Source organism: Caretta caretta, chromosome 6, assembly GCF_965140235.1.
Source record: "Caretta caretta isolate rCarCar2 chromosome 6, rCarCar1.hap1, whole genome shotgun sequence".
Taxonomy (NCBI): domain Eukaryota; kingdom Metazoa; phylum Chordata; order Testudines; family Cheloniidae; genus Caretta; species Caretta caretta.
In genome coordinates this window covers 118,839,158-119,127,515 of record NC_134211.1, presented here as the reverse complement: position 1 = coordinate 119,127,515, position 288,358 = coordinate 118,839,158, and the positions used below count along the sequence as shown (strand labels likewise).

Genomic DNA, 288,358 nt, shown 5'->3' with positions numbered 1-288,358 from the left:
CACATCTAACACTATATTAATGAAAAATAAGCTGATTTATTTAGACAAATCTATGCTATTAATTAGACTTGTGGATGAAAAGTCCTGGAAGACTGGAGAGATTCCAGAAGACTGGAAAATAACACTATATTTGCCCATCTATAAAAAGGGAAATAAGGACAACCCGGGAAATTACAGTCCAGGCAGCTTAACTTCTGTACCCAGAAAGATAATGGAGCAAATAATTAAGCAATCAATTTGCAAATATCTAGAAGATAATAAGGTGATCCATAACAGTCAGCATGGATTTGTCAAGAACAAATTGTGCCATACGAACCTGATAGCTTTCTTGGACAGGGTAACAAGCCTTGTGGATGGGGGGAAGTGGGAGACATGATATATCTTGACTTTAGTAAAGCTTTTGATACTCTCACAGGACCTTCTCATAAACAAACTAGGGAAATGCAGTCTAGATGGAGCTCCTATTATATGGGTGCAACACTGGTTGGAAAACCGTTCCCAGAGAGTAGTTATCAATGGTTCACAGTCATCCTGGAAGGGCATAAATGAGTGGGGTCCGGCAGGGATCATTTCTGTGTCTGGTTCTGTTCAATATCTTCATCAATGATTTCGATAATGGCATAGGGAGTACACTTATAAAGTTTGCAGATGATACCAAGCTGGGAGGGGTTGCAAGTGCTTTGGCGGATAGAATTAAAATTCAAAATGATCTGGACAAACTGGAGAAAGGGTCTGAAATAAATAGGATGAAATTCAAGTAGGACAAATGCAAAGTACTCCATTTAGGAAGGAACAATCAGTTGCACACATATAAAATGGGAAATGACTGCCTAGGAAGGAGTACTGCAGGAAGGGATCTGAGAGTCATAAATGACCACAAGCTAGATATGAGTCAACAGTGTAACACTGTTGCAAAAAAAGCAAACATAATTCTGGGATGTATTAGCAGGAGTGTTGCAAGTAAAACACGAGAAGTAATTCTTCCGCTCTATTCCACGCTGATTAGGCGTCAACTGGAGTATTGTGTCCAGTTCTGGGTGCCACATTTCAGGAAAGATGTGGAGAAATTGGAGAAAGTCAAGAGAAGAGAAACAAAAATGATTAAAGGTCTAGAAAACATGAGCTACGAGGAAAGATTGAAAAAATTGAGTTTGTTTAATCTGGAAAAGAGAAGACTGAGAAGGGACATGATAACAGTTTTCAAGTACATAAAAGGTTGTTACAAGGAGGGAGAAAGTGTTCTTAACCTCTGAGGATGGAACAAGAAGCAATGGGCTTAAATTGCCGCAAGGGCGGTTTAGGTTGGACATTAGGAAAAACTTCGTAACTCTCAGGGTGATTATGCACTGGAATAAATTGCCTAGGGAGGTTGTGGAATCTCCATCATTGGGAGATTTTTTTAAGAGCAGGTTGGACAAACACCTGGGAGGAATGGTCTAGACAATACCTAGTCCTGCCATGAATGCAGGGGACTGTACTAGATCTCTTGAGGTCCCTTCCAGTCCTATGATTCTATGATTTCTATGGTGGGAACTTATTTACTCATAAGTCACTCATTTAATATTTTACGTGTATGTACTGCTTCTAATCCAGGAAGTATACAATCAAATGTACTGAATAAGGCTCTGAACACAGGACTTAGAATGAATCCTTTCAATGCATGTAACAACTATTTGTTAGGTATAGAGCTCATCAGAAATTTTTTGTATAAACAGCTTATTTAAAAAATGCTGTTTTTGCCAAAATTGAAACATGTTTGATTACATTTATTTGGGGGAAAAAACCCAAAACAAAGCATTTCGATCAAGTCACAATGTTCCATTCTGACATTTCTAGAATGGAACTTCTTTCATTTTGAAATGACTTCTTGAATAAAATTCACTCTTTTTTTGTTGTTGTTAATATGAAAACATTTTCAAAAGGTTGAAATGAGAACAAAATGTTTCAATTTTATTGAAATGAAGCAAAACTATTTTAAGAATTTCATTTAGCAGGAAATTTCAAATTGGCATGTTCATTCCATTTCAGAATGGTAAAAAAAAAACTTTGAAATTGTTGAATTTCCCATGAAATAGAAAGTCTGGTTCCTTGCAGCTCTAGCTGGGTGGGGAGGTTCTTTCATTATGCAGTATTTTAGGAGATGGTTTGGTACAATGGCAAAGTATGTAAAACACTTAAGGATTTGTCTTGCAGTAGAAACCATCATGCAGCCAGAATGTTCTGCAAGTATTAAAATACTAACAGGCCTGATGAAAAGCCACAAACTTAAGGAAACTTAAGGGTTACATTCCTAAGCCAGCATAGAGAGCCAAGAGGGAGGAAGAAGGGGTTCCGTCTGAAAATGAAGACTGGCATATTTCCTTTTAATGAATTTCCTGGCTTGTCTTAGCTGGCTATATCAGGCATATCCAGCACTGGATAGAGCCAGAGGCCAAACATATTTTGCAATGTAGCCAGACCCACAACTAGAGGGAGGGTGACTTCTTATACAAAGAAGGGAGAGATACGGCATGTGAGTGCGTGGCAGCTGGGTGGGGATGTGGGTTGGAAGTGTTCTTCCCATGGATTCCCTTGGCAGAGGGGAGTGGGGTCAGGGAGCCTTCAGACAGTCAGGGCAGTGGGTGGGGTTTTAAAGAAGGAGAGTCTTGCGGCTAAGGATCTTAACCACGATTCCAAGTTCCTGACTTCTGTTCCCAGGTTTATCTGGATTTCCTGTGTGTATGTATGCACTGCAGCTGCAAGCAAGTCTCCCAGCCTAGGCAGAGAAACTCACACTAGTGCACAAAAAAATAGCAGTGTGGATGTTGTGGCTTGGGCTGAAGCTCAGATTCTTAAAGCGGGGAGGGCGGGGGTCAGGTAGGCTTCAGAGACCAAGCTCCTCCCTGAGTTACAACATCCTCACTGCTATTTTTCTCAAGCTACCTTGAGCCCCACCAGCACGAGTCTCTCTACCTGGGCTGGGAGGCTCATACCTGGAGAAGTTCCTGGGGCCTAGTCTGCCCTGAACCAGTTTGGTTAGCATAGCTAGATCAGTTAGGGGAAGGATTGATTGATTGATTTTGCTGCCCTAGCTATGCCAGTAAAAGTCCTAGCATAGACTAAGTTATATTAGTGTAACTGCCTTATATCAATATAGTTTATTCTGCTTCCCAAACTTCCCAAAACTATACCAGTATAAGCACTTTCATACAAACATAACAGCATCTACTCTAGGTGGGTTTGGCTGTTTTAACTGTAGCAGTCTAAATATACTTTCTAGTATAGACCTTTCCTTAATGACTCTGTGACTCAGTTTCCCATCTGTAAAAATGGAGAGTGTGATGCTTCCCTCCTTCATATGGGTGTGTGTAAGAAACACATCATGAATATCCCATATGTGAGGTGCTCACAAAAGCACTACCATAATCAAACAACCCCCAGGGAGATTTCCCTTTCCCCCACAACTCCTAACTGGGCTCCCAGATTTTGAACTGCCATCCACTGCAATCTCCCTTCCCCTGGAGTATCAGCCTGCCTTCGTTAGGCGCTGATCACAAGCCCATTGAAATCAATGGGTGTCTTGCCACTGACGTCCGTGGGCTTTGGATCAGGTGCTTAAAGCTGATACAAGGGCCCAGCTTCACCTGTGCAGTTGAAAAGCTGACTTGTTAACAATTATTTTGAATTTTTCATTCCCTGGACATTTTTTTTCCCTAATGTTTAGTCCCAATTCACAATGAAAACAAATGTTGAAATATCAATTTCTGACTGGTTGGAAATAGTGATTTTTCACTCCACTCTCTGCAGTAAAAATAACGAATAGAGCATAAGTGTTCATAGCACCTCATGTGTTCAAAGCATTGAGCAGAATTGCTTACCAATCCAGCATCACACAACACAATAATAATAGTAATCAGTGGTGTTTTCAAGGATTAACTAGTTATATAAATACTATTGTTCCACATTTACAGATGGAGGAGCTGGAGCACAGTCAGGTTAAATGCCTTTCCTCCAGATCACACAGTGAGTCAGTGTCAGGAGCTCACTGGCTCCCAGTCCTTTGTTTCTATCTCTAGACCATGCAGCAGAATCAAATACTCCTTTAATGAATTAGGTCAAGGTTGTTAAAAGTGGCAAGTGATTTTGGGTGCTCCAATCTGACACCTTAAAAGGGGTCTGATTTTCAGAGAATAGGTGCTCAGCACTTTCTGAAAATCAGGCCACTAGGAGGTGTTTCAAGGTGGGTAGCCAAAAATTGAGGCACCCAAAATCACTTTGAAAAATGTTGGCCTTAAATTTAAGGTGACCTGATGTATTTTCCTCTTTCTGCTAGAGGCGGATGAGCCTGAACCAAAACTTTGGGTATGGGTTTGCACTCAAATTTGCAGCTTTAATTTGTCTGTGCAATGAGCCAAAGCTGAACAATTTAATTCATCACCCTGATCTTTGGGAAGTTTGGCTCTGGATTGCAAACAACATTGTAGAAGGACAGATCTTGGAGTCAAATCAGGAGTTCATGGCTACCTGTACTTTGCATTGACATACCGAATACAGTAGCACAAGCTGTTTTATTTGAGTGTTTGGTTAGAAATCTGCCAGTTTCTAACACTTAGATGGAAACAAATAAAATCATCCTCCTCCCTCTGACATTTGCAATCTCAAAACCAGAGATTTAAGAGACAATGATGTCTCTTTACTGAATAAAGAAAAGGATTACGTGTGGCACTATAGAGGCTAACAAATTTATTTGAGCATAAGCTTTCATGAGCTACAATAAATTTATGCTCAAATAAATTTGTTAGTCTCTAAGGTGCCACAAGTACTCCTTTTCTTTTTGCGGATACAGACTAACACGGCTGCTACTCTGAAACCTGTCTTCACTGAATGGTTCTCTAGACCCTTTAATTGCTTTAAAGCCTCATTAATACTGTGTGATGAAATCACATTCTGCTAGACATGGAGCAATAGCTCCACCATGTGTAGACATTGATATTTACCATTCTTTATATATGAACAAATTTCACTAAGAACATGAGCCACTGGCATTTCTAGGATACCAGACAGTAGTTCTCATATACCCGTGGAGCAGTAGTTTTGCATGCAGCCACTCCTGATGGTCAGCAGAATGAAAGATCTGGAATTGTGTGTAGGAGGTGAGAGCTCATCTCACGCTCCCAGCTCCCTTATAAAGTGGCCTGCAGCATGAGGAAACGAGACAGACATTGACATAGGTAAAATATTCCTGGATTAGTGGCCAAAGAGGCCCCACATGGCCACATTTACATTCATGCAGTATATTCATTATTGCTATACACTGGTTATACAGATAGTGTTTACATGTTTTACCAGGACATTCCAGTGGATACAAAACACTAGGGGGCTGATTCTCCTGTCAGTTACGCTAGTATAAATTAGGGAAAGTGCCAGGAAAGTGAATGGCTCTTGACTGGTATAAACTAGTGTAACCTCAAGAAGAATTAGACACATTTTTCTGAGGCTGCCCTGGGATTATAAGGCTTGTGGGGGCAGATGTGGGACAGAATGGAGCCTTCTAGTAACAGAATCTGTGTTGTCATGTGGGTTTGATTCTCAGTCTTGTGCTCCTTCGGTGGCTAGCACTGCTGAGCAACGGTGCATCTCTGGCTGTATTAGCCCCGAGGAAAAGTCAGGGCCAGCCAGTCAGGAGTCACGGGGCACAGGGCAAGTTGTAGAATTGTTGTCTTTCAATATTTGTCATTAATTCCACTCACCCCTTGCTTACTGTTTCTTCATCGCTTTGTAAGGGTGTTTATATGTTCACGGTTTGATAAGCAGCATATCTCCCTAGTGACCCTTACCATCCTCCTGACTGCTCCCTGGTGGTGGGATGATGGCAAAGACAGCACTTAAGCTCAATGAGAAGGTGGCTTCTGGAGGCAGGGATAGCAGCCTGGTGAGGCCAGGCCTTGTTGCTGAAGAGAATCCCGCCAAGCGGCATTTTCTCTTCTCTTGCCCCGGAGGGTGTGTCTCACTGCATCTGGGAGCAAGCCTCCCAGCCCAGGCCCACAGGCTTGTGCTGGTGAGGCTCGTGCTAGCTGTGGCTTTGACGTGAGAGCCTGAGCTCCAGCCCGAGTTGCTGTGTCTACACAGCTATTTTCAGGGCGTAAGTGTGGGACGGGCTAGGAGGCTCACTTCCAGATGCCAGGAGAATCTAGGCTTTGCCAGAGCCAATCAGACCAGTGATCCATTTAACCTGGTCAATGATTAGTACCAGCAGCTTCAGAGGAAAGTGTAATAAACCAAATAACCTGCTATGAGGGGAGGCATTGGTCTGTTGGCTGCTCCTGGAGGGAAGCTTGATAACCTGCTGCACATGGTCCCAGTAGTGTCCCTAGGAGGGGGAGCAGCTGAGTCAGGCCATGGCCTGGAGTTTGGGGCATTAATTCCTGCACAAGGTTCAGATGCTACTCAGGGAGATGCTCCCAGCTAGGAGCTAACTGGGGGTAGCGGAGATTGTTTAGGCTTACCAATGTAAAAGAGAGCTGCTTTCAGAAGAGGCAAGCTGTGCTGATCAGGTGCCATGTACTCTTCATTTCTCCTGCTTGTATAACTGCATGGAAGGGGAACATGCAGCTGGAGACTTGGCTGGTGTCAGCTTGTTGTCCCTGCAATAAAACTGTACCCTGAGATGGTAACTTGCACTCAGTCCTGAGCCTCCAATGAACCTGCACCTTTCTTCTTCGATTCTACTCTGGCCTTGTGACACCCACCAATAGAGGAAGCTTCTTTCAACCTCTTGTTGGTTAGACTGTTGCCTCTCTGCTCAGAGTGACCAATGTCCACGCCCTTTCTAGTCAGTGAAAGAGAATTCAGTGACTTGGAGTTTAGGTATACTGTAAGTCTAGCCCATCAATATGCATAAGTAGTTCAAACTATGCACGTTGGAAGGAACTGCCTGGTATTTGTCAATGAAGAATTTCATTTGCCATTGTGCTGCCCACTCAGCTGGCTATATCTGTCTCCTTGCTGTTCTTTAGACTAGACTTGGCTCTAAATAACCTTGTAATCTCCAACTCTTGCCATTTTATTGCTCTCCCTGCCCTTCCATAGCACTAATAAATACACTGAATAACTCTGGTCCTAGTATGGAACCTTGGGGTGCTCTAGGGATGATCTCTGCTCACTTTGGGTAGGACCACTCATTTCTACTCAGTTTTCTGTTTCCTAGCTAACTTCTAATCCACATGAGTACTTTATTTCTTCTCCCATGACTAATTAGGCTCTTGTGAGCCTTTGTCAAAGGCTTTCTGAGAGTCCAAATTATGACAACTGGTTCTCTTTTATCCATTGCTTTGATTGTTTGTTCAAGGAAGTCTAACAGACTAGAGAGACATGATTTTCCTTCACTGGTGCAGTGCTGGTTAGCCCCAGTCAGCTCCTAGTATCTCTGTTATAGAATCATTTCATCACTTTACCCAGTCTTCCTGTATCTGAAGTAAGACTTACTGCCCAGAATCGCCCAAGCACCTTTCTGGAAGATAAAATTTTCACTACCTACAGTGCAGTAGCAAATTTTCCTGAGATTCCAAGGTTCTATTCTTTACAGCCTTCTGAAGTCTCAGGTGTATGCCAGCTACGCCTAGAGATCTGCTGCTCTTTAATTTTTCAGTTTGCTCCACCACCCACCTCTTCTGACACCCCAAATAAATATCTTTTTTTTTTTACCTGAAAAAAGTAGGCCTAGGGTAATACTAAAAGTTTTTTAAAATGCATAAAGATAAAGGAGCAGATCCTCTGCTGGTGTAAATTGGTATAGCTTTGCTCATTTCAAGTGAAGCTATGATAGATCTGGCCCACTATCCCTTTTCTTTGTTCGGCCCCTAAAAGCTGACCCCCTGCTTCTTTTATGCCTGCAGGGTCTGTCTCACCAGGAAAATGATTCCCTTTAGAAAACTTCTGGCCTGCACATATCAGATCAGAGTTGAATCTCTGTGCCTGAAAATCACCTGTATGTACTGTATCTAATCAATACCTAATCATGTGCCAATTGTCCACAGCAAAAGAGCTTTGGCATCTGAACAGCATTCTGCTGAATTCTAATGACCAAGTTCAGGTAAGTTATGTCTTTATTTTCAGACACAGAGCCCAAAGTCTGAAATACTAACTTGGGTTAACAGGCTGAAGCACAAAAGCAAATGAGGATTTTCAAATACTCTGGGAAAATATTTGTACTACATGTTTGTGCAAATGAATTAATATGAAATTTGCCAGTTTGGGCTTTTTTGTGTGTGTTCTTATATTTAACTTCCTTCCCCCCACCACACACACACACACACACACACACACACACACACACACACACACACAAATTGGAATTGTGCACTAACAGCTCATAAACTAGAGTAGGCTCAATAAAAATAAAAGCTAAAAACTAAATTACCATAGACCAGATCTTCAGCTGATATAGGCAGATAACAAAGGGGAGGTTGATAGTAATAAAGATAAAAATCAGAAGCTAGGAATTGTAGAAAATTGATAAGGGAAGCAAAGGAACACAAGGAAAACGCAATGGCTAGAAGAGTTAAGGATAAAAAGAAGAATTCTTTTTGTTCCTAATATACTTTAAAATTCCTAACAAAGGTATTGGACCATTATTAAAAGGTAGAGATTTAGCAATAACAATTCAGAAAGGTATAAGATTACTTGAATCCCTGTGCCTTATTAGCTATGTTTATAGTGAAATTAAATGTGTTTATTTAAGTGCTGTGTTAAGTGGAGCAGTGATCTGAGGTAGAACTGGTAAGCTGGGGTATACTGTTTCTCTGGAACCAATGAATCTGTCAATACTGCATGTGTTCAGTGGGCCCACGGCCAGACACTCCAGGACATGTTAGGAAGGCTCAAGAGGTGAAGTGTGTCTATCACTAACTTGCAGAGAACAGCAGAGCCTGGGAGGCCTTGAGGAGAGTGGTTGTGTTGCCTGTGGTCAATGGAGTTGGGAATCTGACCCACAAGCAGTCACAGACAAGATTTCCTCATGCTAAGGGCAGGCGGTGGGCATAGATACAGCAGCACCCGTAGTTCCAGCAGCATGCCCTGACTTGAAGTGATTTCCATTATATACAAGAGTTTACAGTTTGGTTCAATGGCTTTCAGCATCCCCACTATAAAAATTGTTCCAGCACCCTTGGGCAAGGTGCCTCACAACACTGGGTACCCCACATAGGGTTATAGAGGTTGTGGTGGACAATCAGCCGAACATGAGCTCCCAGTGTGATGCTGTGGTCAACAGAGCTAATGTGATTCATGGATGCATAAACAGCAGAATCTCAAGGAGAAGTAGAGAAGTTATTTTTACCTCTGTTTTACACTGGTGTGACCACTGCTGGAATCCTGTGTCCGGTTCTAGTGCCCACAATTCAAGAAGGATGTTGACAAAGTGGAGAGGGTTTGAGGAAGAGCCACGAGAATTATTAAAGAATTAGAAAACATGCTTTATAGCAATAGACTCAAGGAGCTCAATCTAGTTAGTTTAACAGAGAAGACTAAGGGGTGACTTGATTAGTCTATAAGTACCTACATGGGGAACAAACAGCTGATAATGAGCTGGTCTAGAAAAAAGTAGAACACAATCCAATGGCTGGAAATTGAAGCCAGACAAGTTCAGGCTGAAAATGAGCTGTACATTTTTGGCAGTGACAGTCATGAACCATTGGAACAATTTACATAGGGTCATGGTGGATTCTCCATCATGAGCAAATTTTAAATCAAGGTTTGATGCTTTTCTATAAGACAGGCTCTAGGAATTATTCTGGGGGAAGTTTTATGGCCTGTGTTCTACTGGAGGGTAGACTAGATGATCACAGTGGGCCCTCCTGGCCTTGGAATCTGTGAATCTGTAGAGAGTTATATTGGAGTCAATGGAGTTAAACTGATTTACACCAGCTGCTGATCTGTCCCTAGGATTTAAGGCTTTTAAAAAGAAGCAATCTCTGCAGTTATCCATTTTGTGTTAGTGTTACTAGGATTTGTGTAGCACTGAGAAAACATTAACTAATCCTCAACCCACCTGCAAAGTCAGGAAATATTATCCCCATTCTATAAATGGGGAAATTGAGCCACAAAGCAGTGACATCTCAGATTTGGGATTAGAACTCCAAGGTGGTTGGGTTTGTCATTTGGACTATAGATGAGGCTCATGTCATTGGGATGGTAGCTGGTGAGAAATAATCCAATACGGTGGTTTAGTGCCAGTCCTATTTCATGACCCTGGATTATGTTGCTACCTAGAAAGTAGAAAAGCCTGATACAATGAGATTTTTGACATGAAGCTGAAGCACTGTAAGAATGTGACCTGGTGAACAGGCTATGGGTGACTATTATTATCTTTAAATTGAAAGGAGTTTTCAGCTTGTTATAAAAAGATACAGCTGCATTTCCCTTCTTCTCTATCTATGAGATGCCATTTAAAAATGCATAATGCTATCCCATGTTTCTTTGCCTTTAAAGCCTCTTGCATTAAACCACAAACTATATTTTTCATGTGAAATTCGCTGCTCAGCCCAAGAGACCACATAGACAAGCTGTAAAGTAGTTCTTCTCTTAGCCTGACTGAAATGTCTTTGCATTCATAAATGTAAACATCTGGCTTAAGTGCAAAGTAGGTCAGCGCTCATCTGTCAAAGAACATTGTTAGAGATACAGGGAGGAGTATTTTCCCTCTCACTGAGATAATGTGGGAATAAAAGTGGCTATGATTTGTCTCCCTACATATTGTGTACATATTCTCAAGCACTGGAAGTAAAATGAGGAGACAAAAATAAGCTTCCTCATATTTGGGGTCGGGAAGGAATTTTCCTCCAGGGCAGATTGGAAGAGGCCCTGGAGGTTTTTCTCCTTCCTCTGCAGCATGGGGCACGGGTCACTTGCTGGAGGATTCTCTGCTCCTTGAAGTCTTTAAACCACGATTTGAGAATTTCAATAGCACAGACATAGGTGAGGTTTTTCGCAGGAGTGGGTGGGTGAGATTCTGTGGCCTGCGTTGTACAGGAGGTCAGACTAGATGATTATAATGGTCCCTTCTGACCTTAGTATCATGAATCTATGAGGGCAGATCTTCAGCTGGTGTAAAAGGTGCAGCTCCATTGACTTCAATGCTTGAAGTAAGTTATTGAAGTCTATGGAGCTATAGGTTTCAGAGGAACAGCCGTGTTAGTCTGTATTCGCAAAAAGAAAAGGAGTACTTGTGGCACCTTAGAGACTAACCAATTTATTTGAGCATGAGGTTTCATGAGCTACAGCTCACTTCATCAGATGTATACCGTGGAAACTGCAGCAGACTTTATATATACACAGAGAATATGAAACAATACCTCCTCCCACCCCACTGTCCTGCTGGTAATAGCTTATCTAAAGTGATCAACAGGTGGGCCATTTCCAGCACAAATCCAGGTTTTCTCACCCTCCACCCCCCCACACAAATTCACTCTCCTGCTGGTGCTAGCTGGAGCTATACTGATTTACAGCAGTTGAGGATCTGGCCTGTACACTTTTGAAATATTCATATTACCATAGCACCTGGAAGCCTTAGTAATGGCCCAGGACCCCAGTGTGCTAGGTGCTGTAAAACACCAGAACAAAAGGATAGTCCGTGTTCCAAAGAGCTTTCCATCTCAGTATAAGACAAGAGACAACAGATGGGAACAGCCAGTGCTGGGGAATACAAGGTAACAATGAGACAATATTGCTCAGCCTGATAGGCATTGATCTCAGCCCATCAGTGTCCTAACTGTTGTCATGGCTTTTTGTAGATATCACAGCAGAGGAGAGATCCTTAGCAAGTGTACAGAAAGGGACAGAAATGACAAAGTGTCAATATTTCATTATATCAGCCAGCATTGAAATGGCAATTGTAGAACTGTCTTTCTTCACGCAAATTAAAAATGAATGCCATGCGTTTATTTTTTTAAAGAAGATATTGTTGTGTGGGAGATGTCTCATTGCATCTCTAACCCTTTAGACATTATCACAGCCTAATCGTTTTCTGCTGGTAAATACTTTTGAGCTTCATTATCTGATTCTGTCTCTTTACTTTTTACTTTTTTCTAATACTGGCCTAACCTAACAGCTTGTATTTTAAATGTAAACATAATTACAATAGAAATAAATAACAGGCCCTACCAGAGTCACTGACACAATATTCCTAGAGGCAAAAACCTTGGGCTTGTCTTGCCTTGAAGTTAATGTCAGTGGCACATGGATGTACTTAATGTACTACTTGTTGGGTCTCCATTGCCATTGTACTAGGCACTGTACAACAATAAACAAAAGCACGGTGCCTGCTGCCAAAGAGCCTACAGTCTAAGACCCTGCTCCTGCAAAGATGTACACACAAACTTAACTTTTCACCCTGTGAACAATCCCCTGGAAACCAATGGGACTGCTCATAATACATAAATCTCTGTGGGATCGGGGCCTGAGTAGGTTAAAAATTTGGTAAAACACTATTTGTTTAAATAAAAACAAAAGAAGTAATTGCAAGTTCCATCCCAGGGTTAGAGGATTTTTTTTCCAGATTTGCAAAACTCCCAAGGAATTAAAAAAGTTATCTCCAATTAACAAATGACCCTGCAGTTCTCTGATCTGGCAACATACTCAACAGCATGGAACCCAGTACACTAGAACGTGCCTTTCTGAGTGGTGGACTGCTTATGAAGTATGATGATGGAAGTGAAATGTCAGCATCCACCTTTTACAACAAGTTTGGGGTGTGTAACAATTTCTTCTTCAGCAGTAGCCCATGGAGGGGGTGGGGTTTGGTGCTACTTCCAGGAAACAAGAGGCCCAAAGAAGAAACCGACATTTCATTTTCCCCTTCAGCCACAAGGTGGCGGGACAGGGTGTGGTTCCTTGGCAGAATGTATTTGCTCTGGTTAGGGGCTGGAAAATAGGATTCTTTCTTGTGAAGTCAGACAAGTTCCAGGTTCTCTTTTTATGAGGCAGTCTTTGAGCAAGCTGCTGTTCTGAGCCAATGACCTCTTTTGCTGGTGACTGGTAGCCACATTTGGGCTTTGTCCCTGGACTAGCCATGTCCATTCTCCAAAGAGTAGCATCAGTCCTCTCAGAAGTCGATACCATTTGGGTGAGGACCTTGCATAAGACTTTTGAGTCTAAAAAAGTGGTATAGGGACCATCCTCCCAAAACTCCCATCATGCTCATGCTTATGCATCAGATTTTCACCCTCCTTTAAATCACACTGCTTTCTTGATCCTAGCAGGTGATAGTACAGATAGTGCTACTATTCAATCCTGGTCTCCAAAACCGCCCTCCTGCAATGACCAGGTGCCCCATCTCTCCCTTCGACATCACCGTGACTAGAGGCTGAAGTAGCTTATATGAAGAAAAGGCTTCTAGGGTAAAGAAGAAAGTCCAAGATTCCATTCTAAAAAGGCCACCTCTATACAGGAACCACGCTGGCAGTGGCCTCCACACACCTCATGACCAGGTGAGCAGAGCTGGCCAGGTGAGCAGGTAGCAGATGTGCTGAGAAAGCTTCCTCTCCAGTTCTCCAAAGAATCCTGCAGGGAAGACAAGACTTGATAGTTCTAAAGCTAACAAGAATCAGCAAATGCAAACATTCAGGCTTTCTTTAGATATTGTAAAGAAGCCACATTGGGAGTAGACTCTGGCGCTGAAGAGTGTTAATGGATCTCTCAATCATGACAAGCACACTCCGTGTTTTAGACCAGAACATGACTCCATCACACACATCTGGTGTTAACTCACTCTTAGTCTTATAAATTATTTTAAAATGGAAATGCTGAATCATGAAACTGAGTTTACAGACAACATCTGTGCTAAAGAAATCAGCCCATATTTTAAAAGATGTCGGCATTGCTATTTTTTGTCCCCCCAGCCCATCTTTTTTTAATCTTTGTCTCAAAACTGTTTCCATTTTCTTAATACTAGCACCTAAAGTCTCCTAGGGTCCTTATAGAGATTTGAAAATAGGACTTAGGAGCCTAAATCACTTAGGCACTTTAAAAATGGGGCAAATTTTTCAAAAGTGACAAAGGCATTTAGCTTCCACTCTGGAAAATGGAACTTGTCCAAAAGCATCAAAGTGACTTAGGAGTCCAAGTTACCCAGAGTCCCTTCCCTGAAAAGAGCAGAACAAGGGAAAACAAAGCGGTGCACAGAATGCTGGCAGGCAATGTTTGTGAATATCAGCCTGCTGCTGGAACCTGGCAAATATTACGGTCTTCTGAGGTGAAGTCTGCCGAGCACTTCTGCTAGGCCTCTTGGGCTGGGCTGGTGTAATTCTGGGGACTGAAGCTGAGCCTTCCCCTTGTGGAAATACGGAGCAAAGGCTCCAAGCTGTGAGTAGTTCTTTTATGCAGGAGACAGGGCAGAATCAGGGTCTTTTCCCAGCTCTGCCACTGACCTGCTGTGTGACCTTGGGCAAGTCACTTCACTGCTCTGTGCCTGTTTCCCCTCCCTCCCTTTGTCTGTCTTGTCTATTTAGACTGTAAGCTCTTCAGGGCAGGGACTGTCTCTCACTGTTTGCAAGGCGCCTAGCGCAATGGGGCCTGATCTTAGCCAGGACCTCTAAGTTCTACTATAATGCAAATAATAAACAATAGGTAAACCTGCATTGGTGCAGATTAAACCAGTGCAGCATGTCCAGACAAAGGGTTTCCATGGGGGCAGCTACCCTGCTGGCTTTAACCAGAGTGTAGACAATCCCTAAACTATAAATTACCTGTGGGAAAGGTGCTGTCCCAGTCATGGATGTACACATAGGGGAAGGATTTGTTTTCTTAAACAAGATGAATAAAGTTGATCATATGGGCTACTCCTTGCCATTCAAACTGTAAATACATCCTGGAAGAGCTGATCAGAAAGCCCGAATGACTTCAGGGCTGTTTCCCTCAGATCTCACTTTTGCCCCTTGACTGAAACTTGGTTGTTCCTTGAAACACTTTGACATGGTATTTTGGTCTATGAAAGGAGAGATTCCACCTGGAATCCTCCTCCTGCCTGAAGAATGCTGGTAGTGTTTAATGGTCTTTATTATTATCTGCATGGGGATCGCACCTCAAGGCCCCAGCCCCACTGTGCTAGGTGTGATACAAACACAGAACAAAAAGACGGTCCCTGCCCCCAAAGAGCTTCTGATCTAAGTATAAAACAAGGGAGGGACAACAGGTGGATACAACAGACAGTGCAGGGAGCCCAAGGTAACTGTGAGTTGGTTATGTCTTGCTGCTCCTGGTCTATGGGCCAACAGTGGCTCACATTTCACTCTCCGGGGAGTCTTGTCTGTCTTGCATCAGTGTGTGAATTCTTATGTACTCTATCTCCAACTACTTCAGCTTCCATCTTCTCTCCCTCCTAATCCTTTCCTTGGGGGCAAAAGCCATGTCCTGGTTTGACCATTTGGTAGATGTAAAGGAAAGCCTAGGGATTGCTCTAATGAATGTGTAAATGTAAAATAAGATTCCTCTTTTACAGGCCTCTGCCACGGCGCATAGACCTTGCCAGACCTGTTTGGCAGGGAGAGGGCTGAAACCAGCCTCCATGAGCAGGAGACTATCAGGTGTCTGCCCGCACTGTGGGGGCCGGAGGAAAGAACAGCCATGAGCAAGAAGCACAGGTGGACCCACCTGGTGTTGATTTCTCCCATTAGGAAGGAGACTGAGGGGGGTTGGGGAGTCTCTGGGAGCTGAACTAAGTGGGGAGTAAAATTACCCAGTGGAGGGAGCAGTTGAAGACTCAGACTGAAAGAAACCATGGGCTGAATTCTCAGCTGATGTAACTCACTGTAGCTCCACTGAAGTCCAGGTTGCTGAGCCAACTTATATGGGGGGCGGGGTCTGACTCCACAGGAGAGCTGGTTTTCACCTGCAGCATCTTCTCAGAGTATTTGACAGTCCCTCCCAACTAGGGGCCAGCAAGCCCAATGCTGCTACGACTACTACTACAGCCATAAATGAAAGTTCTCACAAAGTGGAAGACCACAAGCCAGGCTTCTCCGCCCAACAGGCCATTAATCAGGACAGTCTTGGGCAACGGTTCCACTCAGATACCAAGAAGGATGGATGCCGCCTTCTCAATAGAATGCTGCAGCCCCTGCCCCCACTGTGCTGATTCATCACAACCAAAGACTCATATTCCGGGCTGTACAAGCTATCTTTCAAGGGTTAGAGTTAACGCAGCCACAGAAATGCAGTTCTCTGAACTCTCTGCGTACCATGATGATTACATGCTGCCAGGGCATGCTAGGGAGCAATGAACCTTGGTCCAGGCATTTAAGAAGTGGGCAAGGCTAGCCACCATTTTTAGAGATAAAGGAAGTAACTTAGTGCGCACGTAACATTTCTGATTCTGAAATGTTGGACTATTTTATTGCTGTATTTTAAACCAAAAGGAAACATTTTGATATTCCTGAATCAAATCCGTTAGTTGCAATTTTTTGAACGGAATTGAAACATTTCATTTCAACTCAGTTCAACATAAAATTGCATCTTCCTATGATGCAGTGGTGCTTCATGGAAGTAGTCTTGCACCATTCTCTAGGCAGGCACCCTGGGTGGACTACACTTCCCATGGTGAACCCACAGTCCCATGATTTCCATGATGCACCACATGGCTGGGTCAGAGGGAAGCTTTTCTCTGCTTGAGTGCTCTTATTGCATTGATTTGATGTATAACTCTAATAAGCGCCCATATACAGGCTCTGAGCTCTCTGCCAACATTTTAAAAATTTCACTATATGCAAATGTTGGTGTACATCTAGCTAAAATTTAGAAGGTGTTCTACTGATCATTGACTATCTCTTTCATTTGGGTGGCCTTCTAATAAATACATGCACTTCAGAGACTTTGTAGTGCCCTTGTCTCAATGGATTGAGAATCTGAAGGAATCTTTAAAAAATAAAAAAAAGGGGTCTGTGCCCATTAAGTGAAATCAATAATTCAGCTTTATAATCTGACATCAAATGCAGTAATTCATTAATGGATGCTGGTTTATCTTACATTCAGCAACCACGTAAAGAAATGTGAGATGTCTCGGGATCAAATGTACTAGCAAGACACAAAATGAGAGATGAAGATTGATAGAGACAGAATCCTCACAGTGTGATCTAGAGAGGCTGATAACATGATGTTCAGTGCACATCTTATCATTTTTAGTGATGATCAGAAGTAGACTAGAGTTAAAGCTGGGAAGGCTGTTCAGGCTGTCATAGTGGTTAAGTCACTGGGCTGGGACTCAGGAGAGCTGGGTACAATTTCCAGCTCTGTCACCGACTTCCTGCAGGACCTTGGGCAAGTTACTTAATCAATCTCTCTCTCTGTCCCTGTCATTGCAAAATGAGGATAATATTACTTCCTCTGTCTATCTTATCCACTTAAATTAAAAGCTCCGGGGGGCGGGGACGGTCCCTTTCTATGTGTTTATTAAGCGCACAATGGGGACTTGATCTTACTTGGAGCCTCTACTCTAATACAAGTCATAATAAAGGAAGATTTAGAAAAACAAAACCTCTGACCAGAAAGATGAAGGGAAAAGTGAATTGTACATGTTCTCAAAAACAGTTGGGCACAAATGTGGTATGAAAACAAGCCTGCGTGGGAGGAGGAAAGAAGCAAAACTTGACTCTAATCTGCCTGTCTCAAAAGGGGTGAAGGTATTTTTATTTTAAAAGGTGCGGTAGGTAAAAGCCATTGAGCTGAAGCATCCTGTTTTTTGAAACAGAAGCGCGTGCCCAGGCAGCTATGAGCCATTCGAACAAATACAGAGTGAAAACAGTTCCTCTGGTTGTTGAAGAGTGAAGGTGGTGGGGGGAGGGGTAACAAGAGCTAGTTAATGCGATGTCAGCTTCCCGGCCTTGGTATTTGTTTACAGTCAATGTAAACTTTTATCGCTTTCCCATACACAATGAGCCAGCAGCAGACACCTTCCATCTGAGTGACTGTTATTTAGACTCTGAGAGAACAGAAGTACAAGCGCCTATGAGAGAGCACAGTGTACGCATCTCTAAACATGCTGCATTCACTGTGGCTCACCAATCAACAGCAACCCCTGTAAAGATCGTATAAAAATGGGGGGTGGAGGATGGTCTCAGGTAAAAGCCCTGGTTTGGGACTCAGGAGATCTGGGTTCAAATGTAGGCCCTACTTACAGCCGCCCTTGGACATGTCATTTCCTTTCTTATATTCTCCATCTGTAAAAGGGGGGCATAATAGCTCCTTTTGTCTAATTTGTCCATTTAGAATGGAAGTTCTTTGGGATAGGGACTGTCTCTTTCTCCGTGGTTGGACAGCACCCATCACCATGAGGCTCTGATCTCAGTTGGGGCCTCTAGGTGCTACCGGTATACAAATATTAAGAATCTGGTACACTGTAGAAAAAACAAAATCATAAAAACATACTACATGCATGATGCTGTTTGGGCAAATGTAAGTTCACTTGCAGTTGATTGGACGTGAGAGGTCTGACTGTGCAGAACTCCCACTGAAGTCGCCCATGCAGAGCTGGCTAAGGCCCCAACACTTTTAATCCAGTGTAGCCAGGAGTGGTGCAGGACTTAAGGGTAACATTAAACACACAACTGAAAAAAGCTCCCTGAGCTCTGTACTGTATTTAGCAGAACGAGCACGGAATGGGAAAGAGCAATACAAAGCCTTTCCTCCTGCCAAAGCCTTGTGACCACATAAACTGGAACAAAGCCACTTCTCCTCCCCAGATAGGCTGCGCCAGCCAAAAGGAAGAGTTGCCGGGATGCAAGATTGAGTGAGTGGTCCTGGAGTGAAAGCCTAAGCAATAATAGAGGTGGAACCACTGCAGGGTCAATGCTACGAAGACCACAAAAAGAAATGTGCAGATTCTTGGCACCCAGCTGAAATGTCTGGGCAGTAAAAGGTGCAGGCTGGCTGCAAACCAGGGTACAATACCCAAATCTGTTCGTCACAGATAGGCCCCTCTGAACAATGGCTTGTTGCAAATGGTCATTCCCAATGCAGCTGTTGCAAGTGCTGGTTCCAGGCCAAACAAGCATCTCCAGCAACGTATGAAAAAGAAGGTGCCTTGGGAAAGTGGGAAAACAAACCCGGAGAATAAACATCCGAATGTGGAGTAAGGAGGGAACCAAAACGTTGGGAGAAGCCAGGAAAAATAAGAACCAAAAACAAACAGAAAAGGGCTAATGAAGCAGCAGCCCTAAAAATAAAACATAAGAACAACATCAGGGTGGAGGGACTGGGATGGCTCAGGAGACGGGCAAGGGCATGCTGAGCCTTTAACCACTGGGTCACTGATTATAATCTACCCTGCATTGGTAGCAAGTGGCCCCAGGACAGAACGCTAGCTTTACTCTGAACCCTGGAGCCAGGTTCAGACTGAAACTATCTATAGTGAGTTGAATCCAAACCTTCTGAAACGTGGGTACCTGTGGGCTCTGATATGCCATTCAGACCCCCACACATGGAAGTATTTTTGTAACAACCTGTGGCTGCATATACACCATGGTTGTCAGCAAGGATCCGTCCCAGGCCCCCTTGCACTAAAAACTCAGGCCCCTCCTGGCTGAGCAAAGAGAGAGATCGTTGAGATGTGAGGTAGTTGCTGGGAGATTTGATGACCGTCTCTAAACCTGTGTATTACACTGGGATGGCAGCTTTTTGGTTTGACTCAGGATGGAGACAAGCCATTCAGACTCAGATCTAGTGGCTCATCTCTAGAAGTGACTAAAAGTCACAGCCATTTATTGAGCTGTGTGAAATGAGCTGGTGGTGGTCTCTGTCCAGCCCAGTTCTAGTGGAGAGATGTCCCTCATGTAATCACTGAGTTAGCAGAGGCCAAGAACTGAGGGATTCACATAGGTAAATGGTCCCTTCAGGGCAAGGTGGAAGTGCATTGCTGGGGCATTGAGAAAGCCTGCTGTGGCCTTCCAGGGTTGTCTGTCCAGAACCTTTCACTAGCTCTGACATTTATATATATATTAGACCACTGGAAAATCAAAACTCTTAAACACACTTTGTTGGCTCAGATTCCCTGAAGCACGCCAGCCACGAAGGGCCTAAATCATATGGAATCAATATAAAAAGCATTTTTTAGAAAATTGAACTAGAGCTTTAAACCCGCAGGAAAGCTTTGTGTTCATGACGTTATACCTGGCAAGCCCACATGAGGAGGGGGCTTTTTATGAAAAAGAGTTGTGTGTGTGCATGAAGGGGGGAGGACCTTAGAAGTACCATCTGCAGTGGTGGTGGTGGTCATTATTATATTTGCATTCATCTGAGATCGGTTCATAAAAACACCACTTCTAGGTGCCTATGCATTGCTCAACACATTAAAATTCACGGCATCAAATGACATCAATACATACGTTCAAATTGAATGTCCACTGTTAACAACACTATCGAAAAGAATCCTAGTCACAAAACCCCTCTCTTATTACAGTCATGCCTAGAAGCCCTAAGCAAGATCCGGGCCCCCACTGTGCTAGGAGCTGTACCACAAGCCCATCCTTCTTCTCACAACACGGCGAAGGTGTTACTGAGCATTCAGGACCTATGTGGAATGCTTTGGGGTTTGATTTTCCTCGGCTGGTTCTACATTTTGATTTTAATTCCACGTTACCTGATTGGCCTTTGTTTTGTTCTGGCTTCCTTTTCCTTGACTAATTTTCCAGTGTTCTGGCATGGACAGTACAAAGCCTTTCCCCTAGACAGAAGGGCATCAAAACACAGCGCATGCCCAGAGCATGATGGACACAGGCCAGGATGTTCCCTAGGCTCTGGTGAGAGCTGGCTGAGGCCATAAATCACCAAACAGTACGTATGGGTAATATTACCATGCTAGGAGCCTGAGCCTGCAGGCCTGTATGCCCCACGTTCTCTCTGAGGTCGCTGGGACCGTGGAGTGCAGAAGGGAGCCAGGACACTGCCATGTTACAAGAGGAGCACCACCACCTTTAAGCTGGACTGGAAGCATGTGGTCAAATGTGGAGACATGGCCAAGGAGCACCTAGCACAAATCAGAGGGGGCCGTGGACAGGTGCTGTAGAGCTGACCCCGGCCCTCCCTCAAGCCTGGGCTGCTGTGTGGAGAGGCAGGCTGAGGCTACTCCAACTTATTCTGGCTTCCAACCGCCCTAATGGGCTGAAACAGCTGCCTGGGATCAGCTCTGCCTAGGTGTACTCCAGAAGTGCCCTTTTCCCTCTGACCATCGTCTTTCTGCCACCAGGAAGGAGGGGGAGGCGTTGGAGCCCATTTGCTCTCTCTGTGCCACAGGAGAATCCCTGACCCGGTCTTCCCAGGACTACTTATGCAGGCTCTGTGGCTGGTGGCGTGGTTCAAAGGGTACGTCTCCACTACAGACTTACTGCGATAGCGTCATCAGAGACCCTTTAGCCTGACTCGACAGCATGTGACCACACTGCAAAAGAGCGGTCAAGTTCCATGCACTTGCTGCCTCCCGCTGTGTCCTCACTAGCATGGCATCCAATGATGGGAGATGGAAAGATTTTAGGGGCATTATGCCATGGTTCATACTGCCACAGCCAACTGCACTAGCCTCTGATCGCTTTCACAGGCTATTGTGGTAGAACCTTTCTGTCCCTTCTGGGAACCGAGGGTGGGAATGTTACAAGCCCAGGGAGTTCTGCAATTCCATTTAACTAGTTCCTGGTTGTTGCACTGTCGGGAATAGTTCTATCTGAGGTATTTACGTGGCTTCCATCACTGTATTATCTGAGCCCCTAACAACCTTCATTGAATTTATCCCCACAACACAGGTTGGAAAGTGCTTCAATCCCAATTTTACAGCTGGGGAATTGAAGCCCAAAGAGACTTGCCCGAGGTCACACAGCAAGTCTATGGCTGGAATAGGGAATTAAACCCAAATCTCACAAGCCCAGGCTAGTGCCCTAGCTACTGTTCCTCTCCCAGATTAGACAGGATTAGAACCTGGGAGTGGGATGACTTCCTCAGAAACCACAACACTTTCCACTAGGACACTGCCCAGGTTCCCATTTGTCCCAGCAGCCTGGATTGACTGCTTGTGCTCTTCATGGGGGCAATGTTACTTCGGTCCTGCAGGAGCCACCAGAATAGGGTTGCCAGATGTCCAGTTTTCGAACAGAACATTGGGTGGAAAAGGGAAATTGGCAGCGTTGGGTCAGCCGTGCTGACTGGATGCCTAAAGTCCAGTTACCTGCAATAACCAGCCTCCGCCACAGGGGTGGGAAGAGCAGCAACTGCTGCTGGAGCCTGCTCTGCTAAGCAGCTGCTGCTCTTCCCACCCCATAGCCTGTGGCAGAGAACTGGCTGGCTCTGGGACCGGGCTCCACAGTAAGTACCGGAGCCATCCGGGGTGGAGTAACGTCTCCTCCCCCCCGCCCCCCCATTATGCCCTGATTTCCCAAGCCCCTCGCTCCAGGGATGGACATCCCCTGCCCCACTGTGACCTGATTTCCTCACCCCAGCCCCGCACTCTAGGGACTGACCCTGCCAAGCCCCATTGTGTCCCAACTGGGCAGGCTCCACATCAGCTCCTCTCAGCCCAGCTCTGCAGGTGGCAGGTGAGTCCCAGCCCCGACTCCCAGGGGATGGGGGAGTGAGCAACGGAGAGGGTAGCCAGGGGGATCAGGGGACAGGGCCTCAGGGAATGGGGGTGGGACCTTGGGGGAAGGGGCAGGGCAGGAGTGTTCAGTTTTCAGGGATTAGAAAGTTGGCAACCCTACACCAGAATATGGCAGGTGTTTCAATGGTGACTTGTCACTGGAGAAGGCAGTAGCTTACAGTTGCTAGGAGAATGCGAGCATGCCAGTTATGGTGATTTCCCTGGCACAGGATGGGAAGTTTAGTTTTCATAGCAAGTTGGGGGCCCTGCTCCTTTAGCTAATAAATTCAAATGGGAGCACCTTAGGATAATGGGATGACTGCTTCCTAGTAGAAACCAATTTTTTCTGACCTCTCTGAAATGAGCAGGGGTTTGGAGAGTGGAAAACCCCCAAACAGGAAACCAAAGAGATCAAGTGTTAACACTGGGTCTTAAAAACCACATAGAATCTGAGAGACTCAGGGAAACTCAGAGGGACTCACAGAGACACAGAAAGCTTTGGCAGGAGAGAGCAAGAGAGGGGCATGTTTTTGTTGCAGAAGGGGCTTTTATAACTGTAGGACCAGCCAAGGAGGAAGGAAACTGGCTGCAGAGAAGGGAGACTCCATGATTTGGAGGAGCAGCTATATACATGGGGGTGGGGGGAATCCCCTGGACTCATTAGAGAACTCTGACCTAAGTGCAAAGGACAGTCCAGAGTGGTGAGGAAACTGAGGAAGGAAAATGCATGTCGCGGTTTTATTATTTTGTCTAGGTCTGTATATTTCTTGTGCTAAGTGAAGAGTGGTTGGTTTTTGGAACCCTTACAAAACTCAGGTGACTGTTTGCTTTTACTATGACGTGCCCCTGAAGAGGTGACCTGTAAACCCAGATTAGAGGTCTGGGAGAGGGTGTGCTTAAGCTCCTGGGGAGTGCAAGGAATCAGCACTGGTCCTGGGGGCCCTACGGCAGCTGGCCTGCAAGGTCCCATTTCCATGAAGGGGCAGAGAGCCTATGCCCAGGAAGTGGCCAAAGACCTCAAGAAAGAGACAGGGCTGTAGCCTACTCAGACCAAAGGAAGCACGCAACTCCAAACACAGCAGACTGGTGAGTGTCCAGCAGGGGGCGCTTTACCTGGACTGAGGTAGATCTGTTGCAACAGGAGACCCTAGCAGAGCTGTTCTTTGAGGTTCTATTCAAGCTGGACAAGCCGTGGAGAATCTGCCCGCCATGGCAGGGCTCTAGCTGTGGGCTTTTGAAAGCTCTGTGTCCTCACCAGGATCACAGGTCTATGGTCACCTAATTAACATCAACCGTGGAGTTTAAAGACAGGAAAAATCAAACAATAAAAATCAGGCTAGCAAAGAAGCCAAGGAGGCCCGATGCCAGGAAAGAAGGCATTGTGCCAGCTTGGCAAGTAGTGAATGCTTGGCCTGTCGGGTTAGCCGGTGGGTTGGTGCTCACTGAAACAGCATCATCATTAGCATCATTATCTTCTGGCGGGGGGGGGGAGGAGGAGAAGAGACGAGAGGAGGCTAAGGAGATGAAGGAAAGAGTGCCTTAATGAAGACGACCTCCTAAACAGCCCGACGAAAGCACATTGCTAATGGGGTGCAGCACTGGCGTTAGACACACAGCCTAGGTGCCAGGAGCTGGGGTGTAATTTGCAAGAGAGGAAAATTTGAGAGCAAGTTCTTATTAATAATAGCACAGAGCAGCCCCAACCACACTGTTATTTTGGGAGCTGTTCAAGTAGATAGTGAGAGATAGTCCCTGTCCCAAAGAGCTCACGAGCTAGATAGATGGGACAGGCAAAGGGAGAGAAACAAAGTAATTGTTATGCTCATTTTACAGATGGGGAGTTGAGACACACAGAGCCTGATCCAAGGACCACTGCAGTCAACTGGAGCCTTTCCCTTGATTTCAGATCAGGCCTCAGGTGATTTACCCATGGAAGTCCATAGCAGAGCCAGGTCCTGAACTCTGCTCTCCTAAATCCCAGTTTAGGACCCTCAACTGCAGTTGAGACAGAGAGCAAGCACTAGCCCACCTCCCCTGGCACTAATCCTGTAAGTTTTTTTTCCTGCCATGCTCAGGGTTTGAGCCAGAGCCACTTGCCTCCCTTTTGACCCTTGGTTTTGAATCACTACCTTTATTCTCCTGCACAAATTATTTGAGCGGAGATTGTTTTGGCTGGAACAGGTACGGCCAGCTTCAAATATTTCAGTGTTTACTGGCTCCATAGCAGCTCCTGGGCTTTTCACAGTCCTTGCGGTGGTAGCGGAGGAGGAAGGAACAGCGTGCCTTCGGTGGTGGTGGTGTTCATTAGTTTCACTGGCTTCCTGAGCTTGGCAGTCAGCACTGGCATGCAGCATGGGCTGAGCTCCAGGATTTGTTCTTGTGTTAGACAATTTTCCCAGCTCCCCGGGACACGGCAGCAGTAAATGGTAACAAGCCCCCTCTCCATGTGGGTTTGTTTGTTATGACCAGTTGGGAAGAGCCTGTGAAAGAAACAGCTGTGGCCAACTTTTTCTCATTTTACTTTTCCTGTTCCATTGTGGTTGATTCCAACCAGTGGGTTTCTGTCTGGATTTAAAATCAAGCCTTTCCCTTTTGTTCTCTCCCCAACTCATCCCTGTGGTATTATAGGAAAGATGCATTTCCAACACAACCCATTTCTCTCCTTCATCTTTTGGCGACTTTGCTTAAAGGAGCCTAGGTCTGATTACTAGAGGTCCTGAGCTCTGTTGGAAAAGTCCGTGGGCACTTTTAGCTCTCCCCATTTCTGAAAAGCAGGCCTACACTTTTTTTTAAGGCTGACATTTTCAAAGGCGACTTTTAAGCTGGGGTGCCTGTTTCTCAGACAGCTATGGTTAGAGGCTACTTTGAAAATGTGGCTGCACAATTCTTGTCTCTCTCGTGCGAAGTCTTTGCAATATTCTTCCTAAAATTTCTCCAGGACAGCCAATACCCATGTCCCCAGCTTCTTTCATGTCACACTCTTTGCGTGGAATGCTTTCCCAGTTCTCATCTGCCAAGCCATTGTACTACCTTCAAGCCAGACCATCAGGTGGAGTAAATCAGCACCACTTCACTGACCTGCAAATCAGTGGAGCTGAGCTATGCTCATTTATGCCAGCTGAGAATCTGGTCTTTCATTCACATCCTCCTAAGGAGTCATTTCTCTCATGTTGCCCACAAGAAATGAAAGGCTGATATAATAATACAAACTTACTCAGTCCTACCTGTTAGGTTTAACTGCCTCTGAGTGTAGATATGAACATAAAAAAGACAAAGACAGCCTTTTATTCTCTCCTCAGTGCTTCCTGGTGCATCCTGACTGGGCTGGCTCAATTTTGCTCAGACCATACATTCTTCAAGGCAAGAACGGTCAATATTTTGTGTCTTGCACAGTGCTGAGCTCATAGCCAGCCCTCAACTAATAATTAGGGCCGGTCCAAAATTTCTAACTGAAACTTTCTTCCAGCAGAGAATTGGGGTTTCAACTAAATGAAAAGTTGAATGGAAAGTATCTGCTGTCCTTGAAAATGTGCATTTTTTGTTTGAAAACTGAGTGCCCAGAAACAAACAAAGAACATGGGTTTTAGTTGGTGTTGGCTAAAAACTTGCCAGCAGCCACAGCCTCAACATATTTTATTTTTCAAGTTTCCAGATTTTCAAAAAAACAAACATATGCCTGCCTTGAAATTTTCTGCAGGGGAGGGAAATATCTGCCCGGCTCTGCTAAGAGTACCGGTAGTACTATATGGATAATCCTCCGCTTGTGGTAACTTTTCAACCTTCACACCCCTCATGGATTTGGGCTTCCAGGGTCAGGAGAGTCTGCAGTGGGAGAGGTTGGGGCTGCAGGAGAAGTTTCTCTGTGCTGCATCATTTGCCCATTTCCAAGGGGATTATGTAGAGCAAGATAATGCCGAGCTTGTGGGAAGCACCAGCTGTCAGGGACAGCAAAGGAGCGAAGCTTCTGAAGAAGGCATGCTATCATGGGAGTGCGGGGGCCAGAGACAGGTGTGGAAGCTCCACGTAGGTGGTTCTGGTCTCTGTGGGTTTCGTAGGAGCCACAAGCGATGAAGTGAGCTGTAGCTCATGAAAGCTTATGCTCATATAAATTGGTTAGTCTCTAAGGTGCCACTAGTACTCCTTTTCTTTTTACAAGAATCTTGGGACATTCTTTTGTTTAGCAAGTTAAATCTCCTGCCTGTTCCAGGGGAAAGAAGAAAGGAAGGGGCCAAAGCCTCTAGCCCAAAGGAAACTCCTCAAGTGTAGACTTGCACACTTTCTGGTGCCTGGCCCTGACTTTCTCCAGCTGTGGGTTTGATTTGGGTAGGCCCTGTATCTGTGGAGCACCATTTACACATAGGATGTACCATAGATTCATATTAACCTTTATTGATTATGAGTAAGCATGTCACTATTTTGCCATATATTCATTTTTAGTTTTATTCTCCCTTACTTTTGCCAAAGCCTTTGATTTTGCATAGCAGCCAGAATGATGACAATGTAATAAGCCAATCCAGCCAACGGATGGCACTCAAGCTCCACAATACAGATGAGCTTAGTGGGCCTAAATGCTCAGGAGTTTTCCAAGTAAGGTTTTGTTCACACACCTAGGCAGGCCATATCTTCAGCTGGTGTCAATCAGCATATCTTCACTGAAGCTCATGGAACTACACCAGCTGAGGATCTGGCCTCAATTGATTATATAATGCATTGCTGGGCAGAAAAGCTTTGGAATTTATTCCTAATACATGTAGAAACTGGGTGTACAAATGAGATTTAAACAGTCAATACATTCATTGTGCATAGACTAATCTGGGTGCAAGAAAGAACTTTTCTTGGTAGCGTAGGAAGTGGGCTGCATGTGGGCCCTTCTATCACTGTGATAGCATTGCAAATGGCTAAAAATGCATACATCTTACCAATGAATAAAGCCCAAAAAGACAATACAAGAAAACCTAGGAAGACTGGATAACGCAGTGAAACAGAATGTAGCCAGAGGCAACTTCAAACCATGCCACTGTTGGGTCAGAACTTGAGCTGCTGTAAATCAGTGGAGCTCTATTGAAGTAAAAAAGACTTCCGTGGAGCTCTGCTGATTTACACCGCCCAAGGCTTTGCCCCTCAGTATTTCCAGCTGAGCCTGCTAAGAGTGCAATGAAAGAGCATATTGTAAACTAGAGTTCAGCAAATAATTCCCATCATGTAATTTCTCAGCTAATTTAGCCTCTCTCTTTTTTTTGGATTATGGAATGTGTTTGTGAGCAGATCAGTTTTCTTGAGAGGTTTTGGGTTTTTTTCAGATTTGCTCAGCAAACTATTTGTTTGGGCCTTTGGCTCTTTGTGGCTTGAGTCCAAACCAGTTTGCTGCAAGTATTCGATACTCAGTAGTCATAAATGTGAGCTGTGTTTGGTCATGTGATATTGTTTCTGTTCCCTGACTGGTTGAGTCTCTCTTCTAATTAGGAGACGGGTTGGAAGAGGACACTGTGGCTTTGACTCTCTTAGGGAAAGGGAGCAAATAAGCAGGATTAGGGAATTTTAGAAAATTATAGACATTTTCTTCTGTCCCACGCAAGCTTTGCCAGAAACATCATTCCTAGAAAATAAGGCTACTTGTAGCAAGATGTACTGGCTGCCAGCAGAGGAGTTTTTTTATTTGTCACATTCATGCAAAGTAATTGTGTGTTTGTGTGTGCACAGGTGTGCACTTACTCCGTCCTACCTGTTAGATTTAACTGCCTCTGCATGTCAGAGGTATGGCCAGGAGTGTTGGGAACTCTGTGCCCCTGCTGTATTACAGGGACACATCATGTTTGAAAATCACCTTTCTGTTTGAATTTTTTCCTGTTATTGTTGCAAGTGATATCTAAGATTTATTGTAACTGAAAGAGATGAAATTGGGGTAACTTTTTTTTTTCATTCTGTTTACTCTGTGCATTTGATAGCACTGTGTGGACAGTCAGTTTAGTTGTTTCCACTGTATTGTCAGTGACTGTTTCCTGTGTTGTTTGTGTGGGACTTTCACATGACAGCAGGAGAGAGAAACATTTAAAAATCCACCCAGGAAATATGATTGTAAAACCGCAACAGTAGACGGGGGTGTTGGAGTGGGTGTAGTACCAGAAACTACTTTTAACTTTTTTTAATTGATTAGATTTCAAGTTCTTAATGTCCCGTTAAGCAGCGTCCTATACTTTTATAAAACTTACCAAGTGTATTGCATTCATTGGTCTAACATTCTTTAACCCCAGAGCTATTGACACAAAGTAATTGCACTTGCTTGGGCAGACCTAGATGAAAAAAGGGTGATCAGAGCGTTCTCTGATTCAGTTATTTGCCTCTGTGTCAGGGCCCTGGCAAGGGGTTTGGGAGCGTTTTCCACTCCTTGTGTCAAGCTGAGTCCCATCTCATCTCAAACCTACCATTTCCCCGGTGAATATTAGCACATGGAAGTTTTCGCACTCCATGAGAACTTGAGTGCACCAGCTCAGAATGCACTCTCCAGAGGTATTTGTGTGCATGAACCTTGCTTGCTGACATGTACGTGAAAAGCAGTTGTGGAAGGGACAGGGACACCGCTGATGTGTGAATACTCCTAGGAAGTGTTTTGTGGCATTTGCCCAGTTCTGCCACGAAGCATGGGATATGAGGCCTTGAATGAGCATTCACCCGGATGGGGGATGAGCATCAGACATTCTGGGGAGACACAACTACACAGCTCCCTCCCCCCCCCCGCAACCAATTTTATAACTAGAAAACGTTTAGAAAATCGAAAAGGAATTACCTGACTTTCAAAGCACAAAGGACCTGATTCAGCAAAGCACGTAATCACAAGCTTCAATTTAAGCATGTGGTTCTGTATTCTGATGAATCGGGGCCTCCAGGACTTTCTGAGCTAAGATGGATACGGGAATGATGCATATGGCACAACTGCAAGCTTGGGGTCTAATCCTGGCAACTCTTATCTGTGTGAATAATCTTTACTCAGGCGAGCAGTCCCATTTAATATATGTACATTAATCAGAGGCTGCACTGCTGTAAAAAGCAGCACTGTAAGAATTTTAAGCAAGTGACTGCTCTTATGAGTAAGGATCACACATATGAGCAAGGCTTGCGAGGTCAATTGCATGTTCCCTGTCAGATATAATTATAAAAAGGCCCTAAATGAAGGAGTTTGAGGCTAGTTTGAAAACACTTTCAATTAAACTGTACGAGGGAATTTCACCCCCGTGCTGTGACCTGTGCAGCCCTAACATCTCTTCTAAACCCAGTGGTTCTTAGGGCAGTGCTAATTCTCTGGTTGGTGATTAATTTCACTCAATATGAACATCTCTCTTTTGGATTCGGGCTGTTTGCAGACATTGCATTTATGTTGCTCTCACTTTTAAAAATGTTTCATGAATTTAGCACTTGTGAAAGGTACCAGATTCATAGCCCAGGTGACTGGAACCCTTTATCCACAGAGTAGGTACAGTTAGTTAAAAAAATATTTTAAAACCAGCCAAGAGCCATTTCTATGAAACACAATGCGATCATGTTTTTCACATGAATGTGCATTCTTTGTCACATGGATGATATGACTCTGGTTCAGCCATTTGGTATCCTTGTGGTTTTGATTTTCAGTTGAGAACAATCATATCAGCTGAGATTCCACACTGAGATATTGTCCTTTGGGATAGGGTTACATATGCGCAGATCACTGGAGCCTGTATTTGGAAGACTTCATTTTTTTTTCCTAAAACCAGTTTCATGTTCTATGTCTGAAGATGGTTTTAACAGTAATTTTCTGCTCCTTGGAGTAACCGAGCCTTCCTCACAGGTCACTAGGCAGGACACTAAAATTATGGATGACCTCAGCTCTGAGCTGTTAGCGAGTTCTCTTGCACAGATTCCTGCTAATAATGTAGCTTCAAATCCTGCTGCTGTTTCTTGGTGTGTGATGACGGGAAGTTCTGTGTTCCAGGATGGTTAGGATTCTCCCGACTCTTGGCACTCCTATTTTGGCCACTTCCCCCTGCAAGCTCCTCTTTCTAACTGGCTGCCATCTCTCTCCAGTTGCAAAGCCAGAATGTACAGTTTCCTTGGAGGCCACCAGCACCTCGCTGGGGGGACGTTATCCTGCAGGAGAAGGGGTGTGAGGGCGGAATAGCTACCTGCTCAAAATATGAATCTCAAAACATTGCTAATTCCCCATTTGCTTTGGGGGCATCTGCAGAAATGGGCCCTAGAAGATTAAGGGGGTCTTCAAATTTTAGACTCCCATTGACTTCAGTGTGGCAGGATCAGTCCTTTAGTGGTTAGGGCCTAAATCATTTCCTTCCATACAACAATGGGTGAAAGCAGAAAAGCCAAGGCAGCAGATCACCTTCTAGGCCACATGGATGGGTTTTACTGATCCCTGGAAATGGCATTGGGAAAAACTCTAACCACGCACATGTCCCAGACTGGCTGAGAAAACACAGATTTTGGGGCAGCTGTGTGGGCCCCTCTCTGATCCTACCTCTTCCGTGGCAGCAAATCTCCCTGCAGAGCCATACTGCCATTCACATACCACCCCGAATCCTTCATTGGCTTCTGGGGACAAATTCAGCCCTTGCTTACATCCATGTCCCAAGGCTGGATTCTGTGAGGTGGCAAGGGCCCAACCCTGCAGTATGTTCTGGACCTTTGACGCCTGCAGTCAACAAAGCTCCACATGGGCATGGGTCACCCATGGGCGTCATGTTGCAGCATTGGGGCTTAAGTGAGGGCACAACAGAGTCCCAGCCTGTGAGTCTAGATATTTCCCCTAATAAAAGGTCACTAAAAAAAAAAAAGACCCTTAACAGAAGCACAAGTTCAAGTTAGGAGGAATGCATGATAGACAGTCACTAATAATAGTGCTGAGCACACCACTCCCAGCTGGTTGTGTTATACCTGCTAGTGTGATATCTGCTGATGCCTTGGCATACTGCACTGTTGGAGCGTCAGACAGTCACAGCTGCCCTCGTGTGTTTGATCTCTTGAGCGTTTGGTCGCATCGTTATATCAGTTTAGTGCCCTTTGGTTACTGTATAAACTGCACCCTTCCCCCATCCGTTAAGATGAGAGTAACTAACAGTAATTGCAGAAATGAAGACATTGCCTTTGGCTAGTTACAGCAATTGTTAATGTTAGTTTCATATGCTCATTGTTATTAATAATATTCAGCGCTTTCAGATTAAGGCATTTGCTGATGCTCCTCATGTTTACCATCTGTGGGCGTGTTGACTTCACTGTGCTTTGGATCAGCCTAATGGCCGAGTCCTGAAAACACTTGCTTCCAGGCAAAGGCCCCACTTCTGCGAAGCATGCAAACTCCTTTTTAACTTTGAGCACATTTCTAAGTCCCACTGATTCTAGTAGGACTTGAGCATGTCCTCAGAGTTGAGTACATGCTGAATTGCTTTGCTAAGCCATAGTCAGGGCTGGCATTACCAAGAGGCGAACTGAGGCGGCCACCTCAGGTGCCAGGCTGTGGGGGGGCACCACTAAGACCCAGAGTGTAGAAAATTGTGTCTGCTGCTGGTGCATATGTATTCTCTCTGCTCTAGATGCACAGAGATGGTGGAGTGCTGTGCTGGAGGAAGGAGGGCACAAGAGACATAACAGGCAGGCAGGAGAAAAGGTGAGAGGGAATAACAGAAAGCAGCAGGAGCTGCAGGGAGAGAGAGGAGGAGGAAGAGCCTCTTATGTACCTCTCTAGCACCCCCAGGAGCTTGGACTGATTAACCCCAGCTTCTCAGGGAGCTTCCTGGTTCCTGCTGTTTCCCTGAACCCACTTGAGGAGAACAGGCAGTCAACTGAAGTAGTAGGAGCCAGTTAGGCCCTTAAGACGCTGATATCTTCCCTCACTCAGGCCCTGCTACGAGCCTGCTCATTTGTCCCCTATAACTGAGTGTTGAGAGCCACTATAGCTGACACAGAATAACAGTCATGAGTGAAAGAAGAAAATGCCCCTCTGGGGCAGCATTCAGAAAAAGAAAGAAAGTAAAGGAAGCTTTTCTGTCTAAGGAAGGAGATCTCCTGAGATACATAGACACAAATGTTCACGGTGAGCCTTCTGGCCCCAGTGAAGATGTGACTGGTGAGATGCCTGATCTTCCAGTTAGCCAGAGTGCAGGTGACCTGGCAGCTACTTCAGCATCCATATCTCCATCTCAAATGGATGTAACCATGCACATTCCTGAAGAAAAAGGGTAGATCAGAGAAGAGTGTGGTGGAGGTGCAAGAAACAGCTCTTGCTGAGTTTAGTTCCTTAAGTCTAGATGATCCAGGACTGTGGACCCACTTGAGCAGTAGCCTGAGGGACTTTCTTGTACTGCATGGGCCATAGCAAGTAAAAACTTCATGTTCCCCAAAGACAATGAAAAATAGAAGTTTCCATCCAACACATTACTGGTGTGAAATCCCCAATGGTGACCAAGTGGAGAGGCCATGGCTTATGTACTCAAAAACCCAGAATGCTGCAACTGTTTTTGTTGCAAACTCTTCCAGTCTAATGTTCCAGCAACATTGGGTTCTACAGAAACAAAGGATTGGAAAAATCTGGCTAGAAATCTGGCATGCCATGAGAAGGCAGCAAATCACCAGAGATCATTCCATAGGTGGAAAAAGCTTGAGATGAGACTAAGGTTAAAGGCCACCATAGATGATCAGCCTCAAGAGAAGATTGCATCAGAGTCTCTTTACTGGCAAAGTGTTCTGAAAAGGCTCACTGCCATTGTGAGAATGTTTGCTACCCAAAACCTAGCACTGCTTGACACTTCAGATCAGCTGTATGTGCCAAACAATGGAAACTTCCTTAAAATTGTGGAGCTGATGGCTGAGTTTGATGCTGTACTCATCTAAGAAGAGTCACCACCCAAGAAATGTACACACACCACTACCTTGGAAAAACAATTCAAAATGAGATCATACAGTTACTGGCAACAAAAGTCAAACAGAAGATTCTGGCAGATCTGAAGTCAGCAAGATATTACTCTGTTATTCTGGACTGCACACCTGACATCAGCCATACGGAACAAATGACTTTAATGGTGCGTTTTGTAACAACAACAGAACCCAGTGAAAATGTCCCTGCAGGTGACTGTCAGAGCATTTTCTAGAATGTATTGACATTTATGATACCACAGGAACTGCTATGACAAATGTGCTTCTTAAAAAGCTGGAAGATACAGGAATTGCGATAGCTGACATGAGAGGTCAGGGCTACGATAATGGTGCCAACAGAGGAGTGCAGACACGGATCTGAGAGTTAAAGCCTTGAGATTCCTTTGTCCCATGCAGCTCTCATTCATTGAACTTGGTGGCCTGTGGTACAGCATCAGCTTCTAGTGAGGCTGCTGAATTTTTTAATGTAATTCAAAGCATCTATGTATTTTTCTCTGCATCAACTCAATGGCAAATTTTGAAGCAACATCTGGGAACATCCTCTCTGACACGGAAACCACTGAGTACCACACGATGGGAAAGTCGAGTAGAGGCGATAAAGCCTAACACACACCAAATTGGGAAGATAGTTGCCATTATGGAGGATAATGCTATGGTATCATCTATGACAGGAACTGTTCGTGGGAGAACAGTGGCAGAGGGAAACTGAATCACCAGAAACATACATAACTTCAAATTTCTGTGTGGCTTAGTATTGTGGCATAACGTACTGTTTGAAATAAATGTTGTAAGCAAGAGACTCCAAGGTGTTGGCCTTGATATATCTGGAGCAATGGAACAACTGGACAAAGCAAAGTCAGACCTACAGTCTTACGGGTCAGATGAGGGATTTCAAAATGTTCTGAAGAGTGCACAGAAGTTGGCAGAGGCACTTCACACTGAAGCTATTTTCCCACCCATTCAAGAATACAAGAGTCACCGAAGAAGAAGACATTTTGATTACGAGGCACAGCATAATCCCATAAGAGAACCCAAACAACAATTCAAAGTTGAATTCTTTAACCAGGTGCTAGATTGTGCAATACAGTCAATTGAAGAACATTTCATGCAGCTCAAGGAACACAGCAGTATATTTGGGATGTTGTATGATATTCCAAAACTCCTCACTATACCTGAAGAAGACCTACAGCAGCAATGCAGGGCACTAGAGACAGTGTTGACACATGATGACATGCGAGATATTGATGCGAGTGATTTAGGTGATGACCTGAAAGCCTTTTCAAGATACATTTCAGCAGGATCAACTCCAAAGGCAGTTCTGGAATATATGTGCACAAATAAGATGACCACCCTCTTTCCAAATGCTTTTGTTGCTCTGCGCATACTTCTAACACTTCCTATAGCAGTTGCCAGTGGAAAACGCAGCTTCTCCAAGCTGAAGTTAATAAAAACACATCTACACTCCACAATGACACAGGAGAAGCTGGTCAGCCGTGCAACCATCTCAACAGAGCATGAGCTGGCCCAGACTGTGGACCTTCAGGAAGCAGTTCAAATCTTTGCAACCAAGAATGCAGAGAAAGCACCACCTTGATTATTCAAACAGATAAAAATGCCAGTGTTTACTATGCAGACAAGAAAAGTTACATTTGCTGTTCAGGCGTTTGAAAGATAAGTAAAAAGAAAAGGAGGACTTGTGGCACCTTAGAGACTAACAAATTTATTTGACCATAAGCTTCTGTGAGCTACAGAACAAGGCATTTAAAGTTATTAGTTCTCCTTTATTGGGATAGGTAGCAGAGCAGTACCATGAGAGGAGTAGAACAGGAAGAAGGCAGAACTGAGACCTGTCAAAGTTTTGGCCCAAGCAAGGGGGCATGGGGCATCATTTGAGCTCCCTGCCTCAGGTGCCAAAATGTTGTGGGCCAGCCCTGGCCATAGAACTTACTTCTACTAATGGTGCCTATAGCAAGGCAGGACTCACCCCTGCGGCGCCTCCCGCTGGTTGTCCAGGGAATTAGCATTTCCAGCCTCCAGAGCACCCTCTGCAGGCCGGTGTCTCACTTGCCACTGGGCCCCGAGTCCATCCAGGACTCTGGTGCCCCTTTCATGCCAGAGTGCTGCCCCCTGGCAGGCAATACCCCACAAATCTGGGTCTCCCCTCCCCCAGGGAACCCCCACTCACTATCCCCACCTTGCCTCAGCCTATGGGCTACTGCCAGTCACCATCTAGCCCCCTTTTACTGGGGCCAACTGCAGTCTGTACAAGCCAGTCATCATAGGCAAGGGAGGTTTTGACCTGCCACCTTCCTCTGCAACCCAGTACCTCCAGGGGCCTTGAACAAGGCCCTGCAGCCTGGGGAGTTGCCAGCCCAGAGCTCCCCAGCTCCTCTGGCCTTTTCCCAGCCCTGCTTTACTCCAGTACCGTTAAGCTTCCCAGACAGCCAGGTCCATCCCACACCTCAGCTAGAAGGAGACTGCCTGAGCTTCTGGCTCACTGCCCTCTTATAAGAGCCAGCTGGGCCCTGATTGGGGTGTGGCCACAGCTGAGGCTGCTTGGCCAATCAGCTTTTTTCCCAGCAGCAGCCCTCTCCTGGGCTGCTTTTAATTCTTTTCTCCAGGAGTGGGGCAATTGCCCCACTACAGTCCTATTATCTAGGGGTTCTGTCTTGGGAGATATGGAGCACCCTCATCTCCCATTGAAATGAATGGGAGATGAGGACAATCAGCACCTCACATTGGTACTCTATATTCACAAATTCATTGTTGTAAAACCAGAAGGGGCTATTATGATCATCTAGTAGTCTGACCTCCTGCATGTCATAGGCCACAGAATTTCACCATGTAATCACTGATTCAAGCCCATAACTTCTGTTTGAGCTATAGCATATATTTTAGAAAGACATCCAATCTTGACTTAAAGACTTTAATTGATGGAGAATCCATCATGTCCCTAGGTAAATTGCTCCAGTGGTTAATTACTCTCACTTAAAAATGTGTGTGTTATTTCTAGTCTGAATCTTCAGCTTCCATTAGATCTTTGGACCACTGAATCTTTCATTTGACCATTGGCCCTTGTGCTTTTTTTTCTGCTAGATTAAAGAGACCTCTACGATCAGAAATCCCTTTCCCCATGTAGGTACCTGTAGATCATGACCAAGTCCTCTCTTAACCCTCTCTTGGATAAACTAAATAGATTAATAGATTCATAGAGTGTAAAGCCAGAAGATACCATTGTGATCATTTAGTCTGACCTGCCTTATAACAAACACGAGCCATAGGACTTTCCTGAATTAATTCCTGTTTGAGCTAGAGCTTATCATTTAGAAAAACATCCAGTCTTGATTCAAAATGTTCCAGTGATGGAGAATCCACCAAAACCTTTGTTAAATTGATCTAGTACTTAATTACCTCACTGTTAAAAACGTGCCCCTTATTTCTAGTCTGAATTTGTCCAGCTTTAACTTCCAGCCATTGGATCTTGGGATATCTTTGTCTTACTGATTGAAGAGCCTTCTATTATCAAGTCACTGTTCCCCATGTAGGTACTTATAGACGATGATCAAATCACCCCTTAACCTTCTCTTTGTTAAGCTAACTAGCTTGAGCTCCTTGACACTATCCCTATAAAGCCTGTTTTCCAATTCTTTAATCACTCTCATGGCTCTTCTCTGAACCCTCTCCAACTTATCAACAGCCTTCTTGAGTTGTGGACACCAGAACTGGACACGGTATTCCAGTAGCAGTTGCACCAGAGCCAAATACAAAGGTAAAATAACCTCTCTATACAGTCAACGGCACTGCTGTGGGTACCCGCGTGGCCCCACAGTATGCCAACATTTTTATGACTGACTTAGAACAACACTACCTCAGCTCTCATCCCCTAATGCCCCTACTCCATTTGTGCTACATTGATGACATCTTCATCATCTGGACCCATGGAAAAGAAGCCCTTGAGGAATTCCACCATGATTTCAACAATTTCCATCCCATCATCAACCTCAGCCTGGACCAGTGCACACAAGGGATCCACTTCCTGGACACTACAGTGTGAATAAGCGATGGTCACATAAACACCACCCTATACCGGAAACCTACTGACCGCTGTGCTTATCTACATGCCTCCAGCTTTCATCCAGACCACACCACATGATCCATTGTCTACAGCCAAGCTCTACGATACAACTGCATTTGCTCCAACCCCTCAGACAGAGACAAACACCTACACGATCTCTATCAAGCATTCTTACAACTACAATACCCACCTGCTGAAGTGAAGAAACAGATTGACAGAGCCAGAAGTCACCTACTACAGGACAGGCCCAACAAAGAAAGTAACAGAACGCCACTAGCCGTCACCTTCAGCCCCCAGCTAGAACCTCTCCAACACATCATCAAGGATCTACAACCTATCCTGAAGGACAATCCCTCACTCTCACAGATCTTGGGAGACAGGCCAGTCCTTGCTTACAGACAGCCCCCCAACCTGAAGCAAATACTCACCAGCAACCACACACCACACAACAAAAACACTAACCCAGGAACCTATCCTTGCAACAAAGCCCATTGCCGACTCTGTCCACATATCTATTCAGGGAACACCATCATAGGACCTAATCACATCAGCCACACTATCAGAGGCTCGTTCACCTGCACATCTACCAATGTGATATATGCCATCATGTGCCAGCAATGCCCCTCTGCCATGTACATTGGCCAAACCGGACAGTCTCTACATAAAAGAATAAATGGACACAAATCAGATGTCAAGAATTATAACATTCATAAACCAGTCGGAGAACACTTCAGTCTCCCACGTCACTCGATTACAGACCTAAAATCGCAATATTACAACAACAAAAATTCAGAAACAGACTCCAATGAGAGACTGCTGAATTGGAATTAATTTGCAAACTGGACACCATTAACTTAGGCTTGAATAAAGACTGGGAGTGGATGGGTCATTACACAAAGTAAAACTATTTCCCCATGCTTATTTTCCTCCCCTACTGTTACTCACACCTTCTTGTCAACTATTGGAAATGGGCCATCCTGATTATCACTACAAAAGGTTTTTTTTCTCCTGCTCATAATAGCTCACCTTATTTGATCACTCTCGTTATAGTGTGTATGGCAACACCCATTTTTTCATGTTCTCTGTGTGTGTATACATATCTTCCTACTATATCTTTCCACTGTATACATCTGATGAAGTGGGTTTTAGGCCACAAAAGCTTATGCTCAGATAAGTTTGTTAGTGCCACAAGTACTCCTGTTCTTTTTGCTCTCTCTACTCCTACTCAAGATTCCCCTGGTGATACATCAAGTATTGCATTCACGCTTTTGGCCACAGCGTCGCACTGTTAGCTCATGTTCAGCTGATTATCCATCATGTCCCCCAAGTCCTTTTCAGAGTCACTGCTTCTCAGAATGGAGTCCCCTCTCCTCTAAGCCTGGCCTTCAGTCTTTGTTCCTAGAAACAGATTGAGCTTTTTAAGTCTCTTACTATAAGGCATATCTTGGAGCCCTAGGAAAGTCCTGATAAAAAATCAACTCCAGTGGCCTTTCTGCATGCAGAGGTTCTTGCAGGATCGAGGCTCAGATAACAGCCATTTTATATTTTGGGGGAAGTAGTGTTATGTTTTTCAATCTTAAAAGTTTTGGCAATTTAAATGACAACATAATTCCAATTTACATGCATCATAAAATCTGCTGAAAGTCAAGGAAGTGAAGACCGCCGTTCATTTCAGCTTCAGTTTCACTTCATTTCAGATGGAAAATATAACACTGTGCTCCCAGCTTTGGCCAAGCTCACAATCTTTTATTTCTGCTCTGTTGGTGCAGGGGGGAACCAACAAGCACAGGAATTGAAGTCTCATTGGCATTGTCAATTGCTGCCAAAGACAGTATAGCCAAGATATTGGCTCTTGTTCCATGTTTTCATTCACCCTGCCTCTGTAAAACAGCAATGTAGGAGGTGCCCCATATGATCCAGGAGGACGGTATCATATTTGTTATCTGAAATGAACTGGAGCCAGTGGGCAGCCTTTTTGGTAAGCTCTGGGACTTCTTTCTTGATTGATGTGCTGGAGTCTGTCCCCTACCCAGACCTCCCTGAAGCACCCACTCCAAAATACTCCTCTAATTTAAACAAGTTATTTTGCTCTCTAAAGGCCAGATTTGAACACCTCCCCCCTTACCTAGTTACCCTGACTTGGGAAAGAGGCAGGAGGGGAATGGAGAGCAGCTACTCACTCAAAACTTCATTTCTTCAGGGAGTATTAGCCACAAACCTCTTTGGAATTTTTTGTTTCAGTGGTTTTGTGTTGTATTAGTGGGAATAATATAACACCATAAAATACAATTTATTATTTAAATAAGCAGAGGCAGGGCAGCCTAGGGGATAGCACACTGGACTGGGACTCAGGAGACCTGGGTGCTATTCCCAGCTCTGCCACCGGCCGGTTGTATGATATGGGGAAGATGCCTTCATCTCTGTGTCTTGGTTTTCCCATCTGTAAAATGGGGATAATGCTACGTTGTAAAGCACTTTGATACCTACTGATGAAAAGTGAATTTTTATTAGTGAGCAAAATTTTTTATAAAGATAAATGTTTCTTAAGATGAAAAAGTGTTTTTTTCCCCAGTCTTGCATGACTCAGAATATGTTAAGGGGATTTTCTTTACATTTTCCACCAAAATCACCATTGGCCTGAGACCATGCATGGAAAGCTTTGATTTAGATGACGTAAATGACAAACCTGGTGCACTGAGTGGGTGCATTTTAAATAAAGAACTAACACAGAAATTGACAAGAATCTCTTGTCCCTAAGGTGAATTTTTCAGGAAGTGAAAACAGGACAGTATAATGAATCTAAATGTGTATCTTTAACTTGAAAATTATTATTGGGATTATATACTTCAGGGAGACTTCAATCTCAATCTAAATTTGGGGGAACGGTGAATGACTGATTCTAGGGTAAAAGAGGGAGGGTTCTGACACTTCTGGATAATCACTGGAATACAGCATCATTACAGGTTTGACAGCAAGAAAAATAAACATGGCCAGAGGCATGGATGGGTTTTAACCTTGTTACCTCATTAAATCCAAACCAAAAATGTATCCAGTAAGGGCAAAGATTGGTAAAGTGACAGATCATGCCTAGCTAGTCAGGAGACTAAAACACTTGTTATTCCATCAAAGGTTAGCTATGACTTCCATACCTAAAAGTTTCAGAGTAGCAGCTGTGTTAGTCTGTATCTGCAAAAAGAAAAGGAGGACTTGTGGCACCTTAGAGACTGACAAATTTTGTTAGTCTCTAAGGTGCCACAAGTCCTCCTTCTCTTTACACCTAAAAGTGTGTTCCGCTCCAGCTAGGAACAAAGGTAGCACATGAATATCAGCACGTCAGCTATTTTTCTCATTCTGGATCAAACCAAGCTGCTTTTAGGGCCAGATTTTGCCACTGTGCTCTATAAGAAATCCCTTTGGGTTCAACCCAAGTGAGGGTATCAGAATCTGGCCCTCTGAGATTTACTTATGCTCATAGGGTGGCCATATCCTGCCATGGATGTGTCTGTGCTATTCCTATTGGTATCCATGTGACTGCACACAATATGCACATTCAAAGTGAATTGTGTGAGATGGCAAAATTTGGGAAGATGTGTGAGAATGCTGCTTTCAGATAGACATCTCTACATAACAAGCAAAACCAGAGGCACAAGGTATGAGTCTGAGGCACAATTATCCCATGCAAGTCAGTCTTCAGGTACAAAGCTGTCGATGCATTATAGGTAAAGAGAGCCTAGGTAGCAAGTCCAGTGGAGTTGCACTGCTAATCTTGCTCCCATTGGGTGCAGTAACACTGTCATAAACCTGGAGTATGCCATAGAGAATAAGGACCTAAGACCTGTGCAGTATAGAGGTTTCATCGGTGTTGGTGTGCAGTGACCCACAGTCTTAAGTATAAAATAACTTATTTTTTAAATGGACAATGCTCCAAGCAACCCCTAAATGTCTCTTTAAAGGGATCATGATCTAGTGAATTAAACCCAAGGGAGGAAGTTAGGAGGGTTCTAATCCTGCCTCTGGCACTCACTTCCTGTGTGATCTTGAGCAAGCCAATAAGGCCAACATTCTGAAACTTGGGGGGCTAAAATTAGGCTCCTAAATCCATATGCAGACACCTAAATAAAAAGTCCTGATTTTCCAAGGTATAGCGCACGTGTGTGTGCCATTGCCATCAATGCTCAGCACTTCTGAACATCCTCTTTTTAAGTAGGTGCCGAAATACGAATTTAGGTAGCCAGATTTGAAAATTCTGGCCTTATGCTAAGTGAGCTACTAATACCTTCCTACCTCACAGAGCTTTCCTGAGGATTTATTAGTTAATAATGGCAACATTTTCTGAACACATTCAGTGCTAAGTATGATTAAAATTTAGTGGTGTGGTTTAGAATATGAATGATGCCCTGACCCATGATTACCATGACCCAGTAAATGAAATGTGGGTGGTGGGTTTTGGGTTTGTTTTCATATACTGAGTTTCATGCTCACGGCTCTGAACATGCAACCCCGCAAAACCTTTGCTAGTATAGTTGGAAGAGAGGTTGCCATTTTAATCCAGGCAGCAAGGTATGCTTCTGCAGGAGGAAGAAGCACTTGTGAAATGGGTGACCTTTCTAAATCCCTGCTTGGGCAGACATTTCCAATAAGTGCTGAAGAAAAGCCTGCCAGCTCCAGCTTTCTCAGCCTGCTCTCCATTTTCCTTCCATCATCTCCAGGCTGAATTTAATCTGAGAAGGTTCCTTTGAGCTTTTGTGTTTGCTGGGGGAGATGTGGGCGCAAAAGGGATCACATTACAACTTTCATTTCCTGAAATGTTTGAGGGAACATCCAGGGTTTTATCCACACATCAGGCAAAGTTGAGAGCTCGGGTTTCAGGTCTTGTCACTCAGCTGTCACCAAACAAATGAGCCTCTCAGAGCTGGAGACTGAGAGAGCTACCTGCTATTCATGACCCCGAAAGCAGGTGATCGCTCATGGGAAAAGCAGGTAGAATTAATCATTTTGCTGTTCTCCATTTCCTCTCCTTTTTGGCTGACCCACACACAGTGTGAAATCTGTTTTAAAAAATCAAATTAACTCCTTCTTGCCTGTAGAAAAACAAAGACGAGCAAGGTGAGAAAACAATATGTGCTAGGTGGCTGTGGCCTGCCTATGAAATACTTGCTGGGACTTCAGTGTGTGGACAGGAGCTAGCTAAAAATTGCAGACTGCAGCCAAGTGAAGTGGTGTGGAAATAAAAGAGGGAACAATCTTCTCCCTGGCCTGTCAGCCCCTATTTGCCTCTGCTTCTGCTCCCTACCCTGTCTGTCTCTGCCTCTCTGCTCCCTGGTATGGCTTCCCCTATTTATACCTGTCTCTGTTTCAAAGTAGTTGGGAAATAATTACAAAAGCTTTTCTCTGAGTAAAGGGGGGCGTATTTTAATGATTTTCCCCAATATCAGCCGTATCTCTTTTCTATAATAAAATTAATTAATTAAAATATCATCCAATGTCCTTTTAACAATGGCTAATCTCAGCTGAACTTCTTGTGCCTCTTTCATTCTTCTGTAACCCCAAATCCTGGGGTATTTTGTTAAGTAATTCTCATCATAAGAGCTGTTCTTTGGGGACTGTCAGTAGGGTTTTAATTATTTTATTTTGTATTATGAGCTGAAACTGTGGATTAATCTTGAACTTGCTTGCAAATAGATTCTAGCTGAGCAAATGTCACACTTTAGCCTGTGTGTGTGTTTCCTAGCTGAACGACAAATATTTCCAATACTGGTGAGCTGCAGCAGCTAGGGGCCTCAAATCAAAGACTGTCTTTTAAAAGAGCAGGGTGGTGAGAGCTATACAGTCATTCTTTGCCTGGAGGTTTTGGAACAGGAGGGTTTTTCTAGGCAGGAGATAAACTGTATGTAAGACAATCCTGCTTTCTATATGAACTAAGCACTAGTCTGTTTATTTTGAAAATAGCCATTGGTTATAGATTCCCCTCACTGATTTCCCTAGACCAGCTATTTGTGCAGAGCTAAAGCCCTGGGCAATATAACATCCACATCAAGAACCTGGCTTTAGAAGGCAGCATATCATGTTTACCCAGCATCTGTACGGGTGTAGAGTATTCACCACACAGGTACAGAGGGGCAAGACTTCCTCTGCTTACATGTTTAATTACTTCTTCGTTCCAGAAATGTTAAGACCCCTTGATTTTTCTTGAGTTGAGGACGGTTCACTTATTTCTGCCCTCCTTTGTCATCAGAAGCTCCCCTTGACTTTAGTGGGGGGGGGAGTAGGGGGATTGGGCCTCCAAAGCGTCTATCAGCGTTTCCTTGCCCTTTTAAAAACTGTATTTTGCAGGCGCTTCTGCCGCAAGTCGCACCAATAAACAGACAGCGAGGTGGCAAACAGATTGGGGGGAGCAACAGGACGGAATCCAAGTCGGGTACGGACAATTCAGCGACACGGTTTGCAGCCAGTCTCAGTCTTTGCACAGGCATCGAGCCTGGTTTGCTGGAAAAGGGGATGCTTGTCTGGATTGGACCAGACAGCAAGGGGTCCCCTGTGGACGGACCGCGGCTGTGTTTATGACTGTCCCCTGAGAGTCACCACTCCTGTAAACTAGTGCCCGGAGGAAGCGAGGCAAGTGGACAGGCTGAGCTCCATGGCCGGGAATTGACTCCTTTCGAGCTGTTTGAAACCAGATTAAAGCCTCTCTATCCGCGTGGATGCTCAGTCCCTGCGTAACCGCGGGGGGAGCCAGGGGAGAGAAACCCCTCATGGTGGGACCCTGTGTCATGACCTGGGTTTCGAGGATTGTCAGAGTGCAGTGTCCCGAGCGGAAGGTTGTCAGCCCCAAATGTGTGTTGACGTGCGTTTGGCTAGTAATATGTATTTTAAAACAAAAGCTCACAGATGAGGTGAAATCCGCCCCGATCGGGTAGCGTTTGCCTTGCTTTTCTCTGCTACCAATGTTTTCCGTCCAGTGCCCTGGGCTACTGAGATCCCTCTCACGAAACTGCCCCAAGCATAATAAGCACGGGCCAGGGGGCTTGTATTTCAGTGGGTCGCCCTGCCTGTCTTCCGCTTGTGTCTCCGCTGGGTTTGGTTCTCACTCCGAGCCCCCCTGCCAGCCCCCGGAAGGCTCGCCTCGGGCAGGACTCCAGGATCGGGCTCTTTCTGAGTCTGGGCTTGGCTTGCTTGGGGCCGCTGGCCGGGACCAAACCGTTCTTGCAGCTTCGTGGATCTCTTTGCTAACAGGTCCGGTGAATTTTCCCCACCCCATCAAAGAGCCCCTGGAGCTCTGCGGGAGGGATTTCTCTCTCTGGGACAGGGGGGAAAGCCATGGGAGCCTAGCCGGCCGTGGGGTTTGAATTAAAATCCCAGCTGATTTCAGGGGCGCATCTCCTTTAAAATCAGTGCTCCGGCCCCTGGACTTGGCCCGATAAATCCGTCTGCCAGAACTGCTAACAGGTCAGCCTTCGCTACCTGCTTGCAACTTCTCCTTGGGTTTCCCTTTCAATAGGGCCTAATCCTCCGAAAGCTCAAGCTTCCCAGTGATTTCAGGGCGCTTTTTAAGGTCTTCTTCTGGCTTGGACCCCAGCTCTCGGCCGAGTCAAGGAGGTAACAGCCCTTCCGGGGCTGGCTCGTGTCCCCCAACTTTTCTAAGAAGGAAAATGATAGTTTTAAAGGGCTTTTTAAAAACGGTATTCAACCAGCTCGAGGTGTTTTGTTCGCCGATGTAGATGGATCATTGGTTTTAAGCAGTCGCTTCCTACAGAAGGGTAGACCTACAACACTTTCAATAGGAACCCGTGGATTCTCTAGAAAATCCACTTTTGAACAAGTTAGGGGTGCAGTTTATAGACAGACACGGCTTTACCCAGTTTTTCCTTAAATATTGCCCAATCGCTTCGCCCAGGGTCTCCCCCGATTAAATATTTTCCAACTAACAGCTGCTCACATCCAACCGCACGTACGATTTATGCCACGTTTTCCTAACGTCTCGCTTTTGGGGTGTCAAGGCTGCGTAGATAAGCGACAAAGTCTGTGGTTACTTTAAACGGATTCCCCGGGTTTGGGGTTTCGTGCAACGACCCCATTGTATTAAACGCAGTAAAAGGAGCTGCTGGCAGGGCGGGCCGGGAGAGGGCAAACGGGTTTCAGGTGGCCACAGGTGCAACTAAGAAATCCCCGATCCTGGGGATCCTGCTCCCTGGGCCCGATTCTGCTCCCATTGAAAGCACTAGGAATTTTGCCACTGGCTACACTGGGAGCAGGATCGGGCCCCTCTGTCTGTCCAAATCAGGGCTGCGAGAGAGGAAGCCCCTCAGCCCACGTCGGGGAAGGCGTGAGTGTGGTAAAGCTACAGCCCATCAGCCCCGGAGCTCGGGGAGCCAGCCACGGAAAGCCATCCCCCCTCCCAAGACTGCAGAGCCCGATCCTCGGTGCCTGGCTAAACCCACTCCCCCAAACTCCGGCTGACTCTCCTCCTTCCCCCAGGGCAACCTTCCGGGACCCGAGTCTCCCGCAGAGGCTGGAGGCAGGGCAGGAGGGTGGATGGGGTCATTGTCACCCATCTCTGAGGAGCCCAGGAATTACACTGGGAACAGAGCTGAGTCCGCGCGGCCTCGCTGCAAAGGCTCCCGGGCGCTGGGGGAACGAAAGGCCGCTTCTTCACTGGGGAAGGGGGTAACCCCACTCGCGATCCGGCCAAAGACAAGGCACGTGTAGCTTTACCCCGAGTTAGGCAACGGAGCTAAACCCGCCCTGCTGCGGGCACCGGGAAAGGGGCGCCCCAGCTGGTCCCCCTCCGCCCTATTAGCGCTCCAAGGCGGCCAGGGGTCCCCAAGCCGAGCCCTGCGTAGACTGAACGCGCCCCAAGGGGGTGGCACAAGCAGCCACCTGCGGGAACTCGGCTGGCACAGAGTGGGCCCGCGCGGCGGATCGGGAGCAAGCTGAGCTCCCTCGGGACTGCAGGCCCCTGTCATTCATTCCCTTGCCCGGCTGGCGTTTCCGAGGAGACTGGCTAGTGCCGTACCCGGCCTGGCCTGCCCGTTCGTGCCCCCCTTCGCCCCTTATGCCCCTGCCAGCGGCAGCTGAGGGGGGACCCCTGCCCGTGCGCCCAGGTAGCCGTCGGGGGCCGTGCCGAGCCCCAGGAGAGCTCGCCACGTGGCTGGTTTGCAGCATCCTCGGGTGCTCCCAAGGAAGAGCCAGCCTGGCCTCCAGGCCCGCCCCTGCCTTAGCGTCCAGCTCCTGGGCTGCAGGGAGCTGAAGGCCGTGGCCGGTCCCAGCCCCCCGGCAGGGAAGACCGGGCCGGGCCTGGCTGCCCCACCAATCTGCCCGCATTTGCAGGGCGCACCGAGGTGGCTCGGCCCGCTCTCTCGCTCCTCCAGCGGAACCGTCCTCTGGACTCGCCCAGCCTGGCCACACGGAGTCAGGGACAGCGCAAAGCTGATCCCCGGCGGCAGCTCCCAGTGGAGGAGAAGGGGCAGCCGGTCGGAGGGCTGCAACCCGAGGTAGTGAAGTCAGGGAGGGGCGCCCCCCGCACATGCTGTTAGCCCCCTCCTGAGCTCCCCGGCCAGGGCGAAGGCTCCTAAGGTCTAGGAGCAACGCGCGTTGCAAGGTCCCACCGCCAAGCCCCGGGCAGCAGAGGGGAAGGGTGGGAAAATCCTGGTCCGATCCAGGCAATTGGAATTAAAGGGGAACCCCTGCAGCGGTGTCTCCCGACTTCACCGGGAGCTCTGCCTCCGCCAGGCTGGCAGGCTTTGGCTGAGTCCAAAGTAAGCGACAGTACAAACCGCCCCATCTCTCTGTGTCCGCAGTGAAACCCGACAGTCCTCCTCCCTGTGTCACCACCAGGCCCCGTGCCGGCAGCGCTACCAGCTCCCTGCAAGGCCGAGCAGCCAGTAGTAACCGAGATGGGCTGGGGAGGTGGGGAGGGAAGGGGTGGTAGGCTGGGGTACCAAGGACAGGCGCACCCCGGCTTCCAACAGCTGTTTCCCTGGAAGGAAGAGGGGGGCGTCTCTTCTCCAGCAGCAGCGTTGCTGCGGATTTTGTAAGCTGAAAAGCGGCCTAGCTCTTGCATAAATCCTCTAACTGCAACTGAGAACCGCTCCAGTTACAAAAAGAAAAGGAGGACTTGTGGCACCTTAGAGACTAACCAATTTATTTGAGCATGAGCTTTCGTGAGCTACAGCTCACTTCATGGGATGCATACTGTGGAAAGTGTAGATCTTTTTATACACACAAAGCATGAAAAAATACCTCCCCGCACCCCACTCTCCTGCTGGTAATAGCTTATCTAAAGTCATCACTCTCCTTACAATGTGTATGATAATCAAGTTGGGCCATTTCCAGCACAAATCCAGGGTTTCTCTCCAATTGCGTTTCGGTACAGGCCTAACTGGGTGTTTATCGTGTAAAGGGCCAGGGGCTGGTGTGGGTTGCGCGGATTTCAGGGGAGTTACAGCACATTAGGGCAGGTGTCTCTGAAATCAGCATCGCGCCCCAAATCAATACAAATGCATCGTCATCGACCGATGAGCAAATGGGCTGGTCGTCCCAGCTATGGCCTCCAACACAGCTCTCTGTGTGTCACACCCAAACCCCTGCCCAGAATTCACGTCTTGCTTAAAGGCACAGGGTCGACTCCCGCGCATACATACATGCTCGTGTGTACTTTTCGGTCTGCTCTGACCTTCCTTTCGCTCAGCTCTGCCTCCTTCCAAACTGAGCCGCGCGATCCCTGTGTTGATGGGTCAGATGAACTGGGTGAGCCACACGTCCCCCTAAAACTGGACCCCTGGAGCTAGGCGCCTGTCCCCGGCCAAGCTCCACAAACCTGCTGGGCCCTGACTGTCAAATCAGACACGGGAGCGCTTCCAGTCACTTGGAGCATATTCCAATAAACCGCTGTTGGGTCTGCACTGGAAATAGCGGAATGGGGCACTTTATGAAGGGAGATCGGAAAGGGTTGACCCGTTTCTTTGGCAGATTTAGGTAGGCCTTCAGCTGCTGATTGTCGGTCGAGCGAGAAGCGTAGGTGAGGATGGCTCCTCTAGCTATTGATTTGCTATTTGTTTTCCTTTATTTCCCCCCACTACGTTTTACTTTGCAAAGGTGGCTGGGATGTTTCCATAAATGACCATCGAATAATTATTGCTTATTATAGTCATCGTTATGGTTCTACACTGTCCTATAAGGAGACAGCGTTGAACAAAAATATTCTAAATGAGAAATGGAAATGTGAAGTGCAGCCCTTGTAGCTAATCCGTTTCAGCCTTGTCCGGTACTTTTCTCTCGCTAAAAGGGCACTATGTTAACAGCCTGTTCTCTGAAAGAGAAGGCGGCAGTAGGTCCAAGGGTTTTCTCTTCGGTGTGAATTTCAGCAGGCCAGAGTTGGCTGGCAACTAGACCCTGGGAAAGGCGTCAGATTGATCATTGGCTGTGTGCACCGAGGCGCTTGCATCAAGCGTAGGGCTGCGGCGCAAAGCTGTCTGGTTGGGTTTAGAAGCAAGAATCGCCGTAGTTTTTCCAATATCCGTGCCATTTCAATGTGATCTGATTCTACACTGCAGTTTACAGGACCAGGGCACCATGGAGGGTTGTAGTGGTTTGTACTGAGGTGCAAAAAAAAAAAAAAAAACAAACAAACAGCCCCACTAGCTTCGCAATATAGCTTGCTAAATCGAAGGGCTACGTTCTGCACTGCGATGTCAAACCGGAGTATAATTGCATCCGGTTGGGCATTTACACCGGTGCTAACCACGAGCAGAATCTGGCCCTAAAGCAGCGGGCCGGAGGGAGCTGTGTCAGAAATGGAAGTGAGTTGTCCTTCCTGGTTTGCAGGGGAGATTTCCGCGGGGAGCTTTGAAGCGCTGTCTGGGTCATTGGGAGCTATCTTTAGGCAGCCTGTTTGTTTTTTTGGAGTGAATGTGAAGAATGCGGAGAGATCCCTCCTGAAAAGACCTTCCTGCAGAGGGTGACATTTCTCCATGGCCCAAGACCTGGAGAGTAAACACTGCAGTGACTTAAATAAACACATACTTAATGATCCAAAACACTAACAGGGGAGGTTGGGATCATTAGTGCTAAACCCAAGTGAACAGAGGAAGGGCTAGAGAGCCAGAGAAAAATGGGGATTCAAACGCCCAGCACAGGAAATGCGGCGCTTTCCCGTCAGCAGCCTGAGGGCCCGTGTTGCCACTCACTGGCTGAACCGCAACAGCCCGGCTTCTGCCTGGCATTGCTCCGGTTCCGGGAAGTGCCCGATCCTGGCTTCCTTACTCAGGCCAAACTGCTCTATAAAGGGTCCGCATCTCGGGCAAAACTCTCATTGGTTTGAGTGGGACGGCTCCGAACTGCAGGAGCGGGCCCTTCCTGGATAAACGCAGAACATTTTAGCTCAAAGGGAGACAAATTCGCCGGGAATGGAAAGCTGAGCTTGTGAAGGATACGCCTTTCACTGGGAGAAACTCCCTGGCCTCCCTGAGCAGCACAAGCGAGCCTCGCATGTTGGTTTTTAATTAATAGTTCATTTAGCCTGCTAATTTTTAAGCTGAATTCAGAACCTACAAGAGGTTTATCCTGTAATACTACCCCAAATTTATTGCTATTAATAATTCTGCCCTTTATCTGGCAGCAAGAGGTTCCCCACGCATCCAGTCTGCATTCCAATACAAGCGAATAGCGTAAGGGGTTATTTTTATTGTTTTCCTTTTCTTACGATTAAATGCAGTGCAGTCCTTTCCCCATGCTCTTGTCAGCAAGACTGTTAACCCTGAAGGATCGAGATAACGATGAACGTGTCTGAAAACAGCTAGTGGATAAACAATGCTTCTAAAAAATAAACATTGAACAAATCTTTTTTTAAAAAGCAGTTATTCAGCGTGGGACCAACCTAGTTCTTTGAGATAGCCCTGTTGTCTTGTTTTTCTGCCAAAAATAACCCTCAGCAAAGGAAATAGTTAAACCATTTGAAATGAAAACAGAACTATTCTGGAATAAGAAGACAGAACTCACCTTTTCAAAGAAAATCATACTCTTTGTATTCTATTAATTATTGTTATTTAATTTAGGCTTGTTTAGGTACAATAGAAAAGAAAAACCTGAAAGCACACGCTAATTTTGGTAACAAATACTCCAGCTTCCAGCTCTGCATCCTTTTGCAAGACAAACTATGGCGTGAGGGCAAGGGGCAAGCTAACAAGAGTATGCCATATTGACATGAAAATTGTCAGGGTATAATAAGAAATATTGTTCCGAGGAAGCCGTAGTTATTATTATTTTTTATTTTTAGTTTAAGTCACATTGATGCATTTCGAAAGTTCACCACAAAAAAAAAAAAAAAAACGACAAGAATGTTTGCTCTATTAATGGTCATTGAAGTTCCTCTAGCTAATTGCCTCGTATATCTGCTTTAAGACATAGGCACTGGTTTTTATTCTAATACTGCATCTTTTAAAATTTAATCTATACCGAAATCTTTTGTTAACACGAAATGTGAACAATGTAAACTTAACTTCCTCTCCCACCTCCCTCCCAAATAAAAGGCCTTGTAGATTATCGCCCTCTTAGTTCTTAAGAATTCAAATGAGAATAAATTTCCCCAACTACAGAAAGTCTCTTCCCCCCCCCCCCCCAGTCTGTAGGTGACAGACTGGATCTTCCGCACTTTGTTTCGAATTGACTCAAATCCAGTTATTTTGTCATTCCTGGTAACATGTAATTGAATTCGAAGGGACATCGTGAGAGAAAATCACAGGGAACCGCCGTGTTCTGCCTTTGGCTGCTTGGAGAAGAATAATGGGAAAGCTGTAAGCGTGTTAGATAGGAGAGGAGAGGGGACTCCTTGGGAGCGTTTTAAAAGAGAGTTGTAAGTCGTGTTAAGAATCACCAGATAAGCTGTAAAATCGTGTCCGGTCCTCTATTTACAATCGAGTGTCTTATCGCCGAGGTAAACCTCCGTTTCCATTGCTGTAACGGCAGCTTGCTCCTGTTTTAGGACCCGAGGTCTACCAAGCTCGAGGTGAGGGGTCCTAGCAGGGAGTCCTGAAGGCTGTGGCTGGTCTGAGAGGCAGTTAAGCCGCTCAGGGAATAGTTGGAGCTCCTGGCATGGCTGAGGTTTCCCTGTAATAGAAGGACTGAGTTCTGATCTGGACTTTGTGGGGGGGAGAATTCTTCTTCGGAGCTGGACATAAGCGGTTTGCCCCCATCCAGGGGAGAGAGCTGGTTGCTTTTGTTGGTGGACGTGTTGTTGTTTTCAGTGTTCTCCCTAAGAAAAAGAGAATGCATCCGGTTTGTTACAAAGCAGGGACAAGGAGGCAGCTCATCAACTTAAAGCGAGACTCAATTTGTATTCTGCTCCAAAGAGGCATGAAAAAAGCAGTGGATGCGCCATTTCTTTCGGCGTTCTCCCTCGCGAATGCCTCGAGGGAAACTAGCAACTCATCCTCAATGCATCAGTGTAGCGCGTTACCCAAACTACAGAGAAACTTTAAATCAACCCCCCTCTATTCAACGAACGTGTCTCACTGTGCAGGCGTCACCTCGCAACAAACAGCTGTTTTGAAGAAAACGTTTTATTTACAAATAAATAAATAAAACTCCACACCGATATTCAAAAACACCGTGAAGAGCGTTTGCTATTTTAATCCGGATTCATCGCGGGAGCTGCCGTGTTGGGCCTATTTAGACAGCTGCACGACCTCATGTCACTGATGTGCACGTTCACTTAGGTGAGGACAAGGGCTTTTTAAAATTAAAAACTGCTCTTTGCGTGGCTGGTCAAATATTTAGAAAGCCTTCTAAACCCGTGGGTGCTAACGAGGAGTTGGGATTTAACCAAGCAGGCAGGTAGCGAGATTAGTGCGGGAGCAGGACACATTGTGCCCAGTTTCCTTGTGCTCGAAGGGAGGGAGCCAGAGGCCTGGTTTCATAACACGCTCATTGCTGGAATTGAAATCCGGCTCGAACTGCAGACGTGGTTCCGAGCCGATTCACACAGGGGTTAGTTACCCCCTTCCCACCCAAGGCGGTCCTCACGCTTCTATTACCCCCCGATCTATGTGTGCGGTTGAAAGTGTCTCAGCCCTGACTCACTCCTGGTTAATTTCATAAACTCTCGGCTACAGCCTCTCGGATTTCTCGTTCTCTTCCGGACCCCAGGCTGCACTCCCCTGCCACAGTGCAGCCCTGCCAGAGGGAAGTGCAACCCCAAGGCCCGAGAGACGAGGGGGTGAATAAAAGGCAGGGAATCAAACGCTCTCTCCTTAATGCCTAGCTTCTTATTTATTTACTTCCCTGGCTGTTCTGCCTGCCACAAAGTTCCCTGAGTCCCATTCCCCCGCTCAGGCGGTAAGGGATGAAACAAAAGGCAAGAGTGACAAAGCTGTCTCCAGAAGTCAGCTAGAAGTGGATTTAACCCTTGGCGTTAGGCAGGTGGGGATGGGGAGCAGCCAAATAGGTCCGGATGCGAGGAGGAAGAGCGAAGACTTTTCAGAGCGTATCTCATTGCCTTATAAAAATCGCGTCCCAGCCTTCTGCGCGAAAAATACCCAACCCGTTTTTCTCCTGCCCGCACTTTCAAGGGGGAAATGAAACCCAGCTTTTGCTTTTAAAAAGTGACTCCAAGGGAGTGATCTGGCCGGTTAGCGCGCAGCCTAGCCGATGTTTATTCTTCCCCGAGCATTGCTCTCAATGCCAGAGGCACAATATCCCCTAAAGCACCGCCGGGCAGAGCCTCAGCCAGATGCGGGAATCACCTTTCCCTCTGCGGGAGCTACTGGCTACCCTTTCCCATTTGGTGTGCCCTGCCGCCGTAAAAACAACCCCCCACCGCACCCCGGAGCTTTGCGGGGTGCCGGGGCGGGACAGAGACCCCAGTGGGGATCACGATTCCGGCTGGTCGCTCGCGCTAAAAGCGGGCTGAAACAAACACACACACCCCTCCCCCACACCCCAAAAAACCCCGCGACTAATTCTTGTTCATCAGCTACATCCAAGTGCAGGAGCTTTACGGCCGGTCCCCCCCCCCCACGGACAGATCCACGCAGCCCCAAGCCGCCCTACAAAGCGCACGGCAGGGGAGTAAAAAGAGAGAAAACGCAGGGGCAAGTACCTTTCCTTCGCCTCTGCTGCTCTGTCCCGCTGCCTCCGGTTTTTAAACCAGTTGCTGACCTGGGTGGTGGTGAGGCCGGTGGCCTCGGCCAGCTCCCTTTTCTCCCGGGGCGAGGGGTAGGGGTTGTGCGCGTACCACTCCCGCAGCACGCCCCGGGACTTCTCCTTGAAGCAGTAGCTGGTCTCCTCGCCGTCCCAGATGGTCCGGGGCAGGGGGAATTTTCGGCGCACCCGGTACTTGCCCACGGCGCCCAGGGGTCTGCCCCGCAGCTTCTCGGCTTCCACGTAGTGCGCCTTGAGCCAGAGCTGCTGCAGCTTGGGGTGGTTGTGGGGCGAGAACTGGTGGCTCTCCAGGATCTTGTAGAGCTCGCGGAAGTTGCCCCGGTGAAAGGCCACCACCGCCTTGGCTTTGAGGACGCTCTCGTTCTTGTGCAGGTGGTCGCAGGCCGGCAGGGACCAGAGGAACCGGCCCAGCCGCTCCAGGTTCCCCCCTTGCTGCAGCACCTCGCACACGCAGGCCACTTGCTCCTGCGTGAAGCCGAAGGACGGCAGCATGGACATGGCTCGGCCGAAGGTCCCGGCTGCGGAGAGGGGGCGGCGGGACGGCTCCCGCCCGAGCGGCCAGGTGAGAGGCCGGCGCGAGGCCGGGCGCTCCCAGGTGCGGCGGCGGCGGCGGAGCGGCGGGGGGCGCGCGGAGCCCCGGCCTGGGCGCGAGCGCGGGGTGGGATGCTCGGATTGTTGCTGGGGGAACTTTGTGGCTCGTCCGCCGCAGCCAGGCTTAAAGCGCCCCAGCGGCCGGGCCGCGCTGATTGGACGCCCCCGCGCGCCTATCGGAGGCTCCGCCAGAGGCGCGCGGCCTGCAAGGCAGCAGGGCTGAGCCGGGGAGGCCGGGCCCGCGAGCCGAGCTGCTGCCGCGGCTGGGGTCTGATGAGTGAGTGGCTGAGCGTGTGGGAGAGAGCCCGGGAGGGGAGCCGCGCGCCGTCCCGGGAGGGGAGACACGTCAGGGCCCTGCAACATGAGCCCCGTCTCAAGTGTCACCTAAGGGGAGCGGGGGCTCATCTCTGCACAAATCAATTATTACAGCCCTTAAAAACGTCCCCTCCCCCACCTCCTGGTCCCTCTCAGCTCGGCTCCTTCCATGTGAGCTCATATTTAATTACCTTAATGTTGGGAATGAATAAATAACGGCTTGATGAATAGCTTATGGAGCATGATAAATAATAAAGGAGAGCCATAACTTTGGGTTGGAGGACAGGAGGGTGAGAGGTGGTTGTGTGTGAAGGGGGGGTGGGGGGGGGAGGCTGGAAGCATTTCCAAGGCCCTCATTCAAAGTGTCTTCGCCATGAATTGCTTTGCAAACTGGCACTGGCAAAACTGAAAGTGCTGCTTATTTTAGGGGGGTGGAGGGAGAGGGGCAAAGCGTTTAGACTGAAGCAGATCTGAGTTCGAATTAGTCAAATACAATCATCCATCTAACACTGGGTAGTTGTGCTTTGGACCTAGCTCCCCAGTATAGGATGCTGTAGAAGAAGAAGTAAAGAAGCATCACTTTCTGTTGTTGTGCCTTCGGAGTGGAGTAATGAACGTGTGTCCCCAAGTTTAGTAGAAATGAAAGGTGTTTGTGCAATATTCATTTTCTTTTGTGTGTGTGTGCATGCAGAGTATTTGACACAAACAAACGGCGCTTTAATTATCCTAATCCTCATTTGCACACCTTGTTCAAAAGCAGGTATTATTTAAAAAAGATTCTGAAAACAATTAGCCTCCCTAAACAAAGATAATCTATTGTCAGTAGCAGGGAACAGGGTAGGCGATAAGAACAATAAGCAGAGATAAGGAAAGCCGAATGGTGGGAAGCGAGTGTCTTTATGACTGTATTTATCTTTGATTAGATAAGCAGAAAACAGAATTTTAAGTACCCTTCAGAATGCTTTTGATTTAAGAATGAGTTCACTTAGTGGGTGCTAATCACAATCGCGATGCTCTTAAAACCCGTTTCTCCTCACGAAATACATTTGGATTTATTTGATTTTAGACGCTTAAAGTTAAGTGCGGAACGTATGTGGCTGACACAGAAATGAGAGTGTAGTGACACCGGCTTTATTGTTTGTATACACTGATGCCCGCAGTTCCGTACTCCCTGCCATTTGGAATGGCACATTTGCCTCTGCTTAAATGCCAACAACTTTCGTGTTTTCCACAAATCGTTGGTTTTCGAGGTCTTACAGAGAAAAAATATATAATCTAAAAGCTCATAGCGAGATATGCGTGTGTGTGAACGCAATACACTGGGCATTTCCGAAGTCAGGGTTCTCATCTACAATGAAACACGCTGAAGGCGGACTTTGATACTTACGTATGTCTAGATTATTTTTTTAAATATATATAATGGCTGTGTGAGCTATTTAAAATAAGTCACTGCCCCCACTGTCTGTACAATGGCTTTACTTACTAAACTGGAGTCGTCAGGGCACTTCTATATCCCATGACCATGTGTCTGGTAATTTTCCCTTGCCATTTTATTTTAGTACTTATGATGTTTCAGATGAAGTCTTAAAGAGCTGCAATGTCCTGCCAGAAGGAATGTCTCTACTTGGAACAGATCCTTATTGACAAGGCAGCTGTGTGGGGACCGGAACGGAGTCTTAAACCCAGCTCTAAAATCAACTAATACCCTAAAGTCTAGAGCAAGTGCGCAGAATTATAATCTATGATCTTGCAACTTCCAGTGATCGTCTCCTGGAATAGAAATTGCATGTGCAAACGCGAGTTTGCTAAGTGATTTTTTTGGCTAATATTTTTAAATGAGGAAATAAGTTGTAATTTTTTCAAGGAGGAGGGATCTGACAAACTTAGTGAGCAGAGAGACGGAAATTTATACCTGGTGGAGATACTTCCCATCTGAAGAGGATACTCTGTTCTCCTCCGCCTGCCTCTGCTGTGTATCGTTAAAAGTCTGACCAAATAAACACCACAATTGTTAAGAATAAGCAAATTCTTCGGATGCGGCCAGTGCTTCGCCAGAACCTTCCTTTCCTATTCCAAAATGGTTATTCTTCCATGTAATCAAAAATCCCATACCAAGGGGGGGACAGTGCCTTGTTCACGCGGGTACTGCCTACTATTTCAATCCCGCATAAGAGAACCAGTTATTATGAATGTTAATTATTGGCCGGGACGGATTTTCCCAAAATGGAAACCGTTCACTTTAAACCACTAAAAGAGGTAAAATGACATGAATTTAAAAGCCACACTAACCGACTTCTCCTTTTAAAATCACACAGAAAGGGTTTTATTGTTCCAGCAAAACCATTTGATGTCAATAACCAAATAACAACAAAACAGAGTGTAGGTTTCATAGTCCGCCCCCCCCCCCCCCGCAGAAAGAAAACGAGCAACATTTCAAATCCCAGATCACAGCCTTCATTTCCCCTCGAAATAAAATGTAGCTCATGTTAATCAAAATATTTCATTTAAAAATCGTTGTAAAGGATAATTGACCACGCCTTTGACTGCAGTCTTTTCTTCTCAAAAGCAAAGACAAGCGAGGAAGGGACCTCTGCAACATTTTCATCAGGCCTTAAATCAAATGTCTTTACAGGTTTAATATTAAACAGGCCATTATTTTGTGCTCTTCCATAATGAGATATTCATGCTATAGCTATCCGCAGGGTTACTCGGATACATTGCAAAATTAAGCAGATCGCACGCAACTGCGCCACGCATATCACCGCGGTTTGGGAAGCGCTTGGGTCCGTTTTTTATTTATGGATGGACTCCGACAATTTATGAGTGTGAAATTAAAAGGGCCACGGATATGATGCACATCTGCGGGTGTGTTCTTGATTTGATGAGAAACCTCCCAGCTCCGTCAAGTCTCTGCGCCAATAAGATTAAAACAATAACAACTAACAAGCAGAGCCGCCGAATTCTGGGGAGCCAGCCTGCTGCTGAGACTAGAATATGCTCTTTCGACTGGGCGAACTGGAAGTGCAGTAACACAAGTCGGGCGATTTCCGAACCTTGAGATGGAGAAATACAAAACCAGGCCATTAGCAAATGAGTTTTGTGTTGTAAGGGGTTTCTTTCCCATCCACTTGCTGTTCTGAAAAATAGATCACATTTCGTTATCTTTAGTGAGAATCTGCAACGTGATACCGGATCTCTGCAGCCCTCCTTCCCAGCTGCAAGGCACAGGGGAGACAGCCAGTTTCCTTGGCTTATTTCTAAACAATAAGGATTTGTATTTTCTTTTTTTTTTTTTTAATAAATTAAAAAGGACAGAACTCTTTCCATATTACTTGCTGTTATCTATAGAAGCCTTGGCCCAAGATGCCTGGAAACCAATGGAACCTTTAATTACTTGTTAGTAATTACCCCAAGACACCTGTAAAAACAAAGTTGGTGTCAGCAGGCATCTTGGGAAGGGCAGGGCAAGGGAGCGGCTTCTTAAATCTGTCCGGTTTGTCTATCTTTCAGAAAATATCGCCTCCCTTTGTCCTGGATGCGCTTCGTGGCATTAGCGCCCAAGCACAAGGAAAAACAATCAGGAGTAGTTTGAAGACAGAAGTTTGTAGGAGTTGGAAACGTGGAAAAGGGGCTGTTGGGATTCTTCTTCCTTGGCTTTAAGTTGCAGTGCAAGGAGCGAGGGGGTGCGTGTGTGCAGATGTATGATGCTTTATGACAATTGTGCCTGGGGTTTGCAACAAAAGCAAAGGAAAACAAAGTTCTGCGGGGCGCGTGTTGGTTCTGAACGCCTGGATTGGAAATGTTCAGACAAAGAAAATACAAAGCATTGGGGGAACGCTGGAAGTTGCCTAGCTGCCCTGGGACCTCCAAAGAACAGATCAGAAAAGCAAGAGATGTTAGAATGAATGGGGGGACAGCCTTTCTCAAGCGCCCCCAACCACCCCCAAAAGACCAGCGTTTGACATGATTCACATAAGATATAGTTGTATACAAAGGGCTCTTTCTTTGTATAGTTACCGGAACATTTTTCAAAGGATTAGAGGTGATCACGCGTTTTCTTCGTTAGTCTGGCTGACAAAGTTTGTATATGTTTTTCTTTGCATCCTCCCCTCGCCTTTTTTCTCTCTCCCGAGTTCTCAATCAAAGGTTCCCCCCCCACACACCCCCTTTTCTTTTGCACTAATGTACATCCTGGATGCTGAATCTGTCTAAGCTAAGAAGAATTTCCTTTTTGGAGGTGAAAGCCTCCAGCTCCTCCTGTTCAGAGGAAAGTGCTAGTGATGGTAATACAGGGTGACACTAAATAAACAGTTAAGTTGGGCTGGAAAGATGGAGTTAATTATCCAGTGAGCTGCATTTAAACCGAGACCATGAGGGGCTGATTTGTTTTGGCGCACAGCGCTAAGAAGCAGACTGACCATCGCTGTTTGTACAGCGCTCTTTGGAATCCCTCGCTTGTTCTGCTTTTTGCATTAATCAATATCGTGGGGGGTGGGGATTCAGTTTTAATTTTAAAACGGAGATTTAAACCAAAAATAAATAAATCTTTACAATATTTAGGGTCTGTGTGCGGTTCAGACTGTTCGGCAAAGCAGCCAAAACCCCCGACAGCCGGGTCAAACACAAGCACCAGTGAGGAAATGGGGACTTTTAAAAATTCTCCCATCCCCCCAGAGCACCGGTTTTTTTAGTAACTTTCAGGGAGGCGTTATATTCATAGGCCTGATGTCCTGCTCGCTCAGAGACCGCCCACAAGAGTCCTACATGATCAAGGCTGGGAGATAGTCCATTATTTCGTTGTGACCTCTGTCTTTACCACATAGAAGGAGTCCAGGGTTTTACACCTTCAGGTATATTTTCATGGGGCTTCTTTTTTTAGCTGAAGTTAGAGGTACAATTTGTGCGGCTCACCAACTACCTGTTTTGCGCAGGTGAATTTGCACACAAATAGTCATCCTGGTAATATGGATTCCCCTTTTAGAAAAATGTCTATATTAATAATCCCTGGATGCCCCTCTTTCCGGGTCATTACGGTACTGGCTGGTCTCTAATCAATCCTAATGCGATGGCAATTGGAGTCCCTGATGAATGCATCTCAGGTTTCTTGTAATGGCTCTACCACATTTTCCTGGACCTCCTTCTTTAACCTGAGATGCCAGGGGGACGAGTCCCTTCTCAGCTGCTGATTGCTTCAAGATGTTGGGGCTGGTTGGGAGAGAGAGAGAGAGAGAGAGAGAGCGAGAGAGCGAGAGAATATGTCTGCCCCGGGATAATCTGAAACTGAATTGGATGAGCAGCTTCTTAAATCAAAGGACAACAACATCATTTAACTCCTTTTCTGCACTGATAGCTACCGAATTTTCCCATTGTTTGGGTATTGAGCATTTCAGCTTCCCATACAACCAGGTCTTGTGTGTCTGTGACATTTTGTGCAACAGGATGGTGTCCGCACCCACCGGATTTATCCGCCCTCAGGTTGCCGAGTGTCTTTCAGTTTTCATGAGCTTTTCCCACCCGAGAGAAACCTTTGCACCACCTTGCCCTTCTAGGGGCGTCCTCTGCATTTCACTTGGCATCCAAGCAGCTCAGACCCAACGATGTGGATGAAACTGGTGCTCTAGCTAGGAAATTAATTCCCATCATTTATCAAGATTAGCCTCGAGCATTAAAAAGGACTGGAAGCTGCCCGGTGCTCTTGCTCGCAGACAGAGAACAAGCTGCATTCAGGCACTCCGCGCATTATTAGCAGGACAATTCGCATTTTCACGGCATTGTTTTCCTCCCATTTCTCAGCATAATGGAATTTGCCGTAACCCGAGACAATGATAATTGCAACTTCTTGCCATAGCCCCTTTTAAATTAGATAATGCATCTTGAATTAGGCTGGAAAGCGCTGCAGACAAATTGGGCAGTAGATCTGCTCTTTCACTGATCCTTTAGTTCGAGTTCTAGGTGGCTCAGTGGTTCGGTTTTTACACACCAGCTTCCCACTCGCCAGTAAATCCACAAAACAAGTATTGTCGAATAGGCTCACTGAGAGTATTTATGTGTATATATCCTCCACCCCATAATACAGCAGCATACAATCAACATAAATAAAATAATTAATTAAAAAACCTGTTTTCCTGGGTATACCATATTTAATAAGAGGATAGGCGGATGGATATAAAACGTATAGTGCGCGCATGTAGAGATATACACACAGATAGTGTACCAGGTCCTACAAGAGTTTTAACCCCCCAGAGACTATGTAGCCTTTGGCATAAGAATAGTTTAGCTGAATTTGGAAGACAGGCATATCAGCAGCACCCTCTGCCCTCTCGCTGACCTGTTTGGTATGGAGTCCCATCCTGTTTATCCATCGTTTTAAAGAAATATTTGGAACTCTAAAAACAAAGTTAAACAGCCCACCATAAGCAAGCAGCTCAGCCAGAAACCCTGTAAAACCACGTGTGTGTGTGTGCAATAGTTTCTCAGACTCTGAATTTAGGAAAGAAACAGGGCCCAATCCTGCTCTCCATTACTCATCGGGGAAACTCCCAGGGAAGCTAATGGGAAGTTTGCCTGAGTAACGAATGGCCGTGGGAGATCTGGCCCATAATTGTAAATTCATCCCAAAAGTCCTGATGGGTGAGTATTTCTAAAACAAGCAGCCTCTTGCTGTTTGCTATCTGTTGAAATGACGCTGGGCACGGGTCATGTTTATTAGGATTGGGAGCTGTGTTACCCAGAGCTACTTACTAACCTTTTTTTTGAGATTTGTCTAGTTTGAGAAGATTTTAATGAAATAACGTATTAAAAAGCGAAAGCAGCTGTCTGTGAAGATAGCTGATGTGTGACCCCAGGGATTTTCTGATTGAGGGCAGAGCCCAGTGCAGGGTAAATACAGGAACCCTGGTCACATTCAGCCCCTTTGCTCCAAACACTGTGGCTCTTTGATCTGGAGGGGCATTTTCTGAAGTTTAGCATTTCTGGAAGTGGATACCAGGCTCTGCTGGTATCCGGTGGCGCCTCCTACAGGCCTTACTCTCCCGCCCCTATCAGTCTTTGCCGAATTTCATCTTGCATATTATTAAAGAGAGATTCAGTTTCTAGCTCTTATGGCGACGAAGAAAACCTCCCATCTATGAAGGAGTTCGGGCTGGATATAGGGCCCCGTTCACATTTTTAAAACCCGCCCAAAGATAGCTGTTCCCCAGCCAGGCTTTGAACAAGTTTGTTGTGGGTTTTTTGCCCCCCTTGCTTGGTTAGACAGAAATGAAATCAGATGTAGGCAATATATCTAAACCCTGGCCGGCACCTAAAGGAAGGTCCTTGAAATTATTGCTCAACATTCAGCCGATGGTCATTATGGGGTTAGAATTTGGGACTGGAGGCGGAAGCTGGGACTGATGGACAAACTGGATTTTTTTCGCAACCCCCCCCCCTCCCCCGGGGGAATTAATTCCGGTTCTTTTCCCCCTGGGAAAAGCCGGAATTCGGGAGGCGTGGACCAGTTCTGCTCCAAGCAATGCGGCTTCCTCCTGCCCCCGTTCGGCTCTTTCGATTGTTGCTCGGGGTTGAGGTTTTAGTCGTTGTGGTGTTTTGGACCAGGAACCCGAGGACCACAGACTGGCTCCTGGAGCTGCAGTCCGCTGGGAGTGCAAACTGGGCCACCGCATTTCGGAGAACTGGCTGACTCTGGGGAGGGGCAGAGGAGGCGGTGGCGGCGGCATCTGGCCAGGGGGAGAGAGGGCAAGAGTGCAGGAGGAAGGAGATGAAAGAGGAGGAGGGAGAGAAAGAGAGGAATAGGACAGAGAGTAAAAGAGAGAGAGGGAGGGGGCGCTCTTTTACTGAAGGAAGGAGTCGCTAGCTGCATCGGTGGCCGGTCGGCCTCCTCTCGAAGAGCTGGCGGTCAGACAACCTGCCCGCTTCTGCAGCTTTCCCCTCGGCCTGGGTTTTTTATGTCTGCATCGGTGTTTACATCCTCTCAAAAGTCGGTTAAAGACGAGTATCCGAGTTAATTAGCCCCTTCTGCCAAACCCCAGAGCAGCTGAGAGATCCCCGCTCCCCCCTTTAGAAGCGGGGAATCTCCAGCCCCCAGCCCCAGGAATCCGCAGCCCTAGGAAGCACGAGGAGATGGACGCACAGGACAGGTTTCCCAGGGGAATTGGATGGTTTGGATGATCGGGCTTCCAGGGGCAGCACACTCCGAAAGCTGGTGTCCATTGACAATCCCTCTGAGCCCCAGGGAAATGATTAATAACGATTCTTGAACTTGATGACGTTTTAGGGCATGATAAACAGAGAAGACTAAAGAACCAGGAACTGCTCCCACTGTCCGACCCAGAAACCACCTGTCTGGAGAACCACTTTCAAAGGCATACTTAGGACCCAGAAACAGCCTTGAACCTTCAGCTGATGCTGTTTAAAAAAAGAAAAGAAAAGACCATTTGTCCAGTCTGGGGAACTGTAAGTGGGAGTAGCCTCCCTCCCAGCTGCCCTGGCTTTGATAGCTCCCCCCTGGAAAGGCTGCAGGCATGATTTGACTATCCACAGACAGACATCAGACGTCAAGGCATCTTTCCCAGACACCAGTTACCTCCCTCCCGTCCCCAACCCACTTCCCTTTCATAGGTTTGCTTTCCTACACACTCGGCAACAGATTCATGCTCATAGATTTACACTAACCCATCCATATAGGGACACATCTCCCCAGCTCAGCCTTGGATGGCTGTATCTTGTACTAACACACTCTGTAGTCCTGGTCCCCCGTGCATCGTGTGTGGGGATAGCCCTGGTCCCCCGTGCATCGTGGGTGTGTGATCATGGTTTATTTGATCTTTAGAGTTCAAACAGCATTAGCAGATCAGTTTTGCACATATGCAAAGCCTCCCCGGCCCCTTCTTCATCAAGTTAAACAAACAAATAAATAAAAAATACGCACAAACCTGGCTGCTGCAAAATGTTTGCTCGTTCTATAAACAGCAAAACAGCTTTCAGTTCATGTGGCTGCTGAATGAATGAGAGACAAGATTTACATAAACGGCTCTGTTGACCCACACTCTTTGCATTCTGAGACAAAACAAACATTTTCTTTACTCTGGCACTGTGCACATTGCAGTCCAGCTGTGGTCAGAAGCCAGCCAGCCTTGTATTATTATTTCTTTTAAAAACGTGTTGTGTAAGGCTCTGTATTAAATGAAATTAGCCTGTAAAAGGGGTTGGGGGTGGGGGAGACCTTCGTACACAGACAGTGTTGGTGGGTTTTTGAGAGAGCTGCAAGAAAAGGACCTTTCACCCCTCATTAGTGATGCCATCAGTGCTTTGGCAGAGCCGAGCCGAGGTCATGTTACATATGGCACACAGTCTGTTCAGCACTTGGAACGTCAGCTTTGAAATTTTAGAGAGGGGAAAGGTCATCTTTAATAAGCTAAAGTCTGGGGGTTCTCAGTTCTTTCTTGCAAACTGTGTGGGTGTCCATATGCCTCAATCATCTCCAAGGTTGCTCCATCTAATTTGAAGAGGTGCTTTTGTCCTTTCCCTCTTTTGCCTCACATGGAATCATTTCAACTTTTGCTAATACTCTCAAGTTGGCTTTTTTTCAAGAAAAAAGCTGGCATTATATTTTCCCCTTCTTACAATCATAAAACTGCCGGTTATGAGTGACATATGGCAGCATTGCAGGAGAAAATGAGGGTCATCTGTCTCTCAGGATAGGTGAACACAGATGGATAGGTTTACAGTTCCCAGACACCCGTGTTATACACAATATAATTTGATGGCACTTCAGGAACTTCATGCTTCCATGGTTATTAAAAGTTCTTGTTTCTGAATCTTCCTGGGGTAATATTGTCCTTCAAGCCTCATTTATTGGGATCTTATAAAAGCACAGTGTTACAGTTCCATTTATTTCATTTGAGGAGATTAAAAAAATCAAACGCACAATGTATTTTGTGTTTGATAATATAAGCCAGGTGAGGACAAATTAATTGCTAGCATAACTCCACCAACTTCAACTTTACTGCAGTCAATCCAGCCCTGCAAGACTTATTCCAGGTTACTAGGACTGGGCAGAGGTATAATGATAGAGGGGCCTGACATCATCTTACCCCAATACTTCAGGCTATTTATTTATTTATTTATTTATTTAAATTAAAAATAAATTCTTTTCTAGAGCCAAACTTCGCATATTTTTTTAGTAAGACACGAAGTGCCCGATTCTTTAGCTCTTATAGTGACAAAGTTGCATCCAGCCACTACAGAGGCAGCCCCAAAGGATATTTACTTCTACACCAGTCATCATTAAAACATTTTAAATAAAACAGGTGATTATGATGTATAGAATAACTGAGAAGTTGGAGGTAAATGATCTAAATCAATGTGCAAAGTGCAGCTTCAGGCATACACTTTTCTATGCTTTTGGCTGCCCTATCTTCAACAAAGGCATCCAGAGAGCACACTTTAAGGAGAACTGATCCATATTTCTGACTTCCCAACCAAACAGGTTTACTAATTAATGTTTTACTATTTAAAAGGAATAATCTTCCAATAGCTGTGTCAAAAGAGTGATCAGTAATGGATAGACTGAATTAAAAAGGGGCTTCTGTGGGGAGACAAACTGATGGTTTTGCTCTTTGTTTCAAAGAGCATTTTCAAAACCTGGAGCTGAATTCTGCTATTAGTTACGCTGATGTAAATTCACTGATGTGAGTGGAGCCCCTGTATACCAGTGTAAAATGTGTGATGGATTTTAGCCTGTAATTTTCTGCAGAGCAACATATGTATAACGGCAGCTGAGGAGCAAGAGAAGCAGAACCTTTGTACCAATTAAATAATTAATTCCCAAATGCCTTTCTACATTAGTGCTTTCAGCTAAAAAAAGTAAGTTGGCTGTATAGGGCCCTAGGCAATGAAACATTTGGTACATTGTCTGTCCAAACAGTCTAGGTAATAGATATCCAGGATACTTTGGAAAGGTGCTACTCTACAATGTGTTGTTTGGATGCACAGACTCAATCTTGCTCCATCCATTTGCATTACACTTTTATATAAGGAATGAAAATATTTCTGAATCAGCAATTAAGAAACTAGAAAAATATCCAATGCATCCAAATCAAATGGTGCCAAGGAACTTAACATCTGGGTCTACTCTACAAAGTGACTCTGTGAAAGTAAAACATTGGCCTCTCTTTGATTTTCGACCAGTTTATAAAGAAAAGGATGAGGGTTCCCACCCCCAACTGCTGGCCCCACAATCTCAGCCTGTAATTTGAAAGTCAAGTTGAGATCTTTCTGGCTCATACATCATCAAGAATAAAAATCCTGCAATCCATTAGTAAGTCAGTTGAAGCGTGAGCTAGAGTAGACTCCAGCTCACTTTCCCAGAGATAGAAGAGGTCTGCTAGGCAAACAGGAACTTAGGAACTGCCATACTGGATCAGAATAGTGAGTCTGTTTCAATAGTGGCCAGCACAAGAATTGTCAGAGGAAGGTTCAAGAAATTCTACAGTAGGCAGTTATGGGCAGTTCCCCCATGGGGAAAGTTTCTTATTGACCCCCATCAGTTAGAGGTTGGCTTATGCCTTGCAGCTGAAGGTTTATATCCCTACCCAAACTCACTATTGTATCTCAGGATATGCTGTTTATCTATATAAATGTCCGATACTTCTTTGCATCCTGCTAAACTCTTGGTCTTGGTGATATCTGGTGACAATGAGTCCTTCACGCTACTTACACATTGGAGGGGAAAATAATACTTCTTGTTAGTTTGCTGGCTTTCACTTTAATTGAACGCCCCCTTGTTGTTGGGTTGTGAAATTGGTAAGAAGTACCCAATCTGTGTTCTGTATATCAATATCTCATCCCCTCTCATTCACCTCCTCTCTAAACAGGCCCAATCTTTTAAAATCTCTCTCCAGAAGGAAGCTTTTCCATGCCTCTGATCATTCTCATATTCCAGCTCTAACTCATTCTATTTCCTCTGCATTCTCTTTGAGCTAGGGTGGCAATTGTAAAAACTGATTTTATTAAAACTGAACAAATAGATCTCAGAATGCTCACAGGAAGCTGACAAGCCGATTAAGAAGATGGCATTATTTTATTTTTATTGGTATATAATCCCTTTTCAAACCAGTTCTGCATTTTTAAGTGAACTTGGCCATTCTTGTGCATACACACCTATAATTTTTTTTCAAATATGCAAGAATTAGCAGAATTTCTAGAAAAGATTATACATGTTTGTGAAGTTTGTCAGCAGCTTGTGCATGTCTGGTATGCAGACAGTACATGAGAGTCATGGGGGGGATGGGACCTGGAGTCACCTACTTTCTCAGCATGGAAGCCAAATTGCAACAATACTATGATTATTATTAATTTTATGTATTAGTTACCAGCTGAGATTGGGCCCCATTGTCCTAGGCACTGTATATACATAAGAGACAGTCCCTGCCCTAAAGAGCTTAAACTGCACATAGACAAGGCAGACAAAGGAAGGATTTTTATCTCTGTTTTACAAATGGTGAACTGGGACACAGAGAGAATGAATGATTTGCCAGAGTCATACAGAGAATCGGTGGTGGAGCTGGGAACTGAACCCAGATTACCTGAGTCCTCACCTGATGCCACAAGACCAGGCTATGCCCCAGATGTGGGTGAAAGGGTGGTTGTGGCCATCTCTGGTTTATCCGTAAAGTCCCACCAAGTCTCTTGGCTGTGAATGCTACAATGCACTCCGAACTGAGCTTCCCTGGAAATTCTTCTAAGGTCTGCAACAGTTTCAGTGCAAGGCTGCTCACCAGCTTCTGAGAGTATGCGCAAGGAAATGATGTCACACTCTGCAATCTCCACTGGCTGCTGGTACCTCAAAGGATGCAATAGAGGTTCTTAGCACCAGTACATAAAGCCCCTCACAATCTGGGTCCTAAGTAATTGAGTGATCACTTCTTGCCACTTCTGTGGCCATCAGTTATAGTTGGCAAAGTTTTCTGTACCTCCCTAGGGTCAACAAGAATTAGTCTGGCCTTGTTGGTGGAGGGTCCTTGTTTATTGTGTAATTCCCTCCCAGGAGAGGTGTGCCAGAGTTCCATGCTGACTGTATTTGGACACACGCAGCAAGTCTCATACGTTTCAGCTGGTCTGTTTGTGACCATTCTTTTCCGGGCCCTCGCCTTGCCCTTTTGTTTTCTACATTCCTTTTACTAGCTGGGAACTGTTCCCGTTGTGGGTGGGGTGGTTTGCCTGATGCCTATTGGGTTTGTATTGGAGCCAGAATGTTTGATTTTGTCTGGCCATGTATTGTATTTGGCTGGTTGGTTCTTTTTTTAGGTTTTATAATATTTTGCATTTGGTTTTTACTGTACAACATTTCAGTGTTTCACAACAGGCATCTTTAGAAACAGTTTATATATATATATATATACATAAAATAAATAGACCAGGCTATATAAAATAAATAGACCAAACAAACAAAGGACTCCCCTAAACACAGTTTGGGGGAGAATTTACTGGATATGGTTAATGTCTTCTACATCATTTCCCCCCACCCCCACACTGGGGAATTATAAGCAATTTCTGTTAGTGTAAAACAACAGGAATTTATTCAAATAATTAAAAAAATAGAGGCAATTTAGGAGAAGCTACAAGGTATGGTGATGATAGTGATCTAGTATTTGTAATGTTTCTGTCGTGACTAGAAATAATCCATACTTTAAGAAGGGAGCAAATGTCATTTAGCCGTATAAGAATGGAAGAGGGAGCCATGGATCTATAGGAAAATTAGCTTAACCCTCTGGTAGAAAAGCTATTAGAAGTGTATATACAGGATTACGATGTAATGGGTTCTGCACCACAAGGTTTGAGCTGTATTGAGGTTTATAAAAGCACTTCAGAGCCCTCTTTTGGTCCTTCAAAGTGAAAGAAAAGAATTGGATAATCAGGCTTTGGAGTTATGCTCACAAACTCCAGCTGGGAGACTATCCCTCAGCTTGGAAGGTTCAGAGAGAACTGGGTTTATGCGGTTGTGGAATTCTGTAAAATCAAATTTCAACTCAAAACCATTTCAGTAACTAAAGCTTACTTTTTTCCAGGTGTCTTTGAAAGATATTTTTAATCCTAGTGAGGTCCTAAAGTTTTTATGAGTTGTGTGGGTATTTCTCCCCCCTTCCCATATATTAAATATTTCAAATTAGTAATAATTTTGCCTGCAGGTGATTGTTATATTTAATTAACTGCTTACCACATCCACTTGGCTTTGTAGAAAGGGGTGGTTTGTATTAGCAGGTGCTGATAATGCCACTGCAGTGGGGATAGGGGAGGAAAAGGTCAGAAGTGATTACAGCACAGAACAGATCTTGACCAGCACTTGCTGAAGGCCTGAACTTCGCAAAATGAAAGTAGAAAGTACACCTGGAGTTTGGACAGAGGACTCTGTTTACTTGAGAATAATAAATGTGTTGGCAGGATGGCATCTGGACCTTATTATTATGGATCCAGTGTACTGTAGGATGGTCAGAAGTCTGTTCTGCAGAGCGACTATTCCTGGAGGCATACAGACACTTGGGCTCCATGTTAGTTTTTAAACCAGATACAGAGAGAGCGAGGTATTGAGGGAGTCATCTAATTACTCATAGGTCACGTAGGAAGTTGGAGCAAGTGGTATGAACTAAACATTGCTCTCCCATTTCCAAGTTGACCTCCTCTGCTGTGTGACTGTGATGCAGGAAGCTGCCAGAGTCCACAATAGGAAAATTAAATATTGTCATTTCAAATAGCAAGTGGTTTATTATATAACAGAACAGAGGGTGTGTTCTATTTTTGGGACCACACTAAGCTAATTGAGGACAGCCGCCAACACAGCTGCTGGTGAGGCTGTGTTTTCAGTGACTGGCTTTGATGCCAAACAAGCTCACTTTTCCCCAGTAGGTGACAAGGGTACTATTCTGTACAAACCTCTTATGACTTCGTTGCTTTTTCCCATAAATGGGCACTCAGCCTTCCCAGTGTATTTGGACTTTGCTTTTAAAGGAAAGCATCAGATAATTAACAACAAAGGAGACCTCGCTGAAAATGCGTGGGTCCAATCCTCATCTGGTGTAAACTGGCTTAGCTCCACTGATGCCTATGGAACCAAGACATTCTACACCAGCTGAGGGCTTGGCTCACCTGTAGGAAGATGGAGGAGAATTCAGAAATGGTTGTATTGTAAACCAAAAGTTTCTGCTAATGACAGGAGTAAGCAGTATTGGAGATGGTATATATAACTATAAGCAAGTTTTAAGGCTTACTCTGACAATAAAGAGATGAGGGGAAGTAAAACGAATCAAAGTAGATTTGCTAGACAAAACGTGAGTGGTAGGTTGTCAGTCAAAATGCCATTAATAGGATTTTCACAGATTAGCCAACCAGGCTATTAAATGTCAGACAGCATTTCATATTACAGAAGAGAAAAATTAAGCTGCATACCAGAAAAAAATTCAAAATGGGGAGATCTGTTAGACTGAGGAATGGTCTGTCAGGGAAAGTGGTGGAAGCTCCATCACTTGGGTCACTTGAAACTGTACTGCACCAAGCACAGAAGAATATAATAGGGGGAACCATCTTGTATTGGTGAAGTGAGGGACAAAGGGAAGGATAGGCGGAAATCAGTGGTTTCCAACCAACTGTACTTAGAATACATGATCAGCCTAAGGGTCAGTGTCTGATCTCCATTGCACTTGTGTAAATTCAGAGTGACTTTGCAAAACAGAGAGAGAGAGAGATGGCCACTAATGGAGCACTAAGGACTAAGCATAAAGGCTCATAATCAAGGCCAGATTAAGGCATAAACTAACTAAGTTACGGTTTAGGGCCTCGCAAAGTGAGGGGCCTCTAAAAAAGAAAAAACTGACTCCTTTTAAAATTTTATCAAAATCGGTTGATAAACAAAGGGATATGGGAAAAATAATATTCTCTAAATATAGACTTTTCATTCAAATATGACAAAAATATAAACCTCTGGCTACACAAATGCCCTTATCCTACCCCTTCACTAATTGTTCATTATTGACAGGTGGGAGGCCAGGGCTGAGGGGAAAAAAAACTATGATTGCACTTGTAAAATTAGTATTTCTACGAGTAAGTCTGCTATCCGTCTCCTAAAGCAGCGTTTTATTAGCCAGCTGCTACTGGTAAAATTCTGACTGTGCCATCATAACTTATTTAAATAAATAATCTCACGGCCGATAAAATCAGGAAAAATGTGAGGTTGGAAGTGGCCGTGTCGTGAAGCCACCCTGCCACGCTCCTAGTCGTAGGGGACTCCTCCTAGGAGTGATGTCATGTATAGCGTCCCCCTTAGCTGGTAATAACCGGAAGCCTACCATCTTTGTTTACAGTCCAGCGTAAGCGCTGACTTTCCCTCTTTCCCCTGGGTGCTCGACCCCTGTCTGTCCATGGCCCCACCCGAACGCCACCTCTTCCATGAGGCCCCGCCCCTGCCCTGCCTCTTCCCACCCCTGCCCCACCCCCATTCCAACCCACTCCCCAAAGTCCCCGCCCCAACTCTGCCCCGTCCCTGCCCCTATTTCAACTCCTTCCCCAAATCCCTGCCCCAGTCCCGCCTCTTCCCCTGAGTGCACCGCGTTCCTGCTGCTCCCCCTCCCTCCCGGAGTGTGCTACGCTGGGCGGGAAGCGCTGGGAGGTAGGCGGAGGAGCGGGGACGCGGCACGCTCAGGAGAGTGGGAGGAGGTGGGGGGGCATGAGGGGAGCTTGGCTGCCAGTGGGTGCAGAGCACCCAATAATTTTTCCCCAGCCCTGGAGCACCCATGAAGTTGGCACCTATGCGGTCCAGCACGCTCAGTCATATAGTGCCTTCACTCCTGTTTTTCTTAGTTTTCTTATGTGTTAGTGTGTTCTTTCTTCAATTGTGTTTTAGTGTGTACGCCACTTTCTGCTTCATGCACTATCCATACTTCACGTAATTGAGTTTGTAGGTGATCATCTTACGGACTTGGGTTGAGTGGATCTTGAGGAGGATAAATTTGTGTTGGCTTCCCTCCGTCAGTTTTGGGAACCTTCATGGTAAATAGCAGAGTGCTGACGAAAGGATAAATAGAGGGTTTTGAGAGAAGTGAAGGAAGATATACATATATATCAAAATATTGTCAGTATTTGGTGACCAAGTTATTTCAAACTATGTGTATATATGACTTATAGGCTATTAAAGTCTATAATATTCATTATATTTGCTTGAATATAAGCTAGTTTTTCCTCACTTTCTCAATGCCTGTCTAGAGATTACCAGTCTTTTTTCTGGTAAATTCTCTCTTTTGCACATATAGCTTGTTGTTACTCTGTGTGTCTGAGGTGTTTACTCGAGATTAATTAGTGGTCCTGGGGGAGACAGAGGATAGAGAAGTGAACACAAAGAGATATGTCTGTCTAGAAAGTGCTGCAAGACAAGCTATCTGCCCTAAGCATTCTGTGCATCAAAAGTGACAAACTCCATAGCTTATCATTTGAGGACATCAGTGACTTTGCTCTCCAAAAAATCACGAAAGAAAAGGTTTTAAATTTCAGTGTTAAAATTAATGTGATGTGCAAACAGACATACTGCAGGTTGTACTGCTTCCATTAAGTAAGCTGGTCTGTGTAACTGTAACTGCTTTTGTGTTGATGTAGATAAAGTTTTTATATCTACAAATTAAGAAATCATAGATGAAAATTTGTTAATTTGAAACTATTTTATAACTGCAAACAGGCATATTGCAAGACATGTTTTAGTTAGATTATTATTCTATTTTTACAACTTCACCTTTGTATATATACAAAGATAAAGCTTTTGTGTTTATATATTCAGTGTCCTTTCTGTGAAAATATTATATTTTTTTTATGGTATGGGGCCTCTTACACTTGACATAGTTTAGGGCCTCAGAATGTCATAATGTGGCCCTGCTTATAATTAAGTCTCATATGTTCCCTCCTCCATAAATGGCAAGGAAGAGAGCAGAACAATGTAGGTATCACAGACAATGGCAAGGAAAGGCCTAGCAAAGTGGAAAGGCAGCTAGAGGGTGAGTGTTATTCCCTTTCTCTTCAGCAAATACCTGCTCCAGCCTCTTTACAATGCAGGGCCTCAGGACAGAAAATGGGACAGGTGGCATGGTCAGGAACAGGGAGGAGGGAGCCAGGGGACTGCCAGTAAATCCACTGCCCCCATCATAACTTACAAGTACAACTGATCACAAGGTACTGCTGCTCAGCACTCTGGATCTGGGTTAGATTTAGAGTCCAAGTTTGAGAATGAACAATGCTAGGACTTGAGTTCAGCAGTGCTGAAATCTTATAAAATCTAATCTAATCTATCCATTGGTATTTATCTGGTCCCCTTACCATGGTATTTGAACATATCATGGTCTTTATTGTGTTTATCCGTAAGACTCCCTGTGAGCTAGGGAAATGCTATTTATCCCCATTTTACAGATAGGGAAGTGAAGCATGGATGTTGTAGTGAGCTGAGTTTTGGCCCAATGTGGCAGTCATCAGCTATTCTTGTGATATTTTCACCCTCTGGCGTTACATCTGAGCCAGACCCAGAAAATAAGGGACATATAATATTTCAACCAGCGCTGTAGTTGATCAAAAGCAGGAGAAAAAGTCACAGGCTTCTCTGACCTCCTTCATTCTACTCTTTCATTTAACTTGAGGGATTTTTTGGCCAAAATTTCAAAATTCAAAAAAATGTTGACTAGCTCAACTATTATTATTGCAGCATTGTTACATGGCAACAAATAAGAATATCTGATCACAAAATACAAGTTCTTTTAATTTCTAAGGCCCTAATCTAGGAAAACACATACTTATGTGCCTTTGTGGGATCAGGGACTAAGCTTGTAGCCAGTATAGGTATGGTTATGGCTACTCTACCCATTTCTCCTTCTCTCATGTCTCCATTCCCTTTCCTCCCTTCCCCAAGGGTCCTTGACACTAGTCTCTGGCTGCCCTTTGGGGGCTGGTTGCAGAGTGCAATATCAGAGCAAACTCAGCTAAATACATACAATACAGGTGATTTGGAGCCATTTGGCCACTTTAATGTGGTTTGTGGAAGGGTATTATCCATACAACAACATTTTCTCCTCTTTACACTAACTCCCCCATGCACCCATTTGCTGTATTTTGCATCTATTTTGTACTGCCTGTGGCAATGTATGCACACCCCAGCTCAAAACGGGAGCACCAGGGGGTATGCAGACAACACCATTAAGTCTGCTTGTCCATCTCTGACCTCAGCATCCCAGGGTCTAAGGACCAGCGAAAAGTTAATGGTTCTGGTACCCAGGGCAGCGTGACCTAGAGGCCAGAATCAATAGCGTAGCTTTTGATACACGACAGCGTGCCCTAGTAGCCAGAATCAATAGCGCGGCCCTTCGATACAAGACAGTGTGGCCTAGTAGCCAGCAGCTGAGGGGCCACCCACAAGGGTGGCTGGTGGCCCAGATGGGGGGGGTCTGGGCCCACCTGACTCCATGGGGCCCCGACCCAGCGTCCTGGCAGTGGCGGAGTGGTCCATCACTGGCTCAGCGGGGAATCCCACCAAAACATGCTGAGCTTACCTGAGTGGGAGATACTACTCCATCACCCTCCCTGGGTCACTTCCTACCATTGTCTCTGGTGCAGCAGTCCATGAGGCTTCGGGGTCTCCAGGCTCCGCAGCACCAGTCACTTCCTGGGGCTCCGTTGGTTGCAGGGGTCCAAGCTGACTCTTGGGACCTATGATCTCCACCAGCAGGGGCCATAGCCAGTCCTCAGCAGGCACTTCCAGCACAGGTCCTTCTCCTCCATCATCCAGCCCTGAATGATGAGGGCTTCCTCCCTTTATACTGCTGCAGCATCTGAAGGGCAGGACTTCTGCTGTCCATAATGTGGGTTAACCCCGTCTTAGCTAGTGCGGGGTATGCACACCCGTCACACTGCCCTATAAACACCTCACTGAGTAGCAGGATTGTGAGATCAGAGTGAATTTACCCAATCATTATACAAGAACTTCTTACTGTTATTCTATTGGATTAAAGGGCCTTAAAGGCTGTATCTTCAAGGTGTCCCCTCTGTTTCGCAATCAGCTCACATGCTTAAAATAAGGCATGTGCTTAGGTACCTTGCTGAATCAGGGCCCAAAAGGACTCAGCACCAGCAGCTTCCATTACTGTTGTCAGTGGGAGCTGCCAGATGCTGAACATTTCTGAAAATCCGTCCAATTTATTTGGGTGCTTAAATAGGAAATGAACTTTTTTGAATATCTGGCACTAAAATTTTTTGTTTTAAAGAAGATATTAAAATCTTTGATCCATTTTTTTTAAGGCAGCAAGACATGGAACAGTTGTTTCATTGTACAGAAATATAGAGGGGAAAATTAAAAATTAACTAGTAAATTAGTATAAAAGCCTAATTTAAAATGAATGGGAACTGGGTGTCCAAAGGCAGCTCTGATATTCTCAGTTTGGGGCATAGTTCCATAAATTCAGCAGTGATGAGTTCTTCAGTCCCACACCCTGTAGGAGACAGAGTCAGATGTTTTTGTTTAGCTGGGCTGACTCTCCAGATAACTCCTCCCATGGGAGAGCCCCTCCAGAATTTTCTCTGTCTCCAAAGATGCAGCTGTCTTTGCAGATTGTCTATACCCTGATTCTTTTCCCTTTTTTCTAGATCCTTTTTTTTTTTTCACCTTTTAGTGCAGGGTTGCTGGCTTTTTGAGGGCCACAAAGCTCCAGGCAATTGCAGAGACTTTTTCCCCAAGCTCTCCCCCAAAATTAGCCCTGGTAATGGACAAAAAAAGTGAAAAAGAAGGGAAAGAGCAGGGTCTTTCTGTGTGCTCAGCACCCTTGACCAAATATTCTGAAGCGGAAAAGTGTTCCTTTTGCTCCTCCAACCTTGGTGGTTTCGTGATTAGAAAACAGACTGCCGGCCTGCCCCACCTGGACAGTGTGGCATTGGCTGTGGACAAATAAGAGGTCCAGAAAAGCTATTTGGGGATACCTGGGGCTCAATCTACAGCTACTGATGCAGACCAGGCCCCAATGCTGGGTGTCCCAGCTAAGGTGAACTGCAGAGACCTCAGGAGCTGAACAAAGTGTCCAGGACACCAAGGGCTTAATCTGCAGCCACTGACACGGACCAGGTCCCATCGCCGGATGTCCCACCTCTGGAGGGTGAACCACGGAGACCTCAGAAGCTCCAGCCAGCAAATCCAGTGCAGTGTAAACCTCTGGGGCCCTAGTCACCTTCCTTCCTCCACATCACCAGTCAAAGCATTGTGACAGACAGATACATGTCTTGTCAAGGGGCCCCCCAACCCCTGCTTTGTGCTGTGCTCAGGAATCCCTCCCCCCATTTGGCAGCACAGAGAAATCAGTTTCATGCCCCTGCCCCCTATTCCCTTCACAGTGGGGTCAGGGCAGCCATTTTGGAGCTGGAAGCTCACCTGCCACAGGCAGTCACTTTAGAAGAGGCTCCTGGTCTACTTTCACAGAGGCTATTTTAGTGTGCTCGTTACAATCTGAAGCCACAACCTTCATCAGCTGGGCTAAGAGAAACATTCAGAGCGAGCCATACATATCAAAGGAAAATTGAATGTCATGGCAGATTGGCTCAGCCACAAAAACCCGGGCTGGGAGAATGGTGCCTCCATCAGAGGAAGTTTGATCGCATAGTCCAGATTTTCAGAAAACCAATGTGGCCTCTCAGTGCATCCAGCTCCAGTATCAAGATGAACAACTTCTATGCCAGTAGGAGAGATCATCAGGGCAGGAGAATGCACCCCTTCTCCCAGGTATGGCCAAGGGCTCTGCTTTATGTGTTTCCTCTTTTCTCGCTGATAACACACACAATCTAATGGATATTGAGACAACAGGCTGCAATGATGCTGATCACACCACACAGGTTTTCAGGCCTCATGGAGATGTCTGTGGCTCCACCGGTAATATCATGATCCGCTCTGGATCTACCATCACAGGACCTGTTCCATTGCAGCCTGGTGTCTCTGAACCTGACTGCCTGGTTATTGAGAGGTCCTACTTAAAAAAATCCCTAGGATATTCCAGTGATGTGTTCTCAATCCTGCTGTAGTACAGAAAGTTTTCCACCAATAATATGGAGAAGATTTGATTCCTGGAGCACATCAGGACTGCCTTCAGTCAAATTGCTCCTAGAATTCTTATAAGCAGACCTGTCTCTGGGGCTACAGCACAACACACTCAGAACTAAGGTGTCAGTTAGATCCTCAATTCTGGTAGCCATAGGTCTACCTCCCTGACCCCATCACCCACATGTCAAAAAATTCCTCAAAGCTATCACTGTAATCAGACCACCTCCTATTCATAGGGTAGCTCTATGGCATCTTTTCATAATATTAAATACATTCTCATTTCCACTTTTCAACCCGAGTTCAAACTGTCACTATTCCCTGTCAATTAAGGTCATCTTTCTAGTGCCTCTAACACCTGCTCAAAGGTTATCAGAGTAGGGAGCTCTCTCTGTCCTCCCTCAGAATTGTTCTTCCCCACCCCCCATCATGAAAGGGTGGTACTACAGACAGAACCTTCCTTTATCCCGAAGACAATTTCCTTCTTCCGTCAATTCCCATGAGATTTTGCTCTACTCTTTTTACTCAAATCCAGCCTGTCTGAAAGAAAGGGTGTGGCACACCTTATATGCCAGAGGGCAATTAAGATCTATATAAAAAGAACAAAACCCTTCAGTAAAACCTCTGCTTTTGTTCATCCTAATAGGGGACAGAAAGTATCCAGGTCCTCTACAGCAAGATATATTAGGGGGGATTTTCCAAGGCATGTAAAGCCAAGGGGAAAATTCCTCCATTGAAGATTAAAGCCCATTTCAAGAAGGCAATGGCAAGTTCACAGGCTAACAGGTGCAGTGCACTATATAAGCGGTTTTGTGGATCAGCAATCTTGGGTGTCCCTGCATGCATTCACAGAATTCTTTAAGATTAGAAGACTTCAGTCGGGCAAAGCAAACTTCCGCAAGCAGGTTCTGCAAGCTATATCTCACACTTAGCGCACCCAACAGTTGATAGTGACATGGAGGAGGGGGTACTACTACAAAAATCCTGTCTTTTCTGAATGTATGGCGCATTCCCCCCAAGTGGAGATGAGAGAATTTGTCTCAATTTTCCAGAAATGTTCCTTCTGGGTAGGGGGATGGGTTCATAAATTCATCTCACTCCATATGTTTCATTTCTTCCTACCGGGAGGTGTTTTTTCAGTAGTGTGGCTTTATTTATTATTATTTTCTTTTTAAGGGGAGAGCTGATGATCACCATGTTCTTCCTTTTAATCGATGATCCTCGGTGTTATCCATGCTTTTGTTACTTTGTAGTCATTGGGCAGATTTATGACCTATTATTAATGTTTTTGAAAGAGTTGTGCTGGATCTGCAAAGCATAGGACTACAACTCCTGTCAGCCTCCTCCCCAATGCACTTCCCTTTCCCCAGACCAGGTAAGGGAGGGCTGTTCCTGAACCAGGAAGTGGCTGGGAACTGTTGGGGCATGGGAGCCACATTACCATTTTTGAGCTGTATCAGTAACAGAGGTGAAATCTGAAGATGACTAAGGGGCATGACATCATATCCATGCACAGGGATTTACATGCACTACACCCATGCATAGAGATGATACTATGTTCCTTAATACTGTTTGTACCTTTCTTTTATGTTGACTGAAAATGTCATATCATAATGTATGTCCCAAAGGTTAAAAACCACCTGTGAGCAATAAAATTAGCATTACCGTCTCCTTTTCTTTAAAAGTCATTTGTATATTTTTATATCTTTCCCCAATCATGTAAGGATACATTTACCAAGAAGGCACCTATCCTGCACTGCCTCAGGAAGTAATATATCTATTGGCCAAAGAAATAAGGCACATATTTTTTTACAGTGAAGGTAATTAACCATTGTATCAGATTACCAAGGGAAGTGGTTGATTCTCCATCTCATGAAGTTCTTCAGATCAAGATTAGATGTCTTTCTGAAAGATGTGCTTTGGCCAAACATAAATTATTGGGCTCAATACAGAAATAGCGGGGTGAAATTCTATGGCTTGTGCTATGCAGGGAGGTCAGAACAGATAATCTAAGCCTTCTAGCTTTGAAATCTATGAAAGAAGAAACATGCTTTCTTGTTATTGACCTTTTTGTGCAAAGCAAAGACAGGACTCATGTGAACAGATACAACCTGAAATAGCTTCTCCGAATGTCTGAAAATGTTAGCAGTCTGAAAGGGAAACTACTTAGACAGGTTGCTTTCAGTTGATATGTCTGTTATTCTGTAACACGTGGAAACTTGCTACAACATTTGGAAATGCTCAGTTTCAATTAAAATGTTCCCCACTGAAGGTCTGAATCTTCACAGTTTAGCTTACAAGAGAAACCCTTACTCATATGAATAACCTTTAGTCACAGTGGGACAACTCATATGAGCAAGGGCTATTCATTTGTGTGAGGGATTGTAGGGTCAGCCTCTCATATTGACGTATAAAGTGTAGATTGCCAGAGGTAATAATATCACCACATATTTCTATAGCACCTTCTATCTGAGGAGCTTGTGTCACTTTAAAAGCATTAAGGAATGCTCTCCACACCCCTCTGAAGTAAGCAAGCACTAATATCACCATTTTATAGCTGAGGGAAACCAAAGTTCAGTGAGGTTACCAGGAAGTGGCTTGCCTCAGTCACACAGGAAGTTTATGAAAATACACAGGACAGAGATTTGGAAGGGACCTCCCGAGTCACTGATTCCAGTCTCGTTATCACAGGTAACCCCATAATATAATCCCATTCATAAAATTATTGGAGAGCTGCGGACAGAACCCAGATCACCTGACTCCCAGACCTGTACTTTAACCCTGAGGGATGTGTTGCCAACTCTCATAATTTTATCATGAATCTCACTATATTTGGTGTTTTTCTGAAAGCCCCAGCTCCTGTAGGCATATAATTAGGTGAGACTCAATTTAAATTTTAAAAAAGTTTCTAGTTGTCTTGGTTTCAGAATAGCCTGAAAACATGACCCAAGCATGCCCTAAAGACTCAGAAACCAAAAGACATATAAAAAAAATCCAAAATGTATTATTTTTTTAAAATCTCATAATTTTTAAACCAATTTCATGATTTTTTGGGGCCACACCTCTGATTTTTGAACACTTGGAGTTGGCAATTCTGGATGTAGCAAGAACAGATTAGTGCAAATGAATTAATGTGGTTATCTGGAAGGTATTTTTAGAAATAAAATGAAAAATGGTACCTGAAAAAAAAAAAAAGAAGATAAAATGGTCTAAAATTGAGAAATTGGTCTCCCCTGGAGATTTTCATTCTGGGTAGGGGAAATGGTTCCATACACTCAGTAGTGATAGGTTCTTCAGTCCCTCCCGCTGTAGGAGGCAGAGTCCAATGTTTCTGATTGACTGGGATGACTCTCCAGATAACTTCACCCATGTAAGAGCCCCTCTAGGGAGTTGCTTCTAGTTGCAATCTGGTTCTCCCTTTGGTCCTGGGGGTGAGGGGTTGTGATCTCTGCCAGCCCTACACATGATGCAGACTACTTCACTCAACTCCCTGCTCCTGCGTGTCAATGGACCACCCGCAGGCACAGGAGTGGGCGTGGCTGCAGAGGTTGCAGTCCCTGTCATACTGCCGCTATATAGATAGTACCTGCCATTGGGATTGGTTATATGTGTTTAAAATACCCTTGTCCATACGCGTTTGTAGGATCACAGTCTATTATCACAGTCCAGAGCAATTTCATTACTTTAAATTGTTTGGCTCCACATTTACACCAGTGTAGGTGAGATCAGAATCTGGCCCTTAATATATATATGACACAAACTCCGCTTCGGTGTAAAGGTGGGCAGAACTCCTATTGCTTTTGCTGGGACTAGCCCCTGAGCTGAATCTGATGATACTTTGTTCATTGATAGGCACTGTGGTCCGGGGGATAAGGCACTTGGCTGGGCATGAGAGCTGGATTCTCATGCCAGCTCTACCACTGATTTCTTGTGTGACCTTGAGCAAGTCACTTTCCCTCCCTGTGCTTTGGTTTTCCCTCCCACCCTTTGTCTGCCTTGTGTATTTTATCGTAAGCTCCTCAGAGGAGGGACTGTCTTTTATGAAGTGTGGACAGCTCCTAGCGCAATGTGGCCTGATCTCAGTTGGGGCCTTAAAGCACCACTATAATATTACTAATTGTATGGCAATTTGCAGCCATAAAGAAGACTAGGAAAATGGCTGAATTTAACATTCTATAGTATTTCCAGTTAGTGCGTTTTAAAGTACTTTTGCTGCAACAACAGCAGCTATTGTTTGGCCCAAAACTTTTCAAATCAGGTCTTTCTTTGTGAGACGCCGCAGCGTTAGGAATGAATGTCTTACATGACTATGTATCCTGATTAACCAGCAGATTCACTCCTACTCCGTTCAGTTTCCCTGAGCTGTGTGCAGCTTCTGGATGTTTCATCTTTCTCTCTGTACAATCACAGGCTCGCACCAGCTTCTGGAGCACACAAACTAGGTGCTATGTTTATTGAAGCTGGCCCCAGTGCAGGAGATTTTTTCACAGGTGTGTCAGTCTGGATTGTTAGCCTCAGTGCTGAATTTTCTGGCTCTTACGGGTTTTGAGTTGCTTAAGTATGTATTTTGGTAGTTAAATTCCTATTTCTATGGATCTTTTTCAATTAAAAACAAAATGTAGATTCATGTCTGAGTTGATGCATCGACTGGACACCTAGGACCAAATTCTCAACAGATACTCAGGTACTGCAGAGTCAGGTTGGTATAATAGCCTAAATACAGATACTTGACATGCCATGAGTGTACGTATATGAAATATCTGGGGAGCCCTCCATTAAAATGCACTTGTATCCTGCCCTGGGAATAAGAACATTCACCCCTGAACTGGTACTGTGGGGAGATGGAGCCTCTTAATGGCTTAGTATGCCCACTGGGCCAAAAACTGCAGGGCAGGAGGCCCTGACCTCCCACACTGGGCTCGTCTTCTAGTTGGTCTTCCTGCTGGACTGGGAGCAAATGTCATCTCCCACCAAGTATCCCCACCAGCAGGTTAGCTACAGCAGGGACACTGGAGGCCCTGACAGGCTGCTTTACTCCAGCTGGCTCGAGTACCGCACTGGCAGCGTGTGGTTCTCCCTCCACCCTCCAAGGTGTCCAGTGTAAAAGGGGCTGGCCTGTGGGAGTAACTTGCTCACCCTCCTGAACGTTATGCCCCCTTTTCTCCATGTGCTCACATGCTGCCAGAGAATAAACAACTAGGGACTTGTGCTGTTTTCTCTCCTAGAATGAAATGGAACCCCTCACCACAGGCCTGTAGTAATAGAAATGTGCTACAGTTTACACCCCATCTGCCTGGGCAGCTGTCTAGCTACAACTCTGCCATTCGTGTAAGCAACAGAGGTTCTACTTTGGGGTTTCCCTGCAGCCTCTGCACTCCACCTCTGCTGGAGTATAGGGGCTGCAAAGCCAATAAATCCTTGGCTGGGGAATACCCCTGGGGTAAGAGTGATTCCCTGATGGTTCCAAGCCAACCTGATGGTCCAGGCTGTTGGAGCAGGGCATATGTTGGAGTAGCCTTGGGCTACATCAGTTTATAGGAGACTATTCCCATCCCCAGTTGACCCCAATATCCAAAGGTGGCTTTTAGCTTCTGGTTCCTGCTCTGAGTTCAACTGGAATGGAGCTGCCATCTGGAAGCAGAACAAGCCTTAATGAATTAAGCATCACAACAGGCTTGGGAAGTAGGAACATATTCTCTCTATTTTACAGGCAGGAAAGCTGAGGCACAGTGAAGTGATGTGGGCAATGGGGTCATGAACTCTGCTTCTGGGAAGGAGAACTGGGCAGCCACGTGAGTGTGTCTCATGTTCCTTAGGGATGTTTCTCTTCAGGATCTGCATTAGCTTCAGCAGCTGCAGAGCCTGTGCAGGTTACGCAGTTCTGTAGAAGGTGCTGGAGTGAGGATTTGGCCTATGAAGTGTAATTACAATGATCAAGACATTATGGGCCTGATTTTTCACAAGTGCTGAGTACCTGCCACTCCAACTGAAGTCAGTGGAAGCTGGAGATGCTCCAAAATCTGAAAAATCAGGCCTTAATTGTGCATTTACTGTTGCTGTTTTTAGACTCTCAGTTTGATTCCTTTAAATGAAATATAGAAACCAAACCGCAAGCTATAAAAGCAGAAATGGAGGCCAGTGCTGGGTCACATTCTGCTCCCAGGTACACAGACACTTCTCCCTCCTAATAATGCAGCCAATGATTTCAGATCATTCTCCCGCTTCTGTATAGCAGAATGACTTTGATAAAGTCTGACAAGCAAACAGCCTGCCATGTGCTTTCAGAGTGGATGGTCTTTTTTGATGGCTTAAATGAATCAAGTGACTGAGATTTAAAAATCAGCTGCATTAAACACAATGATTTGAGTTTTCCAAAAAAGAACAAACTTCTGAAGCATTAGAATTACACACCAGAAGCAAATCCTAATATTGCGTGTGGCCCTGTTGCTGGAGGCAACTGCATACAGTAGACCAGATCCTGGTGGGGAGGGAGGGATAGCTCAGTGTTTTGAGCATTGGCCTGCTAAACCCAGGGTTGTGAGTTCAATCCTTGAGGGGGCCATTTAGGGATCTGGGGCAAAAATTGAGGATTGGTCCTGCTTTGAGAAGGGGGTTGGACAAGATGATCTCCTGAGGTCCCTTCCAACTCTGATATTCTCTGATTCTGGTCTGTGTTCTAGCTGCTTTGCTCCAGCAAATCCTGCCCTCTGAGGATTCCCCTGCATGAGGAAAGCCTTGGGTGGTGCAGAATTATTAGAGTGGCTCCCATCCAGGCTCCTGGCAAAGGGATATGGTTGCGGAGAGAGGCATGGATGTAGTGTCTCTAAATCCCCAAAAAGAAAAGGAGGACTTGTGGCACCTTAGAGACTAACCAATTTATTTGAGCATAAGCTTTCGTGAGCTACAGCTCATGGATGATGATTCAGACTGATGATGGAACAGTCCTTAGGGACTGTTGGGAACTTGTACAAAGTAGAGCAACTCTGAGGTGAATGTGATGAGGTATACAAACCCCACACTGAGCAACAAGGGGTTAAGGAACTACTCTGACCTCAACCAGCCCTGCATGGCCACATCTGGAGCAAATGTACCAACTTGAGAAGGAGCTAAAAGACAGAAGAGCAGCTCATTTGGGGGCAGACCAGGAAGGAGAACAGATCCGTTGCCACAGCTCCAGGGAGATGAGCTGAGGGAAGGCAGAATCTCTCCCAAACCAACTGCCTAAAGGCCCGTCCCTGAGGGAAGGGAGGGCCTGCTGCAGATAAGCATTGCCCTCCTGTGAACTTTGGACTGGATTGATCCCCTTTATTTTTATTTGGACTACCCCAGCAGGGAAAAGCCTTGGACTGAGCTAGTCCAGGAGGTTGGGCCATACCCCAGGAGGGGGTAGTTACCCTCACACTGCCTTACTACAGATGATGATCTTGGGGGAGATGGTCAGAAGTGACCCAGGGAGGGCTGCCTTAAGCCTCCACAGTTGACAGAGCTCTGATCACCCTCAAAGGGCCCTGGGTTGGAGCCTAGTGAAGTGAGAGGGGCCCTGGCTCCTCTACCAACAAACTCCCTACATGTCACCAGCTTAAGCCCTATCCACTAGGCAGCACTCCCCTCCCTACCAACCAGTCCTGAGCGACGGCCATCACAATGACTAAAAGAAAACAAAAGTAAAAGTCTAGTGAACTGTAGTTCAAAAGTGACAAAGTTGTCTCTGAACATGAAAACCCGTGTGAAAGTTTTAAATGGGAGTCAAACCTCAACTTACATCACATGACATACCCCAGGTTTGAACATGTTAAGGGATGTTTTTTTATGTGCTTGCATGGCTACATACAAGCTATATTTCATGCAACTTGATGTTCACTGTGGAAAACAATCTCCTATGCCACATATACATGAGTCTTATAGCTGAATTTACTGATATTAAATTTGTTTTGGGACCAAAAACAGCAACTGTGCGTAACCCTAAAACTTGGTGAAGGACATGAAAATAATTCAGTACCAATGAAATACTTCAGTACTAAGGTGGTGCAAAGATCTGTCTGTTCTCAAATCTAGCAAAACAGATGTTCAGTGACTTGCACAATTTTTAAATAGTTCAGTTTAAATTGGGATTAAGTCAACCTACCTTTACAAAATACACAAGCTGTGTGTGAGAGCTTAGAAAATACCTGGATGAAAAATGAGCGAACTGTGAATACTGTTAGTAATCAGAAGCCTGTTTTGATGTTGTATCTGTTTAACTTTCCTATAAATTCAGTAATATACATGGATTTTGAATGGCATGGTTCAGTATGAAATAGCAGACATGATACTTTTTAATTTGATATTTTAAAAGCGAAGTTAGGGCCTGCTACAAAACTGATTGAGTCAACAGAAAGACGATATTCACTTCAGTGGAGTTTGAAGCAGGCCTATAGTGAATATACATCTTTTCTATTGCCATTACCTTTAGAATAAATCTTTACAAATATATATCTAGTTCAGATTATATTTCTAACGGAAGTTCTGCATTCAGATGTAAAATATAGATAGAGTTGTTTGCAGCACAAGATGTGTATAAATATAAAGTTTATTCAGTATAGTGTTTAGAAAAATAAGTTCACATCATCTCAGAATACAAATAAAACACTTAACTGTCCAGGCACAAACCCCTATTACAGTACAACAAACATACATACCTTAGATCTCTTTGGTTGGGTCATAAGCACAAAAACATTGGATGATAGGCTTTGTGCTCTATCACCTAATGGTGCAATAAAGACTTCTGGTTATTCTCTACTCTAATGCATACATTCTGTAAAGATTTCATCTTTGTTGTAAGGCACAATAAACCCATATTGATTACAGAAATAACTGGTTAGTTCTGGACAAACAGTACATGCAGCAAAAGAATGGATACCCTTTAAATGTGAATCCTGAAAGCCAAAAGATTCACATGCTCCTTGACTGTAGAAATGTAAGAAGGTAGTTTTAAATTATATGAAATGTACAAGTTAGATATAAAATATCTTCAAGATAGGATTTCTAAGAGATATAGGAAGACTTCGGGTCTCCTTTCTTGTAAAATTTCACTATTTTGTTTCCAGAATTTCAAAATTATTAATATTTTAATGACTTAAGATATTTATTGATCATGAAGACTCTATGACACATGCCTATTGGAGTTCCATACACTTGTTTCATATGAAGCAGAAGGGATACATCTTGTACTTTTGTCATGAAAGGTACACAGGCACTGGAAAGCTATGCACAGGGACTTTTCCAAGCATTCCACACAAATTTGGGCAAATTCTGCCCTCTGTAATGTCTCTGCTATCAATAGGGTTTTATAGGGCTTGAGGACAGAACCTAGCCCTTATTGCCTCTCCATGGATTTGGGGTATTCCCAATGCTCACTGCAAAATTTAAGCGGTCATTTAAAAAAAAAATGGTTCTAGCCCTTCTGATTGGGAAAACAATTTTCTTAATGTGAATCAATGGAATTCTGTCTTCCTTAGTTCACAGACATGGTGAAACAATAACTCTAAGAAGTATAAACTGCCCCATTAATTTCAATACTGTGTTAACTTGGAAATCTAATTACAACACTCTGAATAGATCAACCATGTTAGTTATTTCACTTTATATTGGGCCAAATTCATACCTGGTATAACTCCATGAAACGAATGGGCCACAGACTGAGTCAGTGTACACTGACATAGTTCCATTGACATCAGTGAAGTTCTGCTGATTTACAGCAGCTGAGGATGTGGCCTAACTGTGTCCATGAACATGCTTATTCAGTGTGGTTGGATTCAGTTGAAAGGACACTTCACAGGAATAAGATTGCAAGATTTAACGAGGCAACTGACTGGATGCTCTGCTACATAGATGAGCCTTCTAAAAGTTCTCAGCAACATCAGGGTGAAATTAAGAAAAATAATAAATTTGTTCAAAAACTTTACATTTTGAGGGAATTTGCTTACTAAGCTTTCAGCAGATTTCCCAAACATTTCTATAGAATCCAGGTCAAAGATTTAGCAGAATTTGGCAAATTTCCCATACAATTTCCAGGGGACTTAGCTCCGATGAAGTGAGCTGTAGCTCACGAAAGCTTATGCTCAAATAAATTTGTTAGTCTCTAAGGTGCCACAAGTACTCCTTTTCTTTAGGTCACTGTGCACTTTACTACCTGTAGATGGCCATGGTGTGATGCCAAGCTGCCTTTCACTTTACAAGTCAAAAAGTATAGCATACATACTTCAAAAAGTTTACACGATTCTTTATACCCATCCACATTAATTGGATGAGGGGAAAAGAAGGGTATTTTATGCTTGAGCGAAATATAAATATGTCTTCCATTTAAACAAGAGAACATCACAGTAAAGACTAAAGCTGAGATTTTCAAAGCTGCTTAGGGGACTTTGCCTATTTACAGCAGTTGAAGATCTGGCCCTAAGTATTGTAAAGGTCTATGTGTACTGTGTAAAGAAAGGAGATGGTCTGCTTGTCTGGGCAGTTATGCAAGGACCACATTATAATAAACTGACCTTATTTTACCGTAGGAGTAAAAATACTATTTAAATAGCCGCTATAAAAACACTGTTCTGGGCAATGACACTTTGCATTGTTCATATGTACCTGCAGAAAACGTGAGGTTATATTAGATCATATAGAGGGAATGACACTTATTTTTGAAGGGGCAGAGGGGTAAAGAGAAAATAAATTACTTGCTTTCTGGAAGACTAGAATAGACTTATCTGGCTCTGTCCTGATCCATTGCTTTATGTACATTTTTGCACCCCCTGCTGTCCCTACATTGTGTAGAACGGGCAATACTCTTGTTAAAAGTACCAGACATTCTGAGATATGCACCACTGTTATCACAAATACCGTTTTCATGTCAACCACACGGCATAGCCAAGTAATTCAGAACCTCAGTAACATAATTAATACAAACAGAAAAGTTACCAGCAGCATGTGTGCTGGCAGAACAGCATAGCAATTCTATTATAATATCTGATTGTTTTAACAGCTGAGAAAGTTATCTGAAATATTCACAAACTTCCCCCTAAAGACAGTTTGAGCTTTGCAGAACAAAACATGAGGCTCAGAACATTTCTAGAGCCACACACAGCTTTCAATCCATGCATACAATTTCCATTCATGTAATAATAATACACAATAACATATGGTGTTTCTACTCTTCAAACAATAACAAATTAATTCTCGCAAGATTCTTGCAAAGTGGATAATTATTATTGTTATCCTCATTTTATGGATGGAGAAACTGAGGCAGGGGGATTGTGTGACTTGTCCCAGGCCATAGATGGTGCATGCGAGGTGCTCAGATACTACAGAGAGAAACAGTGTCAGAGCAAAGACTAACAAATTTATTTGAGCATAAGCTTTCGTGAGCTACAGCAAAGTGAGCTATAGCTCATGAAAGCTTATGCTCAAATAAATTGGTTAGTCTCTAAGGTGCCACAAGTCCTCCTTTTCTTTTTGCCAATACAGACTAACACGGCTACTACTCTGAAACAGAGCAAAGACTGGAACTCTTAAGTCCCTAGCTTCCCATCCTGAAGTCAAACCACACCTCATGTCAGTGGGAGGCATGCATGCAGACTCAGGGCAGTTGGTGGCTCCAAGTTTTGTTTTTAATAATAATAAACGTTTTAAATGGCTTGCTTTTAACAACATTTATGCAAGTCAGGGAGGTAGCCAAATGGCTAGTTGCTTTCTTTTCTCCATATACTTTGGAAAGCCTCAATGACCTCTTTTTACAAAACATATACTTCCTTCCTGCCCCTTCCCTCAGACTTCAGCTGCAGTGTTGAATGGAACGATTCTCTGCTCAGCTTAGAGGTTCCATGCTGTTACTTACAAGAATAAATTGTATGCAATATAGTGCAAAACAACAGTGAGGCTATCCTAGTGTCACACAGCACATGGAAAAAGCCCTTCCTTTAAAAAATTTAGATAGACCGAGTTAGCTATCAAGACAGGATGAGACAGGGATGCTCCTCGACAGAACTGACATTATCTCAATTTGCTTTCCTTTACATTGTTTTTGTCTTTTTTACAAAAGATGTTCTACATCAGTTCATGTCAGGCCTGACTGAAAGTCCATTGAAGACTCTGAAAGCATTTCTACTGATTTCAATGGACTTTGGACCAGGCCTTTTAGGAGGATTAATTCATGCTTTAAGTACTGTTTATATTCACATTAGAGTTAAAAAAAAAATCAACAGCGAGTAGTTCTTCATAGATCTGCATTATTAATATTATTAAAGCTTAAGGTTGTGCTTTTTCATGTTAAAAAAAAATCCTATAGACAAATGGTGAAATCTGCTCCATTCATATGGAGCCTGAGTGTTCTGAGTGGAGTGCAGAGGGGTAGGGAGCTGAAATCTTTCCCCAACTCAGAGCCAGCAAATACCGCCGCTCCACATCTCCCTCAAACCATTAGGGGTTCCTGTTGCAGCCTATGGCCCTGTTGAAGAAAGCATCCCTTTGTTTAGGAAGGGCACATAAATACATGTTTTTGTGGGCATTTGTGAATCAGGGCCTCTGTGATGGAACAGCAGCTACAACCCCTCCACACCAGTTGCATGGGGTTTTGGGGCCAGTGGAACCTTGTAAATGTAGAACCACCTTCCCTGGCCTAGCCCATCATAGCTGTCCATACTGGCCTATGTGAGGCTTTTCTTCATGGTTGCTCTGCCCACTGTACCTCTGTGGACCCCCCTCTGCAGGGCTTAAATGGTGCAGAGGGCCAAACTCTGGCCCTCCACACAAATGACAAATTTCACCCAAAATGACCCAGAGACCAACTTGTCTTACTCAGGAAAGTAGACACATTGACTTCAGTGGAGCTACTCACAAGAGTAAGGCTGGCAGAATCTGGCCCTGAGGATGGATAATTGCACACAAGTGTTTTCATTCCTCTTGCCACTGTGCTTTAGTAACAAGGATATAAGGCCACTAGGAAGAAAGGCACGTGGAATTCTGTAAAAATACATTTAACTAATTTGAAAATTACTAAGTAAACAAAACATAACAAAAAAAAACCCCAAACACAAAGATGGGAGAGAAAAATGTCCCAGTCTTGCAATAGTGGGAGTTCATTTTCTAGCTTCAGTGTGATTAACATTGTTCTTTTACAGTCTATTGATAAAACTCATCACTTGAAAATCCTACAAAAAAGTAAAACCTTGTTGAAAATAACTGTTTACTTCCTGTTCAAACGATAAAAATAAATTAAACAGTCAGAAAACATTTCAATGCACTGTATCTAAAGTGAAAGAGACCAACGTAAACCATAAATAAAATCCATTGTACTAATAAAAAAGTCTCCTTTATAATAACTGAAATAATATTTACATTCATACTGGAGTGAAAGCTTTAGAGTTGCATAATTAGAGTTTCAAATGTGCCCCCCGCCGCCCTTCTCCACTGAACTGGCAAAATGCTAGTCATAACATTTAGAAATCTGCACAAGTTTGAAGCAAGATTTTTGGGATGAACAGAAGTCTGCTGGAAAAAACAGCAACAATATTATTTGCAATTGTGTTTAGTTTCTTAACCTCAAACACCATGAAAGTAGCTTGTGAGGTATCGTCTATTTCCTTAAAATCTGTTCAATGCCCATGGACTAGAAGTAAACAACAAAGACTGCATTGTTTCTACCTTTTTATAAAGATATTTCATTTTCCTAGCTAATATTAGGAGTGTATACTTAATTATGAAATTCTGTTGTGGCATGAAGATTCTAGTCAAACTATTAGGGTTATATTAGTAGACCAGAGCAACGCACATCTCCTTGGTTGTTTAGCTTGTATTTCTTTTAACCTGCCTCCCTTAGTCTGGTTAAAAGAGCATATTGCATGCAAACAAAATGTGGCAACCTAATTCCATTATTGTAGATTCCCATGTACTTTAATGCAGATTACTCAAATGTTCTTCTGTTTTGAATTGTATTAGCATTTTCTTTAAATGAGAAAAAACGTGATGCTTTTTAAGGCCTCATGAGGAGACTTATCTACTGAAACCAAACGCAAGAAAAAGTTAAAAATCTTGCATATCTTCATCCATCTGAACTGTCTGGAGTTTGGCAAGCTCTTTTTTGTCCGTTTCCAGTTCTTCACAGACCGTGTCAACCATATTACTCATAACATATTTGGATTTTGGGTCCAGCATCATTAAGTTGCTGGTTGACTTACTCTCAGAATTGGATAAGAAATTCTCCTTGACATCAGGTGCTGACTGCAGAACTAACCTGTGCTCTCTGACAAAATCCAGATGAATTTGTGCAGATGGATGACTGACATGGTCTCCAGTTGCAGAAACTATTTCCCCGAGCGCAGGCTGTGCTGTAGACATTGACATGAGATCTTGACTGGTAATGAGGGAACAGTTCTGAAGAGTTGCATAGTTACTGTTGCTGACTGATATCACAGTAGATGTATTCGTTACAGATGCTGACATAGACTGACTCTCTGAGATACCAGAGTTCAGTTCTGCAGCATTTAAAAGAGAAGGTGGAGCTAGGGAAAAATTATGTGAGGGAGTTACATTTACTAAGGAGGAAGCCATGGACTGGAGGCCTCCACCAGCTACATTTTCAGAAGATACGTTTACATTTAGTTGTGCATTCTGACTGATGGGCATTAACTGAGAAAACACAAGGCTTCTTTCCAATCCTTCTTGTTTAACAGATCCTATTGCCTGACCTGAATTGGGAACTGTATACACCACTGCACTGGGAGCAAGAGGGCTAAAGAAAACCTTTCCTTGCTGCACTGTCGAAGAATCACTTGTAAAAGTCCCCCCATCTGATGTACTTGGATTTATTGAAATGTTACCTAGGAAAAAAAGAAAGTATAGATTATAGTTGATGGGAAGTTGTGTAATAATGCAAGTTATTCTAGTATACGCTTTGGTCTCCTCGGTTTTAGGAAATTTAAGCTAGAACTATAGGCAACATAGAAGCAATATTCTTTGGAGTATTTTAGAGAACATTAGGTATGAATGAATGAAAGCTCTTGAATATACAACTTACTTCTGAATTGAGAAAAAAGTTTCTGGTACGTTAACACCTTTCAAGCTCTCATTGAGTGGCCAAATAGTCCATACCCGTGTGATTAAAATGAACACGATTTGGCCTTCCTTAGTAGCTAGCACTAGATTTCCATCAAAGAATAGAAACATAAAAAGCTTCTAAGTAAAGACAGCTCAATGACAGACTAAAATTACACATGGAAAATTATAAAAAAATCTCATGAAGTAAGTGACTACTGAGCTAAAAGCTAAGAGTGTAACCCTGCAGAGACATGTTCAAATAATACCTTTCACCAGGTTTTCTTTTTGCCAATTTAGTATTCAAAAGTGTCTTATTTTGTCTATCAACACTGATCCTTTGAATACATTTCTAAGAGCGCAGTCCTGCCACTTTTACTCATGTTGAATAGTAAATTACTCAAGCTGGATTCTCCCATTAAAATCCATAGGACTTCTTGTGAGAGTTCGGAGCTACTCAATGAGCAGAATTGGACCCAAAGTTGGTTATACAGCAAGTCCAGTAAGAGTCATTATTGTAGCGTGTCTCTATGGACAAGATAAATTGGCTCTCAGAGCTGTTTCCACCTTTTGACATCTCCAATTCTCCATCTCTTTCCGGAAACTATTAGAATGATACTTGTAAGGGGCTGTAATTGGTTTTGTAGATACCTGTTTTATAACATGTACAGCACATAGCTATTTAGGGAGTGTTTAAAATGCGGACTCTTTACCTCCCCCTTAGTTTTCATTAGCTAATATTTTCAAGATGCTCCTAGAGACTTTTTTTTGGTTACCATAATTATTTCTGCCCAATGAATACACTAGAAAAATGAAGGAAGGAAATTGAAAGTTATGTAGGAATAAGATATAAATAAATTATAGCAGCTTGCTTAAGATAGCATGGAATGTATTTCACCATGAATACAAAACCAGTTAACCACTAGTCTCACAATTTAAAAACAGCTAAACAGTAAACATGGAGATTTCTGATTTTTCTCTACCCTAGAATCCCCACTGGGGATTCATCAGACTCTGCCTAGTCAGGTGTCCTCTCTCTAATGTGGGAAAATGCTGACTGTTCCAGATAAAGGTTTACACAGCTTCTTAAGGCTGTCCAACACTCTTTCAGGGAGAGAAATTTCTTCCTCACCTTTGCTGGCTGTCAGCCTATGCCTTGGAACATGTACACTAATGGCCCTTGTCATTTCAGATGGTATTCAAATAAAATATCTAATTTTTTTTATCTCACTAAGCTATTTGTCCAATAACTTCCAATGACAGTGCGTCGCACAGTTCAGAATAATATCAGTGCTGATTTATAGTTTCCATCCTGAGTGTCCATCCTTCATTACATTCCTCTTTACTGGAAAAATAATTAACTCCTTACACACATACACCGCAAACAAGCTAAAACGCAGTACAATTTGATTGTTGTTATATTATTCATGGTCCTTGCTATTACAAAGAGATTCATATTTGGTTTAAACATTTTCCTAACAGCAAGATGCTGAAGATTAATAAATTATAGAATAGTTCAGCTTTGTATTTACTTTACTTTACCCACATCAAAATAATGATCCAGAACTAGATTTGCTTTACACAGATTTTCTCCCTTACTATCCAGAAAAATCAATCCCTAATAAATGTTAAGGCAACCTCTAAAATAATCTTTTGAAAGGAGTTCATATAGTTGGTATGTTAATCCACGGTAACATACATTTCCCTAGGGCTGTTACCTTTACCCAAAGCATCTTAACATTTTATATCTACAAGGAATCACATACTTCTATGATTTCTCTTTAGATTAGTTGTTCTTAATTATAGGATAGACAGATTAACAAGCACAATTGATCAGTCTTGTTGTGCCTGTAAATTTAGTGGCTTTAACTTACTTTTACAAAATGCTTTGGTTAAAAAACAGTACATACTTTCTCTGATAGCTGCTGGGCTAGTTTTAAGACAGTATTAATCAATAATCTTTTCTTTTTTTACTTATTGATTTAACACATTTCTGGAATTGTGAAGATTAATACGGAAGGATTCCTAGAATGGTATTTAAAAAAAGACAGTCAAATACCAGACCTTCCTTTTTGCTGCATTAGAAAAAAAAGTTCATACCCCACATAACTTGATCTTTGAAAATCGAGGGAACTGATTGTTACAGGGAGATGTTGTAATGTATGATTTCATGTACTGCACATTGCAGCTGCCAGGACGCTGTAACCATACACCACTGCACAAATATTACACACTATTAAAGATGAAATGTATTCCATTTCCCCCCCAAAAAGGTCTTTACTTTAGCAAACAAAACTTTTACCTTGTGAAGCTGCCACAGAAACAGGAGGCAGCTGCAGAGGAGAAAACCCGATGCTTCCATTAAGCAACTGGCCATTTGTTCCTGAATTAGGGATCTGGACAATGCCATACTGGTTTATTTGGACAGGAGCAGTAAAAGTAACTACAGACCCTCCATCTTGAGAAGCAACAGTTTGTATGCTTTCCCTTTTCACCTCAGTGCTTGGTATTAACCCTGGAAATGAGACAGGTACATTACTGGGGCTGTATGGTGTTGGTGCTGCTGCAGTGTTAGACACAGAAGCCTGGAGGATTTTGAAGTCCTTGACATCTTCAGAAGAAGACACTAATATGTCTGTGATTGACACTCCATTGCTCACAGCACTTGAAGTTGTTTTGGGTGGATTTAAAGTTACTGTCTGTGAAGTCCCCATGTTAAGACCATTGAGGATTACTCCATTGGGTCCCTGAAGAAAAGAGCTCCCATTAATAAAGACAGAAGAAGTACTGGCAGGAACTAGGTTTCCATTCAGCAAAACACCAGAAGAACTTAAAGATATTTTTGTGTTTCCAAGCTGCTGCATGTACACTGGCTCCATGTGATTGGGAAGGCTTAGGCTGGTAGCTCCATCGGACGAGCTGGGGAGTGGATGTGGAGATAAATCCTCCTGTCCCTTACTGGATTCGTCTTCTGTGCTAGGGTTGCCATCTGACTCACTATGGGGAAAGATGGAAATACGATATTTCATTACAATGACATTATTCATAGGTTTTAAGTTCAGAAGGGGTCACTATGGCTATCACAGGCCATAAAACAATATCCAGCTATGCTTACTGTTTGCATTTGGTTTTTAAAGCAAGCCTTAAGTCCATTTAAGAGACAGTAAAGGTTTAAAAAAAAAAAAGTAAAGCCTATCATGAGTAGTGTGAAACTTTACAGACTGGATTGTAGACCTGTAAGTATATTTTCTCTCTGTGGTCATCTACCCAAAATAATCAAAGGGAACTGCCTCAGGGCCATCTCTTCGCCTGCTAAATTGCCCTGTGGAATGATGTGTGCATGTGTGAAATGCAGCAAGCCCAAGAGCAGCCATTTGGTAAGTTATACTGTGCCTTGTGGCAGCTGTAAGAGGTAAACCAGGGTCCCAGTGAGCACTGTTAAACCCTGAAAGTATCTACTGTCTCCTGTTAAATAAAGCCAAGCTCACTGGACTCACTGATATTCTAAAGGGGAGACCGTGACCACCCCCAAATACCTCACACCCGGATGCATTTCTTGAACGTCTAGATCTATCATGAAGGCTCCATTCTGTTCCAATTTCTCCTTTCCCAAGAGAGGAAAGTGACCCACGGGAACCTTAATTTACAAAAGAGACAAAGAAAATATTCCAGACTTCCCAGGGGGTGGTGAGGGAGAATCTATTGTGGTTGCATATAGCATGATCAAACATCCTGGTATTTGGTTAATTTTTATCTCTGAAGAATGGGATTACCCAGACTGCCACCAGCCTTTAAAAGCAGCACTGCTTTGATTTATTAGTTGAGACCGAACCTAACAGTCTGAGAGAGAGTGACTCATGGAGGTAGATCCAGAGAGGGCTCCAGCCCAACTCTGCCTCCAGGTGCTTGGAAATGAAAAAGAAGGGTGCCTCTTTCCTCTCTCTTTTGTGCAGGGGGCCAATTAATATTGGAAAGGATTTGGTGATCAAAACCTCCATGGAACACGCCCAGAAGTTTTCACCAAGGGAAGATCCCAACAACCTCCCCACAAGCCTTAGGGGTTGGGGTGTTAAATGTGCTGTGTGCCATCTAAATCCCTCCTTGTCCTGCCAAGACCCCAGTACACAGGTTCCCTCTGTTTCTGAGCCACCCAGGGCTTGGCTTTTACTGACTTGTCTGCTCTTGAGTGCATTTTTCTTTCTTTCTTCGTTTTTGTTGTTGTTGGTTGCTCTGTCTCTCTCCACAGCCATTTGTCCCTTTGATGTATCCCGAAAAAGGGGCGGGGGGTGGGGGGAGAAGAGGCCTGGATCAGCACAATCGCGCCCTTGGTTGAGAAATGCCTTGAGGCCTTTTTCTGCCCACAGCCTTTGGAAAGGAAGGAAGGGGGCTGGAATGTGGCTTGTATGCAGGGAGGTCACCTCCACCTGGCCGGCTGAAGGCGGTGGAATTCCCCCTAGCGGCCCCACTCCCAGCCCCCATGTCTCCTTAGCCCACAAAGGAGCAACGTGTATGGAGCCAGGGCTGTGCCTGGGTCCCCTGCCCCAGAGCCGGGCTTACTGGGCACAGACACAGAGCTGGGGATCCTGTTGTTGAGTCAAAATTGCAGGGACACACGTAAAGGGTGAAGAACGTGGGAAAAACCAGCTGACTGGGGTGTGTGTGTGCAGAGCTCCCCCCATCCCCAACAGTCTATCGACTAAGCCCCAACCAGCTCCAGGAGACCCACTCGAAGGAGGCCCGTGGGAATCTCCCCACTGACTTCACCCGGCTTTGGATCAGGCCCGGTGGGAGCTAAGCGCCCGTGCTCCCCGCTCGGATCGCAGTGACACCCGATCCGAACCCGCTCAGAATCAGATTTCAAAACAGAGCAGCGGCGACAAGACGCCCCCGCCCCCGCGACTTTAAAAACTCCGCAAATGATTAACTCTGTCAAATAAAGAGCTACCCGACTCCCCCAAGCATGGCACAGAGCTCAGCCGGGCGCAGCGTCTGCTGCCCGTGCGGCTGTGTGCACAGGAGAGAGGAGCTGTGATTTTGAGGGGCGGGGGGGGGGGCACTTAGCAACTTCTCAGCCGCGATCACACGTTGCCTGTGAGTTGGGGGAAAGTCGCAGACCTGCCCCGAGTTGGTTGCAGGAAACTTCCCTGCGATCGCCCGCTTCACTCTCACACACACACAGAGCCTGGGGTGCGGGGAGTGCAGGGGCTGTGTGGCTCCGGGGAGAAAGCGAAAGCTGGCGGGGGAGGAGGAGGAGACCTGAGCTCCGGCCCGGTGCCCAGTCCGCGGGCCGGCCGGCCGGCCTGGGGGGGGGGGGGGGGGTGCGTGCAGGAGCAGGCTGCTGAAGGTAAGCGCCATGTTTGCACGGGAAGAAAGAGCCCGGGGCGGGCGAGCCAGGAAAGTTGGCGCTCACCTCTTGGACTGGGTCTCGGAGGGGTTGCGGTCCCGCTGCCGCCGGTTCTTGAACCAGTTGCTGACCTGGGTGAGGGAGAGCCCGGTGATCTTGGCCAGGTTCCGCTTCTCGGCCGGCGACGGGTACCGGTTCTGCTTGTAGAGCTCCTTCAGCGCGTTGCGGGACTTCTCCTTGAAGCAGTACACCGTCTCCTCGCCGTCCCAGATGGTCCGGGGCAGGGGGAACTTCCTCCGCAGCCGGTACTTGTCCACCGCCCCCAGGGGTCTGCCCCGGGCTCGCTCCGCCTCGGTGTAGCGAGCCTTGTACCACAGCTCCTGCAGCAGCGGGTGGTTGGAGGAGTCGAAGCTGTGGCCCTCCAGGATGCTGTAGAGCTCCGGGTAGATGCCCTGGTGGAAAGCCACCAGCGCCCGGGCTTTCATCAGGCTCTCGTTGCCACGTAGCAGATCGCTCTGGGGCAAAGACCAGAGGAACCTGGCCAGGCGGTCCAGGTTCCCACCTTGCTGCAGCGCCTCGCAGACACAGGCTACATGATCCGGGGAGAAAGCCAGGGGGGTCTGGGAGGAGGAGGAGGAGGAGGGAGAGGAGGAGGAGGCGGAGGCGGCATGGTGATTCCTGGCCAAAAGTTCAGTGTGGAGCCGTATCTGATCCGCAGCTCCCTCCCCCGCAGCCGCGGAGCCTGCTTGCTCCATGGGGAAAGGGGCAGCAGCCGGCGGGGGCGGTGGTGCAGAGTGGAGGGCTGCCCTTTCCTGGGGCACCGTGCCTGCTTCGGAGAGGATTTCCATCACATTCTCTTGCTTGATCACCACCGCGCTCGGGAGCTTGTCCGTGGGGGAGGCAGAAGACATGTTCCCCCCCCCGCCCCCCTTTCTCTCTCTCTCGCCGCAAAGTCCACTCCTGCTTTCGGCTGGATCTAGCCGATCAGGTTTCTTCCCGGCCACGCAGTAACCATTAAGATAGCTGCTCTAGCAAAGTAGTGTAAACGGATCACTCCTCTCCGCGGCTCCCCCCAACGTGACTCCTCCGCTCGCTGCATACTATATGGTACAAGCAGCCTGTGGGCCCAGCCGAGCCCACTCATTGGCCATTTCACATTTTGGGGGCGGAGGATCCGCGGTTTCTATAGAAACCGTCAATCAAACTCCCTTATTCCTCCCCCCCTCCAACTTGAAACACCTATACCTGAAGTTAGAAAGGGTTGGTGGTGTTTTGTTTCTTCTTTCCTCTTGTGTTTGTTAGTCAAGTTACTTAAAGGATGTCTCAGCACTATAAAGCAGGGAATTTCATCATTAGCAGCGCAAAGGAAAGCTCAACACAACGATTATTAAACAGGGGAGAAAGTCACCTTTTAAAATTAGTTGGCTAAACTAGAAATATAAACCAGAGAACATGTTGCCACCTCAGAATTACAGCATATGCATGTGGAGATGGGATCATTTATTTATTTATTTATTCATCTGACCCCCTTTAAAACACAGCAGCTCCCCAAGAAGATTAAACAGTAAAAAAAAAAAAAAATACCAAAACCAAAACAAAAATTCCAAGATCAAATGGGATTGTGAAAGATCAAGAAGAATCTGTTACAAACCCTTAAATGAAGCGTCTTATTTTTCAAATGTTAAAGCATATACTATAAATAGCGTGGCATAAATACACAAAACATGAAAGAAATGAAACTATACTCCTAACCTTAAATCACCCAGAGTTGGCAAGTAAAGTAAGATGGACATGATACAGCAAGGCAAATAAAATATCAAAGCAAAACGAGTAATCCCTGATGATGAGCAGCAGAAGCTGATCCAAACACCTGATTATAAGAACGACTAGGTTCAGTGCATGGGCAAGAACAAAGTTTATCTGCACAGTGTACATTCTTTTCTATCCTCTTTTTACATTTTGTACTATTATCCATTGATTCTATTATCTGTTGACAGCATAAATCACAAAAGCAAGTTATTTGAGTCACGAGTACCCCAGGATTTAAATAAAGTCATAATGGAGTGTGGTTTATTATTTATGATAAGTACCAAAGAAAATAGAAAAGAGTCATCAAATGCAAAATTTTAATAATAGCCCTTTCCTCCATTTTAATGGGTTAATCTATCAATTTCCCTACCTCTCTACACTTCATACAAATAGCAGATCTGGGTGCTTTTGAGGACATGCTGTATAGCACCTGAAAATCTTTTCTAAAATGAAAAGGAGTACTTGTGGCACCTTAGAGACTAACACATTTATTTGAGCATAAGCTTTCGTGAGCTACAGCTCACTTCATCGGATGAAGTTCATCACTGCATCCGATGAAGTGAGCTGTAGCTCACGAAAGCTTATGCTCAGATAAAGTGGTTTAGTCTCTAAGGTGCCACAAGTACTCCTTTTCTTTTTGCAGATACAGACTAACACAGCTGCTACTCTGGAACCTTTCCTAAAATGCTAAGTGTTGAGTATAACAATCAGTTGAATATTTTGTACAGGATAAGACTGAAAAGCCCTGGACTTCATAAGGCTGCATCAGGCTTTTGATAGATATTATTGTACCATATGTCTGTCTCTACACTCCTGCGGTGATATTTATTTGCATTCAGATTAAAATGCACATGAATGACAAAATCTTGCTCAAATTAATTTGCTAGTCTCTCAGGTGCCGCAAGTCCTCCTTTTCTTTTTGAAAATCTTGTTGTTTTTCAAACGAGAAGGGACTGGGAGAGACGCTGTGTACGGCACAAACACGACGCACAACTGACTGCCTTTTTGTGTGTGTCTCGTCGCCCTCCCCCCCCGCCCAGCCTTTCACAAAGCACATGAGGGGAACGCTCCTCCTGTGAGCGGAACGGTTGCTCTGCGGAGCTAAAGTCCCGGCCGGGCCCTGTTTGGAGTAACACTGCTCTGAGGTGCGGGGGGGCGGGAGCTTGGTGCCTGGCAGGAGCGGGGTGGCGGCGACCATGGATGACCAGGGCTGCCCGCGGTGCAAGACCACCAAGTACCGGAACCCTTCCCTGAAGCTGATGGTGAATGTCTGCGGGCACACGCTGTAAGTGCTGCTGCACGCGGGCCCTGGGGAGGAGGGGGCCGTGTTGCCATGGGGAGCGTCGAGCGCCGCCAGCCCCTGGCCTGGGAAGCCCCCCCCCCCGGTGCCTGGGGCTCCCGCCAGGGGGAGAGGCGGCGGCGGCTGTGCGGGGGGGGGTATCACTCCGCCAAAACCATTCCGGGGTGTGGGTGTGAAGCACCTTGCCCAAGCTGGGGGAGAGGAGCAGGCTCAGGAGGGAAGCTCCCACCCGGGAGGAAGGAGCTGTGGGCGGTGGTCTTGCTGCTGCTACTGTGTGTGTGTGTGATGGGGGGATTGGTGCTGCTACAACTCTGTGTGTGTGTGTGTGATATCACTGCACATACTGCGGCCTGAAGTTCCCATTCCTGGGCGAAGGGACTGTGAAGACTGTTACACGCAAAGCAGCTGAGCATCTCGACCCTTGGGAAGCACTTGGTGGGTATGAGCCCACTTATTTGCTTCCAGTATGGTTGCAATAATTTGGTGGGAAGCAGCTGCATGTCACCTGTGTGTTTGTCCCGGACTGTACTGCAGGCTTTCAGATTGCAATAGCTTGTCCCCTATTAACTCGAATTTCTCAGCCCTAAATATGGGTGTGTTTTTACTTCTGGAGGATTCTCAGTTAAATCTAGTCTCTGAGGAGTGCTGCTGTGTGCAAAGGGACTTCAGTTTACCCCTGCACAGAAAGGCACAGAAAGCCAGCAATGAATCCTGTTCATCAGCTGTTCAGCACACAAATTGTTTTAAAGTCCAGGTGGTTTGGCAATAAGATGCCATGTTGTAGGTTAGTGTTTGTGTTTGAAACTGGAAGCTCCTACCGGCTGTAAAATCCAACTGGATTTGTAGCTGTTTTGTGATGTTACTATTGTTTTTCTTTCATGGGTTTTGATATCTCAGGAGTAATAGCGCAACAATAGACTTGGCTGCTCTGTATGTATGCTATTGTAAAGCTGTTTCTCAGCAAGACTGTTGGTTCATGTTATAGCACTCAGACTATGTAACCTTATTTTCAGTCACATCTTTTTATGAAAAGGTACTTTTTTTTGTGGGGGGGTGTGAAACTTTTCATGCTTAGCACAATATTTAATAAAATCTCTTCAGTTGTTGTCTGAGTTGGGAAAATAGGAGAAAGCACTTTCCACCAATTAAAACTTTCATCGGCTGCTTTTTTTATGTGCACTTGTGTAACTTAAAAAAAAAAGTGGTGTTTTAAAAGTTGGGCGCAGGTGCAGCCCTGAATGAGGAATACATGTGCTGATTTGTTGGAAGAACTTTGGTTTGGAAATGAAAATATTACGAACAATTGAAATCATGATTAACTCAATCACTCATTACACCTTAATGTTTTCTCAGATGCACCTATTTGAGGAATCATTCTTGCTAGTGACTGTTGTTGGTTTAGGAGATGGTTAGTTTGGTTGTGTGGATCTTTCATAATTTTCATGCAAGTTTATAGTATGCATCTATAGAGAGGTTGGATCTACTCATAGAATATCAGGGTTGGAAGGGACCTCTGGAGTCATCTAGTCCAACCCCCAATCAAAGCAGGACCAATTCCCAATTTTTACCCCAGATCCCTAAATGACCTCAAGGATTGAACTTACAACCCTGGGTTTAGCAGGCCAGTGCTCAAACCACTGAACTATCCCTCCGTACTTGAGTGAACACTGGTGAAAGCTTTTTACTGCGATAACAACCCTCCTCAATTTTTCAACTCACCATTTTTCTAATGGATTATAAAATTTTAAAGCTAGAAGTCTAACAAACTCAAGTAATTATATAGCAGATGTACACGTGAACTGAATATGATAAAAGGGCAGTATTTGGATGGTTTAATGTTTTGTTTTTGTTTTAAGAAGCAAAACTGTGTCCATCTGAATATGTCTGTTTCCTGGTTAAGTCTAACCAGGACCAGCCAGGCCTGGTTAGTACTTGACTGGCAGACTTTCAAGGGGGAAAAGGGAGTCTGTGAAACATGCTTCTGTGGTGCAGTAGATTATTGCTTGTAAACTTCAGACACTGGGTTTTTTCTATACTGCTTCTCCAGTAAAAGCATAAACAAGTGGAATGTTATAATTTTTATATTTCGTATCCTTTTCCTGTAATTTTAGCTACACATAGGCACTTTTGCTGAAAATAATAAATTATGCATGCATAGTAATTTAGTAATGTCTGAGGTTGTGCACAAATGCAATATGGGCTTGATTCAGCAATGCTTATTGCTACTGAGGAGAACTTACTCAAGTGAGTAAATGCCATTGATAATGTGAAGTAAGGGCGTCAGAACTGTGTCCTATATAATCAGTACGACAAATCTTTAGCTGAATGCACATTTCCCCTTAATAATAGATTACATTATAACTATACACCACTGCACACTTCCAGTAAAGGCCAGAGTAAACAGGTGAGCTTTGCATTGTGTTTTAAAAGCTCAATCACTGCAGTGCAGGGAAGTGAAATACAGAACTGCAGAGCCTATACTGAAAGCAACTCCTTAGCTGGATGAATCTAGGGATGTTAGTGATAATGTATCAGCTGACCTCAGCTGCTGTGGCAGGGCATGGAAAGAGATGTGGTCTCCTGAGGTAGCTGAAACCAAACCATTGAAAGATTCCCCTGTGTAACTGCTGTGCAACAATGTAAAAACCCCAACTGTAAAGGTTCTCGGATTTTGTTATGGTGAGTGGTTACGAGGCAGGGAGTCCCAGGTGTCCTTGTGAAGTTAGAGCTGCCAGAGGAGCATGTTGGATTGCTGCTGCCCCTATCACATTCACATTTGTTGTGGGCCTCCTTATGACTGTTAAAATGGAGGGGGTACAACACTACCTGGCTGGTTGGGGCAGAACTGTGGACTAAGTCATTCCTTCTCTAGCTCCTGTGATTGATGCTCCACTCGCTGCTTTGACTGTATGTATGTTCAGGAGAGCACTAGTTACCGCCACTGAAGAAATAGTGCAGCTGTTAGAAGAAAAAGTAGGTGCACTTTATGGTAATCCACCCAAAAACCAGTGGAGACGGTCACCTGGCCTTGTCTGCGTTAGGATGTTGAGGGTGTTCGCTAACCTGCTAACAATTTTTAGTGTAGACAAGGCCTGTAACACATGTTAAATTTAACAGCATCCAAATCCTAATCTAGACGAGGCTAAAGAGATTTGCAACTTTACCAACTACTTATTCTTGTTCAAAGCTATCCAGGGCTGTGAGGGGTCCCTATCTCTTTCAGGACAGGCCAGCCCATTCCAATTTGACACTGTGCTGTACTGCAGGGGTTCTCAATGTTTTTCTTTCTGAGATCCCTGCAACGTGCTATAAAAAATCCACAGCCCACCTGTGCCATAGTAGCTGGTTTTCTGCATATAAAAACCAGGCCAGCATTAGGGTGTAGCAAGCAGGGCAATTGTCTGGGGCCCCATGTCACAGGGTCCCCCACGAAGCTACATTACTCAGGCTTCAGCCTCCACCCCAGGTGGCGGGGCTTAGGGACCTGGGCTTCAGCCCCATGCGGTGGGGGTTTGGCTTTGGCTTTCTGCCCTGGGCCCCAGCGAGTCTAATGCTGGCCCTGCTTGGAGGCCCCCCTGAAACCTGCTCGAGGCCCCCTAGGGGGCCCCAGACCCCTAGTTGAGAACTACTGCCCTACAGTAAAGCATACATGCAAGAGGATAAAGTTAACGTGAGTGTGGGAATCTGATCTTTGAATTTATTGGCATGCATTGTAACTGTAAACGCCCCACCTTGTTGTGGCACAAATGTGGCCTTTTCTCTCTCTCTATATTGAGTAGTTTAATATTGCATTTTTATGATCACTTCTATGTTAGTAATCTTGTTTCTGAGGGGTTGACATTTTAGTAGTTTCAACTTATATCTCATAACATTTTGTCACCAAGTTGGAAGCCCAGATGACAGCCCTGACAATGATGACACCACTGACCCAATCAGTGGGGGAGCTGGGGGGAAAAGAAAGGGGTAATCGATCACACGGTCTATGTTAATATGCTATTGTGGTTCTGAGTGAATGACATTCTGCGTTAAAAGAAAAGGAGTACTTGTGGCACCTTAGAGACTAACAAATCTATTTGAGCATAAGCTTTTGTGAGCTACATTCTATGAAGTGAGCTGTAGCTCAAGAAAGCTTTTGCTCAAATAAATTTGTTAGTCTCTAAGGTGCCACAAGTCCTCCTTTTCTTTTTGCGAATACAGACTAACACGGCTGCTACTCTGAAACCTGTCATTATGCAAGATTCTGAATTAAGGTTATTCTAGTGCCCTTTCGCTTTCCTGCTCAAAATCATTACATTATGTGTGGTCCTTTATCAGGTCCCAGGGTTTACATACCATAGTCCTGATCCTGCAATTGATTATGTATGGGCATATCCCTGTACATGGTTCCTTGGAAATCTGTGGATCTCTGTGGAGTGTGTCTATGTGCAATTGGTTGCAGGATTGGGGCTTGTGTGTGACATATAGGCACACTGAGATAAGGGTATGTGTTAGCCTTCTGTCACAACTTTCATTTAGTGGATAAATGTCAAACTTTAACTGCATGAATTGGTTGATTACAGGATGACTGAGCCGCCAATGTGATGCAGCTGTGAAAAAGGATAATGCAGTCCTAGGATGTATCAGGCAAGGTATTTCCAGTAGAGACAGGGAAATGTTAGTACCCTTATACAAAGCACTTGTGAGACCTCATCTGGAATACCGTGTGAAATTCTGGTCTCCCATCGTAAGAAAGATGAATTCAAGCTGGAATAGATGCAGAGAAGGGCTACTAGGTTGATCTGAGGAATGGAAAACCTGCTTTATGAGAGGAGACTCTCAGAGCTTGGCTTGTTTAGCCTAATCAAAAGAAGGCTGAGGTGAGATATGATTGCTCTCTCTAGATACATCAGAGGGATAAATACCAGAGAGGGAGAGGAATTATTTAAGTGAAGCACTAGTGTGCACACAGGAACAACTGGCATCAACAAGTTTAGGCTCAAAACTAGATGAAGGTTTCTAACCATCAGAGGAGTGAAGTTCTGGAACAGCCTTCCAAGGGGAGCAGTGGGGGCAAAAAACCTCAATGGCTTTAAGTCAGCTTGATAAGTTTATGGAGGGGATGGTATGATAGGACTGCCTATGACAGTGTGTGGCCTATTGGTGACTGCCAGTAGCAAAAATCCTCAACTGCTGGATGGGGAGGGCTCTGAGTTGCTACTAGGGTGACCAGATAGCAAGTGTGAAAAATTGGGATGGGGTGGGGGGTAATAGGTGCCTCTATAAGAAAAAGCCCCAAATATCGGGACTGTCCCTACAAAATAGGGACATCTGGTCACCCTAGTTACTACAGAGAATTCTTTTCCAGGTGTCTGCTTGGTAGATCTTGCTCGCATGCTCACAGCCACGCAGCTTAGAGGGAACTTAGGTTACGAATCTATTTCAGGAGTGGGTGAGGTACTGTGGCCTGCAATGTGCAGGTCAGACTCCATGATCAGGGTGGTCCCTTCTGTCTTTAAAGTCTTTGAGTCTATTATGAGAATGTGTGTGGATTTATTAAAAAATTATTTTCCTTCGTTGTTGCTTGACTAATATTATAGACTCTGTAACTAAGTAAGAACTAGTATGTGGTTGTGGAGTTACGGTAAAATTTTATTATCCTTTTCCACTATAAATCTTGTCATGAGGATGGGAGGATGATAAATGGGCAGTAAAATCTTGCTGCAAAATGAAAGTTGACATAGAAAGTACTCAGTCCAAGCGTAAGGAATGCCTTTTAAAAAAATAAAAAAGCAGAAAGGGTGGCCTTCAGTAATAAATGTGCAAAAAAATTAAATGTTTGGCTAAAAAGATGGTTTTTGGGGAAAAAGAAGGGTGTCCAGTTGAGGGAAGGAATGGTCCATTAGAGTTTACAGGGCATTGGTTTCTAAGGTACACTGATGGCTTTGCCTTTCTTTTAAAAAATTTAGTCTCAAGAAGTGCATTAGAAAGCCTCCGTGCATGCATGAAAATTTTTGATTGCTCTGATGGTTTCTAATGTGTTTTTTTGGAGCGTGCAGAGGCGGCGGCGGCCGGGGGGGGGGAGGGTGTTTGCCAATGGAGTTTTAATCCACCTCACTTCATTTGAGACTATGAATTATCTTTTGCTCTGCTTTCTTGGGTTTTATTGCTCAGACTGAATTTTAGTGGGCAGCTTAAACATATCCTACCGATGTGCTTACATAAAAAAAGGAAAGGTAATTCATCCACCAAAAACTTCATTAAAAGAATGTTAAGGTTGTTACCACAAATGGGATCAGGTAAAGAAAGTTACTGTTGGCTGTAAAACATGCCATATGGCCTTCAACAATAAGACATAAAAATCTTGCATTTAAAAGGAGAAAAAAAAAGTTAATTGGAGCCACTGGTCCAGCCGCCTAGCCCCACTGCTAGTTCATGTATTTCTCCTGTTCAGAGCGGGGAGGGAAGCTGGCCTTTAAAGCCAGGATTTCCTTCCTGACGCTGTTGGACTTGCTGCTTCAGCCAACAATGGGGCCTTTGGACTCCTGGAGAGACAAGCCCACAAAACCCAGGTTTCTTCTGCAGCAGACCTGCTGGTCCAGCTCCCTGTGATCCCATGACTCCTGGAGAGAAGGGATGGAGAGGTCTGCAAGCCCACAAAAACTGGGCCAACTCCTTGAAGTTCTGGGTCTGCTACTTCTACCATTTCAGCCACTATGAGTGACCACTCTGAGAGTGGGATGCAGATCCCAGAAGAGCACTTCACAAGTGGACAGACTCAAAGTTTGGGTTCTTAATGCTACCTGCTGCATAATTCAGTGTAGATGTTCGTATTTTTCTTCTTCTACCTACTGGCTAATAAACTAGCTACCTTATACGAAGTCTATGTTGCTAGAGCAAATTGACTTTTCAGTCTCCCCTGACGTTTCTCGTTATGTGATTAGGATCCCTATTAGAAGCTTACATTATTTTTTCCTCTTTTCTTTTCCTAGGAGGACATGGGTTAATTTTTCTCTATTTGTTAATATAGCTCCCATATAGAGGTAGCAACATAACAAATTAGAACATCTTTCAAGGCTTAACTTAAGCTTGCTCAGGGAGACATCTATTCCTAGAGTTCTCCTAGGGGATCCATAGTCTCCCTTGAACCGTTTTATATCTGCTTCTGGGAATTCCTGAGTGGGGTAGCTGCATCCTTTCAGACTTCTCTGATTGCTGTTTTAATGGCCATACAGACAAAGGGAGGAGAGGTTTAATTTTTAGCTTAGACACATTTAAGTTGTTCCTTGGGAGCCAAATTCACTGCTGGCATAAGTGGATGCAACTTTAGTGAAGCTGGGTCTGTTTATGCCAGCATTGAGCGTAGCCCGGAACCTTTTGGATATATTTGTACCGTGTGAAAGTATATAATGTCTCATCCGGTGTTACATTGTTGAATTACTGCAGCAGAGAGCAAAGTATTGTAGGAATAAAATTAGAGACTGCAGAAAATTAACATCAAAGCTGAAAATCTGAAATTGGGTTTTAAGATGGTTGTAACAAGTGGGAGTTATTTCTGGAGGTTAAGGTCTTGATCCTGCAAATGCTTAAGTGTATGTTAACTTTATTCCCTTGAGTATTCCTGTTGAATTGAGTGAGACTGTTCACTTCAGTCAGGTTACATGTGCATAAGTATTCAAAGGATCAGGGCCTCAGTTTCCACTACAGATGCATCAGGTCGATAACATACCTTGTTCTGGCCCTTATGGGGTGGTTTGTAGGAGCAATATCTGGCAATAATTGAACAGGTTTCTTCTTTCCTATCTCTGAAGCCTGGGAGAGAGTTCCTAGTAAAATGAGACCTAACCCTATATCTTCCACATAATCCAATGTAACAATAGTTTACTGTCAACACGCGCACACCAACTTTAATGGAACTGCCAAATGTCTGTACGCTGACACTGAATAACCATGTTACCTTATGTATGCAACCTTTAGCTTTCCTTTCCCCATTCCTTCCTGTGCTTGTTCTTTCCAGTGTGTTATGTCCAAAATTAGGTTCTGATCTTGAAAACGCTTACTTGCATGAGTAGTGCTTAGTCATGTGACTGGTCCCAGCTGACTAAAACAAATTTAATGGGAACTAGGGGTATGTAGGATTGGGCCTTTAGATAATCAACTGAGGCAGGGACTTAGTCTATTTATATGGTCTGTAAAGTGCCTGCTATGCTTTCAGGGACCACATTAATAGCAACAACTGGGGACAAAATTATGTTCCCAGTTAAACACTAGTGTAAATCTGTAGGAATTCTGTTGACTTCATTGGAATTATTCCAGATTTACACTGGTGGAGCTGAGCAGAATTTGTCCCAGAGTGTGTTTAAGGTGATAGTAAATCCGCATGCTCCTTCATCTCTATACGTCTACTCAAATTCACCATAGGAAGTTTTTGTTAAAATTAGCACTAGTGGGGAAAAAAAATGCAGGCAGAAGCTTATATCCTGCCCAACTTTGACTTAACCTGGGAAGTGTATTTCTTCTTTAAAGGAAGATACAAAAGAACATTCTACAGTTAACACTCCCTGAGGGACCTGCTGCGTCTTTCACTGGAATTTTAAGACTTGGAAACCTAGACAGCCTTTCTCCTTTAGCTTTTTGGATTTATTCAATTTTTTTGTGGGTTTAGATGATCTGAGTTCTATTCTCTCCCATATAGTCATTTTTAAGTCTCTCGTGGAGGTGATTACATTATTATTGAAATAGCACAAGAAAAGAAACTGGGTATCTAGTTCTATAATGACACAGAATTTTTCTTGAGTATTATCTGAACACATTTTTATAGGTTTGGCTCTGAGTCAGCTTTTTTTATGGAGTATTAATGTTTCTGTTGTACAGTTCTGTTCTTTTGTTGCTATTTGTTTGTAAACAGTGCGAAATCTTGCCTCGATTCTGATTGTACTGTTGAGCTTGTTTTTGCATGTCTATTTTGTAATCTTTTTTTTTGTTAGATTAGCAAGACTCTGTAAGTGATACTCTGTATCGTGAAAATTTTTGTAAAAGTCTTTAGGAAATCTTAATTGCAGTCCTGCTTGGAAAGGTGACTTTGGCAAAAGAAAAGTGATTTTGAGCTTCTGTTTGTTGTTGATCAAATCTGTCAGTTTACAAGTAAAATAATGTTTTTTTGTCTAAATGCCAGCCCTGAAAAACCCAGACCAGCTATTTATTCAGATGGCCTGAATCTTCAAATGTGACTTAGTCTTTTTGCAAAAAGAAAAGGAGTACTTGTGGCACCTTAGAGACTAACAAATTTATTTGAGCATAAGCTTTCGTGAGCTACAGCTCACTTCATCGGATGCAGTGAGCTGTAGCTCACGAAAGCTTATGCTCAAATAAATTGGTTAGTCTCTAAGGTGCCACAAGTACTCCTTTTTCTTTTTGCAAATACAGCCTAACATGGCTGTTACTCTGAAATTAGTCTTTTTGGGTGCCCAACTTGAAACATCTGAAAGAGGACTGATTTTTTTCAGAGGGTAGGTGCTTGGCACTTTCTGAAAACAGATTCCTTTTGAGACCTCTCAAGTTGGGCACCCAAAAATACTAGATGCTTCTGAAAACTTTGGCCAAGGGTTTCATTTCACACCCACCAGTAGACTACTTGAACCAGAAAGTCAAGTTAATAATTCTGTTGATGTATGAACCAGAACAGTATCTAGCTCAGTTTCACAGAGCAGTATTGGCTTCAAAGTGCTCAGAAGAATGAAAAGTAGTAAAAATATGATTTTAGTTACTAAAGTAAGTGATTGTGTATGAATACAGCAGAAAGTGCGTCTAGAATAATCACTTTCAACTGGTAGCAAAGCAGGTACAAAGGTGCCATTCTTACACAGTTGCTCTTCAGAATATTTTAATTCTGTCTTCCACTTGGTCTACATCTTCTTGATATTTGGGGTGATGGTGGTTGTATATGGTTTTGCTTTTTTTTTGGGAGCTACAGGGGCAATGTTTGAAGAAATCCAGTTCAACTCTTTTTGACAGCTAAAAGGAATACTCAATGCAGATGTGTAGCTTACTTTCTAAAGGGATTTTCCCCCCCGCCCCCCAAAACCTGGAAATTAATAAAATAAACTACATTAATGGAATATCAGAGAAACAGTGCTGAGTTACATGTGTATACTTCAGTGTGGTAAGTCTTAATTCTGTCTTCAGTTTAATGATCTATATTAAATAATGGCTATATTTAAAACATTTCAATTTATAATAATGACCATGGCTGTTTAACCTTTTCAATTAATTGTTCTGCCTAATGAAAGGTGCTTATGAATTTTTGTGAATTCATTGCAGGAGTTGACTTTGTCAATATCTCTTCTGAGCTTTGGCCTTTTGGGGAGAATTTAGCAGTAATTCATGTAGTAAATGATTAAAGTTTGATTTTTATTTAATTGGATTAGTTCTGAACACCTTCTAGATGTATAATATTTTTGAAGCTCTGAGAACAATATTCTTTCTTAGTTGCTATTAAGTTTAAAGATATTATAAGTGCTGGCATTGGAACAATTTGTATAGTGGGGGTACTGAAAGCCACTGAACGAAACTGTAAACCCTGTATATGATGGAAACCACTTCAAGCCAGGGAGTGCTGCCGCACCCCTAGGGCCCCTTGATATTTGTGTGTGTGTGTAAAAGTCATCTTGCAAATTGTTTTGCACAGTCTGCAGGGAAAACTTTCTGAAATGGGTCTATAGTGGTAGCTATTTATGAGTGAACCAGAAACCAATTGGGCTCCAACCCTGCAAACACTTAGGCTTACTCAGAGTAGTAAAGTTATTGAAATAATGGGATTGCTCACAGTAGTAAAGTTAAGGATGTACATAAGAGAATTATGGCTTTGATTTGAACATGCTGACTTGTAGTACCACAGAAACAGGAAAGTAACTTTTCTGGGTATTGAGGAAAACGTTTTTGTTTCGTTTCCTCCCCCCCCCCCCCCAAAGCCAGAAAAGCATTAAAATGTTCTGTTCTCTAACTGCTTTGTAAATGCCAAGCAGTTTGATACACCTAAAATGAGATGGCAATAATTATATTCAGGCAGCGTCGTCTGTTACAGTGGGAAGTGTCAAGCAATTTTAAAGACCCTCTTTTCAGTTGCTATAACTTTGCCAAATTAACTGTTTGGTCTGAAATTTTCCATGCTGGGTGTCTGCCTCAGGCTGGATTTTTTTTTTTTTAAATTATTTATTTTTTACAGTTTCAGCCAAAACCATTCTGCTGTTTCCAAGAATGAGGTTAAGAAAAAATGTTTTGACATTTAAAAAAATTCTCAAGGAAAAGATTGCCAGAAGCTCCATGCTTTGTAGTGCGGACTTGAAATTTGGCAAAGGTGTGGCCTTTGTATCAGGGCTCTGAAAATACACCCAAATTTGACCAAGTTATAAACCTTTGAATTTTTTTCTGAATTTGCACATGCTCAGTAGAGACTTAGATTTTTAGCTGCTAAAAACCTCTAAAGATTCTATCCTCATTTAACATGCTTCAGCCCCTCACAGTTTCTAGCACTGACCATGTCATGCATGCACCATCCCTGCAGAGTGACTGAGCATGCTGCAAACCCAGGGCTAATCTGGACTTTCCCTGTAATGACTGCTCTGGGCTGGAATGAGTCTGGTCACTGGAACTAAGAGCAGGGAGCCTGTTTCTCCTGTGCTTTCAGGGACCCCATTGTTGGCACACAGGGATCACGACCGAGGAACCCTCCTGACCTGACTGCAGGGAGAACAAGAGCTGGACTGAGAGGAAGGAAAGGAGTAGAATGGGACAAGTATCCTGGTGAGACTGGGAAGGGCAGAGAAACTGTAACTAGGAGTTTGGGGCTGGGGGGTGAGACGGTCGCTGGTTGGTCAAGGAGATTGGGAGCCAGTGAGGGAAATGCAAGGGAGTGGACTGGGACTGAGATCAGATGAGGAGCTGAGAGGAGAAGGGGAGACTGGGATTGGCTGGATAAAGAAACTGGGAAATGGTGGGGAGTCCGACTGGGACTAGGAGCCAAAGGTGGTGGGGATGAGACAGATTGGATGAGGAATCAGGAGTGAGGGAACCAGAATTGGCTGATCAAGGAGATGAGGACTGGGATGAGACGTCTAAGGTGAGGAAGGGAGGATAGTGACAGTAGCAACTTGGAGAGGAGGCAGAAGGGGCAAGCTTAGGGGTGGGAAATATTCAGAAAGGTCTGTGACCAGGGTGGATAAAAATCAATGATTTAAAAAAAATCATAACAATTTTGATTTTTATTTAAATCGGATTTTTTAAATAGGTTTTTTCCTCAAAAAGCATTTATCTATAGTTTTAATTAAGATACATTATAGCTCAAAGATATCTCATCCTAGGAATAGAGATTATAAATTCTAATTCTATACTATGAGACAATATATTCATGTAATGTTTAAGAAAAGTTTTGTAAATGAGTTCCAATAGTTCATGAATTAGGGACCCAATCTTATGGGGTTCCAGGGGCTTCTGTATAGATTATTTAGGTTAATCTTTCTATCTACCCAATGGGACTCAGTGCTCAGTCTAGAAGATACCATCAGAGATGCTTAGCTTTGCAGTTCTCAAACTGTGGATTTATGTCTCCAGAAATATCATGCTTGTTAACAGCAAAAATGTTTTTAAATTTAATATACAGAGTTGAGAAATAACAGACCTCAAACCTGTTGTCCCTCTGCAAATTTGTGTACACTTAACTCTCTCTAAAAATGCAAAGTTTCAAAAAGTTCAGTGAATAGAAGATTGTTGGGGGCAGAATAGATCTGGACAAGGAGAAGAAGTCTAGAGATAAATTTGAGAAGGGAGGAACAGGCAGTATAAACAAAAGTGAAACTGTTTGAGCAGCATATTCCAGAAGTCTTGAGGTCTTTCTGAGTGTAGTCTTCATTGATTTGAGATCTACCATACCATTCTCTCACTAGAAGGGAAAACCTATAATGGCAGCAGGCTGTAAAAGAGACCAAGTTTGGGAATATTTTAGTGAAGTTCCTCTACCTATGGGTAAGACAGGCATGCGTGCAAAATCCAAACAGTGCAACAAAGAAATGCAAGTCCTGGTTGGCCGAATAAAACAACATCATGAGACGTGCTCCTTCTTAGGAGGAAGCGTCGTTGAAGATGATGAAAAGAACATGTCTGAACATGCAGGATTTTCAGGTTGGTAAACTTTTCTATTTCATAATTCTTTCTTAAGGACTGCCTGTCTTCCTTCTGGACTATTCTTGAATTCGCATGTTTCAGCAAAAAATATAGTTGTTACTGTATGGTACTATCATTTTAAATGCAGTTGTAATAAAAAAAATAAATAGCTGACATAGGCAGATCTTCCTTTTACAATTTCACTTTTAAAGTAGTACTGAGTATCAGTGAATGCAATGAGTAATACTAAATGAGCAGTTTGGTAATAATTAAATAACTTCATTGACTTATTTTGTTTAGGAGAATCCATCCTCAACATACAGGATTCTGAAGACTATGAACCTTCAAGATCACCATCATTTTTTTATAGTTTCAGAGTTATCTGCCACTGACAGCGTTTCTGTCACATAGTGTGGCTATATGACATACATGATATCACCTGTAGCAAAAGGAGAAAAAAATCTCCATCATCCAGAAACAACCATAGATAAGTTTGTTATAAGAACAAGCAGATTACAAAAAGAGGTAATTGATGAAAAATTGCCTGGTTTGATTATGCAACTAACTTTCCTTTCCGTATGATTGAGAACCCACACTTCATTAACATGGTTCAGTCATTAAGACCAGGATAGAGTCCATCCAACAGCAGATGTCACAGGCAAATTGCTGGATAAAGTGTATGAAAGAGAAATTGAGCAGTGTGCAAAAGGTCTAGAGGGAAAAATTGTTAACCTGAGTCCTGATGGGTGAAGCAGTGTCCACAATGATCCTGTTGTATGTGCTTGTGTGACAACAGAAGAAGGGAATGTCTTCCTCACAGAAACAACTGATACATCAGGAAATGCACACACAGCAGAATAGTTTCAAGAAGTAGCAGTAAAAGCTATAACAAACTGTGGGGGGAAAATAAATTAATGTCTAGTACGCAGCTTGGTCACAGACAATGCTGCAAATGTATCCCAAGATGAGAAGAAACTATTTAGAAGAGAGTCCCAAGCTAGTAACATATGGTTGCAGTGCTCATTTGATGCACCTCCTCGCCAAAGACTTTAGTGTTCAGGAAATAAAGGCTAATGTTGTTGAAATTGCAAAATACTTCCGTAACAACCACTTTGCAGCAGCTGCTCTGAAAAAAGTGGGAGGAACCAAGCTAACTCTCCCACAAGACTTGCAGTGGAACTCAGTAGTGGACTGTTTCGAGCACTATATCAAGAACTGGCCTAATCTGATGACAGTTTGTGAACAAAATTGTGAAAAAATACATGGCATTGTCACAGCCAAAGTTCTCAATGTTAGGGTTAAGAGAAATGTTGAACACCTGCTGAGTATTCTGAAGCCTATTTCTTTAGCCTTGAACAAAATGCAGGGAAAGAGCTGTTTTATTGCTGACGCTATTGAAATTTGGAAGGAACTCAGTGAGATCTGAAAAAGCGAAGTATGTAAAGACAGAGTTAAATTACAAGCATTAAAAAAATGAATGGGACAAGCACTGTCTCCAGCTCATTTTCTTGCAAATATTCTCAGTACTCTGTACCAGGGTCAAATCTTAACTGCTGAAGAAGAGGAGTTGGCTATGACGTGGACATCCAGCAATCGTCTCTACCTAATGCCAACTATAATAAACTTCAGAGCTAAGGGTGAACCATTCAAGAAATATGTTTGCTGCTGATGTTTTAAAGGAAGTCACACCAGTGAACTGGTGGAAGTCACTTAAACACTTGGATTCAGAGAGTGTTGAAGTGATGATCTCACTTTTAACAGCAGTAGCTTCTTCTGCTGGTGTAGAAAGAATATTTTCTTCCTTTGGACTAATTCATTCCAAATTGAGAAATCTTTTGGGACCTGAACAAGCAGAAAAGCTTGTTTTTTCTTTCCCAGATTATGAACAAACAGGAAAATGAAGGTGAAGATGACTGAGTTAGCTGCAGAAGCCAATATTTTAAGTTTCTCATGTTGACCTGGCTGACAGTCGATTTTAATTTTTGTTTTGTTTAAATATTTCATTTAACCACTTTAGTTAAAAACAATTTTAACAAAAACAAACCTGATTTTTAAAAACTTGAATGTTAACTAAATTCAAAAATGCATCTGCTTGTTTTGTTGAAATATGATATGTTTACTGTTGCAGAAAAAATCCAGAATACAAACATTGTTGTTTTTAGTTATATAAAACAATTTAAATGTCTGTCTGGTGAAGTTCTCCTCCTAATACAGCATGGCAAGAAAATCCTCCAAATATTAATGATTATTAACCTGTTGAATTGGAGATAGTTCACCTCCCAATGACTTCATAAATATCTGCTTCAATTACCTTTGGTAAATGAAATAACCTTCTAAAAATGAAACCTACATCTATCTCTGAGTTGTGAAGAATATGTATTAAGGTTATAACAACCAACAAGAATGCACTTTTATGTAGAAATCCATGATTAAATTGAGTCTTCCTGACTAGTGATTTAAATCAAATCCACACTGTCTGTGACCACTCGATACACTGCACCACTCCAGAGCCTGGAAAGGACCCCAGGATTCCTGAGTCTCATCATTCTTTTGCTGTCTGTAAATATTTGTGAAACCCACTTGCAAAGTGTACCTCATCTTCTGCTAGTGCTGATCCATGCAGAGGATGGTAACCTACTACAACAATCAGTTACCCGCTTAGCTCAAGTGAGAGAGGTCTGTGTGGTGGATCTAAAGGTTCCAACCCTGCTCATGAGTTATGTGGGTGTCAATATGATGCCACATGATAGAAATTCTATTTTTTATTTTTATTTTAAAAACCTAGCTAATCGTGCACAAATCTAAGTTAAAAGAATGTTGTTAATATTGCAAAGTCAAGCACTCAAATTAGGCAATGCCAGACTTAAGGTTCCCTCTAGTTGTTTTTTTCCCCCCACAGCACCTGCTCTGGGGATGAATCAGGGTTCTGTAGTGAAGGAGGTTATTGTCTGTAGAACCCCTTGTTTATTTGTTGCTGTACTTGTGGTGTATGAAGCAGGAGAGAAAGGATGTCCTCATGGTTAAGGCAACTGAATGCTGCCCTAGACGATGGGATTCTACCCCATCTCTGCCCCAGAGCTCATATGTGATGCTGGGCAAATCATGTCAGCCACTTTTCACAAGTTGTCACTAATTGTATGTTCATCTTCTGCATTACTTGACTTGCGACAGTCGTTTGTGATTTGCAGAAGTGCTGATCGCTCTCAGCTGCAAGTGAGCTCAATGGGAACTGTGCTTTGAACATACAAAGTGCTTAGGAAAAAGCAGGTCCTAGATGTCTCAAATTGGTCACCCCAAATTAGTGGACACTTCTGACCTTTATCTCTCTGTGTCTCAGTTCCCCATCTGTAAAATAGGAATAATACCCTTTCACCTTACAGGGTTCTAGTGAAGATGTTTAATTAGTGTTTGTGAAGCACTCAGATACTATAGTGATGAGCACCATAGAAAAGCTCATCTGATTATATTCAGAGTAGGATTTGAATAGTGTGCAGTGAATAAGGCATGGGACCACCACTCATTGAACAGTGATAGACGGTTGTACAGGCAACCTTGATTCGGTCATCTGCTAAATTTTGAGAGTTTGCAGCATTAGTAAAGTTTTTTCACATTTTTGTGTGTATAATTTACATAATAAGGTAGAGGTAATCACTTGACCTTTTCCATAATTATAGTGGAAAATAAAATAAGTCTTGTATCAGACTTGTATTCTTTGTAATTGGTCTATTTATTGTTTTCAGTCTTTTGGGTGAAAAAAATAAAATATAAAAAAAGCCTGTTCTATTTCATAATTATTTTGTTAGGTAGAGAACTTATTTAACACTCTTATTCAGTTTTATATTTGTCCTTTCCTTCGTGGTGCACTAAAAGTTTATTCCTTTGAGTGTTTGCCAGACAAATTTTTCCTTTTCCAGTCTATTTTTTGTCTCCTTTGTCAGATATTCAGTATTTTGTTGGCAGGTTTATAGTTTCTGTGACAAAATGACTTTGAAGATCAGTTACAGCTCTCTAGCAATCCCCCTGTCCTTTTGCATACTTGAAATTTCACACTGTAATCCATAATAAAAGGCAAATATTTGTTGAAAGGAATAGCTTTTAAATATAATGGTTTACATTCACTCCTACTGTAAATTTTGTTAGCCCAATATTTTGTTCCTTTAAAATCCAGGCATTTTTATAAATGAAAAGTGAAAAAAATGATGAAATGATTGGAGGGGAAAAATCTATCCTCACTTTAACTCCCCCCTCCCCTCCAAAATATGGAAGGAGTTAAATTGTTTAATGGAGCTTTTATCAATATGGTGCAGTGCCTCTGCATTCTGAAATTTATTCATATTTAATGAGCCTCTGTTCTGATTTCGGGTAACAGGAACAACAGCCTATAGCCATAACTCTGATTTATTTGCTAACAGTGTATCCCATTGTCATCTGAAATGTTGAAATTCTTAAAACTGTCCAAATGTTAAGTCTGATTTCCTCCTCATTGTTGAGATGCATAACTCATCCAGAGCTTTTTACAATGTTAGTCATCAAACAGCTGTTATTTTGCTACTCTAGATAATGGCAGTTAAAAATGTTTAGTCTCAGGCCTTAGCTATTAGGGAAAACAATACCAGTGGGGTTAAATCAGTGGCATTCTTGCTTGAGTGAGGACTGCAGAATTTGGCCCTACGTTAATTGAATGTTAGCAAGTTGGCAACTAATTATAAATATACATGGTATTTTCATTTACTAATGGCATAGTATTTTTTCAAAAGTAAGTCTAGGGTTTTTTAAGGTAACAAGAACTACAGATGTCTTGTTTCAGAGGAACAGCCGTGTTAGTCTGTATTCGCAAAAAGAAAAGGAGTACTTGTGGCACCTTAGAGACTAACCAATTTATTTGAGCATGAGCTTTCGTGAGCTACAGCTCACTTCATCAGATGCATACCGTGGAAACTGCAGCAGACTTTATATACACACAGAGAATATGAAACAATACCTCCTCCCACCCCACTGTCCTGCTGGTAATAGCTTATCTAAAGTGATCAACAGGTGGGCCATTTCCAGCACAAATCCAGGTTTTCTCACCCTCCACCCCCCCACACAAATTCACTCTCCTGCTGGTGCTAGCCCATCTAAAGTGACAACTCTTTACATAATCAAGTCGGGCTATTTCCTGCACAAATCCAGGTTTTCTCACATCCCCCCCACCCCCATACACACACAAACTCACTCTCCTGCTGGTAATAGCTCATCTAAACTGACCACTCTCCAAGTTTAAATCCAAGTTAAACCAGAACATCTGGGGGGGGGGGGGGAGGGAGGAAAAAACAAGAGGAAACAGGCTACCTTGCATAATGACTTAGCCACTCCCAGTCTCTATTTAAGCCTAAATTAACAGTATCCAATTTGCAAATGAATTCCAATTCAGCAGTTTCTCGCTGGAGTCTGGATTTGAAGTTTTTTTGTTTTAAGATAGCGACCTTCATGTCTGTGATTGCGTGACCAGAGAGATTGAAGTGTTCTCCGACTGGTTTATGAATGTTATAATTCTTGACATCTGATTTGTGTCCATTTATTCTTTTACGTAGAGACTGTCCAGTTTGACCAATGTACATGGCAGAGGGGCATTGCTGGCACATGATGGCATATATCACATTGGTGGATGTGCAGGTGAACGAGCCTCTGATAGTGTGGCTGATGTCATTAGGCCCTGTGATGGTGTCCCCTGAATAGATATGTGGGCACAATTGGCAACGGGCTTTGTTGCAAGGATAAGTTCCTGGGTTAGTGGTTCTGTTGTGTGGTATGTGGTTGTTGGTGAGTATTTGCTTCAGGTTGCGGGGCTGTCTGTAGGCAAGGACTGGCCTGTCTCCCAGACTTGTGAGAGTGTTGGGTCATCCTTTAGGATAGGTTGTAGATCCTTAATAATGCGTTGGAGGGGTTTTAGTTGGGGGCTGAAGGTGACCGCTAGTGGCGTTCTGTTATTTTCTTTGTTAGGCCTGTCCTGTAGTAGGTAACTTCTGGGAACTCTTCTGGCTCTATCAATCTGTTTCTTTACTTCTGCAGGTGGGTATTGTAGTTGTAAGAAAGCTTGACAGAGATCTTGTGGGTGTTTGTCTCTGTCTGAGGGGTTGGAGCAAATGCGGTTGTATCGCAGAGCTTGGCTGTAGACGATGGATCGTGTGGTGTGGTCAGGGTGAAAGCTGGAGGCATGCAGGTAGGAATAGCGGTCAGTAGGTTTCCGGTATAGGGTGGTGTTTATGTGGCCATTGTTTATTAGCACTGTAGTGTCCAGGAAGTGGATCTCTTGTGTGGACTGGACCAGGCTGAGGTTGGTGGTGGGATGGAAATTGTTGAAATCATGGTGGAATTCCTCAAGGGCTTCTTTTCCATGGGTCCAGATGATGAAGATGTCATTAATATAGCGCAAGTAGAGTAGGGGCTTTAGGGGACGAGAGCTGAGGAAGCGTTGTTGTAAATCAGCCATAAAAATGTTGGCATACTGTGGGGCCATGCGGGTACCCATAGCAGTGCCGCTGATCTGAAGGTATACATTGTCCCCAAATGTGAAATAGTTATGGGTAAGGACAAAGTCACAAAGTTCAGCCACCAGGTTAGCCGTGACATTATCGGGGATAGTGTTCTTGACGGCTTGTAGTCCATCTTTGTGTGGAATGTTGGTGTAGAGGGCTTCTACATCCATAGTAGCCAGGATGGTGTTACTTTGTCACTTTGGATGGGCTAGCACCAGCAGGAGAGTGAATTTGTGTGGGGGGGTGGAGGGTGAGAAAACCTGGATTTGTGCTGGAAATGGCCCACCTGTTGATCACTTTAGATAAGCTATTACCAGCAGGACAGTGGGGTGGGAGGAGGTATTGTTTCATATTCTCTGTGTGTATATAAAGTCTGCTGCAGTTTCCACGGTATGTATCTGATGAAGTGAGCTGTAGCTCACGAAAGCTCATGCTCAAATAAATTGGTTAGTCTCTAAGGTGCCACAAGTACTCCTTTTCTTTTTACAAATGTCTTGAGTTTGTGTGAGGGGGTAGGTTTTACTGTACAAAGTAAATAATGGCCTATTGGAGCTAATTACGGTAGATGGGGAAAAGTGTAGGCATAATTGTGAAATATCCTATTGGAAATAAATGAAAATCTGAGTAGAGTTCTGTATATTGTTGACTAATATATTGTACCAACATGCAAGTCTCAGCTGGAAAAGAGTAAGAAAAGGCAATGAGTTTTATTTTGCTTACTAGCCTTGGGCATGTGATGTAACCTTGTAGTAAACAAAACCAGTTATTTCTAAACTTTATTGTAGGTGTTATTAATCCATATAGGCTCACATTAGTGGTAATGATATTTTAAATTTTCATTGAAAATACAACACTTTGGTCACATGAAAAGGTATATTATTCTGCCTGTGTTATTTAGTTTAGATCCTCTTATTTTTCATAATCCTATTCTGTTTTGGGAGTTAATTGCAAAATGAGGCCTGTATAATGTGATGCCATTGAATGTAGTACCATAATATTTAATAATGAGACAAATTCTCTGTCACGTCTAATACAACCTGTGTAACAGTCCTAGGGGAAATTTGGAAGACGGAGTATCTCTCTTCTCCTTCCCCCCCCACCCCCCCACTTGGTTGTGTGTACTTGTCTACTTCTCTCTATCTACCTATGGATTTAAAATGAAATTACTTTGTTTAATAGATGAACTTGGTACTACAAAATTTGAGTTTGCATGGGATGTGTTACTTTGAATGTCGTTTTGAGAATTGTATTACACTGTAAGTGAATACCTAAATGAACGGAACACTTATATTCAAGGAATAGTGTATGTGTTCTCACTGTGTTTCATGTGAAAACTGAGTTGGATTAAACGTCCTAGGTAAAACATGTCCCCCACCCCCCTCTTAAGATTTTCTTGATCATTGTCGATATTGTAATATTATGTAATGGTTCCTTTTAATTAAATAAGAAGCACTGATGTGGGATGCCAGGCCGACAGCTCTGGAGACAGAAATCCTCTCACCCCAGAATGTGCAGTGACGGTATCTGCTTCCTTAACAGTGCCCCACTAATGTGCCAAATCTTGTTCTAAAGGCAGTGGGGTGAGATTCTGTGCTGTTTCTAAGAGCTTCAGCGCAGAACTTGCAGCTCAGGGGAAGTGGGACCTAAGATGACTTTGCCCTCTCGGTTCTGGGTTGCTCTGGAGGATGGAGCACCTCCTGGCATAAGAGACAGTCTTGTGGGGCAGTCTAAGTTATGGCAACTTGTCCCTGGCTGCTTTTGGGTTGCAGCACTGCCTAGAGTCTCTGCAGCGCTATGACACCCCTATTCCATAGCTTGCAAGGAGGGGCTTGGAGGACAGCCTGCAGCGGTTTTCCTCAGCTCCTGTACCAGAGGCATTCTCCCTCAGCTTTATGTAGAGCTTTTAGGGCACTTTTATGCTATTCTGGCCCTTTTACCTAACATAAAGGGTCTCAAATGGGGGGTGACAATCTTGCCTAAAATCTCTAGTGTTGAGAGAAGGTAGTTCAGTCTCTCTGACCATTCAGCCATAGTCCACTCTACAGGGATTGCCAATAAATGTCAGATGTGCATTAGTGATGTGGATACTTTTACTGGATACTCATAGCACATAAATGGAATTTTGCCTCGTGTGATGGGTATTGGCTTTTAAAAAAAAAGTGTTGCTATTTTTAAAATTTTAGTTCTTGTTTTCCAGGCAATTTTTAGGAGCCTACAGCAGAACAGATGATTTAATTCTATGAAACAAGATGTAACACAGATGTGGGGCTCAGTTCTGCAAACACTCAAACAAGTGAATAACTCACATACGTAGCCCCATAGATGTCACTAAATGTTTGTGCGATCAGAACATTACATATATAATTTTAAAGGGGAAAATAAACTATAATCAATTATTCCAATACCAATTTTCTGGCAAATAGTTGACTTAATGCAGATGGACAGTTTATTTACAGTAAATTGATAGCTGTGGATTTAGGCTGTTTGTCTGTCCTAGTGCAGTCACTTTTCTCTTCATATTTGACTTGGCTTATTTACAGCGTGATGCTGAAGGTGCAGAGGTGGGAGAGGACTTGTCTTTAAGATATTATCAGTCACAAGCTTTGAAGTGATTGGCTTTCGTGTTCCGCTGAGTGACATCAGACCATCTGACTTGTCAGCCTTGTCCTTGCCTAAAGAGTTCATGCACAGATTTGTACTAGGATATGTAGTAAATACATATGTTTGTTTTTAGGTCACGATGTGGACATTAGTTTGTTTTGCCAGGGTTGGAACAATTTCTTTAACATTGAGAGAGTGGTTGAAGTAAACATCACTTATCTGTGCTACCCAACCTGTGTTCTGTGCTTATGGCAGTGAAAGTTAATTCAGAGAGAATATAAACATTTTCAAGGCAACTTGAATATTTTATCTGCAAGCTCTTAAATTATGTATTTTACTGCATATAAAAAGACATGAAAAGAATGTTACTGGCTATAGATAAGCACAGTAGAGATTAAAGGTGAGCATCTGAGTCTTTCTTGAGACACTTTCACAATCATGTATGTTCCTGCACAGGGTTTTTATTTGTCAGAGCACTCATGGGCTGACTCCCGCACAATGATAATGCAGGTTGCTAAGTCCATTAATTGTGTAAATCTAAGTTCACACACATCACTACCTGCATGCTTCAATCATACTCATTCAAAAAGTTGATTCTTATTGTGGTCTCACCATCATGGCTGTCCGAGAGAATGTGTCTCCTCTTTTGTATGTTAAGCTATGTTTAGCTATTGTTTCTGTAAGCAGCAATAGCAAATGAAATGATTATCTGCCTCGTGCCATTATGCACTATTATCACATTCATATTAAAACAGCGTAACGGCACAAAAGGAAACTGACTGACACGTAATGGGCCTCAGTCCATATCCTACTGGAGATGTGTGCCAAAGCACCAAAACTTCTACAGTGCTCGGTGCTAATGTATGTCCGTGTTGCTAGGCTCCATATTGTAGATATGGTGCCTGTCTTACTTGGATTCGTACAACAGGCTCAACACAGCATTGTTTAGCTTTACAGACACCATGTGTAGAACTTTATCGGCTCTCAGAAGATCTTATGCATTTCTCCAGTTTGCACTGTTGGAGTCAATATGTTTACTCCTGAGGGAATTCTGTGCCAAAAAAATAAAAATTATGCACGCTATTTTAAAATTCTGCAAATTTTATTTGTCAATAAATAAATGTGGCTCCAGCATGGCAATGGGGAGCACAGGCCACTGGTTGCATTGAGGTGGGAGATCACCCTGAAGCCTTCACCTCCCTCGGTACAGGGACTTGGCAGTGAGGCTGCATCTGACCCTGACACAGTACAAGGGTTGGGCCTGCCCCAGAAACACCCGGGGCCCTGCCCCTCTGCACCAGGTGTGGGTGGGCAGGCTCAGCCCAGCAGGATCCAAGCATGGAGGGGCTTACTGTGTCGGGGATCCCGGTGTGTGGTGAGAGGCTTCTGTGTGGGACAATCTGGGTGCAAGTGGTTTAGTGGGAGATCTGGATGCACAGGGGCTCGTTGTGGGGGTTCTGGGTGCAGGGGCAATGGGACTCTGCAGGGGATCCAGGTGAAAGTGATTAGGGTTCAGCGGGGGGAGGGGGGAGCCTAAATGTGGGAGGGTGCTGGGGAAGTAGGGTTTGATAGGGTGGGGTCCAGGTGCAGCTGATTGGGGATCAGAGGGGTGGGGGTCTGGGTGTGGGCGGGCTCATCAGAGGGGTCCAGGTGTAGGGGGGGTAGGGTCTGTTGGGTGAGGGTTCGATGGGCCTGCTGATGCTGAGGGAATTCTGCATGCTAGCTCACGGTTCCCCTCTCCCCTTTTTCTTCTCTATCCCCCTGCCCTATTCCACACCCTTCCTTTACCATTGCCTCTTTCCCCCTCTTACCCAGCCCCACTGCGGGCACTCACTGTTGCACAGAAAACAGGAAGGCTCCCAGCACACAGAAGGGAAGCACAACTGGTGCTAGGTCCCAGGAGGCAGTGTTCAGCTGCAGAGTCAGCTTTGCCCAGACACAGCCTCCTTCAGCTGGGCAGCTCTGTGCTTGCAGAAATAGGGATTCGGGGGGGGGAGGGAGGACAGTGGCACATAACCCTGTGTGCCCCCCACATGCCTTGCCTTTGTGGGGGAATCCCCCCCAAACTGCACCTGTGGGCATCCCCCCCTCTCCCCCCCAGTTCCCCCAGCCCTGTGGCTTCCCTTTGCTTCCCTGCTGTTTTTTGCAGGGAAGCACAGGGATTCAGCAGGGGGTTGTGTATGTCTGTGGGCGCACAGTCAAGCAGAATGCCCCCAGGAATAATATGTTGTAGTTTACTACTATTTCTAGCTTGTTAGTATGAACATGTAGGGGCTTTATTCTGCATTTGCTTAGACACTGTGTAGCTCAGATTTGAATATAATTTAAATTCTGAAAGGCTTTTATTTCTGATTTTATGCAAAATCTGTCTGATCTTCCAGAAAATAACACGAATGTTTATAGATGCTTGTCATCTTTGTAGACTGAAAGGAAAGGAAAACTATGCTGAGAAACACCTGGAGAATGTCTAAAGGGAGATCTGCTGTCTAAAATTGTGGGGGGACCCTTTTATGGGGCATAGTTTAAAATTGTTTGTTAATCCTAAATTGAGTTGAGTCTCTCATTTTTAGCCTCCAGACCACCACCTGGCATGGTCAGCAGTATAAATAAAATACCTTGAACAAAACATTACTCGTCAGGGTGAATGGTACTCATAAAGATACTTCTGTGTTAGTAACATTCTTCATTTTGCCTTAATGAATCCATAGAAGGAAAGTAAATGTGTGGAAATGATCAAACATAAGATTAATAAAAATGGTTAATTATTTTCATGCTTATGAGGTTAACTTAATGTACTCTGACACATTTTTAGGAAGAATAATGCTTTTAGAGATTAACATTTATCCCAAACTTTTTTGAATCGTACAAGTATGGGTACTTACAAGAACAATTTCCAGTTACTCCAATGTAAAGTTCTTCATGGGGAATGGAAAAATTCTCTAATTAGCTACGGTTTAAAAGGCAGACAGAAGTCTGAGTTGGGAAGGTTAGAACAGAGATCAATACCAAGTGAAAAAGGAAGGAACAGTTTTCCCAAACAGATTCACTCAATTTGATACTCTCCCCCCACCCCCCCCCAAGTTAGGGGTATGTCTGCGCTACATATGCTACAGCCATGCTGCTGTAGTGTAGATATTTACTACAGTGGTGGAAGAGGTTATTCTGATGCTGTAGTTAATCCACCCCTCCAAGTAGCTAGGCTGATTGAAGAATTCATCCATTGCCTGAGGAGTGTCCACGCTGGGGCTTAGGTCAACTAAACTAAGACTCTCGGGGTATGAATTTTTCACACCCATGTGTGGCATAGCTGGGCCAATCAAAGTTTCAGGTACATGTTAGGTCAGAGGATTCATATGGTATTGAAAGCTGCTTGGATTGCAGATCTAATGGCTTTTTAACCTGTGTGGTTGGCTTCTTTTATAAAGAGAAGTCAAAGAGTTGTGTCTACTCAACGAATGGGCAGACGTGTAAGGTCATCTCTCTGCTCCCCCTGGTTTGGAGAGTAATCTTGTAGCTATATGATCTGTGTATGATTGTGCAGCTGGAGAGAAGGAGAAGGAAAAGTCATTCTGTCAGCCTGGTGAAAGTACATTGTGTCTCTGCGTTGGTAGACTGTGTCTTTTCAAAAGGCAGTGGATGTCACACAGGTGAGTCAGCCTTTTGTGCGCAGGACCAGGTGCATTACGTATTTTCAGGATGGAGTGCTAGGAGGCACTCTGCCGTTCATCACATTTGCAAGCACTCCTCAGCAGTTGACGAAGGCTTTTGTGTTGTAACCGGTTTTCCCAAATGCTTTGTGAGTGACTGACTCAGTGCATTTCCCCATATGGCACCAGCAGAGTGTGAAATAGAGGAAACATTTCTACAATATGACCTTTACGACTGTGGGGTCTTGAGGGAGCAGTGAAACCAAGTGTCAGCAGGCAATGTACCAAAAAATTAAAATGTTCACTGGTGACTCCAGGTTGGGTAGGCAAAAGGCTCTGTATCCCTTCTACCAGTGCATTCCAGTCCACAGTCCCCCCCGCTCCATTAAAATAATCTTCCATTCTTCTTTGCTGCAGGCTTAAATGATCTATAAACCACTTGCATTGCATAACAGCACGGTTTTTGGGAGGATCCATGCCAGTAAATTTGTGTGTGAATGTTAGGGCTGAGCAGAAAAGAATAGAGCTGGAAAAGACTTAAAGTAGAGGGCGGAAGCTGGAGGGATATAGACTTCGTGCTGAGCTCAGTGTGATTCTTCTTCCTGAAAGAGTGTTCAGGTCTCCCTTCAGTGTATCTCTCTCCTTGCTGAATAAACACTAACGAATGTTCTCCATGTAGCCCAGAACAACTGAAAAGCTGGCTTCCATCAACCTCACCATCTCACGATGATATTTTATATAATTCCCACTTTGATGCTGTAACATAACTGCACATATGTGATGTGCTTGAAGATGAGAATGTTGTGTGTGCGGCCAAGACCTTGTTCAAGAAGTATAAAAGTTTCACTGAGGGTGGATAAATGAAGCATATAGCTTCAGAAAGTTAATGCCCTCAAACTACTTCTTTGTATATTTTTTTCTTTCTTTCTTGAAGTGTTAAGGTTTTATTGTTCCTGTGCCTGTTTAGTGTGTGGGACTTGTTTTTGCTTGTGAGCCCAATCATCTTGATGGGCCTGATCCTGCAAACACTTACTACTGGGCCAGTAGCTGATTACTATTGAAACCCGTGGAACTGCTCATGGTTTTAGGTGTTTGGGCACTGATCCAAAGCCCATGGAAGTTTTTACTTGCTTCAGTGGGCTTTGGCTCAGGCTTTTAGCCTTGGTAGTAAGTGCTTGAAGTATTGGGCTTTAAATTTATAGCAAAAAGCACCTGTGTGTGTGTGTATATTTTTTTCAACTCATTACCTTTTAATTAAGAGAGACTGACGAGGAAGCAGTGTTTTAGTTAATGCAGAGCCTAGTCCGTTTTAATCCTTCTCGTGTGAAATACAACATTTTCACATCCCACTTGGACCCTCAGAAGGAAAAAAATGACATGATCACATATTGTCAAAACAAAGAACTTCTTTAGATGTGGTCATTTAAAGGACCATTTAGCTTCCCTTGAAACTGGTTTTGTTTAAGCTGCTGAGCAAAAGTCACAAGGGTTTGTCTTTCAATGACAATTGTTTACTGTGTAGGTGGGGGTTTAATGCAGGTGCTAGTGACAGTTTGAGATACTTGACTCTGTGCCCAGCGGGAGAAATGACTGCTTAGCTAGCAAAACTGAAACCTACTTTTGTCTTTTTAATGCAGTCACATCTTTATGCAATTAAACAACATTTAATTTATCCTACTTTTATCATGTACGTTTTTACATTTATAATACTTTACTGTATGTACAGGTTTCAGAGGAACAGCCGTGTTAGTCTGTATTCGCAAAAAGAAAAGGAGTACTTGTGGCACCTTAGAGACTAACCAATTTATTTGAGCATGAGCTTTCGTGAGCTACAGCTCACTTCATCAGATGTATACCGTGGAAACTGCAGCAGATATTGGCTGATAACTTTAAGGTGTTGAGAACTGCTGCAGTTTCCACGGTATACCTCTGATGAAGTGAGCTGTAGCTCACGAAAGCTCATGCTCAAATAAATTGGTTAGTCTCTAAGGTGCCACAAGTACTCCTTTTTACTGTATGTAAAAACTTAAATATAATTCTACAGTTCAAATCCTCCTCCCAACTCACTGGCATAACTGAGAGCAGACTTTTTTGACTCATCTCTTCCTGAGATCTATATTTATGATAAGCAGGAGTGTGAGCTTCACATTATTGAATCTTCAACAACAGATATGAAAGAATGGCCAATAAAGCCATAAGAAAATACTTCTTTCTTACCACTGTGGGAAAGAGGATGTCTCTTCCTTTTAAACACTTTTTAGAGAAAAGGCTAACCCATATTATCCTGGTATGCTAAGGAAGATCCCCCCCTAAAACAGTGGTTTTTAAACTGCAGGTTGTGACCCAGTACTGCGTCGCAGAATGTAAGGCACTGGGTCGTGGCGGCTCCGGTCAGCACTGCTGACTGGGCCATTAAAAGTCCCGTTGGTGGTGCTGCCTGGCTAAGGCAGGCTAGTCCCTACCTGTTCTGATGCTGCGCTCTACCCCGGAAGCAGCCGGCAGGTCTGGCTCCTAGGTGGAGGGGCCACGGGCTCTGTGCACTGCCCCTGCCCTGAGCACCAGCTCTGCACTACCATTCACTGGTTCCCAGCCAATGGGAGCTGGGGGTGGGGGGCAATGCCTGTGAGCGAGAGCTGCATGGAGCCGCCTGTGTGCCTCCACCTAGGAGCCGGACCTGCTGCTGGCCACTTCCGGGGCACAGCGTGGTCCGCGGTGCCAGGACAGGCAGGAAACCTGTCTTAGCAGTTCCATTGCCCTGCTGACTAGGAGCTGCCCAAGGTAAGCCCGTGCCCCAGCCCTGAGCCCCTTCCTGCACCCCAAACCCCTCATCCCTGGCCCCACCCCAGAGCCCTGACCTCCTCCCGCACCCTGGTCCCCTGCCCCAGCCTAGAGGCCCCTCCCACATCCTCAGCCCCTTGCCTGCCCCAAAAACCTCTCATCCCCAGCTCTGTTGGGTCATGGGCATCAATTTTCTTCAACTGGGTTGCCAGAAATAAAGTTTGAAAACCACTGCCCTAGAATACTTTATCAGTGACCTTTTCTGTAGTCCCTAAAGAAAACACATTGAAATAAAGTTTATTTGTTGTATGTGCAGCCAACTGCTCTGCAATCCTAGGAATAATTGGATGAATGGGGTGGCATTTGAGATGTATTTTTTGGCTGTTATAAATGTGCGCACATGCTCAAAATATCAGGAGCTTAGATTCGAATTTTTATTTTCTTTTTTAGTACAAAACAAGTTTGAAAAATTAGAGCATGTTATGATGGCTGGTGTATAGGTTTGGGGAGAGGGATTGCAAAGAAGGGGAGGGTGAAGGAGATTGTGCTCGTGTGCATACACAGGAGGAGGAGTAGCACCAGCTGATATAATTCTGTTAGTCTAACTGACCTCTACTGAGTTACTGCAAGGGCAGCAGGAGAGAGAAGCAGCACAGTTGTACCAGTAGTGCCAGGTCAGGAACTAACCACCAGCTCATGTGAATTAAAAGATGTAAATTTACTATCAGCTGTAGGTAATTAGCTAATTTACCTCTCAGATGAGTGGAGTGAGGTGATAGTTAGGCTTTGGCAATATAAATAGAGAGAAATATTTCTCTCCATCATGCTTTCAATCCTTCTGGGAATCTGTGACTTTTTTTTTTTTTTTTGGTGAGCAAGGATAGCATAGTTCTTACTGTAGAATTTTGTTGTCCGACTGGTTAATTTTGTACATTTAGTTTGTGGGTCGCCCTGCTTGTCACCAGACTTGTTTTTCAGGGTTTTCCGGAGAAAACACCCAGTGCAGTGTCAACTGTTAGAAAGTTAATGTACTGTATCTGCAGAAGTTTGCTGTTTGTCATTGCTGGTTGAATTCTGTCATCAAAGTGGTATAGTAGTCCTTCAAATTTTTGTGCGCATATGCCTGCACAAAAACATTTTCAGGTTGTTACTGCTTAGTGTGACTGTCTGTAGCGAGAGGACATAACCTTTGGTTTTTATAAAATAGCTGACGTGCTGTACAGGTCCTGCCGATTTTTAAATTGGTGCCAATTTTTTTAAATAAATCCTAGATTTTGTCTTCTGGAAATAGATAAGATTTGAATTTCTTGCTCTACTGCATTGTAGCATTTTCCAAAGTTAGAGGTAGACGTACAGTGTAACATTTCACACCTTTGTCCAAAATATGTGTGGTTTTATGGGTTAGAAACAGCTTGGATTGTCAGTTAGATACAAGCTGAAAAGTTAAGGAAGTGGGTTTATTTGATGATGGGGATCTGAACGCTTTAGAAAAAGCTAATTGAAATTGCATCATTAGCAGAATACATGTGTGGATTTAAATGATAAGACTAAGGATTATAGGCTTCAGAGGTGAATTGAAGAGCTTTTTACCTGGCAAGGCCAAAGTACAGGGGGAGAGCTTCCTTGCAATAGTTGATGACATCAATTATACTGGAACAGTGATCTTCACTCTTTATGCTGCTTTACGTGGCAGTAATAGCATCACCTCTAGCAGGGGAAGAAGCACAGAGGTCCTTATTCAGGAAAGCAGTTAAGTGCATGCTTAAGTGCTTTACTGAACAGTGATGGACTTAAGCACACAGTTAACTGCTTTCCTTAGACCAAAGCAGAATGCTGAATGCATGCCTTGGAAAATAAGTAAAGGAGGGCTCTGATCTGCAAATGCTTAATTTCACAGGGTATTTACTTGTAACGTCAAAGGGCCTGATCCTTCAGCTCTTATTTATGCAAGTAGCCTTTTGTTTGTAAGGTTATTCCCATCGACATTAATGTTACTGTTTGTGCGAGGCTTGCAGGATTAGGCCCATTGGTGGATGGTTGTACCCAGTTAATGTTCTGGCATCTTGTCACATCTTTAAGTATCAGGGGGTAGCCATATTAGTCTGTATCTACAAAAACAACAAGGAGTCCAGTGGCACCTTTCGACCAATTTATTTGGGCATAAGCTTTTGTGGGTAAAAAACCCACTTCTTCAGATGCATGGAGATGGAGAGAAAATTACAGATGCAGGCATTATATACTGACACATGAAGAGAAGGGAGTTACCTCACCAGTGGAGAACCACTTGTCACATCTTTAGATATTCATTACATACCAGAGGAAACTGCACACATGTAACTTGCACGGACCAAGATCTTCAGTGGTGACTAATGATTTTTGGGTACTTGAGAGAGATTGAAGGCGCCCCATTTTCAAAAAGTGCTGAGCACCCACACTTCAAGCCATCTTTAGCAGGGCATCCTAAATCTTCAGTCACATTTGAAATTTTTGGCTGTTGACTTCAGTGGGAGTTGCATCAGGTTTGTGAGGGAAAGAAAGAACTGGTCTGTAAAATGGGTTAGGCTGCTGGCTGCTTTGGCTGCTCTGTAAAAAGGGGAGAAAAAAATTCCTGTCGCCATCACATCTGAACTTCTTAATTACCGAAATGCTGCCGAAAGCCTCTAATGATCAGAAAAATCTACTCTACCTTCTTATGATGGCTTTGGAGAAGGGTATGCAATTCAATCAGACATTAGTGGTATGAAAAGTTAGACAACTGTTGTCAAAGTATAAGGAAAATACAGACTCTCTGGTATCTGTCAAGGGTGACTATAGCCCACCTACAGAATGGTTATAAATCGTGTGCGATGCTTTGTGTCCGTTTGTCACATACCATCCATTTCTAATCCAGTGGCAGGTTGCTACTAACCCAATGCCATGTCTCTTGTGAGATCCAATGCAGGTGTTGGTTGTTGCAGGTTGGTTACGTGTTTTTATGGTTCTTGATGATAATTTGAAGAAATATCTTCATTGCATGTGATTTAGTTAAATAGTAGGAAAAAATTCTATTCAATATGTTTCTTGGTTAAGAAACAATATAACCTGTGTGTATCTTTTAACATAACTATAGCAATCCTAAATAAAAGGCTGTGTTTGAATATTCTGTACAGATCTCACGTTCTATAGTACAATTACAGAGCAGCATGAGAATACCTAGCAGCTTGGTCTAATTCTTACTGTTTCTCCCTGCTGAGCTAATATTTAGGTAAAACGAAAAGCAGCTCTACCATGGTCTGAAATCATTGATAATCCTAGTGTAGCTGCACTGGGCCAGGTTCTGATTCCCTTACTCACTTTGGCCTGGGCTACACTGGGGGTGGGGGTTCGAACTAAAGTACGCAACTTCAGCTACGCTATTCGTGTAGCTGAAGTCGAAGTATCTTAGTTTGACTTACCTGGCCGTCCTCACAGCAGTGAGTTGACCGCGGCGGCTCCCCTGTTGACTCCGCTTACTCCTCCTGCCGAGGTGGAGTACAGGCATCGATTCAGGGATCGATTTATCGCGTCTCATCTAGACATGATAAATCGATCCCCGATAGATGTACCCTTTGACTGGTACTTTTACTCCACAGACAGCCCTACAGACCTCAGTTGTCAAGTAAGGCACTATGCAGCTTGAATAAGGGTATCAGAATCTGGCCTACAGGGAGTAACCTGCCTCCAACTGTTCATAGCATGGTTGTAATTCCTTCCAGGGATTCTGGAATCTTGACAAAAAGAAACTCTGAGTGATTTATTTCACCAGATCCCCCAAATAATGATATGCAAAATACATGGGTGTTTATAATCGATTACTCCAGCTCAGGGTGGATTGAAAATTGATTTAAAAAAAATTGGATTTGTTTAAATTATAAAGTTTTGTTTTTTTCCCCTTTTAAACAAATATATCATTAAATCTGAATTTAATACAAAATATATTAAGGCCTGAAATTATAATAATCTTTTAAAATATTTTAAAGAAAAAGCTGAATCCATGACCTTTATCAAAAACTTTGAGTTAAAGGTTGCTTTTTCTTTTAAATAAAGAAGCAGGGGAAAAACATCTAACTTTTTTGAGGTCACACTACCTAATGTGGCCCTGTCGGCCATGTACTGTATTGGGGGCTTGTTTTGTTTAATAAAAATAGATTTTATATGCTGGTGTGTGTGTGTGTTTTAAATACCATTTACCAGCTTGACACACACCATGAGTAAAAAGTTAATTATCTAGTACATAAGTAACATATCATTTGCTATTTTTAACATACTAAAAATGTACAAGTAGTAATCTGACAATATCGAGATATATAATTGCTTAAATAAATGTATACAGTTATAGTGTACCCTCCTAGGTAGCAAAAAGATGCATCAAATCTAGTGAAAAGGCTCATGTTTATTGGTTACATCAGCCAGTGAGAGTGCCTGTTTCTTTAGAAGATAACTGAAATACAAATGGAAAAGCTGATTAAAATCGATTTTGGTGATAAATATTGCCTAGATTTAAATCAATCCATCCTGCTCCAGTTTCTGTTTCTTAGGTCCCCCATTCATGTCTTTTTGCAATTCCCTCCCCACCCCTTTGTTGTAACTGATTGTCCCTCTTACTCGACAGTTTTTTATTTTCAGAAACTGCATAGTAGAATCTGCACCGTGATACTGCTGTTAGGCATGTGCAACAGAGCCGGGAGAAATGGTTTGCACTGCCTTTTTGGTACTGCCAGCAACGAATCTACTGATTCCACAAGTGGTGAAGTTCATGGGATTTCTCCTGTTGACTTCACTGTGAATTGGGTTGGGCTTTTGGTCCCAGATCCTGAAATAGGCACCTAAATACCTTTTGAGGATCTGGGCTTCAGTTCCTAAAATCTATTGGAAGTGGGCTGAGAAATCTGATTTGCTAATTAACAGTTTGATTATCCCACTCTTACTTTTATTTAGAACCTTAGGCAGCAAGTACTCCCACTGAATGGGGTCCTAAAATATTGCAACTACAAAAAAGTAGTAGGAACTCATACACTGGTCTATTTATCACACTCAAATAGCTGCTATTTATTTTTTGAAGTTTAATCTCAAGAGGGTACAGTTTTTTTTGTTGAAAAAATTACATGTATGTATTTTGTGATAAAAGAGAAAGGTGTATGTATTTTGTGATAAAAGAGAGGTCAAATTCTCAACGCTTCCCCACCCCAAAGGTAAAGTAGCAAAGTACCCTGTTAAATGAGTACATTTTGTGTAATAAGCCAATACGTATTTCATAAAACAATAACCAGCTCTGGGAGTACCATTTCACTGGACACAGGCTGTATGTTCTAGGGCACTTAAAGAATGAAGGCATCCTTGAGATATTTATCATTTCTGTGTTCCTCTACATTCTTAAGGCCTCCATTGTTTCTGAAGCAGTGAAGCAAGTTCTGTATTTGAATGTCATGCTGAGAAAAGATGATGTGATAATGGGCACTTTGGGATTATATGAAAATGGGGCAGGCCGTGAGTATTAAAGCTGCACATTGAGCAAGAGGTTCCAAAATGAAATGAAAACGTGTCTTAAGTTTCTCCTTTGGTAGAATGTTCTTACTAATTTCCTACTCAAGTTCCTAGCAAACAAGGACGCAAAGAATAGAGGATGGGGAGAAATTAGCTAGAAAGGAGATGCAATAAATCTTACATAAGTGCTTACAACTATTAAAAAGTAAACACATAACTTTAATATCGTGACTTACCTCTTCCTTTGCTAAACTTTGCTGTTTATGGGGGATGACATTAGGCCTTGTTGTCAGAAGCTTTCTGGACATGCAACTTCTGGTAACCTATGATGTGAAGGACAAACATGAAGGGGAAGATTACTCTTGCTGTGAATAAAAGGTTTCTTTTCAACAAATTGTGAGACTTAGCTTGGTTCTTGGTTTTATATTTTGTATCTGATTTAATTTTTTTTTTAAAAGGTCTGACAAAAAGGTAGATTTGTAGATCCCTAATTCTAAAAGTGTGTGTTGTGGCATTATGCTGAAGTGGTCATTTTGTTGGGACATGTTTTGTTATTGCATAGCAAACAATTGCAAGATTTTTGTTAGCGTTAATATACCAGAGAGATCCCAATCTCTCCTGAATTTTTAACTTCCGCATAATGCCGCACCACACACAGTTGGAGTTAGAGATCTACAAATCTACCTTTTTTGTAGACCTTTTTAAAAAAAAATAAAAAAAATAAATCAGATACAAAATATAAGCCCAAGAACCAAGCTAAGTCTCACAATTTGTTGAAAAGAAACCTTTTATTCACACAGCAAGAGTAATCTGCCCTGTCACGTCCGTTATTCACATCAATATATCTTTTCAAAATATCATAGATCTTTTGAAAGCTACATCTGGTGAGGTGTTTGTCCTTATGCCTGCTAAAGACCTTTTTTGTGTGCTGTTGTATGGGACTGAGCAGAAACGTTTTCCATTTTTGTGATTTTGTTTTTTGTTTTGTTTGTTTGTATCTATTTTCAACTTTGGAAGAAGACCACTTGAGGGCAGGGAGATAATCATTGGCTTCCTTTTCAAAGTGAAGACAAAATAATCCCAATTAAATCAGTTAAAATAATTATGGTAGTACTACAGTTGTATACTTTACTACTTTCTACCAACTGTAATAACTAAGTTTTTAAAACACTCTCCACTCCATCACATATAGCTGGAAGATCAGGATGTATTCAAAAAAGTAATTTTTAGCTGTTATGTTTTCAGGGCCCTTCTCTAAGGAATCACACCCTGTTTAAACAAGCTTAAAACCAACTGTAACAGCTGTTGTCATAGAAGTCTTGAGTTTGTTTCCTTCTGCACATTGTGTCCTTTGTTTAAAAGGCTCAGACAGATACTGAGACACAGGTATTCATATTCACTGTCAGTCAGGTTTCGAAGACCACCTAAGTCCTATTTTCAAAAGATAGTCAGTGGAATTTAAGGCTAGTCTACACTAGAAGTGCTGCAGCAGTGCAGCTGCATGTCTGGTGAAGACGCTCTATGCCAGCAGGAGAGAGTTCTCCCGTTGGCATAATAAAACCACTTCCGCGAGTGGCGATAGCTGTGTCTGCGGGAGAAGTTCCTGTATGTATTTGAACAGTAAACATGTTCTATTAGTGTTTGTTTATGAAGTGAATAAGGAAACTTTCCCACCCCATTTTCCATTCTGGGTTTTTCACTACCTATGGGAGAGGTTTCTATTGTGTAGTATTGTAAGGTTTGCAAATAACTATTTTAAAATTGTATCTTTATTAGTTATAGTAGCGAGTTAGAGTTTGAGTTAAGATTTATTGTAGTTTTAAATAATAATTAATAACACATCATAGGCACCTAAGGATTTTAGAGTGTATAAACCAGTAGACTAAGTTAGTCACATATGTTCAGTGATCACTTCACCCACTTGTGACATACGGCTACTTCTGTAGTGAACACAACAGTTGTTCAGCAAGCAGCTCTCCCAGTGGTTTAGGACAGGAAATGAAGAATACCATCTCCAGTTGAAACTCCAGGGGGAATTTAGGGAAGCAAGGTATAATTACCAGCTTTGGAATTTGGCCTGGAAACTTGGGTTGCCAACACTACACTTATGGAAAGTACTATGGGATCTTTCATCACTAAAAGTGCTTAGTACCTCTGCTGTCTCATGTGAAAGACCAAGCTCTGGTCGCAGTGTGGCCCCTAAAACCATGTTGGGACAATGGTATGGTACTGATTCAGAAGGAAAAATACCACTTGCTGAATCATCCGCACCACATCCTGCAGCACATGTACTGACGTGATCAGCCTTGTTTAGCTTGTGAGATATGAGAGATCACAGCACAAGGTGTTGTGGCTGCGGACGCGGGAGAGAAGAAATTCAAATGAATTATTTTAGGCTTGCTATTAAGCCATTTCTTTTTCAACTAGTAAAAGTTGGATCCATGTTACTTATTTCACAAAAACGTGTCAACTTTATATTTTTATCCTGTTTTAAGATATAAAAACAGTGACTTATTTAGCTTTCTTCCATATTTTAGTATCCTGTGTTTAAAGGAAGGTGAACAACTTGGCATAGTGCCCTTGAGTGGGAATCCAAAAGCTGATAAGTGCTTAGAAAGAAGAAAGCAGATTTAGGTATCGAGTGTTCCGGAGATAGCTGTGATGTGATGTGTGCATGTACCCATGCTGTTGCTTTGGAAGCTAGGTGAGTTAATTCCAGGCTATTGATGGGAGAGTGGGGTTTCTGGGATATGGCCTATGAAAGACAGGCTTACATCTACAATTAGGTGGTTAGGAAGTACCTCCTAATGTTATGACCTTAAGGCAGTGGTTCCCAAACTTTTTAAGTTTGTGCTCCCCTCTGACCTCTAATGTAATCTGCCCGCAATCCACCGGGAGTGGGGCTGGGAGCAGGGGCCATGGGCCAAGCCCAGGGCTGGGGTCAGAGTAGAACTGAGGGTAGAGTGAGACTGGGTGGACCTCCCTCCACACCCTCTGTGGGGGCTGGCCTGGGCCCTGTTGTGCCTCGCTGCATGTTGCTCTGTGCCCTCCTAGGTGGGTGGAGCACTGCCTTAAGGGAAGGACAGTAATGGTTGTTGAGCTATTTGTAGTATCCTGTTAAATTTCAGACAAATTAACAAGTTAAGATGTATATAAAAAGTTTTCTACACAGAAATTAATATTTTTCTCTTCATTACTAGTTCACTACAAGTTGTTGTCATCCCTGGATTCAACTTGCTAAATGCTGTTGGGTAACTTATAACTGTAATCTTGCACCTTCCGTTCAGTATATGTAACAATGCTGTAACGTGCCTTTCAACTCCTTTATTTTTAGCAGCATGTAAAATCCCTGCTTTATCCATTGTCTGTTCCTCCATCCATTACCCGTGTATTCTCTGTGATGTTACATCTGTCCCAAGGGGTGTGTTGTTTTGGCAGCTTAGTGTATCCTGAAATAACGAAGGAGAGAAACTGGTTTATCTTAGAGGCTCTTTCTTCTTAGGACCAAACTGAAAAAGCGGTATGTTTTGCAAGACCAGGTGTCAAGGTTCCTTCCCCACTCTGAACTCTAGGGTACTGATGTGGGGACCTGCATGAAAAACCCTCTAAGCTTATTTTTACCAGCTTAGGTTAAAACTTCCCCAAGGTACAAACTGTTTTACCTTTTGCCCTTGGACTTTATTGCTGCCACCACCAAGTGTCTAAGAAATGTATAACAGGGAAAGAGCCCGCTTGGAAACATCTTCCCTCCCCTCCCCCCCAAAATCCTCCCAAACCCTACACCCCCTTTCCTGGGGAAGGCTTGATAAAAATCCTTATCCTTTGCATAGGTGACCACAGACCCAAACCCTTGGATCTTAAGAACCAATGAAAAAGCAATCAGGTTCTTAGAAGAAGAATTTTAATTGAAGAAAAGGTAAAAGAATCACCTCTGTAAAATCAGGATGGTAAATACCTTACAGGGTAATCCGATTCAAAACATAGAGAATCCCTCTAGGCAAAACCTTAAATTACAAAAAGACACAAAAACAGGAATATACATTCCATTCAGCACAATTTATTTTATCAGCCATTTAAACAAAACAGAATCTAACGCATATCTAGCTAGTCCTTTACAGGAGTTCTGGCCTACATTCCTGCTCTGGTCTGGGAAAAAAACAAACCACAGACAGAGAGAACTCTTTGTTCCCCCCCCTCCAGCTTTGAAAGTATCTTGTCTCTTCATTGGTCATTTTGGTCAGGTGCCAGCGAGGTTATCTTTAGCTTCTTAACCCTTTACAGGTGAAAGGGTTTTTTCCTCTAGCCAGGAGGGATTTAAAAGTGGTTAGCCTTCCCTTTATATTTATGACACCAGGTTTAAAACAGTTCATTCAGAAGACCAATTTAGGTAACAGCAGAAAACAAAACAGCTGGGGTGAGATTCTGAGCTGGGCTTGTAAGAAGCACAACCTGGAATTCCCATCTTAGAAGAAGGGAGGTTTAAAGGGACCCTTAGCCACATTTGGCGCTCTTTTGATCCTGGGCTGCTTTGATGGTTGGAGAGGCCCCAAGGGCCTATCTGAGTTAGAGCAGCCTCTCCTATGGGCCCCAGGACTGCTGGGTATTTCCATAGTGCTGCCAAGTGTAGCCCTGCCTGTAAACCAGGATAGTAGCTTGTGCCAGGAAGGTATCATCTCCTTGGTGGAACTGGGGCTATTATGGCCCGTTTATGTCACGTAAAAGGTCTCGAGTTTCGCTATTAACTTCAATAGGGCCAGAATTTTGCTCATTGATGCCATTCCTAGTTCTGCCACTGACTCACTTTGAGTCCAGCCAAGTCACTTAGGGAAGTGTAAAAGCGCTATCTATTGTGACACAATCTTTACAAATAGAATAACCGTTATAGTAGCAAAACAAGCTTGTAAATGTTCTTCGCTACCCTGTACTTTGTTGGGGATTGATGTTGTGCCTGGTACTATAGAGTCCTTGCCCTGCCAGACTTTTTCCCTGACCCCACTTTTTGTTTTTTGCAAATCACAAATATTTATAAAATCTCTTGTTACTTGCATGATTTAAGGAAACAATGAGACTGCTTACTTGCAGGCTGATAATTAAGCACAGGCCTTGCTTAATTTGGGCCTAGCTGAGGGTTCCTCCCCAAAGGGGGAGGGATATGGGCCATGGTTTTCAAAAGTGTGTTTTTGGGTGCTTAACTTCAGTTGCCCCAAAAGGTCCTGAGTTTTCAGACAATGCTAAGCACCTTCCCAATCACAAGTTGGGCACCCAAAATCTGTGGTCATGCCTGAAAATAGTGGCCAGCCCTCTGAAAGTCACAAATTTTACCAGCTTTATCTTCCTGTTGTTCGTAGTTAAATATCTGTCATTAAAACTGAGTCTTTATTGTAGTCCCAGTTATTCGCCTTCATAGGTGCATTTTTTGAAGTAATGAATTCTGTTGAAAAATAGAGCATAAGGCAAAGAAATGGGCCTTACTTCTAACTATTGTTAAGTTGAATATTTGACTGTTGTAAGCTCCATAACTTCCTTTGATTTATTTTTGATAGGGCTGTCGATTAATCGCAGTTAACTCATGATTAATTAATTAATCATGATTAATTTTTTAATCGCAGTTTTAATTGCACTGTTAAACAGAATACCAATTGAAATTTATTAAATCTTTTGGCTGTTTTTCTATACTTATTGTATTCTGTGTTGTAATTGAAATCAATATATTTTTGATTACAAATATGTGCACTGTAAAAATGACGAAAAAAAGTGTTTTTCAGTTCACCTCCTACAACTACTGTATCACAGTCTCTTTGTTGTGAAAGTGCAATTTACAAATGTAGATTTTTTTTGTTGTTGTTCCATAACTTCACTCAAAAACAAAACAATGTAAAACTTCAGAGCCTACAAGTCCACTCAGTTCTACTTCTTGTTCAGCCAATTGCTAACACAAACAAGTTTGTTTACATTTACAGGAGATAATGCTGCCCTCTTCTTATTTACAATGTCATCTGAAAGTGAGGACAGGCATTTGCATAGCACTTTTGTAGCCATCATTGCAAGGCATTTGCATGCCAGACATGCTAAACTAGAGGCGGGCAAACTTTTTGGCCTGAGAGCCACATCAGGTTTCCAAAATTGTATGGAGGGCCAGTTAGGGGAGGCTGTGCCTCCCTAAACAGCCAGGCATGGCCTGGCCCCTGACCCCTATCCAACCCCCCCACTGCTTCTCGCCCCCGACAGCCCCCCCGGGACTCCTGGCCCATCCAACTCCCCCTGTCCCCTGATGGCCCCCGGGACTCCTGGCCCATCCACTGCTTCCCACCCCCACCCCCGCCCGCCCCATCCAACCCCTCTTCTCATTCCTGACCGCTCCTGGAACCTCTGCTTCTGACTGCCCCCTGCCGCCACATCCAATCCCCCCTCTCATTCCTGATGGACCCTGGGATCCCTTCAACCCCCCACCCCCTGCCCTCTATCCAGCCCCGCTGCCCCCTTACCGCTCTGCCTGGAGCACCGGTGGCTGGCGGAGCTGCTGCTGCACCGCCTGGCTGGCGCCAGCCACGCCACTGCACAGCCCAGAGCAGCGGGTCAGGCTGGGTGCTGCACTGCGCTGCCCCAGGAGCTCACAACCCCGCCGCCCAGAGCATGGCGCTGTCAGCACAGTGATCTGAGGTTGCGGGGGAGGGGCCAGGGGCTAGCCTCCTGGGCCAGGAGCTCAGGGGCCGGGCAGGAGGGTCCCACAGGCCAGATGTGGCCCACGGGCCGTAGTTTGCCCACCTCTGTGCTAAACATTCGTATGCCCCTTCATGCTTCAGTCATCATTCCAGAGGACATGCTTCCCTGCTGATGACACTTGTTTTTAAAAAAAAAAAAAAAAATGATGTGTTAATTCAATTTGTGACTGAACTCCTTGGGGGAGAATTGTATGTCCCCTGCTCTGTTTTACCCCCATTCTGCCATGCATTTCCTGTTATAGCAATCTCGGATGATGACTCAGCATATGTTCATTTTAAGAACATTTTCACTGCAGATTTGACAAAACGCAAAGAAGGTACCAGTGTGAGATTTCTAAAGATAACTACAGCACTCGACCCAAGGTTTAAGAATCTGATGTGCCTTCCAAAATCTGAGAGGGACGAGGTGTAGAGCATGCTTTCAGAAGTCTTAAAAGAGCAACACTCCGCTGCAGAAACTACAGAACCCGAACCACCAAAAAAGAAAAATCAACCTTGTGCTGGTGGCATCTGACACAGATAATGAAAATGAACATGTGTCGATCCGTACTGCTTTGGATTCTTATCGATCAGAACCCGATATCAGCATGGACATATGTCCCCTAGAATGGTGGTTGAAGCATGAAGGGACATATGAATCTTTAGTGCATCTGGCACGTAAATTTCTGGCTACAACTGTGCCACGAGAACACTGTTCTCACTGTCAGGTGACATTGTAAAGAAGAACTGGACAGTATTATCTCCTGAAAATGTAAACAAACTTGTTTATCTGAGTGATTGGGTGAACAAGAAGTAGGACTGAGCGGACTTGCAGGCTCTAAAATTTTAGTTGTACTTTTGAATGCATTTTTTTTGTACATAATTCTACATTTGTAAGTTAAACTTTCATGATAGAGATTGCACTACAGTCCTTGTATTAGGTGAACTGAAAAATATTTTTGTTTTTTTACAGTGCAAATACTTGTAATCAAACAAATGTAAAGTGAGCACTGTACACTTTGCATTCTGTGTTGTAACAGAAATCAATATAATTGAAAATGTAGAAAATATCCAAAAATATTTAAATAAATGGTATTCTATTATTGTGTAACAATGTGATGAATCACGATTCATTTTTTTAAATCACTTGACAGCCCTAATTTTAAATGTCTATGACTGTTTCTTGCATTTTGTGTGTTTTTTGCATGGCCAAGTGGATGCTCAAAATAAGTAAGCAAACAATTGTAAAACCTTCAGGAGTAGCATAAGAACAAATAATGCACAGGATGGCATGGAAGTTTCTCACGATGCAGGAATTGCGGTTGGGAGGAACCTAAGTGTCGCATTAGAAGCTCCATACACAATCTTAAAATTGTTAACAATAAACGTGTTTGTCTTGGCTCTTGTGAGCCAATGGACAATATTTGAATCAGACCATGGTTTAAATGAGTTAGGGAGCTGAGTTCAGGACAAATATAGAGACTCTTGTAACTGAAAATGCTCTTCAGTATTTTTAAAAGTTCATTTATGAAGTGGACAGCTACTAACTCTTGTTAGCTGTCCTGGGAGATAAATTAGCTTGACGGGCCACAGACAGGTGAAATTTTTTTTTTTTTTTTTGAGTCATGGATTTCTTGTAATTGATAGAACACCCTGAAATCTTGCCAGGATCTTATTCAAAACTAGCAATGGGTACTAAAGGAGTTATTTGCTTGTATTTGCCCAGTAGGCTGTAATGGATTTGAAGTAGTTATTCCGGTGTATTGGGTAAATTTTGTATGTACTGTATTCTGGTATGCACAGTCATTGTGAAAGCACTTATTTCCTGATGCTGTAATGACTTCTTGGGAATTGTCAAGCAAACACATATTTAGATACTCTGTGGTACCAGTTGAGTCAAACTCTCAAATGTTTACAATCAGTTGACACTACCATCCACTGCACTGATATTCCTCATTTTTAGATTATGGGATGAATTGGCTAGATAGTAACCTCTCATTAAGAACATTTTTAAAATCTGCAATGTACAATAATATTTTCTCTCCTTCTCTCCCCACTCAAGTTAATAACACAAAAGACTCTTTTCTAATGCTGCTTAAAAAATAACATGGCTCAAGTGTACGCTAAGAAAGTATGAGCCAAGTTCCAGCCCACAGCAAATTCTTATGGCAGAGTTCAAGCCATTGGAAATACATTTATAATGGAAACACTGACACATTAATGAGTGGTGCAAATGTTTTTGCTACGATTAATACATCATTTCACTGAAATCACCATTCAGCAGGCTGAGTTGCTCTCAGCACTGCCCCGTCTGCTATGTCTTATGTCTGAGATGAGCTGCTCTGTATTTACTGAACAATTTGAATATGTAAGCAGTTTTAGAAGAATAGGGTTTTAAGCAGACATGTACTTACAGATATTTGGATTCACTCGGTCACTTCTCTCTCGGGAAATAGTGCAGGGATTAGTCTGACCAAGCAAATAATGAAACAAAGGAAGAAGTGTCTATCTTTTTTTAAAAAATCTTTTTAGATTATTCATTTGGCCACAACATTTGGCAGACGACAATGAGAATTGACAGAATACAGATCCAGAAAAAGTACCACACACTGAATTCTTTAAAAGTCAGAATAAAGATTAGGCTGTCTGGGAGTCCCATGAGAATTGTGAAAATGAAAATGGTTAGCAAAGGAGTCGCTTTCTGTGGGAGATTCTGCCACCCAGAGTTCATCACTGGGGGCTGGCAAGAGGAGTCCTGCAGGCAGCTTATGGTAGCTTATAAAGTATGTAACTGGGTCTGCTTTTTGTATTTTGTTTAAAGTGGAACTATGATTCTGATTGACTGGAACCAAAATCGTGCCAGTGCCATTGCCATTGCCCTGAGGAACTCTATTCCCAAGATTGTATGTGAACTACCAGTGTGAACGGTAGCGTGACTGGTTCATTTACCTGCCAAATTAAAATGTTTTAACTACCTGGCACAATGTCCCTGAGCACCTGACTAACTGGTTGCAAGGACATACCTCCACCAGATGAGAACAGGAAAATCCATGCATCCTGAGGACCCAGTAGAACATGGACAGAAAGAAAGTATGCTCCTTCTTTCCTCTTTTTCCGCTCTGTACATGTGTGTGAGGACCTGCATGCACACACTCTAAGCAACTGTGCATCTTCTTTTGCAGCAGGGTGACTGAGATCACAGATGTAAACTGCTGATTTCAATCGCTTTGATTTAAATCTCCAAATGAAAAACCTTGATTAATTAAATCAGTTTTTACTACTTTTATTTTGCAAAGAAAGGTACATTCTCATTGGTTGATATAACCATTAAAACATGTTAATTTACAACTAAATTGAGTATTTACATTAGATTTGGTACATCTTTTTGCTGCCTAGGTGGGTGCACTATAACAATATACATTTGTGTAAGCAATTATATAGCTTAATATTTCGGATTCTCACTAATTTTATTTTTTAATATGTTAAAAATCGTGAATTAGATATTAATTACTAACTTTTTGCTCTTGATTTGTGTTAAGCTGCATTAGGAATGGAAACTGGAATTTAAATGCACAAAACAGCATATACAATTTTTTATTAAACAAAACAACATTAAATGTTTTGGATATATAAACTTTTCGTATCAAAACGTGTTTCATTTTTACAGCTAAATGACTTATTAAAGGAACAGGGAATTGAAGTCAGTGCATTTCCTAGGTCAGCCTGGGAAAATTTTCAAATATGCCTAAGTGAAAGTGATTGGAACTTAAGTAACTACTCACCTAAGTCACTTAGGCTGTCCTTCAGACTTTTAAAACTAGTAGGTCTCATCCCCTCCTTCCTAATTTTTATTCGTAAACTGGAAGAGACAAGTTTTCTGCTTTTTCAACTCCTAATCGATTTTTCTCAATTTCGAATGAATTAGTCCAAATGAAGAAAATATTCGTTCTGTATCTATAGAAGAGGCTGCTGCTGTCAAAAGCTTGTTTAGTACTTCAACAAACTCTGGTTCCAGGTCTTAAGCTAGTCACACCACTGAACTGGTGGAAGTGGTGTGACTTTTCTTTTCAAACATCAGCAAACGCCTACTGCTTGAATGTTTCACCTCCAGGCCTGAAATTTATTACGGTTGGCATGACTTATGGGGGGCTTATTAGATGTCCATTTCATAGCAGTAGCATCTTCTTCAGTAGTTAGGGATCTATCCTGGTACTTTGGGTGGAGAATATTCACAGGAAAATATGGTGGAATAAGTGCTTGATCTATCCACTTTCCTGCCTGTAATTTAACTTTGTTGGTTATTTCTTTCTCCGATGTCTCTTGAGGTTCTTTCCAAATTTCAACAGAATCATAGAGTCCTAGAATATCAGGGTTGGAAGGGACCTCAGGAGGTCATCTAGTCCAACCCTCTGCTCAAAAGCAGGACCAATCCCCAATTAAATCATCCCAGCCAGGGCTTTGTCAAGCCTGACCTTAAAAACTTCTAAGGAAGGAGATTCCACCACCTCCCTAGGCAACGCATTCCAGTGTTTCACCACCCTCCTAGTGAAAAAGTTTTTCCTAATATCCAACCTAAACCTCCCCCACTGCAACTTGAGACCATTAGTCCTTGTCCTGTCCTCTTCTACCACTGAGAATAGTCTAGAACCATCCTCTCTGGAACCACCTCTCAGGTAGTTGAAATCCCCCCTCATTCTTCTCTTCTGCAGACGAAACAATCCCAGTTCCCTCAGCCTCTCCTCATAAGTCATGTGTTCCAGACCCCTAATCATTTTTGTTGCCCTTCGCTGGACTCTTTCCAATTTATCCACATCCTTCTTGTAATGTGGGGCCCAAAACTGGACACAGTACTCCAGATGAGGCCTCACCAATGTCGAATAGAGGGGAACGATCACGTCCCTCAATCTGCTTGCTGTGCCCCTACTTATACATCCCAAAATGCCATTGGCCTTCTTGGCAACAAGGGTACACTGCTGACTCATATCCAGCTTCTCGTCCACTGTCACCCCTAGGTCCTTTTCCGCAGAACTGCTGCCTAGCCATTCGGTCCCTAGTCTGTAGCTGTGCATTGGGTTCTTCCGTCCTAAGTGCAGGACCCTGCACTTATCCTTATTGAACCTCATCAGATTTCTTTTGGCCCAATCCTCCAATTTGTCTAGGTCCCTCTGTATCCTATCCCTGCCCTCCAGCGTATCTACCACTCCTCCCAGTTTAGTATCATCCGCAAATTTGCTGAGAGTGCAATCCACACCATCCTCCAGATCATTTATGAAGATATTGAACAAAACCAGCCCCAGGACCGACCCCTGGGGCACTCCACTTGACACCGGCTGCCAACTAGACATGGAGCCATTGATCACTACCCGTTGAGCCTGACAATCTAGCCAACTTTCTACCCACCTTATAGTGCATTCATCCAGTCCGTACTACTTTAACTTGCTGACAAGAATACTGTGGGAGACCGTGTCAAAAGCTTTGCTAAAGTCAAGAAACAATACTGGTTCTGTGGATGAAGGGAAAGCAGTGGGTGTAATCTCATCATAGAAGGCGATAGATTAGTCAGGCATGACTTTCCCTTGGTGAATCCATGCTGACTGTTCCTGATCACTTTCCTCTCCTCTAAGTGCTTCAGGATTGATTCTTTGAGGACCTGCTCCATGATTTTTCCGGGGACTGAAGTGAGGCTGACTGGCCTGTAGTTCCCAGGATCCTCCTTCTTCCCTTTTTTAAAGATTGGCACTACATTAGCCTTTTTCCAGTCATCTGGGACTTCCCCCGTTCGCCACGAGTTTTCAAAGATAATGGCCAATGGCTCTGCAATCACAGCCGCCAGTTCCTTTAGCACTCTCGGATGCAACTCGTCCGGCCCCATGGACTTGTGCACGTCCAGCTTTTCTAAATAGTCCCTAACCACCTCTTTCTCCACAGAGGGCTGGCCATCTATTCCCCATGTTGTGATGCCCAGCGCAGCAGTCTGGGAGCTGACCTTGTTAGTGAAGACAGAGGCAAAAAAAGCACATTAGGTTGCCTCCCTCATTCATTAAGGGGCCCACACTTTCCTTCGCTTTCTTCTTGTTGCCAACATACCTGAAGAAACCTTTCTTGTTACTCTTAACATCTCTCGCTAGCTGCAGCTCCAGGTGCGGTTTGGCCCTCCTGATTTCATTCCTACATGCCCGAGCAATATTTTTATACTCTTCCCTGGTCATATGTCCAACCTTCCACTTCTTGTAAGCTTCTTTTTTATGTGTAAGATCCGCTAGGATTTCACCATTAAGCCAAGCTGGTCGCCTGCCATATTTACTATTCTTTCGACACATCGGGATGGTTTGTCCCTGTAACGTCAACAGAAATCTTTCTGAAGTTTGTCCAAGGCGATGGAAATAGGTTTCAGTATATTCAGCGTATCTTCTACATTTTTTTGACTACTTTGGGGGTGATAGTTCCACCTATTTTGCCACGATTTTCTTCACAAATGGTCAGAGTAGGCAAGTTCTTAATAAATAGCTGAAGACAGTTAATCACTGAATTTCATTATACATGTTGGGGGAGAACTAGTTTTGCATCCTCCTGCTATGTTCAGTGAAGCTGAAGCAAAGCAGTTGTTACAGAAGTATTTTGCTACTTCAACGTTTTTCTTTATTCCTAAAGTCTTTTTGATAAAAGATGCGTCAGCTGAGCACTGCAGCCATACGTTATAAATATCCCTTCATTATCTTATTCTAGATTTCTTCTAATCTTTGCTACATTTGCAGCAGTGTTTGTGACAAAGCTATACACTTGAATTTTTGTTCAGTTTGTTATAGCTTTTACTGCTGCTACTTTTGAATATTCTGCTGTATGTGCATTTCCTTATTGTATCAATTGCTTCTGTAGGATAGACAACTGAATCTTCTGTTGTCACACAAGCACATACCGCTGGATCATTGTGTATATTGCTCCACCTATCAAGATTCAGATTAACAAATTTCCTGTCAATGTTTTTTGCATGCTGTTCAATTGCTTTCTTGTACCCTGTATCCAGTAACCTTCCAACAAAGTCTGCTCTACTGGATAGAGTGTAGCCTGGTCATAATGACTGAACCATGTCAATGAAATGTTTCTTGTGAACAAGACACGAGGGAGAATTTGTTTGTATAAACAATCCAAGCTACTTTTATCTATGGAGTCTCACTGGAATTTGCTGGTCCTCATTACCAGCACATTCATGGTTTGATTGGATGATGAAGAAAGTCTTTCTTTTTCTTTGATACATGTAATTTACTGTTTGATGTTTTGTTTAGTTGCAGCACTGCTGGTGATGCCAGCAGATGATTCTGATGTTGTAGACATTGCAAAGGGTGGGCATTCATAACCCCGTATGTCTAAGATGGAACCTGAAGCAAAATGTTAAGAAAATGTCATGCTCCGCGAGTGTTACTCAGAGCACTGATTTTAAAAAGTTGAGATCCTAAATGGAAGATTCGTACTTCTGTAGCTGTTTGTACCACGGATTAAATGATGTAATTTATTCTAAACCCAGTTTTATAGGGAAAATAATTAATAAATCATAATGATTATCTAAATCTGTTTAAACCCTTATCTCTAACAACATACCAATAGCTTGGGGGAAAAAACTTTTAAAAAATTTTAAAATTCATAAATGCCTAATACAACTTTACTTTTAAACAGGAAGCCTTCATCTAGGATATTTGATTATACTCAGCAATAAAAATCGTTTCATAAATCCAGCAGGAACAGTAAAAAAATTAATCAATAAAATACTACCACAATGAACAAACATCAAAATATAATTGGTAACACACACATGTTGAAATACATAAGTAATCCACCCAAGATGCAAATTTATGACAAGAATCTAAGTTATCATTTACTGACCTAGTAAGACACGGTAGGCAGTACATAAGAATGGTGCAAAAATTAGTAAACCAGATTGTTCAGATGTGTCCACATCATCTTCAACATCATTGCCTTCTAAGGAGCGTTTTTCATAATGTTGCTTCATTCTGACAACCAGGCCTTGCATCTCTGTTGCACTTTTTCCATTTGGCATATGTTCCTTTTTAACCCAGAGGTACTGGGTAAATTTACTCTCAGGAATTTCTGTTTGGAGTCCGAGGCTGGGTCCCAGTGCCTGTGATGACTTCGCCGGTCTCTTGCACCTGGTAGTACAGCCCCTATTATGCCATATTTAGAAAGCTTTACCTCAAAAGTTAGATGGCTTTCCCTGATTCTTCTTTATATAGAAAAGCAGCCTTTTAACTCAAGTTTTTGATAGACACTCATCAATTCAGCATATTTATTTTATTTAATGTTTTAAGATGCTATAGTAAATTAAGGCCTTATATTTAGTATTACATTTTATTTTAATTTTAATTGGGTTTATTTTTAACAAATAACTAAATTTTTTTTAAATCAACAAAAAAAAAAAAAACCCATCAGTTTTTCTCCAACCTGTGCTGCAGTCCCGTGGAGCAGTGTTTCCCAACCCCTAGAGCAAAGAGCTGTAGGGATGGGAGGAGGGAGAAGCTGCCCCATAGCAACTCCACCTTCACTTTGTCCCATCAGCTGCTCTCACAGCTCCTCTTACTCAGAAGCACCAGGCCCTTTTGCGAAACTGCTTGCCTGCCTTCCCCCTTCCCCCCCCCCCCCCCCGGCCTCGCCACCAACGTTTTCGGTCTGTGACCCGTAAAATGTTCATGTGATGGCCCAAATCCCATAATCTTTCGGAACCACAGAACTGAGCACTACTTCAGCCCATGGAAAGAACCAGCCTACTGGGCAGTGCCTGGTAGCCCAGCAGCCCTGTCTATGCCTTGTACCATGCATAATCTCAGAAAACAAATCTGTAATAACCAGTCAGCCACAGCTTTACTCAGTATTTGTGTGCAGCAGACACTGCTGTGGAGCATGGGTGGCTATTAACCACATGTGAATCTTGTGCAATAAACACAACTTTGAAAGCTGTTTAGAAATCTTTTTATCTGCACTAAAAGGGTGGTCCGCTTTCTGTAAAGCATCTGCGGCCTGGAAATCAGGGTAGAAATCTTACTAGATCAAGCTTTTCTTATGAGATTTCTTATGTTTCCTATTCACATATACAACAAAATCTCTCTTCTGCTGGTTTCTTGGAGCTGCTTCTTCTGGCTCCATCTGAAATCTAGAAAGGTTGAGACAAATGCAAATGAAAAAAGAAAAATAATTGTTCTATTTTCCCCCCCCCCCCCCACTTTGAAGCACTTTGGTTTTGATTTGAGTCTGGGATAATGTTCAGATTTGTTCTCATTTTATCTGAACTGTGCCTAGGCAGAATGATTCATAGATGAAATGCAGGTTACTTTAAACTATAGAAGAATGTTGGTTAAAATGCCAGAAAAAATGCAGATAGAAGTAGTTAAATATTTGATTTTTTTTTAAGTACGTACATCTCTACTTAAAACAAAAAACAACCCAACTCTGCAAAGAAGGAGAATAAAACAACTCTTCTGCTCTGCTTCAAAAACAAAAAATACCATAAAAATGTTCTTAGGAATGAGTAATGGCCGTGGATCTAGGCTTCTTCTGCAGACTTGCTGTACTCAGCAGAATCTAAGATTTCATTAAAAAGCATTTCTAGCACTTCTGCTTGCAGAGATAGCCCTTCCTTTATGCTGCTGTTTTGTTTGCTCTGCAGCCAACCAGACTAAAACAATATGCAGTACCATCAAAATGTGAACTAATTCCATTTGTCTTAACATAGCAATAGCATCAGCGGGGCCTGATTCTTTATTCCCTCCACCCACACCGAGTGCAGTCCATAGGGAGATGCACAAAATGCTGGATCACACCCAAGTGTTTACTATTTAAAGGTTGGGTTTTTTGTGTTTTTTTGTTTTTTAGAAGATGGTTTGTCCAAAATAAATGCCCAGCTCTAGGAAGTGGAGCTTATTTTGTGAAATATCTAATGTTCTCCCCACAAAACTTTAAACTTCTAAAAAATGTTTCCAAAGCACAACAGAGAAAGATCTCTTTAACGTGGTCCGTTACCAACTAAATATTTAGGTTAAGTGTAGAAAGTAATTTAGTGTTGTGAAAGCATTCACAATGCTAAATACATTTTTCCGTTTTGTTGTTTGCATTCCTCATAAATATGCCATCTTGCTGATGCAGTTCAGGGCAACTCACCTGTATTTCCCATCAGTAGTCCAGCAAGGGTGCCCACTCTCGGGCTTCCGGCTCCCCAGCCATTGCCTCTCACGGTGGAGATTCTTGTCTTTCTCGTCTGACCAGGGTATTTCCAGGCTGCACCGTTCCCTGCCTGCACGGTTACCCCCAGCATAGACAAGTTGCCCAAGGACACCTGCTTGCTTTCTCTTCAGAGACTGATAATAGGTTTATTTGCTCCAGGTATAAGGTACCACACAGCACTGTCTAAGGAAGCCTGCTTTACTCTTAAAGTAAAAAGCATTACAGAAAAAACACATTAAAACAATAAAAGTATCTACAGTATGCTAATAAGCTTACCAGGGTTCACCCTAACCCTAACATGGATTCTGACAGGAACAGTCCTTCACGCCCCCTGCAAGGGGGATTCCCTGTGGTTATAAGTTCAGCTCAGAATAAGGCCTCAGTAGGCCCAGTCCTTCCAACTTACCCTACGGATTGGGGCCATCCATTGACCAGGGGTCTTTCTGTTTGCTGGATCAGGAAGAAGGTCCTGAGCCAGTTTAAAACCAGACTGTTTATCCAAAAACCCATCCTTTGTCTGCTGATCCCTGGAGAATCCAGTTTGAACTAATATATGCTAGGGATGTAAAAGGTTAACTGGTAAGCATTAGGCTTACTGTTAACCGACCGTAACCATTAACCCTGGCGGCCCTGTGCTGGCTGGAGGGATCCCAACCCTGGCTGCGCCGCGTGGGCAGGAGGGGTCCCGGCTGCACAACACCAAGCTATCTGGCCAGAGGGACCCCAGCCCTGGAGAGGTCCCAGGCCCTGCTGGGCCGGGTTAACCAGTTAAATGATATAATTTAAATCATTTAACTGTGTAACTTTTTAAACTGATATTTACATCCCTAATATATGCATACCTCTCCAGGGGAGTGGCATGAAAAGGGTTGATAAGGAGGAAGTACATTAGTATCCCCCCTACTTACTAAGGAAGGTACATATAATGCCACAATAACACATACACAGTTGCATTTTAATACAGTTTACCCCAAAGGTATTAACCCTAATTCCATAACTTTTATCTTCATTCTATACAGTTCATTCATGATATTGCAGAATGTTGTCAGTCTGTCACGCTTCTCAGCATAATCATAGAGCAGGCCCTTATATAAGCATGAGATGTTCATTTAACATTTGGCACTTCTGAAGGGGGATAAAAAGTTGTTAGAACATCTTGCCAGTATTCTACAAATGTTGGTTGACCTTTGTAATGATAATTGGGTCTTGCTGATCTTATTCTACTGTAAAGAGTCCAGTCTCTTCTAGACGTTTGTGTGACTATTTTTAGGTGAAATTAGTAACTCCTTTTCCCACTGCCTATCCACCCAGATACTCTGGTGGATGACTCCTCCCAATTAAGAAAGTGTTTTTTAGGACACACACAAATGTAAAATTAAATGAAGTATTTTGAATACAAATGATACGTAGTTTTCTTTGACACATTCTGTATTAAGACTGGAGTTCACAATTTCCCATCTTTTTTTGACTTGGTTAAGCATCACGTGTCACTGTCAAATGCATCGTTATTCAGGGTCCAGTTCCCACTGAGATCATTAGGAATTATGTCATTGACTTGTATGGGAGCAGGATCCAGGTCTGAACAAATGTACAGTCCTGATTTAAGTAGCAATCCATAACCTTTGTTATTATTAGGCTATATTAGTTCCCTGAAATCCTGACAAAGGACCCAATTCAGCGAAGCCCTTAAGCACTGACTTCAGTTGGAGTTAAGCATATGCTTAAGGGCTTCGCTGAATTGGGGCCAAAAATGCCTGTCCTGATTAAGTAGAGTAACTGATATGCAAAGGCTAAGTGGCTTGCCAGTTCCTAAATGGAATTGTCCAAAGGTGGGCACGTAAGGGAATGCTACACTATCTGGTATTACTATTCCTGCTAAATAGATGCATGATACATTGTCTGTCTGAATCTACATAGCCTATGGGTGACCCTCCTTGGGACAGCTCTGTGATGTCATCGTAGGCCATGATCCTACCATGTGCAAATAAGGTGACCACCCATCCCAAATTGGGTGGGACAGTCCTGAAATGCAGAGTTCAAGTCCCAGTCCTGGGCTAAATGACTCTGGGACAGCATTTGTCCTGGATTTCCTGTGGCGCTGCTCCATGCTTGCGTGAGGCTCAGGGGTGGCCCCAGCCTCTTGCTGAGGTTGGCCTTTTCCCCTCGCCATGAGGCCCCATCTCCTGGTCTTTCTCCCCTGGCCAAGCCAGAAGCAGGAGCCAGGCAGTAGTAAGAGCTGCCCAGGGAGTCCGAGTTGCTCTGGAGAGCCCTGGACCTTCCACCTGCCCTGGGGGTGGAGACATGGGACTGGGGCTGCTCTAGGGCCCCTCGGCCCCCTGCCCAGGGCAGGCGGAGGGTCCGGGACTCCCCACAGCAGCACAAAAGGCTCCTTGGGTGGCTCTTAACCTGGACTGGCTTCCAGCCTGGCCAGGGGTGGGGTCTTGGGGGAAGAGGAGGAGTGGGGGGTGGGGTCACAGAGAGGGGCGGCATCTCCTACATGTGTCCTGCTTTTGCCTTTTGAAAAGGTGGTCACGCTACATGCATCGCGTGGTCTGACTGCTGTGCCTGTAGAGAACCCCACTGGGACTCCATGTGGATGCAGCAGTTCGCCTGCATGTTTCAGGATTGAGATTCATAAACTTTTTGGGTCAGGAACCATATTTTTCTTTTCTTGTTTGTTCAACACCTAGCACAGCAGGGCCCTAATCAGGATCAGGGCCTGTATGCACTTTCCAAATGTAATTAATCCCCTCTTTCCTGCAGCCTGCCCTTGTCTTATAAGTATGTTCTTTGGGTTTAGTGGTACACAAAGAGATCAAAGAGAACCAGTCAGATGGGATCTCAGGAGATTATTTCTTTTCTTTTAATAAAACAAGAATATTCTTGAGATCAAACGTGTCTGCGATCAGTCGTTGAGAAGGTGGCCAGACCTCCCTTTGCTTGAAGGCAGGTATGGCCGATCAGCAAGGAAGTGTAGAGTTTCAACTCTATGTAATCATTCTCTGGGATAGTGAGGATACTGCTGTTGGGCAAGAGATTTTTGCCTGCTCTGTGCCAAATTCTGCCCTTTAAAAAGTCCCATGTAACCCCTATTGAATTCAAAAGGGGTTGCATATAAGTAATGGAAGGCAGGATTTGGTGTGTGAGGAAAATGGGAACTTGAGCACATGAAATAGAATTCCCAGCTAGAGGTGTTCTGTCACCTTTTTGGTATAGACAGATATTTTCTAGCCTTCAAGAGACACTGGCCCCAATTTGGGAAAACACTAGAGCGCTTGCTTCAGTGCTTTCCCAGGTAGGGATGCTTTCAGAGTCGGGTCTAGTTTGAACTTGATATCTAGTCAATTTGGGGGGAGGGAGGGAGAATGTTACGTTGCTTCAGGTACTACTGTGTTTGCACGGTGCCTGGCACAGTAGGGTCCTGTTTGCAGTTGGTCCCTAGACAATACTATAATAAAAACATCAGCGCCTGGGTCAACCTGCAAATCTTTGTAGCTTTACAGTCTTGTTTCCTTAATTTAAAAATTAAAATCTGTCCCCTACCCCCATCCCTCCTCTGCACCAGGTGATATAGCAAGAGACCCACACAAACAAAATTGACTGCCTAAACCAAGGGAACAATGAAACTGTCTGTACACGTAGGGTTGTCACATGCACAGAGTAAACATAGTGGTAAAAAGGAAATGTTTCCTTCCCACTGTCTTTCTATTATTTCAGTTATGGGTGTTGCTTGTAAATGATAGTAGGCAAAACAGTTTGAACAGAAGCTTAATTTTTGAGCTGACATCCTTGTAGTGCATCACTTTTCTGGTCAAATGTGCTAAAAAGTTTTTTTTTTTTTTTCCCCTCCTTCTTTGATAAATTGTATTTAAATGTTTGTGCTTCTGAAGTAGAAGTAGTAAGTGTGTGTGTGCATGTGAGAGAGAAATATAAATAAGAGGAAGATTGGTTAATGGAATGGAGTTGGCCAGTGTTTAAGATAGCATTCAAGCAGAATGGCAAAGTAACATCAGAGCAACTAATTACAGTTGCACTGTTCTGCAATTTCCAATCTTAAATGAAGGCAGAATAAAATTAGGTCACTCTAGCCTGCTCTGCCTCAATAAGTAATGGAACCGGTCTGCTCAGTGGGATGGAAGTTTTGTTTCAAGTTCCTTCACAGCCGTCTCAGTGTTTCTCTTAACTCTCTAATAATTTGCCTGGCATCCTGAGATTAGGAAGAGACAGTGAAGCTTGGCCATTAGTATAGAACTGTTTCATGGCTTTAATGTACCGAAGATATAAATAGCGCGCTCTCTCTCTCACCCCCTCAACAATAGGACATGACTGCAACAGGTGTTGTCCTGTGCTAGTATTTTGCATGGTACGAGTACCCAAATACATCTTGAGTTTTGTATTGGTTTCAGTGTCCTCTGGGTGTTCTTCTTTTGTTGTTAAATGTCAGTTGACATTTAGCAAGTGACAGTTATAAACGAAGATACTCGTTAATGTGGTAGGAATCAGCATTTTGGGGGGTGAGGCGGGGTATGCTGTTTCTGTGTACATTCTATTTATGTGCAGTGCTCTGAATTTATGAGCAGAAAAAATAAGGGGACTCTAACACTGGGCATTGGTAATAATGGGACATAGAATCTCTTGAATGTGGTTGAGCCTGGTTTGAATCTAGCTCAGGTCCAGAGTGACAGAACTGTTAAAGTACTATCTATAATTGCTGGGAGGGCTAGGGCCAGATTGTGATACCCTTAGTGTCCAGCTATACAGAAAGGAGGACAGCAGACACTTTGTTATGAGTTTAAGCAGCCTACAACTTCATTATTAGATGTCTGGGACTACCTGGCAGATAAAAGTTTACAGTGCAGGTAACCCTATGTTCATTCCACAATTACCCAGGAGGCTTCCGCCAGCTCCCCTTCTTTTCCATCCACGTCATCCACTCCCCCACTTTGCAGTGAGAACGCAGGCTACCTGGTGTTCTCAGCAAAGAGGCCAAGCAGTTTAAACAGGGAGAATAAAGCCTGGAGAGGGCTTCCTTAGACCAGGCCAATGTAGGGAAACTTGCATTGCCATTGCTGATGCTCTTGGGTACTTTGAATAGAGGACGTTTGTTTCTAGTGATGTTAACCTGGCACCTTTCATGAGCACAGTGTTTCCTTGCTGTCACTCTCGTTCACACAAAATTAAAAATAATGTGCAAATAATAAACAGGGGAAAGACTTACCTTGCAGTTACTGTTAAGCATCACTCTTTCATTTAACTCATTTTTCTCTCTGTCAGATGCGAGAGTTGTGTGGAGCTGCTGTTTGTCCGGGGGGCCGGAAACTGTCAGGAGTGTGATACCCCGCTGCGGAAAAGCAACTTCAGAGTGCAGCTCTTTGAAGACCCTGCCATCGACAAGGAGGTGGAAATTCGGAAGAAAGTATTGAAAGTGTGAGTATTGTAGTTCAGAAAACTAAATTCAAATGGACTTAAATTATTTCCATCTTCAAAAAAGGATTTATTTTTGCCAATGGGAGTATGTGTGTGTGGATCTAAAGATTCAGATGTCTTAATTTTGTTTTGTTTGAAGATTTAAGTGCCTAATTTTAAAAAAGGAATTGATTTGCTCTGCAAGCCATGTAACTGGTTGACCTCATTAGGAGCAGAGGCTCATCATGACCTTGAGGTGTCTTTGCTTTCCTAACCAGGTCCACTCTGTGTAATGTGGGGTTGTTGTGCTTGCCTCCTTGAAAAGGGTTTACCTTCCAAACTGAATTGGCTCTAGAGTGCGAGGACAATAGTTGCTTTGTCCTTTTTGAGGTGAATCAGTGAGTGGATCAAGGAACAGGAGCCTTGTTATTGTTGCATCTGGACCTAGCTTTTGAACCATGGAGTTTGAAGATGTGAGGGTCCCACATATGAAGACTGGGGCTGAACCCTGTAAGGTGGGAGGGTCCTGGAGCTCCAGCTCTAGTCTGAGCCCAGAAGTCTGCACAGAAATTAAACAGGCCCTACAGCCTGACCCTTTCCAGCCCATGTTGGCTGGCACTGGCCAGCCCTGAGTTTTTCTTTGCTGTGTAGACATATCCATAAAGTCTTCTGTGTTTGACATACAAGTGTTGGTAAAGAGTCTACCAACATTTCCTGAATCTTTTCTTTTGTTTTATTATTACAGACATACTTGCTGACAGGTATTTTGAAATAAAGTTACCAAAAATAATTGAAAATGGCATGATTATATTGTTACTTTATTATATTGTGCACAGAATTTTTAGGGTGTGGGGGTTTTTTTGTGTGTGTGCAGAATTCCCTCAGGAGTAAAATTGTTGTTCTCTCACCTTTACTGCTGAAAACTGTTTTGGTCAGAAATAAAGGATTGTGTGAAAGAGTTACTGATGCTGAAGAGATGAATCCCACAACATTTTATGTTTGTCTGTCTGTCCCTCATTTTGTGTCATTGTTGCGTCCCACATGCGAGCTTTGAGAGGTGTGGGTGCCTGGGCTCAAATACGGTGGCACTTAATGGCTGCACCAGAGCTGGACACAAAGCCAAACTGCATACTCTTCAGCCATTTCCACAAGGAGCTGAGGTGGTTATTTTCTAGCTGAGAGTACTCCTAGTAAGTCTGCTCCTTTTTTTTTAAGTAGTGTCTGAGGAGCTGATTTGGAATTGGTACACGCTAGCCTATGCCTCCACTTCTTTGCAGCTCCAGAAACGTGATAAAGACTCAGGTGTAGCACTGGTTCAGACAGTGGTGGTCTCTTCACTGGGGAATGGGCAGTCCTGTTTCACTTTAAAGGAGCCATATAGTATTCTGACCATAATAATCCTTGGCCATATATACCATGTATGAAGTGAGCCCAGTGTTGAATTCAACTGCCATCTCGGTGCATTATGCAAACACTAGTTTCTCGTCTCTCTCAGATACAATAAAAGAGAAGATGACTTTCCCAGTCTAACGGAATATAATGATTTCCTGGAAGAAGTAGAAGAAATTGGTAAGTCTTAATGCTTACATTTTTGATGTGCTGTGCTCATGAGACCACAGGCTTTTATCTTCCGACTGCCTAATAGAATATCAAAGCTGCATTTCTTTAATAGGGTTTATCATGGTATCTGATGTTTATCTAATTACTTTCTCCTTACATTTTTAATCATATTTGTCCAGTTGGGGGACATATTTAAGTAATAAACATTTTATCTGCAAGAGAAAAACTATGATGCATAGAGGAAGTGGTGTTCTATTGCTGGAAAGGAAAGGCACACAGGGCATTGGTGGTGCTGCAAAAGAAAAGATTAAACGAAGAAGAAAAATTCGAATTCTTATTATATGCCTCTGTTAGCTTTGTTTACCATGACAGCAGCCATATGGTGTCTTTCATCATTTTGCTTCTGTGAGTACAGTAGTTGGAAGCTGCTTTGAAGCAGATGACCTTACATACCACTCTGGCAGCATTTTATGTTGCTACGCGGGAGAGGAAGGTTTAGGAGCAGACGCTGAACTCTTTCTCCTTGGATTTGCTGAAGCAGAGACTTGCCCTTTGAGGGAGGAATTTGTTTGTATTGGAGTTCATTTTCCACTTTTTTAGAGTTACTCAAGATTTATGGAAAGGTGATGGAGTCTGCATAGACAAAAATAGAAGTGTTCAGAGGAGTCGCTCTTAAATTGTTTGTTTGCTTTTTGGAGGAGGACTGAAGGGGCTGGGTACTTTCAGGGAAGGCAATGATTTAGGTTTAAAAGAAAACATGAAGGTGATCTTGCTCCCTTTTAACTCTTCAGCAAAGAAGAGTAAGCATTCCTCTAAACTTTGTTGGTGTTAGCTTCAGAGAGTTGCATTCCCCACCTTTTCAGCTATAAGTAGCATGTTGTTGTGTTGTTGTTGGCATCAGAAGGTAGAAACTGGAGAGCTAATGTGTTTGTCTGGGAAACTTCAGATATAGCCAGGCAGGCCAAAGCCTTTGGGAGAGGTAGGTAGAGTGTGTGTGTGTCTGTGGGAGGTTCTAGCAACTTAGACAGATTGTTGAAATGATGCTGGGAGAATCTATTTTGTGCTTATGAAACGGAAGAGAATATTTTGCAGCATTTGCCATAGGGGCTTCCATCTCATTATTGCTATTACCATGGCTTGAAACATCCATTCGCCTCAGATGAATGGAAAGCTTGGCTGAGTGGGTAGGAGTATGTGCACCATCAAGTTTTCTACAGAGTTTTAAGATTCTATTTATATTTCTAGCTCTCATGGTTGATGTTAAATTACCAAATGTGAACCAAGTGCAAATCAGTACCATGCTATAGCGCTGCATGGCTGACTGGCCCCTATATAATACATGACAATTGCTGTTGACTGCTGATACAGCACACAGATTAGGAAGCTGGTATAGGTGGAAGCAGAAATTGACCTTCCATTGAGGTTGGTAGAGGTCAATAGTGGATTGAAGTTCAGCTTCACCTTGCTCTGGATGCCTGGTAAATTTAAAAGTAAATAAATAAATAAATAAATAAGCCGTAAGACCTAAAATAAAAATAGGTTTCAGAGTAGCATCCGTGTTAGTCTGTATTCGCAAAAAGAAAAGGAGTACTTGTGGCACCTTAGAGACTAACCAATTTTTCCACTTTTATGAATCCGATGAAGTGAGCTGTAGCTCACGAAAGCTTATGCTCAAATAAATTGGTTAGTCTCTAAGGTGCCACAAGTACTCCTTTTCTGTTTGTAAAATAAAAATGTGGTTAATAGAACAAAGTATATAAAACATGGAGCAGTGTCTATCTCTGCAGCCCCTGGGACATTTTTGTTGCTGTTTCCCCAATGGTTGTTTCTTTGGAGTTCAACTTGAGCACGTCTTTTACAGTGTCTTCTCTCATTAGATGTGATCTATAACCTTATTTGAAAGATTAATTTCCCCTTCACAAGAACCCTATTATGCTTAGTCTATTTTCCTTTATTTTTTTAAACAGAAAGAACAGGGAGAACGCTGGTGATATAGCAACAAACATAAACGTTGTGGTACTGACCTGCCAATATTTCCACCCTCTCCCCCACCCTCCCACTTTGAAGTGGTTTAGAATGCAACCATTTAAAAAAATGGTAATTCCCCACGAAAAATCAGTTTGACAATTTTTAGCATATTGTAGACACTTAATTGTCATTAACACCAAGAAAAAATGAATGGGGTAAATTCTGCTTTGGGTCAGCTGGGCACAACACTCATTGAAATCAATGGGACATACATGTGCCTCACAAAGAGCAGGAATAGGCCTTAGAAAGAACACTGCTGCAAGTACAACAATGTGAGCCGGACCCTTTTTGTATGCTATCTACTCTTTTCCCTTCCGTATTGCTTCTTAAACTATTTTTTTTAAACTTAGTTCTGAGCTCTTTTTGACAGGGACTGTCCTTTTAGGATGTGCATGTACTGTACTTAGCACAGTATGGTCCTGATCTTTGAGTAGGGCCTCTAGGCATTACTACCATACACATAGTTGTTAATAATTACTGCTTTTTAAAGCATGAAGTATAGTCAAGTGGGAAAAAGTGACTACTATTCATGTGCCCTATGGGCATTTCTACTTTTCAAAGCCTTTTTTGTAGTAACCATTTTGTAGTGACTTGTGTTCATGCCAAAATTACTATCTAGTGAATGTTTACTGGATGTAAAGAACTAATGCCTGTGACTTTTTCCCTGTTTTCCCTGTGGGTCACATTAACTTCATTAACGAAGGAAACGACACAATGCAAAGGCATGCAGCTCTCTCAAAATGTAAAAGACGACAGAGATACAGAGAGCTTCTGCACCTGCCCCAGCCAAAATGTCCCTTATTTGACCTGATGGGGATGAGTAATTGGAAATAATTGTAACTGTGCAAGCACTTTAAAACAAACAAACATCTTTTTACAGTAAAAAGAGAACTGAGATGGAACATCCATAATTCATAATCTCTAATTTAGGTTTTTCTAGATGGCGTATTGATTTTTTTCCACCGGCCCCCTAAAAGAGGGTATGGGCAGAAGAGGTTGGGTTGTTTCAGCATCAACTGCAGATGGCAAAAGCAGTGTTTTGGGGGGAGGTGGTGGAGCATTGGCAATCAGCTTCGTTTTGAAGCTCTGTGCTTTCAGGGGTCATCTCTGTGCCACTCCCAGTCTCTAAGTGTCAATGAGCATTATGATGACTGCTCAGAAGCAGAGGCTAGAAATGATGGGGTAGAAAAAGTGATGTTTGTGCTACACCAATACTTACCAGTAAGTTTTTAACTTAATTTGTAGCTGTCTTAGCCAGTAATATCTACATTAAGTACTAAGTCCATGTGTATAAAATATCGCAGGATAATGATTTACAATTTTGTTTTTTTAATTTCTATTGGCTAATTAATGGACTTGAGAATAAGGAAAGTGCTAACCTGTAGGAGAAATATTCATTGACCTTTTTTTATTTTATTGGTAAGGCAGCACAATAAATCAATTTTTCCCTTATTAGGAAATAGGAAAGAAAATCTTGACTGTATCCCAGCTGATAACATAAACTTCATTATAAAGTACATTGACTGTCTGTCAGATTGTTTTGTGACATCCATACACTTTGGTTGCTTTGTAAAGTCATGTGATTCTAATTCTGTTTTTGTTTTTTAATCCATTTGTGTTAAATCTTGTTCCTGATTCTACTGTCATGGGTGGCCCTGATGCAGGAGAATCCAGGCATTTCCCTTGTGGATAAGGGCTGGGCACATGGATTGGGGCTCTTGCAGATTGTCCATTTACCTAGTTGACTGTTTAGGTCTGCTTCAGCAAGAACTCCTTATGCCCCAGAATGGAAGGGGTTGGGGTTGGGCCAGTGAATCATGCCTGCATACGTCCTCCAGCCATTCTACCTCACAGGAGAATCTTGCTTGAATATTCTTCAATGGCAAGAATTCTTTCTAGCAACAATAGCTATCTCCATTAAAAGAAACACTAATTATCAAGAGAAGGCTCAAAGTTGGTAATGTCCTCAATAGAAAGTGTGAGAGATTTTGATGATGCTGATTTAAACACCAGTAATGGATATATTTACCATAAACAATGCTGCTTTCCCAGACCGATGATTGCTTCACATGGCTTTAAGACTTGTCTCAAAGGTTAATTTTAAATCCCATAATAAACTATCAGATTGTTTTTCCTTTTGTTATGAGATTAATTATTAGCATTGTTAAAAATAGAGATTATCTCACTCTGTCAAGGCTGGATTTCAGGAAATCTGTGGAGTTTTGCCTAAATAGAATTAAACATTTTAGAAAATACAATAGGCTTCTTGTTGTATTTCAGCAGCTGTCTAAAGGCAGGTCAACTTCTAAAGCAACCAATGTGAGATGAATAAGGAAGTAAATAATTCTCCTATACAAATTGGCTTCTGTGTCTTTACCTTTAAGATTTTCAGGCCCATTATATGAGCTTATATTATGCTTCAGAATAGAAAGTAATAAGACTGGCTTGCCTTTGAAATCTTTGCAGAATAGCCATCTGCTTTGCTAGTCATACTCATAAATTTTTTTACTAATTTTTAGCTAGGAGTAATGTAGGATTCCTGGTTTTAACTCTTTGCTTGTTGATTTGAAACTTTTTTTAGATGTTGCTATTAAAATTACACCCCCCACCTCTCAAAACCCGTAACTGGCCAAATTCTACAGACCATGTCTGAGCAACCCTCCTTACTGAGGTCAGTGTAAATTCTATGGAATTTGGCTCAACCATCAATATGGTGACACCATATTTTAAATGCTCGTGGTTGCAGTATTGTTTGTTCTATGGCTTACGTTCACCAATCCTCAAATATCTGCCGTTATTCACGGACCGAGAAGAATTCAATTAAATGCCCTTAACAAAAAGGAGCATGCCAGCCTGCTAAGCTAGGTTGTTGTAATTGTATAGCGAAAATATTTTTTTAAAACTTCGGTTAGGAAGTAGTGCTTTTAGAAGATTTAGGCATTAGACTATGTATGCTATTAATAGTTTTGGCTAGATAATGACCAGCAAAGAAGGCTCTACATCCAAGAGTTTAGCTTGCATACTTGCCATTGTAGGTTTTTATAATATAGGTTAGACCAAATCTAACTCTTTAATGTTTTAAACCTTGATGTCTAGAGATTTTGGGGGAGTTAAGGGAAGGTGCTGGGAGATGCTGTGTTGAGGCAAGGAAGTGAATCTGTTTGCTGCCTGTGGCCTGCCTACCTATCTACTGAGAATTGTGATTTGTCCCTCAGTTGATACCCACTCCCCCTGCAACCTGCCTTCCCCATTGCCAGTTCTTGACTGCTTCCTCAGGCTAGGCACTGGAAAAAGGGTGGTGATTCAACAGTGAGTTGGCAAAATTACTCAAGGTAGTTAAGTCCAAAGCAGATTTCAAAGAGTTACAAAGGGATCTCACAAAATTGGGTGACTGGCATGGGCGGTGGGTATCATAGTTTGGGGGAGGCTGTGCCTCCCTCAACAGCCAGGAGTGGCCCCGCTTATGCTCCTCCCCCAGTTCCCTTCCTGCTTCCTGGTCTGTGAGCCGGCTCTTCCCATGTTCTGGGGCTGGCTCTGGGGCCACATCTCTTGCCCTTCCTCCCTCCTGGCGATCCGGAGGCTGGGCCCGGCAGCAGCAGTGTGGGGCTCTGAAGGGGCAGGGCCGCAAGCAGAAAGGGAGAGCTGGGGGCTAGCCTCCCCAAGGCAGTGGCTCACATGCCACTGATGGTGACTGGGCAATAAAATGGCAGATGGAAATTCAGTGTTGATAAATGAAAAGTAAGGCACATTGGAAAACATAATCCCAACTGTACATACAAAAGGATGGGGTCTAAATTAGTTGTTACCACTCAAGAAAGAGATCTTGGAGTCATTGTGGATAGTTCTCTGAAAACATTTGCTTAATATGCAGCAGCAGTGAAAAAAGCTAACAGAACATTAGGAACCATTAGAAAAATGATAGATAATCAGATAGAAAACAACATCATCATAATGCCACTACATAAATCCATGGTATGCCCACATCTTGATTACTGCTTGCAGATCTGGTTGCCCCATCTCAAAAAAATCTATTAGTATTGGAAAAGGTACAGAGAGGGCAAGAAAAATTATTTGGAATATGGAACAGCTTCCATATGAGGAGAGATTAAAAAGACTGGAACTTTTCAGCTTGGAGAAGAGACGACTTAGGGGGGATATGATGGAGGTCTCTAAAACCTTTGGTATGGAGAAAATAAATAAGGAAATGTTACTTACTCCTTCACATAACACAAGGACGAGGGGTCACCCAATTACGTTTAATAGGCAGCAAGTTTAAAAGAAGCAAAAGGAAATACTTCTTCACACAACGCACATTCAACCTGTGGACCTCGTTACGTGGGAATGTTGTGAAGGTCAAAACTATAACCGTTTTCAAAAAAGATAAGTTCATGGAGGATTGACCATCCTGGCTAATAGCCATTGATGGACCTGAGATGCAACCGTACGCTCCAGGTGTTCCTAATGTCTGTTTTTCAGAAGCCAGGAGTGGACAACAGGATGGATCATTCAATTGCCTGTTCTGTTAATTCTCTCTGAAACACCTGGCATTGGTCACTGTTGGAAGACAGGATACTGGGCTAAATGGATCATTGGTCTGGCCCAGTATGGCTGTTTTTATGCTCTTATGGTATGACGAGGGTGGAGAGGAACTTGCATAGAGCCCAGAGAGGTCCTATGCAGGGAGCTGATGCTTACAGCTGCGGGGAAGACAGCTTGTGAGGTAGCTATTCTGAAACCTTGTTTTGAGTCTGGGTGAGGGAGCAGAAGAAAGAATCTGATGTTCTGTTCTGTGGGGCCGGAAGGAGAGAGGAGTGATTGGCATCTAGCCTACTCAGTAACGGGCTCTAAGGGCTGATTGTGGATTTGGAATGGGTTTAAGAAGATAAAGTGAGAAAGAGAGATAAATTTATTCTGCCCCCCCCCGCCCTTGTGGTCCCACGGTGAATGTTTTGAACCATGCAGATATGAAGTTTGTCAGCATGTGTCAGGACCTGTTCAGCCTATTATGGTTCAGTTTGAAAAAAACTCTCCAAACAGTCACGTTTGTAAAACCCAGTTTAGAAAATCATCCAGCAGTGAAGTTATAGAGGAATACCCCTGCTGCTCAGGTGACCAAAGACATTTGGCTTCTCATTTTCTACCTCCTCATGCACCTGAAGTGTACCTGCGTATCCTGCCAGGGCAGTGTACCTCTGTCATGTGCTTTTTCTTTCTTGTGTTATCGTAGGTTTAGAGAGCTGATGTGCTGGATTTAAATTGTAAGAAGTTCTGACACTCGCATGCAGCTACTTTCATTGTCGGGCTCTGATCAGAAATGTGGTTGTACGTCAGCATTTTCACATGACCATTCTTTTCAGCCACTGTGCCCGAATGTCTAACAGCTTGTAAGTTGGAAGCTACAGGTTGGAAAGCTGGAGGTCAAAACAAGATTAAAATAACTGGTTTTCTTGAGGAAATGTTGCATTGCTAAAATAGTAGAAGTATTCCCTGCACTTTTTTTTTTAAATTCTAAGGTTTCAGAGCAATATAATGTTGAAAAATGCTGTCTCTTTTGGGAGAGAGCAGCATAAGAAATGAAAATCCATGTTGAGCAACCTCTCTCAAAACACAAGGGGCCTAGTTTTCAAAGGCAGAGAGCATTCACTATTATTAACTTGTATTACAACATCATCTAGTGGCCCCAGCTGAGGTCAAGGGTCCATTGTACTAGGTGCTGTTTGTGCTCATAATAAGGGATAGTCCCTGCCCTAAAAACTTAAAATCTAAATAGAGCAAGCAGATGAAGTGTGGGAGAAAAATAGTATTATTTCCCCCATTTTTACAGCTGAGGGAAGAGATACATACAGGCGTTAAATGATTTACCCAATGTCACATAGGGAATGTGTGGCAGATCTGGGAATTAAACCCAGATTTCTGAGTCCCAATTAAGGGCCTAAACCGCAAGACTGTCCTGTCTCCGAAATAACTCTGAAGTCAGTCTGGGGTTGTCAGAGTAGTAGCCGTGTTAGTCTGTATTCGCAAAAAGAAAAGGAGTACTTGTGGCACCTTAGAGACTGGGATTCATCAATTCTGAAAGTCGGGCTAAAATAAACTGAAAATCCTTTCGATCATTACTTCTTTGTAAGAAAGGGGAATAAAGCATTTGTTCATTTGTTTTTTAGCTGTAATCTACCATGCCACTTTATATTCATCATATTCAGCCCAATTGCTCCAGTCGAAGGGATTACAAGTTTCCCTTACCCAGGGATAAGTATTGAGCTCTCTGGGTAGGAACCTAGGCCCATGATTCCTGTTGATGTGTCAGGGTGAAAACTAGAGATATTACGTTAGCTATCCCTAAACATTTTAGGCAGCTACAAAAGTGTGTCATGCTTTATGGATGCTATACTATTTATTTATTTATTTATTTATATTTAAACCCAGACTAATGGAATTAGCTTCCTGAAAATGAATGCTAACTCACTGGTTACAAGAGCGTGCTGTATTTTTCCAAAGTTACTTTTGTTTGAAACATGAGTGGCATCATGCCCCTCACCACCGTTCTTGTGCCACTATCATTGGTTCCAGCTCCTTGTCACTTCATTCCAGATGAAAAGCTACTAAGCAGCAACCTATATCTCTGTCATTGTCTCTCTCCTTTTTTGTTCTGCCAATGACACCTGCTTTGTTCTTCCCTTCTGCCTCTCTCACCACTCTGCCACCTTCTTTGTGGCCCTCTAGGCATGGAATGCTCTTGCCCAATTTGTGGGCTGATAGAGCTCTCTTGCCTACTTCAGAACTCTCCCAGAAGCTCACTTCTTCCACTGTACCTATGCAAAGTGTGAGTGGAGAAAGGATGTAAGTCAAATGGACAAACACAAGCTAATGGAACCAGATGGGTTCCTGCCTACTGTTAGATTAAAAAAATGGAAATAGTATATCAGCTACACTTGTGTCCTGTTGAATTACTGAGCACTTCCGTGCGTAGAGGGCAGCAGTGACCATGAGATGGTCGAGTTCAGGATCCTGACAGAAGGAAGAAAGAAAGGAGAGCAGCGGAATATGGACCCTGGGCTTCAGAAAAGCAGATTTTGACTCCCTCAGGGAACTGATGGGCAGGATCCTATGAGAGGCTAATATGAGGGGGAAAGTAGTTCAGGAGAGCTGGCTGTATTTTAAAAAAGCCGTACTGAGGGCATAGGAACAAACCATCCCGATGTGCAGAAAGAAGAGCAAATATGGCAGGTAACCAGCTTGGCTTAACACAGAAATCTTCGGTGAGCTTAAACTCACAAAGGAAGCTTACAAGACGTGGAAACTTGGACAGATGACTAGGGAGGAATACAAAAATATTGCTTGAGCATGCAGGGGTGTAATCAGGAAGGCCAAAGGACAATTGGAATTGCAGCTAGCAAGGGAAGTGAAGGGTAACAAGAAAGGTTTCAAGGGCAACAAGGAGGAGGTCAGAGAAAGTGTGGGACCCTTACTGAATGTGGGAGGCAACCTAGTGACAGACGATGTAGAAACAGCTGAAGTACTCAGTTCTTTTTTTTGCCTCTGTCTTCACAGACTGGGTCAGCTCCCAGACTGTTGCACTGAACAGCACAGTATGGGGAGGAGGTGAGCAGCCCTCAGTGGTGAAAGAACAGGTTAAGGACTATTTAGAAAAGCTGGACGTGCACAAGTCCATGGGGCCGGATGCGCTGCATCCGAGAGTGCTAAAGGAGTTGGCGGATGTGATTGCAGAACCATTGGCCATTATCTTTGAAAGCTCATGGCGATCAGGGGAGGTCCCAGGGACTGGAAAAAGGCTAATGTAGTGCCCATCTTTAAAAAAGGGAAGGAGGAGGATCTAGGGAACTACAGGCCAGTCAACCTCACCTCAGTCACTAGAAAAATCATGAAGCAGGTCCTCAAGCAATCAATTCTGAATCACTTACAGGAGAAGAAAGTTATCAGGAACAGTCAGCATGGATTCACCAAGGGCAAGTCATGCGTGACTAATCTAATTGCCTTCTATGATGAGATAATTGGCTCTGTGGATGAGGGGAAAGCAGTGGACGTGTTGTTCCTTGACTTTAGCAAAGCTTTTGATATGGTCTCCTACAGTATTCTTGCCAGCAAGGTAAAGAAGTATGGATTGGATGAATGGACTGTAAGGTGAATAGAAAGCTGGCTAGATCATCGGGCTCAACAGATAGTGTTCAATGGCTCCATGTCTAGTTGGCAGCTGGTATCAAGCGGAGTGTCCCAGGTGTCGGTCCTGGGGCTGATTTTGTTCAACATCTTCATTACTGATCCGGATGATGGGATGGATTGCACCCTCAGCAAGTTTGCACATGACACTAAGTTGGGGGAGAGGTAGATACGCTGGAGGATAGGCATAGGGTCCAGAGTGACCTAGACAAATTGGAGGATTGGGTCAAAAGAAATCTGATGAGGTTCAACAAGGACAGTGCAGAGTCCTGCACTTAGGACGGAAGAATCCCATGCACTGCTACAGGCTGAGGACCAACTGGCTAAATGGCAGTCTTACAGAAAAGGAGCTGGGGTTTACAGTGGATGAGAAGCTGGATATGAATCAACAGTGTGCCCTTGTTGCCAAGAAGGCTAACGGCATTTTGGGCTACATGAGTAGGAGCATTGCCAGCAGATCAAGGGAACTGATCATTCCCCTCTATTCGGCACTGGTGAGGCCACATCTGGAGTATTGCGTCCAGTTTTGGGCTCCCCACTACAGAAAGGCTGTGGACAAATTGGAGAGTCCAATGTAGGGCAACAAAAATGATTGGGGGCTGGGGCATATGACTTATGAGGAGAGGCTGAGGGAATTGGGCTTATGTAGTCTGCAGAAGAGAAGAGTGAGGGGGATCTGATAGCAGCCTTCAACTACCTGAAGGTTCGAAAGAGGATGGCAGATGGTCTCAAGTTGCAATGGGGGAGATATAGGTTGGATATTAGGAAACACTATTTCACTAGGAGGAGGGTGAAGCACTGGAATGGGTTACCTAGGGAGGTGGTGGAATCTCCATCCTTAGAGGTTTTTAAGACCTGGCTTGACAAAGCCCTGGCTAGGATGATTTAATTGGGGTTGGTCCTGCTTTGAGCAGGGGGTTGGACTAGATGACCTCCTGAGATCTCTTTCAACCCTAATCTTCTGTGATTCACATGTGTATATAATGACAGGTTTCAGAGTAGCAGCCATGTTAGTCTGTATCCGCAAAAAGAAAAGGAGTACTTGTGGCACCTTAGAGACTAACAAATTTATTTGAGCATAAGCTTTCGTGAGCTACAGCTCACTTCATCGGATGCATGTAGCTCATGAAAGCATATGCTCAAATAAATTTGTTAGTCTCTAAGGTGCCACAAGTCCTCCTTTTCTTTATGTGTGTGTAAGGCACTTATGCGGCACCACCACTGGGGATCTGAGCATCTCACCATCTTGAATACGTTTTTTCCTCCCAACAGCTCCACAAGGTAGGGCAGTGCTATCCCCATTTTACAGATGTGGGGGGGAACTGAGGCACAGAGACAAAGTGACTTGTCCAAGGTCATACAAGAAGTCTGTGACAGAACAGGTATTGAACCCTGAACTCCTGACTCCCAGGATAGCACTTTAGCCACGGGAACATCTTCCTCTCCTCATGATTCAGATTGCAAGCTTTTTGTTGCTGGGACTGTGTCCTTTTTAGTTTGTGAGGGGTTTAACAGTGACAGTGCGAGCTTCCCTGCTCTTTCATGTCAATGTACCTCAGCCATGTTCTGGAGGGGCCACATAAAGAGTGTGATTGGACTGTACAGTCTCCATGTTGATTCGTGCTGAGTGGGTTGCTATCTATGCTAGTTTTAGGGGTATGGTGATCTCTCTGGTGTCCACTCTGAACTGGACTGAGGCCACCAAATGATCTTCATGTGATAATGACTTTGAGTCAGAATTGACTTGACCCCAGTTTGAACCAGTGACCTAGTGGTGAAAGGCTCTGTATCTAATTACTAATCCCCTGCACACCTAGTTCTTTCAATCTGCCTGCTACAGAAGCTGCTCTATTCCTGGAGGCATCTTTAGTTCAGATATACATGATTGGGAATGTTCAGCGAAACAAAGGGCCTGGCTGCATATCCTTCATCTTGCTGCATAACTTAAATGAGAAAAATCCTCCTAATATTTGTTGTGTACAAAGAAGGCTTAGCACAACACATAGCACTGAGTAATAGGTTAACTTGTTTTTCTTTTTATGGATCTTTGCATAAATGTGGAGATTTTCAGCAAGGGCAAATGACCCGTAGGAAATGGAAGGGCCTCGTTTGTAACGAGGGGTGTGTGTGTATTCTACTTAGTCTAGTTCATTGGTCCCCAAACTTTTGAAGATCTTGCTCCCCATTGCTCCTGTCTGCAATCCCCTGCCCTTCTCTTCCTCCTGGCCCCCAGGGCCAGGAACAGGGCCGCGGCTTGGGGGCGGGGGGATGGACGTGGATAAGGGTAAGAGGCTAAGCGTGGGTCAGGGGGCAGGGATGGAGCCATGGCCAGAGGCGGAGGGCGGGAGCAGGAGCAGAGCCACAGTCAGACTGTGGTGGGGTTCGGTAGCCGGGCCCCCAGCCAGGTGCAGAGCCATGCCAAGGCTGAGGATGGGGTTATGCACCGTTCCGGGAGCCAGGGATGGGGGTGGGAGTTGGGCGGGGGCTGGGTAGCGCGTCTTCCCTGCCCCCTGTTGGGGCTGGCCCAGCCTGCCATCACCCCCGAATGCCCCTCAGTATCCCTGTGTGGATGGGGGGTGGTGCCCCACAATTTGGGGACCTCTGGTCTAGGTTCTTCTTGGCCTTTATAACAAGTAGTTTATGGCTAATTTTTGTGCGTCTTGGCTATGGTTGCTGTTCAGGGGATTACTCTACCAGTATCCCATGAAGGAAGCAAAACATCAGGTTCTACTTTCAGTTATGCAGGAAGACATTTGCAAGAACTCCATTTAAGTAAATTAAGTTGCTATGGAGTTGACGGTGATGTAACAAAGATCAGGATCTGGCCTTTGTGTGTCCAAGTGATTTTTTGCCGTATTCAATTAGGTATATGCTGCTAATGTAGTAGGGACAAGGAGCATTAAATAAGAATAATACTTATTGGCTATGGTTGTGTGTGCGCGCATACCAGATTAATACTATGATTTCATGCATCTTTTTTTAAATATCAATACAGTGTTTAACTTGACAAACAATGTGGATTTGGAGAACACCAAAAAGAAAATGGATAATTACCAGAAGGATAACAAAGAAGTCATTCAGAAAAACAAGATAAAACTGGTTAGTTTGCTGTTTTTAAAAAAAATTCTTATTCAATAGTTGAGGAATTAAGTATTTTAAAGCGGAATAGTTGTAAAATGCTGTCTTAGAGGAGAAAAGAAAAAAGAAGAAACTCCGACACACACACTGACACACTCCATAGTAAGAAAAATGTGATGTGCAAGTATTCTCTATTAAAGATTGCTTGCTTCAGGAGATCATGTTGACAACTGAATTTTGTGTGCTCATTGTTTTGACGAGGGTTTAGAGAGAGAGAGAGGGACTGACATAGCTAGGTAGTAAATGCAGGCTCTTCAAACATATGTATGCTGGCAGTGTATTTGGACAATATTCAGGAGAGACTGTGTTCGTTCCTACTCCAGGACAATAATTTCTTTCTCATCCAAAGGAAGAAAAAAAAATCCAGACAGAGACATTATGAAGCTCCCAAGAGAGAGTTGGAGAATGGGAAAACAAAGGCCTGGCTTATGCAAAATCTAAAACAAGTGATAGTGAAACAAACTTTTATACTTTAACAAGACAAAAGCCTTTTTAAATGCTAATGATGATACTGCTTCTTAGAGGGCTATAAAACACGTGGTCTGTATGGGGGCCATACATACTTTCCTGTAGGTTTTTCATTAAAATATGATTCAGACAGAGTTCTGCTCTCCTTTAAAAGTAGCCTGGTAAGGATTTTTTTATTTATAATGTTTTAAGTGTTTCTTCTAGCATTAAAAATATATATCATTTCAAGAAGAAAATATTTCAATTCAGGCAAATATAGTAACAGAAATGACACAATAAGGCCTGATCCTGCATTCCTTTTGCACTCAACACTCACATTAGTAAAATAAATGTGTTAGTCTCTAAGGTGCCACAAGTACTCCTTTTCTTTTTGAGGATACAGAGTAACATGGCTGCTACTCTGAAACCTGTCATTAGGAGTTTGGAGTCTGAAAATAATAAATTTGAACCATTTCCTTTTGAGAACCAAAGAGTTTCCCTTGTTTGTGAAGGAAGGTGTTGAACTGGAGTAGTACCAACAAATAGAGAGTTTAAGTGGGTTTTAGCCCATGAAAGCTTATGTCCAAATAAATTTGTTAGTCTCTAAGGTGCCATAAGGACTCCTTCTGTTTTAACAAATAGAGAGCTCCTCCATATATCCATGTATGTGTATAAAGCAGTGAGGGCAAAGGTGATGCACTGTATTTCCTTTTCTGAAATCAAAGATCATTCAGGTCATGTATAACTTGTAGGAACATAGCAACTGCCATATCAGATCAGACAAGAGGTCCATGTAGTCTGATATCCCATCCGACTGTCCAATATCAGATGCATCAGAGGAGACAGGTAAATAGCGGGGTCCCCTAAGGATCTGTATTGGGACCAGTGCTGTTCAACATATTCATAAATGATTTAGAAAAAAAGGTAAAGAGTGAGGTGGCAAAGTTTGCAAATGATACAAAATTACTCAAGATAGTTAAGTCCAAAGCTGAATGAAAAGACTTAAAAGGGAACTCATAAAACTGAGTGACTGGGCAAGAAAGTGGCAGGTGAAATTCAATGTAAATAAATGCAAAGTAATGTACACAGAAAAACATAACCCCAGCTATACATACAAAGCAAAGGGGTCTAATTTAGCTATTACAACTCAAGAAAGAGATGTTGGAGTCATTGTGGATAGTTGTCTGACAACAGGTGCTCAATGTGCAGCAGCAGCCAAACATCCAAGAATGTTAGGAACCATTAGGAAAGGGATAGCTAAGAAGACAGAAGGCATGGGTGCTACCACACCCCCTGGCTTGAAGTGGATTCCATTATATACAGGGTTTACGGTTTGGTTCAATGGCTCTCAGCACCCCCACTATAAAAATTGTTTCAGCACCCCTGTCAGAAGGCATTGTAATGGCACTGTATAAATCCATGTATACCCACATGTTGAATACTGCATGCAGTTCTGGTTGCCCCATCTCAAAAAAGATGTATTAGAATTGAAAAAAGTACAGAGAAGAGCAGCAAAAATGATTAGAGGTATGGAAAAGCTTCCATATGGGGAGAGATTAAAAAGACTGGGACAGTTCATTTTAGAAAAGAGACAAATGAGAGAAGTATGATAGAGATCTATAAAATCATGAATGGTGTGGAAAAAGTGAATAAGGAAGTTTTTATTTTCCCCTTCACATAACGCATGAACCAGGAGTCACTCAATGAAATTAATAGGCAGCAGTTTTAAAACAAATGAAAGGAAGAACTTCACACAATGCACAGTCAACCTGTGGAACTCATTGCCAGGGGGTGTTGTGAAACTCAAAAACATAATGGGGTTCAGAAAAGAATTAGATAAGTTCATGGAGGATAGGTCCATGAATGGCTATTAGCCTAGCTGGTCAGAGATGTAACTCCATGATCTAGGTGTCCCCAAACCTCTCACTGCTAGAAGGTGGGACTGGACGACAGGATGGATCATTTGATAAATTGCCCTGTTCTATTCACTCCCTCTGAATCATCTGGCACTGGCCACTGTTGGAAGACAGGATAGTGGGCTAGATGGACCATTGGTCTGACTCAGTATGGCCTTATGTTCTAGGAAGATTCATGAAACAACATAGGGGATTACGATGGCATAACCTGCCCAAGGTGGGGTCATTCTTCCTAAGCCCCATCGGTTTGTGATTGGCTTATTTCCTGAAGCATACATGTTTATATCCCTGTCTGATGTAACTGTGGTTATTTTCATTATGGATATGACTCCTAATGAGCTCTTGGCCTCAATTATCTCTTGTGTCAATACATTCTACGGGTTAATTATCAACTGTATTTTTTTTAAATAAGTGGTCAATTTAAATTTGTTGCCCTTTAGTTTAGTTGAATCTCCCCTTGCTGTTGTACTGTCAGAGAGGGTGAATAGGAGCACCAAATTCACTTTCCCTATGCTATACCCTCTTTTTTTGTTTCCTTTTTTAAACTAGAGTCGCAGACTTTTCAGAGGAAGTGTTTGCCTTACCCATGTCTCTAATCATTTTCATTGCCTGTCTCTAGATCCCTGCCCAAGACATTAGGATAACACCCTTTACTTGGGGGAAGGGCACCGTGGCAGCACTTTATCTGCCAAATGTAGAATTTTTTCCATAATAAATTTCTCATATTCCTGTTTTAGACTCGGGAGCAAGAGGAGCTGGAGGAAGCTTTAGAAGTGGAACGACAGGAAAACGAGCAAAGGCGACTGTTCATACAGAAAGAGGAACAAATGCAACAGATTATAAAAAGGAAGAATAAACAGGCACTTCTGGATGAACTGGTGGGTATCAAAACAGAACTACAGATTTTGAGCTTTAAATTCAGTTCTTGGGGCTTCAGACATGGACTTGTACTACTTATGCTGTGGATACAAAATATCAGTTTTGTACATTTAATATTTATTTTTTAATTAATTTTCTTTCATCCTACAAACATTTGAGAACAGATCTGGTAAGACACTAGCAGGAATGATGCAGGGAGTAATCATGCAAAATGCAGGTGATTGGACTGAGTAAGAAGGTGTGGGTTTTTTGTTTTGTTTGTTTGTTTGTTTGTTTTTTTTTTTTTTTTGGTGCTTCTAGCTGTAATCCATCCCATTTTTTTTCTCCAAGCCTGTTTTAAAAAGTCTGTGTTCTGTATTGTACTTCATTGTGACCATTCAAGGTGCTGGTATTTCAGAAAGGCTATCCCAGTGAGTCTACCAAGCCCATCCATTAAATTAGCAACTGACTGTTCCCCTATCCCTACGTCTGTAAGAAATTACTGTACAGGATCAGGATATCTGCTTTGCGCACTGAAAATATTAGCAAACAATAGGAGGCGTATTGACAACTGTGGTGAGAAAAGAGGTCTATTTTGTTAAGTTAGGTATAGTATGTTCTTGGAAATCTATAGTGGTCAGCTATTTTTAAAAACTTTTGGAAAGTGACCTATTTTCTGGGATTGCTTCTAGATTTCCTCTTAATCCATCATTCTTTGTGCACCCAAAATTCAATAGTGATTTAGGATCACAGGGCAGCCTATGCCCTGCATGTGTGGTCTAATGTGGATTTGCAACTCAACGTACTGTTACACTCATGCGCGGTACGAGAGAGTCTTAGAACTGTGTGTGTGCTGCACATGCACATTTATAAATAAAAATATGGGCAGAGAAAAACCAGAAAAGCATGGAAATCTATATAAAAATATTGTTATGCTGGTAGGGTGTTTTAAGAATGTGGTGTCAACCTTAATTCTGAATTTCTTTGCTTTGCTTTCATTTGGTTCTCACATTAAAGTTACATTTAACCCAGTTCTCTTGCATTTTATTTCTGGTTGTTTTTGAAGATGTAACTTACTTTCTTCCCTTCCTGAGAATGCAGAATTCTTCTTTGACCCAAAGGGGAGATCCACTAAAATGTAGAGATATTGGTGTTATGTGATTTAGGAGTTTGTTTTACGGTTTTAGGGACTGTGCTGAGGAACTGCCTTGCCCCGGGGCCAAGGTTCGTGGCAGCCTTTTATTGGATTCTTTGAAAGGAGCTGGTGTTTCATTTTCCTTAGACATCAGCATAGATGTGCAGAAAGGCCCCTTGTTTTACTCCAGTGGATGTATCCCAACAGAAAGGGAAATCCCCCAACAATCTGAGATTTTATATCCAGCAGAGTCTTATAACTTTTAAGGTAGTAATGCTCATGATCTGCTTAGTTAGGCATAGTCTGACTAGCAGGCCAATTAATAACTCCACTGTACACTTAGTATATTTCCTTAATGGCTTGGAAAAAGGTTTTGAACTGGTTTCTGACTTTAAAATGTGTGTTCAATCCTGCTTTAAAAACACTTTTAATTTAGTAGGGGCCAACATTGTTTTCTTACACAGCAGTTGGTTTTACTGGAAATACAGTTCGCCAGATGGCTTGCGAAAAGAGCAGTTATAAATAATCTTTATAACATGACCAAATAGGTAATTTAACTCTGATTGCACATGCGTTGCTATTAAAACATATCTAAATATTTTTAAAACAACAAGTAATATTAAGGCAGAGAAGGAAAGTAAGAAAACTTTAGAATGTCTCTCTAGTTTTGAAAGTGGACTGTGAAATTTGGCTCAAAGCTTAGTTTTGTAAAATTATGCTTTTATAAAACCAGCAGAAATAAGTTTCTTCAATAACTCCTAAAATTTCTATGAGAACACTTATTTTTAAACATCCCCCCTGCAGTACCCGAAGCCTAAACATTGCTGTGTTGCAAATCTGAAAGTGAAGCTAACTGTAAAACAAATGTCATTTTTTTCATTGAGAGAAATGAAAAAGATAAACACAATATAAACAAAAGTGAAAATTGTCAACATGGATTTAAAAATTGAGTATTAGAACTATAGGTAAAGATATGCATTTTAGTAACGTATGGAGTGAAATCCTGGCTCCACTGATCAATCACAAAACTCACATTAACTCCAAAGAGGCCAGGATTTCACTCATGAATTTTAAATTTCTCTCTCCTTAATGCACCCTCTGTTTAGGAATGGTTTCACAGAGAATAGTTGAGTGTATACTCCTTTCATTGCTTTCTCCAAAGTGCTTTAACATTGATTTAACAATACGAAAAAACTTATGGCAAATATTTATATGAGATGCACACAAGAGATCTCAGCTCCAATATCCTGCTCTCCAGTCATATATTAAGTTCATAGTCATTGAGAGAGCAGTGCACACAAATAGCAGAATTAAGAGGTCTCATGCAGCAACAAGAGAAAATTTTGCCCTTAATGTTCAAATTTTAAAGCAAGTTTGAAGACTAGTTCACAGCTTCTTACACTTTATGTGGATTACAGTAGCAGAGGCTTCAGCCATTGAGCTAGATGCTATATTAATATAATAGACTGTTTTTCTCCAAAGAGCTTACAATTTAAGTAGACCAGACAGGCACAAGGTAGGAGGGGAAACAGAGGCATAGACAGGTAATGTGACTTGTCCAAGGTCACTCCGCAGGGCTGTTGCCAGGCCAGGAATAGAACCCAGGTCTCCTGAATCACAGTCCATTGTCCTAGCCACAACACCGTACTATCTCCCAATATAGGATTAGACGGATTTCATGCTGGCAGTGTTTCAAATGACGTCTCCATGGCTGCCACTTTTCACTAAAATGCCAGTTGTAATTTAAATCTTTATTCTCTTCATGGGTCACGCTGAGCAATGCTTCTTCCTGTCCAGACTTTCAGATCCTGGGTCTGAGCAAAATGTGTAAACTTGTCTTTACATACAATATTGAACACGTGGTGTGATTGTATACTGATAGTGCTAGAGATGTCATTAATTCCCCTGTGCATGACGGTTGAGATTCTCAGCCCTGCTCCCAGCACCTTTTATGCTGGGGGGTGTGCGCCAGAGGCTGAGTGGCACAGGGAGTGCGTGTCCGGGCAAGGATGAAGCACATTGTGCTGAGGGAATTCTGGGCAGTGATGCTGTCTGAAGGCAGGTAGGGACAGGCTTCTGTGACTTAGCTCCTCCATGGTTCTCTTAATTACGCTGTGGGGGATGTATCTCCTGCTCCCAGAATCAGGAAGATGCGGAGGTAGCTTAAAGCCATCTTAGTCCCCCCACACCCTTTCCCTCCAAGCTGTGAGTTCTGATCCTGTAGACACTTATGCACATGACTAACAATCCTGGGGCAAATGCTTGCATTGATTTCAATGTGTTTTTCACATACGGAAAGTTACCTATATACATTAAATGTTTGCAGGATCTGGTCTATGATATCGATCTCTTTACTGCTCTGTAGTGATAGTTAACTAAAATGGCTGTGTGCTTATTACATAGGACAAACCATGAATCAAAAGCAGTGTGCAATGCTGATTTCCCAGAACTGTGTATCTCTCTGCTAATGTAGAAACTGCTGAGAAGTTAGCTTAGAAATTGGCTGCCTTTTGTTGTCGCATGAGAAATACAACAAACGTGATAAGTGGGTGGAGGATAAAAAGCTTAAGGAGCCCCCCAGCCATATATAGTGCATGTTAAATCTGAAATTAAAAAAATATCGCATTCAGTAGGGTCTTCTCAACAATTTGCTGCAGAATAGCAGCACTTGTAGCGCGCACTTGGACTATGAGTGTATTGGATGATATGCAGGTGCTCAGAGATTCAGGCGCTAACACAGCAAATGGGTGGTCCAAATTCTCTTTTCAGTTGCATGTAAACTGGAAGGGGAGAAGTCCCTATGCAGAAGAGAGTAAGGGTATTGAACCTGTACCCCGGCATTTTCAGGACTCTGCTGTTCCTCACTGTCATTTGTATTATCCCTCACCCCAGATCAGGTCCCACTGTGAGATACAATCTCTGCCCTGAAACCCACAGTCTATTTTAAGACAAGTCAGTGAGTGAGCATAACAAGCAATAGGAAAGATGAAGAGGGGACATTAATCTTACAGTAGTAAGTATGGGCACTGCTTGATGGTTCTATATCACTTCAGGAGACTTTCAAAGGCTCGTAGGCACCTAACTCCCATTGAAAGTCATTTTTCTATCTTAAACTTTTAAAAATAAAATATTTATAGTCACAATCTGGCTTTGAGGATTCAATTGCTTTATAAGTTAGTAGCAAATTTGGTTCACAAAGCAGTAGTTCCTTGGTTCCCCAGAACAGAAATGGATCTGCTGTCTTGAGCGCATTGTGCATAAAGTGCTGCAGCAAGGGAGTCTGGGAATAAACCGCTCTGATCTCCCCCTGCCCCACTTCCACAGTAAAGAGAAGTTAGAGTATTTCAGGGCTCAGAGATAATTGGACTAGTTTTAATAGAGAAATATTTAGCCAATAATTTGTCTACCTCTACTTGGAATGTGGTATGTGTATACATGTTAAAAATCTTTTTGTTGTAACCTAAATGTAAGATTTTAAGTAGTTAAGCAAGTTAACTATTTATTTTATTACTTTTATATTTAAAAAAAAATTGGCTGGCTTCCCTAAAAATAAGTTGGTAAAGGAAAAAATAAATATGCTATTGGTTGCACTTACAATGGTGCCATTGTGCAAGGCAGAGCAAGGATCATTTCCAAACGGCCTCAGGTGAAATCTAATGGGAAACAATTTCAAACTGGTCTGAATTCATTTGTAGAAAGAATGTGTCTTAGATAAACATCTGATCCAAGTTATACTACTTTGTACTACCCCTTCTGTGATTAAGTTCTAATTTTTTTTATTTTAATAAATATGGTTGCATTGGCCGGTTGCAATAAGGACTCTGTTATATTGTCTTTAATGTGGATTCTATAAAAATGGTTGTTTGCAGATTACGCTGATTTATGAGGCTGCTGCAGCTTTTTCTTATTACTGAAAGTGATTGTTTGCTGTAAACTGTTTCTCATATAGAGAATATTTAGCGTAATCTCTTTCTGCTGGTGATGGCCTTTTCAGACACAATTTGTAGTCGTGAAGAATGAGCAGCATTAATTCTTTTTCTTTTGAATATTTCAGTCTGTGTTTTCAACATGTTTACAGGAAAGTTCCCATCTGCCGGCCTCCCTGCTCTTAGCTCAACATAAAGACAGATCTACTAAGCTAGAAATGCAGCTGGAAAAACCCAGACCAGTCAAACCAGTCACATTTTCCACTGGCATCAAAATGGTAAGACTTCTTTGTTTCCTTTTTATTTCACTGTTTCAAAAAGCACAGCTTTTCCCAGTCTGAGATCATTTATATCTTTTAAATTTGACTTGCATTAGCACACGGACCAATGATAAGTATAGTTCCTAATTATTGGTGTAATTTAAAGAGAGCAATTCAAGAATATCGGCATTCTAGTAGTTGGAATGTAAGAGATTTTGTGCATTTTGCCCTTGCAACTTTTGTGATGTAATCGATCCATTGAAAGTTCCTTTTTTTGCCCCATCGCTTGATGTAACTGTTCTGAAAGCTAAAATTCTAGAAGCTTCAGAAAAGGACTGGTGCTCCTTTTGCTTCTTTTGTGCACTAGAAGGTTGTGTGTGTCAGAGAGAATCTGGAAATCTGTGTCACATCAATAAGAACACATTCTCAAACAGTGAGAACAGCAGAGACGAGTATTTTTCTAACGGCAAATATGTTAGTAGTTCTGTGGTAATAAGGATCTGTCAGCTTTCCTGTTTTTATAACTCCATTCTTTCTGTCACAACATGATATAAATGTTATTTTCTTTTCCGAAATAAATATTTCTTCTGTTCATTTTTTTCCCCACCAAAATATATATGTTCAGGATTTGATAAAAACAAATCACAAGTTACTAATCTTTTTTTATCCTTTCTACTCAATAATGGATCTATTTTCCAACGTCTCCTGAAAAGACTGTAAAAATTCCTTCTAAAATCATCTTCTCATTACTGACTGAATAATCCACAAAACCATAACCCGATATTGATACTCAAAAAATCCCTAGAACAGACAAAATTAAAAAAACTCCCAGCACCCAACCCTGCATCTCTGTGACATCAGTCTGTTTTGTCATGGGTGTCTGGACTATTCTCTGTCTGAATTATAACATGAGCCCCTTGAGAACTGCATTTGCATCTTACTCTGTCTTTACAGCACCAAGCACAGTGTCAGCTTTTGACAAATAGTAGGTGGGTACTTGCAGCTATAAGATTATATATAAAAACAATTTTTTTTTGCGTTCCTCTAACATGGAATGTTTTCTTCTGTTGATTTTATTTGTGTCTACAAGGATTAGGAATTGTTAGTATGGGCTATAAACTAGTGTATTTGATTGTGTAAAGAGAATTAACAGAAAAAGACTCTTATTTTGTTTAGAAACAAGTGGATGGCTGCACTAATTATTCCTTTTTTCCTGCAAAATGTTCCTATGTATTTTTAATTCTCGGACTTAGGAACCATTGGAGTATGTCATGAGGATGTCTTAACAATTGTTAGTTTTGTATTTGGAAAGAAGCAGAATGATGTGCTTGTATCACATGAGGATGAAGAAGTACTTTCCAGGTCATTTCTAAACAGAGAGCTATTAAACACTATCTACTAGGGATACACATTTTAAAATAGACAGGCCCAGGTAACTTGTGCCTAAGGGTGCTAAAAGAGTTGGCTGAGGTAATCTCTGGTCTGCTACTGATAATTTTTGTGAACTATTGGAATACCAGGGAAATTCCAAAATACCGGAAGAGTGTTAATGTGCCAATATTCAAAAAAGGTAAGCGGTAACTATAGGCTGGTTATCCCTACATTAATCTTGGCCAAAATAATGGAAAAGATGATTGATAAAGGAATCCGTTCGTAAAGACTTAAAGGAAACAAATACAATGTCAGTCAGCATGGTTTTCTGGAAAATAGATCTTGTCAAACAAATATAATTCTCATTCTCTGAGGAGATTATGCACTTAGTTCATAAAGGCAGCTGCATAGATCTAATATATTTAGACTTTTTTAAGGCCTTTGACTTAATACCGTAAGACATTTGGATTAAAAAAAAATAGCATTATACAAATATCAATAAATTGCACGTTAAATAGGCTAAGAACTAGCTAACTGACCTCAAAAAGTCCTCAGTAGGGAATCATCTTTGAATAGGGTGTTTCTGTGGGGTTCTGCAGGGATTGATTTAAAAAAAAAAAAAAAAAAAAAGTTGATCAGGCCTAGTACCAATGATCTGGAAGTAAATATCAGATCACCCTTGATTAAAATTTGGATCGCTGGTAAGTTGGGCCCATTCAAACAAAATGTGTTTTTAATACAGCCAAATGCAAAGTTGCACATTTGGGAATAAGGAATGCAAGTCCTTCCTACTGAATGGGGGACAGTATCCTGGAAAGCAGTGACTCTGAAAAGAATTTAGGTATCATAGCAGACAAGCAATTAACTCAAACTCCCAATGCAATGCTGCAGCCAAAAAGGCTAATGCAATCCTTGGGTGTATAAACAGGGTAGTAGAGCATCAGAGGGTTTGGGAGGTGCATGACTTCTGTATATGGCATTGGTGAGATGTATGCTGGAATACTGTGTCCAGTTCTGGTGTCCACATTTTTAAAAGAACATTGAAAGATTAGAGAATGTGCAGAGAAGAGCCGCAAAAATGATTTGAGGGCTGGAGAAAATGCCTTACGGTGAGAGGCTTAAAGAACTCAATCTTTTTAGTTTACCAAAAAGAAGATTTGAGAGGTGTCATGATTACAGTAAGTACTTCAGGGGAAGAAAATGCAGAGAATAGCAGAACAAGAACCAATGGCAGGAAGCTGAAGTCGGACAAATTCAAATTAGAAATCAAGCACAAATTTTCACAGTGAGGGTTATTAACCATTGGAACAAACTTCCAAGGGAAGTGGTGGATTCTCCATGTCTTTGTGTCTTCAGTTCAAGACTGGATGCCCTTCTGGAAGACGTGCTTTAGTCAAACATAAGTTATTATGCCCAACACAGAAGTAAGTAGTTGAAATTTACAGGTCTGTGTTATGAAGTCAGGCTATATGGTGTAATGGCTCCTTCATCCTTCTGACCTTCAACTCTATCAGTTGTGTATATACCAGGGGTGGGCACACTGTTTGGCCTGAGGGCCACATTGGGGTTCCAAAGCTGTATGGAGGGCTGGGTAGGGAAGGCTGTGCCTCCCCAAACAGCCTGGCCCCTGCTTCCCACCCCCTGACTGCCCCCCTCAGAACTCCTGACCCATCCAACCCTACTTGCTCCTTTTCCCCTGGCTGCCCGACCCCTATCCACATTCCCATCCCCTGACAGGCCCCCCAGGACTCCCACGCCTATCCAAGCCCCCTTGTTCCCCATCCCCTGACTGCCCTCCCCCACAGAACCTCCGCCCTATCCAACTGCTCCCTGTCCCCTGACTGCTCCCAGGGTCCCCTGCCCCTTATCCAACCCCGAACCCCCCCCCCCCGCGCTTCCTGCCCTCTTACCGTGCCGCTCAGAGCAGCATGTCTGGCAGCCGCGTTGCCAGGCTAGAGCCAGCCACGCCGCTGTGCTGCCAGAGCACGGGCAGCACGGCGAACTGGGGCTGCGGGGGAGGGGGGAGAACAGGGGAGGAGCCGGGGGCTAGCCTCCCTGGCCAGGAGCTCAAGGACCAGGCAGGACTGTCCCGCAGGCCATAGTTTGCCCACCTCTGGTATATACTGTGACTAGACCTTGAAAGTGGGTGGTATTTACCAAGTGGGTGGTAGGTGTGGTGAAAAGTACAGTGAACGCTCACTTTTTGGGTCCAAGCCTATGATGCACTGAACTCCTCCTAGGACAGGGTTTCTCAGGCTTTTTCTTTCTGAGCCCCCCCTTCCTCCCCTCCAACATGCTATAGAAACTCCAAGGCTCACCTGTGCTGCCACAGCTGTATTTCTGCATATTCAGTAGATTAAAAACCAGGGCTACCGTTAGGGCGTAGCAAGCAGGGCTATTGCCTGGGGCCCCATCACACAGGGAGCCTCGTGAAGCTAAGTTGCTCAGGCTTTGGCTTCAGTGGTGGGGCTTGGGCTTCCACTCTCTGCCCTGGGCCCCAGCAAGTCTAATGCTGGTCCTGCTCTCTGGTTTATTTTGGCAGACCCCTGAAACTTGCTTGCGGTCCTCCAAGGGGCCCCAGATTCCTGGTTGAGAACCACTGTCCTAGGAGATGCAGGGCTCCCTCAAATCCTGTGGTGCTCAGCCCCTCACAAGTTTGTGGGATTGTGCTGTATGTGGTAATTCTCAGGTAGGATATTCTTCTATAGTCTTCAGAGGGGTAGCTGTTTTAGTGCTATTCAAAAGCCAGTAGGAGAGCACCTCAATCTCTCTGGACACTCAATAACAGACTTAAAAGTGGCCATTCTTCAACAAAAAAAAAAAAAAACCCTTCAAAAACAGACTTCAAGGAGAAACTGCAGAGCTGGAATTAATTTGCAAACTTGACACCATCAAATTAGGTCTGAATAAAGACTGGGAGTGGCTGGGTCACTACAAAAAGTAATTTTCCCTCCATTGATGCTCACACCTTCTTGTCAGCTGGTGGGAATGGGCCACATCCACCCTGATTGAATTGGCCTCGTTAGCATTAAGCCCCAACTTGGTAAGACAACTCCCATCTTTTCATGTGCTGTATATTTGTACCTCTCTACTGTATTTTTCACTCCATGCATCTGATGAAGTGGGTTATAGCCCGTGAAAGCTTATGCCCAAATAAATGTGTTAGTCTGTAAGGTGCCACAAGGACTCCTCGTTGTTTTTTCTATAGTCTCAGCCTTTAAGGGCAAGTGCTCAACACTGGCGTAGCACTGCTCCCATTGAAGTCCAATGACTTCCATTGAATGCAATGGGCGTTTCACTATGGACTTCCATGGGAGCAGAGCTAGACCAGTGCTGAGTGCTTTTGAAAATCCCACCTTAACTACTGTTGCAATAGGATGTGTAGATCTAGAACCAAAGTCGTGTTGCTATTATGGGTGTAGTGCTTCAAGTCCACCAGTGGAGAGTTTTAGCAGCGTGCGTGTAAGGAAGCACTGTACACCCTTCCCATTTGGTTTCTTTTTTTTTTCCCCTTACCTGCTGCTTGAACCTAGGACTGTTCTTCTCTGGTGATCACTTTTTATTTTACAGAGGCCAGATAGTGTGTATTGAATGCCTTATACCTGCTGATTCTGAGCCTGTGTTTACGCAGCTACATTCTTAACAATGTTGGCTGTGGTGCTCTACTTTTATTTATTTATTTATTTATTTATTTTATTTTTTGGCTTGAAATATGATGATTTTTCCTTGAATGGTCTAAATCAGAGGTGTTCTTGAGCCTGACTTATGTGGTTTTGCTCTTGAGTTCCAAGGAATATGCCCATTTCAGTCTCCCGAAAGACAGTCAACTAGGTTGGCTGTTTTTAGGTGTCCTATGTGTATTCTTTATACTAGAGGTTGAGTTTCCATTCCTTTTGGAGGAGTGGTGATTTTCTTCCTTTAATAAACTAAATGAGAACATCCTTCATTAGTCAGAAAAGGTAGACTTCTTCCCCTTCAGTTGGCTCCTTTTGTTAACAGCGCGCAGGTTAGATAGGAATAGGACCCACTTTTCTCTTCCCCCACCCTGAGAGAGAGCTGTTTAAGCTTGATCTATGCTATTTCCTTACAGCTTTGTGAAGCATTTTGCCTAGCTTCTTTTTTTTATTACGGTAAGTTCTGCGGACAACAGGGTCTTCAAGATGCCTGCTTACGAAGAAGACCCTTAGTGAGTTGATGTTTTATGTAAGTGAGTGGGATAGGGAGCTGTAGACCTTTTTATCTTGGCATTTCCCTTCTTATTTGTGATCTACAGCTTCCTGCATAATTTGAATATTTTAAACATTATTTTCCTTAGTGGAGTATGTCTATTAAGCCAAGTCTGCAAACCAGCTTAATGCTGTTACAGAAAGTGTGGCAATCTTAATTGCACTTCCAGTAACAGTCTTGAAAATGGTGGTGCCAGGTCTGTGCTAGTAGCTAAACAGTTTTCAGTTAGTGGAAGGGGGCAACGGCTGTCACTAATGCGCCATTATCCTAGGAATCGTCTTGGAATAAATCAAGCCACTGTTTGGAGAATGGCATTTCTGGTTGGGAGATCCGTCTACATGGGAGTTGATGTCAGAACATACCCTTGTAAGGATACTTATTTGTATTCAGGGGTGTGTGTTGCACTGGTGACAGCAATTCACACATGTAGAAAGGGCTCATTTCACCACAATAATAGCTTCCTTTCAACGTGTCTGCCACTTACAGGGTGGTGGTGGGAGCCACTTGGTCCTCATAGTTTGTCTGTGCTTGACAGTACCACTACTGCTTCTAATATTTAGCCGTTTCCTAGCTAATCCACTAACTAATAGTGCTGGAGAATCTAAATGAAGTAGGGCAGCATTTCAGAGTGCTTGTCACTCTTTCCCTCCACCCCATTTTTATGATGGTTCCCTGACCCGTCTACTCGAGGATTGCTGCTCTCCAGGAGTGAAGTTCTTTGGAGGCAATTTCATGCAGTTAAAAAATTAAGTACCTGAAACTAGATTGTCTGTCTGTCTAAATACCTTGTCATTTCCTATAGAACCGCTCACCTCTTCAGGGCACTTTCTGGGCAGGTAACTGGAGAACTGAGGAATCAGAGAATCTCTGCATAGAATAATGTTAGATCCCTAGTGTGGGTGGGAGAGGAGAGTTTTCTTTTTCAACAGGGGAAATATATAGCTCTACTGCATTGTTGCTGCATAATGAGCCCAATTCCTGGCACATCTGTGTTTTTTTATTTTTATAATACTAATAGTATTTATTCCTAGTAATATAGTAGTACACACAGAGACAGTTGCTACCTCAAAACGCTTACAGAGTAAGTATGCAAGATAAAGGGTGGGAAAGGAAACTGACGCACAGAGTGTGAAATGACTTGCCCAAGGTCATACAGAAGATCATAGAATCTGGGCCTCCTGGGTCCCAGACTAGTGTCCTGTCCACTGGTCCCATGCTGCATCTCCTATCGTCAATCTTCTCCTTGTATGACAGTGTGAGCTAAGGTAGGAATTTCACCCTTAAGTTTTCAGTGTCCTGGCTTTTCTCTGTCTAAATCATGGCAACAATATTCTCTTAACTTGGTCTGAATATTACAAGCATTTCATTCTGAGTGCTGTCATCTTGTACTGTAATTAGTTCAAGGTTAGTGTGAGTGACATGCTGTCCTGAAGCAGAGAAGTCACAGGAAGGAGTAGTCAGATCAATAATTCTCAAGAATGAATCCTCCTGCCTGGTGACACAGGATGTTTAGGTCACCATTGAAATGCATCTCAGTAGTAAACTGAGCATAGCAAGTGTGAAGAAATAATGTTCTTGTGGTGTTACCCTCACAACATTGTTCTAATTAGAAATAACATTCTTATTTTACATTTTGTTGGGATGTGGTTTTAACTTAGACTTCAACTAAGGCCAAATTTAACTGTACTTGGTTATTACCTCTGTTGCTTCAGGTTCCAGCAGATGTTCAATGGCTGCTTCTGTTTTCCAGTCTGTGTTGTTTTTTTTATAGTTCTTGGAGCCAGTACCAAGTTTGTGCTCCAAGTCTCTCTACCCTCCCTCCTCCCCCCCCCCCCCAAAAAAAATTCCTCCAAATACTTTTTAATAATTTGTGTTCCGTCAGAGTTTCCCAGATATATGGCATTATGTGAATTGGGAGGATTAAACCTAATCCGATCATTTACAGTAGTTTGCCCCTGTCTACAGATCTAGATAGTTACGTGTTGTGTTTCAAGTACTTGCATCCATTTGTGTGGCATGTGATTATGTTCATAAATGGTCATTGTTACTGGTCGTCGTTGTTGTCGTCTTTTCTTGTTTTTAAGACGTGCTCTTAAAATGTGCCTAAACAGTAAAAGATTTATTTTTTAGGGAATCAATCTAGTTTCCTTCCTTTGCTATTCCTTTCAGCTGGTCTATCTTCAGGCAGAAACAGTTCAGACAGATTTGATTTCTTCATTAGATGCATGCCAGGCAGAATTAATCTGTGTCTTGTTTTTAATCTCCACTCTGCTCATGGTGTGTGGATTTCTTGCATGGAGATAGGTAAAGAACACTCCTTTTTATAGTATTTGTTAGCCCCCGCTTAAACCTTAATCCTGGAAGGTGATGACCACTTTGGCCCCTATCCAGAAAAACACTTAAGTGCATGCTTAATTTTAAGCACTTGAGTAGTCCCATTGATTTCATTGTTCAAAGTTTAAATACACGCTTAAATGCTTTGCTGGATCAGGGCCAAATTGCTCAGCTCTTTGCAGGATCGAGTCCTTAAGGAGTTACTATTGTGAAAGCCTCTGAGTGGGGCTTTTGCAAAGCTTTTAGATCACTTAATAAGGTTTCTTTTGTTAGTAGTTCATACCTTTGCAGCCATAAAAGCTCGCTCTTCTCCTTTGCCTTGAATATACTCCTCCATTAATAATTACCCTCACTTTGTCTATTATTTAATCAACTAAATAAAAAACAAAACTCTCTGAAGAGGACAGGGTGTCTTGGGATGTTCGTAGAGCATCCTGGGTTACTTCCCTTTCCTCCACCCTCTTTAACTCTAGTTGATTTGGGGAAAAATATATTGTGTTATGCGTAAACCTTTTCGTTCAGCACTGAAGGGTGTGTCTGGCTTGTTGTAACACATTTTTGTAGATTCCCTGTAGCAAAAACACATTGTGTGGAGATTATGATTTAATTACTTTAGTCCAATATCAATTGTTATGTCTTAATGTTAAACTGTTCCTGTGGGTTAAAAGATTATCCCATTATTCTATAACAACACTGCAGATAATTGGTTTAAAGACTGCTTCTTTAAAGTTAAAGGCTGGTATTTATAGATTAGTTAATAATACAGATTATTTGACTCTAAGATTTCTTTACACTTCACTATCTTTATTGATACTTAAGAGTGAATAGACACTGACTCAAAGTTAAGAACTGGATATCTCAGTAAATTTGGGAAGGTGTCCTCTGTGAGCCCTTTGCCTGTAATCTAGTATGTGAGACATCTGTTGTGTTCAAAGTGGTACTATATGAACCCTTTGCCATTAATATATCTAGATTCAATTTACGTTAGTGTGCAACTGAGAACTTGTGACTGGCGTTTTCAAGAGAAGAGTTCACATCTGTTTGGGCACTAATTATTAATTGGTGATAATTCCAATCCAGGTAATAGAACTAATACTCTATGGAGGAGGGAGTGAAGAAATGGTCTGGAAATTTAGATGGCCATTTGATGAGCCATCTTAAAACTCTGAGCACTTCATGCAGCAGTGCCTAAGAATTAGTGATCTTTTACATTGAAGTAAGAAATGATTTTCTTTTCCAGTGGCAGATCAAATCATGAGCATGTGAATGAGTTTGGAATTTTGTTGTTGTTGACATGAGTGAAATAACACAATAGCCCTTTAGCAGACAAGATATTCTATCTATTGATTCTTTTCTACCCTTTTTTGTTAGAGGGATAACAGGCTAATTTGGTCCTCTATATAATAGGCACTTTAAATATTAATTTAGGCCTTGTCAAGGTTGCAAATTCAGTCCAAACGCAGCAATCAGAGGCCAGCCATTGACTAGATGCACCTATGTGAACCCCAAGTATAGACAGGGAAAATAAAGATTTGCTTGGGTGGAGTTTATGCTAGTTTTGAGGGGTGAGCTTCATCAGAGCAAATACACCCCTGCAACCTCAAATACAATGACTCTGTGTCTGGAATGGCAAGTAAAAGGAGTAATCTCCCTCATTCCTTGGCATTGGGAGAGGAAGATGGCTGGGGGGGTGGGAAGGGAGCATCAGTTGGGCTGGTGGGCAGGCCAGTGGGGCTCAGGTTAGCCATAGGCCCCTGTGAACTCAGTAGAGGGATATGAGCCCTGACCTTCTGACCGGACCTTCAGCTCCCACAGCTGGGATTAGTATAGCAACAGGTTTTTGATTTGCTGTGGGCATTGCGCTAGTCACCTTTTTGGGGACTGGGAAAGAATTTTCCCTCATTACCTGATTGGCCAGCATGAAGTGGTTTTCTTCACATTCCCCACAGCAGCGTAGGGATCCAGGGAGGTAAGTGAAGAGTTAAGGTTCAAGGTGTCATAATTTAGCAGCTGGCAGGTGTCCAGTTCCATACAGGGTCTGGTTCCCTGATAAACCAGAGTGAGAAGTGGATTAACGGGGAAGGCATCCCCTCAAGAAGCTGGGGGATGGCGTTGGAGCTCCTAGAGACTGTCAATTCCATTTCCCTAGCCCTTTAAGCCTCAAGCAAGGGGATGGTGCTGGGGTCTCAGTGACAGGCTAGGTACCAGCAGTGGAGAGGGGTTGGGGGCTGATGGCAGCCCCTCACTAGGTGGTAACTGTGATAGATATTGCAATCACGTGCGATATCTTTGGGGACCATATTGTGTTAAGTTTATGGATGGTTTGTTATCACTGTGGGCAGGGATTATATGCAGTTTTATGGGGGAGTGGAGGGAGGGTTACCATAGTTCCTCCAGGAACTAAAAACAGTATGTGTGTGTGGGGGGTTGATTAAGATGAATCACTCTGGTTTGTAAACTCCTCTGGAGAGGTACCACTCCCTGGGGAGACTTGCATATACTGGTTCAGACTGAATTTTCCAGAGAGTAACTGACAAAGAAAGGGCTTTTGGCATAAAGACTGAGTTTAAACTGGCACAGGACCTTTTTTGATTCAGCAAATGGATGGGACCTTCGCTCCAAGGGGAGCTGAGGGGAGGGCACTGTTGTGGAAGGGTTGGAAAGACTTTGGCTTATCGGGACCCCTTAGAAACTGATGAGTAATCTCTGGTAAAGTTTTAGCATGGGTACAGGATGTTTTTATTGTTTTCACATGTTTTCTCTGCAACACTTTTACCCTGATAATGAATGCACCCTAAGAATAAAAGTATTTTGCTTTGTGAAGGCTGATTGCTAACTTGTACACATTGTTGCAACTCCTGGAGAAAGGTTAACCACAGGTGCTGGATCCCAATCAGACCTGCTGGGGCAGGCACAGTGAGGTGCAAAGAGACTGCAAGCCTGGAAGGGGAGACGCAGGTCTCTGCCCAAAAGAGCTGTCAGCTGGGATCCTGAAACCTTAAGTGAGCACCCCGGAGGAAGGGCGGGAGGTCAAAGTTAACCTGTGAAAGTAAGGATTAAGGAAGTTACGATAACCTGCACTGTATGAATTATTGTTGGATAGTTTCCAGATGAGTTAATAGTGTTGCAGCTTAATTAAGCCCCATCCCTTGCATCTTGTCTTCCTGCATGACTGGGATAATTACAGCTGTCCTCCTCTATGCTATTATATTTATTAGTTGTTCCTAGCTCTTATATAGTGCTTTTTATCAGTAAATATCAAAGTGCTTTATAAAGAATGTAAGCATCTTTATACCATTGTATCCATGGGGAAACTGAGGCACAGAGATGAAGTGACTTGTCCCAGGTTGCCCAGTAGCAGAGCTAGAAATAGATCCCTCGTCTCTTGAGCTCCAGTCCAGTGCTCTCTCCACCAAGCCACACTGTGCTAGGATTTTCAATGCCTGCAACTATTTCAAAGTCTAGTCATCAACTACTGAAATGGGGGCAAAATCTCAATATAGACAAAGCCTTAATGTTCCATTTGTGTTTCTGTTGAGATGTGGTCCTTTTTTGTTGAGTGTTCAGCTCTTGAAGGAAGCTTTTGTTTACCTTCCAGCAGGGTATAACTTTGTCTGTGGGAGTAGAGCAGAGAATATGCAAATTCTGACTAGTGTTCAGTGAATATTATTTAATTTTGGTGTTTCTTGGGCTAAGCCATTTTGAAATGTCTGACATCAATAACTAAGTAAATTTTCCACTTCCCGAACATTAGCATAGTGTTTACAAGTACCTCTTTGAAACAAATGAGGCTTCTGCAAATGTAAAATGTTTGAATATAGATTTATTGTTGCTGTTTGGAACAGAAGGTGACACTTAAATATCATAACTTTCCTCTCTTCTGTTGTCTAGTATTAGGGTTTTCAGAGTTAAATACAGTGTAAGGGTGTTTGTTTTGGAGTTTGTAAATTAATTTATATGGGCCAGTATGATGGGTTGTGTACCCCATGCAGGAAATGAAAGGATAATGTGGGCCTGAGAGCTCAAGCAACCTGACCTGATTGCATGTGAAGGGTGAGCCAGGCACAATTAGAGATGAAGCTCAGCTGGGGAGGGAGCTGGGTGGTTAGGATAAAGAAAGGAAGTTTGGAGCAGAAGGGGGCTGCAGGGAGGAGAGGAAGGAACTCTCTGGTCATGCTTTGGGACTAGAGAGTGGACAGACTGGCAGGCTCAAGGCGGAAGCCTAGAGAGAGAATTGGCCCTAGCCATTTCCTGACTAGACAAGTCTCACAGAGCACCAGGAGAGAGATGAAGCAGCCACTGGGAATGGAGTAGGCTCCAGTGATAAGCCCTGATAAAAGGGGAGGATCTGGATTTTTAGGGAGTGGGGCCCTGGGAGGTAATCAGTGGAGGAACAGCCTGTGCAACTTGAGGCATGAAAGGTCAAGCCTGTGGAGGATGGAAGATGGTTTAAGTTTGTGCTTTTAGTCTCAGATTTATTGGGGGATTCCAGGGGAAAGCCCTGCAAGTCCTGACGTTGAGAGTAGGATGAATCTAACGAGGTTCTGGGTAGAAGCAGGGGTGGGTCAGAATAGAGAGACCTTGCCTTCTCACTTAATGTGACCTTGGGCTGGAACCCAGTGGAGAGGGGGTGGGGAGAGGGCCTCGGTTCCCCTACTAGCCACCAGGGAAGGTGGTGTTAAGTCCCCAGATTTAAGGGGATGAGAACATTGGGAAGCCTTGAACAAAGAGCATGCAAGGCCCAAAGAGCCCAAAGTTGGAGACGAAGACTTTGTAAGTTGTAAGTACTCTAGCTGTTTGTTGAACTTCTGGGGTAACAAAATGGTGACCCGGGCAGATAGCTGAGTTTCGAGAAGACGGGGACTGCTGTGGGGCCAAAATAACTGTCAGCAGACGGCACTGGAGAGGAGAGAGCTTGCTATGCCACACCCAGCCATGAGGAGGTGCACTTTTTGACAGACAGATTTTCGGTTATTGGGCACTCGCAACCCCCTTTTGAAATCAATGGGATTTGTAGGTGCTCAGCACCTTCCAGAATCAGGCTAATAGACCTCAATCTGACTAGCAGCTACAGTAGCCATTTCTAGAGTCTAAAAGTGCAGTCATTATGCTACAGAGTCTTACTGTGAACTGTGGGAGGTGGAGGAATCTAGTGGCTGTTCCGAAGGGCAGTTAATCCTGCATGTGAAAAAACACAGCAGAGATGGAAGACCCAATTGCTGCCGTAGGAGAGTAAACAGAACGTGAAGTGATATTGATTTGTGCGCTGGCCAAAGCAGGTAAAAGTGGCTCTCTTCAGAACAGTTCCTATGGAGCTGTTTTTTAAAGGCATTGAGCACTTGCAGGTCCCATTGGCTCTGCTTGGAATTCTGGGAGTTCAGCACTGCTACAATTGGGCCTTATATTTGTGCTCTCTAGTATAAGGAAAAACATGCTGAGAAAAATGGTGCATGTTACATTATTAGAAACTGCAGCATTGGATGTCCTTATTAACCGCAACAAACACTGCAGTGATCTGGGAAGCAGGACACCAACTTCGAGAAGCCAGAGAGGAAAGGGAAATTCTGACCTTCACAACTCAACCCTCATTAAAGAAACAATACATTGGTGCAGAATTCATAAGTTTTATTATGTCTGCAAAAATTAAATGGTGGGTTACAATGTGGTACTTCAGGGTTGTATTCTAAGTATTTTACCATTTGTCTGAAGAATCCCATGACTTAAATGCTATGTATATCCTATAACATCTTGAAATATGTATCCAATATGTAGCAACATGCTTGTAGGTTTTGAATATCCTGATGGAAGAAATTTAGCAACAACAGACAAAGTTTAGGGTGGGGAAGTGGCTTTTTAAAAAAATAATTAAATAAATGTTTTGTGAGGGTTCAGGCAGATACACGCATAGCTGCATTTAAACGTTTTTCACTGGTTTTTTGAAGTGTAAGCTAGATATACTGTATTTAAAAGCAATCAGTCATCAGATCATATTCTGTGTGTGCCAACCTACAAACCAGTGTCTTAGATAATTAATTAGTTCTGTGATTACTATATAGCTGCTGATATATCAAAGTGTTTAAACATTAGGTGTTTCATGTTGACTTAATGAAGTTTTTTTTCCCCCCCAAAGGTTAGGTGAAAAAGTATATAAACCACTGCAAATGATGGTATTTATTACCTTATGTTGGTTTGCAGTTAAGGTGGAAGAGTGGTTCTAATCTGAAAAGTAACTATAAAAAATGGCATCATGAGGTTCTGCATTTAAATGTTTTGAACCATGTTACCACACTGAACTTTCTGAACCACGCTGTCAGGGTGGTTGAGCACTGGAATAAATTGCCTAGGAATCTCCATCATTGGGGATTTTTAAGAGCAGGTTGAACAAACACCTGTCAGGGATGGTCTAGATAATACTTAATCCTGCCTTGATTGCAGGGGACCGGACTACAGACTTCTCGAGGTCCCTTCCAGTTCTATGATTCTATGATTTTCACTACCTCATTTTGTTTCCATGTCAGAAGTGGTGTTTTACGAATATAAAAATGTCCCCTCACACCAGCCATGCAAACTTAGCCTGGACTCGGAAAGTTGAGCTGTTCAGTTTATCCCTCACTAGTACTATAATATGATAAGGACCTGGTAGTCCAAATTAAGACTTCTTGTTACACCTATGCAAGCCTGCTAAAGACAAAGGGCCTGATTCTCCTTTACCATTGTGCACGTTTACAGTGCTCTGGCAGTGTAAATTACATTTATGCCCACTTTAAGGCCCCTTACTGCTGTCAAAGTGGTATTTGTTTTTATACATATATTAGTATTTATATGGGCCAATGAGTTGGCACACCTTTAATGACTGGAACTGAGTAAACAAAACTCTTATCACACTCACTTAGTTACAGTTGGCTCTGTAGGAGTGAAAAACAATAAAATATATATTTGTTTCACCAAAGTCAGTGGGTCTACCTGTGAAGGGACACAAGGAGTAGATCTGCTGAGAAAGAAGATGCCATGTATACTCTCACTTTTCAGAAGAGAGCTGTACTCTTGAATTTATTGTATTTAGCTGACAAAGCAATGTATGCCAGGCTTATCTTGGCCACTGGAGTTAAGTTATATAGGCCATTGATGCTAATGGCACTACTCGGGTGAGTAAAGTGAGCAGAATTTGGACCTGTGTTTATTAGACTATTGATCAGAAACGTCAGAATAGCCATAGCTGCAGCTATTCCACTGGTTTCCCAGGAAGAGCAGCTCACTGTAGAGATGGACAAAATCTATTAATAAAACATTTTCAGGAGAAGCAAATATTCTCTGGGAGAAAATCTATCAAAAATAGATTGCAGGATAATTTGAAAATGCCATTCATTAATCCTAAAGTACTGTTCAGAGATTTTTATTTCCTAGCTTTTAAAGCTAGAAGGGACTGTGTAATCCGATCACCTCCATAACACAGGTATAACCGTATTCCCTACCTGTGTGAGGGTTTAATTGGGAATTGAACACAGGATCTCTTGCAAGTTAAGTTGATCTACAGAATTGCCTTGTTGTAACTTTTGGATCTAATGAATTTTATGAAGCTACCACTACAATGAACTAAAGATGTTCCTAGTTCTTTTTACTGACGCAGAGTAATCTACATGAGCTATTTTTTCAATTGCTTAGAAAATGTCTTAAGCATTTTAAGGCCCACTTGTACAATTGGATTGGCATGGGTGGACCTGTGTGGAGACTCATTAGCCCTTGTGCCTGCATGGCGCCCCATTAAAGTGATCTTGCACTGTGTGATTGCAGGATTGTTGTCTTGCATTCCAGTTGAAAAGGAAAAAAAGACTGAAAAGTGTAAAATGGTAGACCTCGTAAAATGATATGTGGATGCCTGGCAGCAGGGGGATACCAAATAGCTTTGCCACCTGGGTCCCTGATAATCCCCTTGGAATGCTCTCTGCTGGTCAGGCAGCATAATCTGGGGAAAGGGAACTAGACTGGGAGTCAGGAGACCTGGGTTCTATTCTCCCTCTGCTGACTTGCTTTGTGATCTTATTCAACTCACTTCATCTCTGTGCCTCAGCCTACTCAACTGTAAGGTTGGGGTGTCGATAAAGGTTGGGGTGTCAATACTTGCCTTCTTCTGCAAAACACTTTTCAACATTAATAGGGCTGTGAGCATTACTCTTAATTATTTTAGCCAATAGACACAGGACTGTACAAATACTTTCATTTATCATGCAAAAGATCTATAAATCAGTCTTGCAAAATTGCTAAGAACACTTCCTGGCCAAGGCATAAAACCTACTAAAATCATACCATATTTTTATTATTTTACTTAACGGGGGCAACCTAAACCAATGCAGAACAGATTTAAACTGATGTAATGGTGTCCATAAAGAAAAGTTACACCCAATTTAGTTAAACTGGTGCAACTTTGTATATAGGCCATGGGGCAGATCCTCATTGCTCCATTGACTTCAATTTCCATATTAATTTACGTGAGCTAAGGATCTGTCCCCAGGATTTCTGTATTGAGAGACAGCTGGTTTTAAACAAAATAAGAGTGTCCTGTCTGTGCAGACTTGCACTGCTTTAACTAAATTGGTTTGAAATCATACGTTAGGCTAAACAAACCCTTAGTGTCTGGAAGGGGACCAGGGAACCCCCAGACAGAATAGTTGTATAGAAGTGCATGTCAGGCTGGGGGATTGTCTACACAGTTTTTGTGTCATATAGCAATATCAGTTTAGAAAGTATTATTCTTAGAATGATACAACCCCTTAGTATGGCCATTTTTGGTTATACCAGTATAGTTATGGTAGTGACTAGCCCTTAAGAAAACGTAATTTAAATGAGTCTGAGATAAGAAACTGGATCATCTCATTACTAAGTCTCCTAACCATGAAAATGTCATTGGTTTTGCTGCGTTCCTTGAGTAGGTGTTACTGTGAGCAATAGGGAGAGATCTGACTGAAAGAAAGAAGGTGGCTGGGAGAAAAATCCCAAAAAACAGCTGGCAGGGAAATAAAGAATAATAATTTTCTCAGTCATTGTTTTCTTTGGAAAGCTCATGCTTTAAGCACATGGAAATACTTTACACATTGAGGAGTGCTGACTTCCTACATGCCTTATGAAGGAACAGCAAATCATTCATATACTGTAAACAGATTATAGATTATTCCAATATAACTTTTTCCATGCTGCTGTCTTTTTAATAAATCTGTACTTTAGGTACCATATTTTGGCCACAAGGTACATAAATCATGACCATTAAAATTAATAAACCGTTCTTAATCTACATGAGCATGCAAAATATAAATGCGCTATTTTTATTGGTGCCGAATGTTGCTAAACGTTGCTACTTGCAGTACTACACTGTAATCCTAAAGGGTAAGCATACCAAAAAGAAAAGCAAGTCAGTAAATGGCAAGTTACTTAGCAAATATATCTTTTTCCATAAGTGGGAAGATGGTCCTGTTTGTCTCACTCTCAAGTGATTTGTAAACCTCCAACCTCAGCTATCCTGGTGATAGATATAAAAAGCTAGACAGTCAGAATCTCCATATTCAAAGTTAGAGTTTTGAGCGGTAGGAGAATACTTTAACAACTTGAGGGAAAGCTTTGATGCTGAAACTGAAGAGCAGACAGGAGCTTGGAACTGATTATTACAATGGGAATTTTTTTCAGAGTAAAGGGAAATCACAAACTGGATATAAATGGAATCATATAACCTGGCGTGTCACAAACTGGAAGAAATAATCTAAAAAGTAGTCATAGTGATGTCTTAATTGTTCCACAAATAATAAAACTTTCTTCCTCTGATACCAGCCTGTTATCTTCATGGCTGTGTTTATGCTGATCCGAATACATGTGGAATGTGATCATAGGCTGATAAAAGCACTCTTCAAGATAAACAGCAAAAGTAAAAGACAAAAGCTCATTTAGGGAAAGAGCCTTTTGACTTGCCATAGAAACAGAAACAGTGGAATAGATTCAAAGCCTTTAAGGCAGGCTCAAATACAAAAGAATTAATGAGGTTTGACTGAGTGTCAGTATGTCATCATAGTCCCTTTTTACTTAATGTTGTCCATACTGACATGGCCTGCTGCATCTTGTCTCCAAGTCTCTTGGTCTGATGCTGCCTGAAGTCATGTGTCTGACATTTCTATTTCCTCCTCTTCTTGCTTACTTGAGAGAGGTCTAGCCACCTTCACTGATTTGGCTGGGAAGGGAGAATTGGCAAAGAGGTATGCAATTTCCTTTAAGTCGGCCTTTCGGCTGGACTGCATCCAATTTTGAGGGAGCGAGCTGCCCATGAGGCCAACTGATCTAGAGAATGCTATCCTTTCAGCACAATAACAAGATCAAGGGCATTTGTCTGTCTGTGTATGAATCTTCATTCCAGTTAACTGGAGCTTTGATTTGAACAAGTGGTAGAGAGTACTCCTTTTATGATCTGGCTCTTGAGACATTTGCTGTTGGTAGCCAAAAGTTGCTACTTTGCTCTTGTACGTCGTTTGAACCTTGTCCATAAAATGATGCATCACTTGACAGTTGTTTCAAGCTTTGTATTGTACGGCAGTAAGTTTGGTGGCATTTTAGGCTCCTTTTTCAATTTCTAAGAGTTCCTTCTGCTGGCTGTTTCTCCATTTCTTTTTAATAGCCTTGTTCCTGAGGTCTCCTAAAGATTTTGTTTTCTCAACAAACAGGCAGGGTGAGATTTTTACCCAAGTGGCTTTCTGTTTCCACAAAGTATCGTTTCACACGGGTGTTCGTTCCTGAGTTCCTTCATTTGAATGTTCTGAGGGGTCTGTAAATGTGAAAGACTTCAGTTGAGGTTCATGCTTAAACTTAATATTTCCCTTCAAATTTCCCTAATCCTTGGAATAACATAGGGAAATTGCTATCTTGCATTAGTCTTAATGATGACTTTCATGGGTTCTAATCTTGTGACCAGGCTCTATATACTATATTATATACTGATAGTCAGGTGGCCAAGCAGTGGTTTTGGAACTGCTTTAAATGTCTTCCCCCTCCCTCTCCTCCCATGCCCACATCAGGTTTACCCTGGTTAGCATATATCTTAATATAGCTAGGAATGCTTTTTCTTCTTATTCTGGACCTTAGTACATTTGAACCTCTTCCACTGTTGTAAAGGATCTATAGGTTGCAGTACAGCACATAGGTGTTTGTTACAGGTAACATCTTTTGGTAGCTATTTCAGTTTATGAGGAGGGAACTTGTAGCACCTTGTTCAGGGACCTCTGATTTGATGATCTTTTTTTCCTCTTTAATCCTAAATTTGGGCCTAAATTAGTGTGCCTGTAATAGAAAGTAGGTAGTTGTATATCTAAGAGCTTCAAAAAATTTGGCTCTTTTGATCACTTTTTAAATACAATGTTTGGGACTAAAAAAAAATTTAAAAATGCATTTCAAAAGGGAAGCGGGTGTCTACGTATTCAGTAGTTCATATTCCCCCAGCTGTATTCATTATGTGCTCAAAAACATCACAGTGGAAGTCGTTGTTGATCAAAGAGAGAATGTTCTGTACCAGTGAAACCTAAATAATAGTGTTCCTGAAGATGTTTGTTCAGGTGCAGAGGGCAGGCGAACAGAATATTGTTTTAGGCAATCCACATTGGACATCAAAAGGTTAATTCCCTGTATATGCCCATCCTGGATTCAAAAAGTCAGTCAAGGTGTAGCTACAAAGGAATATTGACAGTATTGGCTGCTCATGAAAGAGAAGTCCCTCTTATTAAGGGTAAAAATTCTTGTCTGTGAAAGTTTAGTGGCTTATCTATATTTCCATCAGCTCTCTTTGTTAAGAAAATAAACTTAGGTAGGGACTATACCTAAGCATGCAGTGAAGTGTAAACTTTTAAAAAATTTTACTCTATTTTTCTGTGTGTATAAACCCAGTGCCTGTAAATAAATTCTTTTATTTATGGGATGTGTGAGGCCTTGGTATAATTTGTGACATACTCTGTTGTATGCCAGCTGAGGAACATCATTAAAAATCCTGTCTGCCTCAAGTCTGAGTTGGGGCTTAAAGAGAGATGAGTTTATGTACTCATTGTAATGCTTTAAAAGGCTCTGCCTTAAATATAAAGGATTTTAGACTGTTAGGGAGACAAGAAAGACTAAGTGAGCCAAAGCAGGTGAGTGCTATGTTATGGACACGAGATGGAAGGTCAGAGGTCGTATATGGAAAATGTGTCTATATTTGAAGAACAGGAAGCTGAACTCACCAGCACTTGCAGTAGTTGGTAAGAAGTAAAGCAATGGACCATCAACTTGCTGGAAGTGTTGCTATGAGAATACTAATCCAGATATTGTTCTCAGATAGTGAAGTAGACCCTGAAAGAGATGGAAGAAGGTAGAAAGTCATTGTGTGTGGCTTTTTGTTAACTTCAAGAATGTTGTACATTGCTGTCAAACTAGGGGGACGTATCTAGTGGGGTCCCTTGAATCAATCCTAGGTCTGGTACTATTTAATATTTAATTTATAAGATATTATATTATATTGGATAATAGAGTAGAGAATGTGCTTACAAAATTGGTGGTTTTCACCAAGCTGGGAGGGGATGCAAGCACTTTGGAGTATGGATTAGAATTCAAAATGGCCTTGAGAGATTGGAGAAGTGATCTGAAATCAACAAGATGAAATTCAATACAGACAAATACAAAGTACTGCATTTAGGAAAGAAAAATCAAATGCACAGCAACAAAATGGGGAATACTGCAGAAAAGGATCGGGGGGGCTATACTGGATCACAAACTGAATGAGTCAACAGTATGATGTAGTTGCAAAACAGGCTATTGTTCTGGTGTGTATTAACAGGAGTGTTGTTTGTAAAACATGAGAGGTAACTGTCCCTCTCTATTTGGCACTGGTAAGGCCTCAGCTGGAGTACTATGTCCAGTTTTGGGCAACATACTTCCAGAAGGATGTGGACAAATTGGAGAGAGTCCAGGGGAGAGCCACAAAAATGGTAAAAGGTTTAGAAAACCTGACCTATGAGGAAAGGTTACAAAAATTGGGCATGCTTCTTTTTGAGAAGAGAAGACTGAGGGGGGATAAGGGCTGTTATGAAGAGGAAGGTGTTCAATTACTTTTGTCCTACCTTCAGTGGACATGGAGAACAATGAGCTTAATCCGCAGCAAAGGGAGATTTATTTTACATATTAGGAAAAACTTTCTACCTAAAAGGAGAAGTAAATACTGGAATAAATTACCAAGGGAAGTTGTGGAATCCCATTCACTGCAGACTTTTAAGAACAGTAGACAAATATTTGATGGGGATGGCCTAGGTTTATTTGGTCCTGCCTCAGCACATGGGGCTGGACTTGATGACCTCCTGAGGTCCCTTCCAGCCCTACATTTCTTTGAGCCTATGACTTTAATGTGGTGGGTGTAGGAGTGTTGAAAATGCTGGGAGAGGATGCTGGAGACAGGCCTAGCCCTCCTGTCTTTACTTTGTGTGAGAGAGTAAAGAAACCCTTTATGGTCTGTGCATAATATGTACAGTATATTATGTAGAGTCATATTTATGTAACACCCTTGGAATAGCTATGGCTTACTACAGAATATGTATTAACAGCACAATCCGTGTATGCTTCTATACCTGCTGGATTGTGTAACCATGTTTCTAAATAAAATGTTTTTGATTTGGTATTTTCAGGTAGGCTGTGGCCCATCCTCCTATTTGAGCCCTTGGAGAGGAGACATGAATAAATACCTTGCCCCTCTCTCTAGTGTCCCTGCCCCAAAGTATAGGAGGGGAATCATCCAAACATGATTCCTTCCATGACTGCCGGAGTCCATTCTCAAGTCAACGTGACCTCTTGGCCAGTATTATTGAGATTGATCCGTTTAGATTGGTCAGCAATGTGGACATATGACCATTTCTATTATTAGGCGATTATTGGCCCCAGATAGCAATGCAGTGTCTGTGTGTGTACACATGTAGGCGTGCCAATGTTTTCAGTATAAACATACACCAGCACACTCGTTAAGCTTCTATATGATTTGCAGCTCAGGACACTCTGCGTTAGTTCCTTTGTTTTCAGCAAGGCAAGGCTTGATCCTTTTCCATTAGAGTAGAAATTCCTGTTTTTAAAGACCTGATTCTGATCCCATTAGGATTCTGTGGCAGAACTCCCACTGAGTTCATTGTGGGAATCTGGAGGAAGGTCTGTGTGGGAATTCTTGGCATGATTTTTGTGCCCCTCTCCATGCCTCATTTTATAGGTTAAGGGGAAATAGGGCTTTGACTGCTACCATTGGCCTACAGAAAAGGTCATGACACATACCCCTATGTATCTGTCAGTCTTTATTCCTGGCCACCTCCCTGCCAGGGTCGTGCCTTCAGAGACTTTACCAGGGATTCTTTTTTTTTTTTTTTGGTTGCTGCTTCACACAGATGCCGAAGGGAGATGCTATTTTAAAGATCATTGTTTTTTGGTGATGGGAAGGGCGTCTCCATAGGACCAAGAGGGGATGTCTTGTCCACTCTTCCCCCTGATCTGTCCAGTCTTCACCCGTTCTCTAGCCTGGACCCCACTTGCCTCTTTGGGGGTCAGCAGGGAGAGCGGAGAGTGCTCTGTGAGCACTGAGCCTCATCAACTGCACCTCAAGCGCCTCCTGTGTGGGCCCATATTTGGAGGAGTCTTCGAGCTTGTAGGTTTCCACCGGGAATAGGGAGATTCTATCTCAATTCAAGAGGTTTTAAAATCCATTCTGCATGGTAAAAAATTATGGAAAGGCCTGGTCTAAATACCAGTTCAGCTATGTTGATTTTTAACCCAATTTAAGTCAAACTAGCATCACTTATGCCTTACATGTCCTGCATGGTACATCTCTGATATTATTGGACCAGGAGTGGCCAGCCTGAGAAGGAGCCAGAATTTACCAATGAACATTGCCAAAGAGCCACAGTAATATGTCAGCAGCTTCCCATCCGCTACCCGCCTCCAGCCCTCCATTCCTCCTGCCCACCAGCAGCCCTGTCAATCAGTGCTTCCCCATGCCTGTTTTGCAGTGCGCAGGAGGCTCTGGTGGGGAGGGGGAAGGGCATGCCATGCTCAGGGGAAGGAGCAGGGGCCTTGGGGGAAGGGGTGGAGTGGTGGCAGGACCTGTGGCAGAGCCAGGGGTTGAGCAGTGAGCACCCACCCCCCCGGCACATTGGAAAGTTAGCATCTGTAGCTCCAGCCTTGGAGTCAGCGCCTATGCAAGGAGCCGCATATTAACCTCTGGAGAGCCACGTGCGGCTCCGGAGCCACAGGTTGGCCCCCCCTGTATAGGACTGTTGTTCGTCATCTTATTCAAAGGTTTTGGGAATGTGTTTTTTAAATAGGCCTACGTGGAACAATTTTGTCATATCGATTTCTTTGGCTATTCCAGAGAACTGTGGCCCTGTCCTTTTTTTATATGTATTTGTTTAGAAGGACATGAGAACATGACATTTGCAGTTTCACAAAAATGGTATTGCCTTCTATGGGAAGAACCCTCATTCAGAGCTCAAAATGGGCTGGTATGGTATACTGGTATCTATGGCAGTATGCCACACCAGCCACCTATCTACAACCTGCAGACCACTTCTGCTCTGTGCCAGAGCCTGGGAGGCTTGGAAGTTCAAGAAAAGGCCCTGCTCTGGGCAGCAGGAGACTGCCTGGGATGGGAGTGGAGAGAACCTAAAGAAGGAAAACCTGGGCTGCAGTGGACTAGCACAGCATATATGGGCTTCAGTGGACATCCCGCACCAGCCAGAGGATTCCCCCAGTGGACCTGGGAGTTCATATGAAAAATAGCAAGGGAAGCAAGGAAAGAGGGACGGGGGAAGAAGGAGAGGAAATAGAAGAAAAGGGAAAAACGGAATGGAGTAGGGGAAACGGGGGAAAGCAATGAAAGATGAATAACCTTAATGTCAGTGCCTTTTTATAGATGTGTATGCTGCTCAGTCTTAGCCATTAGGTACTCTATTGTATTACATTTTGGTGGCAGAAGAGGGGGAGCTGAAATGGCAGGGAAGGGCCTATTGGCATGCTGGAGGAGGGGAGAATATTTGTGTCATACATGGCCTGTGTGTGTGAGAAGCATACCAGTTCTTTATTTTTCCAGTCTGAGCATTGCCCTGCTGCATTTTCAATTGCCTGTGACAGCCGATGTTGAGAGAGAGAGAGAACTTTTCACAGGAATTCAGTTTAGATAAGGGAATATTCACCTGAATCAACATATTGCAGTTTTGTTAATGCTGACTGATTATCTGATAAGCTAGTTTGAACCTGAGTCTCAGACCAGAATACTACTGTGTCTGCATTAGTTCTTCTTTTATTTACCCCTATAAGAAAAGTTTTGGTGATAGATCAATTAGCAAATCCTAAAGAATGACTGAATAGTGTGATGATTCCTGTGATTAAATGTTTTGAAAATTTCTTTGAAATCATAAAAAGAAAAGGAGTACTTGGTTAGTCTCTAAGGTGCCACAAGTACTCCTTTTCTTTTTGCGAATACAGACTAACACGGCTGTTCCTCTGAAATTTGAAATCATAGAATCCTCCACTCGCTTAAGGTTTTATTTACGTTCTTGAAAAGAACTGTATTTTTGGTTCAGATAATCTCACCTTGGTGTACCTATGCTCAGGTAGCTGCTCTTTGCTATGTAGCGCCAACCATCAATATTCCATGGAATAACTTTGAAAGTGAATTTTAAAGTATTTTTCACATCCTGAAAGATTTCAGATTAACAGACAATAGGTAGTACAAGTTGATATGCTTTTAATTATTGTTTTATTGTCCGTGTATTATCTACGAAGACCATCAAATATCCTGTAGTGACTTCATGGCATCACAAAAATAATTAATGGACCCTTTTAGGGCAATATGTGCTGTTATAACAACAACATGGAATATTATTTCAGTTTAGGACCTGAAGGCTTACTAGGAAAAGCTAATCCCTAGTGTATAGTAACAAGAAATACTATTATTACTTAGTAATAATAAAAGAACACCTTAGCGCACATGCTTTTTCTGTTTGTTTCTACTTTTTGCTAAATGAAGAATGACTCTTAAAATGACATACAATCGGTGATAAATAAGAAACCTTTGTGTAATTAAGAGAAGATCTGTTTGTTTAAAAGCCTTTAGAGGTTGTGAAAGATTAAGCTTAGATATATGGGAACGATGAATGTTGTGCAATAATGCCCCTTCGTTCCCCTTTCATAATAAATCTCAGCAGAGTATTCATCTGAAGGGCTGGATGCCAAAAAGAACAGGTTTGACTTGTCTGTGAGGATTTACACTACAGTAAAATGCACAACTGCTTTTCCAGAGGTCATTGTGAAGGTCACAGAGCTAGCATGCACTGCTGAATGGGAGCAATCTATTAAAAACAGTGAAAGAGATTGTACTGCGTGAAATCAATATTTAAAACGTAACATGAAATGCATCGAGAGTTTAGAATCATCAGACCATATGAACTCAAATGTGTATGCCACTTTGTAGAAATGCTACTGATCTTTTTTTCTCTTAAGTTTGCAACTAGTATCCACTACAGAATTTAACTCTTTTATATCCAAATGAAAGTCATTAGTAAGCTTGTAATAGTCAGGCTTTTTTTTTTAAATCATCTTTTACATTATATTGACATTTTTAATTATTATTTGTTTCAGCATGTTTTCTTTGGCCAATTATTACAGAGAAATTCCAGCAAAAGATTGTAATGGATTTAGCAAAATGGAACTTGAATACTTTTTTTTTTGGAGTTAGTAAGCCCATGCTCAAACTCAACCCTATCTCTTTAAATAAAAAGTGATGATCATTTCAAATGGCAAACAGCCATTGGTGGGGTTTAGTGCAGAGATTAATTAGTAAACTTTGGAATGTGCTACAGCAAATGCATCTGATTGGCAATAGCATGTGGAGCAGCAACTGGTGGAAAGTCAGAGCTCCTGACAGGCACAGTTATTTCCAAAAAGGCTTAAGAGTTCTGGAACGCGTTATTCTTTAAATGGATCTGTACTTATTGCACCAAATCAATACGTTTTTCTGTATTATTCAGTTACTTCTAAAGTTTAATATATATACAGTTTTTTAAAAACTTGGCATGCATTATATTGTTAAAAGAACGCATAAATGACATACAGTAAACACATTTATTTTATTGTTTTTGTAACTAGTTACATACCATCAACACACAACTACATCCCCAAACATGAATTTTCAAAGGATTGTGGTTTGTCTGCATTGCATTTTGCAGTTTCTTCTTTTCGCAGCCAAATGTTAAGCTTGCAGCCAAATGTTGAAACATGATCTATTCAAAAAAACATTAAAACATAATTAAAACGAATCAAATTTATATTGTAGTAGACCACTTTTTCGAAGCACAGTCTTCATAATATTAAAAAGGCTGCTGCCATGAATTCCTGAACAGTTCTATTTCACACAAAAAATAAATTATTGCACGATTTAAAGTTTGCTTAATTTTTCCTTGCAGTTGTATGTTTTCATTTAGGCAGAATATAAATAATATTTCAGATTGAAATTGGTGGTCTAGAAACGGTATGAGAAGCAGTTTAGTAATCAGTTAAATCCAAGATTATTATTAATCCATTTGATATAACCTTTGTAGGATGAAGGCTTGTGCATGTACATATTTAGTGGGACTCCTCATAGTGTGTAAAAATTAAATATGTGTAAGTCTTTGCAAGATGTGGGTTCAAATTCTAAGATTAGAATAATTTAGCACAATAAACGTATACGCTTTACAAAACAGTTAGAAATCCTGTATTTTTAAAAAGAGTTTCCGTTAGAGTTTAAAATTAAAGCTACTAACCTAATATCAGAAGTCTTCTATTAAATATATGGTAGAAATGCTCCCACTGACTTCAATGAACATTTGATCAGGACCTGTGTTCCTTCCATCAGCCATTTTTGCAGCAAACTGAAAACAGACTTTCTTCTTACTTTAAACGTCCCAAATATTGAGCCACATTCTGCCTTTCCATGCTGATGTAATGCTCCTGTTGCAGAAAAATAATAATGTCAAGTAACATTAAAGAACTGACCTAAAGTAAACCCAACGAAAGGCTCAGTCCACTCTTGCGCTGACCCAGCAAAGCAATTTGGGTTTGGGGTCAGTGGGAGTACTTACATATTACAAATGAAGCATGCGCTTAACCCCTCCCCATTGTTTGAGCCCTTTTAGCCCAGCTACCCGGAGTGCGCAATAAGACTATAGCGCATGCTAGGGCATAGTATTGGTTGTGGTTGGACAAAGTGGCTGTCTTCGGTAGGGTTAAACATTTTGGCACTTTTCGGGGGGGGAGAGGGGAACCAAAAAGAGCTGAGTTTTCAGTTGTCCAGAGGCTGATTGTCTCTCCTGACATCTGTTCCTGCAGTCGCTTGCTACCAATAGCATAGTGTTTACTGCCATAAGTAAACCCATTGAAATGGATGGGATCATGCAAGACAGTAAGCAGTTGGCTTTATAGTAAGGGTTTTTAAGTCCTGATCCAGAAGAATGATTAGGCTAATAATTAGTCCTCTTAACCTCAGTGAAACCACTTGCATGCTTAAAGTGAGGTAGGTGCTTCCATGCTTTGCTGGATTGGGGCCTAAGGCCTTGATCCTTCAAAGACTCAAGCACATGCTTAACTTTCTTCACTTGGAGTAGTTCCATTGTTTTCAATAGGGTTACACAGAATGCATAAAGTTGAGGACATGTGTAAGTCTGTGCAGGATTGAGGGCCTTAGTTAGGTTGGTTAGAACATTCTGCGGAGGTGTTTGGGCAGTACATGTTAATTCACATAATTTATAATTTGTACTAAAAAAAGTCTCGCTCCTCATATCTCATCCAAAATGTAATAGCCGAGCACTGTGCTCAACTCTCATATTACTGAGACTTGGTTATTTCTCACAAAATATATTCCAGTACATCTCTGAGTACAGAGTGTTATAAATAATTAAAACCAAACTGCACCCATCAAAGGAAATGAATGCAGGTACATTTTTGTGTGGTGCATTATCCTGGCTTTTTGGATTGTTTGTTCACTAATTGACAAAATTCAGTAATTCTCAATGGGTCGGTCAGTCAAGTGTGAACTAAAGAGGTGCTATTCTATTACTTGGAGGTCACCTCTTAATATTGATTTAAAAATAAAATACTAACCTTTGAACAAAGGGTCGGATTCACTTTCCCTCTTGGAGTAGAGGGTATACCAGCATACGCCCTCTGTAAGTGCTGCTTTTGAGCAGGCCTTGGAGTTGATGGGCACAACCTGTGAATCGGGTGAGGTTGATCTGAGTTATTCAGTGAGTCTCCTGAGGAGATTCCATTAGCAAGACTTCCGGGGAGCTCTGTCAAATAAAGCTGCACTAGCCTGCACCTCTTGTGGGTGACAACTGTCACTCACCATACCCCATCAATGAATGCTTCCACCAACACAGCTTCCCCTCTGGGGACAGGGGATGTAAATCATTCACCCCGTGCCTTAGGGTTTGAATCTGGCCCAAGTTTAATGTGAAACCAAAATAAAAAAATATACCTAAGGCAAAACATGCTTTTTTCAATTTATTATGGGTGGACAAAAGTTCCTGTGCAAAGATAAGATGTAGGTAGTTGGAGGAGAGGGGGATGATGTAAAAATATTTGGATTTTTTGGTAAGGCTTTCAGCTGTGGTCTGCTTTTGCTGAAAATATCATTTTCTTGGTGAGATTTATATGCAATACATTTTCTTTCCTTTTCAGTACTTGGACAGATTTAAAAAAAGTTAAGAAAACAAAAACTTTGAAGCCAAACATGCTGAATGCTTCTTGTGCGCTTGCCTTGGCATGGCAGTATTTGTGTGATTATGTTCCAGGCTAGAATCCTATGTCAAAAGAAAAGGAAACTATTCTAGATCTCTCAGCATTTGAAAAGGGGAAGAAAATGATTAGCCATGTCTATTCCAAACGTATAGTTTCTAACTTGCTCCCAGTGCCTCAAAGGGTGCAAAGTCAAGCCCCTATTGCCCTGTAAAGAAGGGTTCACATCTTACCTAGTGGTGCAGCATATGACTGCAGATGCACAGTAGTGCAGTGTTGCTGGTTGGATGGCTTCCAGTTTGATGGAGATCTGAGATTTGAGGTTGGCAGGCTTAGGAAGCAGCCTTTCTTGGTGAGTCCAACACAAGCGCTTATACACAAACAAATGTATATTCTTCTTTGAGTGATTGCCCATGTCCATTCCAAGGAGGTGTGTATGCGCCACGTGCCCAGTCATCAGAAGGTTTTTCCCCAGTGGTACGTAGTGAGTTGGCTGTGGTGCTCCCTGGATTTGCGCTTTCATGGCAGTGTATATAGATCCCTGCAGCCTCATCGGTTCCTTCTTACTGACACTGACAGTCGTCAGAGCAGCTCTCTTGCTACGGCAAGCGATCCCCAAGTGGATTCTTTCTTCTTGTTCCTGTAAATAGTTAAAAACTTAGTATTAGTTAGTCAGGTAGTTTTTAGTTAGTTTAGATAAGTTTCAGTTGGGGCTTTTCCCCCACTGTTTCCTCTCCCAGTGTCCGGGGGGGGGAGGGACATGTCTCGGACTCAAGGGCTTAAGCCATGTGGGTCCTGTCTAAAACCCATGCCATGACCTTAATAGCACCAGTGTAGCTCCGCTAGCACTGGTTCACCATGCGACTAGTCCCGTCGGTTGATCTGCCGATAACCTTGCCCCTGGTCCTGGACTTGATCACCCAGGAACACAGATACCTCCAGCATCCCAATCTGCAGTCTCTCCACCTCGTGGCATGGAAACTCCACGGCTAAACCCCTTGGAGCTCACATGCTAAGACCCTGTTAGAGAAGTCCTCCTTGGCAGCAGGAAGCCATCCACTATCTGGCCAAGTGGAAAAGATTCTCAATTTGGGCATTACAAAAACACACTCCACCTTACAGTCATCGATTCCCTTTATCCTAGATTGTTTTCGGCATCTAAAACAGCAGGGTCTGTTGGTATCCTCACCAATAAAAGTGTACCTACCCACTATCTCAGCTTTCCACCCCAGTTTAGCCGGTCTCTGTTTTCATGAACTCCATGATGGGCCATTTCCTCAGGGGATTAGATAGGCTGTACCCTCAAGTAAAACAGCCAATTCCCCCATGGGGTCTCAACCTTGTGCTCTCTAGACTGATGGGACCTCCTTTTGAGCCCTTAGCAATATGCTCCCTGTACATTTCCTGGAAAGTAGCGTTCTTGGTAGCTATGACTTCAACTAGGAGGGTGTCTGAGCTTAAGGCCTTAACCTCAGAACCTCTGTACGTGGCCTTCTGTAAGGACACAGTGCACTTGTGCTGACCTTCCTCCTGAAGGTGGTTTCACAACTCCACATGAACCAGGACCTTTTTCTTCCTGTGTTCTTTCCTAAGCCACATGCTAGCAACAGGGAACAAATGCTCTACTCCCTGGATGTCAGATGGGCATTAGCCTTCTACATTGAAAGAACAAAGCCATTTTGAAAATCAGTGCAACTCTTCATTGCAATTGTGGAGCACATGAAGGGGCTTCCAGTCTCGTCCCAAAGGATCTCTTCTTGGATCACATCCTGTATCTGGGCATGCTATGACTTGGTAAAGATACCTGCCCCCGCACTGACTGCACACTCCACGAGGACGCAAGAATCCTCAGTGGTGTTCCTGGCACGAGCTCCTATCCAAGACATCCGCAGGACAGCGACGTGGTCATCGATCCACACCTTTTACATTGCACTGCGCCATTACACAGCAGGCCAGAGATGATGCATCTTTCAGCAGAGCAGTGCTACAATCAGCGATTCCATAAACGCTGATTCCCGCCTCCTAGGTAAGGCTTGGGAGTCACTTACTTGGAATTGACATGAGCAATCACTAGAAGAAGAAGAAATGGTGGTTCTTCAAGTGCTTGCTCATGTCGATTTCCATTGTAGGTGCGTGTGTCCATGTGTGCTGCCGTCAGAGACTTTTGCCTTAGCGGTACCCGTTGGGCTGACTGTGGCGCCCTCCGGAGTGCCGCGGTCATGGCACAGTATATCAGGCGCCACCTGCCCTGTGCCCTCTCAGTTCCTTCTTACTGCCCATGGTGGTCAGTCGTGGCGGGATCCCAAGTCAGTACTGCAGGGAGTCCCTTTTACAACCCCCTTGCCTTCGCTCACCTTGGGTCTCAGATGCGTTGGACCTGGGCTGAGGAGCCCATCAGGGCCAGCTCAGCACCTAGGGTGATTTGGCTGCAACATGGCCTGGCCCTTCATATCAACATCAGGGAGGTCAGAGCAGTTCGCCTGGCATGCCAGGTGTTCTTGCCTCACCTGAAAGGCAGGTCCTAATGGACAATACCGCCACAATGTATTACATCAACAGGCAGGGTGGCACCAGGTCTTCGGCCCTTTGTCTTGAAACTCTCAGCCTCTGGGACTTTCGTGTGTGGCATGCCATTCATTTGGTGGCTGCCCAACTGCTCGGAGCCAAGAAAGTCTTGGTGGATCGCCTCAGCAGGACATTCTTGTCTTGCCACAAACAATCGCTCCATCCGGAGGTGGTCGGCCTAGTGTTCCACAGGCGGGGGACTCCCTGTGTGGACCTGTTCACGTCCAGACAGAACAGGAAGTGCCACGTGTTCTGTTCTCTGCTGGGCAGAGACAAGGGCTCCCTGTTGGACGCCTTCCTGACCCCGTGGTCAGGAGTGCTGATGTACGCCTTCCCGCCAGTGCCACTAATCCACACAGTCCTGCTCAAGGTGAAGCAAGACAAAGCAACGGTCATCCTCATAGCCCTGGCGTGGCCTTGTCAGCACTGGTTCGCCATGCTCCTGAGTCTGTTGGCAGCCAACCCATTGCAGCTGCCTCTTCGGCCGGATCTGCTGCCCCAGAACCACAGGAGCCTGCTGCATCTGAACCTGGCAGCGCTATGCCTGATGGCTTGGATTCTGTGTGGCTGAGTGGGGAGGAGTGGCAGTGTTCCGCCAGTGTCCAGAAGGTCCTGCTGGGCAGCAGAAAAGCCTCCACTAGGGCTGCCTACATAGCAAAATGGAAGCGGTTCACATGGGCCTCGGATCGCCGCATCCAGGTGGAGGAGGCCCCCCTGCAAGTTATCCTGAACTATTTGCTATATCTGAAGCTCCGGGGCCTATCTCTGTCCTCAGTCAAGGTGCACCTGGTGACCATCTTCGCTTTCCATCCCGTTTCACAGCAGGTCAGTCTTCACCCATCCCATGACAGTGCGGTTCCTGAAAGGACTGGAGCGCCTTTACTCACATGTCTGGGACCTCGTCCCTCCTTGGGACCTGAACCTTGTGCTGTCCAGGCTCATGGGGCCCTACTCTCCCTTCTGCTTCTCTCCTGGAAGGTCTCCTTTTTGGTTGCCCTAACCTTGGCCTCTAGGCTGTCCAAGATCAGGATGCTCACATAGAAGACCATATAAGGGGGCTCCAATAAGGACAAGGTCCAGCTGCGTCCTCATCCAGCTTTTCTGCCCAAGGTCATTTCCCAGTTCCATACTGGTCAGGACATATATCTTCCGGTCTTCTCCCCGAACCCTCATGCTACGGATGAGGAATACAGGCCGCATTCCCTGGACGTCAGGCAGGCACTGGCCTTCTACATAGAGAGAATGAAGCCATTCTGTAAGTCTACACAACAGTTTGTCGCTGTCTACCCAGAGAATCTCATCCTGGATCCCAGCTTGCATCTGCTGGTGTTATGAGCTGGTGAAGGTGCCCCGTCAGCAATTGTGATGGCCCACTCGTCTAGGGTGCAGGTGTCCTCAGCGGCCTTCCTCGCTTAGGTGCTGATCCAGGAAATTTGCCGCACCGCAACCTGGTCATCCATCCACATGTTTGCTTCACACTATGTGCTGTGAACTCTGAGCCCACCACTGTGGATTCTGCTTGTGAGTTATCTACAATGGAATAGACATGAGCAAGCACTCAAAGAAGAAAAACAGTTACCCACCATTTTGTAACTGTTGTTCTTCGAGATGTGTTGCTCATGTCCATTCCATTACCTGCCCTTCTGCCCCTCTGTTGGAGTTGTTGGCAAGAAAGAACCGAGAGGGCGCGGGGCTGGCGGTGCCTTATATACTGCGGCATGAACGCAGCACTCTAGAGGGAGCCACAGCCGGCCGTATAGGGACTACTGAGGCAAAAGTCTCCAACGGCCATGTATGTGAGCGCGCGCACACCGAAAATGGAATGGACATGAGCAAAACGTCTCAAAGAACAACAGTTACAAAATGGTGGATAACCGTTTTTCACCTACCTCTCATAACTGTTTGTTCTTCAGGATGTTCTCATGTCTATTCCAAGACCCACCCACGTCCCCTCTATCGGAGTATCTGGCAAGAAGGAACTGAAGAGGCTGTGGGTCGTCAGGGACCTTATATACACCTCCATGAAGATGCGACTGGGGGGGCTCCACAGCTAACCCGACGGCTACCGCTAAGGGAAAAAACCTTCCAACGACTGTGCATGCAGCGCGCGCACACCTACTCGGAGTGGACACGAGCAACACATCTCGAAGAACAACAGTTATGAGAGGTAGGTAACCCTTTTTTTTAGTTGTCCTGCCAGATAGCCTGGAAAGGCTTGAAAACCCCTATTTACATGTGGGAAGCTCAGAAGCAAAACTTGCCTAATTTACATTATTTACATCAAAGTAATCCTGTGTAAGTCTTATTGAAATGCACATCTGAGAAAACAGGTTTCAGTTAACACAATACAAAATGCCTTTCGCACCAGTGATCAATCTAGTTTCCTTTGTAGATGGATGTGATGAGGACTACTTTGGGCGAGCCTCTGTTGCATTCAGAGCTAGGAACTCAACCTGCAAAACTTCACTCACATGTACACACGTGAGTAATGCCATTGATTTCAATGGGTTTGCTCATTTGAGTAAAGATTGCTCACAAGACAGGTTTTAAAGGATTGAGCCCTCCATTTAAAATAATGTGCATCATTTTCCCGGGATACTTTTAGGCAGGAGATGAACGTCTTAATGTACACTTCATACACAAGAAATTCTGTTACCTCGCAGGCAGGGAGATCTGGACAGCTTTGGCTAGATCGACACACCACACCAGTGTTGTGTAGAATATGTGTAGCGGGATGCTGCAATGAAGAGCACACCATGTCCACTCTGCAGTATCTGTAGTTACATGTGTCAGTGAAAGACTCCAGCAGCAGGGAAAGGGCTTCAGCAACTCCCTACTGCCAGGGATAAAAGGCTAGGGCAGGGAGCAGGTAGTGGGGAAATCCCCCCCCCCAGGGCCTTTCCCCAACTGGAGTTTTTTCCTGCGGTGGAGAGAGGCTCCAGCAACAGGGAGCTGGTAGAGCCTTTCCCTGCTGCCTCCCCTTTGTAGGAGTCTTTCCCTCGGGCGGGGAATGGCTCTGGCAGCATGGAGGCAGCAGGACACTACGCTGGTAAAACAGGGAGGAAAGGGAGACACAGCTTGGGTGAGTAGAAAGGCGCATAGGGTGTGTACTCACATGTGTACTTAGGCGTGCCTTTTCTCTACTTGCCTAGGCCATGTGTTTCCAGCTACACAGCTCCGTATGCCTGTGCAGGGGCGGGCTACATTGATATGTACTCTAGACGATGCCAAAAGAAACATGCGGTGGAGATGTACCCTTCATGTCGAGGGAGAACCTTCAGATAGGACTCTGGGGAAACACCCTGGTTTGTGACCATACAATGTAAGGATGGATCCCATTTTCAAAACTGCCATTCTCTTCCCCATATTTTGGAAGTATGTGAAAAGTTAACTTTCTGTCTATTAATTTTACAATCAATCGATAAATACTCTTTTAAAAAGCACTCTGCTCTGTGGAGTGTAAAAATGGCTGTAGATTTATCACGGCATAGTTCTGGTGTGACTGAAAACTGATGTCTTGCTCCAGAATGCCGGGGAATGCAGTGTGCAAAACTTCTGCTCCCTGGGGCCCTGATTCAGCAGCAGCTGTTCATCAAAGCACTTAAGCAAGTACTTAAGTCCCCTTGACTTCAACCTGTAGTGAGCCAAAGTTTTAGAGTAGATCTCCTTCTTGGGGCATGATTGAACTTTGAGAAGGGCTAGAGTAACAGTTGGATCAAGCCGTAAATTAATCAGTTGCCTTTGGTTTTGAAAAGCTCTTTTTAACCACTTTGACATCTCACTTTTATTCTCAAACATCTGCTTTTGATTGTTTGCTATAAAAGTGTAAGAGTTAATCTTGCCCTCATTTTTGTTATTGCTACCAGAAACCCAGCTATTTTTACTACTTCTTGTATAGGGATTTGGACTTAATCGTTTCAGAATAAAGAAAAAATGAGGTTTTTTCTTAAACCGACAAGTAAGGCTAATTAAATTGTAATGCTAAGTGTGTAAAGATACTAGACATGGCTTGTTAAGTTGTAGCTCTACTTTGTTTTATTGGCCTAATAGCATGAGATTGAAGGAAAGTCAAATGATCAATGTATTTCAGGTCATTTCTCAGCATGGCAGCTGCCTTGACCGAGTGCCAGGCAACATTTGCATTGACTATGAAGAGCTTAGTGCATATTTTCCTATATGGAAATGGCATCTGAAATTCAAAAAAAAATTGAGACCCTTCTTATAGGTTTAGTCTTTTGACTAACAAATGTTTATAATTTTATCCTCAGGCTTCCTTTTCCTCAGATTACAGCCAATTTTTGTTCTATACCTCAGCAACAGATACATAACTATAACATCTAGCGTTTGGTTTAGGCCCTGATCCTGCAATGAACTACATGCGAATGGACTCCTTCCCCCATATAGAGTTCTATTAACTTCATTGGGGACCTTGGATTACACTGGAATTTAGATGACGTTCTCCCCATCTTGTAGCTGGATATTTCTTTTTCATTTCTAAAGCACTACTCTCCACATACTCCTGTGGTAGGAGACACTACTGCAGCTTCCCCCTAACTTGCTGGGAGCTAATGCAGTTGATGGCTGTTCAAAATGGTCTCAGCCACTTATCTCTATCCCCTTTGTACGGTCTTCTCGCCCTTAAACTGGCTGCTAGAAGCTAACCGCGATTTGATTTTAATACAGTGTTTTAATTAGAGGTTTCCAACAGGAGCCTGTCACCATGACAAATAAATGAGCCCCTTCCAAACTGGACCATCGAGATGCACACATGCCTTAATGCAGTAACCTTGTGATTGCATCGCTATAATATTTGCCCTTGTTTAGTTATCTCCAGCATGCTGTTTAAAATTAGATTGTAGACTCTTCCAGGCAGGCACCATGGTTTTCTGTTTGTTTTGTAAAGTGCCTTACATGCTTGTCATCGTGTTTAAGAAACCCCCCCTGCAACAACAATAATTTTAATAACCTGTAGTATACTGGAAAGGTGTGTCACTGAATCCATGTTACTATCCTAGGCCATGCTGTTACCTACTAGCGTGCCTCAATTCTGCTAATGCAGTGTACTTGTAGCTGTATCTGTTCCAGAATATCAGAGGGACAATGTGGGTGAGGTAATATCTTTTATTGGACCAGCTTCTGTTGGCGAGAGAGCCACACAGTTGTTGGTCCAATAAAAGATGTTACGTCACCTACCTTGTCTCTCAATGCTGCTAATACAGAGGGACCACCTCCAGGGGCTTCAGTTGATCAGCCAGCACTTTAAAGAGTTTCTGGTGCTGTGAGCATTCAACTTGTCATAGATTTGAAGGCATTCAGAGCCCCACAGGATCGGGCCTTAAAAATGAGATGTTTGTGTATAAGATTTGTGGTGTTTGGTTTGTAAAAATCACGTTAGGCATGCTCAGAAATCTAGACAGATGGAGAAGAACGTCACAAACCCACCCCAACAGAGCAGTTAGCACCTCTATTGTCAGCCTCAGCAGAAAAAACAAAGGGTGTGTGTGTGTGTGTGTGAAGAGTAAATCAGTACTTCCTCCCACCTCTGGGGAGGGTGTTCTTTTGGCTTAACAGAATTGATCCCCCTTTGTAGGGTATTGTTGGGATGATTGTGCTACCACTCACCCATCCTGAACCTGCTCTGGAGGTAGTGAACTGTGCGTGTTAGTCCTAAATCAACCATGACAGTTATTCCTCTGGCTCTTTTACATGGACCTCATACTAATGTTGTTTCCTCTTTGCATGAAGATGAGAAAGTCCAGAGATTACAAACCATTCCATCTTTTTTATGCTAATAATGAAGAGTTATATCAAGGAGTTAAATGTTTTGCATAAGGGTTTCAATTTTCTTTTAAAACCGGTATCCTGCATATCTTACTAATAGTGACTGCTTGTGGTTAACATGCGCTGATGCTTTGTCAGTTGCTGCCTGAAAATTGCTGCTTCAGAGTTAAATTCCACAGACCTCCTACATGCCTAATTTTGCTCGCACTCCATATTGTTGCTTCTATTTCTAACTGTTCACCCTCGCTCCCTTTGTTTTTCCCATTCCTTTAACTTTCCTCCTCCTTTTGTCTCCTGTTCTCACTCTGCTGCATGTTCTTTTCCATTCTGTCCCCATCCACCATAGCAGTTGCCTTGTTTATTTCCTTTCTTCTGCCAGACGCATTCTCTACCTCCACCAAATGCCTCCTTAAAATGCATTTGTTTCAGGAATCCCCCACTCTTTTCTTCTCTCCCTTAATAACCCCTACACCATCACTCTCCTGAGGCATTGTTCTGTATCTTTACTTACAGTTTGTCTTGCTTCAGAGTGTAAATTTAACAGGGCAGGGAATGTCTATGGGTCTCTTAATTTCAAACCAACTGAGTGTCTCACCTTTTAAAGACCAAGTTCAGTTTTCTATTTCATCTCCTTGTTTTAAGGAGGGGTTTTAAATTGTCCATCATATGGTATATAACTTAACAGCAATATTTCATAGTATTTCGAGATATATATTTCTAGGTGTACTTAATCCTGCCTCAGAGCAGGGTTATGGATTAGATGATCTCTTGAGTTTCCTTCCAGCTCTACATTTCTATGATTTTATGATAGTTGTGGAGATTTGGGGGAGGGGGAAAATACAGACAGCGTAATACAGTTGTTTATGAACGTCAGAATGTTTGCATTGTGTTATTCATAAGCATAGGCTTTCTGCTGAAGGGAGCATATTTCGTCTTCCTTCAGGAAATCCTAAATACTACAGTCCTATAATTGAAATGTTGTGTCAGCATACAGTATTCTGCAAAGAGTTGTACTGTAGCAAAACAAGAACACTGGTAAGTCCATCTGGACCAAGACTTAAGCCAATTTCATTGAATATAGGCAGTATTGGGTGGATCCATGTTGTCTACTACAACTACATGTAGCTCCTCCCCACCCCCCTACTATTAGTACACATTTTTTAGCTATCAGAACTTTCGGGCTAAATTTTCAAAACATGGCCCTGATTTGTTCACCTGCATATTTTTTTTTTAAATGCAAGATCTAGATGAAATTAACATGCATGAACTCTATTTGTGTGTGCACTTTGATTGCAAATGAGTTTTGTGTACTAAATGCTATAATCTGTGATGGTTATATGCAAAAACTCCATGTGCAAGGTGGTTTATGTGTAAAGGCAAGTTGGGTTGATACCTCTCTGAAAATTTGGCCCTTTAACGTGGGTATTTTCATTTGTCCAAATTAAGATAATGTAGAACTTCAATTTTACTACATTAAGGCTTTCAACTTTGCAATTGGATTGCTAACGCAGATCCCTGTGCCTATGTGTAGCCTCAGTGGAATGTATGTGTCTCCCGTTGGCATCAGGAGTCCACACTGGTAAATCTGATTGTAGAAGCACAACCTGAGTTTGCTTAATTTTACTTCATCTGTTATTCCGAACAAAGCATGGTAGTATTGGGGAATAGAATAACACATTGAAAATGACTTTGTTTTTTACTGAAGACCGAATGAATCTCTGAAAAATGGCATTTCAGCCTGAACAAGTAATGTTCAACACCTGTAAGGCCACAATGGGGAAAAAGGAAGTGTGAGTCGGTGCCTGAGGCTTGCAAATGTGACAGTCGCTTCCGCAAGGCGCTATGAGTAACTCCTAGCAGCCAGTTTAAGGGCGAGGAGACTGTACCCTTTTATTCAAATATATCAAAGGGGGTGAAGTTTAGGGTAAGATGCTTGTCCCTCCAATAGACTCCCTCAAAAACCAGGGTAGGAGAGGCAGTAGAACAATGGTCCTGCAATGACCAGGTCAGTTCCACATATAATAGGATGCATTATACGGAGGGATCATTGCACAGAAAAGAAGCAGATCCTAGGACCTGAGACCATGGATGGGAGACTCAGCTAAGAGAGTTGGAGGGCGGAGTGGTAAAGAATACAGTGATGACCTGTGTGTTGGTTATTGAGAAGTGGCATAAAATGTGTTTTTATTCTTTCTCAGACACAATGCTGTCTTGTTCAGATAATAGCACAGTACACACTAGCGGGGACTCCAGGGAGAGTCTGACAACTCTTTCATCTTGCTGATGAAAATGAATGAGTGGCTTAATCCAACAAACACCCACGAGCTTTCCTCAAAATCACCACTGTGTTTCAGTGGCCAGGGCTGTGGATAATGGTAACAAACAGGCAATTTGAAGTATTGGTGTGAAGAGAGAAAGGACTGGAATTTGTTCTTGTAGAGTAATCACTAAATCCTGATACTGGCTCAAAACCAAAAGACTTTTACATTTCAGTTTATAAAATGGACATATGCTTTCTTCTGAGAGATTAGAGAAATGTTGCTTTTTTGGCAGGCGTTTAAGAAATGTCTGGTCAGATAATTATTTATGTCAGGATATTGCAGAAGGAAAATTCAGAAGTAAGCAAGCAAGCAAGCATGTGATTGAGCCTAAGTCACTATGTGGTTAGTTTTCCAGATACCTATTTGCACATACTAAATCACATATGTAACCATCTTCATTAATAGCCCCTCTTCGGCACTGTTGATCTTCTCCTATGTTGCTGGAAATTCTCTAAGGAAGAACTAGAGCCATTCCTAGTGAAATCGTGTTTTCTAAAGCTGTTTGGATTTCAAAACTCAAGTCTACTTTATTGTTTCTCAGTAAATGTCCAAACGTGATCAGCTTTATTTTCTACATGTCTGAACTCCTCTCCACATGAGCCACTTGAGCCTTAAAACCAGTACTGCCACCTGGGATCTGATCCAAAGCCTGTTAAATGAATGGAAAGCGTCCCATTGACTTTGACAGCCTTTGGATCAGTTCCTTGGTTCTTTTACATGGCAGCTGCTGGGCTCTCTTTCTAAAAGTTGTGATAATTTGGTGAAGAAATCAGATTTATTCTTGAATTCAAAGGATGTGGGTGGAAAAGAGCTGTGGGTAGAAAAGAGCTGTGGGTTTCAGATGTTTGAGTCCTATTGGAAATACCTCATTGGTATAGGAATTGTAAACCTGGGAACGGTATTATGCATTTTAGTTTGACATCCTTCGTGTTTATTTAAAAAGGCTGTGGAAGACAGGGAGGGTAAAGGTTAAAATAATATTAACCAAGCCCTCCAAATCTATCAGGTTCACTCTCCTTTTCCTGTGTATTACTGTAGCCAAACAAAGTAGTTAATCAGAATCAGAAAGCCATATCAGCCCTGTTGACATGGACTTGTCAATGATGATGGAGGGGGATAGGGAGGAAACTGCAAAAATTAGCTATTTGGTTCAGGGTGGAATATCTAAAACGTTTACAGGAACATTGTTCCATCAGAAATTCTCCTGCACCAAAGCAGCTTTTTCAAACTTACATATTTCTATGAACTTAAAAGTAAAATGGCTTCTCAAAGATAGCCAGTAAGTGAAATCTACAATAGTTTGGTATTCTTTTTAAATTTTGCCTCTTAGTGTTTGGATAATTACAATATTATGTAATAATGTATCAAAAAAGGACTGTTTTTTGCATTGCTTTGTATGGTGCCAAGAACAGTGGGGCTCTCGTCCTTGACTGGGGTTCCAGGACTTGCTGTAATAGAAGTAATAATATTCCAGCCTTAGAGACTCCTTAAGTTCCTTTCAACAAACACAGCATACTCCTTACCCCAGATAGATTGTTTTGGAGGGGAGTGACCTCGTGGCTAAAGGAATCTATATAATAAAATTCCAGGATTGTCACTCTGAAGTCTGTTATGTCTGTAGAGGCAGTGTGATATGATGGAAACAGCTAGGAGCATGGTTGGGAGCTCTTTGTTTAGAATAGCACCTGGTTGAATCATCACTGGGATTCATGGTCTGTTACTGTCTAGTTTTTAAGTTCTGAGCCATTTTTGGCTTTTTTTTTTTTTTTTAAATTCATGTGATTTTTATAAATTACACCCATGCAACAGCCTGGGCTTTCAGCTACCAGTGTGCATAACAGTATTGCAGTCTGACTAAAGAAGACCTAGCACATAGAATTGTAGATTACTATTTCCATTATTAAATACATGGAAGGCACTCAGATAATATGGTAATAGAGGGGCCACGTAAGTAAGTACGTACCTGGACAGATAGAAATTAAAGCGTGAAAAGACCTGTTACATCATCTAGTACAGCCATGTGCTAATGCAAAAATGTGCACTGTTGAGACAAGCTTTAATGACCCCGGCAACCTTGGTTTCTGCTACTACTACTGGAAATATCTGCAACATAATCGATCTCTGCTCTCTCCACTACAGATGCATTCATTGTGTGGTCTCTGGTATTGTCTTCCTCCTTCATTCTCTTCTTCATGGCAGTGGAAAGATAAGAACCATAAAAATGGCCATACTGGGTCAGACCAATGGTCCATCTAGCCCTGTGTTCTGTCTTTCAACAGTGGCCAGTACCAGATATTTGAGAGGGAATGAACAGAACAGGGCAATCAAGTGATTCATCCCCTGCCATCCAGTCCCAGTTTCTGGTAATCGGAGGTTTAGGGACACTAGAGCACGGGGTTGCATCCTGGACCGTATTGGCTAATTGCCGTAGGTGGATTTATCCTCCATGAAGTTCTTTTTTTAATCCAATTATATCTGTGGCCTTCACAGCATCCCTAGGTAAGGAGTTCCACAGGTTGTCTGGGCATTGTGTGAAGAAATTCCTTATGTTTTAAATCTGTTTCTGCTAACCTCAGCTCTGATTCTTTTTTCTGATTTTTTTTTTTTGGTAAGCTGTAGGGGGATGGAAATGGTGAAGGGCAGGCAGGGTCTGAGGGCTTAGGGAATGTGGTGGAGTTTTGGGGACAAGGAAGCTGGGAGACCAAGGGATAGGAAGTGCGGGTATCTTGAGCTCACATCCTCTTAAAGTGCTCCTACCCCAGCACTGGTACACTAATAGGCAACTACCAACTTGTTCAGTAATTGTCAAATGCCCACTCCCCAGCCATATTACAGAAGGTGTACTGGTGTTCTGTTTCCAAGATCTGGTCACCCTGCTTGTATGACAGCAAAGGGAGATTATTAGGTCTCATTCATCAAAGGTTTAGGCTTTGTAAAAACAACCATTTTGCAAACAGAAATATTCCCCTTGCCGTGTCTATAACCCAGATGTTGCAGCATTGTGCTAGTGTATTTGAGAGAGAAACTGACAAGTCTTTTTTATTGTCTAAACAGAGAAATGCATTAAGTAAACAGCGTATCTAGTGTAGCAAAAAGTAAATTGGATTATTAAATCTGCTATTAAGTATCATAAGAAAAGACATTAATTTTAAAAGTAGCTGATCCTGTGTCTCTGTCTATTCATGTACAGTATGTTTTAGGTTAATCAGTTGCACACAAATCCCTTGCTGTGCAAACTTTTACATAAACAAAGTTATGAGGATGAAACACGCATCTTAATTCTAATTAACAATGTTTTTGTGGTGCCGTAAACTCCAAAATATAATGGACAGCCACAGTGCCTAAATTAAACTGAGGGGGCGGGGGGGACGGGACGGAACGGAAGGAATATGCCAGAAAGATCGGGGGTGGGGAGAGGAGACAGGAATATCTGTTGTCTTTGTTCTTGGAAGCCATTTCTTTCACCATTCGGATACTGTCTGCTTCTTGTACACAAACATTACAGCATCCAAGGGGAATTAGAAACACTTACCCATGACCACAAAATCAAATTCTAGATCTGTCAGGATAAAGCAATGCAAAAAGAAAATCTTGGAGCCCACTACCTTCAGTCTGGTTTTAGCTCAGTTGTAAACTCCTCCTAATGCTGAAAAAGGCAGGCCCTGTCCTCTAAGTGGAGTATAGTAAATTTAAAAATCCCTACCTCTCAGAAGTGTAAAGTGCTATGCATTTGTAATGCACTGTAGAAGCCCTAAGTAATAGTGTTTGCCTCTAGTGATCTCTATCAAGTTGCATAATGGCTTCCATTTTAACCCTCTCTCATGAATGGCTGTGTCTCCTTCTCCCCCCGACCCCCTTTGAGCATCATCTGGCTCTGTCTCCCAGCCCAAATATTTGACGGTTGCCATGTACTTGATGTCCCATCCAGACAGGTTAATATTGAGCTGGGTGTAATCTGGTCTGAAGGGTGTTTGATAGTAATGATCAGGGATTTAGTTTCATCTGGGTTAATAATCCAACTAGTGTGTGCTCCTTCTTGCCCGACCAGCTTTGCCGTCAGCTACAGCAGTTCACCAAACTGAACAATGTCAACAAGACACTGTCATGAGTGTATTCTTGGGTATGGACCTATTATTAGAATGGAAGACCAGTGAATTCCAAAGTGTGTGCACCAAGGAATGCTGCTACACAGCCGGCGAGCACATGGGCACCAAAAGCTTTGGAGGTGCGACAAGAATGCCAGCGATGAACATAAACTGAATATACAATCAGACTGCCTTGAGCACTTTGCCAGTGATTGAACCACATGGGGCTTGATTTGCAAGAAGGCCACGTTCCTTTGAGATTTGCCATGATGACGATAATGTGAATGCATAGGGGCCAGTCAGGCTGGAGACCAGATTAAGGTGATATTGACCAAATCTCTGCTGCTTTATTAAACTTTTTAATTTAATTGGGCAAGATACGTTTTAAATGCAACTTGTCCCACCAGCAGTATAAAGGAAGAAGGTCACAGCTGTCCCAAACTCCTAATTTGCTCCTTCCCCCAGCATATCTTATTGATGCTCAAAGCACAAATATTCCTGGTCCTGTATTGCCTGTATTGGAGCCTATATTGCCTAAAGGCCTGAATGTGGCCACAGCCCCGTGCAGATGAATTCATGAGACAACCACTAGCCCTCCTATGTGTTCCAGGTCCTCCCTGCAAATCTAGCCCGTTCCCAAGTGAAGGAAGACTAATACCCACTTTGCAGGAAAAGGACATTACCCAAACTCCCAACATGTGTGTGTCAGGAGCGCCAGCCAACCCAGCTTCTGGGTTTTTTTTTTCTTGTTACTGAGGGGAGTCTATCCCATGCTGCCAAGACCCACCACCTAAAGTTGTAATCCTGGGAAGCTAAAGCAAATGAACTGTGTTGTGCAGCTGCCTCAATGTCCAGATGTACTTGCACAATGCAAACCCATCCAGTTACCTTCATGTGCAGAGGTGCCTGCTGGCCCCCAGCGGCTGGGACCAAACCACCCCACACCCTAATCCAAAGTGTATAGCAGAGAGAAACGTAACAGGAGCCAGTGGTTGGAAGCTGAAGCCTGACAGCTCAAATGGGAAACGAGGTACTGTTTTTTAATGGTGAGGATAATTAACCATTGGAACAACTGACCTAGGGAGGTAGCAAGTACTTTACCAAGTCTCTGAATCTAGGGCAGATCTTTTTTTGAAAGATAGGCACTAGCTCAACTGCACGTTACAGGGCTTCATCCAAGAATCCCTTGTTGAAGTTCTGTGGCCTGTGTGACGCAGGAGGTTACACCAGATGATCATAATGGTTCCTTCTTCTTGCCTCTAAAACCTGTGAAACTCCATAGACCAAGCCTGATGAAACACAGATACCCTATGCTACCAATTACAGCAAAGACAAAAAGGAGGATGGAGGATGGGCTTTTGCAGCAGCACAGTGGGTGGAGGAGGAGGAGGAAGCCTGACTCAGCCTAGCACTGCTCTTTCCTGTGTGGTCCCTCACCTCCATTAGCCAGTCCCAGTGCAGTTAGCATTAGGCTAGTGTTGGGAGTGCACCAGTGGCAACCTTAACAAACAGTGATTGCAAAAACCCCCTCCAGAGATGTGGCCCCAACCTCTGCCTTGCAATCTGAGCTGGTCATTGGGGTATGTCTACATGGCAACGTAAGCCCATGGTTAGTGGGACTCGAGTCAGTTGACCGTGGGTTAGAGAACCTGGGGCTTGAGCATCTACACTGATTGATTGTTAACTCTACGTTAAGAATTTTCTAACCCAGGCTTGAACCTGGGGCTCTGATGTCCACACTACAACATGCAGACCCGAGTCAAACCAACCATATCCACACTCCCTTCTGCTATCGCGAAATCTGCTTACGCTTGCCCTTTGACAGGGACCACAGGTCAAGTTGTGAATGCCAATGTATGCTGCATTGGGAAAGTTAATGATGCCAGGGCTTTTCATTGCTTAGGAGTCTACGCTAATGGACAGGCTAGGACACTGTTGCCACCAAATGATATTGTAATAAGTGTTGTTACTGTCCCCACTGTTGTTCTGGAGGAGCCCACATACCCCCTTTTGTCCTGGCTTACAAAACTGTGCCCTGATTTCAGAGGCCCTGGCAAAAGATGGTTTAATTACACTCTGAACAGGTGTAGAATGGTGGTTGAATGTACTTTTGGCAGATTGAAATCCTTAGCCAGCGTTCCTGTTCCCAGAACTGCAAAGCCAAGTGTCTGCTCCTGTGCTGAAACCCTGTCCTCAAGCTGTGTGGCCAGCCTCAGCTTTCCTGTTGCCTCTTGCCAGGCCTTTTCTTTATCTGTAAGTCCCCCGTTTCTGGTACTAGACCTGGTTGTTGGCCCTCTCCAAACATCAACCATAAGGTGATTACGAAAACACTTCCTCTTGGAATAGTCCACAGAGGTATGTTTCAGGTTTGGGCTGCACTGTGGGTGAGCTATGGCAGTAGTACAGCCGGTTGAGGGGCCTGGAATAGGACAAGTTACAGGATTATTGTCTCAAATAAGGAGCACAGAAAAAATCTGTGTGGAAGTTTCAAGGGCATAAAATATTACTTTTCCATTCTGAAATTCAGTATATTGTTAAAAGAACAGGAGTACTTGTGGCACCTTAGAGACTAACAAATTTATTAGAGCACAAGCTTTCGTGAGCTACAGCTCACTTCATCGGATGTATGCAGTCTGATGAAGTGAGCTGTAGCTCACGAAAGCTTGTGCTCTAATAAATTTGTTAGTCTCTAAGGTGCCACAAGTACTCCTGTTCTTTTTGCGGATACAGACTAACACGGTTGCTACTCTGAGTATATTGTGACAGAGATGTTTCAGTCCACAGAAGCTCCCTGCACACAGCCTGGTTAATCACAGCAAAAGAAATGCAGAGACAATGGTAAGTTTAAAAATTCAGTGTTTTTGTTTTCTAAAAATTTCAGAACTACCTGGGGGCAGTCAGTAGCCTGGCTACAAAAGCTTTTTCTATAATTTCAGGCCTTTCACATTTTGAAGGCTGTAACTGTTCTGATGGTGCCTGACTGGCAAAGGGAAAGGTTATTCCAAGCTGCTGGTGGGAAACCCGCGGTGTATGCAGCGGAAGTAGTCTAATATCTAGTGACTGAACAGCACAGCTAGGAGGGGAGTTGAATTTTTAAACCTAAAGGTTTCCAAGTGCAGAGTCCATAATGGGTGTCACACGATGAGAGCAATTTTTTATAAAATATAAAAGTAGTGAACACTTGAATGTGTTGTATTAATTGACAACTTCAGATGATATTGAGACACTGTATATGCCTTAAAATATTGTGGGGTACAGTTAAAGTTTCAACCTTACTTTTGCATTTCCTGATTTCTTTGAGTGACTGGTTGCTCAATTTTAACATTGGGGTTTTTGGCATAGAAATAACAGTATGAAAGCTAGATTGAATAGTGTCTAACTTCAGAACTTTTATTTCTCATGGTAAATTCTCCTTTAAAGTGCCTGAACTATGCAAGCTGTCACCTTAGCAATGCCCCTATGCGTCTGTGCAGTGCAGAGAGAAGGAAATTGAAATGATCCATTCTCATCACATGCATAATCCATTTTCAGTAGAAAACTTCACCTCCATTGAGATCTCAACCAAACTGGAAGGCCCCTGGCTCTGACTAGTTTTCTGTATCACTGATAGTATTTCTCCTGACCGGCTGGTCCTCAGTTGTCTTATCTGCCTTCTGTATGTTTGAGCGAAGCCTTCTAAGCTTGTAATTCAGGGAGGCCATTGTACCTGGACTACACGCACGCGTGACATCCTCCACGCCTTCCTCAGTTAACTTTAACATGATGGGCCAGGCTGTGAGCCCCTTGTGCCCATTGATGAGTAGCTACTTACATGAGTAGTGCCTTTGAATCCACTGATTTGAGTAAGCGTTGGCCAGTGGGAGTCACACAGCCTAACCCTATGTAAAGATTCAACACTTTTGTCTTAAAGTGAGCACACATACGCTGCTACCGTTTTCCTAATGGGTACTCAGATTGTCTTGGGTTATCGTAGTGTTCTCTGTTCTGCTGTTGGTAATTTTGTCAGCACCATAGAATAAAGTAGAAAATTGAAACTCTGTGAAAGATCAACAAATCCTTGGCGAATGTCACACAGCAACATCTGCTAACTAGGCTCTATCTCTTTCTTTGACTCTCCTTTCTTTGACTCTCCTTTCAAACCCCAAATCTCCTGTTTTGAGAGTTTGGAGTGTTAGGAGCTTTAAAAGGAATTCTAGCTGTTTGTTTCTCTGTGGTCTGAAGGCCTTGAAAAAGTACCATCTGGAATTAAAATTTTATATTTGCGTGTTTCTATATTTTAGTTACAGAACAAATGGGAGTTTGCTGAATGAATTAGTTGTGTTCCATTGTAAAAAGTCTATCACGAGAGCCATTATATATGGTAGCTTAGAAAGCCCTTCAGAGAGAAATTAAAGTCACTTCCCTTTCTAATTAGGGCTTTCAGGAAATCATTGATTACAAAATCTAATGCAATTGCTCAGAGACATTTGTTTGATATTATTTCTGATAAGTGAAATTTTTACGTAATTTCACCAGAGTCTGGAAGCAGCTACACTATCTTTGATGGTAAGACTGATTTCACTAAAGCTCTTCCTCTTGTCCCTCTAAAGAATTATAGCTAACAAAACATTAGTTCCATACTGTAGGTCCAGTAAAGAATTAAAATAACCATCAGGAAATGGCTAATATAATGGACAATATGTTGTTTAAAGATGGACTGAACATCACATTAAGTGCAAACTTACCCCTCCCAACCTCCATGAAGGAACCAGCAAAAAAATTATGGCACATTTTAAAGATTCGTTGTTCCTTTTCAACAGACTCAGCATATTTCATTAGCGCCCATCCAAAAACTGGAGGAAGCACTGTATGAGTATCAGCCACTGCAAGTCGAGACCTATGGACCACAAGTTCCAGAGACTGAACTTCTAGGAAGGCTAGGGTAAGTACCACATTAGAACTTTAATCTTCATTTCATGGCATTGTATCTGGGAATGTTACCATCTTCACTTTGCCAGCAGCATATAGATTTTTTTTTTAAAAGTATCTTTAATGAAATATTAGACTTCCTGCCCAACCATCGTTTTGTTTGGGTGGATAAGCTAAAATTTTTTGGTCCTCTAGCCTTTATAGATCTATGGAGAGCTAAACTGGATTGCATTAGTGTTTTTAAGGTTGTCATTGGCAGCTGTAGTGAAGTAGCTGTTCATTTTCAGTTGCACTGTATTAAAGAGTAAATAAATAAAAAATCGGGGCATAATTTACCCAGCAGTAAGCCAGTAAAAATATCAAAGCTGGGCCTTTTGCCATGAAAAAGGGTAGATTTATTCACTGACTGCCATCTACAGTTAAATAACGTTTGTGAGAAATGAAGCATAGAGCTTAACTTTGTCAAAGTATAATGCAGGGCTGGCCCAGCAGTTTGGCTGCATTGCAGTGTGTGGCCATGTTTGGAAGGGAACTTAGGAGCCTGGTGTTCCAAGGTAATGGAGACTGAACAGCACAATAGAGGCATGCCTGCTCACCGCTAAAGAGGTTAGTAGCTGAACACCCGCTAAACACGTAGACAACCAGCCAGATGGATAGTGTCATTGAGCTGGGTCTGGCTGACTTCAAGGTCGTGCACCCTTGTTACTTCTAGAAAACACATTGCAGAACAATGAAAATGCAGGATGTCAGGGGGGAAGAAACAAAATACCAATGAGAGAGTATAGTTGGGAGGGACCCTTTGGTATGCATCTTGGGCCTGATCCAAAGCTCACTGAAATCCAAGGAAAGATTCCAGTTTACTTCAATGGGCACTGCCAACACATGCCGTTGTGTTTTCAGATGAGAAATTACACTCCTCATCCTGGGAGGGCATAGGGGTCTCAAAAAAGGTTTTAAAACACAGTCAGCCCTGATGGATAAGCAATCTAAAACTCAGTGCTGCCGAAAGACCTTCAAGCTTGTCTAGAATCACTTATTGTTTGTGTTCCCATGTATTCCTGATGCCTATCATTTTCATTATCTGATATCAAGTTTATCAGAGCAAATATTCGTCAGCTATCCCAACCCAGACATAGCTGGAGCCAGCATTCACCACCTGTTCAAAACACAGCTGTGGGGCCCTCTCCTGCAGGGGGAGTTCTGAAGCTCTGTCAGCCATGGACCTTCTTACAGATGAAAATGTTCGGGGGGGGAGAAAAATAAGTCTTTCTATGGGGAACCCCCTAGGCATTTGCATTTCATGTATAACATATATCCTGAGTAACCTGTGTGCAGTGAGATCTTGGAATCTTTCTATAATAGCTATCTCCATAGTATCTGTGTGTGTGATTGCTTGTTCCAGGAGAATTCAGCTTCTTGGAAAGTGAACCCCCTCTAAGTACTGCATGGCTTCAGTCTAGCTGCTAATGTTACATACAATAGCCCCAGCCTTGCAAATACTTATGCTCATGCTTAATTTCTGGAGAAGCACCATCAGCAAGACCCACTTAGCAGAGATGCTCAGGAAGAGGTAGGAGTACTCTGGCAGTGTGTGTGGGGGGGCGGGGGGGGCGGGGTTCTCAAGAATGCAATCCCACCTGGCTGCGAAATGCAGGTGATGAAAGAGTTTGAGTGAGTGATTTGGCGAATGTCATCTGCCACATGTGGGGGAACTGTGAGTTTCTCCAATTGAATCTAGAGGTCTTTTGTAACTTAAAAACAAATATACCCATCCTGCATGTGCCCTGCTGTTACTCCTCAAATCCCATTCCACTGGGTATTTTTAACACCTTAGACCATGCAGTACCCTACTCCTTTATATATTTGTTTCTGTATTTGCATGAACTCATGCTCATCTGTTGATGATAAATGCTTAACAAATATGTTGTGGTCCCGTGGCTGGCCTTAGAAGCAGCTGCAAACAGCTGGCTGAATGAGGCAGATGAGTTGAGCATAATGGTATTACATGCTCCTATTGAAGACTTTTAGCTCCCTTTTAACTTGAACCATATTACAAAGGTTAAATTTAAAAGAAGGACACAGATTCTCAGTTTCTCCATCTGTCTCTCTCTCTCCTTGTCCCCCTCTGAAGTGAATATTTTCATTGGTCTATGCAAATTAGTGAGGTTTCACTTGACCGTTCAAATTTCTCAGTTTTGTAACACTGTAGTTAGTCATAGACTACAGCAAAATTTCTTGTCCCTATAATAATATTGCAGCTTGAAAACGGCAATTTATTGCTTGCTGGACAGTTCCCCAAAACGTGCAGAATTCAGTTTATCCAAACCTCAGGAACCAAGATTTTTGCAAATACTCTGTCAAACTAGTGTGGAGCCTTTACATTTTATTCTGGTAGCATCTTTTATTGATTTTAAGATATTGTTTATTACCTTCAAAGCACTCAACAGGCTGGATCCTTCAAATATTCTGGTCTTAACCTCATATTTTTCTACAACACTCGCATCAATCTTCAGAGCAAGGAAGGCTGCTCTTTTTGCAGTTCGCTGGAGTCTGCTGAGAACAAATGGGTGATTAGCACGAAGAGTAAGAAAGAGGATAAATTCTCCCAGAGCTTATTTTAGGACTCTTGTTACTTTTTTCTAAAAAATGGTGGTTCACATTTTAATGGTCCTATACCAATTACTCACTAGGCTTCAGATAATTAAATTGTGTGGGGACTGATGAGCTCTGCAGAGCATGCCATTTCTCAAACATGGGCAAGCCACATGGAGAAATCAGTGTTCAAATAGTTTTTGAAAATTTTGTTTTCAGGCCCTCAAAGGAAAAGGGTAACTAAGTGCTACAACTTTTTTTTTCCTTCTGTTTTGTCCCCTTCTTAAGTGTTTTTTTGCTATCAACTCCTTTAAAAGCCTGAAAATAATTAAGAAATAGATTTTCAACACAAATGAATGGCTGTGTGTGTGTGTGTGTGTGTATGTATGTATGTTATGTGTGTATATATATATAATTTTCCCTCTGGTGCAACTCAAGAATAGCTTCCTGAATCACTGGACTATAGATGATATTCCCAAATTACGTGTGTTTCTGTGGCAATTACTATTCTAATTTGCTCCAGCCAAAATGCAGACAAGGATTGAACTTTGTCAATGAGAGTTAAAGTTTCTCATTGCTAACGGCTAATTGATAGTCCCCTGACTACTCTTCTGTTGGGTTAGTATTGGGAAATCTCAGTTGCTGGCAATGCAAGGCTACCTTTCTCATAATCCCGGTTTTTAGTGTTCTTAAAATAAAAATATGAGTGTTTGGTGCTGGTCTGTAATTGAGATGGGAAACAGGTAAAAATGATTAGCAACAAAACTGAACATAAATCCTATTGGTGGTTCTGAAATTTAACCCTTTCACATATAGAGTAACGATGGACTTTTTCTCAAAAAATATCCCTTGATGCTGGTAATCAGGATATCGATAGTCTGGATCCTTAATCTTCCATTTGGTTAAAATTTAAACAGACATTTGTGGTGAGCCAAATCTGAATACCTCTGAACACCTTGAACCTTGTTGTTCTGGGTATAGATAATACATTAAAGATTGTGAGGCAATCAGATACTATGGTGGTGGGACCCAAATAAGCACCTTAAATGGATAGATCAGAGCAGTCCCTGGGCCATGCTTTGATGTCATTCACAGATGAGCTCGTCCATAGAGTGGATAACGATCAAATGTCCATGCTGATATTCCTAGATGTATCAGCTTCATGTGGTGGTGGTGGTGGTACGGCTCTTGAGTGACTCAATGTCTTCCTTTTGAGCATTCCTAGAGGGGAATGGCCAACACCAGCTCATCTTTCCGAAGTGTCCATTCATGAGTTCACTGAGTTCTGTCTGGTGGTCTCGTCTATTCAATATTTATAGGTGACCATTGGCAGAGTTAGTGCAGAGTCTTGGGCTGCATGTCTTCATTATATTGATGGAGCCCAACTCTATATTTCTGACTTATCTAACCCCATATCATGTTGCCAAGTGCCTTACCCATTGTCTGTTTGGGATTGAGATGTGAAGGAATGCTAGCTTGCTAAAGCTCAATTAGGAATAATGAGGTGAAGCTGATGGGTTATGAAAAGCAACCGAGAAATAAGTTCTTGTGCACACCATTTGTTACTCAAGTTCGCAACCTGAAGGTATTGTTGGAGCTTCATTTTCTGTTAGATGGCCATGTAGCAGCAGTATTCAAAAAGTCTCTTTCATCTCCATTTGACCAGGGGATTGAAATCACTGCTTTTGGATGCAGACCTTACTACTGTGATCTGTGCTTTCTCACCTCTGCCGTGAAGACTGCAATGCACTTACACCTGAAATCTACCCCAGTGCTCAGCAATATGCATAGGTGGCCTGTTGGTTTCTGGGTGGAGTTTAAAGTGTTGGTTTTGACCTGTAGAGCCTTAAATAGCTTGAGACCTCCCTGCTTGAGACCTATGCAGTACTGGCATGGCTGTGGTCAACAGAGAAACTCAAGCTGGCATCACTTGATTTAAAGGAGAGAGAACTACTAGCATGGTGTTCTGTGTGAGACATCTTTGGGACTTGGGAACTTTCGCTCTTTGGTCCAAAATAGTCCAGATGCGCTGACATTTGTATAATAATGCAGGGCCCATTGATTTACATAGGCTTTCAAGGTGGAGATGTTAAAATACAATTTTCTTTCTGGTTGGTTGTTTTTTGGTTTTGAAGTGGGGGGAAGACACTGGGTGTTTTTGTGATTGTACTTTGAATTTGTGCCTGAGGGTCCTGGTACCTGGAATATGCAGGATTTTTCATACTTATAAATCAAGAGAAATTTTACAAAATAACTTGCAAATATGTCAAGATTCAAAGAGTAAAACGAAAACTGGGAACTGACTTAATCATCTTCCCTTACTCATGTCAGTAATACCACTGACTGAGAGTACTAATAGCTTTGCTATTATGTAAACTTGAGTCAAAAAAACCCTAAGGATCAAAACTATGTCCTTTTTTGGTCCCTCTGATGTCCTTTAAGGACATCAGGACAGTTTGGTGCACCTAAGGCTGGCAGGATTTGCTGCATTATGTTCTCTCACTAAATACAGCAGTGGAAGAGCTGCATGCTACTGACTGCTGTCCATTTCTGTAACTTGAAAATCTGCTCTTATTATTCGAAATCTTGAGACAAATTGGAACTTCATGCCTTGTAATTTAAAAACATCATCCCTGGTGTGCCTCATTCTCATTTACACTTTACGCCACCTCTGACAGAGTGAAGAGGCCTGAAATTACAACGATGTTTTGTTTTATTCCATTTGCACCTACTTTAAGGCCTCGTTACATTGCCCGAGTGCTGTACTGGAACTGTTGTGTAAATGAGATTCAGGCCTTGTGAGTTTAAAAATATCGTAATGTCTATATTTTCCCACGTAACATTGTCTGTGCAATGGAAATTATCATTTTTCCCCCCCTAAAAGTGTCTCGAGCAGCGTCGTGGGTAAATATATGTGAATCATGGAAAATTAAGCTGACAGTAGATTCAAGGATTTTAATCTGTTTTGAGAAAAATATGATTTCCCTTTATCTAGCCATTTGTTTTCAAATATAACCACATTATTCAGAGCAGTGGTCAAGTCAGGCCTTTCCCTTTTTTTTGTAGGTGAACTGCCATTGTGGCTGATATTACCTCGTTAGGACTTTTAAAAGGTAAACATAAAATGATGTTTCAAGAGCAAACAATAAGTATTGAAACAGGATTGGGCTTCTGTGGGATTTCTCACAATAGTAAAGCAAGTAGATTTGGACCTTTTTTGTAAGTGTAACAATGGGGTTGAGTCCATTTTTTTTTCCCCCCTAGTTCAGAACAGTTCAGTTATTTCAAATGTCCAATGACGACAAGGCTAGATTTCAGCTCTGTTACAACTTTGGTAGCTTTTCATTTTTAACCTTTATTTCATGTAGAAAACATGGGCATGTTTCTTTGTTGTGCAATGTTGTAGCATAATTTGAAACATATGTAGTGTTCTGGAACTTTTGTTTTGAAATGACTAGTATAATTTCTTAGCTGTCAATCAGAGTGATTTTTAAAGAAGCATTAGTAATGTCTTAGTCTTTGAGCTGTTTTTAAATCCTTGTTAGTCTGCTTCTCAGTCAGGTCAGTTGCTGATAACTGCTTAAACTGAGTCTCTGCATTAATTTCCAATAAAATAACTGAGAATTGATTGGAAGGAGTACCAGGGCCTCTGAATTCCAAAAATTGTAACAGGTGATTTTTCATGTCAGCTGTCTTCTGACAGGGGGATACAGATATTTTTTGAGCCTTACAAAGGGAGAAAAACTCTAATGTGCAGCTCTTTTCAAGTTGATCTGTTTTGGCCCATTGATTCTGAACACTAAGTTCATTCTGCTTCCTCTGAATAGAATATAGTTTCTTAGCCAGCTCAGTCATCAGAGAGCCGAAAGATTGAGTAATGGTAAGGAAGGTCTGATTTGAAACGTATACTTCGCAGTTGCTGTCCCTTTATTCTTATAGGAATTCTGTTGGCTAGCAGGGCACACATTCTGATTTGCAACAAGTTTCCTGTCCTAGGGCCTTATCAAAATTCCTTTGAAGTAATTGGAAAGATTCTGATTGACTTCATTAAGCTTTGAATCTGGCTGCTGATAAATGAGAATTGGCAGGTAGGAGGTGGAGTATTTATGCTTTGAGGGACATAACAGTATCTGGACACCTTTCTGTGCAGTGTATCCACACTTTAAAAAAAAAAAAAAAAAAAGTACTTGTATGCACTTTGCAGTGAGCAGCTTTGAATAAAGACTTGTGAAGAAAACACACTATATTTTATATATTGGATATGCAATAGAATAACTAGTGCATTTCCTTCTTCAGAATCAAATGGAAAGGGAAGGTATAACAATTCATAAACAATGTTAATTTTGAGCTGATTTAGGAGCTGGTTTATATTGCTTTAACATACTATTTGAAATCCTGCAGGTTTTGTTATAAGGGTTTGGAATGCTGAGGGTTTATACAGGAGAGGCAGATAAGCACTGTCTTTTTTCAACTGAATGGAAATCAGCCTGTAGTGTGTCTGAAGTCTTACTGTTTAAGAAATCGACTTTTTGGCAAAAATATCATATGAACATTTCAAATGACACCCTGTAGTACATGGTGTTTTGCATGGTGCTCTTCTGTCAAGATCATTAGAAATTGAATATATTAATAGTGGACTGCTTTTGAAACAGAGTTTTACTTCCTGCCTGCCCACCTGTGGGTATAGTGTGGGTTCTGTAACTGTAAAGGGTCTCGGGAGAGTTATAAAAGCAAAGAAAATGGAAAATGTATGAAGAAACAAGAAGGGAAGCCTGCATACACCATGTAGTTACTTTAAGTATAAGTTGGCTGCAGTTGTATATGTACCACTAAATTAACCTCAAAAGCTGGTCATGACAGCAGAATGTCCATAGTAATTGTTTTTGTTGGCGTTTGGCTTCAGAATTAACTCATCGATCTAACATGAACCTCTGTGCTTGGAATACTAGTCTGGTGATGTTATTTTTTTACCTTTTTCATGCAATCATGGAAAAAATATGTTTCTGCTTGAAGCAGTTGTCAAACAAGCTTCTTTCATCGACAATCAGACACAGGGCAGCTGAATAGGGCTGTTTAGTCTAGAGTAAATACTCAAGAGATTACAAGGTCACTGTAGGAAATGTAATTATACCATTTATTCCAGAACAGTCTTTTGTAGTGTGAGCTTGCAGAATACTAAATCATGATGTTTATTAAATGCGTGTGTATATTTATATATAAATAAAAATTCAGCACCTACCTTTGAGAGCAGAGGAGTGTTGAGTAAACTGCACTAAAGAATGAAAATGGTAAATAGCGATAAATATTAAGCTGGCTTCAAAAAGCCATGATTCATATTTTGGCTTTATTACTGTAATCACTAAGGGGCAAATCCTTCTCTTGTCTTCACAGGTGTCAGTGCTTCCCCTTCAGCAGTGCAGTTGTGCTGTGTGGAGCAGGTGGGGATGTCTCTTCAGGGGTTGTGTGCCACCGTGTGATAGAGAACCTGGCTCTAAGGGGCTCACTCATATTGGCATTAAGATGGTTTAGGGTCCTATGTAGTGAGTTCTCCCAGATCTCTCTGTCTCCCTCCAAAACCAAAGTTCTCCCTCCACCCTCCATTTTGAAATACCAGAGGGATCATTACCTGGGGTAGTTCCTGCTCAGTATCAGGACTGGGTGGGGAGCCCGCTCCTTGATTTCCTGGTCAGAAGATCTTGCTTTTGTGGGACCTGTGCATGCAAGTTTTAAAGCTTCCATAACTTTCTGCCTTTTCATGGAATTTTGGAGGCTGCCTAGCACCTTTTCAATCTCCCTTTCTTTCCCCCTTGCCTTGCCCTTCTTAATTCTGTCTCTCTCCTGTCTCCCCACAATGCAGCATGCCTCTGCATTGGGAATTGTACAGCTGGTATCAAGATGGTGGCTAGGGCAAATTCCTGATTGTGTTCCATATGGAACGACAGCCGCCCCTGCCCACTTTCCCCCCCTTCCCCCAGGAACTGGAGAGTCCAAATGTCTTCAGAAGCTCCTTCTCCAGCTTCCGTTGTTGTTTCTGGCACACAGCCACAAATAATGCTATTCAAGCCCAGTAGTATCAGCATTACAGTGGCATCAGGCCATAAGGAGAGTAAGGAACGGAGTCAGTCTGATAACGGTCCTTCAGAGCATGAGTAGGCACAGGCCAACACCATACCAGGTATCACAGGAGAACTACCTCCTCTTGCTCCTGCTCAGAACTTTGGAGCTCCCCAGCCTCCCCAACAGACCACAAGAGGTACTTAGATGGATGATCACAGAAGTGTGTGGCCCTCCCCACCCGGCCTGTCCAGGCAGTCTGCCCTCTCATCCAGCCTAGACACTACCAGCATTTCCATAGGGGTTTGCTTGGCAATTTCAGCCAAATCCAGTGCTAAAGAATTAACTAAAAAGCTGAAGGGAAAGAGCATCCTGTTCTGAATGACCCAGTTCCTCTATCTCCAGGTCATGCAAGAAATCTAGGAAGTTGCAAAAATACAGTGAAGAGGTCCAAGAAACAGATGAGGTATTCTCAGACTCTGAGACTTCACTCCTGGAAGAAGGGGAAGTATTGGATCCAGATTCAGAAACACTGGAGGTGAACGGATAGGAAAGACTTCCCCACATCCTTTTCACTATGAAACAGAGATCTGGTGACGCTTCTAAACGAGACTCCAGTAGCCCCAACAACAGTATATTTATTATCTTTGGAGCAGAAACCTAATCTTGGCTTTTATTAATGTAACTGTAGAGAAAGTGATCAAGTCAGAATCGGAGCAGCCAGCGAAATGAAGGTACCTTAACAGAGAAGTAGTGAGTTCTTCAAAATCGCAGAAGCAGTGCAACTCCTTGGCCTGGGTTCCAGAAATAGACGCAATAGTGGCAGAGACCACAGCCTTCCAAATGGGATTTGTTCCCAAAGTATGAAATGGACCAAGAGATTGCAGTGGCTTTGCTGGCCCACTCTCGGGCAGCATGCTTCTTGAAATAGTCTCTTCCTAGAAAGAATGTCACTTGGAGCCTTAATTGAGCTTTACAGGCTACTTATAATTGCTTTGATCGCAGTCAGTCATTTTTCCTAACACCTTTATTGTTGGTAGATAATATTCTTTGCGGCGATCATCTCAGTCAGGAATGTTTCAAAGCTGGGAGCATTGTCTGCAGAATCCAAACGCTGCGTCTTCCAAGCCAAGAAGGTATGGTGCTAAGAAGTAGTGAGTAATTCATATCAAAGAAGAATGCCATTTACCTTCAATCCCAGAACAACTGTAGTCTCATCATTCTGCCCTCACCCAAAGGATGAAAAGAGAAAAATATTGTAGAAATATAGTCTCCTACCCTGCAAATACATATAAGTGTAAGATAGGGTGACCAGACAGCAAGTGTGAAAAATCAGGACAGGGATGGGGGGGGGAGGGGTGCGGGATGTACTAGGAGCCTATATAAGAAAAAGACCCAAAAATTGGGACTGTCGCTATAAAATCGGGACATCTGGTCACCCGAGTGTAAGAAGTCCCTTGGCCTCAGGTTGTGTAAAAGTACTCTTGTTGATGCAAGTTTGCAGGTCGAGGCCCTAGATTGCAAGCTAAGCAGGTCATGGACTATGTTGTTCATATGTCAGTAAAGCTCATGTATGGTGCTGTATAAATAATAAATATGATCCTCTTTTTTTGAAGTCAATGGAGTGATTTTTGAGGATCAGGCTTATAGTACATTCTTCTTTAAAAACTAAAATTGGACTGTGGGGGAGGGACTTTGGAAAGGGAGGGTCTGGAAGTGGCCAGGTGAATGTGTTGACTGTTTTGGTGACTGAGCATGAATTTGTGTTTGTTTTTTAAAAAGGAGAAAAAATTGAAGACCTTTTAGAAACTTTAATTTGTCCAAGGAATGGCAACGTGATTATTAGCGTGAACACACTTGCTTTAAGTTTTGGATTTCCAGATATGTCTAAATGGAAGGAAAACAGACATAAAGGAATGAGTTGTTTTGTTGGCATTATGTATTCTAGATACCTTTTATTAATCATAAAAATTTAATTAAAAAAACTGATCCTGAGACATGGAAGTCCACATGTTTAATTTATGAATCTCCTGCATCAGTATTTGCAGAATCAGAGTAAATATTTGTGTAAATTAATGGTATCTCATAAGGATTGGTCTCTAGGGCTTGTCATCCTAAACATATAGGCCACTACGGGAGCTGTTAGGGGCTCATAACTTTGGAAAAACAGGTAGCTTATTTAGGCCCTGATCCTGCAGGGACTTGTGTGTGTTTCACTTTATGCACAGTGACCTTGACTTCAAGTGAAAGTACTCATGTAAAGTGAAGCAGACTCGGAAGTCTTTGCAGGGCTGGGTGCTTAGCTACCTATATATAAATAAGACTATGGGTCATGGGCAATAGACAAAAAATCACGGCGCACGGCCTGTCCAGGACCTTTACTGTAGATACCTCTGACTAAATCTTAGGTGGGGGTCCCGGGGTGCTGATATTCTGGGGGAGGGGGAGTCCCCTGGGGCCAGCCCCACTGGCTGCTGCCTGGGCTGTCTGCGGGGACCACCAGCACCTGGTTGGGCGGTCCCCAGCGCCAGCAGCTTGAGGCTGCCGAGTAGGGGCTACTCCAGCCGTCCCTGGGGCTGCTGCTCCGGACGGTCCCTGGAGCCAGCCATGCCAACTGCTAAGCAGCGGCTGGCACAGCTGGGCCCCCGGGGCCCCCAAGCAGCAGCTGGTCCCCAGGGCAAGGGCCAGCTGTTTGGGCGGCCCTGGGATCAGCCACACTGGCCACTGCAGAAGTCATGGAGGTCATGGAAAGTCATTTTAGGCTTCTATTTTTAAAACTAAGGCAATAATATTTTTAAGATACTTTACATAAACCCATAGTGAAGATTTGGGCTTGCAAAAAATATTGAGATGTTGGTTTTCCTGGCTTCAGAATCAAAATACTCCAGTCAGGCTGTGTTTCTAATAATGAAATAATGACTTAAACATACTCCGACTTCACGGATTAGCTATTGCTCAGGCTTGAAGGTAATGCTACCATGTTTTTGTTTCTTTACCTAAATGGTTTTAAATGTAAAATCATAAATCCTATGCAGTGGGAGTGGAAAAGGGGGGATGGTTTTCATTTGGCATAATTTCCTGTGAGACATAGTTCTAAATAAGGCCCATATTTACATAAGACAATACAGTTTTTTACATAGTAGTAGTATATCCAGCACATTTTAAAATTGTTTAGCCATCCCTGGGTATTTAATACCGTCACAATAAATGTGTTTAATAAAGGTGAGTGAAGTTTGAAATAATTTTTGAATAATTTTACAGTAGAAACACCAGTTAAATCAACCCCCTTGCAGTAATAAATGTCAGAAAAACAATTAATTATACTTGCTTGCAACTGCAAAATCAATTGTGTAACTGTTCTTTTAAAACAGACTTTTACATTACTAAAGGCTAAACACTACGCTTCTGTAACTTGTCAGAATCAGGTTTTGGTTAATAGATATTTTCAGTGATGTAATGGGAACTTTTGGCAGTGAGTCAGAATATAATGGACTGTGATTAATGTTTTAATAAGTACTTTTCTTCTACTTATGATGCAGTGGTGAAATGGTTTCCTGCTCAAATTGATAGGAGAACAGCAGGTGTGCATACATATTTTTTCTTTAAGAAAAATAAGTTGTTTATCTTTTAAGCAGATTTTTTTTTTAATTCAAACGTTGTTAGGTTTGTTTGTCCTCTTTCAGTCTTAGCAATTATTGATGTCTGTAATTTGAAAATGTAAGCTACCTTGGAAACCTTTCCATTACCTAACAAATTGCTTTGCAAAAGAGGAAATTCGTTAGTTTAAAAAATAATTTTGATTTATTGATATTTTCTTCAGTAGAAGAGATTTATTTAAAAATAGCTTGATAGTAATTCAAATGAGTGTCTGAACGAAGTGTGATCCTGAAAACATTACAGGATTAGATTTCTTATTAGAGTTGATGTAATATATTTTCTACATGCTTGAGTTACTTTCAGTATGAAAGTAGTGTTATTTTTCTACATTTAAAATGTTTCCACAAAAAATCCAAATAATTTATTTTTCAGTAACATTTATTTCCTTACCAGTCGATCTGGAGTTGCCACACGGAAAGCATTTTCTAGAGGACCAGTCAGCTGTAGTCCCAATGATGATATTTTCCCTAAGCAGCAAAGTTCTCGCTCTGCCCAAGACAGGAGCATAGTCTATGTCTCTAGTATGCTGCTTTAGTGAGCTTATTCGCTAGCTGCCCTTTCGCTAAGTAACTGGAAAACATCGGGGTAATGGGGCTTGGTGGGATTAGTAGCTAACCTTCTCTCTGTTTCCTTCCTCCCCCCCTCCCCCGTCCTCATAGGTGGCTGCAGACATAATGCACATCCACCTGAGGATGATTATTACTTAAGATTTGTATGACAGAGATGCCTAGAGGCCAGCCAGGTTGGGGCCCCTTTGTGCTAGGCACTGTACAAACATTTAGAAAATGACCCTCTCTGCTCTCAGTTGTTTATAGGGTGAATGTGGCTCGGTTGTGCCTGCTCCCACGCCTTGGAAGGCCACCACTGCAGCTCGGGCGAGACGATTGAGGCTGGCTAATGGCACGTTAAGCTTTCTCACTCCAAAATGGTAGGCAAGCCTATCTGGAAAGGCAGAAATGCACGACCAACAGAGCTGTGCAGGAAACTACATGTGAAATGGCTGGCCCTGGATGAGAGATTGCTCGGTCCCTGCTCCAAAGCAGGTGATCTCCCCTCCTCTGAAGAGTCTCTTGAACACCTTTTTGTCTGGAGATTTCTCCAGGGGACTTAAGATTTGTCATACCAGACCCTTTCTCTCTTCACTCAGGAACTTCCGTGACTCCTCCGTTCTCAGGTACGTCAGCCTGACCTTAAGAAACTTGAACTGTTTCTTACAGGCATTGTATCAGCACAGTCATACTTTGTAACTTGAGAATTTCACCTAAGAGGCCACTATACCCCAGTTCTATAGCAGTTCTGTGCCCCTGTGTCACCTGATCTGTGCAGAAAAGGCTGTGTTCATGCATTTCCTCTACTCCCTACCACTTCTTCCATCTATGTCACCTCCAGAGGAGAATTCAGAACATGGACCCTGGCCACTGCCTTTATCTCCTGTGTCTCTCTCTTCCAGAAGGTACAAAAACAGAGGAAAGCATAGGAATAAACCCAGATAAAATTCATCCCTCTTCTAAGAGCAGGAAGGGGGAACCTCCTTTTCCTTAAGCTGAGAATACACAGTCAGGCACTAATGGAATGGGCAAACTATTCAACTCTGATTACCTTGATTCACTTCACTTCACTTTAAATCTCCCTATTGTGTGTGTGTGTGTGTGTGTGAGAGAGGATCTGGATTCCGAGGTGATCTCAAAATGAGGAAGCACATGGGGGATCCTATTCCAGTTTCACTTCAGTGCACAGTTAATTGGAATGGAAGGTCCCACAAATATGGGTTTGTTCATAGACTTTGCCTTTAAACTATAAATGGTAAAAAGCCCTCTACATTTTTCTTAGGACCTTGTGTAGCTGCCTCCTTTTCTTTTCTCACCAAAGAAAGAGTCCCAGCAGAGGATAATGGCATCTTGAGATCCAGTGGATAAAATACTGGAGGACATATTTAAGAGACTGTCATGGATTTGCAGTAGTTGGCTCAGTCCTTCTCCAACCCCAAGGAATCCATTGGACATCTCCTACGCCTTTTGGTTTCTTGGTTGAAAACAATCCCTTGGTTCTTCATTTATGTGAGACATTTATAAATCTCCCTACTCCTTATCTGGGATTATCAGGGTGGAAACTATGTACCTTGCCTCTATCCTGCCTCCATCACACTCTTAAAACAGGCTGCCTGAAAGATGATGTGCTGTTAGGGAAACCTGTAACTGTTCCAATCCATTATGACAGTTATCACTTGGTAGGGATGAGCACTCAGATGAAGGGAACCTGTTCTGCCAAAGTCGCTGGTCCAAAATGGCAGGTTTCAGAGTAGCAGCTGTGTTAGTATGTATTTGCAAAAAGAATCATAGAATCATAGAATATCAGGGTTGGAAGAGACCTCAGGAGGTCATCTAGTCCAACCCCCTGCTCAAAGCAGGACCAATCCCCAATTAAATCATCCCAGCCAGGGCTTTGTCAAGCCTGAAATCGGATGCATTCGATGAAGTGAGCTGTAGCTCACGAAAGCTTATGCTCAAATAAATTGGTTAGTCTCTAAGGTGCCACTAGTACTCCTTTTCTTGGTCCAAAATGGGAGCTTGAAAAAGCATCAACTGGATAAAATGTTGAGCAAGGAGTAGCAGGCCCTGGGGACAACAGCTGTGTTAGTGCAATGCAACTACTTCACTCCTCCCCAACTTTCATACGTTCCTTCAGACCACTCTTACAGCCTCCCGTTTAATATATGCCAAGTTCCCTTCCTTTCAGTCTTCATACAGCTCTAGGAATCCCACCTGTTCCATAAAGCGACAAAACACCGTTCCAAACTGTTGGTATTGCACTCACTTGGGCTGTTAGGATGAGATTTTAAAAAACAAACAAACCCTCAGCATTGGCCTAACTCTGATCCCACTGATGTCAATGGGAATTTTAACATAGATTTGATGGGAGCAGAGGTAGGCCAGCGCTGAGTGCTTTCAAAAATCCCACCCTCAGATTAAGCTCTGTGAGTCAGAGACTGTTTTTTGTTTGTTGCAGTTCACACATTGTACAGCATTGCATGTACTTATAGCACTCATAATATGGCATTGATCAGGAGCACCCCACTTGATAGAGACCATTCACATGCTAGGTTGGGAAAAAAGGACTGTGGTTGCTGCAGCTCCTTGTGTCACCGGGAGTCTCAATGAGCGTGTCGACTGGTTGAGTTTGGCTACTGGAATAGTACTTCAGCCATGTTGTTAGAGATCAGGGCTTTCTCAGGTGCTGTTGCCTGCTGGTTGACTTGTCTGTGTTTCACAACACAAACCAGTGTTGCAAAATCTTGAGCTATCTGGTAAGATCAGCTGCCTTTATGTACACATACACAGTAGCTGGTTTTACAGGATCTGTGCTGTGTACTTAAGATCAGAACCTGGCCCTGAAAAGAAAAGAAGAATAGGCTTTTATTCATGGTAGGAGACTTTATCTCCTGAGAAAATTACTTTGTGAGCTATGGTAGCAAATTCTTTTAGAGAGAAGTACTAATACATAGGGCCATGTCACAGGATGTACCAACCCCACACCAGGCAAAAAGAGGTAAAGAGCAGCTTTGGGCTCAGGCAGCCTCACTCCACCTTTGCACCTGCAAGGTATGCCAATCTTGGGGGAGAAGCCCAGCCCTGAGAGATGGACAGACCTCTCCCCACTAGCCCTGAGGAAGGAGCGCTGCAGAGGACACAGCTAGCAGAGGCTTCCTGTGAAAGCTGCACTGTAGTCCTGAGGATGCTGAGTCAGGTACTGCTTTCCAGGGATCTCCTGAAAGGAGGGAGGCCAGGGCACATTGGACTATTTTTGTGTTCTGTCTTTCTTTTGTAAATGTTCCTCTGGGAGCTAGGGAAGAAGGTGTAGAGGCAGGCTGCCATAGGAAGAAGCCCAGGGACAGAAAAGGAGGTTGGAACATGTAGACTTTAGCCATGTGCTACGGGGCCCTGGCTGGAGGGAGGGATTGGGTTTCCTATAAGGCCTGGGGAAGGCTCCAGACAAGGGTCATAAGGCCTAGTGGGCCTGGATGTGTTGTTGGAGCTTGAAACAAGGCTGCCAGACTGTTATCAGACTGGACCCTGGCATATGCTGAAAGGGGTGAGACATGACAGTGAGGGCCAAGTCACAAGAGAGAGAGGGCCAACAGCAGACCTGAACAGTGGGTCAGCAAATCGAGGGTGAGGAAAATCCTAATAACGCCACATCCAGCCACAAGGCAGCAAACAGACTGGTGAGTCACTTTGTCATGGGTCGGATTGCGCCGCTCTTGCTCTCATGGAGTACGACCTTACTCCTTAAGTACGTCCATGCATTTCAGTGGGACTGTTTATGGAGTACGGTACTACTCAGTGTCAGTAATGACGGCACGGTCTGGCCCATAAACACTAAAGGAACTCACCGCTGCATTTTACTCCTTTCTCAAGGAGTCCAACAGCCCACATAAGAAGGATGGCCCAATGGTTAGAGTGGTAGTCTGGGACTCAGGAGGCCCCGGTTCAATTCACTGCTCCATAAGACTTCCTAGGTGACCTGGGGTAAGTCACTTAGGCCATATCTATATTACAGACCTCTGTTGGCATAGTTATGTTGGTTGCGGGCCTGAAGAGGTATGAATCCCTGACCAACAGAGCTGTGCTGGCAAAAAGCCTCCAGTGTAGATGTAGATGGCAAAACTGCACTTTTACCGATATAGCTTGTTTCACTCAGGAGTATATGGAATAAGCTATGCTGGTAGACGTGCAGCTTTTGTGTTACAAGCTGTGTCCGCAGGAGACGTCCTTTGCTGGTATAGTATACTGGGAAAGCACTCCTAGTGTTAGACATGGCCCTAGCCTCATTTTGCTTCAGTTCCCTGTCTGTTAAATGGGGCTTATAGGACTTTCAGCCCTGTTGTGAGGGTAAATGCACCGAAAAGGAGGTGAGGCGTTCAGATACTATGGTAATGGGATTGTGTAAGTGCCTAAGATGGATGGATGGAAGGAAGTGCTTACTGAATTTGGGGCCTCACTGACGGATGGTGATCAAGTGCAAAGCCCACAATCTTGTTGATTCGTGTTTTTATATTTTGTTTTTATTCAGCATTTTTTGCCCTTTCTCTGGGATCCAGCAGCTGAAACAGCAAAACCTTGCCCCACAGCTGTTACAGCTGAGCCTCGTGTTTAAAATGGCAACACCACTAAATGTTTGCAACCTGGTTTTATAACAGTGTTTCAGCAGCCAGCTGCCTTAGGAAAGCAAAAACAATAGGTAAAGCAAGAAATACAAATAAAGGAGAGGCTGTAAAACACATCAAATAGCCTGGATACCCCACAACCTACTGGGCAAGAAATCTGTTTAAATTTAGTAACTTTAAAAAAAAAAATAGAAACAAAAAAGGACGTCTAAATAAACACACTTGCCCCCCTCACCCACATACATTAATTGCACCTTTTGTTAGTGAGGCGCTTCCATGGATTTTATTTTTACTCTGCTAAATAGGCCAGATATTCCCAGAAAAGTAGTAATGACATGTGGGAAGACTCCCAAAGGCAAATCCTTCTTCACCATCGTGGCAGGTTGTGTGGCAGCTGCAGGTACTGCTATGTTGCTTTAGGACTTGGGGAAGGGGCGAGGGGGTTTAACAGGTATGCATCCCATGCGTTGCACAGAGCCCTGTTTAGCAGACACACCCTCTGTGGCAAGTAGTATGCTTCGGCATGAATAGCCAATCACAGTGAGGTATGGGGAGAATCATAAGGCAGTCATATTCCTATCTGTCCCTTGCTGCTCCTTCCCCCCGCCTCCCCCATGCCAAGCCCAGATGCTTGGGCTGGGCAATAGAGGGGGGATTTGGCTTCTCATGGACTTGTTGAAAGCAGCCCAGCCCTCCTGAATTTGAAAAATAGAACAAATATTATTACCACTAGGATTGTTTTATCGATGAACATCACTGTGTAGGGTAATAAGTCATTGCCACCGCTGCTGATCTATAATTCAATATGGATGCACCAAGTGCTGTTCAAACTATGGAATAAGGCATGGCTCCTGCCCTGGAGGTGTTACAATCTAACCCCGACACGTCTTGACCCAGAAAAACAGATCAGGTGAGTGAGTAGCCAAAGCATAAATGTTTCCAAAGAACGTTTCTAAAGTGACTTATTAATTTAAATCCTATTAGTGGCCTAAGTCTCATTGGAAACTAAGTGTCTGTCACTTTTGAAAATAGGACTTAGGCTGCTAAATCATGTAAGTGCTTTTGAAAGTTTTACTCTGCCAAAAGGATCTGTGGAAGAAGTGAGTTTGCAGAGGGAGAGAGACCGCACTTAGTTTAAGACGATTGCCTAAGGCATGGGGGACAGCATGAAAGAAGATCTGCTGGGCTCCAGACACTGAAGCATGAGGACATTGCCTATGTCTGGCCTGAACTCATGTATCCATGTGGCATACACCTCTCAGGTGTAGAAGCTGACATTTGGACCTGAATGTACTATGTTGGATTGAGCTCTGATTTATTGGTGGGGGAATACCAGCTAAGTTCTAGGGGCATCTGTGGGGGGCTCATCCTTGCAGCAAAGGTTAGAATTATTGGTAAAGACCAGACTAGCTCGGGTAGAGCAGAGTGTCTGCCATGACACACAGTTGTGGAATTTCAGAAAGGCCCCTATGGGGTCAGGGACCTACCATGTTGGGTAATTTTGTTCTATATATACAGTGGCTGCTCACTCACCACTTAGTGTTCGTTAAATGTATAAGTGACAGTGGAGCAATGGCACTTATACCAAATGTTATAATGGCTACCTTATGTTTAAAGACAAGGACTAGGATGAGACTATGAAATGTGTTTTAATTTGTCACCAGAGACTGGATCTGAAGCTGGGTCTCCAGGGACATTTGTAGAAAGGAAAGAGAATTGTAAATGCTTTTTCATCTTCTGAGAGAAAAACTACTGTCTTCAGAAAACCACAACTGGAGTAGACTCTCCAGTGTAGTCTGCAAATCTTGGAAGAAAAAAAGGGGGGAATTCAAAAGATCTATTAATTGTTTCAACCTTAACCCTAAGAGGAGGCTGTGGTTCTGTCTTGCACAATATTTTATAATTCTGATGATACTCAAGGGCATGATCTTAAGTGCCAGCCCTCTGCATTTTGATAAGTCAAGCCCACAATTTCAACTAGACGACTTAATTCTCTCAGAAAACATATTTTTGGCTATTGAAACGTTGTCAGTCCTGTTGGTGGGCGTGTTTGTAACAGGTGCTTTGAACTTTTCACTGTCTGAAAATTGGATATTACAAATATGTCCATTAACTTTCAATGGAACTTAGGTTCCTAAATTACTTAGATGCTTTTGAAAATTTTACCTAGAGTCAATATTGCAAATCTTATTCAATACAAGCTTCTAAGGATCTATAAATTTGAGCATCAAATCCTTCAAGGTTAGTAGATCGACTCTCACTTCTCTAGATTGTCCTTTCCTTTATATTCTCATTGTCCCTCTTCTTTAACACAAAGAATAATTTTATAAAAGTATTGTAGGAAGTCCTATTAATCAACTCCTGTGATTTTCTGTAACTGTTCATTTGCATTAACAAATTTATGCCTGACAGTAGTCCAGTGAGTGGAAGCTAGTGGAGATAAAATAATAGATATATGCAAATATAAATACTTTATACAGCCATCAATTTTAAGGCCAGAAGGGATCATTATGAAGATCTAGTGTGACTTCTTGCATAACATAGGCTATAGAACAGGGGTGGGCAAACTACGGCTCGGGGGCCGCATCTGGCCCTTGAGCGCCTGCTGGGGAGCAGGGTCAGGGGCTTGCCCCACTCTACTTGGCTCCCGGAAGCAGCAGCATGTCCCCCCTCCAGCTCCTATGTGTAGGGGCAGCCAGGGGGCTTCACACCCTGCCCCCGTCCCAAGCGCCTGCCGACAAGGCATCATGTAGAGACGCCTGGCTGCGCCTCCATGTAGGAGCTGGAGGGGGGACATATTGCTGCTTCTGGGAGCTGCTTGAGGTAAGCACTGCGCAGAGTCTGCACCCCTGATCCCCTCCCGCACCCCAACCCCTTACCCCTGCCCTGATCCCGGTCCCAGCCCGGAGCACCCTCCTGCATCCCCAGCCCCTCATCCTCAGTCACACCCCAGAGCCCACACCCCCAGCTGGAGCCCTCACTTCCCCCCGCCCACCCCTCCCATCCCAACCCCTTTCCCTAGCCTGGAGCTCCCTCCCGCACCCTGAATTCCTCATTTCTGGCCCCATCCCAGAGCCCGCACCCCCAGCCAGAGCCTGCACCCCAACCCCCAATTTTGTGAGCATTCATGGCCCCCCATACAATTTCCATACCCAGATGTGGCCCTCAGGCCAAAAAGTTTGCCCACCCCTGCTATAGAACCTCAGGCCCATAACTTCCACTAACAATTATCTTTGAGAATTCATGGATGACAGAATAGGCCCCAGAGGACTGGAGAAGGCCAAACATTGTTCCCCTTTTTAAAGATAGGTACTAAGAGGACCCTGGGGATTCTAGACCAGTCAGTCTGTCTTCAGTACCTGGAAGAATACTGGAACAAATTATTAAGCAATCAGTTTGTAAGCACCTAGAGGATAATAGGGTTATAAGGAATAGTGAGCATGGATTTCTCAAGAACAAACATACCAAACCAACCTAATTTCCTTCATTCACAGAGTTACTGGCCTAATGGATGGGGCGAAGCAGGAGACATGGCATATCTTGATTTTTTTTTTTAGTAAACTTTTTGACACAGTCCCATTAGGGATGTAAATATCATGTTAAAAGTTAACCATTTAAACTATTAAAATTATATTGTTTAACTGGTTAACCGAAGTTGCTCTGGTCGGTTGGGGCTGGGGTCAGTGGGCTGACCAGTGCCGGGGGGGGGGGGCTGGGGTTGGTGGGCCGGCATGGGATGGCCAGGGCTGGGGTCCCTCCAGCCAGTGCGGGGTTAACAGTTAAGCCTGGTTAACAGTAAGCCTAATGCTTACTGGTTAACCAGTTAGGGATGTAAAAGGTTAAGTCCCATAAAATATTCTGATAAGCAAACTAGGGAAATGTGGTCTTGATGAAATTATGAGAAAATGGATGCAAAAATGGTTGAAAGACCATACTCAGAGTAGTTATCAATGATTCTGTCAATCTGGGAAGGCATATCTAGCAAGGTCCTGCAGGGTCAGGCCTATGTCTGGTAGTATTCAATGTTTTCATTAATGACTTGGATAATCGAGTGGAAAGTATACTTATAGAATTTGCAGGTGACATCATACTGGGAGGGTAGCAAGCACTTTGGAGGACAGGATTAGAATTCCAAACAACATTGACAAATTAGAGAATTGATCTGAAATCAACAAGTTGAAATTCAGTGAAGAGAAGTTCAAAGTACTTCACTTAGGAAGGAAGAACCAAATGCACAACCACTCCGTGGGGAAGAACTGGCTAGGTGATAGTACTGCTGAAAAGGACCTGGGGATTCTAGTGGATCACAGATTGAATGTGTGTCAACAATGTCAGGCAGTTGTGAAAAAGGTTAATATTCTGGGACGAATTAATAGAAATGTATGTAAGACATGGGAGGTAATTGTTCTGTTCTGCTCATCACTGGTGAGGCCTCAGCTAGAGTACTGTGCCCAATTCTGGGCGCCATGCTTTAGGAAATATGTGGACAAATTGGAGAGAATCCAGAGAACACCAACAAAATTGACAAAAAAGTTTTAGAAAACCTGACCTCTGAGGAAAATTTAAAAAAAAACTGGGCATGTTTAGTCTTGAGAAAAGAAGACTGAGGTGGCACCTGATAACTCTTCAAATATGTTAAGGGCTCTTATAAAGAGGACTGTGATCAATTGTTCTCCGTGTCTCCTGAAGGAAGGACAAGAAGGGCTTAATCTGCAGCAAGGGAGATTTAGGTTAGATTTTTGGAAAAATTTTCTAAATGTAAGTGTAGTTAAACTCTGGAACAGGCTTCCAAGGGATGTTGTGGAATCCCCATCATTGGAAGTTTCTAGAGAACAGGTTTGACCTGTCAGGGATGGCTTCAGTTTACTTGGTCTTGCCTCAGTACAGGGGGCTGGACTTGATGACCTCTCAAGGTCCCTTTCAGCCCTACATTTGTATGAGTCTATTGGAGCTAGAGTATATTATTTAGAAAAATATCTGGTGTTGATTTAAAGCTTTCAGGGGATGGAAAATCCACCACATCCCTAGGCAAGTGGTTCCAATGTGCGCTGTTAAAAAGTTGTCCTTTATTTCTAGTCTGAATTTGTCTAGTTTCAGCTTCCAATCATCTCGTTATTTCTTTTTCTGCTAGATTAAAAAGCCATCTAGTATAAGAAATCTATTTCCCCATGTAGGTATTTATAGCTTGTGATCAAGTCATCTCTTAACCCTCTCTTGGACAAATGAAATGGACTGAGCTTCTTAAGTCTGTCACTGTAAGGCAGGTTTTCGAGTAATCAAATCATTTTTGTGCTCTATTCTGAACCCTTTCCCATTTTTCAATGTTGTATATAGATGGAATATCCCTTTTCTACTCTTACTTGATAATCCTCTGCTTATGCATCCAAGAATTGTGTTAATCCTTTTAACTACAGCAACACTGGATGTTCATGTTCAGTTGGTTATCAGCAATTACTCCTAGGTCCTTTTCACTGTCACTGCATTCCAAGATACAGTTCGTGATCCACATTCTTTGTTCCTAGATGTATGACCTTGCAGTTGGCTGTATTAAAATACATGTTGTTCAAAAAAGCCCACCTTATCAAGTGATCCAGATCTGTCTCTATAACTGACCTGTCCCCATCATTATTACCACTCCAGTGATTTTTGTGTCATCTGGAAATTTGCACCAGCAATGATTTTCTTTTAGATCATTGAAAAAAGGCTTTGAATAGCACTGGAACAAAAACAAGATGTGACTTGAAACACCCCACTGGACAATGATGCTTGATTTTCCATTTACAGCTACCTTTTGAGAATAATCAGTTAACCAATTCTTAATCCATTTCATATGGCCACGTTGATCAATATTTTGAATGTGTTACTTTTAAAAAAGGCATGGCACTTTTTTCTTTTTTTTGTGAATCCCAGTTTGGTTAAAAATATGGAGCCTGATCCAGTTCTCACTGAAGTCACTGAGAGTTTTATCACTGACTTCAGTAGGAGCAAGAATTAGACCAATGTCTCCTTAAAAAAAATAAAAAAAATCTGTGGCTGTGTGAAGTGTATTTTGTAGTTTCATGTTCTAAAGGACAACTGGTAGGAAAAGAAACTAGAACAAATAAATACAGCATTACAGTAATATTAACAGCACAAAGTTGTTTTATGACTCCCTGAAGGCTATTATGGCCAGTTGAAATCAGGAGCAGCTCCACTAAACAGTTCAGATGGATCTACATTATTCAAGGACAAGAGAGACTTCTTTGACAAATGGCTGCAGCACTTTACTGAGCTATTCAACAATCTCTTGCATCTATGGGTTGACACTAGATGGAAAGTAACCCAACAACCCATATATGAAGAAATATACCAGTAATCTACCATTTAAGAAGTGCAAAAAGCTATCAAACAAGTGATGTCAGGTAAATCACCAAGCAAAGACAGCATACAATAAACTTGCAGGACCCAAAATTGTCAACTATGTGTACAAAATTAAGGATATCTGGGAAACTAAGAAAAATCCTCAGGATTTTAAAGGTGAAATTGTAGTTACACTACAAAAATAAAGGTATAAAATCTGACTGTGGCAACTACAGGAGTATCTCCTTGCTATCTGCAGGTGATAAAATCCTTGCTTGTATTTTACTTTGCTTGTAGAAACAGTAGCAGAGAAACATCTACATGATACCCAATGTGGATTTAAATTAGGTCAGAGATTTTCATTGAGAGAAAGATTCAGGAAAAATGCATTGAACAAGACCTGGAACTGTGTGTTGAATCCTTGATCTAAAAAATAGTATTGACACTGAGCAGAAATGGCCTCTGGAAAACTTTAGGACAGTTTGGCTGCCCCACCAGTTTCGTTAACAACACACATTAACTCTATGACGACCTGACTGGTCAAGTGCTCTCAGATGGTGACTGCTCTCTAAACCATTTCCCATATATAATGGGGTGAAACAGGACTCTGTGCTGTCACTGATCCTCATTGGTCTTTTCTTTGCAGTATTCTTAAGTGCGCAACCGATAATATTCAGAAGATCATCTAAATAAAGTTAAAACAGTTTAGACTCACCATCAGCCTGGAAAAAGTCCTCTTTCAACTAGCCCTGTCAACCACTACCACCGCCCAAACATCACTATCTATGGTACAAAATTAACAATGTTAATCACTTTACGTTCCTTGGCAGTACCATCTCCAGGGGCAGTTTCCTGCGTCAAAATTATCAAACAGAATATGAAAGGCAAGCCAGGTTTTTTGGAAGACTTCACCATAGGATACTCAACTGGCACACCATCAAACTGTCAACAAAACTGATTATATAAGTTCAGCAATGGTAGCCTTCCCTTTATACAGGTGTAAAACATAGACAATTTACTGCAAACACATGAAGCAACTTGAAAAATGTCCCGTGTTGCTGTTACCACTGGGAAGACAAAATGATAATATTTACACATTTGAAAGAAACAAACAACCAGTATTGAGGCAGTGATTATCAAATCTCGGCATAGATGGACAGGTCATTTTATCAGAATGGGTGGTGATAGACTCCCCAAAAAAATCCTCTATGGTGAGCTGAAACTCAGAAAGTACAGGAAGGGCAATCAACATAAACACTTTATAAGACACCCTTAAGCAGAGTCTCCACTCATGTGACCTAAATATTGACAACTTCAAAGACACAGCCAAGGACAGACATGAATGGAGAGCAACTATCAATAAACATTGCAGACACTTAGAGTGAGACAGACCTGACATACTGATTTGAAAAAAAAAAAGGGCCAACAGTCAAATCAGTGGGAGCCTACAAATTCCTATGTCATATCTGTTTGCAAACTTGCTCCTCACAGATCAGACTATATAGCCACAAGAGAACACATGAGATGCTGTGATGTCATCACTGGGGACAACAGACAGCCATACTATTCTGCAGTAATGCTTTTAGTGAACAGAGCGCTTAGTGGAATCTTTTATATATAGTATGTTTAAAAAAAAATGGAGTCAAATGTTCATCAAAACTGCTGAGCCAGTTTAAAGAAAAAAACACAAGACCATTAGTTCCTGTTTTAAGAAGAAAGTAAGGATTTGGTAACTGGAACACAGTTCTTTCTGTAAAGATGAGGAATTCGATACAGATCTTCTCAGCTTTTGATATCTATGATGAACACTGTGGAAATTGTCCAAAACAGCACTCACTAGAAACATCAGAGGACTAGTTTCAGGGACTGAGTTTGTGTGTCAGCTCAGAATTGCACTTAAATATGGTCAAATGTGTGTTTCTGGATACTACAAAGGTGAGCCGAGATGGCAATCAGTTTTCGGTATTTATTCTTTTATAAGACAATATCTCTGGTTATTTGGGTGTATTTAGGAGGATATTTTTTCAGAGGCCCAAAGTGGGGTCAGGTTTCTAGCTCCCAGTAGCTTTCTATAGGATTTGGGTATTTAACTGCCCTTTGTGCCTTTGAAAATTTCCTCCTCTGTTCTTGTATTAGTTACTTGGGTGTAGGAGATCCTACAATACACTAGTGAAAGGGGATCCACTAAAGTTCTTCTCCTTCTGGTGGAAGAAATCAGTACATGCTTCAATTCTTAGAGTGAAAGCCATTCCAGCAAATTATCAGAAGTTAGCCTGCCTTGCTTACCAAAAATATTTGCCTCATTTTGCTAGTAATAAAAGCAGGTTTATTTGAGCAAAAACCATTTTTGCAGAATGGCAGACTGGGGTGGGAGGGGGACGGACTTAGGCTTTATAGTAAGACCCCAACCCCAAATAAAAAACAAAATTTTCTTCCTCTTGCAATTTTTTCTATCCCATCCTGTGGACCTGCCTTTTTCAGTTTTTTGGTCCCAGACACCGTTATGTGCTAAAGTTGTTTCCCAAATGTCCATCCAGCTGGGTAGCCATCCAGGACAGTTGAACTAAAGTACTGGTCCCATTACCCTTAGTAATCTCTGTAGTGAAGTGCACTTCAATAGCAAAGAACTTGTTGCAGTTCCCCCTTGCCACTAAGTATTAGTAAGACCCATAATAATAAGACCCAATAAGTAAGTATTAGTTTCTATTTTTACACAAGCAATACGTTAAACATACTTCTGTGTTATCTTTTTCTGCTCCACTGCTTCTAATTAGGAGGCCTGTACATTGACCTGCAATGAACACAAATGTTAAATTGGGGCTAATGGGAAATGAGTCTGGACTTGAGTTATAGTGATCATAAAATGTGATGAGATCTGGCACTTGGTTTAGTAATGCCAAAGAGTTGTGTATCCTGTAATCTAATGACTTCGTATCATAGTGTATTGCATAAGGCACTAACATTTTATGTAGACTTAAAAGAAAGAAAGTTTGATTGTAACATTAGAGGGACAGGAACCACAGTTTATGGCTATTTGTTAAGGTAACAACAAAACTGTGAGCACGCGTCTTGTGACTTGTGCACTGCTATGACCAAGCTAGAGTCATTTTTCATTGTCTTAAATTTGTATCTCTATAACTTGTGAAATTACAATGTTCAAGTGTCCTATACAGGCAAATGATCTTGCTTTTATTAATTTGCTACATTTATGATATTGCTTAAGACTAACATAACAAGGAGTCTGGTGGCACCTTAAAGACTAACCGATTTATTTGGGTATAAGCTTTCGTGGGTAAAACACTACTTCTTCAGATGCATGGAGTGAAAATTAACTCCGTCCATAGTTTGTTCTGTTGATACTCTGCTTCTGTTGAGGTCTGTATATTAGCAAGTTCCAGATAAAAGTTAAATGAGTAAGTAAAAGGATATGTTGTTGTACTTAATGTTATAAGAATAAGTATTAAATTTGTTATTCTCAGTAATTGTTGCATTCATCCATGGAAGCATTGTGCCTTGCAGCCTTATGACTTGACTTCATTGAAGATCTGTTATATATAGCATACATTATGTGGACCTTTGGAGATATGCTTTAGCAATGGAACATCCCATCAAAATACTGGTAGCTTCCTTAGAAACTGTTGGTATGCAAGGGTAGGTGAGTGAGGAATATGATCCCAGATGCCAGAAAGATTGCAGATTCAGTTCTCTCTCTGTCAGATTACACTAACACATTGAAGGCAACTGACTTACTAAGAGGAGAAAATTTCATCTCCCGAGTATGTTTTTTGTCAGAGAGCCTTTCAGGTAGGGGAGAAACATGCATGAAGGACAACATTAAGTATGATGGGTGCTTTCTGTGTTTTTAAGGTAAGCTTTTATGGATTAAATCTGTCATAGAACCAAATAGATCAATTGCATCTCTTTGGGATTCCTAGTACTCAAAAACTCCTTGCTCTCCAAGGTTTTCTACCTGCTTTTGTAAGGATATTGGTTTTCAGGAGATGGTGAATTAGCTAACTCTTAGACATTTTTACTTCTCTACTTGATCTAGCAGCCGTTGCTCTGTTCTGTTCCTTTGACTATTGTTCAACATGACTGGCCTGATCCAAAGCCCATCAAAGTAATCAGACTCCCATCCGCTTGAATAGGGTTTGGATCAAGCCTTTTGTTTCCTTGACAATACTGTACTACACTTTTTTTTTTAATGTCTTGTCAGTACTATTTGAATTCTCCAATTTATCCATCTTATTGTGGAGCTCTTTAATCACATCAAGTAAAGATGTCTCAGGTTTACCCTTCCCTTATATTATGACGGCCATTGACTGAGAAGTGGGGGATAGCGGAGTACATGTCCTGTTATGGGCTGTAGTTTGCAAAATAAACCACAATCGGTTTCTCCTTTTTGTTTCAGGCATATGTTTTTCCCCTCGATTTTTAGTCTGCATATTCTTCCATCACTTCAGCTGATAAACAGTATTATCAGGAAGTGATGAGGCAAGCAAGGATTTGATTTCTGCCAATTCTGGGGGAATTTTTTTTTAATGGGAATATACAATCGATATCACAATGATAGATCTAATGAATGTGTATACAAAAATGTATTGTCCATCATTGTGATACATTTAATTGTGTGTGTGTGTGTGTGTGTGTGTGTGTGTGTGTGTGTGAGAGAGAGAGAGAGAGAGAGAGATATGTAGGTAGATCTCTACATATATAAAAATTGATGTTTAGTGAAAATCTAGTAATAGGGACTGGTGAGGTTTTTGTTATGTTTTTCTGGCAGCTATAACAAGTGGCCACGTGATTCACTGGAATTAAGACAGGGGAGCTCTTGCAGGAACAGAGAGATTTTACAGGCTGTTAATGCAGGTGAGGGGTATTAGCTGGTAAACATTAGCAGGGGTTTCTCTGCATTTTGTGTGAGTGATTGGAGCCTAGCTTTCTAGGCCTGAGTTTCAAAAGAGCAGAGCCACCCACAGCTCCCAGCCTTCAATTAGAGTTGCAAGTGATTAGCACCTCTGAAAACCAATCTCTACTGTTTTTCTCCCATTGGTGATAAGCTCTGTCTCCAGTATATGTTTTTTATATTTTCATATCTGCTCTGTGTGGTCAGACATATTTCCTTCTTAGACGCTTGCTGAACATTGTCCTTACAGTATTTTTCAAGAATATTTATTGTAAGTAAGCAAGCACAGGGCTATGATTGTATTGTATATGGTTTAATAGAATGCTGAATGTCCTCTTTAAATAAAAGCCATAAGCCATTGTCAAAACAGTTCTCATTCAATTTTCTTGCAAGCCCGCGCTTGACTCTGTCAATTTTGCCAGAAACGTGGTCACAGTTTTTTCATTCTTTTGTGTTTTCTCTGTTTCAATGTTACTGTTCCAAATTGTAGCAATGATGGAAAATTCCTTTCAGTTGTGACTCTGAGGGCATGTCTACACTACCCGCCGGTTGGCGGGCAGCGATCGATCCAGCGGGGATCAATTTATCGTGTCTAGTCTAGACATGATAAATCGACCCCTGAGCGCTCTCCTGTTGACTCCTGTACTTCAGCTCCGTGAGAGGCGCAGGCGGAGTCGACGGGGGAGCAGCAGCAGTTGACTCACTGCGGTGAAGACACCATGGTAAGTTGATCTAAGTAGGTCGACTTCAGCTATGTTATTCACGTAGCTGAAGTTTCGTAACTCAGATCGATTTCTCCCTGCCCCCCTCACCCCACTGTAGACCAGGGCTAATATTCATTCATCCTTGCCTCTAGTTTTGTTGCCTTAAAGAGATGTTTTCAGATTGACACACAATTGATTCCAATTGCAGCTGGTTAAAATGAAGGTTAATTTACATAAAACACAGAGGCAATTTCATGTGACATTAATATTTTTCTGACTCTGGGCATCAACTTAATTATTATTTTAATATAACTTCTGAAAAACTTATAATTCTACTACTAAATGTGCTTTATTTAAAATAAGCCCATTACTTTGTACAACTTAGATTTGGCACCATGGGTTAGTTTGGTATTATTTTATATTTCTTGGAATGTGTTTTCAGTTTAACAGGACAGCATTCTATTTAGGGCAGCTTTTTAGATTTTTTTTTTCTAATTCTGGCAATAAGTACAACATCATTAAATAATTATGGCATAAAACTATTTTTTTTTTCATCAACTGGCTCACATTCCAGTACTAGAATCTCTGTGTTCCTGTCTCATCTATTAAGAGAAGGTACAGTTTTAGAATAGTTTTGTTCAAATAAATTACTTCATAATTTGTGTTGGTTAAAGAAAATATTGGAGTGGTTTGAGATATTTTAACCATTTACAAGATTTTTAAAAAATCATGAATTCAGAATCCTCTTTGCCTAAAAGAAAATTCACCATAAAAATGAAAAAGCCCAGTGTTTTTGGTTAGAAACACTTAGTTTTTGTCTATACTAAAGTGTACCTGTTGATTTCAAAATAGAATCTAGTTAAACCAAGGCAAGCCCCTAACGTTGACACATTTAAACCAGTTAGAGAGTCATGGATTTTAAGGTCAGAAGTCAGGTGGCACCTTAAAGACTAACCGATTTATTTGGGCATAAGCTTTTGTGGGTAAAAAAACCACTTCTTCATGCATCTGAAGAAGTGTTTTTTTTACCCACGAAAGGTTATGCCCAGATAAATCAGTTAGTCTTTAAGGTGCCACCGGACTCCTAGTTGTTTTTGTGGATACAGACTAACATGGCTACCTCTCTGATACTTAAGGTTGAAGTGACCATTATGATCACCTCATCTGAACTCCTGTATAACATAGGCCAGTGATTCTTGCATCAAGCCCACATATCTTGTGACTGAGCTAGAGCATGTCTCTTAGAAAGACATCCTAAATTGATTTAAAGACTTCACGTGATGGAGAATCAGACACAGTCCTAGATTAGTTGTTCCAATGATTGACTGCTGTCTACTGTTACAAATTTGCACCTTGCTTCTAGTCTGAATTTGTCCAGCTTTGGCTTCTGGCCTTTGGATTTCATTATGCCTCTGTCTACTTTCCCTCTACTATCAGGTATTGTTTTCCTGTTTAAGTACTTACAAACCATGATCAAGCCCCCTTTTAACCTCTCTTGAGTAAGCTAAATAGATTGAGCTTCATAACCCTTGCTTATATCGATTTAGCTTAAATGTGTGTACAATAGAGGTTTGCCCTAGTTTAACTAGACCAATATAGTTAAACTGGTGTACTTTTCTGGTATAGACAAGGCCTTATAGGTCCAGTCTTGGATCAGGTGCATGAGATTCTTATCTGGGTGTAAAATCATCTTGAGTAACACTCTGGAAGCTCCTTAGTTCCCTAACCTCTTCCTCATTGGCATGGGGCCAAGATGACAGAGTTCTCCCCTTAATTTGGTTCAGGCATGAAGCAGAACTCACCAGCTGTGCACAGTTTAAACATCACAGGCTCTGATTCACCAGAGTTTCACTCCAGTTTTATGCTGATTTAATGCCATTGAAATAAATGAAGTTACACCAGTGTAAAACTTGTGATGCAAAATCAACCTGAAGTTTTGACGTTTTAATTTGGCCTTGTTCATATATTGTTCTCTGAATGCTATTTACATTTTCCACTAAGTTCTTTAAACATTTAAGGAAAACCAGTCAAGTACTGAAGTAAACAGTAAGATAAATTTCATAACATATGCACAACTTATCCTGGTGCCTTCCCAGTCCTATGGATACGCTTTTTTCTTCATCTGATGAAGTGAGCTGTGGCTCACGAAAGCTCATGCTCAAATAAATTGGTTAGTCTCTAAGGTGCCACAAGTACTCCTTTTCTTTTTGCGAATACAGACTAACACGGCTGTTCCTCTGAAACCAGCTTTTTTTTTAATTGGTGTTTGTTCATGATGGAATACTGATGGTGTACACTCAGATAAAAGCAACTAGATAATTATCATTATTATTGCCTTGTAATTTTGGCCTGTGGCTGAGTGAAGGTCATTCATTTTCTTAATAGTAGGGGAAAAGGTATTAATTTTTCTCGATAATACTTGAGATTTTCAGATGTGAAGGGTTAGTCTTGATGAAGCAGTCACAAGTTTGCATATCAATGGTTTGGGTTTTTTTCATATACTTGCTGGCATAAGAGTGGGATTTCCAAATTTTGAACTCAAATATGAATATGAGAAGACAAAAATCAATGACACTGTTGACTGGTATAAATTACCAAAGTGAAGATACTTACCTTATTGTGTAAATTGCTATTCAGTGCCTGCTATGATATGGGATTTTGAAGCACTATTGCAACATAAGCTGCCACTTAAGATTAAAGGAATATCACCCTTCACTTTACACTTCTATCATTAATCTGGACAAAACTGACAGAGATCACGGGCCTTATTTTTCTAATTCATTGCTTTTATCAATTTATTATTTGCTTGTGCGGCTTGATTATCCTGATTATAGCTATCCGAGAGGAATTCTTATTACTTTGAGGATAGCTGTAAAGCAGAAATTATTAGGTTTATCAGGCGTCGCTAGTTTAATACTTTATAAATGTGATATTTTCAAAATACCTAAAAATTTCTCTGGAAGAAAATAGTGAGGTGGTAAAATAATGGTAATTGCACTCTGGACTTGTTTCTGCGAGGTACTGAGCCATCTGGCCCTGATGGCTCAAAGGAAATCATTTAAGTGTGTGCTTATCTTTAAGCACATGAATAGTTTCATTAGTATTAGTCAAAGCACAATGGGACTACTCATACACAGTTAAACATATGCTCAGGAGTTTTTCCTGGTTCTAAGCCAGAGTGCTTATCCCCCTCGTGAGTGAGCCCTAAAATTCTGATATTGGGTAAATGCTAATTAGGTTACAGTGCATCTGTCTGATGTGTTTCTAAGGAATTCATTGATAACCTTCTTTCTGTTTATTTTAATTGGCCTCATTTCCTATCTAAACCCTACCAACTGCAGAGTTTTTTGGTGTAAAGTAGATGTGCAATATATATTTGTCAAATAATAGGCTGTCAGGGTTAGTACTTAGACTGTATTCAGTGGTACAGAGCAGGAACTGAACTTCAGAAAACCTGGGAAAAGATGAGGTGAAATGTGATTGTTTTCTGTGGGAGTCAAGGTTTTAAAAAAGAAGGAAAATGAAGAGGAGAGAAGGGGTGGTGACACATTGCACCTTTTCAGTTCACATGTGTGCTGCTTAAAAAAACATAATGCAGACAGATACATTAATTTTCAGCTGGCAGTGACTGAAACCTTGATGAATAGGATTTCCTACTTACTATTTTTTTTCTGCACATCAGAACAGCAATTTGCAGTGGGTGGCTCGATCCTCTCCCCTCAAATGAGCCAGTTACAAGTCCCGATACTTTTTCACTTTCTAACCTATTCCTCTCTTGTTGCTTTGATGACAGTTTTACAACCGTGCCAGACAGCTCTGAGTTGGCATAGTGAGACTTGTAGGGCCAGATCCTCAGCTGATGTAAATCAACATGACTAATTTAAAATCAGTGGAGCTACATTGATTTATATCAGCTGAGGATCTGAGCCATAGGCCATCCTAGGAGATTTTTGGTGGGGGTCAATTCTATCTTCTTTGCTGCATTGCTTCTTGGCCTAAGGAAATGGCATGTACTTCCCCTTCCCCATCTCCAATCCCTTATTTTCTGGCATATAATCATGGTCTGTTCCTCAACCTTTTGTTCTCACAGCTATTTCCTCCCCTCACCTCTCCGCGTTCTCCTCTGTTCCTCTTTTTAACCAAGTTGGTAGGACCCACCATTAAAGCAGCTTCATGAGCTGACCTATGGTAGTGCTGTCAGATTAGAGTTGTTGATACCTCTCTTTCTCCCCCTTCTCTGGAGGTCAAACTCATTTGTCTCTCAAGTTCAGCTTCTGCTAGTTAAAGATGATTAAAAATGGGAAATGTATCAGAAACAGAAATAGCATAGGAGTTGCAACCACAGGTGCTAGGGATGCGGTAGCACCTCCTGGTTTGAAGTGGTTTCCATCATATACAGGGGTTACAGTTTTGTTCAATGGCTTTCAGCAACCGCGCTATAAAAAGGGATAAGGAGAAAAGGTAAAAAGATGGTGCCTGTAACCGAAAGAGTCGGGTGAGAAGAGATGAAATGTGGGTATTGAGGTGTACAGTTTGGGGAAGAGGGGTGGGTAAAGATGGAGAATGGTAAATGGAATAAAGAGGTTTTACCACAGAAAATTGTGTGTAGCCATGGATAGCAAAATCTCCAATATCTGCCACTGCATGTCCGTAAACTACCTGCTGCCATTCTCAGGAGATATTCTCGACCGTTCCTTTTAGACAGGTTGGGTAAGGTTCACCATCAGCATTTTTCATGACCAGAAGTATGCCCTAAACCTCATTTCATTTATAATAGAAGAACAAATCCCTCAGGTGGAACTGGGTGTGCTTGCTTTGGCAGAGTATTTATCAGATCCAATGGACTGTTATTTCATTGGACCACTTATTCTTGTGTTTAAGTAAAAGCCTAGTTACTCACATGCACAGTTTCACTTTGACCATATAAATACCTGGTCTGTATCAACTTGAATTCAGGTGAGACAGAGATTAAAAGGTGTACATAAATCTAGGTATAGCATTCATCTTTGAGTATGGAAAAGGTCTGTTCTGGAGGTGTGAAAATCACGATTATACAGACTGGAACAGACAAATATTTTTGTAACTGATCTGCCTTTTCAATATTTCTCTGGCTTTCTAAATTCTGTTGGAAGACTTAGTAGTATGTCTGTATATTTGCTTGCAGGTGTCTCCAGTATGGCAGAGCCTTCTGCCACCTAGTGTTAATTTGTGAATTCTTCTACAGGGTTTCAGCAATTAAATTAATCATCATTATTTATTAATCATATCCTCATAGTGCCCCTAATATGCTTAGGTGCTTGCTGCCCATGCATGTTAGAGGGGGCAGTTTCTGCACCAGTAAATAATTACTTTTCTTACATTTATTAAGGATACAGCTTGCAAGTTGGCTTAAATTATGTTTCTCATATAAACCATGGAGAATTTCAATAGACCTTGCATGTTGCTTCTGTGTAACGACTTTGTTAGCACTTTTCTCTTCCAGATGAAAGTAATGAATAACCCTTAAATCAGCACATGTGAGTCTGGAAGTCTGTGCTCCTGCTGTTTCAGGAAACTGTATGAGAGCCTAAATACTACCAGTGAGAAGGATTTAATTCATCAAAAAAACTTTTAAAATATAAGCCTATTTCCTTTAATAGTCTAATTCATTGTCTTTTATAATAGAAGAACAAAGCACAAAATTTCCTTTTTATTGTTTTTGTCTGGAAATTCCATCACGGAACAATAGACTGGGGACAATAAAACCGAACAAATTATGTACAGATTTCACAACAGCAACCTCAAACTATGTTAAAATTGGAAAACAGGCTTAACGTTATTTTATGTTTACGCCAAAGAGTAATAGGTCCTACCATATGCTGACAGATAGGAGGAGGCTGGTTTTGAGGGCTTGGGGTTTTTTCCCCCCCTCACTTAATTAGAAAAGCTTTTCTAAGATAGCAAATTGACTTTTCTCCTAGCCCTCTGTATGAAGTCTGCTTGACTGCTGTGTGACACAGACTTGTGGTGGGTCAAAACTGATCCTCTGTAGGTTGTCATTCTGGTGAGCTCAGCCAACAAAGCTCACATGACTTTAGCAGATGCTTTTAATTCTTATCCCAATAGTAGTTTCATGGGATAACCCTCCACTCCTAGCTCTTCCCTCCCCACCCCCTTCCCCAGCATTTCCCAGAAGCAAATGCCAGTGCGGCTGGGAGCTGTAAACTTGATCCTCAACACCAGAGTGAAATGCTGACCCGATCAGCAGCACCAGAGAATTAAGAAGCAGAGGGTCTAATACATTAGAGCATTAGTCAGCTGCCATCCCATGCTGGCTGTTTTTTCTCACCTCATTTTGACCTAGTCTCCCTCATCTTCTTTAAATAGTCATTCAAACAGCCATCATTTTGCTCTGGACACTTGTGCTTTTCCACCAGTACTGTCTAAAAAAGACCTACACTAACAGCTTTAAAAAGGTTATTCCCAGCTTGCAATTGTTCATTCAGAATGAGCAAGTTTGCAACCCACTTGCTTGATTGACATAAAAAGCTTGGAATAACTGGCTCCAGAAATTCATTGCACATTTTGTTCTCTTTTGGGGGTAATATTAAGCTGAAAATGTCACACAATGTGAATTGATGCCCAAAATGTGTGACAATGGTGCAATATCCCCCTGATAACACAAAGATATAGGGGTCAAGATTTGAAAAATAAGAGTCTTGTTTTTTCCCTTCACTAAGTGATGTGATTCCACTAGTGGCTTTTTTGGAAGCCTGTTCTGTGATTGACAGAAAGTGCTTGCTTCTGGTAGGATACATTTTCCCTTCTTTTGTCCCCTGTTTTGTCCTCTCTTCTGAGTGTGGTTTTCTTTCCTCTTTTCTTCCCGTTTATTTCTGACCTCATCTCTTTTCCCCCTCATAGAGCTAAAAACCATGTGAAGTCATTTCATGATGCCATATCAATGGTAAAACAGGTCTCCAAGGAAAAATAAATCTTGAAAAGTATGCCAACCAGAGCAGTCTGTAGCCTTGATGTAGCCATTCAGGGTTCTTATTAATGAACCCTGAATAATGAAATCTATGTAGCACTGACATTTTTACACATTTACTTTTTCTTGGGTTTATATCTTTCTGTCCCACTTCTTTAGTGCCAAATTGTGGCTTGACCAGCATGATAGGGCAGGGGAGCTAGGTAAGGTTTTGCCCTGGTAACATTCATCAGAGGAAGGGAAGCAAGCTCTGTGGAGCTGCTGTGTACCCCATACCTCACCCACACGCTTGCACAGGTGGGCAGAACCTTTTCTCAACCCCTCATGCTGAGTCAATATTTCCCTCCTGGGCTGCTTGAGGGACAGCACGACGACTCTGGGCTTGTGGCAAAGTAATGACTGCGCTCTTAGTCATTTGCCACAAAGCTGCACATCCAAGTAAAAGTTGCTATAAAAAGTAAAGTCCCCATGTGTTTCACGCCACCCTCTTTCTTTGGGTATTCCTGACTTATAGACAGAGCACTCATAACGACCTTCGTGAGGCTGAGATCTGTGTAATTTACATGTAAGCTGGCTCGATGGAGTCTTTCACATAACTCAAAGACACAGTTCATCAATATGGGCTTCTGGCTGTGCAGTGGAGGATTTATGATGCGCAGTGGGGGTGTAAGGAAATCAAAAAAGGGCAGAGTGAGGAACAGTGGGGAATTGTTATCCTAAAAGAATAACTGATGAATACAAAGAGTATTTGCTTGAAAGAAGCTGTGTTGTATCCCTTTGTCTAGGGAGGTGAAGCACACTCCCAGAGTTCAACTCCAAGAAAATATTCCATAAAGAGTGAGTGAGGATTAGGTTGTGTTTAAGGTTGGACTTGCAGTTTAGGGGTCTTACCCTGCAAAATTTGAGTCCATGAAAGTAATCCTCACACGTGTGAATAGTACCATTTACTGGGAGGTGGTGATGTGAGTCAGAATTACTTGCATGATGTAAGGGGTCTAGGAACTGGTCTAATGGCTGAACAATGAAAGTAGCAGTGACGTGTGTTCTCTTCTCAATAAAATAAAATGAGACTATCAGTGAAATTTAGTTATAATGTAAATGATACTTCAGACAAACTGGAAGTAAATAGGAACATGGGGGAAACATATAGATGCAAATCTGAGAAAATCAGAGTTGCTGGAAAAAATCATTACGTTTATCAACACCCCAAAAATCCAAATCCACTTATGACTTTCTGTCAGTTATTTTAATACCTCTGTCAGTATTATGGAACTTAAGCCACTCTACCAAAAAATCAGTTGTATAGTTCATTGAAATTCAGGGTGATAAAAACTTCTTAGCACTTCTGTCCCATCTGCTTGCCAGTGGCAGATTGTTCCCTACACTACATTTTCTAATGTTTTGTACAGTTATGATTTAAAATGGTAGGGCATACACTGTTTCTGGCCTGCTTGTATTTATCTGGCCAGCATGTCAAGTTCAGATTCTGCAGAATGCAAGATTACTTTAAAAAAAGTTTCTAGTCTTTATGGTTGTGAAGATAACTTTCCAAATACAACCTGATGTAGAACTGCCTTAGGGTATGTCTACACAGCAATCAGGAGATGTGACTGCAGCATGGGTGGGCATTGATCTAGCTTGCTCAAACAACAATAGCAGTGAAGCTGTGGCTAGTACGTACTCAGGGTTCTGGGTGGGTTTGTACTCAGGTGGCTAGCCTGTGTCACCGCCTGTCACCACTCATGTCACTGCAGCTTCACTACTAAAGCTAGTTCTCATGTAGGTATGCCTACATGTGCTACATACCTCCCAGTTGCGGTGTGTATATAGACCCTTAGACAGAAGCCCCAGGTCTCAGATGTGTGAACTTAAGCTTTATGATATATTAAGTTCCATAACTTCGATGTAGGTACACAATTTTGAACCGAATTGCTGCATCCTGTTACTGTATTTGTGAAAGCAAATGGCCAAATTGCATGCACAAATTGCCAAATAATAGGTAGAAAGAATGATGGCTCAGTAAGTGCCCTGCTTGACCATTTTCCTCACTGAGTGATGCTGAATGCAAAGGTAATGTTAGCTAGGGCCATATTCTATTCTCAGTATGTGTGCATGCTTCCCATTGTTCCCAGTGGAAGATCCCCTTATGAACTGAGGGGCAAACATGGCCCTAATTTTGCAGTCCCAGTCCATGGACAATAACACAAAATGGAATTTGACCCTTTGTACAGAATCAGTTTAATACATATCTTTGTTTAGTAGACATTTCTTTTACCTAACGTAAATTGATAATTGGCCATAGTTTATAGTTATGAAATAAAGTTTGAATAATTATTTGACTATGCCCAAATTCTTCTAGTAGTTCTTTGTTGTCCTAAACATAGTGTATAATAGGGAACTGAAATTATGTAGTCTCATTGTAGGGAGGGGTGTTGTCTTTATACTAAGAATAACTAAAATTTAAAAACAAGGTAAATCTATGCCAAAAAGTCTCCATAATTCTGTCTGAAAGAGCAAACTACTCCTCCGTTATTTAAAATGATGATCTAATGGCCCCTGGCTTTAAAAATCTATGAATCTGTGGAATTATAGCTGAGAAGTAGCCCTCACGTTCAATGACATTCTTTTTCAGGGTCAATTACAAGTGAAGCCTGATTTAGTCATAGACTAAATGTAGCTGCAGTTTTGCAGTCCTCTCAAGTGTAATCTATACTAGTCATGCAGAGTGAGTGTTTTGCTGGATTCCAGCTATTACTGCAGTGTCCTTGCTAGGCAGTAAAGCTGCTCAAGGATGTTAAAATGCTTACTTGCAGTTGTTTCTGGAGTTTCTGCAATGGATGATTGATTTGCTATATCTGGAGGTTCAGACCTAGAAATCTGAGTGAGGCAGAATGTGATCACTGTTTTGGTGAAGCAGGGTGTTGAGAGGACAGACAGCTGGCTGTTGACCTCAGGAAAATGACAAATGGTGGGCCAGGTGCCCTGATCATCAGAGAATGCCTGTAAAACCTCCATTTCCACAGGCACGACAGACAAAATTAACTTGCACTAAAGGAAGGCTTCCTTCTAGAAATAAACATTAACCTATTTTACCAGCTAAATGTCTGGGGAAATTAATTCCAGTTTGCATTAGAGAAGGCTTTCAAACAATAAACAAACACCCTTCATGCTTTATTATCGTGTTTAAAAAACAGTCAGCATGTGGAATATAAAATGTGATATCACAATAGCAATCTAAGATGCCAGGGTCTGCTCTAGAAACAAGATAAAAAATTTGTACAATATAACTTAGGCTGGTTCTTAGCTGAGCATATTTAAGTCCATTTTAAACTAACTTATGAAAGAAAAGAAAAAATATCCCTAGCATTTAAAGAAGACTGAAGAAGAGCTCTGTGTAGCTTGAAAGCTTGTGTCTGTCACCAACAGAAGTTGTTCCAATAAAAGATATTACCTCACCGATCTTGTGTCTCAAACATTTAAAGAATAGTAGGAGAAGCCAGCATACAATTCACTTAAGATATCCCTGCATTATAAAGTATGAGCATGTGAATAAACATAAATAAATCAGGAAGCATATAGTTTTCCAACATTCAAGACTTGATTATAGGTTCTGTTTTCCATTTCCCTTTTTTATTTTAAAATGTATGGTCACTTTATAAAACAAGGAGAACTTTCAGGTAACCACTGAGCCAGATTTTCAGCACAGCTACATGGAAATCAATGGAGTTGTGCCAATTTATACCAGCTAAGAATCGGGCCTATTTTTTTTTAAGTTTGACTTGTTGCAATTACAATGCACACTTATAGATGTGCTCATTTTCCTAAAGAACATGTATATTAACTCTGTCATTGCTTGATTTTCTTTTTTACAAAGCTTTTACAAGTGCTTTCAGGATTTTTTGCATTAGCAAAAATAATTTAAATCTTACCGTGAATTCTGGAAGTGGGTTCTTACTCATGCTTGCATTCCCATTTTTTGTTTAAAAATTGAGTTCTAGCCTTTCTGTGTAGTGCTGTCCAGTCAAATTTTAATATATCCTCCTTAAATGTAGCATTTAATTATTTTCCATGTTAATGTGCAGACACACATGGCAAATTTCATGCTCATGTGTGGCCTGGAGTATGAATTTCAAAAGTATTCTCTGCTTACATGTATGAGTTACAGTCAGGTAGAATATTCTAGCTTGCATGATTCCTTATTGGAAGAAGTTTTCTTTTTAAAATGAGATCTCTTTATTATTGTTAAGTATTTATAATTTGTATTACCATAGTGATGAAGAGCTCTACTCAAGTCCAGGACCCCCTTGTGTAATGCACTGTGCAAACACAGAACAGTCCCTGCCCCAGAGAGCTTACAATCCAAGTATAAAACAAGAGATGGCAGCTGGGTCTTCAGCTGGTGTAATCTGATGTAATTCCTTTGGAGTCAATGGGGCTACGCCAATTTACATCAGCTAAGGATCTGACCCATGGAGTGATTTTTCTAGTTTATGGCAAAAACAAAAGGGGGAAAGTTAGCTTTCTTACAAATATTTACTTTTTTCATTGTTCTTTCAGTTAGCACGATGCTTTAAACAATCTATAGCTTTCAGAGTATTATGAATTGTTAGTTTCTATGGAACCATGAGGCTTCTGTCCTTCCTTTTCTCATATTATGTGCAATCAACAATTTTTTGAATTTGTGCTGCTCCAAAGGCTACAGTTTACATGTATGCTAAATAAAAAAAAAATACCCTGGTGCTGATCTCAGACCTGTGCCAATCAGAATGTATTCCACTGAAGTCAGTGGAGTTACTGATTTAAAAATGCAGGGAGGGTAGAATCAGGACCTGGGGCTGGTTGAAAATTTTCCATTAACTTTTTTTCAGTGGAAAACGTTAACGAAATTTTTGTCACAGAAAGCATCCACTTTCCTTGAAAATTTTTCCATTTTTTTAAAAATCAGAAAACCAAACCTCTGAAATTTCTATTCAAAAAGTGAAAAAAAAAAAAAAAGTGGGGGTTTACGAGGGGAGAAGAAATAACGTTTTCCAATTAGCTCTACTTAATATGTATTACTCTGTGAATATCTTTATTCCTGTGTTCACGTGCATCGAGACCTTGACATAAAGTCTGCATTGACCTTATTTCTCATGATTTACGAATTTTTCTGTGTTCAGAATTGTACCCCCAAAAGCCATAGACACACTTGAACACAACCTCCCAGTATAAGGAATAGGTATGACTTTTTGGTTTAAACATACGTTCTGTGATTAAATTAGAAGACCAATTATTTTGGAAATACTTCAAAGGTGCATTGATTTTTGTGAAACCTTCTAATGGATACTTTAAAAAGCCACTACAGTAGCTGTAATGATGGTGAGAACATAAGAATGGTCCTACTGGGTCAGACCAAAGGTCCATCTAGCCAAGTATCCTGTCCTTTCACTTCCGATAGTGGCCAGTGCCAGGTGCCCCAGAGGGAATGAACAGAACAGGTAGTCATCAAGTGATCCATCCCATGTCGCTCATTCCCAGCTTCTGGTAAACAGAGGCTAGGGACACCATTCCTGCCCATCCTGGCTAATAGCCATTGATGGACCTATCCTCCATGAATTTATCTAGTTCTTTTTTGAATCCTGTTATGGTCTTGGCCTTCACAACATCCTCAGGCAAGGAGTTCCCCGGGTTGACACTGCATTGTGTGAAGAAATATTTCCTTGTATTTGTTTTAAACCTGTCTGTTAATTTCATTTGGTGACCCCTAGTTCTTGTGTTATGAGAAGTAGTAAACAACACTTTCTTATCTCCTTTCTCTATACCAGTCATGATTTTATAGACCTCAGTCATCTCTCCCCTTAGCCGTCTCTTTTCCAAGGACCAACGCTGTTGCATTCATAACTGAAACAAGGAACTCCGAGAACTTGCTCCACTGAACTTGTCAGCATTTGCTATTACAGCAAGGCATGCACTTTTTCAGACTGCTGCACTCTGAAATGTTTGCCCTTGATCAAAGAGAGAAAAGGAAAGGAAGAAGAGAGGGAGGAATAACTCCATATCATTAAACTGGTTTCCCACCTTTGGAATTAAAACTGGCTTTATCAAAGAACAGCTGCTCCAAGGCTAAGGTTACTTGTCCTTTTCTTTTGGTTTGCACTGCAGTTTTGTCTTCCCTCTGCTGATGTCCAGTAGCTGACCTCTGTGCTGCTTCATTTTAATTGAACCACACTGTGGCATTTGCGTTTTGTTTTTAAAGATCTTTGCCTTACTAAACACAGCTCATTCGTGTGCCTGCCCAAGATACCTGGCAGGCATTTGAAACCAATTGCTTGTTAGAAAAGACAGACAGACAGGAGACGGAGAAGAATCAAGAGGTTCTAGTTTTCCTTTAAGGATTCATGCTTTGGATGTGTAATTTTTTCGGTTTTCCCATTGGGAGAAATTATTGTTGGTGGAACAGTCTGTTTTCTGTTTAAAACTTTAAAATAAATGAAAGTGGTGTGGGTCACTCCAATTTAGAAGTCTTTCCTTAGACCCCAGTCCTGCCGTGAGATTTATCTGGATCCCCATTAAAGTCAACAGGGCTTCACAGAAGCACAAGGTTCTGCCTCTGCTGAGTTCATTGCATAATCAGGGCTTTAATGTTTCCTTGGTCCTGGAAGTCCTGAGGTAAGAAAGGACTGGGGACCTCAGGATTTGGCCCATAGACTTTTATTTTTGAATTTATCAGCATGCTACTGTGTCTATGGGACTGGACATATAGTGTTCCTTGACACTGTGTAGGTATATGTGGATTTACTTTAATCAACCAGAGTGCAATCCTGCAAAAATAGAGCACAGAACTTATTACCATGAGATGCAGCCGATGGGTCTGGCTCATAATGTAAGTACTGCCCTCAGCAGTTAAGTGTTGGCAGGATTGGGGCCCAAAAGAGTAGAACCTTCTTAATCACAGTTTAGTGCCTAGTTGATGGTACAGTGACCATGTGCTGTACATCGTGAGTACAGCTTACAGTCCTGATTCTGCCCTCACTTGCACCAGTGGAAATCCGGAGTTAATTCCGTGGCTCCACTCTGCTGGCCCCCTGGGAGGAGGTATGCGTTGTGGTATGGCTGGGGGAGGGGTGCGACTGCAGCCGGCTGTGTCCAGCTGGCATAGGCCCCTTGAGGATGTGGTTCAAAGACATCCTTGGATTTTCAAGGTTGGAGCCTGTTGTTTGAAATAGCGATGTCATCTTCTTGAGATTATGGTTTCTAGAAGAAAAACTGAGATGCAGGGTTGAGATCGATTGCTTCCTTTGTTTACTGGTGCACACTGCATTACAGGTTGCTCTTGGATCCCTGCCCTGCTGCTACTTCACTAAGTGCCGCTCAGAGCTGTCCCGACCATAGGGCAGACCGGGGAAACTGCCCTGGGCCCTTCACTGCAGAGGGATGTAGGGGGGGAGGCAGGGCGGCCTGAGGGGCTAGCGGGGGGCCTGGTGCCGGCAGCAGGGGGTCACGCCCGCGACCCACATTCACTGGCCCAGGCGTTTATTTCTTTTTCGTGCCTGCAGCCCCCTGGGCTCGGCTTTGGGCTCAGTCTCTGCGGCGGCAGCAGCAAGTGACCCGGCCCTAGCCCGCTCTGCTGGCTCCCGGCGTCGCCTGCCGCCACGGGGTCCTGGCACCCCTTAACCACTCATGCCAGGGCAGGCTGACCCTGACCCTTCCCTTTTCTGGTGGGACCCTCCACCAGCACAGGGGGCCCCTCACCCGTAGCACAGGTGAGTGCCAGCCAGTAGTCTCCATCATCCCTCGCCCGTCACCCAGCACTGGTGTCCCCCCAGTGCCCCACACCTCCCTCTTCCACTGCCCATTCTCCCCTTCCCCAGCACTGGGTGGGGTCCTCCAATGCCATCTCCTGACCAGGGCCAGCCCTTATCACGCCCCTTGCCTCAGGATCCTCCTTGCCTTTCAGCTCTCCAGCCTTGGGGTCCCCCTCTCCGCAGTACCAGGACCTGGGGTCCCACACCTCTGCTGTCTCCACCACCCACCAGGACTGGGATCCTCCATCCATCTGCTTTTCTGTCTCCCGCCCCACCCCCAGAGAAAACAGATGTTAGAGCCCCCCCTCCATGCTGGATAGTCCTGGGGTCCCCCAGCACCAGGGCACATATAGAGACATGGGCTCTCAGTGTTGCAAATGCATAATTACGTTTTTTTTAAAAAATCCACGGAGGGTAGTGAGACCACATGCACCTGGGAAGTGAGTTTGCTGCAAGGAAGTCCAGGAAGGTGGATTTCAGAATGTAAGCGGCGCGACACTGATCGTGATTGGTGAAGGTTTTTTTTAATTATATGAACTTCATTATAATTATAAAAAAGAACTACAATATAATATAACATTATAATTATACAGCTGAGTGCTATCAATAATAACTTGCGGCCAGCAGCTGCCCTTGAAGTTCTCTGTGACCAGATTTCACCTGTATGAAAAATGTTAAGGGGAGCCCAATTCAGGCTGATTTGCCCCAGGCCCTGCACCTCCTAAGGACGGCCCTGGTGGTGCTATTGACCAAAAGCAAACTTTTCTCATCTACAGCTGGTTCTCTCAGACCTGGACCTCTCGCCATGATTATCTGTGCCACTACAAGACCACTTGAAACTTTCAGCTAATGCGCCCAGTGTCATTCACCAAGTAGCTGCTGGCCTGTTTGCTAGGGTTTGCAGCAAAGAGCTGGTTGCTCCAGTTTTATCCATTTAATTGGCTTCCTGTTCCCTTTAGGTGCAATTGAAAGTTAACTTTGGTCTATGAAGACCATTATGGGTTATGTCTTGGCTATGTTGAGAGGTTGCTTCTCCTTCCATGTACCACCATAGCAACTGAGATGAGATGAAGCTGTTGAGCTAACGGTCTCCCAGGATGGCTTGGTGTTTCCAATAAAATGTTGGAATTCACTTCTCCTGTTGGTTCTTGCTGACAGGCCTGGTACAAGGCTCTTCGCAGGCATTTAAATGTGTGTTGGGGATTGGGGAAGAGGGTGCAAGTGTGTTGTGTTTGTGAGTCTCTTGTTGCTGTTTAAAATGTTGAGTTATAATTGCAATTGAGTAGGCAGGTCACCAGCAGGATTATTGACGTGATTAATAGCTCATTTAGTTATAGCTTGAAGAACAAGAAAAGCCGAACAAACAAACCCTGCCCAACAAATTGTATCCTAAGAGCCTAATTGAAAGCCCATTTTTAAAGTCAATGGAAAGACTCTGACTGATTTCAAAGGGCTTTGGAACAGGCCCATATGTAACCAAGTATTCCTGTCACTGTGCTGCCTCTCTCCGTCCACACACGCTCTTCCCATGTGTTTGTTACACAATTGTTGTATTTTCTCTTAATGTAGGCTGTATGTTCTTTGGTGAAAGGACTCTCAATATATGTTTGAATAGCAACTAGCAAAAACGTGCCTGATCCTGGCTGGGCTTCAGAGTGCTACTATAATAAAACATAATAATGCACTTTGAGACTTTTTAGAATTGGATGTATTTTATAAACAAATCCTGCCTCAACTGCATGGAGATAGAGAAGCTTGCCATACCATCAACTCAAGCAAAAAGTTACTGCTTGTTGGAACGTGAGTTCCATCAGCTCAGGAGATATATGGAATAACAAAAGCCAGGCATGCCCCAGTGGGCAAACAGAAGACTGGATACAGCCTAATTCTTTATACATCTTATTTCTAGATTGGTATAAATCTCCTCCACCTAGTTACACTAACAACCTGGGAAGCCACTGGGTTTGAGCTTGAGCTTTGTGCAGCAATATACTTAACTCGAAGAAGTTCTCAGTGAAATAACTGCTTGGTTTTTATGTTCAAAACCAGAAGTGGTACCAAAAGGACGTGGTACCAAAAGGACGCTATTTGAAAAGGACGTGTCTCTGAAAGGCTCCACGAACAAATATGTTTGAAGCTTATTGTAGAGGCCTCGTGCGCCTAATGAAACCAGCATATTGTGGAAAGATTCAGGAGGTGTATGCTCATAAAATAACAATGGCAGTAGCTGACTTTGTGTCACAGAGAGTGAATTTCTCGAAATAGCCCTTATTCCCAATCTGTTTTTGAATTGGTGTTACGCCATTTTGATGATAGTTAAAGAGTTAAGTGCACCAGGGAAGGTATTGAAAACTTGCCAGTAGCTATGGCAGTTGCTGTTTTTTCCTGTCTTCGGTTTGGTCACTAACTAGACTGTCCCGCAAGCACTGTAACTAGTGACATTGTTCAACACTGAAGGAATCCACTTGCTTTGTGCAGCCAGTATTTGAGTTATCATTTTTGTATTCTTATTTAAACGCTGAATCTGGAAGATTTCCCAGATGGATTGCCTGCCCCGTTTCACTACATTTTAGATGCTGGGGTCAGACGGGCAGTAAATTGAATCACAGGGTGAATTGTGATTTACTTTATCTCTTCTTGTCAAACAACTTGTGAATTATTCTTATCTTCCCCTCATTTCCTATAAAACATCTGGCTAGCAGATTTAAAAATAAAGAACATCTATATGCCAAAAATGTAGTTGTATGTGTGCCACAGATGATCCCACAGCACACCCCAAATGGGAGTTTCTTAATCTGGGATGGGTTTGGAGAAGGATCCATGAGATAATCCACAGCACCGTTATGTATTTTCTTATCTCAGCGCTGACTCAGGCTATTTCGTAATGTTGCTGAATTACAATAACTCAAAGCTATAAACTACTACAGTCACTCCTTGGATGTTAACTAACTTGAATATGGGCTGGCTCCAAGGAGCCCTCTGTATGGGCTGTATCACCTTTTGTTACAGGTTTCTATAGTGCCCAATTCAATCCTGGACTCTAGGCCCTGTCCTAATGCAGATAAATGTCTGAATAAGAAAATCTATCGATTAGCACCAGCTTCTAAACAGTCTTTGCATTTAAATATCTTCTATTCATCCAATTTTACTTCAAGGATTTGTTAAATTTTACTGCTAATGAGAGTTCAAACATTACTTTCAGACAACTTAATTTTGCGAGTGTACCTCACTAGTAAACTAGTGTGAATTAAATGTATTCGCATCATCTCTTCCCATTACTTCAAAGGGACTGTCAGTAGTTTAGCCCTAATTTTTTTTTTAAGTATTAACAAAAACCTAGTATTCTTCTTTGAGTGCCTGCTCATGTCCATTCCACATTAGGTGTGCGCACGCTGCATGCACAGTCCCCAGAGATTTCTTCCTCTGTGGTATCCGTCAGACTGGCTCTAGTGTCCTCTGGTCCTGTGTGCTGATGTACCAGTATAAGGCGCCCAGCTGGCTCCGTAGCCTCTCAATTCCTTCGTACCGCCCGCAACACTTGCTGGAACAGCTCTTCTTGCTTTGGCAAACTCCTGCTCAATGGTCTTAGTTCAGTCCTTTTCCTATGTTTCTCCGTACCCTGTACTTAATTTTTCTCAGTTTAGACTGTTGTAAATTAGTTGTATATAGATAGTTTGTGCTTCTCACCTTGTTAGCGGAGTTTCATCTGCTCCTGGTGCCGGGGCACGCTTCGGTCCCTGGGTTTCAAGCCCAGTGCCTCCTACAACAAGCCTATGCCTGTGAGTGACCCACACTCCAGTTGTCTGAAGTGCCTGAGAGAGACTCCTGTTAGGAACTGCTACCAGATCTGGTCCCTGGGTTTCAAACCCTGTAAGAGGAAGAACCGGGAGGCCAGATTGAAGTCCCTCCTGATACAAGGTGGTGCTCTATCCCTCATCAGAGCCAAGCCAGTCAGACTTGGCACTCAGTATCTCAGTGTTGGTACAAAGTGCTCCTCTCGCTGGGAGAATCTCTCAGCACCGTTGTCCTTCACCAGTGCCAAAGAAAAAACATAAGAAGCAGCTGGCTGAGTGTGGATGTTTCCCCAATTCTGAAGAGAACGAAGCACAGGGCATGCAGTGGAGTGCGACAAGAGTCTGGCCACTCCTCTGCCCCTGCTCCAAGGGCAACACCGGTGACTCCGCCTCATGTACAGACGCTGTTGAGTCCTGTCCCAGACCATCCCTCAGCACTAAAAGGGCAAAGCAGCACAAGCGGGATCATGATAGCATCTACCCTGGAGGTGTTCTTTGCAGCTAGGAACCTGCTATCAGTACTGATGTCGCCAGTGGTATAAGAGTCGGTAGCATCAGTAACGGGGTGCAGAAGGGAGCATGTGGCCCCAGGCTCCCATTTGGTACCATCTAAAGGGAAACCATCCTTGCTTGTCTCAATGCAGGTCTTCCCTCCTCAGCATCGTTCGTTGGCATTGATGGATACTGCCTCTCCATGGTCCCAGGTGGAAGGCTTGTCATCGGACTCAGTGGAGTCATATTCCCACTTGAGGAACCGTTGCCAGTTCTCCTCCCAGGCAGCCCTACTAGTTGGTGGATCTGGTGCAGGAGCACTGCAAGTACATGTGGGCACTGGTCTATGTAGATGCAATGGCCATTTTGGAACTGCGGGGTTTTCCGCTGATGCAAAAGCCCTCTTCCAGATGCCGAAATTCTGTAGTTTCAGGAAGAAGAGCACCCCCATCCCTATGACCGGCACCCGACCCACACTCCGGTACCAAGCCCGGTACCAACCTGCAGGACCCAGTTGGTGCAGAAGGAGCAGGAGATGAACCCCGTGCCGGTGCAGGCCTCTTCTTCCTCCTCCCTAGATGATGCAGCGTCTGGGGCGTGCATATTCCCCCTCATGACGACTTCGCAGCTGTTCAGGAGCTGTTGAAAAGGGTGATCTCAAACCTTGGGCTGGAAATGGGGGTAGTCAAAGAATCCTCCCACAGCCTGGTTGATATCTTGACCACCAAGGGCCCGTCAAAGGTGGCCCTCCCTCTCAATGAGGCCATTATGGGACTGGTTAAAGACCTCTGGCAAACTCTCTGTCCTCCCTCCCTCTCACCGCCAAAAGGACTGAAAAGAAGTACTTTGTTCCCACCTAAGGCTGTGAATACTTGTATTCTTATTCCCCTTCAGGATTCCTGGTGGCCTTAGCGGCTGAGAGGGACAGATGGACAACAAGGAGCGACCTCCAAAGCAAAGGACGCAAGGAGACACAACAGAGGTCCAACAGTCCATTCAGGACCTTCCATTTGGAGGCACTTCGGAGGCCACATCAGTTTGTTCAGAGAAGAATGAACAAACAAGCTTCATGGCCTAAAGGATTCTAGAGACACCCTCAAGTCCCTGGGTCTATATGCCCTGGTGCGTTTGAGGACACACTTCGGACGTCAACAACTGGTCCGCTTCTCAGCTCCACTGTCTTGTCAGGACCTGTTTAAGAAGCTAAACTGGTTAAACGCAGACAACCACTCCCATTCACTTCAGCCTTGCTACCAGGCACTCTCGGGAGGCTCCAAGTAGAATTTTTGATGGGGTGCTCGAGGGTGTTATACCAGTTCTTGTACCAGATCCTGCCCCATTTTTGTTTTCGGACCATCTCTCCCACTTCAGTCCAGTGTGGTCCTTCATTACATCAGACAGCTGGGTACTGAGTACAGTGGAGGAAAGTTACTCTCCAGTTTATTTCCATCCCTCCTCCCAGCCCCCTTTCCTGTCCCTCTTCAGGGATCCTTCTCATGAGTAGCTTTTGGCCCAGGAGGTACAAGCCCCCCTCCAGGTAGGGGCTGTGGAGGAGGTACCTCAGATCTTGAGAGGGAAAGGGTTTTACTCCAATTATTTCCTAATCCTGAAGGCCAAAGGGGGTCCCAGACCCATACTAGACCTCCATTTCCTCAACAATTACCTCAAGAAACTGAAATTCCACATGGTCTCCCTGGCCTCCATTATTTGCTGCCTGGATCCAGGGGACTGGTACACTGCCCTCGATTTAAAAGACTGTATTTTCACATCTCCATAAACCACAGAAGGTTTCTCAGCAAACCATGAACCAGACCCACTATCAGTTCACTGTCCTCCCCTTTGGCCTGTCGGCAGCCCCTTGTGAGTAGTCACAAAATGCATGGCAATAGTGGTGGCCTTCTCCAGAAGGCGAGGGGTGCAAGTCTATCCTTACCTCAATGACTAGCTGACCAAGGGCGGGTCCGAGACCCAGGTGACAGCCAGCATCTACCTGCTCCAAGCTACCTTCCAAACACTGGGCCTGCTGATAGACGAGCAGAAGTCAACCCTCATCCCCATTCATAGGATAGAGTTTATTGGTGCCGTGCTCGATTCCACCTGGGCCAGAGCCTTCCTCCTAGAGGCCTGCTTCCAGACAGTGTCATCCCTGCTATCACAGGTCCAGGTCTGCCACATCATGACAGCCCGTTTCTGCCTCAGACTATTGGGTCATATGGCCATGTGCACATATGTGGTACAGCAAACGAGACTGCGCCTCAGACCTCTTCAAACATGGCTGGCGTACTCACCAAACCAAAACATGGCCGGCGTACTCACCTCAGCATACTCGCCAAACCATCGTCATTTGAACTCTGTGGTTATGGTTCCTGCTCAGGTCCTTGTCTCCTTAGATTGGTTGAGGGAACCCCCAATCGGTAGGCTTGGGCATTAACTTTGTCATTCCCCCATCTTCAGTATCCCTAATCTCAGATGCATCTGAGATAGATTGGGAGACTCATCTCGAGCACCTCAGGACTCAAGTTCCCAGGAGGAACTCTCCTTTCACATAAATATCAGAGAGCTCAGAGCAATCTGCTTAGCACACTAGGTGTTTTTACCCCAGATTGTAGGCAAGATTGTTCAAGTTCTTACGGATAACACAGCTGCCATGTTTTACATCAACAGGCAAGGAGGGATATGCTCTTTTCTCCACCCCACCCTCCGTGTCAAGAGGCTATTTATTCACTTGTGGAAATTCTGTGTGAAACACTCGATCCACCTTGAAACTTCTCACCTTCCGGGAGCCCAGAACAATCTGGCAGGTTACCTCAACAGATCTTTCTCCTTTCACCACAAGTGGTCCCTTCACACCAATATAGCCAGGACCATCTTCCAGTGGTGGTGGACTCCCTGTTTTGCTTGGTTGTAAAATGGTCTACAAGGGAAGTGTCAGCGGTTTTGTTCTCTACATGCGCGCAGCCTGGGCTTGCTCACAGATGCCATCCTGCTTCTTTGGACAACGCACCTGTTCTATGTGTTTCCCTCCCCATTCCTCTCGTGCACAAAGTCCTACTCAAAGTCAAGCAGAACAGAGCGAAGGTTATCCTTATAGTTCCAGCATGCATGCCAGCACTGGTTTTATACGTTAGTGGACCTGTCAGTAGCTATGCAGATGCCACTCCCTCTCCTCCCAGACCTGATCTCACAAGATCACAGCCAATTGCTTCACCTGAACCTCAAGGCCCTCCGCTAACCATGGTTAAACCCAGCTGATTCCGCCAAGTCTTGCTACGTAATAGGAAACTATCTACTGGAGTGACTTACCTTGCCAGTGGAAGCGTTTCTCAATGTAGTTGTGTCTGCTGGAATATCTGCTTCATCTGAGACAGCAGGGCCTAGCTATTTCGTTGATTTTAAGGTACACCTACCGGCCATCTCGGCCTTCTACCCTCCAGTGGATGGTAGGTCGATTTCTGACCCGGGTCCCAAACCAGGATATTTGCAGATCAGCAATCTGGTTGTCAGTGCATACTTTTTCATCCCACTACACCATCACCCAGCAGGCTAGCGGTGATGCTGGGTTTGGTAGAGCAGTGTTGCAATCCGCATGTCCATGAACTCTGAGCCCACTTCCTAAGGTACCGCTTGGGAGTAGACTAACATGGAATGGACATGAGTAACCACTCGAAGCAGAAAAAACAGTTACTAACCTTTCTGTAACTGTTCTTCGAGGTGTGTTGCTTATGTCCATTCCATGACACACCTTCCTGCCCCTCTGTTGGAGTTAGCCGGCAAGAAGGAATCGTGAGGATGCGGAGCTGGCCGGACCCCTTTTACTGGTGCATGAGTGCATGGCACCAGAGGACACCAGAGCCTGCCCAATAGATACCATTGAGGGGAAAATCTCCAGTGATTGTGTACGCGGCACGTACATACCTAACATGGAATGGACCTGAACAGCACATCTTGAAGAACAACAGTTACAGAAAGGTTAGTAACCATTTTTAATACAATTGTTGAAGAGGGCATTTGGCACTGCGGACCCAGTTCCCTTAGCGTTTTAAAGTGCAGAGGAATGATGGTCCAGCAGCTAGGAGGTGGGGTGTTTTTTGGCGGGGGGATAGGGGTGTCATCAGTGGGCAAGGGAATAGGTGGAGTAAGGAAATATTTGGGCCCTTTGCTAGAAACTGGAAAGTGGACAGGATCTCTGATAACATTGTTCTACCTAAAACTGATTGATTTAAAAAGAAACATCTGGACAAACTTGTAACTTTACACTAGAATTGCTTTTAAGCAGGCCCAGTTTTAAGCCTAAACTATTTGATTATGTTCCTCTTACTGCAGTTATAAAAGGTGACCATGCAAAAGGGCTACCAGAGAAGCTTTTATCGGAAAGCCAAAGTCAAAATGAAGTGCTGCCATCTTGGAAAGTAAAGTCTGGGGTCCCCTAGCCTTTCAGAAATGGGAGTGCTCCGTTGACATGTTGCATACTGCTGACCACTGCTTGAGTGGTGTCCAGCCATTCCTGCTAGAGGAGTGGCCACAAGGCCTTTGAAGGGAGGAGGAAAATATAAGGGGAAACTCACCCCCTGAAATGACCAGCTTGGCCTTGAAGATTCTAGGATAATTGTAAAGTACATCCTTTTCCTTGAAAACAGGAGGATTATTTCACATTGTGATGAGAAACCATTGGTCAAGAACGAAATTCCTCAAGACTCACGAAGTACAAAATACAGTGTGTTTTTAACTGATGCGCTAGGTTAATGGGGGAAGATCAATAGCAGCAGCTACGGAAAGGGGACTTGTTTGGGCAGAGTATGAAGCAGAGCACTGGCAACATGGCAAATGCAAAGAGTATAAAGCCATGGTTTAGAGAACACATGGCTCTTTAACCTTATTCAAAAATAATAGTGCATGTTTTTCTTAACCTTAGAGTTTAGTCTGCTCTCAGTAAAAACAAGATACATGAAAAACCATGCACCAGAATAAGCAAACCTCTTTTTCCTGGTTTCTGCATATAAGATTTACAGATACTTAAAATAAACCTATGAAAAACAGACACAGTGTGCTGGAATTTGCTAACTAGTCGGAGCAATTATCTACAGGTTCCAAAACCCAACTGAGCTTGACTTTTGGAAATAGACTTGGCAAGCTCTTCTTCCTGGTGCTGTTGTAAAGGTGTACATGAAAAGATACTGACCTCTGCCAGAAACCCCAGGAATCCCGTTCAGAGATGAACTTGGGTAATGGTCATGAAGGAATTAAAATAACACAGATGTGGATTAATGTGAAAAAGTAGGCAAAACACTTATTTCTCATTGTGTGGTTTCAGTGTGGCAGAGCCTTTTTAAAATGCTCTGGTGTACCACAGTAATTAAAGGGGTTAAGAACATTAAGTTAACATTACCTAACAAGAAAATAAATGCCTCAGTTGAAAGCCAACAATGTATCCTGTTTGTTTTATTGGACAAACAAGAATTAATGCAAGTTGCCATGGTAAAATTAGGTTTAAAACCTTTTCAGCAGTAATGATTTTTGTGCTGCTTCAGAGATCACATACTAGTTGATTGTGAAGGCCATAATTTCTGTAGAATCAGACTTCTTTATAAGACTGACACTCCCATTTAAAGGTGATCTGGAAAGGGGAAAACAACGGACTGTCCTCCCATTCTTCCCTCCCCTCCCCCATGTCTGAGGAAGGTTTGAAAAGCTTTTCAATAAAAGGCGTGTTTGGGGGTATTACCCCACCTTGCTTGGGTTTTTTTTACTTTAAAAATTCAGATCTTTTTCTTGGAAGACTCTATGGAAGACTGGAGAACTATTAAGGTTCTGCCAAGAGAAAAACATGCTGCAAGTAAAACTTGATTGATTGAGATGAGAGATGATTTTTATTAAGACTATGTAAAACTCACTGGTATTATGGGTGATGGGGGTGTTTTTATCTTAGGAGAAAAGCTGTCAGATATCCTCCAGTAAAATCAGGGAACATAAGACTTTTGTTCCTAATGTTTTAAAGGGCAAGCAAAAAAAAAAAAAAATCTGTCCTTTATAAAACAAAACCAGGAACTCTCTTAGGCTTTCTTTCATATGTCATAAAGAAGCTAAAAATGGCACAAACTTCCAGTCCCCTGCCCACCCCGCCACCCCCATTTGTAGGTTACCATTGATGTTGAAAGGGAGTTTCTTTGTACTATGTAATGTCCATGTTGTTGAGAGCTTGTCTTCAGCACCATGAAGCCTTCCCTGCACTCGTCAATATAAAGCACTGGTACATACCTGGATTTGGCAATAAAAGACAAACTCACTCTGTTAACTTAGCATCTTACTAACAATAACTCAGTTAGAAATATCGCTCACGTGGGTGCATTATAGTTATTAGGTGTGAGAAATACAGTTTTCAGACTGTAATTAATCATTATTTAATAACCTTCTTTACACATTTATGGCATCAATGGGTATGACCGTTTTATTACATTTTACCTAAAAAGGCTGACCTGTTTTATGTACTCTTTATGGAAACAGTGCAGTCATAAATTAAAAGATGCAACTCTTTTGGATATTTTACTGGTGGTCCTGTATTTTCCTGCCAGAAGTGCAGCTGTTTTGGGTTTCTCAGGATAACATATAAAAAGGCTGTGTGCGCATTGCAAGTTTATGCTTGAATTGCCAAGCCAGAGGTGGAATGACTCAACCTTCCCGGGTGCAACTTGTTTTGATTCATCACATCTTGGTACAGCTAGTTTAATTTTAGTGGCTTTCATTACAACTGTGGAAAACCAATTCTCATGTATGGTACTGTATCTGGCTTTTAAAGGTTGAGGCAGCCACTCTCCTGGTGGTGATAAGCTGTAACCCTGGGGATTTGATGTGCTTAATTGGGTTCTGTGGACCAGATCCTCAGCTGGTATAAATGGGTATAGCTGCACCAAAGTAATTTACACCAGGTGAGGATCTGGCCCTACATCTTTATTATGCCAGGGCAGGGATTATGAGTTTATGGCACTAAATGAAACATTCAAGCCCCATTTAGCCCCATTCTTCTTCATACAACACTGCCACTTTACTGGTAGTTCTAAGTGGGCAAAATAACCTGAGTGTTTGCTCTCTCCAGCCCTTCTTTTGGGAGCCCAAGAGCTCAAGGACACACCATGAGCGTAGCTTCTTCCAGCTTCAGGTCACTGGTTCAAATTTGGTCTGGATATTTCCAGCCCTGGTGAAATGAGTTGCTGGTTTCTGTCCACTTGCTAATAGGGATTCTGAGGACACCTGTCTGATGCAATTTCCCTATCTGTAAAATGGGGAATATGCTTAATTCACAGGGGTGCTGTAAGGATTCATTCACTAATGGGTCTGGTTTTGCAATCGCCTTGCACCAGTGTAACTTCATGGATTCAGTGGAGTTGCTTCAGATAGACATTCTGGGAGCAGAACGCAGAGTATTGGCGTCACCAAACCCACCAGCAGTCTACTGGCGTCACCAAACCCACCAGCAGTCTACTGGCAGTCTAGCATTAACTGGACACAGAACTCCTCAAAGACCCCTTCACAGCAATGCAGGGAAGCTTGTATTGCCATTGTCCCTCCGGGCTTGTCCTGTGAGTTACTAGGGGACTTCAGACGCAGATGGTTCCATAGACTTCTATAGAGTCTGATATCTTTCACGTTCTTGACTAAGTGCTTGAATTTACTCACCACAAATAGCTAGATTTTCAAGAGCGGTGACAAAAGCAACTGGGGGAAAAATGCATAGATACTAACTGCACCCAGAAAACCTGAAATTTGTGAGCACACCTGGGGATGCATTTTCACACATACTAGGCTGTATTATATACCTGTATTTCCCAACTGGTGTGCCATCAGGCCTGAACAGGTGTGCTGCTAATTTTTTTGAAAAACTACACTAGAACCAAAAACCCTTCCTTTGTACTTTAATTAGTGTTGAAGGTGGATTGCAGTTTGTACTTTTGCTCTCCAGGACCAGGCCCCGTGCGAATATTATGCATCCGTCACATTCCACTCCCCAAAGTAAGGTTAAGATAGCAAATTTGAGTCATAGAATATCAGGGTTGGGAGGGATCTCAGGAGGTCATCTAGTCCAACCCCCTGCTCAGAGTCCTGTGGAGTGGGAGAAGCGAAGAAGAAAGGAATGGGGGGAAAGCTGCCTTCTGATTGGCTGTCTGCCTCACTACCCTGCCTGCTCCAGGGGTAGAGCAACCAATCAGAACTCAGTCTCCCTCTTCTCCCCCCCCCCTCCTGCAGCCACCAGCTGGGGGTTGGGGGAGGGGAAAGAGCCTCTTGGAGCCACCCCTCCCCAGCCTGGAAGGGGAGCAGGGACTCTGCTACAGCCCCCCAGGGTTGGGAGGGGAGAAGAACCCCAGGAGAAGCAGAAGTGAGGTGTGGGGGATGGGTGTGAGGTGGTCGGGCGGTACAGCTGGTGCGGGTGGGGGGCAGAATTGGGGGGAGGTGTGGGCTGGACTGGAGGGTAGGGACAGAACTGATTTGGAGACTGGGGAACAGGATTGATTTGGAGGTTGGGGGCAGAATTCATTGCTTGGCTTGGGATGGGCAGATGTGGGGGGTAAGAAATTCTGCTGCAGGGGCCAAAATCCTCCTACCCAATACATTTGGAAGCCTTGTTTGGGATTGGGTCATGAATATTCATGAGTTCATTTGGAGACCATGTGGTGTGCCTCAAAATAATGGAAGGTACGTCAAGGTGTGTCGCGGCACACAAAGGGTTGGGAACCACTGTTATACGCGCATGGGCAGGTTCTTCCAGGTGCGTGGCCTATGAAATGTGCCCGAGGTCTTGGAACCCTTGTTTTCTGAACTTTACAAGCCATTATGTTGTATTATTTAATCAGTAAAACTTTTAGAAATCTAGTTTTTGAGACTATACAAAATATATTTATATGTGGTCTGACTCTTTAATAATCTGTGCTTTAAGTATGTTAGAAATCATTCAGGATACTTCGCTTATTGAACAATTACGGGAGAAGCTAAGTATATTTGATCACTGTAGTTTCTAATGGTCTTAGTTAGATTTTGAGTGATATTTTTACCATCACTGGAAAAGTTTTCAGTGGTGAGAACTTAAAAACTACTTGGGATTCCCACAGTATATGTGATATTTGGTTTTGGCCTAAAACCATGTTTCTCTTTGTTTCAGATATCTAAACCATGTCCGAGCTACCTCTCCACAGGATCTTGCTGGGGGCTACACTTCCTCCCTTGCTTGTCACCGAGCCCTACAGGATGCTTTCAGTGGCCTTTTCTGGCATCCCAGCTAGCCTGCATACACCGCCCTGTGAGCAGTGGATTCTGGAGTGGAGCAAGGAGCAAGTCAAGCAAACCTCCAGTGAAACTGCTGCCATCTGCACTATCGTTAACCTGCTGTCACCTTTTTCATATATATATAAAATACTTAAGCACAGCTGGCTTTACTAAAGGTTTTTGTTCTGTTTTTTTAAGTCTGCACAAGAGCTTTGTAAAGTGGTGGATACATTTTTGCAGAAGGGGAACTCTAGTCATGTGGTACTTTGCTGAGAGGGGCTGAAGCAATAAGCCACATCTAATGGAAGATGTGAATAATTCAGCTATGGATGTTTGAGGTTTAAAAAAGAGACTTGTAAATTTTTTAAAATAAAACCAGACTTTTTATTAAATTTTGTGGTTTTACTCTTATTGCAGGGTTTTATTTGCACAAGCATTTAAATGCCATTTTGATTATAACATTGAGTCAATATTCAAACCTATGTTTTTTTTCCCCATAAAACTATTTTCTCCAGCCTAGACGAGTGGGTTTGTTTCGTAATGCCTGTGGGGGGAGACAAGAAAACGTGGAGCTGTGCTGACATCACTCCTATGTTAGACATACTTGATGTCACTCCTCATGCTACCTTTGTCCAGAAAGTGGCAGTAAAGTCCCTGGCTAAGAATCCTTCACCTGTGTTCCTGGAGAATAAGCTTAAGTGGAGCATCATTACTAGCTCAAGTGGTTCTAACTGGAGAAGGCTAAAGGAGGCCAAACGATATAGAAAAGAATGCAACAAACCTTTGCTTCATCATTTTGTGTGTGTCATTTCCCCCCCACCCCCCTTCCAAGGCAACGCAGCTCCTTTATTAAACAGAGCAAGTTTTCTGTGACAGTTTAGAACAGTGGTCCCCGGGGAGCACGGCATGGCCTGGGCCAGCCCCCACAGGGAAAGAATGCCACCCAGGTCTGCTCTGCCCTGGCCCGTGGGGGGTGAGGAAGGGCACAGCACCTTCCATTACAGGTAAAAGGGAGGGGGGCCATGAGAGGAAAGTTTGGGCACAAATGTTTTGTGTGTGTGAGGGGGAAGGAGTAGGAAAGGCTAATGCCCTTCAAAGCCTCGGTTGTCTGTATGCATTATAGAGTTTAAAGTAACAGATTAAAATGGAGACTGGGGATGAGAACAAAGGCACAGAGTGAGGAATATTAGCCTCTGCCAACAGATGGCAGAAGCTAGACAGCAAGCTTAACTAGCAGCAAAGGTTAGCCAGGTCTTGAGTAGTTTGAGGCTGTTAGCCTGGTTGGGGAGAAGTGACATGGACCGGTGTTTGAAGCGGAGCATAGGAGGTGAAAGCAGTTTTGACTGGGGAATAGAACCAGAGCTTCTAGTAGAGGGAGAGATGAAATAAAGTTTTCAGCTTTATCTTAAAAAGCTGTTAAAAACCGGCTGGTCAGCTTTTTCGAGAGGGAGAGAACAGGGGGGTTGGTATCGCAGGAAAGTGATAGCCTTACTCCAGGTGGTGTATAAGCATGAAGCAACAGTTAACATTAAACAGGAGCTTCTGCAGTGGTGGTAGAAATCAGGCAGCTGGGCAAGTTCCATACTTTTGCACCGTATTCTAGATTGGCTGCACTGTGTACAAGGTGAATGTGTACTTGTTTGAATTCACACAGGATCACAGAGAAGCTCTTGCTTTGGTTTCCCAGGTAATTCTTTCCACTTGTTGAGTTGTAACGCTTTAGCCGTCTGGTTGTAAATGTGAATGCAGTCATGCTAAGAACGTGCAAATGATTAGATACTTAACTGGCTATTTTTATGTCCAGTTTCCAAATATGGGTGCAGTAGCAGTAATTGGAGGTGCAGTTTTGTACTCAGTATTCAGAAAATCTAGCCTTGGATGTGCCTAAATTCAAGTACTTCATTTATATGCAAATATTTATTGTGAACAAAATGAGGCGACAACTTAAACATGAACTGGAAAGATAAGAGCAATACTCAAATAAGTGCTAAAGATCCTAAAGTGTACTGGGTCACTTAAAGTATACAGGTTTCAGAGTAACAGCCGTGTTAGTCTGTATTCGCAAAAAGA

At 42.9% G+C, this 288,358-nt stretch overlaps 3 protein-coding genes across 5 annotated transcripts; 1 reads left to right on the top strand and 2 right to left on the bottom strand.

The window, feature by feature from the left end:
* Positions 1 to 50,766: 50,766 nt before the first annotated feature.
* SIX1 (SIX homeobox 1) lies at positions 50,767 to 54,280 on the bottom strand. Its single transcript, XM_048854016.2, has 2 exons — positions 53,665 to 54,280; positions 50,767 to 51,819 (listed from the first exon to the last, which is right to left on the bottom strand). The coding sequence occupies exons 1-2, from the start codon at positions 54,222 to 54,224 to the stop codon at positions 51,546 to 51,548; spliced, it is 834 nt and encodes a 277-aa protein (XP_048709973.1). The 5' UTR covers positions 54,225 to 54,280; the 3' UTR covers positions 50,767 to 51,545.
* Positions 54,281 to 85,278: 30,998 nt separating this feature from the next.
* SIX4 (SIX homeobox 4) lies at positions 85,279 to 98,206 on the bottom strand. The gene is made up of 3 exons (XM_048855190.2): positions 97,196 to 98,206; positions 94,088 to 94,782; positions 85,279 to 91,571 (listed from the first exon to the last, which is right to left on the bottom strand). The coding sequence occupies exons 1-3, from the start codon at positions 98,038 to 98,040 to the stop codon at positions 90,775 to 90,777; spliced, it is 2,337 nt and encodes a 778-aa protein (XP_048711147.2). The 5' UTR covers positions 98,041 to 98,206; the 3' UTR covers positions 85,279 to 90,774.
* Positions 98,207 to 100,066: 1,860 nt separating this feature from the next.
* On the top strand, positions 100,067 to 286,444 carry MNAT1 (MNAT1 component of CDK activating kinase). Of its 3 annotated transcripts, XM_048854543.2 has the most exons (9): positions 100,067 to 100,223; positions 156,621 to 156,773; positions 158,248 to 158,321; positions 171,511 to 171,614; positions 174,754 to 174,894; positions 180,088 to 180,213; positions 228,475 to 228,596; positions 236,567 to 236,613; positions 237,635 to 238,844. In XM_048854543.2, the coding sequence occupies exons 1-9, from the start codon at positions 100,135 to 100,137 to the stop codon at positions 237,769 to 237,771; spliced, it is 993 nt and encodes a 330-aa protein (XP_048710500.1). In that variant the 5' UTR covers positions 100,067 to 100,134; the 3' UTR covers positions 237,772 to 238,844. The 3 variants fall into 3 exon arrangements, with proteins under 3 accessions (XP_048710500.1, XP_048710504.1, XP_048710501.1); XM_048854547.2 differs by lacking the exons at positions 236,567 to 236,613; positions 237,635 to 238,844 and adding an exon at positions 229,986 to 230,025 and having other exon boundaries at positions 100,069 to 100,223; XM_048854544.2 differs by lacking the exons at positions 236,567 to 236,613; positions 237,635 to 238,844 and adding an exon at positions 286,185 to 286,444 and having other exon boundaries at positions 100,070 to 100,223.
* The last annotated feature ends 1,914 nt before the right edge of the window (positions 286,445 to 288,358 follow it).

What these genes read in the sequence shown, in the direction of transcription:
- SIX1 (XM_048854016.2), bottom strand. Translation starts at nt 54,224, where the DNA reads ATGTCCATGCTGCCGTCCTTCGGCTTCACGCAGGAGCAAGTGGCCTGC. An exon ending in GCAGCAGAGGCGAAGGAAAG is followed by an intron (nt 51,820 to 53,664) that starts GTACTTGCCCCT and finishes TCTTTTTCTTAG; the next exon opens with GGAGAACACTGAAAACAACA.
- SIX4 (XM_048855190.2), bottom strand. Translation starts at nt 98,040, where the DNA reads ATGTCTTCTGCCTCCCCCACGGACAAGCTCCCGAGCGCGGTGGTGATC. An exon ending in TCCGAGACCCAGTCCAAGAG is followed by an intron (nt 94,783 to 97,195) that starts GTGAGCGCCAAC and finishes CTTTCCCCATAG; the next exon opens with TGAGTCAGATGGCAACCCTA. An exon ending in TTCTGTGGCAGCTTCACAAG is followed by an intron (nt 91,572 to 94,087) that starts GTAAAAGTTTTG and finishes TTTTTTTCCTAG; the next exon opens with GTAACATTTCAATAAATCCA.
- MNAT1 (XM_048854543.2), top strand. Translation starts at nt 100,135, where the DNA reads ATGGATGACCAGGGCTGCCCGCGGTGCAAGACCACCAAGTACCGGAAC. An exon ending in CGGAAGAAAGTATTGAAAGT is followed by an intron (nt 156,774 to 158,247) that starts GTGAGTATTGTA and finishes CGTCTCTCTCAG; the next exon opens with ATACAATAAAAGAGAAGATG. An exon ending in GAACTTCTAGGAAGGCTAGG is followed by an intron (nt 228,597 to 236,566) that starts GTAAGTACCACA and finishes TTGTCTTCACAG; the next exon opens with GTGTCAGTGCTTCCCCTTCA.